The sequence below is a fragment of the Mugil cephalus genome, chromosome 2 (genome assembly GCF_022458985.1).
Source record: "Mugil cephalus isolate CIBA_MC_2020 chromosome 2, CIBA_Mcephalus_1.1, whole genome shotgun sequence".
Classification (NCBI taxonomy): Eukaryota; Metazoa; Chordata; class Actinopteri; order Mugiliformes; family Mugilidae; genus Mugil; species Mugil cephalus.
Genome location: NC_061771.1, coordinates 2,531,073 through 2,819,430, shown reverse-complemented (window position 1 = coordinate 2,819,430; position 288,358 = coordinate 2,531,073). Strand labels below are relative to the sequence as shown.

The 288,358-nt window shown below is 39.7% G+C and overlaps 2 protein-coding genes and 1 long non-coding RNA gene across 6 annotated transcripts; 1 reads left to right on the top strand and 2 right to left on the bottom strand.

Moving 5' to 3' along the window:
- Window positions 1-102,878: 102,878 nt before the first annotated feature.
- LOC124999921 (alpha-1,6-mannosylglycoprotein 6-beta-N-acetylglucosaminyltransferase B-like) lies at window positions 102,879-206,166 on the bottom strand. 2 transcript variants are annotated; one of them, XM_047575167.1, is made up of 18 exons: window positions 205,604-206,166; window positions 200,770-200,882; window positions 170,073-170,223; window positions 160,059-160,168; window positions 157,604-157,680; window positions 157,245-157,427; window positions 155,345-155,509; window positions 147,904-148,073; window positions 127,740-127,871; window positions 119,478-119,611; window positions 117,485-117,615; window positions 116,944-116,949; window positions 111,631-111,789; window positions 111,317-111,463; window positions 110,986-111,102; window positions 107,333-107,407; window positions 105,239-105,522; window positions 102,879-104,245 (listed from the first exon to the last, which is right to left on the bottom strand). In XM_047575167.1, the coding sequence occupies exons 1-18, from the start codon at window positions 205,669-205,671 to the stop codon at window positions 104,047-104,049; spliced, it is 2,421 nt and encodes an 806-aa protein (XP_047431123.1). In that variant the 5' UTR covers window positions 205,672-206,166; the 3' UTR covers window positions 102,879-104,046. The 2 variants fall into 2 exon arrangements, with proteins under 2 accessions (XP_047431123.1, XP_047431131.1); XM_047575175.1 differs by having other exon boundaries at window positions 111,631-111,786.
- Window positions 206,167-213,836: 7,670 nt separating this feature from the next.
- On the bottom strand, window positions 213,837-282,917 carry LOC125000110. Of its 2 annotated transcripts, none has more exons than XR_007111273.1 (4): window positions 282,839-282,917; window positions 280,789-280,870; window positions 256,217-256,375; window positions 213,837-214,852 (listed from the first exon to the last, which is right to left on the bottom strand). It is a non-coding gene; the product is annotated as an uncharacterized LOC125000110 (long non-coding RNA). The 2 variants fall into 2 exon arrangements; XR_007111274.1 differs by lacking the exon at window positions 282,839-282,917 and adding an exon at window positions 282,599-282,706.
- On the top strand, window positions 251,460-255,329 carry LOC125000095. 2 transcript variants are annotated; one of them, XM_047575469.1, is made up of 4 exons: window positions 251,460-251,666; window positions 251,778-251,859; window positions 252,108-252,437; window positions 253,064-255,329. In XM_047575469.1, the coding sequence occupies exons 2-4, from the start codon at window positions 251,799-251,801 to the stop codon at window positions 253,456-253,458; spliced, it is 786 nt and encodes a 261-aa protein (XP_047431425.1). In that variant the 5' UTR covers window positions 251,460-251,666; window positions 251,778-251,798; the 3' UTR covers window positions 253,459-255,329. The 2 variants fall into 2 exon arrangements, with proteins under 2 accessions (XP_047431425.1, XP_047431420.1); XM_047575464.1 differs by having other exon boundaries at window positions 251,460-251,681.
- Window positions 282,918-288,358: the final 5,441 nt, after the last annotated feature.

The window sequence follows — 288,358 nt, the reverse complement described above, 5'->3', positions numbered from 1 at the left end:
AAGGCCCGAGCTGGACTTGAACCCAGACCTTTCCGCTGGAAGGCATCAGTACTAACCACACATTCAGTAAATACGTCCAATGAATGCAAAATAGCTATTATATTTTTCAAGAAGACCACTGTCTTCAGTGTTTGTTGTATGCATGACAATGTGTTGTGTATCCCACCCATGACTATTACATTATTATTATTGTTGTTGTTATTATTATTATAGTATTATTCATATACCTCTATTAATTTCTCTTTTATTTGCCGATTAATTTTCTTGACTCTTTTTTCTATTATTGTTATTATCACTGTTTAACACTGTTTATTAACACTAATTAACAAATACATACCTCCTCTCTTATCTCCCCATCTACTCCTCATGCCTTTCCTATCAATAATCTATCATATCGTATTTATTTACTTATTTATCCACGCTTAGCCACACCAATGACAACTCACACTGTCTTAAGAGGGAGGAGGCCCTCTCTCCTTCGCCCTACTGTTTCATCATCTGCAATTAATGTTGTGGCTGTTATTCTTTTTAATATTCAGCCTAATTTTCTTTCTTTTTTTTCCCTTTTCCTTTGCAAATTTTTCCCATTAAAGTCAAGTCACGTATCCTTGTCATTATCAATGTTATTGTAGCTGTTACTATTAACTGATGTTTCCACCTTCTTAAGTCAAACTACCAATATATTATTATTATTATTATTACAATTGTTGTTATTGTTATAATTATTAATTATCATTACTCTTAATTATTTTGTTTATTTTTTCTCCCCTCGATTGCCCCAGTGTGGCACATCACCTTGTTTTAATACACTGCACAGCAGCTTAGAAAAAGGAAAGGGGCCACATAAACACATAAACAAAAGACAAAATCCATGGCAACCCCCAACCTCTTCCTTTTCTTTTTAATGCATCACACACACTCCGATTTTAATGCACGCACCATAAAACACCTCATAAATAAATAAAAATAACATAAATAAATGGGAAATGTACATAGATATAGGGTATGGTGTTGTGCTGCCTGCACCCTGGGACATCCATGAGTAAGGAGATGTTATTATTATTATTATTATTATTATTATTATTATTATTATTATTATTATTACAAAACCTTTAAGTTGACATTGCAAAATACTTATTCATTTTTTATCCATTTGATTTTATTTATTATCATTACTCTTGACTATCTGATAATCACTAATATTATCATATATTCTGTAACTATCAATACTACTGTCCTAGATATCACTATTGTCATAATCATCTGTTTAACAGTGCAACTAATACACGAGCACACATAGACACACACATACATGACCGTAAACATTGTTATCCCCATTGTTATCTTTTTTTTATATCTTTGTTTTGTCTTGTCTGTCCATGTGGCAGCGCCATCACCACATTGTTTTATGTTGTTGAGCACTGAGATTTGAGATCCACAACTAAGGAGCTTTTCTTAAAGGTTTAGACATATTTTACCCTTGATAACAACAACAACAACAACAACAAAAAAAATCTCAAAGAAGACATCTTTTTTCACTCTCAAGCTCAAAACGTTTTCTGTGGCTGTTTCTAATGTAAATCTCAAGGTTGTTGGATATGACTTTGCATGTGCTTCAGCCTGTTAACACAAGACAAACGTTGTCATGGTAGATTTAAAACTAGAAAACCAAATCACTCATGCAAGCATAGAAAAAACTAAGTAAGCAAATGTGCTTTGCATGAAGGACACACAAAATGTACACTAATTGTAAATGTAACATTTATTTGTTTACAAGAAATTAACACAATAACATGCACAATAACATGAAATGAGAAATGACACAGACTGGATGTGAAATTAGGCCAGATTACAGTCAGTTCATTATGAAAACATTTAATTGTCAAAATAAATGGTTTTATACGACATAAACAAGGAGAAGTAAAATTTGAAAGGTCAGAGGAGATTGATTTAGGATGAGAGAAAGGCAACAGTAACTCCAATTACCACAAGCATCTTTGAATGCACAAGATGTATGAGCTTGAATAGATGAATTAAAAAAACACACACACACAGGAAGTAAATGTTTAATGGAGAAAGGGTAGGCTTAAACAAGCGCAGATGTCTTCCTATTCCTTTATGAACATGTTAGGCAAATATTTTTCAAATATAGTTTTTCTTAGTTTCTTTTTTCTTTGTTTGTATTATCCATTTGAAATAGAGCATTAATTCATTCAAATTCACTGTAGAATCACCAAATCTCAATCCAAAAGAGCACAAGGTGGAATAGGAGATTCATATGCAGACAAATCTGCAGCAACTGATGCTGTCATGCTAAAATTGCCAAGTTGTTAGGAACATGTCCAGCACCTTGTTGAATCTATGCCACGAAAATGTAGGTCATTTCAGAAAACAAAACAGTCCAACACAGTACCAATAAGATGTACTTAATCAGTCGGCCAGTGAGTGAGTGTGTGTGTGTGTATGTGTATATATATATATATATATATATATATATATATACATATATATATATTAGTGTAATGTGTTATCTTTTGGGGTTTACTTCCTTCTAATCTTCTACGGTATAGTTCTCCCTATGGTCAAAGTCATCAACAGTGATAGATTTCATGATACGTAAACTAATTTACCAGAAATAAGCTTCAGATTTTCTCAGATGCAGATGAAGTTGAGATTGTCCTGGCAGTCCCAGTTCTGCCACTGTCCGTCTTTGCTTATAGCACCACAGCGTTCGAAGACTGGACACTGGTGGCCCTGATCTCCTCCTTGCGGCCAGGCCTCGTACACCATCGGATCCCTGTTCATCCACAACCAGTGGTCACCCATGAAACGCAGGCCGATCCACACTGGGCCAGCGATGCGTCTTTTCCGGATCTCACTTTGGGCCAGAAGGAGGTCGGTCTCAGAGAGCAGGCTGGGGAGACTGGTGTTTCGCTCTCTGCAGTAATTCAGAGCTTCTTCCCAGGGCTTCTTCTCATCCACCACAGTAATATTGATGCAATAAAAAGGATGATTTTCCTTTTCATTTCTGTCATGCCATTTTCCTTCCATCACAAGGATTGCTTTGTCCTCATTGTTTTGATAATTGTTAGGCTCTCCAACATTCCAGTTTGCGTATGTCATGTATCCGCCTCCTGACCACTTCCAAGCATCTGAGCTGTCTTGGTAGAGGCCAATCCAACCTGTTTGAATTTGTCCACCTGCAGCTGCTCTGATCTTGTTTATGTCATTCTGGTTATTAATGACAGAAAGATCAGTGTGATGTTGTCTACAGTAAGCCTGAGCATCATTCCATTGCTTTTGATCTGCGACAAAAACATGTTTACCTATTTCTCCTTCAATAGCTGTACAAAGAATCAGTAAGAAGATGATTCTTTCCATGGTCGTTGCTCCGTGATCAAGCTGGGTTTGTTTTCTGTGATGGTTTCTTTTGTGACTGCGTTGCTTAAATCTTAGGGCTTTACATGTATTTGCATGTGCTGTGACTTGTTTACACAAAGAAGATGGAATCATGGTAGACTTAAATCAAGGAGGACAACCACATGACGTAAATAAACACAGGAAACACTGAGCAAAAAAAAACACTTTGCAAAACCAGAAATTTACTCCGCATTGTTGACACTGGAAGAAGTGACATCATGTATGTGTTATAATGTGGTTTGCATGAAGAACACATATGTTATGCTCCGGCCTAGGGATACCTAAACATAACATAAACACCAACTATTATGAAAAGTAACACAGGACACAGAGAGATGCAGTCCAACCCGAAGGGCTTTATTTACCCAAACGAACATAAAGTCTTCGGGGTGAGCATCACCTAAAACAATAAACAAAACGAGCTGGATTTGAAAACTGACTTGCCTAGCCAAAAGAAAAAGAAGTCAACAAAACAACAGGTTTTCTACCCTCACTCCCTACCAACAAAACAAGAGAAAAGATGGACAAAAGTAAACGGCTACTCACCCCTACTAATATGGAACTGCGCACTCTAACTACTATTTACAATATTTACATGAGAGATAACATATCTCATCCGCAACATACCTGAATCACAAGAACCACAAGAAGTTCGGAATGGATTTGCGTAGGCGAATGGTCGCGATGTGGGGGATGCAACGCTGCCACGGCGAACCAGTGAGAGAGAGAGTGTGTGTTGTCAGCTCCACTTTTGAAATCGCGGCCTTCGGACTTCCTCCAATCAGCGGCCTCCAGCTGCACGCGCCCATCCTGGGAGAACACAAGGACACAGCCCCCCGGACAGGGAGGGACAACACAGCAGAAAGAACAAATGCAAATTATGACCACTACGGTCAACACCCCCCCACCTAAATTCAAACATCTCTTCCCCAAAGACATGTTTGACCTATGATTCTGCACGTGATAGCGCATCAGCCACGGATGATACCTTTTATATGTTTTATTTAAACGTGGAAATCCTGCAACAACAATGACCAGCGCATAAGGCGCTGATTGTTATTGCGCATGCGGGACAGGAACACCAGGGGATTATGGTCTGTATATACAATGACTGGGACGGAGCTTGAGCCTACATAGACCTCAAAATGTTGTAGAGCTAATAGTAGGGCCAGACATTCCTTCTCGATTGTACTGTAGTTCACCTGGTGTGTATTGAATTTTTTTGAAAAGAAACATACGGGATGCTCAATCCCATGGACATCCTCCTGCAGGAGCACAGCACCGGCACGATGAGCGCTTGCGTCTACCTCCACCTTAAAGGGACGCTCAAAATCAGGTGCAGCCAGTACTGGCGCACTGCAAAGGTGGGCTTTGGCAGAGTCAAAGGAGTCCTGACATTCAACTGTCCATAAAAACTGGCGGGAAGGACTCACTAAGCTGGTCAGTGGCGCAACAACACTAGCAAAGTTCTTACAGAACCCACGATAGTAGCCACACAATCCCAGAAACCGGCGCAGCTGCCGCCGCGTCTCTGGTACAGGAAACTCCAAAATGGCCTGAACTTTGGCCGACAGGGGCCAACTTGTCCCTGTCCGACTTGTTTACCCAAATATGTGACCATAGGTCTGTGAAGGTTCTCAGTCATCCAGGTCATGGTAATCCAAAAGAGCGTTGAGTAAGGTCAGCTGGACTTGTAGAATTTCTTGAAGACGTTTCGCCACTCATCCGAGTAACTTCTTCAGTTCTGATAAACTAGTGGGAAATTGAGGTTTAAATAGGAATAAACTCTGTGGGTAACACCCACCAGAAACTTGCTTGACCAGAAACTGGGTCACTAATTACCATAATGGCTGGTACTTACCTGTCCTTGAATGGGGGAAACTGTGTGCCTAGGCTAACTTATCCTATGAATAGAGCTCTAACGAGGCTATTGTCCATGGGAACCTGGAGGCTCAATGTGTGAATGTTGTTGAAACTTCTTGGGGACAGAAGTCAATACTGAATTATAAATAGTTGGTAAATTAAATCTCAGTCCACCTCCTCTGTTTAGAGAAGGTTTCTCCACTTTGACATAGATGGCTTCCTTAACTCCTCTCTCAAACCATCTGTCCTCTCTGGCCAGGACTTTGACGTTGGTATCCTCAAAGGAGTGTCCTTTGTCCTTCAAGTGGAGGTGGACTGCTCAGTCGTTTCCTGATGAGCTGGCTCTCCTGTGTTGGGCCATGCGCTTGTGGATGGGTTGTTTTGTTTCCCCAATGTACAAGTCTGTACATTCCTCACTACACTGAACCGCATACACTACATTACTCTGTTTTTGTCTAGGTGTTTTGTATTTGGGGTGGACCAGTTTCTGTCTTAGTGTGTTTCCAGGTTTGAAATAAACTGGGATGCGGTGTTTACCAAAAATTCTCCTTAGTTTCTCTGATACAGCAGGGGTATGTAGGGGATGGTGATGTTCTTCCTTTTGTTGTGCTCCTCTTCCCTGTCCTTCCTGGGATATCTTTTTGAGCCTTTGACAAAGGCCCAGTTGGGATATCCACATGTCTTGAGGTTTTGTTTAATGTGTGTTCCCTCCTTGTCCTTGCCCTCCTGTCTAGTGGGGACAGTCTGTGCTCGGTGCTGGAGGGTTCTGATGACTCCCAGTTTGTGTTCCAGAGGGTGGTGTGAGTCAAATAACAAGTGTTGATCTGCGTGTGGGGGTTTCCTATATACTTCTACGTTGAGGCTTCGATCTTCTTCAATACGCACCAAACAGTCCAAAAAGGCCAGACAGTCCCTGCTGATGTCCTCCCTGGTGAACTTGATGTTACTGTCCACTGCATTGATGTGTTTAGTGAAGGATTCCACCTACTCTGTCTTGATTTTAACCCAGGTGTCGTCCACATATCTGTACCAGTGGGTGGGAGTGGAACCTGCAAAGGTGTCCAGAGCTCTGGTCTCTACTTCCTCCATGTAGAGGCCACGATCGGTGACACTGGGGACCCCATCGCACAGCCGTGTTTTTGCCTGTAGAAACCTCCATTGAACTAAAAGTAGGTGGTGGTCAGGCACAGGTCGAGTAACACACAGACTTGTTCTGGGGTGAGGTTGGTTCTTGAGGCCAAGGTGTCAGCCTTTTGTAGTCTTTTCCTTACAACATCCGTGGCTTCTCTCGTGGGGATGCAGGTGAACAGAGAGGTGACATCATAGGACACGATGATTTCTTCAAGAAATTCTACAAGTCCAGCTGACCTTATTCAATGCTATTTTGGAATATGTGTCCATAGCTTTACCGAATTCACACTGTGCTAGATTCATCGTCAGAGAAGCACTCTCTAAGCGACTGAATATTTCCTGCAATGTGTCTAAATGCTCAAACCAGTTGGACGAATATGCCACAATGTCATCCAGGTACTCCTCACAGTTTCTCACACCTGACAGGACAGTGTTCATCAGTCTTTGGAAGGTGGCGGGTGCGTTTCCCAACCCGAAGGGCATAACGGTATACTGGAGGAAGTGATCTGGAGTGACAAATGCTGAAATTTCGGATGCACGCTTTGTATGAGGCAGCTGCCAGTAACCCTTCAAAAGGTCCAGTTTAGTGACGTATTTGGCAGATCCTACTCTATCAACACAATCATCCATGCGGGGCAGTGGAAATGAGTCGGGCTTAGCGATGGCGTTCACATTGCGGTAGCCGTTACAAAAACGAGGAGTTTGGTCGGATTTGGGTACCAGGAGCGAAGGTGCGCTCCACGGACTGGAACTCGGTACAGCAAAACCATTTTCTACCAGGTATGCAACCTCCGTTTTCATTACCGCCCGCTTCACAGGATTAACGCGGTACGCGTGTTGCTTAATTGGCCTGTGGTTCCCAACATCAATGTCATGCGTGAGGACTGTGGTCTGAGTGGGCTTATTCCCAAATAGCGCAGCATGACCCCGAATGAGGCGTCAAATATCACGTTTAGCCGGATTACCTAAATATGACAAATGCTCCTCCAAGTTTCTCAAAATTTTGGAATTCTCCAAACGTGAACCAGGAACTGAACCAGACCGCTCGTACAGTCCATCCTCTTTCGGACTGTAAGGCGGCGAAACCACAGAGGCTACAGGTGAGGCGCAGGCACAGGACTCAGGCGGCACTTCCGCGGACAACATATTTTTTTAACATGTTAACATGGCACACTTAGGACTTTTTCTTTCTATCTGGCGTCTTGATCACATAGTCTGTGTCGCTCAACTTCCGCTCCACCTCATAAGGACCACAAAACTTGACTTGAAGACAAGACCCAACGACAGGCAGTAGAACTAACACACAGTCACCTGGGCGAAAATTTCGACTGAGTGAGTTTTTATCATACTGCTTTTTCATCTTAGACTGTGCAGCGGAGAGGGAACTACGCGCCAGTTCACATGCAGTGTGTAACCTCTCCCTGAATGAACTCACGAAGTCGAGGATATTGTGCGAGGGACCTGGCCGGTCTGCAAGCCACCTCTCTCGCAGGAGCCGTAGCGGACCACGCACCGTGTGCCCAAAGGCTTATTCGGCTGGACTGAACCCTAGAGACTCCTGCATGGTTTCCCGAATGGCGAACGGGAGCAGTGGCAGACCCTCATCCTACTCCCTGTTATACTCAGCACTACTATTTACGAAGCATTGACTTCAATGTCTGATGGAATCTCTCCAGTGCGCCCTGACTCTGTGGATGATACGCACTGGACACTTGATGCTTGATGGACAGCTCCGACATCACCTGTGCAAAAACCTTAGACATGAAGTTAGATCCCTGATCAGTTTGAATGCGTTTTGGCAAACCAAAGGTGGAAAAAAACTTAACCAGAGCCTTTACCACCGCTTTTACTCTCAACGAGCGCAACGGGACTGCCTCAGGAAATCGTGTGGCTGCGCACATCATGGTCAACATGTACTGATGTCCCGTCTTTGTTTTTGGCAAGGGACCGACACAGTCAATGATGACCACGTCACACTCCATACCAGACATCGGGGACCATTTACGCACTAACACACCTTCATCAAAGAGGTAAGTCACAGGCAGTGTATCGCTTTTGTGTTCCCGAGCAGCAGACAGACAGGCAGCCAGCGTACTGTCAGATTGTTGCGCTTTAATTAATTGATCTTTGTTTATTGCCAAACACAACTCTTTGTCCTCTGTTTCCACCACAACAGAAGGAGATTCATTTTTCGGTTCAGGAGAGGGTCTGACCGAGACCTCAGATGTGTTAATAAAAGAGTCAGACAGATCGACTATTTCACCAAGTTTACGAGCTTGGGCACGGGTGACGACGCACGCCGGAGAGACCGACTGCGCGTCAGGTATAGCGGGGGTGACACACAAGTCAACAGTGGGATTCTCAATCACCTCCGGAGCAGACGGAAAAACTTTGTTGCCAGCCAAATCATTCCCCGGAATAAGATCAACTCCCGCAATCGGCAGCTGATCACGCACCGCTACTTGCACTATCCCAGACACCAAAGAACAGGAAATATAAACGGTGTGACGCTGCGCACGGATCAGATCGGATACAGAGCCACAGCCACTATCCCTCAGGATAGTGACCGGAACCTTGGCCTCATTGTCAGTCAGAGAGGCAAAACCTTGCGTTATAAATGGCTTAAAAGAGTCATCAACCGCGGTCAGATTTTCCTGCTGACTTATAGTAGGCTCTGAATGTATCAGACCCACAGCAGAGGGATGTTTACTCTTCGATTGTTCCTTTGATTTTAGCACAGGGCAGACTGAAATTAGGTGGCCAACTTCATGACAGTAATAGCACGCTCGATTTTCACCCGTAGAGAAATTACGCCGGGAGTTTTTAGGAGACCGAGGCTTATTATTCGCCGCAGACCTCGGCGTTTCCAGGACAGGTGACAGACGTGCGCTCTTGTGAGTCAGAGCAAACTCATGGGCGAAAACAGCAGCTTCCGACAGAGACACAACTTTTTGTTCATTTAAATACACAACGATGCGCTCTGGCAGGCACCTTTTGAACTCCTCTAGAAGTACCAGCTCTCTTAGCTGCGCAAAATCCTTCGTCTTGCTGGCGTGACACCACTTATCAAAAAGTACGTCTTTTTCACGTGCAAACTCAACATAGGTCTGGCCGACATTCTGCACACGGTTTCTAAATTTTTGCCTGTAGGCTTCAGGTACTAACTCATAGGCACGTAATACACTAGCTTTAACAACGTCGTAATCTAAGCTCTGTTCAACAGTGAGGGCGGCACACACTTCCTGAGCTTTTCCTACCAGCTTACACTGAAGCAACAGAGTCCAAACATACTTTGGCCAGTTTAAGGTGGTTGCAATGCGCTCAAACGCGTTAAAGTAGGTGTCCACCTCGGACTCTCTGAACGGAGGCACCAGTGCAATGAGCCGACTCACGTCTAGACTCTGCCGGAGAGAGGGTGGGTCTTGCGGGGTGACAGGCAAACGGGGATCGACATCTGGCGGGCGTTCCAGCTCCAACGCTTTCAACCCCAGGTGCATAGCTTCCACCTCCAGCTGCCTATCCCTCAACTCTATCTCCCTAATGCGGAGTGTCAGTCGGAGCTCTTCCGCTGACGATCCCGGCGTAAGGGGAGGATCAGAGCACGGAGGCGTGACAGGCGGCACAGGTCCCCGAATCTCCACGTCACTTTTACCATGAGATTCTGCAACAGCCGAAACAGTTAACCTCTCCGACAAATTCCCCACCAGGAGCTGCCTCGGCTCCTCCTTCCTAAGCCTGGGAGGCACTTGCACATTATACACATTTGCTATGGGCATCAAATCTTTGGGTTACATTACGTAATCCCTGGTTCTTTGATAACAGAGTGAGGTGTTTCACTATGGGAATCGCCTTGGGCGTGACCAACTACGGAAGCTCCAATGGCACAACGTCTGTCTTTGACAGACAGGTTGACCTGTGATACGGACTATCACTGTCAACCGACCCCTCCTTACTCATTCTAGCCCGGCTTCTTTCCGTGCCTGTGCAAGGAGGGAAGTGCTGGTGAAACACCTCACTCTGTTATCAAAGAACCAGGGATTATGTAATGTAACCCAAAGTTCTTTTTCTAACTTCGCTCGATGTTTTACTATGGGAGATATAGCCCACTCCCGTATTGCATCAGCTCCCTACAAATGAGAACTAAACCAACCTGCAATGAAACTATTAGACAGGGCTGGAAGCTCCTGCCTCCAAGACTGCATGAGACAGCGATGCCTGAGCAACATCCAGCCTGTAGAAGCGCACGAAAGTGAGCGGTGTGGCCCAACTCGCCGAAATGTCCTGAACTGACACTCCTCTGAATAAGGCCCACGATGAAGCCATGCCCCTTGTGGAATGGGCTCTCACTCCCAGAGGAGGATGAAGACCCTTACACCTATAAGCCACAGATATGGCTTCCACAATCCAATGCCACAATCTTTGTCGTGACAACGGCCTGCCTCTATGAGAAGCAGCCCAGGAAACAAACAACTGATCATTCCTTCTGAATTAAGCTGTCCTCTCCATGTACATCCCGAGCGCCCACACTGGGCACAATTTGTTAAGCCACTTGTCATCCTCTGAGGAGAATGGAGGAGGGTGAAAAGCCAAGAGCTCCACGTGGGACGTCTGTATGATGATTCCAACACCTTAGGCACATATGCTGGATTAGGTTGCAGGCACACCTTAGTGAGTTCAGGGGCTAGTTGCAAACATGAAGGATGGATAGACAGAGCCTGTAGGTCACCCACCCGCTTAGCTGTGGTTAATGCCAAAAGTAATGCTGTCTTAATTGAGAGAAATTTCATCCCTACTGCCTCAAGAGGCTCAAATGGGTGGTGAGAAAGAGCATCCAACACCAATGATAAATCCCACATTGGGACCAGGGGCCTAGAAACTGGGAGCTTACGGCGAGCACCTCTCATGGAACGACAAACAAGAGGGTGCTGGCCAACCGGCTTGTCACCAAAGCCCACATGGCAAGCTGAAATTGCTGCTAAGTAGACCTTAATTGTGGAAAAGGCTTTCCCTTTATCCACCAACTCCTGCAGGAAACACAATACATACACCAATGAACCCTGAAAAGGAACATTGTGTCTATTACTGCACCACTCTTCAAAATCCGCCACTTACTACTGTAAAGAGAGCAGGTAGAAGAGGCTCTGGCGTTCTGAATGGTCTCGATGACCTCTGGGGGCAGACCTGCAGCATTCAAATTCCACCTTTCAGGCCCATAGAGCCATGTGTTCTGGGTGTGGGTGGTAGATTTCCCCTCGTGCTTGGGATAGAAGATCCCTGCGAATGGGTAGAGGCCAGGGGTCGTCCACCAGAAGTTGAATTATCTCTGCCACCCAGTGTTTGGATGGCCAACAAGGAGCTATCAAAATCAGCGACAAACTCTGCTCTCTCACTCTGGTTAGAGTTGGGGAGATCAAGCTGAGGAGTGGGAAAGCATAAAGCTGGACGTTTGGCCACGGATGGGCCAGAGCATCTATCCCCAGTGGGGCACTCGGATCTGACAGGGAGAAGAACAGAAGACACTGACTGTTTTCTTTGCCATATCTGCTCCACCACTTGTGGATGAAGTCTAAATTCCACTACAGTAGAGTTGTCCGTTTTCACTAAGACATGACGACCGCTGAGAAAGGGCAGGAAATGTCTCAGTGCTAAGAACACTGCTTGTAGCTCCAACACATTTATGTAAGCCTGAGCCATCCCCTTGGACCAAACCCCGTTCACTGCTCTGCCCATCAACGTCGCGCCCCATCCCCTGAGGGACGCGTCCGTTGTCATGGTTACCCTGGATGTCACCGTCCCCAGTGGTACCCCTGAGGTGAGAGCGGATGGATCTCTCCACGACGGAGAGCCGTGATGCACGACGGCGTCACTTTCACCTTGCGGGAAAGATGACGGCGCGGACATAAGCGGAGGGATGCGACCCAACGCTGAAAATCTCTCATCATGAGAAGCCCTAATTGCACCACAGATATGACTGATGCCATAAGGCCCAGAAGGCGAAGGCATAGCCTGAAAGACACGACTTTTCCTCGTCGAAAAAGTGCGAGACACCGCGTGAAGGACACTATTCTCTCTGCCGATAGCGTAACTCAACAAGAGAGGGAGTTTATTCTGAGTCCTAAATACTCCGTGCATTGGGCCGGCTCCAGACGACTCTTTGTCCAATTTATATTGAATCCAAGATCCCTCAGGTGACTTAACACTGTATTAGAATCTATGACCGCTTGCTCTCGTGAACGGGAGCATATTAGATAGTCGTCTATATATGAGAATATTCTGATGCCGCTGTTTCTCAATGGGGACAGCGCTGCCTCCACACACTTGCTGAATACCCTCGGAGCTAATGATAGACCGAATGGGATTTTCTGAAACTCGTAGGTTATGACTTGATACGCAAACCTGAGAAACTTTCTGTGTGCGGGATAAATGGCAATGTGAAAATATGCATCTGAAAGATCGATCGTCACAAACCAGTCGTTTGGACGTGTCGAGCGACAGAGCATTTTGTGTGTTAACATTCTGAACGTGTACTTTCGCAAGTGCTTGTTTAATACACGCAGGTCTAATATGGGGCGAAGTGATGCGCTCCCTTTCTTTGGAACGAGGAAGTAACGGGAAAAACCCTGTTGCGCTTCCTCGTTCGGCACCTTTCTGATTGCTTGTTTGTTTAACAAAGTTGCAATCTCATCCTCCAGGACCCGTGCTGAATCTCCGTTGGCCACTGAAGTTAACACACCGTTGAATTTCGGTGGTTTTACAGCAAACTGCAGTCTGTATCCCTGAGAAATTGTCAATACCCAGGGATGAACTGCGCATACGCACCACCTTTCGCTTCGAACCTAGTGGACTCATTGTGTCGCACGAATGTGACGTCACCCCCTCGATTCGATGAGAGCTGGTCGCGTCTGGGGACAGCTCGAGATTGTGTTTTCTCCTTATTTGAGTTTTTTGGTGTGGGGGGTAACATTCTGCCCTCGGCACACTGCCTGGCTGCAGAAATGCAATTTTTATTTCCGTCTTCCCCAAAACAGAACTCTGTGCTTGGTGGCACTCTGACGTGTTTGGTGACACTGTGAAACCTGCCCCTGAGTCTGCTTCCCCTGAACCTGTGGGGAGGGAGACTGACAGAGGACTCCTGGAAAACTGTGAACCATGGGAGCCTCTAAACACTGAACAATGGGGCTGATGTCCTCCCTTACTGTTTTTCTTCTTTTTAAGGGCGGAGAAGGTGAGGGAGAAGACCACGTTAGGATGGCCGCTTCTTCTTCCCCTCTCCGAGGTGAGACGAACCTTTCCTGCCAGCCACTGCTGCAAAGGAATGTTTACCCCACGGCCTTGGATTCTCAGCCTTGGCCTGTTGGTTGGGGTGTTGTCCCACTGTGTGTCTCTGTGACCTGACACCACCTGGTTTTCCTCTTACTGCTGCAGCTCTCGCTGCGAAGCTTGGTCTGGACGTCTGTGGTGGGTGAGGAGTGGGTTTTAGAGGTAAGCAGAGGTCAAAGGCTTCTACCTCCTGCTTCCTACGGGTGCTTGTCTCTCTCATCTTTTCCAAAGCCGGGCCAAAGAGACCCTTGGTGGGGTCAAAGGGTGCATCCATGACCTCGGCCTTCTCAGAGTCACCTAAGCCTGATAGGTTCAGCCATAACGCTCTCTTACCTGAGACTGCAAACCCCATCACATGACCACAGCCCTGGACTGCTCCTCTGGATGAGCGCAAGATTAAATCATTCACAACGCATATTTCATCCCAGAGGGCGGGTTAGGTGTCCCCGAATCCAGCTGCCGCCCCATCTCCTCCAGGATCTCACCCTGATAGGCAGATAACAGTGTGACTGCATTGAGCGAACACACTGACTGCGCAGCATATTTATACATTCTCGGATAAATAGCCGCAGTGACGCGGTCTATTTTATTGGGCAGAGAAATGCAAGAAGAAACTGAAATGGATCGGCGGTTAGGGTGGAGGTGATACGCCACTGAAGGTTCCACCGCTGGGGGTTCGGTCAACCCCAGCTCATCCATACCCTCAATCTCTAGCTTAGAGCAGCCCTTGGTAGGAAGCCTGCTCTTAAACGGAGCAGACCAATACTGTCTCATTTCCTTCATGCATGCAGGGACTGCTGGTAAAAGCTGTTTAGCTACAGAAGGAGCTGCTGGAAGCCTCTTACCATCATACAGGTCCCGCTCAGTCCTTCCAGGGCCCTGGGCAGCCGGCCATGGGATAGCCAGCTTAGCCGCAGCCCACTTGCAGACTTCATACAAGTCGCTATCCACCGGGGGAACCATATCGGCTCCACTTGGTGGCCTGGACGTCTGAGCCGGGAAGCTGGAGTCATCCTCCTCTTCCTCCATGTCGTCCAAATCGAGGAGGTCAGAGTTAGCATCGCACTCTGCGTCCTCGTCTCCAGCTATGCCCTCGTTGATCCCTTCGAACAACGGGGGCATAACCGGGGACTCCGCCTCCATCATGTCCGCCCAGCTCGTAGTGGCTCGCGGCTGATGTTCGTCGGAGTCTCTGGTAGAGACAGCTGCCAGACAGGGATCCTGACTGTTGGCTACCGCTAGTCTCAATCTCAGCTCCAAATTTTTCTCTGGCATCGAAGCACAGTGAGAACACCCTTGTGGGTCAGCTAGTGATGCCTGGGCGTGTTTACAGCCCATGCAGGCAATGCACATAGGGTGAGGGTCCCTGGCCGAAATCGATGCACCGCAAGCACGGGCGGGATGCAGCCTCTTTTGCCTTTGGCACCGGCCCTTTGGTGGGGGTAGCGCTCGACGACATACTGAGGTGGAGAGAAGACGCTGTACAGAAGGCTCGTCACAACACGTTAGCCTGTCTGTCACTGTCACTAGCACGGGGCTAATACCACACTAGCTGGACTTGCCCGAGTTAAACCGCCACAACGCGATAGCTTAACCCGATTATGTTACGCTAACAACCTAATGCTAACCCAACCAAGAATGAGCTCGTCTTGACATGTTAGCCCAAGTTACACAGACACCAGCTACCAAGTCGTAGCACGAGTAACCGAGTGACAGCTCGCTTTTACGCGGACACTGACCTTTAACCGCTGCGTAACTACTTCCAAAAAGACTTACTCAGCACAGTCCAAACAAAGCCAGAAACCTGCGTTCAGCGACGTTCTCTTTGACGGGACGCCTGAGAACTGTTAAACAGACATCCAAGCTAGCCTGGACGCGCTGAGGGAGCTTGTTGTAGTTTCTCACGGGAAGAAAGCGAGAATGAGTAAGGAGGGGTCGGTTGACAGTGATAGTACAAGGGGACGGGGCCCGTATCACAGGTCAACCTGTCTGTCAAAGACAGACGTTGTGCCATTGGAGCTTCCGTAGTTGGTCACGCCCAAGGCGATTCCCATAGTGAAACACCGAGCGAAGTTAGAAAAAGGACACATAAACAGATCACTTTTTTTGTATAAAGCAGCGTAATGAGACATTGTGTTACCGCATATCATACAGGCAGTGCAGATTACCCGTAGATGGCTTAAGCTAGCTACACGAAAGTTACCAGACACAGCTAGTTTTCCCTCACAAGTTAGATCATTTTCATATTCTTGCGTATAATGATTAAAACCATTCAAAATCACTGCTTTAACACGTAAACCATGTGCTTCATGTAAGCAAAGTAAGGCATTAGATCAAAAAACAATAGCAGAACAGAGAGACAACCTACCTGTCCTGGAGAGGACTCAGTGGAGAAAGGAAAGAAAAGCCGCTTTACAACTAGTACATACAGTCAATGCTTTACGACAGTGGGTGGAGCTGGGGAGGGAGCTGGGTGGGTGGGGTCAGAGGTCAGGGGTCATGGACTATGGAATGACATTTCTACAATAATAATAATATGAATAAAAACGATATTAAAATAATATCTGACGGCATTCAATACATGCGGACATTTCTAGCGATCCTGTATAAAGAAGTCTTTTTATATTCATTTCCAGCACTACGCAACTTTGGTTTGAGTAAACAAGGCCCAATATTGTAATCCCGCATAGTTCACTTTAAAGTGATATTTACATTTAACATGGATTATTGCCTCCTCCTCACAGTACTTGATGGCACGATGGGCAAATCTTGCTCACTAAAAAAGATCATGGTCAAAAGTTTCAAGAATTCCAAAGTAAGCAGATCTTTGTGAGTGTATTAGTAGAATTATATAACATTGTCATATCCAAGCCTTTCCTGTACCTAATATGTCAAAATGTATTGTAAAAGAAAGCAGAGCTGAATTGAGTATGCAGCGATTCGTTCAGAAACATCATCCTTGCCTTGCTTGTTTATGTCTATGAGAAACATTTTCACACACAGAACTGTATTAGACCATCCACCGAAATTAAGTTTAATCAAGTTCACAGTGAAACGGATGCCAGAAAGAAGGGATAAGAGAAAAATCGCCATGTTGTTCCTTCAATTCTTTCCTTCAATTCCTTCCTTTTACACTCTGAGCAGAGGCAGTATTCCTGAAGCTCAAACATCTATCGAGGACATGATGCAACCCCCTTTTTACTCAGTAAAATGTGACAACACATTCAGAGCCTACACATTTCAGAATGAGCCAATATTGTGTGGATTGTTAGTGTTATAGTAAATATGGTGCACACTGTGATGAACCAGAGGCCTGTATCACAAAGCAGGATTACGGACTTAGCGAGGTAACTTCAGGGTTAATCCTGGGTTTCCGGTATCACAAAGCTGGATCGCGAGAAAGAGCGTTACGGCATGAACGCATCTTCCAGCAGATAACCACAAAAAGTATAGGAGTATATTTTTGCCAGTTGTCCCCACTAAGCACAAACACAGCTCTAAATCAGGATAATTTCATTCAGGCCAACAACTTGATGTATTGATATGATGTAATTGGGGCATCAGTTTCCAGCTTTATTGTAGCCCATGTAACATTGAGGATTAAGAAATCCAACTCCCCAGATGAAATTATGTTTTTGTGCTTGGTTTTTATCTGCTCCCACATTCTTTTTACACCAGAGGGGTTACATCTGGGGGAATGACACTAATTCATCTATGCAGGACAGGGATTGGGAGTCATGGCTGCGTTAAATTTTGGGGGGGAATTTGCCAGCATTTGAAGCATCTTAAAATTCTTCATTAAGCAACTAGTGAAAAAAATGGCTGGTTGAAGTAGACAGAACAGCAGATACTAGTGCACGTGACTAGAACAGTAAACTGACCAGCTACAGAAATTCACTTAGTCAGTAAGTCACTAAGCTTCTAATGTTTGGGTTACAAAATGCCATTTTTTATAATGTGACTGAAGTCTAATGGCCCACAGAAGGGTTAGCTAGATACATCTGTATCTGTACCCGCTTTCTTTTAGTGAAACCTTCAGATGAGAGAGGAATAATAGGATTCTAGATGGACTGAAGTCTATGCTGACCACCTTGAAATTTTATAATGGGCAAACTATGATGTACAATACTTTAACGAAAGTGAAAAAATAGGAAGAAAAAAAAAATAGGAAGGAGGACATTTGAGGATAGATGGTGCGCTCAGAGAAACGTGTTTGGTGAATACTGTTGTGTTACCTATTTGAAACTTGGAGTTAATACTTGGCACCAAGTTGCGATAACATGGCAGCCACTACCTCAGTAATTTCCATCAGTCTGCCCCTGGGGCAGGTCTATACACTAAATTGGCTTGGAAATTCTGTTGGAACCATGCAGGAAAATCTTATAATGCAGTCTAGAAATATCATAATTAATACCTTCACAAAAAACACATTAGCAAGAGAGAGAGGGGACCACAGCACCTGACAACAAACAGGTGACGGCAAAATTGTAGCTGAATGATACCATCACACAAACAAATCTGATGATATATATTATCATATCAATAGCGCCACCCATCGGCAGTGTTCTCACTGTATAAAAAACTCAAGATCAAGACTGTAACATGACAACAATAAATACACAATGCACTACTTATGACGAGAACGGTGCACACCTAATATACAGCAATCAATATATAAAGTCATCACACATAATAAACCACAGCCAAACAGCCATTTCAGCTCCACAGATGGGTTAAAGGCTGTGATGTTGCGTCCTCCACACACACCCACATGCAACAGCTACATTACGCAAATTCCATTATAATTCAAATATTATGTGAACTACATTATCAATTCCATTTAGATTAAAAATAAATTACTTACCAAGCCCCTTTTAGATGAGCTCCCAGTTAACCAAGTTTTCCTCTTAAACCACTCCTGGTTCAATGATCTAATTTTGCCTTTTTCCTCTTGAAAAATGATTAAATCCTCCGGCCAATGTGGTCATTGAACGTTATCACTCAACGTTATCTCCAAATTCTGCTCAAGTGGTAAAGTCTTGAATCGCCCACTAGCCAGGTAGTCCACTCGATTCACCATGCAATGAATAAATGAAACATGAATGAATGAAACATGAATTAGCTACCTTATGTTATTACGTTAGCCAAACTAGTGAGACCCGTGCAGTCCATGCCACCTGCTTCCAATCAGCCAATGAGAAGCGCTCTGGGGTCCTGGACTTCAGGCCCCACTACCCAAACTGAAGTGGCCCCACTGCGCATGCACGCACATCAGTTCGCCAGTCCTCAACACTGCAGACCAGGGCCATCTCAGCTGTGCCCCACTGAGCAGAAACAGAGACACTGCATGAGACACAACAAACTATTCACACACAACTACACTACAAAAAGCATCTATAGAGGAAATTGCGTTCATCCAATGAGGACATTTCATTGGTGCCAAAGCTTATTACTTATTAAATTAGGCCCAACAACATTTTTGACACAGGAAAACTTATAAAAGCTGCTAATCCTCATCTACATAGCAGCGGCATGGCCCCATTGCCCCTAATGAAAAGACACCACTGGTTAACTGTCTTGCTCAAGGACACAACGACTAGACGAGGAATAGGGGGACCTTTTTAACCACCTTTTGGTTATTGATGACCACTCAACCTCCTGAGCTACTGCTGCCCCCATGCTTCATACGCTGCCCCCACGCTTCATACGCTATCTAGTCTGTGATTGTAATAATAAAAAACTTAATTTAAAAACTAGATTTTGTGACAAAAAAAGAAAAAAAATCAGGAATGGGGCCAATACTTTTTCACATCAATGTATTTGTATGCAGGCATAGTTGGATGTAGTCTGAAAAATATGCCAGTATGACACCAAATGTCAATAGGCAGATAACATACTCACTAATCCATAAGGCACACTGCAGTTTAAATATTTTGTTCATTACATTACATTCAGTATCATGTAATCAGGAACATTTAAATGTGAAATGACATATTTTTTTTTTACACATAAGGGGATTCTTAAAACAATTGCCGCCCAGCCCCACTAAAAGAACATGCTAAAGTTTGCTGATGACATTTGTAATTGTAATCACTTACACCATAATGTGCTGAAAAGGGCTACGTTTAAAGACATTAATGTCTTAATTGCCACTCTAATGTTATTTCAAACAACATAACCAGAGGATAACTTGATATTAAAACTGCTGCTTTGTCTGTTTGTGATATATCTTTTTTTTATATATATTTTTTATACTCTTATTTATATTCTTTAGTGCACCCATATGTCCATCTGTGTGATTGCTAAATGTCTCTGCTGCTGTTAACAATGAGAATTTACCCATTGTGGGATGAAAAAAGGCATATCTTATCTTATCTTAAAACAGCCATGTATACCCATCAGAGTTATAGGCACCTATAATTAAATAAGAAAGCAATATAATAAATTAAAAATAGCCATAGAAAAGTAGATGGAGTTTAAATTTGTATGTGTGTACACATATCTTACCAATATATGTGTATATGCACACCTTTTCAGTGACTTTGCTAGATCTTACTCAGTCATTAAGAACCTGTTTCTCTCCATGATAGCCCAAGCTAAGATCCTTTTCTGTGACTGTTTATCTTGCAACAAATGTCACAGGTCACTCAGGTTTCTGAATGAACTGAACTGAACTTGACTTTACATGTGATTTGGCTTGAAAAATCATGGTAGAGAAGAAAAACAAATGACCCACATAAACAGAAAACATTGAACAGATAAACAAATTTGGGGGCACTAGCCTCTGCTGTGTTGTCCACACATTTGACACTGGATGAAGTGGTAACAGGAAGCCATGTGGTTTTCATGAAGGATAGACAAAATACACTTATCTTATCTCATTTTCTACTTCCACTTATGGAACAGAATGCCCTTTCTTGTCATTATACAGTGTACAAGAAGATTGGAGAGCTTCTCCTTTTTAGTGCAAAAAAAGGGTAGGGGTAGGGTAGGGGTTGCTGGACTATATTCCAGCTGTCATCAGGTAAGAAGCGGGGTACACCCTAGACAGGGCTAACACAGACACAAACAACCATTTACACTCACACCTCAAGTCAATTTAGAACCACAGATCAACCTAACGAGCATGTCTTTGGAGGTGGGAGGAAGCCAGAGTACCCGGAGAAAACCCACGCAGACACAGGGAGAACATGCAAACTCCGCCCAGAAAGGCCCGAGCTGGACTTGAACCCAGACCTTTCTGCTGGAAGGCATAAGTACTAACCACACATTCAGTAAATACGTCCAATGAATGCAAAATAGCTATTATATTTTTCAAGAAGACCACTGTCTTCAGTGTTTGTTGTATGCATGACAATGTGTTGTGTATCCCACCCATGACTATTACATTATTATTATTGTTGTTGTTATTATTATTATAGTATTATTCATATACCTCTATTAATTTCTCTTTTATTTGCCGAATAATTTTCTTGACTCTTTTTTCTATTATTGTTATTATCACTGTTTAACACTGTTTATTAACACTAATTAACAAATACATACCTCCTCTCTTATCTCCCCATCTACTCCTCATGCCTTTCCTATCAATAATCTATCATATCGTATTTATTTACTTATTTATCCACGCTCTCTCATAGCCACACCAATGACAACTCACACTGTCTTAAGAGGGAGGAGGCCCTCTCTCCTTCGCCCTACTGTTTCATCATCTGCAATTAATGTTGTGGCTGTTATTCTTTTTAATATTCAGCCTAATTTTCTTTCTTTTTTTTCCCTTTTCCTTTGCTAATTTTTCCCATCAAAGTCTAGTCATGTATCCTTGTCATTATCACTATTATTGTAGCTGTTACTTTTAACTGATGTTTCCACCTTCTTAAGTCAAACTACCAATATATTATTATTATTATTACAATTGTTGTTATTGTTACAATTACTAATTATCATTACTCTTGATTTTTGTTTTTTTTTTTTTCCCCTGGATTGCCCCAGTGTGGCACATCACCTTGTTTTAATACACTGCACAGCAGCTTTGACAAAGGAAAGGGGACACATCAATACATAAACAAAAGACAAAATCAGTCCATGGCAACCCCCCACCTCTTTGTTTTCTTTTAAATGCACCGCATGCACCCTAAAACACCTCATAAATAAATATAAATAACTAATAAATGGGAAAATGTACATAGGTGTTGTGCTGCCTGCACCCTGGGACATCCAGGGGTAAGGAGATGTTATTATTATTATTATTATTATTATCATTATTATCATTATTATTATCATCATCATCATCATCATCATCATCATTATTACAAAACCTTTAAGTTGACATTGCCAAATACTTATTCATTTTTATCCATTTGATTTTAGTTATTATTATTACTCTTGACTATCCGATAATCACTAATATTATCATAAATTTTGTAACTATCAATACTATTGTCTTAAATATCACTATTGTCATAATCATCTGTTTAACAATGCAACTAATACACAAGCACACATAGACACACACATACATGACCGTAAACATTGTTATCCCCTGTCTTTTTTTATATCTTTGTTTTGTCTTGTCTGTCCATGTGGCAGCGCCGTCATCGTATTGTCATTATCACTGTATTGTTATTGTAGCTGTCTCATTACACACACACACAAAAAAAAAAAATAACCTTTGACATTTCAAATATCAAATGCCATCACTGCATTGTTTTATGTTGTAGAGCACTGAGATTTGAGATCCACAACTAAGGAGCCTTTCTTAAAGGTTTAGACATATTTTACCCTTGATAACAACAACAACAACAAAAAATCTCTAAGAAGATGACTTTTTTTCACTCTCAAGCTCAAAACGTTTTCTGTGGCTGTTTCTAATGTAAATCTCAGGGTTGTTGGATATGACTTTGCATGTGCTTCAGCCTGTTAACACAAGACAAACGGTGTCATGGTATATTTAAAACTAGAAAACAATTACCAAATCACTCATGCAAGCATAGAAAAAACGGTAACACTTTCTATGAAGGTTGTATTTATAATGCCCTATGAATGCACTCATATTTTATAAGGTGTCTATAAAGCATTATAATGCTCATTATTACCATCTATACATATTCACAAGTTGTCATAACCAACTTCATGATGCATTATGACAACTGGTTATGAATGATTATAATTTTAATCTGAATAGTGCATTATAAATATGTCAATATCTGCCTCGTCACTTGTTAATGTTATGATGCATCATAACTATTTTGCTTTGCTAAATGTGCATAGTGATGCATAATGAGTTTTGACTTCGCCTATAGTGCTTTATATCTGTAGTTATAAGTATATGTAATAAAGTTATGATAATGTATACATCTCTCTACAGCACACAGTTATAAACAGCTATGCAATATCATTAGTGCTATTTGTCAGCTCTAAGTAAAGTGACAAGAATATGACACTATTATTAACAGATATAAGTTACTATGAGTAATTATTAGGTGCAATGAACTAAGTCCTGAGTCTGGCATCTGTACCCCATATGCACAATGTTAATATCATAGGTGTTATTTGTCAGCTTTAGGTAAATTAGTGCAAATGAGGTGTTGTGGATATAAGACTATTATAAACAAATATGAGGCACAATGAAATGAGAGCCTGGACAGTAAAGACAAAATGAATGCATTTAGTTCACTTTATTTTCATTTAAACCAACACACATAATCAGAATGATTATCAACGCTCTGAGCACATTACACAAACACATGAAACAGGCCACAAAAGTGGCACAGCGTGATCCTAGAGATGTGGCTCTTAAAAGTGCCTTTGGGTTGGTGAGGTGATTCAGGGTCAGAGGTCAGGAGATGGTTTGACAGCAACTACAAGAAGAACAGAGGCAAATCTTTAGTGCTCTAGCTGGGTTTGTTTTTATGCAGAAAGGTTTGATTGAAAACACATAAGCAGATCACGTTTTTTTGTTTAAAGCAGCGTAATGAGACATTGTGTTACCGCATATCGTGCAGGCACCGCAGATTACCCGTAGGTGGCTTAAACTAGCTACACGAAAGTTATCAGACACGGCTAGTTTTAATTCACAAATTAGATCGTTTTCATATTCTTGCGTTTAATGATTGAAACCATTCGAAATCATTGCTTTAATATGTAAACGATGTGCTTCATGTAAGCAAAGTAAGACATTAGATCAAAAAACACTAGCAGGACAGAGAGACGACCTACCTGTCCTGGAGAGGACTCAGCGGAGAAAGGAAAGAAAAGCCGCTTTACGACTAGTACATACAGTTAATGCTTTACGACAGTGGGAGGAGCTGGGGACGGAGGTGGGTGGGGTCAGAGGTCAGGGGTCATGGACTAAGGAATGACATTTCTACAATAATAATAATATGAATAAAAACGATATTAAAATAATATCTGACGGCATTAAATAAAGGCGGACATTTCTAGCGATCCTGTATAAGAGACCGATATAACAAATAACCATTAATTTTTTTTTTCACATCGTTTATATATTAATGCAATGGTTTTGAATGGTTTCAATCATTAAACGCAAGAATATGAAAACGATCTAATTTGTGAATTAAAACTAGCCGTGTCTGGTAACTTTCATGTAGCTGGTTTAAGCCACCTACGGGTAATCTGCGGTGCCTGCACGATATGCGGTAACACAATGTCTCATTACGCTGCTTTAAACAAAAAAAAGTGATCTGCTTATGTGTTTTCAATCAAACCTTTATGCATAAAAACAAACCCAGCTAGAGCACTAAAGATTTGCCTCTGTTCTTCTTGTAGTTGCTGTCAAACCATCTCCTGACCTATGACCCTGAATTACCTCACCAACCCAAAGGCACTTTTAAGGGACACATCTCTAGGACCACGCCGTGCCACTTTTGTGGCCTGTTTCATGTGTTTCATGTGTTTGTGTAATGTGCTCAGAACATTGATAATCATTCTGATTATGTGTGTTGGTTTAAATGAAAATAAAGTCAACTAAATGCATTCCTTTTGTCTTTACTGTCCAGGCTCTCATTTCATTGTGCCTCATATTTGTTTATAATAGTCTTATATCCACAACACCTCATTTGCACTAATTTACCTAAAGCTGACAAATAACACCTATGATATTAACATTGTGCATATGGGGTAAAGATGCCAGACTCAGGACTTAGTTCATTGCACCTTTTAATTACTCATAGTAACTTATATCTGTTAATAATAGTGTCATATTCTTGTCACTTTACTTAGAGCTGACAATTGGCACTTATGAAATTGCATAGCTGTTTATAACTGTGTGCTGTAGGGAGATATATACATTATTATAACTTTATTACATATACTTATAACTACAGATATAAAGCACTATAGGCGAAGTCAAAACTCATTATGCATCACTATGCACATTTAGCAAAGCAAAGTAGTTATGATGCATCATAAAATGAACAAGTGACGAGGCAGATATTGACATATTTATAATGCACTATTCAGATTAAAATTATAATCATTCATAACCAGTTGTCATAATGCATCATGAAGTTGGTTATGCCGACTTGTGAATATGTATAGATGGTAATTATTATTACAAGCATTATAATGCTTTATAGACACCTTATAAAACATTATGAGTGCATTCATAGGGCATTATAAATACAACCTTCATAGAAAGTGTTACCGAAAAAACAAAGTAAGCAAATGTGGTTTGTATGAAGAACACACAAAATGCAGTTGTAGGAAACACAACTTTACATTGTAAATGTAACATTTATTTGTTTACAAGAAATTAACGAAAGAAAAAGAAGACTTGTTATGTGTACATGCACAATAACATGAAATGAGAAATGACACAGTCTGGATGTAAAATTAGGCCAGATTACAGTCAGTTCATTATGAAAACATTTAATTGTCAAATTAAATGGTTTTATATGACATAAACAAGGAGAAGTAAAATTTGAAAGGTCAGAGGAGATTGGTTTAGGATGATAGAAAGGCAACAGTATCTCCAATAACCACAAGCATCTCTGAATGTACAAGATGTATGACCTTGAATAGATGAATTAAAAAAACACACACACAGGAAGTAAATGTTTAATGGAGAAGGGGTAGCCTTAAACAAGCGCAAGGCTTCTTCCTATTCCTTTACGAACATGTTAGGCAAATATTTTTCAAATAGAGTTTTTCTTAGTTTCTTTTTTCTTTGTTTGTATTATCCATTTGAAATAGAGCATTAATTCAGTCCAATTCACTGTAGAGTCACCAGACCTCAATCCAAAAGAGCACAAGGTGGAATAGGAGATTCATATGCAGACAAATATATATATATATATATATATATATATATATATATATATATATATATATATATATAGTATAATGTGTTATCTTTTGGCATTTACTTCCTTCTAATAGTTCCCCCTATGGTCAAAGTCATCAACAGTGATAGATTTCATGATACATAAACTAATTTACCAGAAATAAGCTTCAGATTCTCTCAGATGCAGATGAAGTTGAGATTGTCCTGGCAGTCCCAGTTCTGCCACTGTCTGTCTTTGTCTTTGCTTATAGCACCGCAGCGTTTGAAGACTGGACACTGGTGGTTCTGATCTCCTCCTTGCGGCCAGGCCACGTACTCCATCAGATCCCTCTTCATCCACAGCCAGTGGTCACCCATGAAACGCAGGCCGATCCACACTGGGTCAGCGATGCCTCTTTTCCGGATCTCACTTTGGGCCAGAAGGAGGTCGGTCTCAGAGAGCAGGCTGGAGAGACTGGTGTTTCGCTCTCTGCAGTAATTCAGAGCTTCTTCCCAGGGCTTCTTCTCATCCACCACAGTAATATTGATGCAATAAAAAGGATGAGTTCCACTTTCACCTCTATCATCCCATGTTCCCTCCGTCAAAAGGATTGCTTTGTCCTCATTGTTTTCATAATTGTCAGGCTGTCCATCCTTCCACTTTGCGTATGTCATGTATCCGCCTCCTGACCACTTCCAAGCATCTGAGCTGTCTCGGTAGAGGCCAATCCAACCTGTTTGAATTTGACCACCTGCAGCTGATTCGATCTTCTTTATGTCATTCTCGTTATTAATGACAGAAAGATCAGTGTGATGTTGTCTACAGTAAGCCTGAGCATCATTCCATTGCTTTTGATCTGCGACAAAAACATGTTTACCTATTTCTCCTTTAATAGCTGTACAAAGAATCAGTAAGAAGATGATTCTTTCCATGGTCGTTGCTCCGTGATCAAGCTGGGTTTGTTTTCTGTGATGGTTTCTTTTGTGACTGCGTTGCTTAAATCTTAGGGCTTTACATGTATTTGCATGTGCTGTGACTTTTTTACACAAAGAAGATGGAATCATGGTAGACTTAAACCAAGGAGGACAACCACATGACGTAAATAAACACAGGAAACACTGAGCAAAGAAACTCACTTTGCAAAACCAGCTTTTAAAATTTACTCCGCATTGTTGACACTGGAAGAAGTGACATCATGTATGTGATGTAATGTGGTTTGCATGAAGAACACATAGAATAGACTACTTTGCTGCAAGTAACTTACACTTCTAAAAAGAAAAGCCTTACACAGGTAAAGTTTTGAATTGACACAAGATAGTCAATGTCATAAATTTCTTCTTGTGGCTGATCAGTGTATACTGATGGACAACTTGAAAAGAAAAAGTAGCCTAGTGCCTCCCCCCTCTCAGATTAGAGGCTTTAAAACAAAACTGCATGGTGATACGAGCTGGAACATTTCCTCTCTTTTCATTACTGTAGTACCTATTGCAAACTGAAAATACAGAATGATCTCATCTACTTTGAAAATAAAAACAAACTCACAATCTCACTTATCTCTCATGCAGGTAGCTTTGACTTTTACTTTCTTGGGCTTTCAACCCTATAAATGTTTTTTTTTTTTTAAGCTTTTCCTTGATCTCAGGTGCTGCCCAGTACAACCACTTTCCAATCAGTTGATCACTGAGTTGTTTCACAGACCAGCTGGGTACTGAGAGCTTTGCTCAAGGGCACCAAAATAATTGCAATTCATTAGCCTAGAAATTTAGCCTTTTGTTAACATTAGGCAAAAATCCCAGACGAATTGACAACTGAAACAATGGTTAAACATCAGTCAACTCTTATAAAGCAACGGTCCTACATTAATAGACATTAGAATGCAGTGTGGTTTTATTTGTGGTATCTTGGTACTTCTCTGATCCAGTGTTGACACTGGTAGATTTTTATTCAGCGATTTTACAAAATGACAAAATGAAATATAGGTGCCTTTATCAGATAGTAGAGGTTTAGTGTAATTTCACTGCTGATGTTTCCTGGAAGTCTATAGAAATTATTTTATGAGAATGCAGATGTTTCTTTCTTCATTATATATCAATTGTACAGCTGAAATAAAAGAAATGTTTTGTATCACTCTGTGTTGTGTTGTGTCTTGTTTTCTTCTGATAACAGAACATTTAAATCTCCTTTGTAAAGACTTTCATTTTAGATGAGCTCCCCAAAATACTCCACTATATTCTCCCTCAACAGCTGTATAAAGAATTAGATAGAAGATACTTCTTACTATGGTGGTTGGTCTGTAGCTCAAACTGAGAGAATTTACTCTGGTTGATTCTCCTGTAAAACTGTGATTCACAGGTAAGAGTTGAGAAGGATACACGTGCTTATTCACACAAAACCACCTTGTGTTTCCTTGTTAAAACCAAAGCCTCAAACAAGACTAAACATGGAAAACTAGTACAGTGTGGCAACTTTTTAAATCCATTCTTTGCAGTAAATGTTCGGGAGTTAGATCACCTTGATGCCTTGATCTTCTCATTGCTACACCTCACAGAATTTCATTTAAATGACATATCAAATCAAACCAAATCCAATCAAAACAACTTTATTTATCCCAAATAGGGCAATTCAGTTTGCAGTCTCCAGTCCGACAGCACATATTCTATAATCACCACATCACCCTCTGCACTGCGAACCTCCCTTTGGACTTCAGCATATCTTTGTCCTTTAGCTTTGCAGGTCAGTGTTGTTAGTATTTAATATGTATTATTTATACACCTTGCAGATACAAGACCCTCAGGTTTCAGATTACGGTTTCTCAATTTTCTGAAGGTAATTCAATTCAATTTTCAATTCAGTTTTATTTATATAGCGCCAATAACAATACAAATTGTCTCAAGACTCCTGAGCAAGCCTGAGGGCGACGGTGGCAAGGAAAAACTCCCTTTTAACAGGAAGAAACCTTGAGTATAACCCAGCTCATATGGAGGGACCCATCTGCCGAAGGCCAGCCGGGTAGAAACAGAGAAGATAGAGAGAAAAGAAGAGCAGGAGAAACAAGATAAACAAACTTCTGTCATAGATACACACATCAAACGGAAGGAAACATGTAGGGTCTAGTAATACAACACATAGCTGATGATCTGTGACAGTTTGTGAGTATAACAGGAATCATGGGCAGGTTGGTGAATTGTTCATCTAGGTAGGAGTGGACAACTGGAGGAGGCCATGATGACTGGGACAGACGTAGTTTATGGAGCTCCACAGGTCTGATACACAGCAATCCAGACCATGAAGACTGGGCTGGTTGATGAGACCACGGCAGCAGATGTAGCTTAGAACTCCACAGGTCAGATATTCAGCACTCCAGACCAGAGACCCTCACAAGATGATGGAGGGGGAGGGGAGCGGAGGGGAGAGAGTAAGACACAGTGGTTAGTAAATTATAAGAGATAGAAAATAAAATGATAAGATATTAGAGGACAGGAGCCAGAGAAGAAAGAGGAGAGGACATGTCCTCAGTGCATCGTCCCCCTGTAGCCTAGGCCTATAGCAGCATAACTAAGGGATGGTTAAGTCCAGCCATAGCTATAAGCTTTTTCAAAAAGGAAAGTCTTAAGCCTGACCTTAAACGTAGAGACTGTGTCTGCCTCCCGAACCCAAACTGGGAGCTGGTTCCATAGGAGAGGAGCCTAATAGCTGAAGGCTCTACCTCCCATTCTACTTTTAGAAACTCTAGGAACCACAAAGTAAGATCTGGCTTGTTAGGTATGCTTTGATTTGTTTGTAAAATTCCACATTTTATGATTATAGCATTTTTCCATTTATTGTTTAAAATCAAAAGATAGTTTACAACTGACTTTGTTCCAGTGTTGGTCCATTTATGGTGATGATTTAATTCTCACCATTTGTGGTGTGTGGAACTATTTGTGTGTTAGTCGTACAATGAACATGATATTATCCTATACCTAGACATAATACTGCATGCTGAATTTCTCTTAAGCTGCCTTTCCTTTGTCTCTGAGCTTACGCCATTAGTTTTAAATATGCCGACACCGGGGTCATAAATATACCAGATGAAGAAACTAATGCCGGAGGCCTAACATTCTTGTTCTATCAATATGACCGGTAAATCACACAGCACTATAGGCCCATGGTTTGCTCAAGATTTACAAGTGTGCCAATGTTTTGGAGAAGAAATATTTGCTCTCCAGAATCATAAATAACAACTCATGTTGGGGGATCTCAGAACCAGCAGGGGAAAAATATGAAGACATGCTGCACTCTGAATTTCAATGATTAATTGGGGGAAAAAATATTTATAATTGTAATTTGAGTGATTAGCAAAAATCTCTACAACCTTAAGATACATTGTGAGATTACTATGGTATTTGTTAAATAATTACTGTGAATTTAATACAGCTAAATGGTGTGAAGAGTTGAAGCTATTAAGACAGCTACTTCTTTTAGTGTGATAAAACCAATTACAGGCGGTCATTATCAAAATGACGCCAGTGACTTCACCACATGTCCATGATTCACTAAAATAGATCCCCAGAGGTCAAATGGGATGAGAGCATGTTGTTTAAATTAGGCACACTTAGCTCATGGATCTTTAATGGATCTGATGGTGCTTCTGGTTAGTCAGAAGCACATTTCTTCATTTCCTGCACTCTCAGAGAGTGTTGTGCATCATTACAATGATTTAATCATGCTAATTAAGTTTTGCAGATGAAATGATAATCATGTTGCTTTCTCTCTTCAGGTTGGACAGAGCTGTGTTGGGGAGCGGGGGGTGGGGAGGTGGGGGGTGGGGTGAAATGGTCAGTTAAAAAAAGTCCAATGTATTCTGTTGGGATAAATCATTTTGCCTCCTCTTTGTGTGTGTCTCTGTGCTTTGGGTATGGAAATAATCACCCTTGGATCTTTGGAAACCCATGTAAAAGACCTTGGAGCAGCTACTTTTCATACTTGTTTCTGTTTTAAATCATCTCAGAGACAGGTGCAAGTTCACCATGTTTACTTAGGAGTGTGACCATTTATGAGTGTGCATGCGTTGAAAGAGTGAGTTGGTCTGACTGTCCTCTGGTCCCTGGACCAACTGCATCAGTCAGCATAGCGATAAGACGCTCTGCATGCTGAGCCTCTGTGATAGTGCTTACCCTTAGCATGCTTATACAGTGCATCCTCTAAAGTAACCATCTGATAGCCAAATTATCAACCTTCAAAACAACGATAGAAGGACACAAAAATCCACAGAGATTCACACTAGGGAGACTCTCCCCTTAAAACATACAGGTAAGTCAAATAATAAACAGGAGACACACTGAAATGAGGCATGAAGGAAAGATCTTAAGGTAGGCAGATGTTGGATGAGTTCAGAGTTTAATCTGCCTTTCTGCACAGCCGGATCTGTCATGTCCAAGTTCAAATTGCAGCCACAGGCCTGTTTTGTCAAAGTTTTTTTTTTCTGGTTTAGTTTAGTTTTTAGTTTTTAGTTTCAGTGACATTGAAACAAGATTCTTACACCTAACATGTTTTGCATCTGACAAGATGTAAAAATCTGGATACTTTAGTGCCAAAAGAATCTAAAAGGAAAAACCTACAAGGGGGCCGTGGTCATTACATTTTTAATACATCATCTATAGTATACAGTGCACTGTATTGACCAAGAGTGGTCGAGATAATTTAGGCAAAGCAAAGAGGTCAAAAAACGGACTGAAACATTTACCATGTTGAAAAATAAAAATTTGACAGCACCACCCACGTCAATTTCATTCATGTTTTCACTCCTGGGAACTGATCGCATCAGTCTTTATGTTGGGCAAATGGAGAAAGAATATATTTATTCAACTGATTGTACTATCAGTGGTTTTCTTCACCCTTCTCAACATGATTGGAAGTTCTTTCAGATCAGGCCAGGGCATTTGTTATGGTGCATGGACTATTCCTTTGATTATTAATGGAATATTGAGGACCACGTTAACACAGAAATGATTTACGGGGCTGGGGTCAAGGAAAAGGCTCTTTTCAGAATTAAGCAGGTCTAAGTCATATGATGAAAATATTTTCACTCAACAATTCAACTAATGTAGTATTTTCTTATTAATTAAACAAATGTAGTATTTTCTCACTGAGGTATAAAGCGTCTAATGTTCCATGGATAAACACTGAATACAGAAAGACACAAGATAGCACTTGTCAGGCTGAGACTCAAAGCAGGACTCAGGACTCAGAATGCAGAGATGACAAAAAAGGCTTTAATTGGATTGCTCAGAGATCCCTCACAGAGGGACAAACAAATGGCCACAAAAAACCTAGACGTTAATCTGATCAGTGAAAACAAAAAAAACTCTCCAGAAGGAGGAAACTCTAAGACTAAGGATTTAACTAAGAAAAGACTAAACAAACAAAACTTTCTCTTCGAGAGGATTCACAGGCTTACTTGAAACTACTTTGGTTGAAGACATGAAGCAAAGCACGAGAACAGGTTGACGACGATAACACTCTGGCACGAGACAAGGGGAACACAGACTACTTAAACACATGGAGGGAAATAGGGGACAGGTGGACACAATCAGGAATCAGGGAAGACAATCAGACTGGTGACACATGAGGAAGGGCAAGTGACCTGAAACAAGAGGAGAGTTACTTTTCAAAATAAAACAGGAAATGACAGGACAAAATAACCCCAAGACAAGACACCCTCACCACGGTGTGACAGCACTTCCCTATATTTTACATGGGCCAAGATCAAGTAACATTTGTCCTTCTGGGAGTCTTACTGTATGTTGTGAGGTATCAATACAAAGTGTCACTGTTGCTTTCAGCAAGGTTAGAGTGTTTGTAATTGCAAGTTCAGTGGAAGGTCAATTGGTTTTTCTGTCGCAAATGCTCCCTGGAGGTCAGAAAACCCACATGCTGTTAGCTACAATCCCACTCACAGGGATAAACTTCTGGAAGCAGCACTGATGAGCACCGTTAGGCCTAATCAAAGTAAATGATTAGCCTCAGTCTGAAGTCACAGAATCAGCCAGAGGAAGATTTTAAAGGATGACTTGTACATGAATAGTCCTAATGTGCACAACAAAACACAGAGAAGCCAAACAGAATTCAGAGGAAACCCCTTGTTAGATTTGTGTTTGAGAAGGGGCACTGTGCCTGCCATCTAAGTGGCCACTAGATTTGGAGCAGAAGTCAAAATGGGCAAAAGAACAAACAACACCAGGCTCCAAATGACTTTCTAAAAGCAAGTATTTCTCTCTAGAAACATTTTGTTGTTTTTTATCGCACTTGTACCACTTTGTATTTCACTATTGTACACACTGCTGTTGTGTCATAAACTACACTGATGGCACAACACTAATACCTTGGCTCATTTGTAAAGAATATGTAGGGACTGAGTTAATGCTAATATTTTCAAGTCGTGGCAAGGCACAAAGGCCACAAACTCCTCACAGTAGAGGCTCTGAACCTATAGTAAAGATGTTTCACTAGCAAAGCCATGCTCACACATGACCTATTGAGCAGGTAAATCACAAGATAAAATCAACTTTGAATGACTCCGTATCCCACAATTAAAACCGATCAGTGTAGTTTTTGTGTCAGACCATGAGCCATTTACTGGTTTCCAATCACAACCCCAGTCAAACAATCTGTTGTCACTAGACTAGTCACTAGTAAAAAAAACAAAAAAACTAACTAGGGTCTAGAACTTATAAAACATGTAGCGTTAGCATGTATATTTTTGCCCCTTGAGATCTTCATATGCTTTTGCCTGGATCCAGTGACATTCATTCCACCTTTAAAAATGCATAGCCGTCACACTGATGCCAGATTTTACGTTTTACCACACATAGAACTCACAGCTGACAACCCTCTGCAAGATAGAAGCCATTATAGGACCGTCACCAGCTTTATTGTGGCTCACATGCAAAGGACTTCATTCACATGACACCATGTAGCCTGCACTCTTTCACAGGAAACGGGGGATTAACTTAAATAAGGTTTGAGCCCTCAATGACACGGAACATGTTAAAGGCATCGGTCCAGATCCCTTCTGTTTTCACTCCAGGTAATGTGTTCAGTCACAGAGAAATTATTGATGATGGCTTGATTAATATATATGTGAGCCCAGCATGGGACTAAAATTCCTATATGCACAGATGATAAATACGTCTTCCCCTGGCTCATTTGTAATGATTAATCACACTTGGGGGGATTGTGGGTAATTACCTCTGAAAATATGCATTTGTGAGGTCACAGGGTGATCCGTATGTACTAAAAGCATTAAGGCTAATATATACAGCACTTCATCCACTGGGATGTGATATCCATGTGTGTAATATGTGACACAAGGTTTTATAGTGTTTAAATTTCAGTGGGGAAAATAAAGCACCTGTGCACAGATGAATCAGTCACAAAAAAACAAAAACAAAAAAAAAAAAACAACAACAACTGAGTGAAGAACACACAAAAAGGTTTAGTTACAGAAAGTGTGTACCATCTAAAACATTTTCCTTTTTATCCTCCACTAATCACCATGTTACTTTCCCTTAAGGAGAAAATTTGAGCTGGATTTGCACCATGCTATTGGCTCAAAATAATGCGGAAGGATGTGTTACATGGAACATCAGGGTGGATGGACAGTTGAACAAAACATTTTGCTCTGCATAAACAACTGTTTGTCAGTGTTCTTCTTAAGGATATCCACAATTATGGTGTAACTTTAAACATGTTTGGTAATGCATGTATTTTAATACAAACTACTGTGAATTTTCTCTATTTATAACAAAACAGTGCTTGCGACTAACTCTAAAAACACCCATTAACAATACCTTTGTCACATCATTAAACAGATTTATGTTTCCACAGTGATTTGTAACAACTCATTATTTCACATGAAGCCTTTTATCCCAAATGAAAGCTGTGCTTGCTATAATAGTTACACACAAAACAATTCATCTGGAGCAACATCTCATCTACATTGTCAGGATGGTCTAACTTCAAGGAAACAAGAGAAACCTTAACTAGTAAGAATAGTTAAGGTCCTCTGGACAAAAAATGCAAAGAAGCACTAGCCTCATATGTGTAACCAAATGCATGATTTGCCCAAGATGCAAAAGAAGGCACAGGAGGTAGACTTCTAAAAAGTGAGACGCTTTTCATTTTCTGACTTTAGTTGACCTTGTTATGTGTTTTATTGGCTCCTGGAGCCTAAAGGTGAAAAAAAAAATCAAATAACCTTAACATCATTTTCAAGGTTTCTGTTTATAAATGAAACACAGACTCAATATGATTAAACTCATTTTGATAATTTTCTTCATGGCCATGGCACAGAGAGAATGATATCTTTAAGTGTTAATCACACTGAATCTAAAAATACAGTTTCATGACTCAGAGGAGCAACAGGACAAAGTGAGATAACTACCACATAGTGAGTATAATAATAAGTGTAGAATAAGGGTTTTCAAACTACAGTCAATGGTCCTTATTTCTAGGGCATATGGCTAGTTGTAGGCCAATCAGATCAGACTACTTTAGTACACAGTCCGATCTGATTCTGGTTTCAAGTGTTTCAAGTGCTGCAATATTTGTGTACACCCATCAACATGTTTAAATAGTGTTATAGTGATGAGACAGAGACCGGTACATGGACTAGTTAGCATATAGTGCAAGGGGCATTTAAAATCGCTCAAGCATAAAATCAGATTTCGTGGAGACTTTAACAAACTCACCTCACCTCTACAGGTGCATTGACACAGAAGAGTAAATGATGTAGAATGATGTTCAACTACACCATCACGACTCACACAAACACAACGTGGACACATACAGCACATGCAGTTCATACCAGCCTGCTCTCTCTTCTGTTCACTCTGCTCCTCCCTCCTGTATTCCCTCATGTGCTCCTCTACCCTCTATTTTGTCCTGCTCTGATAGCCCTGCTTCTGTTAATCACTTCATAGTGTAGCCTCACACAGAAATACACACACATAGGCACACATGGGCCCAGGAAGGGGAGTAATGAAGCCGGCTAAATGTTTTTGGCCAGGCTCTCCATCATGTCACCGAGGCGACCTTGGCTGCAGCGGACAGGTCAGCCCGCTGGAGACTGACTTCAGTGAGGGTAAAAAGAGAGGGGAGGGATGAGGGTGTACGCTTGTGGTGCACACACACAAAAAGAAGTGAATGAAGAACTGAAGAAAGTCAGAGAGGCACGGATGATGTTTGTGTGTTTATCACAATAAGAGATGAAGTGACCCTGTCCTGTGTTGTGGGAAAATAAGAACGTGCAGAGATGGGATGAGATACAAGCAAATGGAAAAAGCACAGAGGGAGAATGAGAAGCTAAATAAAGAGGAAGATAGAGAAATTGAAACACTGTTGGACGATGGAAAAAAATACAATATGTAAACAGTAATGACAATGACAGGAGAAGAGATACAGAGGGGTGGGACGTGTTTCCTGTGCCTGTCTGTGACTATCCCACGACAGTTCAGGTTGCAAATATACATAAGCCACCGACTTCACGCTGTGACTATATGAACAAGCCAATGTTACTCTCATACACTGTTGTGATTAACTGTAACCTGACAACAAGGCTATAAAAAGAAAGAAAGAAAGAGAGCACAGTTTCCTCTTAAGATTTGCATTGTAATATGAGGTGTATTCAAGCTTTGCCCATGGTAAGTTGAACCTGTACAATATACTCCTTTCATCTCCCCTCCATGCACCATGGCATTTTATAGCAGGTACTCTGCCCGCTACTTTATTAGTGTTTTATAGCTTATATTTATTGTGTTGTTCATCTGAGTTGTTTTAATAAGATGCACGTTTCAGGCCTGTGACATATCCTACACAGTGTCTTATCTCATATTTGTGAGTGCTTGGCCCTAATGTGAACACATAAACTCTCTTTGCCTCCAGCATCTACCAGCACAAGCAGCAAACAATAGAACATTGTGTAATTTCTTCTTCAGGCTTATAAAATATAACCTAAAATTTTATTTCATTGTTTTTACAATTAGCTAATATATGAGTCATTACAATATGATACCTCTAGCGTGGGTCACTGACTTCCTTTTTCTGTACTTGCAACATGCTGGCAAGTTAAAAAAATGAAATAACATATATGTATATTGAAATATTAGTACATTATTACGGTCTCATGTATACATACTGTATGTCTTCCGCTGCTGAACCCATTGCCTGATGAAAGACTTGAATATGCAGAGGGCTTAACATTCACCAATAAAGCCTGTATACCAGCAGCAACAGCAGCCTCAAGCCTTAATAAATTTCCCTTGATAGCGTCTGTCTCTCTCTAACTCTCTCTAAACCAATATATTGTAGTTTTCCACTGAGTGAAGCTTTAGCTTGACGCTGTAATCTCTTGTTTTGTCCAAAGTCACGTCACAAAAATAATCCACAGGATCACATAGTGAAGTTGATTGGTTTATTTCCAGTTAAGTTTAAACAGACCAACTGTTCATTACATTCACTGGAGTAAATCTTTGCAAACAAAAATAGAGGGAGGATCAAACTTTCTGTTCAAAATAGAATGCAATATGTTCACATATCTAGGAATTAAGTTTACCCACAAGATGGAGAATTTGGAGAAACGTAACTTTAACTCATTATTAGAACAAACAAAACAAGATCTTGAGAAATGGTCAACGACCAATTAGTTAAAATGACAGTCCTACCTAGATTCCTTTGTGTATTTACCATGATCCCTATATTTATCCGTATGAAAACATTCAAACAGTTACATAGTCTAATCTCTTCATTTATATGTAACAATTCTAATCCTAGGATGAAAAAGATGTACCTGGAGGTTCCTAAGGATGCTGGTGGGTTGGGGTTTTCCAATTTTTTTTAGTATCACTGGGCTGCTAACATAGTAAAACTAATTCATTGGGTTTACACATATGAGAATAAGCAGGGTCCAGACTGGGTTCATATGGAACTACTATTGAACTCTCTACCAACATTCACACCAGTGTAGTAGTACACAATTCACAAAGCCAGTTGTTAAAGCCTCACTTCGGATATGGTTACAGTTTAGGAAACATTTTGATTTAAAGCAGTATAGCAGGTATTTCCCAATAGCAAATAACCACCATGCATTTCAATATTGGCATAGAAATAGGTTTCTTATTTTTCTGTGATTTGTACCCTGAGTTTATCTCACTTGAAGGACTTGAAAATGACCACAATATACAGATCGCATTATTTTAGATTTCTTCAGATATGTAGTTTTACCGGTAGATGCAGTTCTAGGACTGGATCGTTATGGGAAGAAACGTGTATCTATTTATAATATGATAGGAGACCTGAAACCAATATCATGGAAAAAAAAAACTAAAATGGCATGGGAAAAAGATCTGGGGGTTGAGCTTTCTGAGGATATGTGGCAAAATAGTCTAGAACGTATCCATATCTCATCACTGTGTATACGCCACAGTTTAATTCAAAGTACTCCACCTGCACTACTCAAGAGATAAATTGTCAAAACCTTTCCGCACTGTAGACCCTGGTTGTCCAAGGCACAGCTATGAGCCCGTCACAGTAGGACATACTGTATGTTCTGGTCATCAGAAGTGTAAAGTAACGAAGTAGATGTACTTTGTATACATATGTATAAAACATAGTTTTAGCCAACATGTTTTCGTTAGCCAACATTATGGGCAAGTTAATGTTGCTACTCGTTAGTAACATTAGTATCACACACACACACACACACACACACACACACACACACACACACACACACACACACACACACAGTATTTTATTAATGTTGCACTTTATTCTAGATAACATCTTGCCCAAATTGCATCTTAACCTACTCGAACAAGGCAGTTTTCCTCCTGCATGATCCATTGTAATATTATAATATTATAACATTATAATATTTCTCTCCTTGTGTATTCCCTGAATATGTGAAAGTAGCCAATCTGCAAGCTCACACCACCTTGCTATTTTCACAATTTATCTCAATTTGTCTATTTTTTCTGTTATTTTATTTATTTATTTATTTTTTGTCCAATAAATATGTACACATACTCTGTCTGTACTAATGCTAGTGTCACCCTCCCTGTGTTTCAGGGTTGGACTACATCAGGGAGCAGTTGGAGGATCCTTCCCTTTCAGCAGATATTGGATCCGGCTCATCTGATGAGGGATATTTCTTCCATGTCCTAAAAAGCTCCCATGAAACACCCAGCGCCACCAAGCAGCTTGATTCGTATCTGGCCTACTCAACAGACAACTTCAAGATTCTGAAGACGTTTCCTGTGGTTCTCAAGTTGTCTGTCAGAGTCTCATCTTCAGCCCAAAAAGAGCATGGCTAGTTGCAAACACTTTTGAAAATCAGCTTCTGCTGAAGATGAACTGCAAGTTCATCTTCTCCACTTGAACCAGAACCAGAAAGTTTGTGTGTGTGTTCAGGTGTTAGTGCGCCTCAGCTCATGAGGATTCCCCCAACGTAGTTAAGAAGGGAAAAAGTGGTCCTTATGTTAAATTTTGCAATACAGTTTGTGCAAGACATTGTTTATTTTTTGAGTTGTATTCTATACCACATTTCATTCACCTGAAATAAAAAAACAAAAGCAAGGGGAGAATCATTTTTGGTTGTTTTGCTTCTTTTTATACCTTCTATAAAACACTTTTTTTTAAAAAAAAAAATACTATTTTTCACAAGATACTTTTGATACTTAAGTACATTTAATGTGAGCTACTTTAAAACTTTTACTCAAGTGTTTTTGTTATAGGTGACTTTAACTTTTACCAAAGTCATTTTCAGTTACGGTACTTATACTTTTACTTAGTTATTTTTTTCAAGTACTTTATATACCTCTGCTGGTCATGTGCCTCCCTCAGCGACTATTGGAGACAGATATTAGATGCATTGTTCCAAATTTGTGGTCAGACTATAACGTTCGACTGTTACACGGCCATCCTTGGTGTACCATCTCCAGGCTACAAAGTCTCAAATCCACAAGCAAACGCTTTGGCATTTGCTTTTCTGCTTGCATGCAGACTCATACTTTTTAACTGGAAATCAACCTCAGCCCCATCATTTCTGCAGTGGTTGAGATATGTACTGTTCTTTCTACCTTTAGAGAAACTGAGATACAAGATATATAAGGCCCAAAAACTTCACCTTGACCTGGAATCCCTTAATAGAATTTGTAGAAACGTTTTCTTTTCAGTGATTCTCTGTGGTTCCTACTTGACTGGGGGGGGCTGGGGTGTGTGTGTGTGTGTGTGTGTGTGTGTGTGCAAAATTCATCTCACGGGCCAGACTGGAACCTCTGGCAGGCCGTATGTTTGAAACCTGTGGCTTAATCAGTATATTGCAGCTACCAGTACAAGATCCAAATATGAAATATGCTGCTTTTATCCTCCACACTATATGTCTTTAACACGTTCAACATGGAGTATGTTTAAGAGGACCTTTGTTTATAAGTGTGGTTGTACTGTGAGCCTGAGCTGCAGTCTAGATTGGAAAATGGTTGTTAAAGTGAAATGAGGCTGAGAGGGTAGGTGGAATGTTTATCACGGAGAGGGCTGGTCATGTAGAGGTTTCACTAGGAAGACAGGGGCATGTTTCATTGTGGAATAAACTGAAACGGCTTTGTCCTCTAAGGGATGACCATGAGAGAGTAGGGTTGTTTACAAGTCTTTGTGTTTACTGGTGCATGCATTCTGTAAACATCTTCTACTTCATGCTGTGACTTACAAATGCATGTAGATGATATAGATGTATAAATATTGTATATAGTTTGAACTTCATCACACTAGATAACAATTTTAGCAGAAATTGCATTCATTTTAATACAGATAGCATAGGCACATCACCAAATAAGTGGATTAAATCACATGTTTCAAAGTCTGTTTTAAATGTGACAGGTAAGCTGTTATTACTCTTACACAGAAACCCCCCTGCTCTCAGCTGTGTGCTTGATTTGTTGATCAATTTCACATCGACATTAAATGGAGAGAACCATCTGGCAGAGCTTTAAAGCTGAACTTTCTTTTCAAAAGTCAAGATTCCTTATTAATTTCTGATTGTTGTTCACCTTACTTTTTACTTTCTCCTTCTACTTCTTCTGGGATGTTTTAGGCAGTTTTTACACTACAGGGTACATTACTGCTCTCTGTAGGGTAAACTTTTTCTTTGACTGCACATTCTGTGCTGAGGTTAAAAAGACACACATTCATTTTGAGAGCCCTATTTACAATTCAATCAGGAGATACACAGTGACGACAATTTGCTCATGCAGTGTTTCAGTGTTCAGCTTCCTGGACACAGAATCAACCAGTTTCTGTGTAGCTGAGTTGAAAGTTTCATCCAGCAAAACTTTCAGTTCATCCACACTTTCTTCCACATTTTCTTCCTCTGTAGTATCCAGGTGCTATGTGTGACTGGGAAGGCCATTCAGAAACATTCATCTTCATATTCAGCATTATCACCTACACCTCTGTAAGAAAAAACAGTGCCAGAATTACCTCCACGCTTAACCATAGAGTCTCTGACATCTTTCTCCACACCAACTTGTCACACTGATAGATGCAGGTAGAAATCATCTGAAAATAACACTCACTTGAGCATGTTCTTCATCAAAGTTTATCTTTCATAATTTCTCTCTTGTTTTTGTTTTTATTTAGATGGGTATATTTGTGCTTTCCAATTACAACCACATTTTTATTTTTATTTCTTTCTAGGACATTTTTGTTTAGATTTATGTCAGATGTAGTTATATGGATCACAAATTTTATTACATGATTTTATTAATTTGATCATGTATATTTCATGTTCCAACTTCAGCTAATGCCTTATTGAGTAACAGGACAGTACTGTCTGCTACTGCAACACTGCAGCTGTCCTATGGTCATGAAACCCAAATACTATATGTCTTTTTAAACGTATTTATTATTTAAAATGAATTTATTTGTTACCATGGTCTTACCCCAAACCATAACCAAGAGTTCTTGTTGCAGTCAGCACCATAGCTTATTTGCCACAACAACCTTTACTTGACCACTGCATTACTATCTTGTGTATGCACTGCAAAAGCCAAGAATTAAAAAAATGTAATGTTTTTGTAGTGTAATCAAGTTTTTGTTTGTGTGTGTTTGGATATAATAGTTTACCCTAACCCTAAATGTGACAGAAAAATTATGAAATCAAACATGTGCGTAGTAATCACTGGGCCTGCAGGAACACCTGTATTCTTATTAATACACAGTAGTCTAAGATTAGGAGGCATATGCATTGTACCTTTAATTCTCATTTTATAAATACTATCTATACAACAGCAGATCTGACAATCATGACAGTCATTTCTGGTTTGTGAGTTTGGTAATAAGAATACTGGTTTTCTGGGAGCAGAGTTGTAAACCTCTACATACAGCTTTCAGACTAAATTTGAAGTTTAAAGTGTCATTCCTCATTGAGCCTTTCCTCGGTAACGTCAGACGACATATTGCCATCGGCCCATCTGACCCCTGTTGTCACTGAATTACACCATGTCACATCCGTTCTCTCTAATGACTAAGCTTGTAGTGAGGAGATCCAAAATACACTGTTAGTTCAACTTAAAATCATGCACTCTGCACTGAGTCAAACAATGAATGACACTAATTCCCAGCAGACCTGACAGTCAATGCATAGTGCTAGAGATAAAGAGAACAATAAGTGAAGCATGATCGTGATGTTTGATACTTTGTGTGTTTTTCTTAGTGCTAAAATAAAGCGGTAACACTTTCTATGAAGGTTGTATTTATAATGCCCTATGAATGCACTCATAATATTTTATAAGGTGTCTATAAAGCATTATAATGGTCATTATTACCATCTATACATATTCACAAGTCGTCATAACCAACTTTATGATGCATTATGACAACTGATTAGGAATGATTATAATTTTAATCTGAATAGTGCATTATACATATGTCAATATCTGCCTAGTCACTTGTTAGTTTTATGATGCATCATAACTACTTTGCTTTGCTAAATGTGCATAGTGATGCATAATGAGTTTTGACTTCGCCTATAGTGCTTTATATCTGTAGTTATAAGTATATGTAATAAAGTTAGAATGGTGTATACATCTCCCTACAGCACACAGTTATAAATAGCTATGCAATATCATAAGTGCTATTTGTCAGCGCTAAGTAAAGTGACAAGAATATGACACTATTATTAACAGATATAAGTTACTATGAGTAATCAAAAGGTGCAATGAACTAAGGACTGAGTCTGGCATCTTTACCCCATATGCACAATGTTAATATCATAGGTGTTATTTGTCAGCTTTAGGTAAATTAGTGCAAATGAGGTGCCTGGACAGTAAAGACAAAAGAAATGCATTTAGTTCACTTTATTTTCATTTAAACCAACACACATAATCAGAATGATTACCAACGCTCTGAGCACATTACACAAACACATGAAACACGTGAAACGTAAAAGTGGCACAGCGTGGTCCTAGAGATGTGGCTCTTAAAAGTGCCTTTGGGTTGGTGAGGTGATTCAGGGTCAGAGGTCAGGAGATGGTTTGACAGCAACTACAAGAAGAACAGAGGCAAATCTTTAGTGCTCTAGCTGGGTTTGTTTTTTTTATGCAGAAAGGTTTGATTGAAAACAAATAAACAGATCAGGTTTTTTTTTGTTTAAAGCAGCGTAATGAGACATTATGTTACCGCATATCGTGCAGGCACCGCAGATTACCCGTAGGTGGCTTAAGCTAGCTAGACGAAATTTACAAGACACGGCTAGTTTTAACTCACAAATTAGATCGTTTTCATATTCTTGCGTTTAATGATTGAAACCATTCGAAATCATTGCTTTAATATGTAAATGATGTGCTTCATGTAAGCAAAATAAGGCATTAGATCAAAAAACACTAGCAGGACAGAGAGACAACCTACCTGTCCTGGAGAGGACTCAGCGGAGAAAGGAAAGAAAAGCCGCTTTACAACTAGTACATACAGTTAATGCTTTACGACAGTGGGAGGAGCTGGGGACGGAGGTGGGTGGGGTCAGAGGTCAGAGGTCATGGACTAAGGAATGACATTTCTACAATAATAATAATAATAATAATAATAATAATAATAATAATAATAATAATAATAATAAAAACGATATCAAAATAATATCTGACGGCATTCAATAAATGCGGACATTTCTAGCGATCCTGTATAAAGAAGCGGTTAAATGCCACCCCGGTGTCACAGTGGATGTGAAACTGTCACGAAAATTAATCTAGTGTTTGGTGCCTGCCGATTTTTCTCAAATTTTCATGCCGCTCGAAACGAATTTCAAACTGATGTATTTCAACTGGAAGTTATTTCGTGAAGGCGACTGTCAGTGTGACACTGCGCAATGAAGAGGTTTGATTTAATTTCATTTAGACTAAATTTGTAATGGTCTTATTTCGGTTTTTAATGTAACGTCAATTTTGCTGCAGGATTCGGCACTTTGAGGTTCGAAAAAAAATTAATGGTTATTTGTTATATTGGTCTCTTATACAGGATCGCTAGAAATGTCCGCATTTATTGAATGCCGTCAGATATTATTTTGATATCGTTTTTATTAATATTATTATTATTGTAGAAATGTCATTCCTTAGTCCATGACCCCTGACCTCTGACCCCACCCACCCCCAGCTCCTCCCACTGTCGTAAAGCATTGACTGTATGTACTAGTCGTAAAGCGGTTTTTCTTTCCCCTCTCCGCTGAGTCCTCTCCAGGACAGGTAGGTTGTCTCTCTGTCCTGCTATTGTTTTGTGAGCTAATGTATTACTTTGCTTACATGAAGCACATCGTTTACATATTAATGCAATGGTTTTGAATGGTTTCAATCATTAAACGCAAGAATATGAAAATGATCTAATTTGTGAGTTAAAACTAGCCGTGTCTTGTAAATTTCGTCTAGCTAGCTTAAGCCACCTACGGGTAATCTGCGGTGCCTGCACGATATGCGGAAACATAATGGCTTATTAGGCTGCTTTAAACAAAAAAACGTGATCTGCTTATGTGTTTTCAATCAAACCTTTCTGCATAAAAACAAACCCAGCTAGAGCACTAAAGATTTGCCTCTGTTCTTGTAGTTGCTGTCGAACCATCTCCTGACCTCTGACCCTGAATCATCTCACCAACCCAAAGGCACTTTTAAGAGCCACATCTCTAGGACCACGCCGTGCCACTTTTGTGGCCTGTTTCACGTTTGTGTAATGTGCTCAGAACATCGGTAATCATTCTGATTATGTGTGTTGGTTTAAATGAAAATAAAGTGAACTAAATGCATTCCTTTTGTCTTTACTGTCCAGACTCTCATTTCATCGTGCCTCATATTTGTTTATAATAGTCTTATATCCACAAAGCTGACAAATAACACCTATGATGTTAACATTGTGCATATGGGGTAAAGATGCCAGACTCAGGACTTAGTTCATTGCACCTAATAATTACTCATAGTAACTTATATCTGTTAATAATAGTGTCATATTCTTGTCACTTTACTTAGAGCTGACGAATAGCACTTATGATATTGCATAGCTGTTTATAACTGTGTGCTGTAGAGAGATATATACATTATTATAACTTTATTACATATACTTATAACTACAGATATAAATGATTATTGTAGAAGTCAAAACTCATTATGCATCACTATGCACATTTAGCAAAGCAAAATAGTTATGATGCATCATAAAATGAACAAGTGACGAGGCAGATATTGACATATTTATAATGCACTATTCAGATTAAAATTATAATCATTCATAACCAGTTGTCATAATGCATCATGACGTAGGTTATAACGACTTGTGAATATGTATAGATGGTAATAATGAGCATTATAATGCTTTATAGACACCTTATAAAACATTATGAGTGCATTCATAGGGCATTATAAATACAACCTTCATAGAAAGTGTTACCAATAAAGCCAATGCAGAAATATAGCATCCACATCTATAGATACCTTAGTACATTTCTGAAGAGTGGCCATATGGTTTCTGTTGGAGGGATCAATCTCCTCCCAGAAACACCCACCTCCCTGTTGTCACGACAGGAGGAGTTGGAGAAGTAAGCAAAAATGATGGCAGTGCTGTGCAGAGTAGACTTGAAACATGACTTGGGAACAGATGAGGCTGTTGATGCAATGAAGAAGTCAAGGAAGGAATGCTGCACTGCTTGCATAGAAAGATTAGGATGAGTTGAGAGTGATATTGCAAGACATGGAGTACGCAATAGGGTGTCACATGTTTCTGCAATAAATTCTGTATGTCCATTTCAGGTCTTTAAAATCTGATTTAATTGTTTTACCATATTTTAATTATCCTACCATTCAAATCATCACCAAACATACAGATGCGCTCATATTTTGGTCACTGGATATTTTTCTGACATGTTTGGTGATGATTTGAATGTTTATCAGACAACTGTGTGTCTGCCAGCTGTCGCCTGCTCACTATGTATAAAGATGTGCATCCAAGAAGTATGTTTTTCAGTGCCAGCGTGCGCTCCCAGGACAGTGATATATGTTAAACCCTTCTACTTTTGTCATTTCTGCACATCTGCAGCATTCAATGCCCTTGCTGCTCATAGAGTTACTGACTGGGACAGATCAGAGTAATGAAAGAGAGAATGGATCCAGACACCGATCAGGTCCCCCACTGGACTTAACAAAAACTCAACTAAACTGCATGAAATCCAATTACTCTGGAGCCTGAGGGAAAGAAGTTTGATAATGTTCATTTGGATATCTGCTTTAAAAATATGCTCGTAAAAAAAAAGAATACATTTGAAGTTATTACTAAGATTTAAGGGTCAATCTGTCGTGTACTGTATATTCTTGAGAAAAAGTAGTTGTGCGTTTTCTGTATTTTGTTGGAAATATAAGTGTTAAAGCTTCTGGAAAATAATCCTGAGGCAAGGATAAAAATATGAGTTTATTTAATAGTAATAATAGTAACAACAACAACAACAACAATAATAATAATCAATATCTAACCTAAAGTGGGGTTTTGGTTATTTTTTAAAGGTAAGCTCAGTGTCCAGTGTCTTGAACGATGCATGAGTGATCAGAGTCTGAAGGCTGGCCAGTGTATTTGGATATGTTACTGACTTAATCTTGGCTTGCCGCTTCACACTGAACATCAGATGTAGTTGCTGTGGCGATCTATCACCACGGAGACAGGTTTCTGCTCCTGGGTTCTGAAAAAAATGAATCTCTACCCTTGCCCCCATCTCCCCTTTCTCTCCTTTTCTCTGGAGTTCTGTAATGAAATGAATCTCTCTCTCTCTTCAGGATGTGGGTCAGTCCTCCACATTCTACGATGTGCCTAAGATGGACTGTTCCATCACTGTCACAGGGTGCCCAGATTGGGTGCCAAAGCCACTAATAAAGATGAGACACACATCTCACTGCCTTATAAATACTTTTACTTGCTTTGGCCTTTTGTAGCTGGATATGTGTTCAGATGTTTGAAGGTGGCAGACTTGAGTAAATGCAACTAAACATGAGCCTGTAAAATGAAATTGAATCTGTATTTTGAGTCTCAAAGAAATAAATGTAGTCACGTTTCAGGTCTTGTACTGCCCAAATGAGTTTTCAGAATATAAACTAGAGCTGCAATGTGGATGTAATCGTTCATACTGTATATTACTACGTCACTAGGCTTTGGCATGTTGAAATGCTCAAGTTCATGCCCAATTACTGTACGTCACTTCCCATTGCCAGTTATGCTGAAATAAGACTTTATTCAAAAACTCCCCAAACCCACCCTCAGCGTGGAGGAACTCTTAAACAGAGACCCGATAAAATGGTTCCCTTGTTAAAATGAAAATGGACAACCACAGCAGCACAACCACGATACATTAGCCTCTCAGAAGAGAACATCCCACCTCAGAGTCACAGCAGCGTCAGTTTTCAGAGATTTTTTCCTCTCTGTTTTTTGGTGGTGGTGCTGTTTTTGTCTCCTCATCTGTTGTTTTTCAGACAAGAGGGCAACGCTGCTTTCCAGCACATTAACAAATGTTTAGTTCATGCACATACAGACACAAAACTAAACAACGTGGAGTTCTGTTAACTTTATACTCTGTGGGTGTCAGCAAATTTTAGATTACCACAAGCCATTAAATTAAAATGATACCCAGCACTTTCTGAATTTCTTCATGATAATAAGTTATATTGTTTAGTGGTGACGTGACCAAAGGATCAATAAACTGTTTAGAAAATAATCAGTTGTTTATTTGAAAAAAACAACAACAACAACAAATGATTAATTAACTGAAAAATAAGTATTATTTGTTGTAGCTCTAATATGAACTCCTAATACTTTTATAATATTCATTAGCTTTGGGGGGAAACAATTGCCCTCAGTACAACCCTGGTTTCATAAAACTGTCACAATTTAAAAAAGAAACAATTAAAAAAGAAAAAAATAATAAATACTGTAAAGAAATAATGAAACAACATGTGAGCTTTTGAAATGTCTCCAGAAATGTGTTGACAGTGAGTAAAAGAACTGGTCAGTGGCTAAACATAATTGCTGGCGATGCATTTTGTTGGTTATGATCCAAAAAGGTGTGCCCAGAGAAGCTACTCTATAATTTCAAGTGGATGATCAGGAGTCTGCAGCATCAGTCCTGCTGAATGAGCAGCAAATGCAAAAATGATAAAAAAAAAAAATACTCAAATGCTTAATTCACAACTTATACTCAACGCTACGTCCACCAGAACTTGAACTATGTCAAAATAATGATAAGAGTTTTAAAATGCAAATTTATAAATTTCACATATATATGAGTCCAAAGTAAGTGACCTCCGTAAACACAGCTGTTTAACAGCCTAACGTCAAACTCCGGCTGTGATCGCTCCACAGCACCTTAATTGCAGGTCAACAAGGTTTTCACTGCACAAATTACAAGTCAGTCCCTATTTACTTGATTAGTTTCCCGACCTGGGCAGACTGCCACTTGGCTCTCAGAGGGTCCTGTTGCTGCAATTCAGGTGATTACAGGAAAATGAGTTTGGAGGATGAAGTCACTTTTGGACATGGAGAGTTTAATCAGCAAAGCAAGAAGAGATCTCTGATTATTTAGCTGTTTATCTATCAGCACAGTCCAAAGGTACTCAAGCAACACCTCTGACTGATTGGCCACCTGCCATGTCATAATGATGGTGGAATCTGAAAACAATACCTCTGACATGGCTGAATTTATCAGGTAAATGAAACAGAGTGAGGACTGTGCAACTGTTTTGTATTGAGGCTTTTAAAGATCTCACAGTCATGCAAATGTTTTCAGATATTCTAGCATATTAGTCCTCAATTAAGATGGACTCTGGGGACTCACTGAGGCCACTAACTCCATTTAAACCAACATAAAGATGTACATTTTTTATTTTTTTATTAAGTGGAACAAACCTAACAGAAGAAATACAGAGCTTTGGGTCTGGACGTCTGTACCATTGAAACAATCCTGAGAAAAGGTCTAATCAATCAGAAACCACCTGAAGGTTTCACAATCACGCAGGAACTTCAGCTTAAGATGTTATTTTTGCACACACATTGTTGGTGATGTTGTTTATAGAACCCTCGCTTCCCACTGTGAAAGGGGTGATTTTGAAAATGTCCCATGAAAAGCCATATTTCTGATACGGTTTCTGTTTTTAGAAATATGAGCATGAGCCGGGAACACTTTTGACAGGAAAGATTGGTCTGACTGTGGGGATGCACAACACTATAAATGTGCCAGAATGCATCACAGATGATGCAGAAAGTTTTTCATGTTGGTTTTCATAAATAATTTTCGCAACTTTACAAAAAATAAAGTAAGTCAGACCAGCAGGAAGCAGCAGGTATAGGGAAGGCCAAATAAATGATCCCGGAGAGAGATGGTGAGCTATCATTTTTTCTACAGTGAGTCAGAAACATTCATATTTGTGACTACAGTATGAGTTGTGTTTTAATTTACACACTGTGGCCATTAACCAGCCTTTTTCTTCAGATACTGAGTCGTGTGTGTTCACTTACAAAGATAATGGTGATGCTGACAAGACAGACCAATGCTGGCTGCTGCCAACTTTCCAAAGTAAAATTTCAGTGTACAAGTTTTTAGAGCTGTCCAGAATGCTGAAAATACTTGTGCATGTCACACTGGGTAAAACATCTTGTGCAACTACAGAGCTTCCGGCCCTCAAACAAATGCTGCAAACAAGAAACGTAAATAAGAATCAATAATTCAACATGCTCTTTCTTAGTGAAAGCACAACACGTAGTGAATAACTTATCAATCCTTTAAGCTGTTCAGAAAGAATGGGACAACTTTTGTGTTAATAATGCAATACAAGAACAACTTCCAATGGCGCCACAACACTAAGTCAAGACAAAAACAAGTGCTCTGACAAAATTACACATTTGAAGGTTGAGTTTATTGCAGTGCTGCACCATTCCACTGTTTTATATCACACAGGTTGTTATTTATCTCTTTCGTCACTCTACAGGCAGGATAACAGCGTAATCATCTCATAGTGCCCCAAATCATCCTCCCTAACGCCTCACCTCGCCATGTGCTAAATGCACACTTCTGATATCCTTTAACATCTGTTCACACAGTCTTTGCACTCTGCTCCTCCGGCTAATCATATTGCAACAGAGAGGTGGTACAGAGCAAATGAGAAAAGGAAGCTAGCTGCCTCGGCACAGAGAGCAAAGTCTATTTTTACCACAGTGACCTGTTCCTGGTGGTTGCCAAGACAACTGCTGTGCCATTGTTTGATCAGATTTATAAAGACAAATTTATACTGGCCCTTTAAAGACACAAGGGTGGCATGCAGTCTGTTCAGGGAGGAAATAATAATTTTTAATATGTTCCACAGTAAAATGGATAATTGGTTAACTTTGTTCTCATGAAAAATATTATATTTGTCTTTTAAGTTCAAACTCCATTATTTGCTGGTATTCAGTGAAAATGTTAACAGTGAGTGATTGTTTCACTTTTAAGTAGATTGTAAATGTGCTTATTTGATTTTGTCGTTTAGTTTGAATGTATCTAGTTTTATAGGAATGCAGTGTCCCTGGATTGAGCTGCACTGAGATGACCCTACATGCTGCGCTAATAGTAGCAGTTCTGCAGTGTTACCATGCCTGGCTTACTGCAGAGCTGTGCTGCTCAGCTGGGGAACAGCTCCCTGGATGGGTCCAGGAGGTTCACTACAGAATTTCAGTTTGTACCACTTCCCCGATTTAACCCTGTAACTACACCATTTTCATTGCACAGTCTCTACTACATACTGATAAATTTACCTTTACTGGGGACAGAATGAAGGATTTTCGCTTTTCACTCTCATTTGTAATGAAGTCGTGAACCTAGACTGAGTTTACAAGACCCTTTCTTCTATGTACACCTGCTTTAGTGTCTAAAATGAAGACAGCCGCTGTTCATACCAGAAGAGAGGACACTTGTGAAAAATAACATTAACCTTCAGAGTTAATGTAATGCCAACATGCTCATCTCAAGGGATGCTTTGACATTTGAAGGAATCCATTTATTTAAGAAGATCGTAACCACAGTTTCAGAATTGAGGCTTAATGTCTTAAGTATAAAGCCAGAGCCTGGAGACGGGTGTTTTAGTGTAGCAGAGGGGAAACGCAGGGGATAGTTCAAGGGTGTAAATACCTCTAAAGCACACTAATTGATGTTACTTCTTTCTTTAATCCTTATAGAAAGTGTTGCAATCCCAGTTGCTGTACTTACATGGACACTAACAAAAGAGTAACGTCTCACTGAGAACCAGTACCACCTCTGTTGAACCACACTGACCCAGGTGGAACGTACTTTCAATCAGATTGAGAAGGGTGGTGTAAACCATAAATACAAATATCGGATAACATTACACATTTTTGGAAGGGACGTAAACACGGAGGTGGCAAAATAAGTTGTTCCAATATGTGTCTGAAAGGGGGAATAAACCCTGAACTGATGTGGACAGTGCAAGCCTGTAAAACTGTCTTGGTCGTCTTTTTCTTTTGGATTAATTCAGTGCTTCAGTTAAAAAAAAAATCCTTCTTCTTGTTTTTGTTGTGTTTCCAGCACATTCAGTGCTTATCAGACGACAGAACCACTTTGCCCATGTCAAAAAAGTGGGACCCTGATTGATGTTTAGGGCCATGTAAACACACATATCTTAATGGAATCTCTAATCAGAATTATTTCAGTCAAGATGAAGAAATATTTACTCTGCACACATAGCAAATGTGTCTTGGCGTTAAGTGAAGTAGAAGTACTGTTTGACCGAGTGTTGTTACAAACCTTAACTTTGATTAAAACCACAAAGTGATATAAGGTGCATTTGGAACCAGTGGACAGAGCCAAGCTCACCCAGAAGATTGTCTCCAAACATGGGCTAAGCACTTATTGCAAAACACAAACACACTGTTTGACGTACCATCAGAATGATGTTTTAATTTAATGCAGCCAAGATGATATTTTCCTCTGGGAAGAAGTTAGAAGAGGTAAAGGAGAGACAGAGAATAAATACAATAGAACAAAGACAGAAAAATGTGTTATTTGGTGTTAATGGAAAGAAAGAGAGGCTGTCGTCACTTTACCAGCCACAAATGGGGTGGTAATATTGACTGGCATTTCATTACTTTTGAATAGGCTATTGATCAGTCTGATATGAAGTTTTGTGTATTCCTCTGGAACACAACACACACAAACAAGTTCATAAGTACAGTGTGCTGACTACAGGAAGTCTGTCAATGCACTGATTGATTGGAAGACATTTTGTCCATCTTCCTCCGTCTCCCACACCTAAACACACGACAAACTACTATAGACCCCCCCACACACCCTGGCTTCTTTTCTCAAATACACCCACGCCATGCACGAACACAACCATGCCATGCCTCCAGCTTCTCTCATCTGCAGCCTCTCTTCACAATGCTATCTCTGCTCATTATGTTTCCTTTGTGTCCCTGCCCTACTGCCAAGAGTGATGGGGCCAGAGCTCCCATTGTTCAAGCCCCTGTCTATCAAGCTGCAGTGCTGGCTTATCAAAATGAACATTACCATAACACTGGACCCGTTGGCATCTCAGAGACAAAATAAAGGAAATACCAAAGGTGAGCTGAGCAAAGACCACAATGCAGCTCCACATAATGGTGTCTTGACATTTCCAGAGCGACAGGTAATAGAAGGCTAATAGCTTCCTTGGTCTTTGTATATGTATGCTTGTGTACTTCCATATTTTTTACTTGCTCAAGGGCACATAGAAGAGTGTATGAGGATTCGTCTAGCATATGCATACAAGTGTAACAAAATTAGGCAAAACAATTAAGATAACTTGTTAATAATGTATGGCAAGAGAGAAGGCCTAAATGTTTGTTAAACCCTGCTCGAATACAGATGTCTCCATAATAGCATAGCAACCATAACTAGGCTTGAGAATATTGTCAAGCTTTGGAGCCATTGTATGAAGTGTGATAATCTGCATCAAGAGTTTCAGGAGTTGTTTCCTGTCGCAACTAGCCAGCTTTAGGTACTTGAGTTCAAACTAGGGGTTGTGCCAACTAGTCAACTTTACTGCTGTTCCATGATGTTTTAAACAGGAAGTCTAGTAGTTGCTGATCCTTTGACAAAAATAAGATGGACAACTCCAAGAAGACAGATTAGGAACAGTCCAAAACCTCGAGTTAGCAACTTCACCAAATATCTTGCAGTAACAGAGAGAAGGAGGCTGTAAATCAATAATCAGTTGGTGAATTTCATTTTTAGACCTTTAGACCTTTAGCTGCTGTACATGGAAAGGAATTTGGAGATATTCCACTTTATTTATTTATTTATTTATTTTTTATCCTAGCTACATTATCCTATCTTATGACATGCTGTGAAATACTAGCTGTAGATGGTTGCAGAGTGTGTTTTCCCTTGATGTCAGTGAATACACCTTGTGAGAGACAGAAGTTCTGGTAGAGCTGAGAGTTGGCATTAAGAACAGCCGACAGTAACCAGTGTTCAAGGTTCAGTTACCTTGCAAAAAAGCCTCCGTAGCTTCTTTTGCGCGAGATGCTACAATATGTATTCAGGTCAACAATATAGATTTCATTGTTGAAAACCATCACTTCCCACTGTGCTTGTCGTCATCGACCAGCTGACATCGATTTGACATTCACTACATATTTGTTGACTTTAAAAAATCCGAAGTCATTCAATCCCAACTCCACACCTGGCATTAACACCTGGCATCTCTCTCCACATGCATCCCCAGCCAGCTCTACATATCTGATCTCAGTTTTGTGATCTATATGCAAATAAACAATGACCTCATTTGGAATGCATTTGTAACATCTGCTGTCTCTAACGAATCTTAACCGCTGTATGTAGAGGAGTTGTTGGTTGTGTGCACATCTTGACTTCCATATTTTGGGTCAAGCTGTTAAGTCCCTGTCTTTCTTACAGAAACCACAGGTTATTATAATTTATTTTAATATTATTAAAATTTATCTGACATTAGTTTCTTTTAGAAACCTGCTCAAAGCTCAGATCATTAAAACTCTTTAATCTTTGCATGGTGCTGTTAGAACCAGAGACATTGGTCATTATTGTGAAATAATCTACATAACCTCATCTACATAAACTACATAACTTAACTCCATCAATAACAACAATCCATAATTTTTCCCCATCTGTGTTCACATCTGTACAAGTCAGACCAGGTTTTAAGGACAGAGGAAAAAATGAGAGTTGAGGTTGAGGTAGTTTGCAGTGGCTGATGAAAGAGAGATATAGCAGTCCACTGGAGGATTTAGATTTAAAGGCTGTAGTTAAAATGCATGAATTTCATTGCTTTGGATCATAAAATGTCAAAGAAAATGGCATTTATTTTCAAATGATTCGACACATTTGGGGTGTTAAAATGACAAAACAATACACTAGGTACTCTAGGATTTACAGATCAAGGCTCTAGACAAAGATATTTCTCCCCATAAAGGTGGCTGATATCCTCTAGATCAGGGATATGTTAAGCTTATTATATAAATCAATTATTAGGCTTGTTAACACATCAACATTTGTTTAAAATGATCATCAACTTTAACTGACAGAATTTATTTAAGTAATTATTTAAGTGATTTAAGTAATTGGGCTTATTAACACATGAAAACTGTGTATATTTTTAACTCACCTGTAATGGGCAGAATGTTGCGCTCAGTGGGACCAGTGATGCTGCACTTTGATCTGAAGGACAGCTGGCAGGTCAGGGGAAAGTTTAGCGGTAGAGATGCGAAGGATGTCACAGAGATGGTTGTCAGCTATTCTAGTTCTCAATCTAAAGCCCTGTTCGCACAGGATTAGATTTACCTGAGGACATCCTGTGATTCAAATATTATCCCTACGTCTGTGTTTCATGTGGTTCATTCACATAGGATAAACAAACAATGTGTTTTACTCAAATTCACGTTCTTGCAGTTTTAATTAAATTACAAATCATAATGGATGATAAAAATATATTTTTAATACTATTCCCGGGGAAATAATCAGACCCACCTTTGCAGATGAACACATTAATGTTTGATTGAATGATTTTATCCGTCCAAACGGGTGAATAGTTCAGTGACATCTCAATTTTGTGTTCGATCACTTGTCCAGACTTTGATTTATAGCACATCCTTAATAATTCTTAAATGAGGAGAGGCAGAAAAAGTCTTGAAAAAGTAAAAAATCCCCTAAATCCCCTAAAACCCCTAAATCACAGGGATGTTGATTCCCACTGGATAAGTTTTATCAGAGGACCTCTGTGTTACGAGAATTATGGTAGATAATTTGTGGCGTAATTTTTATTTTGCAAATCATGGACATGGAAGATTCACACAGGATTAAGATGACAGATGACCGCCATGATTATTAGAAATTACTGGAGGCCCCCAGGTAAAACTAGTCCCACAGGCTAGCTGTCATATGTTTCACCTTCTCTTCTCGCTCGGCGCCCGTGTAGGAGGTGAAGGCTGATTCTTCATTTTGTAATGCCTTCGTACATTGTACTCAATCTTGTGTCTCTTCGTTTGCGGCATTTCCTGTGACCCTGAGCAGTTTCTGCTGCAAATGCTTACTTTGTGAAGATGCTGCCTTGTTCAAGACAGTAACACCAAGTGTTTAAAGTAAGAAGTACAACACAGTTAAGCGTAAATATTATGTGTGGGCCGTACATTTTTTGACTTTGATACGGGACTTTGACAGTTGGCCCACAGGCCGTAGTTTGGACACCCCTGCTCTAGATCATTATCCTGCTAAAATATCTGAAAGATTTACATATTGATCTTCCCATATGTAATATATTCTCCACACCAACAGATCCAAAAAATTTAATTGAATTTGCAAATAACATCTCTATAATGCACTTTAAAATAAGCAAAGGTTTGAATTATAATCCTTATTGTCATTTCAATTATGACCTACTTAATATTTGCTATTGTAAATATCATTTTTAAGTTGATAACTAAATTGTTTACATTATTTAAAAGAAATCTTTAGGTGTTATGAACATAGTGTTTAATTTACCTTTTAATTGACCTGTATTTTAAAATCAAGTTGTTCCAATTAGATGTTTTCATTAATAATAATGCATCAGTTTTATATAGCGCTTTAACATAGACTCTCGAAGATGCTTTACAATTAATACATGATTCATTCGCTAACATAATCCACACCCTGGCTGTGGTAAACTACTTCAGTTGTCACACCTGGGGCAGACTAAAGGAAACATGGCTGCCAATCTGCCCCTACAGCAACCACCACCAAACATCACTCACATGCAATCACACACCAGTAGAGTTCACAAAGAGCAAGGTGGACAACGGACAGACAAGGGATAGGGCAGAATATAACCACCAACTTTTCAGTTATTGGATGACCGCTCTACCTCTTGACCTTAATTTTTGATCAAATAGCTTTAATAAATAAATAAATGTAACCACAACATTTTTAGGCAATTAATGTTTTGTTATTAATAAACTGCAATATTTGAAAATACAATACTTACAAGAAAACAACTGAAATAAGAACATGAACCACAAGTTGTAAGCATACACAGTTACCATAAGTCATAACAGCGAACTTCCAAGCCAAACATTCTGAAAAGCACAGTATCACTTAAAAGCTGTATGTATAAACCGGTATTTAGTGTAAAACTTTCACTAACAGTTCATTGAACATTAGCTTAGTGATTGTAGCAGAGGACAGCGTATTGGAAGATTTCCCTCCAGATTTCTGTCTGTTTGACATCAATGGCCGAAGTCAGATCCTAGGGTCTGGTCACCAGCTATGGCAATTACCTTCTCTTGCCAAGGTTCTCCAAGGTAGACGACAAGGCAACAGATGGTTACTTCTCTGCATTTCTGTTGTATTGTTCTGTTAAAGAGAAGAAAATGATGAGAGAAAGCATTAATACCAAAAATATTGAGTCAACTGAACGCATCAAATATCGCTTAAGTTACAAGCAATATTTGATGTGTTCGTTTGACTCAGTATTTTGGGGAGTTTACTCTAAATGTCTAAACTAAATCAATACATTTATTTTTTGTATTGCAACAATGCATTTAATTAAGTGGTTTTTAGAGTGTTGCTGTTATATTTCACCTGACAAATATTCTTGATGTTACTCACTATGCCATCCAGCTTTCTAATGGTCTCACTGGGTCTCTGGTGACTGAGAACAGAGGTTGTACACCTTTGTTCTCAGTCACCAGTTCTCTCAGTCTGTGATGTAAAGTGGCCTTTGTGGTGAAAATAAACAATGTTTGACCTTTTCTCTGAGCTCAATTTTCTTGTCTTTTCCATGCTATCATTGCTTTTAACAAACAACTTTTGAAGTAACACAACGCTGCTTAAAAGTATTTGTAACTCCCCTTTGTAATTTTCAACGTTTCTGCATAAAAATGACGAAACATCAGCGGATTTTCCTGTGAGCAGAAAGAGAGGACCCATTAAAATCCATCTGTTCAGAAGTGTTTCCAATCAATGTAATGAGACTCAGTTGTTGTTCATTGCCCTCTTTTGCGTTAAAAACCCCCCAAAACAAATCAGGGATTTGTCACAGTCTGAGCTTCACAAACACGTGTTTGAGGAAGTGTATGATTGCATGGACAAAGGAGCTTTCTGAGGGCCTCAGAAAAAGTTGTTGTTGCTCATTAGACATCAAAAGGTTGAAAAAACATCTCTTGTTTCAGAACACTGAACAACCATGGTGTGACGGCAGAGTGACAAAAACAAAGCAGACAAAGACAGTGCTCTTCAAAAAGTTGCAATTTTATCTACGTTACATTGACAAGGTAGATTAGGAAAATGTTTGTGGACAGATGAGGCCAAAGTAGAATTATTTGGCTCAAATGAGAAGTGTTATGTTTGGAGATGAAAAACACTTAATTCCAGCGCTCATCCCATCCATGAAACATGGGCGTGGTAATGTCCTTGTTTGTTTTGTTCCATCTGGGTCAGGATGGGTTCCCATCATTGATGGACCAATTAAATCTGAAATATGCCAGTGTTTTGTTTTTGTTTTGTTTTTTGTCTGAAATTGAATTCTAAAAGAAAATGTCCCAACACTGTGGAAGGACCTGAAGGCTGTTGTGAAGTGGTTCTGTTCAGAGGAATAGGCGAAAATTCTTTCCAGCCTCTGTAGACGACTGATCAGACTGGAGACACTGAGCTGTTATTGTGGCTAAGGGGGTCACACCAGATACCGAAAACAAGGGTTCACCTACTTTTGTAAATCATGGATATGTACACATAATTTTATTGAGTAAAGAAATGCACAAGTATGATATTTCTGGTTCATTTGTTTGACTTGGGTCTCACTGCCAAGACTTGTGTGAAAGTCTGCTGTTTTGAATAATTTTTATGTAACAAAATTCTGCAAATATTTTAAGAGGCACTGAAGAGTATATACTGCCCTGTATTGATCTTCATGGTGGTTAGTCAGTTTATGTGTTTTAAATATGAATTGATATGAATCTGATATAATATGAACTGCCTCCTGTTCAACTTCGATCCAGCACCACAGAATATGCAGAAACACTTATTCATTCTCACAAATACTAACACATACACCACAGCATAGGACACCAACTCAGAATTCAAAGTCATTTCCATCCTTGGACAAGGGTGAATGATTATGCTTCACTCTTTTTGCATCTGGCCTAGCTCTTTCTCTGTCTGACGCCCATCTATCTGTCTAGCTTCTCTGCGCCATTTCATTGTTAATCAGTCCCATTTACTCACAGTGCTTCCCAAAATACCACTGTCTGCCAGCATTTAGCTTATAATGTTGGCTTTGCCTGTGATAACTGGATAAAGGCTCCAGGCCTGGCTGAAATGTGGTGGTGTCTGTGATGAGGAACACAGACATAAAGGAGGACACAACTATATGCAAACAATACAAGAATGTTGGATGAATATAATACCTTTTAAAGACTGATAATCTACAATGGACAATAGCAGTGGCGGTAGATTTTTTACTCACTGTTAAGCACACTGAAACATTTGAGCCTAGTCTCATACTTTAACGTCCAAGCTCCAAAATCTGTATTTTTCATTAAGTGTATTACTTGCAGTATGCGCTCTATGTATATGTTTTATACACCATCAAAGACATCTGTCCTACTCAGTGTGTTGTTTCATTTATTATGCTCAGTTTTACTGCACTTGCCTTTATGACCACCTCTGATCTTGTATATGGAGGCACGCAGTGGGCACATATGCAAAATCATATTTGGAGTAGAGGTACATAAAAGTAAACTGCCCTCCACAAATCCACACAAACCCAAACACTATACACAAATCTAAATGGGCACAAAGTTCTCCCTGTGTGGTAACACAATTACATGCACATGCTATATGTACAGGGGCACAGAAGTACAAAGGCACACACGTGGGAATAGCACAACAATCGTCTTAAGTCTAACTCTGTTGCCCTAAGCTTTGATCAGTACCCTCCACAGTCCACAACCACCCCACACAGACAAAGCCAACGTGTATCTCTTTAAGCAGAACGATCACAGTGGAGGTCACACATTTCAGGCATTGTGGGTGGATTACACACCCCTGCTTGTTGGCCAAAGTCACCCGATGCATGTAGTTTTCCATATTCATGCCTGTTCTTTCTAGTTAAAGGTCATCTTCTCAGAAGCGATTAGCATACACAGGAAGGTGTGCCTTAGATGAGTCACGGAAACCATGCCAGGGATTCTTCGAATGACTTGTCCTCAAACGCAAGCTGTCCTCTGCCAACACTGACATGTTTTTCATCAGGACAAATCCCTGAAAATTACAAAATGCAATTATCAGTTTATGTCTACATGTGACACAATACACTAGCATACATACTATATGTATGTACTATATGTATACATAAAGCCTGATCAGATATTTTTTTTATATAATGCATTTTTTTATATAAAACATAATTCATTCATTAATACACAAGATAAGATGTTACAATCCCATGTGCCAAAATCCCAGTCCAACTAAAACAATGATCAGCAGGCTAGTGGTCATCTACCAGTTAGAAACCAACAAGAAGACACCTGTAAAACTGTACAATTTCAGCCAGTGACATGTCTCTAAGATCAATTATTTACTAAACTGGATTAGATTTGAGGTCAGCAGCACTTTGATCCTGTTAGTGGATCATTTTCTCTTGTACATGAATATTTGTATGCATAAAAAACAAACCTGGAGGACACAAACCACCAAAGACCACCCAGTAAAATTAAAAAAGCAGGAGCAGGAATATGAACAGAGGATGAGAGGATAAGCGTGAAAGAGCCCTCCCACAGTGACCTCTGCAATGCCGGAGGGGAATCAGGACCCTATTTTTTTGAGCTGGCCTCGTGCATTCTTCACATGCGGACTGCAAATTAATTCTCAAGTCCACTCACACAGAGGAAAGCAAACTCATACTAGAGGAAATGGAGGACAACTCCCTTTTTGTATTTCACATTTTCTTTATTACATTATTTTTCCTTTGTCTTTCCCTAAGACCTTGACTGCACTCCATGTATGTGTTTTTGGAACAACACTCACATTAAAAATGATGAATACTGGCTGAATAATTACAATCACAGTAGTGTGTTGGTTTCAGTAGATATTGGGTTTGTTGTTGGGTTTGTTGTACTAAATATAAAAGTTTGGCAAAAAATTACTAATATTTAAATAAAACCTATTGGACTGGTGACATTATCTCCCCATTGTTCAAACTGTAAATGACAACTAATGACTCATTGTGACAGTGTCCTCTAGTGGCCATAATAAATGTCATGTACAAATGACCAATTAATGTGATATAATATGTGAAAAAAATAGTTATAAATTCACAAAGCCCCAGATGAAGGAGGTTAGTTTACCATATCAAACTGAAATTTGCTTGTTTTTAGCGCACATGTATAGCCAAGTTGCAGATACGGCAAAACCGAACTAAAAGAGGGGACATACATCTGTGCCATAGTTGCTGCTGGGCTTTGCTGAAGGACTTGTTGGGATGATCAACATTCACATTGATGCCATTTGTGCAAAAGCCATCACAATGTTATAGAACCTGCAGTGAAAACTACTTTTCTGGATGAGGTTCTCACACCGAGGTTAAAAATCTACACCCCATTTCATCACCATAGTCATTATCCAAACTGAAGACTATCCCTGCCAGCCAAAGCTCCAGGCTGTGCTCAATTAACCAGGCACCGCCAGCCGGTCCAGATGGCCACTGCTGGGCTGAGCTACCATGTGGCCAGCTTGGACTCATTGAGACAGAGGGGATCATTTCACCATTCCTCTCTGCATCCATGCATGGCAAACACACAAATACACTGCATACGCAGTCATATGAGCGCACAAATGCCATCACTGCATCAGGGTCACCTTTGTTTACAATCAAAGGTCTGAAAGTCCTGAGCGTACACCAATCTACATGAAAGTACATACTACTCATACAATGCCATTGACCCCTTTTGTAATACCGATTTCACATCGGAAATCCAGATTTTCAGATCTGCCTTTGTCCTGGGTTGGACCTCCCGCTGTGAGAGCTGCGCGCCTCTTTTTTCCTCCCTCTCATACGTCGTTGCGTCAACAACATTATTATTTTACATTTAAGTACATTACAGTATGAGGTAAACAATGGACAGCATAGTGTATTTTCTTAATGCTTTCAGTTTGTTGATGATCTAAAGAATGGACCGGTCAAAACCGTCTCTATCAAAAGGCTGCTGATATTTGAATACATCACTGCGTCCTGCACAGTGCCCAATACCTGCTGCAGAATCTCCTCTTCTCTTCTCCTCAGATGCACAGCAGCTTGCGGATTTCACCGTCTTGCCAGTGCACAGCCATGACTGATAAAAAGCTGTGCCATATACAAGTTGTATAAACACAGTCACACATGGATTCCCTGATGGGTGCAATTTTCTGAACATAAGATAGGGCTAATTCACCTGTGAGCGACCTGTGTAACAACACATTTGATTTGTCTGATTGAAAAAATGGACAAAAGTCTCTGCCCTTCAGAGATCGGTTTCTTATGGGAGTAAACCAAAACTTGGCTCTGTTTTTAAGCTGCTCACAGCCCTGGATCTTTTAAAATAACACAGTCTGACAGGCCGTCCAGTGACAAAATCAGAATGTGACAGGCAGGTACATCAACGTCATTGTGTAAATAAGCGTGTCGACGCTGCATTCCTGTTCACAATGAAGCCGAGCCCAGGTCTACCCGGGTCGACCCTTTCACATTTGTTCGATGTGAGAGGACTTAAGAAGTTTTTTTGTTGTTGTTTGTTCTTCTTCAAAAGGTGTACATATACAATTTCAAGGTTCATTATACCTTGGCTGAAGGTTGAATCTAACAAGCTTGGTAAGCTTGGATTAATCAAGAAGACCTTCTCTGTCTATGTCAAGCATAATTTGAGACCACTTCTAAAGCTACACTTGCTCATACCTCTCTGTATCCAATCCAATGACAGCCTCAATGACAAAACCCAAACAACAGAAACTTCCTTCTAACTTAGATGCCACATCCTCAGGACATCCCTCTCATCACTATCATCTATGTCAGTACTCCATCCAGCATTGCGACGGTTACATTTGTGCAAAATCACAGACAAACTTATTATTCATGCCACAAAACTGTCAGGAATCTGGCTAGCCCTAATTTAATAATCTATTTCTATTTAATCTATCTGTATGTACACATGTGTGTGTGTGTGTGTGTGTATATATATATATATACATACACACATACATGTTTGTGTTTCAAAAGGTGTGGCTACATTAGACAGACACAAACAAATTATATTTATTTTGTTTATTGTTTACAAAACTAAATTCTCAGTTCTCAACATTGTCGGTTTCAAAGTCAACAAATAATAGAGAATGTGTTCAAAACTGAACAAAAAATAAATAAACCATCACATCATCAAGCATTAGCATGCCTCATTCTTCTTGAATTACTACTTTTAATTCTTCTAAATTCTTTGGTTTGTGCTTTGAAACAGACCTTTTGATAACAAATGGGGCTCATCTCCAGGGATTGAGCTGGCCACTCTCAGAGCTGGATACTTTGCTCCTGCAGCCAAGTGTTACTGGCCCTGGATGTGTGGCAAGGGGCATTATGTTGTTGAAAGTTTCCAAGTTCCACCTCAGCAGAACAGTGCACATACAGAAGGGAGCATGTGGATTTGAAGAATGGCCAGTATTTGGCAGAGTTGATGTGCCATCACTGATCTAAAAGTCGACCACATACAGTGCGGTGGAACACTGGACACCAGTTTGGTTTGACCACTACTGTTGGAGCTCCTGTGATGTCATTCAGCCGTTTTCCCTGCACATATAGATACAGATGAGGTATTTTCTTGCTAGAGAAACCCTTGGACGCCCAGATCTTGCTTTGTCTTCCAAGTTGTTGGTTGGTCTGTATTTCTGTAGACTTAATCCAACTTCTGAAGGACTGCATCTGCACTTCTTTGTGATCTGGTGGCAGCTGTACCCTTTCTGGCTGACAATCTGTATCTTCAGGTGTGTTTCTTGCTTTTGGTTCCTTGTTTTAGTTATTTTTGTCTCTGAAGAACTTTCAAATATAAAGACACAAAGCAAGGCAACAGAAAAATAAGAGTGATTCTTAAATTCTTAATGCAATACTTCACAAATACATGGAGTGTCTGAAAACGTTTTTCCACCACTGTGTGTGTGTGTGTGTGTATATATATATATATGTGTGTGTATATATATATATATAAATATACACACATGGAGATATACATGGAGAGAGAGAGAGAGAGAGAGAGAGAGAGAGAGAGAGAGAGAGAGAGAGAGAGAGAGAGAGAGAGAGAGAGAGGTTCGCTGAGAAACTGCTCAGTCATAAAGCCAGATTGACATTGTTCTCTCTTTGCACAGTGAGCTCTAGCAGTAAAACATGTAAATTGATTCACATTACTTGCTACTGGATGTAAACATAAAGAGAATCTTAGATGCATTGAGTCAGTGTGTATGTGCATGAGGGTCTACATAGGCATGGATGTAATTAGGATTCAGGCAGTTAATAGGCTAAGGTCTGATTCTGGGTGAATGCCTGGGTCTACTGTGTAGCTGACTCTGGAGGACCATGCAAAATCTATACACACAGCATAACTTCTCTTCTATCTCTTTGTTACTCTTCTCATTTTTACCCCCAGATTTTTCCCATCTTACACTTTCTTTCTTTCCCTGTTTACATCCACACAAAGCACACACACACACAGCCTAATGAATAATGACTGAAGTGAGGTTATTCATTTACAAAGCACTTCCTATTTTCTTCATTTCCCTGTAGTAGCGGAATTCTTACGCTGAATAAATCCCAAGGGAAAGAAAAAGGCAGAGACGGTCACTTTGGCAATATAATGTATGCTGTTGATTAGTCAAGTCAGGAGCACATACAACCTCCTTCCTGCTCCCCAGTAATCAAATGTTTTAGTATTCACCAGTCTGCTTCAGAGTACTGCCTTTGGGTTCTCAGGAAACAGACAACCTGTTGTGACCCAGACTGCTTCTGTGTATAACTCACCCTGTCTCTTCATTTACAGAGATTGGACTGTGCAATGAGGCAGTTCTGTGCAGGTTTCTAGACACCTGACTCCTCCTACTTCAACTTCCCTTTTCACACATTACACCTGCGCTCCAATCTCATCCTCTAATCAAGCTGGTCAACCTGGTTACACTTTGCCCAAACAGCTATTTGGACTGCAGTGTTTTGGTTGGAACCACTGGCTGTGATGCCACTGTATTTGTTGAAAGCAGGTTCCTGGTGGTACTTGTATGTAGCTAGTTCCAAGTTTTGGCTAAGGCCCTTACGTTTTTGAAATTAGTTTGTTGTTGTTAGTCTAGCGAGGGCCAGATTATAGTTTATTTCTCGATTGTATGTCTAGATGCACCAAGATCAGTGGTTGTCCTCCCCCTTTTTATCTAGAGAGATTGGTTGTAAATCATATTACGAAAAAAGAACATATGACGTTATCTTTAAACTCCAAGTTTCACATTTTGATTTAGACTTTATTGGTTAAAGTGTAATTACAACTTCAAGTTTATTTTTCCTACACCATGGTTAAGCATACATCATGTTCATGTAAAATCACAGTTCACTAAAGTCAACATCAGGATCAGGATGTGATGTGTTTACATTTGAATTTGCTTTGCACACTGAACAGAAACATGAAACTGATTATTTGATTGACGTGTTCCCTACTGGAGGACATAATCAGAGCAATAGCAAGTACCTAGGATGAAGATAAATGCAGACAATTTCAAGGCTTACCAAAGTAAATAATTCAGCAGGGATAATTGCACATGGGTAGGGAACAAATAGCTTGTTAGAAGGGAGCAGAGAGGCTGTAATAACTTTCACGCTGGTTGTTACATGAAAGTATTCAAGGATGATCTGAACCCCTCGATGGGGAAACACTTTCCACATTCTACAAAATAACAAATAAAACTGTGAGGATGCTAAACAGTCAGCTTCAGATGATAGGAGCTACTCTGCATCCCTTCCATAGGAATACTTACATACATACACCAATCAGGCATAACATTATGACCATCTTCCTAATATTGTGTAGGTCTCCCTTGTGCCTCTTAAGCAGCTGTGACTCATCAGAGCATGGACATGGACCTTCGAAAGGTGTCCTGTGGTGTCTGGTAACAGAATGTTGTTAGAGGGTTGGTTAGAGGGAGTCTTTGGGTCCAATGGGTTGAGGGGAGGGGCCTCTGTGGATCATCCCACAGATACTTGATCAGTTTGGGGTCTAGTGAACTTGGAGGCCAAGACAACACCTTGTACTCTTCTTCATGTTTTTTTTTTTTTTTTTTTTTTTTTTTTAGTTGTTCCTGTTTTTGTGTGTGTGTCAGCCTGCATCCTGCTGGGGGTGGCTGCTGCCATCAAGGAGTGTCATTGCTATGGGGTGGGGGTATCTGGTCTGGTCTAGGTGGGTGCTACATGTCTAAGTAACATCCACATGAATGTCAGTTCCAAAAGTTTTTTAGCAGAACATTGAATTGGTCAATGTTATTCACGTCTCTTGTCAGTGGTTTTAATGTTGTGGCAGATCAGTGTATGTGCTCTTTCTTTTTGTCACATTAAAATATTTCTTTCACGTCTTCTGCTTTCTTTCAGACAGTGGAACTTTGCCACTTTACCACACATGCATGCACAAGTGTGCGCACACACACACCTTTTCCTTCCCTTGCGACCATGCCTCTTGTGGCAATGTGTTGGTGTTCTAATTAAAGGAGGATTTCCACTGGGGGACGGGGATGTAGTTCATAACACCATCTGACTGACAATAGAACTCAGGCAGTGTTGTATTTAATGCAAAATAGAACTCCTATCACACACAGAAACACAAACTAACCTTATTAATAGAATTCCTGTGACTGGGATAGAGTGGGTTTGTTTGGAACTCCATGAGGTGTTTATAGTGTGTATAGTGTTTATTAATATAACTAATGCCTGTACTGTATGTTTCTGATGTTGATGTGATTTAAGTGTGTGGGTGTTTTTAGCCATCGTGTGTCGTGTTTCTGCATGTCTTCACTCTCATTAATGAGGAACAACACAATATTGGAAAACAAAAAAACACTACGTTTTAGCAGTTTGCCACATTAAGCTCATGCTCTACAAATACATTTAATGTGCCATTAAATTAAATTTACCTCCTTTCAGTCTGGATCAATGAATGCGACTGTACCAATTTGAAGCATCCAATTCTTGACTGTAAATGGAGCATGCTGACCCTGTTTACTGAAAGATTACTTACACTACTTATTTAATTTCATGTCTGCTGACTGCTAAAAACAGGAAAATTATATCTTGAGTGACAGAATGATTAGATGGAGAAAAGTTTTGTCTATTTTTAATATGTCTATAGCTTAGCTTGTGTGGTCACACAAGCAGCCTGAATAATTCATGCACTTGAGAGTAGCATAGCTTGGGTTTTCCACTTGTTGCTACCTCAAAAATTATAAGATATGGACTGCTTGCTGTTTTGTTAGAAAAATGAAAATGATTTGGTAATAAACACAATGTAGATTTTAATTTCTCATTCAAGGGGTTGTTTCTGGTGGTGGTGGTGGTATTTATGTTCTGTTTATCTAGACCACTTTTCTTTTTCTTTCCTAATTCGCACACAAACATGGAGCTGAGCCTGTGGTTAAATGTTTTGCTTGAAAACACTCAAGTTCCTCCTGACATCTGGGCAGGAAGAGTCAGGGATGAACCACCAGTGCTCCAATTAACTGATGACCTACTGCATCTGCTGCCCCCAGAATCTCTCCAGTATACCCAGAGGTAACAGCTTTATAATAATTTGAAGAAGCAACAAAGCTTTTCATTGAAATTAATGTCTTTTTAGTGACTATGAACAGCTGACCATAAAAAGGTAACAACACGGTGACTGAGTCTGTGGCCCACTGATGAAAGTATTGCAGTGTTTATATACATAAACTGCCAGTCAAAAGTTTGGACACACCTTCTCATTGAGGTGAATGAAAAGATGTCTCTAAACTTTTGACTGGTAGTGTAGGTACATTATGAACTGGGTGTCTGTGACCACAATCCCAGAAAAAGACAGGAGTTGCTGAGCTGCTGTCATTCCCAAGTGCTTCCACTTTGTTGTGATACCACTGACAGTTGAGTGTTGAATATTAAGAGAGGAAATTTCATGACTGGACTTGGACTGCACAGGTGCCGTCCTATCAAAGTGCCACGCTGGAATTCACTGAGTTCCTGTGAGTGATCCATTCTTTCACAAATGTTTTATAGCAGTCTGCATGCCTGTATGTTTGATTTTATACACCTGTGGCCATGAAAGTGATTGGAACATCTAAATTCAGTTATTTGGAAGGGTGAGCAAATACCTCTGGTAGCATAGTGTACCTTGAGACTAGAGCCTCTAACTGATAATAACAGCACCATTCATTGAAGAAAGAGGACAGCGACAAACTCTTTCCTATAACTACATGCAGTTATCTGGCAGTTAACAGACCCTAGTCATAAGCTTCAAATGAACGACACCCAGATGGTTCTATTTAAACTCTCAACAGTCTTGTAGAAGTGAAGAAGGATGAATCATTGTCAAGAAACTCTACAAGTCCAGTTGCTTTTGTTTTCCGCATTTCTCGACGCATAAGCACCCTAATTTGTCCCAGTGTAGGAAGATGATGGATGAAAATTGTCAAGAAGTGCAATGAAACTGAAGCACGATAAGCGCTACACAATGGGACACAGCGCTTGGACACCTTTACATTTTTAGACACTCCTTAACTTGGCAGGCACAGAACATCAAAACTGTTCCACTCACATCATGCGAGAAGTGCACTGAAGCAACATGACAGATACTTGATGTCTTCACAGACTGTTTAACTGCTTTACATGTGACGGGCCACTAACAATACAAAACGATGTACTGTGTTGCTTATTAAACAGCATTAATGTAACAAATCGTTTTGCTCAGCAGAACACACTAACACAGCTCTTGGTCTGTCCCCTGTCTCTTTTTTTTGCCCATCTGTCTGCCTAGCTGTCTTTACACCAACCCCTTTTCAAATGGATTCTTATCATATTGTTTGTGCTAAGGCTGCTCCACAGTTTAGTAAGGAATTCTAGTCATTTATAGAACTCTGGATGTGCGTCACCCAAACTGGGACGTGTTTCAGGGAGATTAATCTGGCAAGGAGAGAAGGAAAATACCTAGAATAGCTATGAGAGAAGTGAAGAGTCCTGCCAAGGATCCCAGCTGTGCACCTATCTGCATCCTGGAGCGATTTGTTACAATTGCAATATAGGGCAAAAAGACTCTGTGGTGCCATTTGACAATCCCTTACTCAAAACAGAGAGACAGCAGCAAGAGAGATAATGACAGTGATAAAAAATCAAAATCAAGAAGTGGTGAAGACAGCTACCGTCTTTTATGACTTCAAAGTACTTCACAAAGTGCAGTGGATTCAGCAATCCTTTACATTCAGGCATTTTCAAAATGAGTCAAAATAACACTGATTAAGTTAATCAGTACTTCTATTTGACATTGTACTATTTAAAATCTGGTGTCTGCACCAATGTAACCATGCTGCTGCACTAGCAGACGTTCGTTAAACATGAACCAGCCATGGCTGAAGAGGAAGGAACCTTAGAAATATAGTCTTAGTAGCCTCTAGCAGCAGGATTTTAGTGGAGTCTATAGTGGGCAAACATTAGTGCTACTGGGACTGAGGTCTATTATTTCACCATCTCTAGCAGTCTTTTACAATAAGCATCCAAGATAAAGTTCTGATGCTCCAGACAGAAACTTTCAGAGGAGAGATTGCAGTTTAAACAAGGAGATTAGACATATGGATTACTATAAGTGGAGCTATATTGTCAGTGAGTAATTGATAACTCCACATTAGAGTTCAGTGTTACTTACTGTACATGTCTTACCTGTCAAAATCCTAGGCAGTTAGGTGGAATCACTTAATTTGTAATCTTCATGAAGCCGTCTGCTGTATATCCCCCCCTCCCTTCCCCACGAACACCAGCCATTTATGTCGTTTGGTTTCAGTGATGTTGTGAACTGTGATTCCTTGATGCCTGCTGTGCACAGTGTTCACAGAGCAAAGGGAAAATAGAAGGCTTTCCTTGTGTTGACACTGGACTAACTCTATTCAGCATCAAAGGATTCCTGTCAAGAGAATCTGCAAAGTGCCTTTCCAGCCCTGAGTTAGTGATTGCTCTATCAGAGTAGACTGTGGTTCGTCTGCAGCTCATATAAAATATATCCATATTATGATTTACAAATACCTAGACCGACAGAGCTGAATGCAGTTCAGGAACAACCTGTCATTCTATTTCCTGCACTTGTGTGTCTTACAGGAATCGAGCGACGTGGAGCCAAAACTTCCTGAGATGTGGCCCTCTCCCTGAGTCTCAGTCCCTGGGTTCCTCTACCGTCACTCATCTACACATTCTGCTACTTTCGTCCCTTCACTTCACCCCTTCTCATCCATCCATATCCTCACATCCTGTCCACTAACAAACTTCTTTGCATCAATGAAGACATGATCTTTGTTTGTAAAATGACACACAAATACACATGTACGCAGTGAATATACACTTGCACAGACTGTACATTGACATTTAAACAGTGTTGGGATGTTACTCAAAAAAAGTAATTAGTTACTAATTACTAAATACTTCTGTAAATTGTAATGAGATAACTTTACTAGTTACTGCATTTGAAAAGTGACTTCACTACTTATTACTTTACTTTCCCATTTCTTTATTTACCGAATAGATACATGGACAAACAAAAAATTCCAAAATAGACATATAGCAAAAAACAAGCAAACATACTAAGGTATCATACCAGTGTATTTGAATGAATGAAAACAACAAAAGCAACATTATAATGTCATGTAGCCAAACATAGCCAAACATGGCTAGGTGCAGTGCATTTTCCATGTGGATCCCAGATTGTTCATGCTTCTTTGACTTTTAAAAGAGTGCTTTAAATCTGTCTCAATCCATGCTGGGTCAGGGTCATTTTGCATCTCTGTCCGACCGTCTCCAACTCCCGCGGCTCGTCCTGTCAAATCAGCCGCACTTTATGACAGACGGCTGTGACGTCAAATGCTTGGACAGGTTGCTAATTGACTTCGCAGCAGTTGAAAAAAACTTGTCATCTGGGCATATAGTGCATTTCAGTTTATAGCTTCTTTCGAGCTATAAACTGAAAGTAATGAGAATATCGCCACTGGCCGAAACCCCCAGTCTCCGTCTCCAGCAACGTCACTCAACTCAAATCGATCTCCATGGCAACGTGCTCAGGCAAGTAGCATTCACACATGCCTGCACCACTTAAACAGATCACAACTCTACACACAGGCAAACACGGCTTGGGTAATGCAGGAAAGTGCGTTTCTATAGTCTAGTAAAGTAGTATATTTTTAGTCTAATGCGTTACTTTACGTCGTTACCTATAAAAGTAATATCGTTACAGTAACCCGTTACCCCCAACACTGCATTTAAACATGTAAAAATCAAAGATGACACAATGTTCCATGATTGGACGCTTTTAAATAAAGTACAAACTAGCAGTGATGAGAATAACGGCAGACTTGATTCTCAGCCACTCCAGCCTCAAAGCTGTTGTATCATTGTAGAAGCTTCAGCTCAAAAACAAGTTTTGGTTTACTCCCATGAAGACTGACCTCTGAAGGACAGAGACTTTTTTTTTTCAGTCAAACAAATCAAATGTGTTGGTACACGATCGTTAATGGAAGCGCATAGGTGAACGGCGACTGTGTTTATATACAGCTTGCAGTGGTGGACTGGCATCATCCAGGTGGGCCATTGACCCAATGTGGGCCAGTCCGCTATGTTACTTTTTTCCTTTTTTTCCCCCCTTTAAATTTCCTCCAATTGGGCCGGCCAATTGACTGCAGAGGACTAGCAGCGTGTTGCCAGCTTCGACACATATTATTGGCCTATTGTTTGTCATCGTCAATCAATCACGGGCTGACAGCCTCAGAGAGCCCTGACAGAGTTGTCAATGATCACGGCAGAAACCGTGGTGGGGCGGGACCTCATTGCATGGGCGGGAGTCGCGGGACGGGCAGCTGCTGCGCCGGGAGACGCGCGAGTGGAGGCACACATGGTAAGTAACGTTAGCCTGGGGCTGGCTAGGCTACATTTTTGAGACATGTCCAAAACAAAGTAGAAAACGTTTTTATATTGAATGTTATGTGTTACTATTCAAACCTGTAATTCATGTCTGTAATATGTTTCTATTTAGATTATTTGTCAGGATATTTTGTTATTATTGTCCAAGTCTGGTTTTAACTAATGCTGGGCTTACACCAAAATATTTTCACAGTCACAGACTAAAAACTGAAAGGGTAGCATAAGGGTTCTTCCCGTTAGTCTGGTCCCACCCCGAGTCATGACATAACTTCTGTTGTGATTTGACACTGTAATGAATAAAGATTGATTGATTATTAATTGTTTGATTGCTATAGCTGTCAATTTTAGTCTTTGAGTTCATAGTTGCGTGCTTTATTTGTTAACTGCTATCAAGGAATATGACTCTCTTCTGTAGTATGCATGAGAGAAGACGCCGCGAGATTTGTGAACTTCTATGTGGTGTCTGCTGATAATGTAGTGGGCTGGTCTGGACAGAAAATGCCAGGGCTGAATTTTTGTCCCAGTCCACCCCTGACAGCTTGTATAGTGATCTACCACTTTTTTTAACGATCATGGCAGCGCTATGCATCTGAGAAAAGGTGGGATTTGGTGGCAGATATCGGGCTCTGTGCAGGACACAGTGATTTATTCTAATATCAGCAGCCTTTTGTGAAAGCACCAAAGGCATCCGGGTCGACCTGGAATTTTCGATGTTAAAGCGATATATGTCTACTATTTGGGATCTGAGGTGCAATAAATATTAAAAGTTCTGTGTAAGTACGTGTCTATGCAATTCTACTCTATGCAACTGGCTTGTGAAACCTGCTAAGAAAAAATCCAAATTATTAGACATATTTAAACTTAAAAAAAAAAGAAGAGTAACGCAGTAGTTACTTTCCCTGGTAACTACTTACTTTTATAGTGGAGTAATTCAGTTACTAACTCAGTTACATTTTGGGAGAAGTAACTAGTAACTATAACTAACTACTTTTTAAAACTAATGTGCCCAACACTGCAAACTAGTAAACAGAAAGGATTATGACACAATAACATGGTTGTTGAATCCATAGGTTTACATAAAAAATGCATGAAATAGAGTTTTTATGTGAACACAAAAATTCATCAGATTTATATAACTCTGCACTCCTACCCTTATAAATCAGCATCCAGACACGGAGGTGGATGTGAGGAGGCACACTGCTGAAAATAATATGGAATAAGAACCATATGGGCAAGAGCAAACGCATGCATCTTGAGACCACACAATCAAAATATGAGAAGTATAATCCCACTCTGAAGAATTTTGTGAATTTGTTATTCCATAAATTTGTAAATGAGTGTTGGCGTGGCACAGCTTGACCTGTTTCTCTGTGCTTGTGATCAGTTATAGTTCACTCTACAGGAGTCTAGGAGCTGTAGTGTATGGATGTCACTGATTATATTTTGGTATAACTGTATGTTAAAATGGACTAATATTATGGGATAAGACTAGCCTGATTATTTGTGATAAAACAAATATTAATCATAGCTTTGTGTGAAGTTAAATAAAATACATATTAAAGATTATTATTATAAAATCTGGTTTACTCCCTCATCATCTGAATGTTGCAGTGTTTTGGACAGCTCTGATCAAAAAAAGGAAGACCACTAAGAGATTCGTTCTCCAAGGTTTTCAGGGGGAAGTGGTATATGCATCATTTAAGCCCCATTTTGTGCATGTACAAAAAATTTAAATGAGACTAAAGGAAATCTGAAATGGACAAGAGCAAAAAGAGCAGAGCAGGGCAGCGAAGGGTGTCAAGGATAGATGGAGGATGATTCAGGTCTCAAGTGATTTTTCACACTCCAGTGGCTTTTGTCCTTCCTCTGATTGAGCTTTACTGCAGTTAAAAAGCTCTTTGCGCTCAAGATGAATGTGAAACTTGGTGCATTTGTAGGTCGGTGTCAGGGAATGAAGGAGTAGTGCAACTATTTTCAGGTCTCATAGCTGTACAGATCAACGTGTATCCCGTCACATCTCCACACTAACAGTCTCACCAGCTCTTCCCTTGCCTCTTCCTTCTCAATCAATCAACAGCAACCAGGGGATTGGGTTTCATCTCCATCAGTCTGACTGTCTTGGTAATTTGCTATTATTGGCCATTCAGCCTCAGTAACATCTGTGTTTACCTCGCTCACCGAAAGCAGATAGATCAGCTTCTGGCTGTCGGCACAGAGAGGTCTCTTCACAGGAGCGGGCTGTAATCACTATGGAGCCCACAGCTTGTGGTCAGATGAAACTGCAGGGGTCCACATGCTGTGTGAGAGGTGACATGATTGAAGGAATGTTCGCAGGGCTTTTAGTGAGGCTTTTACTGTTACACAAAGCACATGAAATGCTGTTAATCTTCTGTAGGGGGCTGATTGGGGTTACTTTTAGATCAGTCCAATACGATCAATAACGTAACTTTGAAGATATTGATTGTAGTATTTTCTGGAAGATGAAGACTATCTCTAATTGAAGCCAGAGCTGCAGATTTTCACTATTCTATACTTACTGTGCCTATTCCGTACTTACCTCTGTATTACCTGTATAGTATCCGTAGGAGAGACTAGTCTCATAAATGAAAAGAGACAGATTAGATTACTCGTCATCAACAATTTGATCGACAATTTGACATGAGCTACTTTATGTCTTTATGTCTAATAACAAATTAAGACAAAAGAAATGCATATTTCCAAATCTCACTTTTTTGTATATGAGGCCTGGGGCGTTGGTCCTCTTCAGTTTTAGCAATGGAGACAGTTGCCTCTGACCATTTTCACGTTTTCATTCCCTGTCTGCTAGGTGTAAAGAGTTTGTGTGTGGTCATGTGACTTCATGGGTACTCAAACTGATTAATCAATGGAATAACTGCTCAAAATAGAAGCCAGAGAAAATAGAGCTCCCCCTGGTGTTTGACTTCAGTATAGGTCATAATCTCCATCTCCATGTTAGTGGATGGGACTTGGTCCAAACTAAAAGACTAGAATCCATGTCAAATATATACGGTGGTGGAAAAAACGTTTTCGGACACCTCATGCATTTGTGAAATATTGCATTAAGAATCAGTCTTAGGTCTTCAAATGCAATTTCTTTTAGTATAGTCACAGTCAAAATCCGCAAACAAATCCTAAAACAGACATTAAAAACTTAAAATTGATTGGTTCCATAAAAATACATAAGGAATTCTGAGTACTGGGTCATTTTGGTACCAGTGATCCACTAATGTAGGCTGTGCTTTTTATTAAGACACATTTTCTGTTGCTGTGTTTTGTGTCTTTAGAAAGCCAGCACATTTGAAAGTTCTTCAGAGACAAAAATGGCTAAAACAGGGAACCTAACACAGGAAACACACCTGAAGATACAGATTCTCAGCCAGGAATGGTACAGCTGCCACCAGATCACAAAGAAGTGCAGATGCAGTCCTTCAGCAGTTGGATTAAGTCTGCAGAAATACAGATGAACTTGGAAGACAAACCAAGATTTGGGTGTCCAATGGTTTCTTCAGCAAGAAATTACCTCATTCACATGTGCAGGGAAAACCGCTGAATGACATCACAGGAGCTCCAACAGCAATGGTCAAACCAAATTGGTGTCCAGTGTTCCACCGCACTGTATGTGGTCGACTTTTAGATCATGGCTTAAGGTCTAAGAAATAAGAAGAAGATTCTCTGGTTAGATGAGTCCAGTTTCCATCTTTCTCTTCCTCCTGCTAATGTGAGGGTAGAGAAGGCCAGGTGAAGCATTATCTCCAGCATGTACAGTACCTACTTTAAAGCAGTATCATGGTTTGGGGATCTGTTTAAGGTGGAAAATGGAATCTTTCAACAAGATAATGTCCCTTGCCACACATCCAGGGCCAGTAGAACTTGGCTGCAGGAGCACAGTATCCAGGTCTTAGATTGGCCAGCTCAATTGCTATTGTGTGCTAAGGGCAGGAGTACGAAATATTAATTTGATGAAGTGATGATTTTTTGTTCAGTTTTGAAGACATTCTCTGTTATTTGTTGACTATGATATAGTTTTGTTTGTATTTGTGCCTGTCTAATGCAGCCAGAAAAAAGATTTTTATATAAATATTTCATGATAATATTTGAGATTGTGTAAAATCTTAAGTGTGTCCGAAAAGTTTTTCCACCACTGTAGTTTTTTCAAGGATGGTTTCTGTCATTTTAGGTAGATACTACAATTCTGATTCATACTCAAGTATCCATTTTTCTGATAAACTTTGTTTTAGTTAGTTATTTGACGCTATAGAAACAGGACGTAACATCATGATCACTACAAGTGACATACCAAACTGCACTGTAAAGCAAAAAAAGTAGAATGTAGACCTATAATCCAATGTTTTTTTGTTACTGGTGAGGCAGAGCAGAACACAGTATTAACTGAACAAAATACAGGTGAGTCTAGCAGAAATCTGGGCTAACACTACTAAAAAACTGTTATTTATTAATTTTTTTACTCAAGCAAATGTGAGTCATTACTACTCTGATACTTTCACATTGATCTAAGTTTTAGAAAACCTCAGCCGCTGTGCAAAGGTGCTTAAAGATATCATTTGAACTGCTTAGTCAAGACAATCTGTCTAATACTGAAATGTTATTAATCATTCATGACTACTGATTGCTAAGAGGCTGGTCACAAGCTGGTGATGGAGGCATTTGTGGGTGAGTAAGAAGATCTTGAAGCTGATTCTGTGTTTAACAGGAAGCCAGTGGAGATGTTGGAGGACAGGGGTGATGTGGTCACGGGAACCAGTGTGGATGAGGAGGCGGGTGGCAGAGTTTTGGATGATTTGGAGTTTGTTAAGAAGTATGGAAGGTAGACCAAAAAGGAGGTTATTGCAGTAGTCCAGTCTCAAGGTGATGAAGGAGTGAATGAGTGTTTCAGCTGCAGTGGGGGAGAGAGATGGACAGAGATGGGTAATATTTCTGAGGTGGAAGAAAGCTGTTTTGTGACCTGTTTGATGTGCTGTTTGAGGGTGAGCTGAGTGTCAAAGATGAATCCAAGTTTGCAGGTGAGGGAGGAGGGAATCAGAGGTCAGTTGCCAATGTAAGGACAGATGTGTTGAGCTGACTGGGTGAGATGTTTGGGGCCAATGATTAGGAGGTCTGACTTATTGCAGTTCAGTTGAAGGTAGTTGGTTTTCATCCATGTTTTTATTTCTGAGAGGCAGGTTGAGAGGGTACAGAGTGTGGAGGAGGTGATGGATTCGGTGGAGAAGTATCGTTGAATTTCGTCAGCGCTGCTTCAATCCAACATGCATTGACTGGCCCTTGGAATTATGGGTTACTACCAATATGGCTGTTTATTGACAGGTATTTTTAGAATGCTTAGTTCTGATCTAGCCAGCACAGTGGTTTGGTGGTTAGCACTGATGCCTCACACCAAGGGAAGGGTCTGGGTTCGATTCCATCGGTTGTCTGAGGCTTTTCTGCGGGGAGTCTGCATGTTTTCCCTGACACAGGGACAATGCAATTTAAAAGTACGGATTGTGTTGTTTGGAATTCATGTACTGACAAGGTTTGTGTTGCTGCTTCATCTGTTTGGTTCAGACAACTTCCATCATGACAGGATGTTGTATAACACACACAAAACCCATGAATAGCAACATATTCTGACAATTCAGCATGACTATAATAACACCCAGAAGATCTGCAGTGCAGCCCTTTATTATGATCAGTCATTTTTATTTTATTCCCCTTTTATCACTTAATTTATGACCATGGTTAGAATGAGAATGAGAGTAAAACAGGAGAGGATACAGGAAACCCTGTTTTAACAGGTGAAAAGAATATTTACCATTACCAACGTGCTTAACAGTTCTGTTCCTTCACAAATAAGAACATTTAATAAATATTTATGCATTGGAGCTAATGCATTTTAACCAGAGATAATGGAATGCATTTTATCCCTCAGACCTGTTGATTGTTACAGACTGGAAGACAATCTGACAATTGAGGGGAATCAAAGGACTAGCAGCCTTGAGGATAGTTTGCATTCTTTAGAATGACTACGGACTGACTACTTGTGATTTTGCATGACATCAGTTACTACCAATAAACTGTAGCTATATCCAAAAATCTTAAAGACAACTGGAGTTTCTTGAAGACATTTCCTCACTTGTCCAAGAAACGTCTGAACTGAACTGAAGAAGAACCCTCAGAGACATATACAGTATGACAGTTATGTAAATAATTTCTTAAATTTCTTCACAAATCCATGAATGGACTTTTAATGGGAAACATATGGAACTGGTATTCATCAGACATCCCCAGCAAAAACATGAAGAACAGCACAAGGTGTTGACCTGGCCTCCAGATTCACTACATCCCAAACTGATCAAGTATCTGTGGGATGATCCACAGAGGCCCCTCCCCTCAACCCATAGGACCCAAAGACCCCCACTAACAGCATTCTGTCACCAGACACCACAGGACACCCTCAGAAGACCCATGTCCATTCTCTGATGAGCCACAACTCTTTTAAAGGCACAAGGGAGACCTATACAATTTTGGGAAGGTGGTCATAATAATGTGCCTGATCGGTGTCCTGTCCTTCACTGCAAAAACTGTTGTACAAGATAAGTAGAATTTACATCTCATAAGCCTCATTGAACCATTTGTTCATAAAAGAAAATACCGTTTTGTGCAAAATTAAATATTACGGCTAAGAGAAATTCATTCCCCACACACCCACGCTGTGAGCGAAGCTAGCACTGTCCTCGTTTCACTTTTAAATCAACAGTTTCGATTATGAGAACAGCAGTGTCTGCCTTAATAATTTATTGAAAAAAAAACATATATTCTCTCCATATGACAGTGACCTTCACAACTATTGCGATTAAGACATCAAATACCACATTCATTCCTGTTCCCTGGGTTTTGATGAATGTCATCTTTTGAGAGGAGCAAAGTCTTAACTGTGTATGGTGGTAGGTGCACCACTGGTCCACAGGGAACTTCGTTGAACTGCCAAGTGGTTGCATGTATCTCAGTGTGTTGTGGCCAACATGTTCTGTCTTAGCAAAGTTTGGATACATGAGTGTTGTCAACTCTGTCGCACATGCAACAGTAAAATACTAAGTGGGGCGGTTCAAAAAACAAACAGGGAGGATGTCAGTGTTTGGAAACAAGAACATAGATTTGTCAACAGCTAAACACCAACACATTTGGTTTTAAGCTTGTGGAAGGTTTATTTTTTTCACATTGCAAGCTAAGCCAGTGTCTGTGTTGGAGGAGAGCTTTACTCCATTTGCTGCACATGCAGACTGGTTCTATTATTAGTGTAACCCTGCTTTTTTGACTTGATATTCTCCAGACTATGGGCTGTGGGTGTTAGGGTGACAGTAAATGTACAACTTTATTCCTCCATTACACCTGCACTGTGACTGCTCTAATTGTCCCACCATACACAAAGACAGGTAGGGAGTAAGGGGAGTAGAAAACTACTAAAGTGTTACACATATAAATAAAGTGCAGGAGAAGATGTAGAAATAATTATTTAGTAAACTAGGACTGTATCCTTAAAAATCCAAAAACAATAATGTGTGCAATAGCTAATGCTACATTAGTGTTACTGGCACTCTGTCTAAAACGTGTGTCTTTACTGCAGAAGACATTGTCAACCTATGCAAAGTGAATTTCAACTTATAACGAACAAAGAACGGACAAATTAAAAGACATGCTCAGAGTACATCAAAAGAAAAAGAAACTTAAGACAGTCATCTCCACTGTGTGTATGTCCAGAAGGAAGACTCTGGAGTTCAGTGGCATCAGTCTCTGAATGTTTCCCTTCTCTATCAGAGAAACCTACTGGGATAGCAAAGGGCTGAGAACAAAGTCTAGTGAATATGAAAGATAATGTGATAGAAAATGAAATGTCTCTTTTTCTCTTAAGATTGCCAAACGTCAAATGTACATCAAAGAAATATCGGCAACAATGGCCAGCTGTGCTATCGCCTCACTTTGTCTGTGTCTTGATCAAAAAGTTTTATCTGAACACGCTGCAGAGACTACAGCCAAAAGCCATCTGGAACACAGGTGCTGTTCCTGTGCGAAAGGAAATGTTAGCGGGTGTTAGCAGTCTGTATTCACAGTTTAATTTCCACATTCCTGTGAACTGTGTGATGGGTAAATGTTTACATAACTTTATTGCTTAACATTATTTTAACATTATTATTTTAAATCTTAACATTATTTATAATTAAGGGGTGTGGTCACTTTGAGGGACAGGCAGGTGCTCAGCTTTTTAGGAATTTCAAGTCTTTCAAGAGAGTTCACCTCTGTCATTATGCAGTAAAGGGAAAGGTCAGCATTTTGGATGAAAATTTATGCCCGTCTGTACGGGGGCCAAAAAAGATTTTGCATGTGCAAAAAAATATGAATCGGCAATCAGCAAGACTGTGTCTGTATGTGTCCTTCAGTTGGTTGACACTGGTTTCTTCTCTAGCATCTGTCAACTATTGTGGGCTTGATGCCATTATACATACCACCCAGGGTTGTTGCCTTTTTTTTTTTTTTCAGACGTGTTATGCGGTGTAGCGTTGACTGTGTCAAAGCCTTTTATTTGGATGGAGGCTTTCACTGCTGCTAGAGAGGATGCCACTGAGCACAGGGTTAACAAGAAGCATCAGTCTGGAAATGGAAATGCAGCTTTCTTTCTGTCACTGTTTGATATCTTTCATCTCAAATCAACACAGTGACCAAAGCTGGCTGCTGAGGGTGTCAACTGGAACCTTGAGAAGAGAATTTAAAGGAGTGAAGGGTTATCTGTAGCAGCTCAGACACATAGTGATACAAGCAAGATATCAGGAAGCATTGCAGGAGGCAGCTTTCTTGCCCTCACAGATAGTACTCCTGTCTCCTTAAAACAAAAGCTTTCACACCTTAAAACTATTCGGATTCCTTTGAAATGAGGAAAAATTTATATAAAGAGCTCACAAATGAACAAAAACGGCCAAACGTTGGGACAAAAGAGAGGACGGATCAGAACCTGCAGAGGAGGCTGCTGTTAGCAAATGCCCCTCTTGCTGTATGTCTCCGCACTATGAGATGTTGGATAATACCTTGAGGGAAAATAACTGAGTGTAGTTACTTAGACTCTTTCTCACACCCTTGGTGCTTCAGGTAAAAGGTTTTTTCTCCTTCTTTGAATCTCATTAAAGCTTTTGTCCAATTCAGTAGAGACACTGTCATCTCCTCTACTGAGGACACAGTCAGAAAGTCTGTACCAAAGCTTTTTTTCAAGTTCTGATAAAAATCTTTGAGCAATCATCCAAACTTACAAAAAAAATAATAAATTTCACAGAGATTACACCAGGAGAGACCCAACACTCTGTTTTTCAGAGTTGTTTAGGGGTAAATCATTTGTCGCACTGCAGGGTTCAGACTATTATCTGAAGCTTAGAGCAATTATAGACAGAACTGGACAGAAAAACACAGTTACGCCCCAGAGATGGATTAGGGGATGAGAAAGGCAACAACAACAGTAACCGGGAGAGAAAATCAGGAGAAACTTGTTACGGCCGCTGGCCTTGTGAATAGTAGAAATAATAGTGTTGTTTATATACTGTGTAAACCAAAATGTACCCAAACAATTCTAACTCAAACTATTGTCCAAAATATAAAAGCTCTCTTTTCAAATGAGGGCATAAGAACCTGTGCTCAGCAACAATACCAGCAGCAAGCTTTATGTCTATTTGATGAGCAGGTGGCATCAGGTGCACTCAATCATCTGTTGCAGCGCAGGGGAAGGACAGAGGAGAAAAAAAAACACAAAGAGGCCCAGCATGTAAGAAACACATCTACCCTTCAGGTCAGCAGACAAAGATCAAAACCAGATTTCATAGATGCAGCTATGGACAGCCATGATAAAATAAAGTTCATGGTTTATGAGAATGAGAATCACTTTATTATTTATTTAGCATGCTATATAGTAGTAGCACAGAATTGTATGACTAGTAATAGAGAAAAAAATAGATAACGGATTAGAGGAAAAGAGCTCAGTGCGAGAGACAAGAGAGTAGAGGACATGTGCTCACAATGTGACTTCTAGATCCTTTTTTGATTTTTAACATGTTTCACAGTGCTTTCCACACTGTTCCGCTTTCTTCATCCTTTGTATTTGAACAACTTGTTTTTCTGCAGCCTCCTGAAAACTCTTGGAGTGAGCATGTACATAAACAATGTGGAGTGAAACGACTGGAAGAAACGTTTTTGGTTATATGGTTATTAGTCGCTGGTATCTGTTTATTGAATTAGGTGTCCAACACTCTCAGTCCAACTCCACTCAGGACCAGTCTACTCTGACTAAGGTGGCTACATGAGTCATTGTTATCCTGATCTATTGGTCTATTATTTTGATTTTTGGTGGAAAATTAATGTTGGTATAGCCAAAATAGTCAAAGTAGAAAAATTCTCAGCACTATTAACGCTGCTTTGGCAATGTTGTCCTCAATGTGCAAAAACAAGACCATAGTTACATGCAACTGACACATAAATTCATATTTGTTCACAGGCTTACTACACCCAGAAATGTTTTTAATAAGGGACAGACATTTACACATTTCTGTATGCAAATAAACCAGGTGACCAGGACTGCTTTCTTTCACCTTTGTAATATTGTCAAAATTAGGAACATCCTTTCTCAGAGTGATGCTGATAAACTAGTTCATGCATTTGTGTCTTCCAGGCTGGATTATTGTAACTCGTTACTGTCTGGCTATCCAAATAGCTCTTTAAAAAGCCTCCAGTTGATTCGGGAGTTCGGGAGGCAGACACAGTCTCTATGTTTAAGGTCAGGCTTAAGACTTTCCTTTTTGAAAAAGCTTATAGCTAGGGCTGGACTTAACCATCCCTTAGTTATGCTGCTATAGGCCTAGGCTGCAGGAGGACGATGCACTGAGGATATGTCCTCTCCTCTTTCTTCTCTGGCTCCTGTCCTCTAATATCTTATCATTTTATTTTCTATCTCTTATAATTTACTAACCACTGTGTCTCACTCTCTCCCCTCCGCTCCCCTCCCCCTCCATCATCTTGTGAGGGTCTCTGGTCTGGAGTGCTGAATATCTGACCTGTGGAGTTCTAAGCTACATCTGCTGCCGTGGTCTCATCAACCAGCCCAGTCTTCATGGTCTGGAGTGCTGTGTATCAGACCTGTGGAGCTCCATAAACTACATCTGACCCAGTCTTCATGGCCTCCTCCAGATGTCCACTCCTACCTAGATGAACAATTCACCAACCTGCCCATGATTCCTGTTATACTAACTGTCACAGATCATCAGCTATGTGTTATATTACTAGACCCTACATGTTTCCTTCAGCTTGATGGTTGTATCTATGACAGAAGTTTATCTTGTTTCTCTTGTTCTTCTTTACTCTCTATCTACTCTGCTTCTACCCGGCTGGCCTTCGGCAGATGGGTCCCTCCATATGAGCTGGGTTCTGCTCAAGGTTTCTTCCTGTTTAAAAGGAGATTTTCCCTGACACCATCGCCCTCAGGCTGATCTGGAGGTTGTAGGCTGGTTTTTGTGAAGCGTCTTGAGACAATTTGTATTGTTATTGGTGCTATATAAATAAAATTGAATTGAAATACAGGTTGACTGTCAGCTTTAAATGAAAACTTAAAGACATATAAACCTATATTAATGAGCATAAATCACAACAAACATCCACATGAAGGTCCCCTCTTGTAGTATTCACTGCCTGGTAAGCTATTGTTTTGATAAGACAGGGTGTTTGGTGACATTTTCAGAAATGGTGAAAGGTGATTGATAAGTTTACATACTGTATTGTACATCCTTCTGTTGTAATCATGCATGTAATATTTTCTTTTGGATTGTCGGATGCATTTGCAGCATTTATTTGTGGAACCCATGGCACCAGGATGCATAGAGCATTACCATTGCCATAGGATTTTGTGTATTTCCTACATTAAAATGTGCCTATTGTTAGCTTGTTAAACTTTTAGCTTTTTGCCTCTAGACAACACAACACAACTTGTGGATGTTACAACTTGCCCACAAGCTGTATCACATCAGCCTGCATTCCAAATGAGATTAGTTGTTGTTGCTATATCTTGGAAGTTAAAGAAATTATGAAATATGCAAGATGCTAGATGGGAAAGCTTTCATGTTTGTGCTTTAAGAGTGGAGTTGGAGTCGTGAGTCACTTAGCAAAATACAGACTGAGCTAGACTAACTGTCAGCTGGTTTTTGATTTACATAAATATACATCTGCTCGTCTGCAAACTTCTCTATAGTGTAGTGATGTTTGTTAGTAGACTGCAAGAGCATGAAATTATACAGTGTTTTATATGGTGTTTTGCAATATTGACAGCATATTTTTAGGTGGTTTATTTTTTTATGGTGATCTCCAGGTCATCTTACCTGTTGAACTGGCTGTGACACATTTTTTGAAACTTTAGAGAGCCAAGCAAGCTTCCAGTTTGTATGCTAAGCTAAATGAACCATGTCATGGCTCCAGATTCTTGATATTTTTAAAATATCAGTGACTGTTGCTAAAAGACAGAAATGTAAAGCTCGCCCCCTGTATCAGTGTCAGAACGTAAACCATTCCAAAGAAAACATGAGGGAGCTGAACCATGATGCTGACTTGGGGTACATTTAATTTGTTTGTTAATTTGGAATTATACTGGTTCCCCGTTAATAAATAATAAGTAAATATACAACAATGTTTTCTCTTTAATGATGGAATCGAATCAGTGTGTGGAAGTCTTTAAACATCTACTGAAAAGCATCATGAGATTTCATTCTCTAATGGTGTTTGGTTTTTCTGTCAGCTGGGAAAGCCATCTCCCCTGAGGACACGACAAAAAGGGAGAAAGGTTTTAATTGAGAGTTTTATTAGAACAAACTTAGCATTGGATTTCAGCAAAGCCATTCCCTCAGAGTGCACTTTCACTGTCACATTCTTAAAATAAAATTAAAAAAATATATTTTCCTATTTATATTTAGTATAACTTCCTTTGAGACTGTAACTGCTGTTTGATAAGCGAACATGTTCCTCTATTCTTCATACTGCCTTATTGTGCTCTCAGCGGCCGCCTCCAAGCAATCTCCTTGTATCCATCTGTGCTGTTGTGAGGAGATGTACAGCTGAGCTATTTGTGTCCCATCCTGTCAGCACAATCTTCAAAGTCCATCACCTGTCTCCTGAGGGTTACATGGCCACGCTTTTGTTCTAAGTTGAATTTACAGCGTATAAGGAGGGTGGATATGTACATTATGAAAGAAAGTGATAGACATGGAAAAATATTTCTCTGATATGAACAAAGTCACTCAACATGTACTATGTGTGTTATTCCAGTTGAACTCTCTCTCTCTGCCACACATACATAATCCACAATTTCTCTTTTCCCGTGGCCTTGGGCTGATCACAGCTCCTTTCTTCTGTAAAACAATCCCCAAGCTCTGCCTCTCTTTAACATTCACATACAATCCCTATAATTAAAGCTCTTATTCTAGCAGTACACACATAAATATATGTCTCGTAGTTCCATAAACCAAACGTCAGCACTCAAAATAGATTGTGAACACACTTTAAACTGGCATATTGAATTTCATTAAGAAGAGAAAATCCTTCTCACCTGAGCTGGAACAAAGCTGCAGCCTCCAGGTCTGAAAAACAATGCCAACAAGGAAGTGACAGTTAATTCCTTCTTGTTTCCAATGCATTTCAAACCCCATAGACGTCATGCATAATGCCCAGTATTTCATCAGAAAATATCATGTATACATTTAAAATGTGTTTAGATATGTTCAATTTAGAGCACGGCTGCTTTGACTGACAGGTGGGTTTTCATAAAACAAGATCAGGCTCATGGCCTTGTGGAAGCTGTATCATCAATGCTAATCCAGAATATTAATTAATACATGTAAACAGCATACTCCATTTTGAGTTTATTTCTAAATTAATAATTTTCCAATTAAGACACTGTTACGCCGATCAGCCATAATAATACGACCATAATATTGTGGTTGTAATCTCTGGTCAAGTAAATAATGCTGAATGTCTCATAATGGAACCTGTCAGTGTGTGTGATTAGTATTAGGCAGTAAATTAACATTTCATGCTCAAGGTGTGTTGATGTGAAGCATGCAGGCATCAGAACCTGACTACAAGTAAGGAAGAAGGTAGTTTGGTCTGATCAGGTTTTCTTTTGCATGTCGCTGACCAGGCTGCGTTGGTCATTTGTGGAACTCATGGCACCAGGATGCTTGGAGTGCCCCCTTTATTGTTGCAGTGATGTGCTTATTTTGCTTCAGCGTTCAGGTGGTGTCCAAGCAACATGCATATAAATTCCAGGTTTCCCAGAAAACCATAACATCATTATCAGATCGTGAATGTCATCTACTGCACAGGTTAGTGGTTTTAATGCTGATCTGATCAGTGTGTAATGTAAAGAAGCCACCTGTCTGCAATGCTGGACTGCAGAGGAAAATTCAAAAGAAATAAACAAAAACATTTCTGGTACAGAAGAGAAACTAACCTACTTAAAATGATCAAAAAATATCAAGGTATTGGCTATCAACAGCATTGTGATAGACTGGTGACCTGTCCAGGGTGCACCCCGCTTCTCGCCTGATGACAGCTGCAGCAGGCTCCAGCAACCCCTGCAACCCTAGTGAGGATAAGCGGTGGAAGAAGATGAGATGAGATGAGATGACTATCAGCAAAACCTATGCTGATGCAAAGAATGTCAGCATGTCAGCACAATATTAATTCACATTTATTAGCCATATAAACAGGGATTGTTGTCTTTTAAGGAATGTTATTCCTGGTGTGAAAGGCCACATCATACCATAGAGAGCCGGCACTGGCACAGTTACCAAAGTGAATTAATTAAATAAAATGACAGAGGTAGTCAGTGGAAGCAAAGTGAGGTTAAACACAGTTTAAGGTCAACATACTCACCTCTAACATCTGACAACTTGACTACACACTTGTGAATGTAGTTTGCTTTATATTTATTTATACATGTCCATGTCCCATTCTGAAATATCAGAAATATCTTTGCACACCCACAGAGTACCAGTGCTGAATACAATGCAGAGCATGAGGCAGCTTAGATGAAAACGCTTGTGTGGGTGAACTATAAGCTGCTCATGGACCCAAATGTAAACTAAACAGAGCAGGGGACTGAACCATTAAATTACATTAGCCGCTGACTTTGGGATTAACTCAGGTTTTTCATTTTCACAAAGCTGGGTCACTTTTCACTGGGATAAATCACCACAGTAAACACGTGCTGCATGTCTGACTTTTTGACCAGTCACTGGAAACAACCAACAATGTTCACAGATCCTTAAATGTAATCACTGAGAAATAGATATCTTTTATATACGTATATATCAATAGAATTGCATTACTGTTTCACATAATGTGTGTCTCATTATTAACACAACTTCTAACAAATTGCACTAGTCTGGTACACTAAATATACAATATCAGTGTGGTTTTATAGCACAGACTGGATTCCTGGCTTAAACATTACAATGTAGCTCAGAATAAAAGAAAGGAAACATTTTTTAACTAGAAATATAATCCACACACTATTGCACTATTTTTTTTCAGATCAGTCATCAGCCATGTGTCAATGGCTCACAGCCATCTCTGCGCAGTTATCCCAGCTAATCGGCCTATGCTCACGTTAAAAGCACCTGTTTTTCACTAAAGATTCAGCAGTATTGAAAGCACTGGTGTAAATAATAAAATTGGTGAGCACTGAGCAGTTGCTCATAGCTGTTGCAGACTCCTGGTGGGCTGTTCATGCTAACCCACAGCCACACATCTGGTTTACTGGGACATCTGGATGAAACAGTCAATGCTACTGCTATTAGTGACCCCTGTTTTTCTGTGTTTATACCAAGCTCATGAATATTTGAATGACAGAGCTCATACAATGTATTTCTGAACGAATGTTTGGAGAAATGTAAAGTTAGAGGTTTAAAAAAGCCAGGTTTACAATATATCACAAAGGCTGTGATGTAAAGTAAATGTAATGTAAAAAAAAATAATAAAAAAAAAATAATAATAATTGGTTCAGCTCCCTTACTATTTTACCTTAACACACTTAAATGTTTCAAAAGTACCAACATTCCCATCATGATCACTGAATCTGAGCACACTGTGTTATGGTGTTTTATGTAAAAAAAACAAACAAAAAAAAATGAGATACAGTATATGGAGACAAAAATGTGATGATGTGACGTCTACCGCATGACCCAAAAATATATTTACTTGATGCAAACAGATCTTGTAAAATGATAAAATGCTTTTGCCTTTGCCCTGGAACAACAAAAGTACAACTACTGTAAGCTGGTTTTATACACACACAGAGTTCAGACACTAAGGCTGGGACATGGCAAGCCAACAGTCGGAAGTTGGTTTCTTGCCGGGCCTTCATTTTGGAGTTACATCTATGGGTTTGAAGAGGAGAGCAACTGTAACAAGAGATGTGGATTAAACTACAGCAACTACATAGGAGTTTGGCAGAATTGTATCCATGCTTTTCTGACTGAGAAACATGGCCTCAGACTTGGAGGTGCTGATCTTCATTCCAGCCGCTTCACACTTGGCTGTGAACCACCTCAGCAAGAAGTGGAGATCGTTGTTTGATGAAGCGAGGAGGACCATATCATCCGCAGAAAGCAGAGACGAGATCCTCCAATCACAGAACCTGCCCTCCTCCATCACCCGGCTGTGCCTAGAAATTCTCTCCATGAAAGTTATGAACAGAACTGTGACAAAGGGCAGCCTTGGTGGAGTCCAGCCCTCATTGGGAACTAGCCGACTGCCTGCTGGTTACACGGACCAAACTCGCACTCCTTTGGTACAGGAACTGAATGGCCCTTAATAAGGGGCTGTCCACTCCATACTCCCAGAACACCCCCTACTGAATGCCTCTGTGGTCACAAGCATTCTTCAAATCCACGAAACACATGTGGACTTGTTGGGCAAACTCCCATTTCCCCTCCAGCTCCCTAGTGAGGACAAAGAGCTGGTTCATGGTTCCACGCTGGGACGGGACATAAACCGCATTGTTTCCTTGATCCGAAGTTCAACTATGGTTCACGATGGTGTAGATTTTCCCAGGTAGGCTGAGGAGTGTGATCCCCCTATGTTGGAACACACGCTCTGGTCCCCTTTCTTAAAGATGGGGACCAACGCCCCAGTCTGCCACCCCAGAGACATTGCCCTCAATGTCTACATAATGTTGCAGAGATGTGGAGTTCCGCTGCCATAGTCGATCAGATGATACGACAATGATAAGTCAATCATCCACCTACAACCTAGGCTGTCATGGTGCCAAGAGCGCCGATGAACAACCTTATGTTCGAACATGATGTTCATTATGGACAAACTGCACTCGCTCAGAAGTCCAATAACTGAACACCGCTTAGGTTCAGATCAGGCAGGCCGTTCCTCCCAATCACACCCCTCCAGGTCTCGCTGTCGTTGCCCAGCATTGAAGTCCCCTAGCAGGACAATGGAGTCCTCAAACAGGGAGCAGTCCAGCATCCATACTAGGGCCTACAAAAACGGTGGGTATTCTGAACTACAGGTTGGCGCATAAGCGCAAATAACAGTCAGGACCAACTTCCTAACCCAAAGGCACAGGGAAGCAAGCCTTTTGTCCACCTAAGAGAACCCCAACATGCAGGCAGAGAGTCTTGGGGCAAGCAAAAAGCCCACCCCAACCCTCTGCCTCTGACATCAAGTCCAGCAAAATGCCCTGGACAGCATAGGGCACTCAAACTCCTCCATGATGAGGCGATGGTCAAAGGAAGAGGTCTTGTGTTGTATTTTCTTTTATGCCTGACCACACATGGCTGCCTGGACATACAGTGACTGTGTACTGACAAGTTAATGGTAAACACTTCAATTTATAGTATTGTCAATTTCTGTGTTTGCATCTCTCTTCTGTCCTTACCGGTTGTCTGGCTTGTTTGCTTTGTTATGTGATCAGGTCAGATTCTCAAGTGACAGACATTCAAGGTTGATTCACACATCAGACAGAAAGTGTTGGAGGAATGTTAAGAGGTTTCCTCTCCCAACTTACCAAAGAAGGCCTCTTCATCTCCTGTGCCTGCCTGCTGAGCACCCTCGCTGGGGCAAAAGTAAGCTCAAGGGCAGTTCTCTCTACCGTCTCTCCTCTGCTGACTTTCATCATCTGCTTTGTTTTTCCTTTAAAAAAATATTTGCTGCTTGAAATGAGATAAAAGGAAGGAAGACAGTAATTTGCAAATGATTCTAAAATTCTTGCTTTTAACTAAACTTAACAACTTGAGCACTTGGAGTGAACCTGAAAGTGAAACCAGGAAGAAAGAGACAGAAAAAAAAAATAAAGAAGGGAAGGTGGGTTTGTCTACAGTGCTTCAAATAAATCAAACAGTGTGTATTTTAAACTCAACCAAAAACATAAGATAGAGGAAATTTACTGAGGGAAGCATCAAACACACCCAAGCTCACACACTGCCCAGAATTGCTGTCACTGACAAGTTGTCAGTGACAACTGGCTGTCCCTCCTCTGAGCTTTATGCTCTTTTCCCTCATCGAGCTAGGGGCATCAGGTGCACCCAGTCTTCTGCTGCAGCATGGGGGAAGGACAGTGCCTTAAATCACACACATCACAAGACAAAAGATACAAAAACACATTGACACACAGGGCGTTCTTCAGCAGATACCTTTCAATATTTTTTTTGGCCCTACTAATAAAATAATAGTAATAATAATAATACAGCAAATGATCTCAGAGTTTAAATGTTTCCTGTTGAGTTTTTTTCTTTTTACCAGTAATTGTTTGACCAGAGAGTTACTGACAGAAGCTACAGTTGTGACTCATTAGAGAATGGACATGGTCCTTCTGAGGGTGTCCTGTGGTGCCTAGCAACGGGACATTATTAGTAGGGGGCTTTGGGTCCTATGGGTTGAGTGGAGGAGCCTCTGTGGATCATCCCACAGATACTTGTTCAGCTTGGGATCTAGTGAATTTGGAGGCCAAGACAACACAGAGTGCTGTTCCTAAACTGTTTGTGTGTGTGTTTCTGCTGCAATCAAGGGGTGTCATTGCTATGGGTTCTGGTGTCTGGTCTTGTCTAGGTGGGTGCTACATGTCTAAGTAACATCCACATGAATGCCTGGTCCAAAAGATTTCCAGCAGAACACTGAATTGTCATTGAGGATGGTCAGTGTTATTTACTTACTCCTGTCAGTGGTCATGATGTTGTGGCTGATTGGTACATATAATTGTCTCCTTTTATGGAGAATCTGTCTAAATATAGACATTGTTTACTGCCACAACATTTTAGAGCCAGATGTTATATTATATTCTGATGAAAATATGTTGCTTTAAGCACTTTCCATTCTCTTGCTGACTTTAGATGGGGCTGTGTTCACATAGTTTGAATGGAAAGTATGAATGCCTCCCACCTTTTGGTAGTTTCAGAAATGGTGAAGGTAGATGGTTGGTTAATATAAACTCATCCTTTCACTATGCCTTTCTTTCCTACTTTGAGTTACCTGGTTATCAGGTTACCAAACGGTTAGTCTCATTGGTTCAAGGTGGCAACTGTTCCCTAGCAGCAGTTTAGTGAGTTTGGATCTTCTCTTTGTAGATGATGAGTGTGAGGTGACTGGGATGAGAGTCAGCACCACCAGAAAAAGGGTGGATGGCATCTCTCTAGGACGGGATGATTTGCTCTCCCAGGTGATCAGAAGAGTTCAAGTGTCCTGCATATGAGTGGGGAAGAAACAGCATTCAGCTGGATTCAGCCGGTGGATTGATGTGCCACCAATAGCAATGTTGTTATCATTCTTATATAGGAGGGTCAGCATTCCCTTCTCCACCATGGCAATTATGCGCTTGCCTGTTGTCATGCATATGGCTGAAAGAACAATATTCTTCCACAGTTAATGAGAGTTCAAACATCCAAAGGGACCCCAGGGTACCAAATCCATGGCAAATATCAGTGTTATAATGCATCTAGCATTTTATTTACCACTTTATGACTACATCTACATTATTGTGCCAGAGCTACTGCTGCTTTCTGAATACTCTCCTTCCAATTTTTCATTCTCAATCTCTCCCTACTCTGTCCCTCATTCATTCTCCACATCATTACCACAGCTCCCTGCGGGGATCCTTATCGGTTTTAGCCTGCCTCACCTACACCCGCTTGAAAGAGGTTGGAGGGAAGAAGGAGGACAAATGAAGAGATGGAGGGATGAAAGAGGAAGAGGTGGAAAAAAGAGACTAGAAAAGGGATGGCATAGGTGAGAAAGAATAATGGTTTGAGAGAAGATAAGAGCTGAGAGGCGGGAAGGTGGGCAAGATGGATGAAATGCATGCAAATACACACACACTGCTCCTTAAACGTTATCTGCCCAACTTACTCTTACACATCCCTTTGAGACACACCAGCCTGCTTTTCTATTTAAAGCTGAAGAACAAAAGAGAGAGTAGGGGATGAAGTAAAAGGAAGATGGATTTTCTCTCCCTCTATCACCTGCTCTTCTGGGACATCGGCCATTGATTTGCTTCTCTTTAAATATTTGAGCGGCTCTTTTATTTACACGCTGCTTTATTTATTCAGGCTCACGTTGGCGCTCAGGAGGAGTCAGCCGATTACCTATGCATTATTGACGAGGATGGTGTCTGCCTCTCGCGGCTATAGTCTGCACCTTTCCTCCTCCTTTGCTCACTCTTCCCTTCTTCTATCATCCTTCCCTGTCCTCCCATGAATCTTCTTTTCCTCCCCCTAAGTTTTTCCAAGTATCTCCTTCAATTTTGCTACTCCTTAATCATTGCTTCTCTCTGTCTTATCTCTGTCCCTTTCTCCTCCATCTCTTACTCTCCTGTTAGGGTGGGAGGCATTTAATGCAGAAAGGTGATTACAGCTTAACATTGGCTACATTTGCATTTACTTAAGTATTTCACTGGTTATCAGAATAGTATCCCAGTCAGTGAAAAATCAGAACATATTACCCCTTTTAGAAGGAGTTTTTGGATTGAGAAGGGTGTTGTAATCCCTGGAATAGGAACACTAATGTGTTCCTATTCTCATTTAATTGAATGAGAAGGTGTGTCCAAACTTTTGACTGGCAGTTCACATATACAGTATAAATGCATACTGCGATCTCCTGAGAGTGAACCTTGATAAAAATCAGTATTGGCACAGTGGGGGAGGTTTCTTTTCAGAGGCAGAGAGTGAGATAGCAGCTCATCTGAGGGGAACAGGAAATAGGCAAACTCCACCTTGATGTGAAAAACCCAGCAGGGATCTGACCACATGAGTAAAGGCGCTGGATGCATCCTCCTTCCCCTCCTCCACTTCAAAAGGGTGTCGGCCTCATTAAAGTGCCGTGTCAGGAAACACAAGAAACTACTACAAAGAGATCAGTGTTTGTCTTCAGATCAGCGGGCAAGCTCGCACTTATAAACATGTACACACATTCACCACAAAACTTACACTTACTCCCAGACATCAACGCAGCAGTGAATACACACTCACATAATGTATACATAAACAAAAACAGACACACAAGCAAAAAATGTACTGTACAAATAGGATTGTTTAATGAGAGGCTGAACAAGGACAGTGTGCAGAGGTGAAAATCAGGGGAAGCAGTAATTAGAGGCACACGCTCTGCAGCAGCAAACAAACAAAGTCAGCAAGACTGTTGTGCCAAACGTTTGGTTGGCAAATTGGGCTTCTGAGAACTCTTGAAAAGCATGGACAAAAGAGAGAAGAACAGCAGGAAAGGGAAGGATAAGGGTGAGAAATAAGGGTGTGTGAGCAGATGCACTGAATTTTGAAGGAGTCAGTGCATTCCTTAGAGAGATGTAATCATCATGTATCTGTGTGTGTCTGTGTGTCCATGTCTGAAGGCTACTGTGGCCACACGAGTATTTTCCAATCTGTAGCAGAAGATTGGCAGATTCTGACAAACGAGTTTCCAGCAATTTATGCATTTATTGTCTTTATTAACTCAATAATTACTCAGCTGTGTACATCAATCTGTTCCTGTGCTGATTAATTATTGTTTAGACAGCATCAACATTATGCTTGGATGTAATGCTGATTCAAATTCCTTAACAGATGACAGACAAATAGGACTGACGATAAGCTCATTAACGCTGCATTGAAGACACAATCGCCCACACAGCCTGGAAACACTGAAACCTGCATATGGACGACACAGGACGCCGCTCAAATACTGCGCTGCACGATTCTGAAGAAGTTAAACTGTATAGTATTTATTTATTTATTTTTGTCATTCCATTTCCGGGGGTTTATTGCCTTTTTGTACATCACTAGTATCTGACTGTTGGATTTAGAGATGTACCAAGCATGTTTTAAGTGTTAATTATTTCATTAATAGATTAACCATTAATGAATCGGTTGCACATTAGAATATGATAAACCAGGCATACTCCATTGCAGCTAACATCATGCTTGACAAGCAAATATCCAGCTCATTCATTCATTTTCTGTAACTGCTTGTCCTCTTTAGGGTCTCTGGGGCCTGGAGCCTATCCCAGCCATCAGTGGGTGAGAGGTGGGTGACACCCTGGACAGGTCTCAAGTCTATCTCAGGGCTAACACAGAGAGACAGACATCCATTCACACTCACACCTACGGCCCAAATATGGAGTTTGAAGAGCAAAATTGTTGCTAGTTAATTATTTATTTTTCTTTTAACTCTTAATAGAATACATTACCAAATTTCCACATGAAAACATTGTATTTAAGATTAACTCGACCTCAATCAACTACAAAACCAAAGAAGTAATTAACATTATTGCATCAAATGCATTAAATGATCCAATGAATTAATGACATCAATGATCAACTCTGCTTCGTAAGGACTTCAGGAGGTTTGAAGATAATGTGTATAACTGCTTTTAAAAAATAACATGTAACAAAGGTCATTGATTTCACAAATCCTGCCTGCAGGTACACAACTTACAGTCAGAGCAGCAGAAATGTCTTTGAGAGGCAAACACTTTTGAATTTCCAAGAATTGTGTGAGAAATTGTTTTTTTGAGATTGATTTTAGATTGAAATTAATTTGTACACTTTTACCATGGTAAGGTATACCAAGCTAGCTACCACATAGCAGCTTAAGAGCCATAGTTGTGGTTGTGTGATGTGATTCCCCAAAAACTCTGAGCTTTTATGGGATTGCCCCTGATTAATCCTAGCGGCGCAGTGCCAGAAAAGGTTGTGGACTGGCAGTAAAAGAAGTGCTATTCTGTCCCGTGTGTTCCATCAAAATGATTCTGAAATGTTATTTGGCCGGGTAAATAACTGCATAATGTTGATTTAACCTACAGTTTAGTTATACTTCAGCATTTTGACTTTTGAATCATAAAATCTTTTTAAAATGTCAGAAAAATATCAAAACATGTACAGTGTTACAAACAAAGAAAAGCAGCAGCATGATTGTCACAGTCAAAAAGACGTACTGTATCTAGAGACCTACTCACTGTGACCGCTGAGAGACAAATAACTAATACTTGTTCTGGTATTTCTTGTCAGCATGCCATCACTAAAGAAAACAAACAACCAAAAAAAAGGTGCATAAACAGCGAATGACTTCTGACAATGCTTCTTGTCATAAGCCGCAGAGCACTGTGAACGTTGATACAAACTGTTAGGATGGACATTAACATGGTTTGTCTCTAGTGGAGAACAAAAAGCAGCATCAGTATAAATGTATGGTACGTTTAGTCACACAGGAGACTCTTTTAGACAGAAGACAGATGAGCTGTTTTCAGTGAAGGCATCTTGCTTAGACATCACACTCACTGATCAGCTATTCACTGTATAACTGTGGGTTCTCTGACAGGTAAGATCTGTTTTTTAGCCTTTTTTACTGAGCTTTGACTTTTCCTTCATAAATCTGAAAACGGATCCAGGCTGCTACTGGATGTTCTTCACGGTTTGAAATCTTGATGAGACAACGACAATTCTAATTGTCCCATGAAATAACTATTGGAATTTATATGTAATTTTCTCTCTAGACTCAAAGTAAATACAAAAAAATTAAATGGCTAGTAATGACATTTGAATACAGCTATGCTATGTACAGCAGTTGGTGCATTAGTGATTTCCTTTGTTTTACTTTGTTACTGTGTCTAGTTGATGGGTTCCTGCCTGGATGGAGCCTTCAGTCAAGATTCATTCTGGAAAGTAAAATATATTCTGCTGGAAATGTAGCCTGGAGGCATTTTGATGAAGCCTATTTACTGTAGCCTCATGCTGTGGGCTGTATCTTCACACACACACACACACACACACACACACACACACACACACACACACACACACACACACACACACACACACACACACACCCTGTGTCCTTCAGTGGCAGTGATGAGTTTTTTTTCATTTGACAGAGGTCCTCCAAAAACAGGAGATGCAGCTGTTGGAAAAATCCTCCATCTGGTTACTAAACAGCCATGTGATAAGTTTGAAAGTCACCCTGAGAGGAGATAAAGACTGAGAGAGAGATAGAAAGCTCAGAGTTTATAGGCCCAGATTAATATCTGATGGTCATAATAAAATTATGCAGTAGTGAACAGACATTACCTGAAGATGTGAGGGAAGTTTTACACTGATTTATAGTCATATTTACTTAATTTGCATCAGTAATTTATATCAGTTCTTTAATGGATGTAATTTTTTCCACGGAGGGCTGTGGTATGCAGTTTAACATAGAGGTAGAGGTCAGGAAGGCGTTTGGCAATAGTAAGCATTTATTGCTCCAGCTAAGCCCTGTGTTAAAGCCCTATATCATGCTGAATGTTGAAACGTTGCCATTATTTCTCCTTTACAGGAACAATGGCCACAGTATTTCTCTAAGCTCAAAGCAGTGCTTTGACTTTTTATATATATTGTGCTTGAGTTCTTGATTGTTGACGGGTTATATGAAAAGATATCATTGTTAAGGGCGGATCCAAGTAGTGACGTGGTGACAAGGGGCCATGATATGCTGATGAAATACATGGAGCTGTAGTGATGCCAGTGGGAGAAAAGCTGACGTGATTGAGACGATGACCAATAGGAGCAAGAGAATTAGGCAACAGATAATACGAATGATAGCCAAAGAGCCCATAACAACTTCCAAAGAGATTAGAGGTGAACTCCGAGGTCAAGGTGCATCAGTGTCAGATTGCACCATGTGTTGCTATTTGAGCCAAAGTGGACTTAATGGAAGATGATTGAGAAGGACTCCATTGTTGGTCTGGAATTTGCCAAAATGCTTATTAACAAGCCACAAAGCTTCTGGGAGAATCTCCTTTGGACAAATGAGACAAAACTGGAGTTTTTGGCAAGGCACATCAGTTCTGAGTACACAGACGCAAAAATGAAGTACACAGTGAAAAAAAAATCTTGAATCTTGAAGTTCATTTCACAGAGGTCAAATGAATTCTGTGGCTGCTTTGCTGCATCTGGCAAAGAGGGTTTGAATCTGTGCAGGGTACAATGAAATACCAAGACCATCAAGGCATTCTGGAGAGAAATGTGCTGCCTAGAGTCAGAAAGCTGGGTCTCAGTCGAAGTTCATTGGTCCTCCAACAGGATAATGACCCAAAATAAACAGTGCAAAGAGAGAACAAAACACTGGACTATTCTGAAGTGGCCCTCCATGAGCCTAGGGCTGGGCGGTACACCAGTTCATAGTGAATATATGAACTACAAAAACAGTTAAATAAAGTAAAAAGACAATTTAGAATTTTGGACAGTTTAAGTTTAAGTTTATTTCACTGGGATGGTTTTGATATTTGTATTTAAACCATAACTGTCCCTGTTTCTTCATTTCATCTTGTTAACATTTGTTTATTTTATCTCTGAGCTGTAAATGTACCCAGATTTCCACATGAGCAGGCAATTCTAACACGGGGCCATGTACACCTGTTTTGCTACTTTTGTTGATTATTGTACAATATTTACTCACATCACAGTAAAATAGTACATAGTCAATCTACTGCATTAATTCATCTCTCAAACCATAGACAACATTGTGAACACAAGATTATGCAAGAAAAAAAAAAACAAATACTGTGACATACCGTGATACCGTCAGAATTTTGAAAAATACCGTGACATACATTTTTGGTCATACCGCCCAGCCCTTCATGATCCCTGGTCTGAATCATATTGAGCATCTGTGGAATTTATATTTAAAATGATTCTGTTCAAAAGTGATGTCTGATTATCATCAGCTCATTTTCAGTAACATTTTTATTTATTCTAATTTTTGTGAGTCAAGTTAATTGAGTGACCACTAATTTCCACTAAAATAAACCACTTTATATGCAGACAGGACTTTATAAGAAGGCTGAGACTTTTGTAAACTTACCTGCTGGTTGCCTGGCAACTTCATTCCAGGAAGTGACAGCACCTGGAGTAGTTCATTTCGTCCTCCTCTACAACTTTTCATTATAAACTTTTTTTCCCCCGTCTTTTTGTACAGATAAAAAAAATGTCATGTGTGAACTGATGAGCTTTGGAAGTGCTGACAGGTGAATGATATGAATGATGAACAGAGGCAGACTAACGTATTCCCTGGTTTCCATCTTTCTGTGATGAAAGTTTGCTTCTGGCTATAGTTTCATATTGAACAGACTTTGTATTGGAATGATGACAGTGTTATACCTCTGAGTGTTCCACTACAAAGAAAGTCCTATAACTGCAACCACATCAACTGCAAGGTGATACTAGAAAATTAAACTCAAATTGAAAAATAACAAATCACCTAATTCAGACTGTATTATGTTTTCTTCTTTTCAGTTGATGCAAAGTGAGCTTAGCTTTTACCTTTTTGTTAGTGACTTAATTTATGCTGTTGCATCATCACACATTATGCCAATGTGTCTGGTTTGAATATTGCCATTGGCTGCAGCCCACTCGGATGTGTGTCCCTAAGAAGAAAGAACAGTTTCTGGTTGGTGCCGGAGCACTTTTTATGGTCTCCATCAATATTTCACTCAAAGAAATTGATGAATTGCACAGATGAAAATTATTCATTACGGTCTGAATGGCCTCTGGTGTTAAATTGAAATCACTGAGAACTGGTGAATAGGGTGACTTTTTTTTTCTTTTTTTCCATTTCATGCCAGTGCAGGTCAATGGGGATTTGATGAATCTAATCTAGCATTCACACTTTTGATTTATTATGCATTAAATTCTGCATGTCACTAGGAATCAGACCAAGAGCACTGCATTACTAACTGTATTACTAACACACGCACACATGCACACACTACTTTTGCTGCTTGGGGAACAATACACCTAGAGGATTTGTGTAAACGTATGGTAAGGAACAATCAGGCTTTAAGTTAATGAAAGTGTATAGTCAGTTCGTGGATATTTCATAGACAGCATGACAGGGAACTCAAAACTATACTCAGAGTGAATTGGTATTTTGACTCCAACTGCTATTCAATATATTTATTTATTAATTACCTCTCTACACTGCCTGTGTCAGCAGTGTTCCTTAATGAATGCTGAGGCTGCCATTCCCACACTGGACTGAAACTGCACATAAGGAATTCACAGGAAGTGCTGCGTGTTTATAAAAGCCATATTCAGTTTTATCTCACCGTCATCAGAACAAAACGTTCAGGTGCTGCTACCGTTAATAGCATTTCACTGAAACAACAGCAGCAGCATGGAACTCAATACGCAGCGGCCAGAAAAAGAAAAAAAAACCTTGGAATCCTTGTGAATTATGTATCTGCATCTACGTTCTAGAGTTCCATCAATTTTTACTGATAACACACAAAACATTGCACTGTTCTTGTCGATAGTGAATATTGAATTCAAACAAAAGCTAACCGGGGGCAGTAATGAGCACGCCTGGACTACAGGCAATCCAAGAAACAAGACTGGATATGAAGGCTTGTGTTACTCTGACCATGAATAAAAAATGATGGCTACTACAACATAAAAAGAAATCATTCAAACACTTTTTCTATTTGCTTTTTCCAAGAATGTTCAGCAGGTGTGAAGCATACCTTAATGAAAAAGAGATCTCAGAATACTCAAGAACAAGAATTGCTGTAAAAAGTTACTTATCTGGAATAGTGAGGATATTTCACTCCATATTTAGACAGATTCTATTATTATTATTATTGTTGCTATAAAACTTAAATATATTTCATGTATCAACTGTAATTTCTCATGTTCGTATGTGATGAGGTTTCTGGACAGCGAATTAAGTATCTATCTATCTATAAGAGACAATTATAAATGGAGACAATTATATACAGAGATCAGCCACAACATTATGACCAATTCAGTGTTCTGCAGCGAAACTGCTGGACCTGGCATTCATTCATGTGGAGGTTAGTTAGACATATAGCACCCACCTAGACCAGACCAGCACAATACTTTTAGTTCCTAAAATGCTTTGGTGGTCCAAATGCGCCTGCTGTTTGTGTGTCATTTGTTGGTGATCTTTGGGTTAGTGTACTTGTGAATTAGATAAAGGCCAGAGTTTATGTATCTACTGTGTGTTCTAAACAGGAAAACAGTCTTTCTCTGCATTTCTTGGGTGCATGTCATTTTCAATTTAACAGCTCCACAGACGACAAGCTTCATACCTCCAACTCCGCTCAGCAAGCCAACCAGTTTTACTGATCTCTGCTGCTGTGCGGAGCATGGAGAATCAGATTGCATTTGCTCATGGCATGATGAAAACAGCTATTGACTTTTCCATTTCAGTTTAGCTGTGTGGTGAATAGATGTAACTGTACATAGATAGAATTGCTCTTGTATTACCGACGAAGTTGCAATTTTTTTTGCAATGACTTGCATGAAGTATTAAATTGATGAACCAGGAGTGAGATGTTTAGAGTTATAAATTGTACCAAAACCACAGAACAACAAAACATTGATTTGTTTCCACAAGACTATGAAACTAATACTACTCATTTTATTTTTTGTGTTCAAATGAACCAGTCAAACTTAAAATAAATTCTAAAATAAATGAAAGTGTAATTATTACTTCCTCCCGTCCAGTCTTCTTCTTACTGGCAGCCTTGAGCTATGCCGTCAGCTGCACATTAGAAGGATCAGATATCTCACCCTAGAGGTGGATGGACTGAGGGAAATCTATCTGGATCAATGTGAACGATGGATCTGGTTTTAACAGATGGGAGTAGGAACAACCCACCAACCTATAAAGATAGGAGGGAACTGAGTGAAGACCAGAAACAATATAAAACCCACATCAACAATATGATCCATTCTGATTTTTATTTGAGGGTTTTTCCATTACAAAGCCCAGAGGACTCTTTAAAAATCCAGTCAAAAGCTCCAAAAGCTTATTTATTGAAAAATAATCTTGTGCCCTTAATCTTTGTCCTCTCTTCTCCTCTTTCGTTTTCTGACCAGATGATTGCATTGACTGATGTTGCTTCAGACTTGGGGTGTAGTCAGATAAATGACTGTTCATCACTGGAGGAGGGGAGAAAAAGCTGGCCAGATAACCTGGTTGTCCATCATCCTTTGTCCAAGTGCAGAGAGGAGATTGGATATTGACCCGAGGTTTCTTTCTCCAAGCCAAGATATTTGAAGACTCTGTTGTAGAATGGCACTCATTTTTTTCTGCAACCACACCCTTCTTTAAGTGTATACAGTCCCCTCCAAAAGTATTGGAACAGCAAGGCAAATTCCCTTGTTTTTGAAGACATTTGGGTTTAAGATCAAAAGATGAATATGAGACAAGAGTTCAGAATGTCAGCTTTTATTTCCTGGTATTTACATCTAGATGCGTTAAACCACTTAGGATATTTCACCGTTTGTATCACACCACAGCATTTTTAGGTGAGCAAAGGTAATGGAACAAATAATCTTAAAGTAAATAACATTTAATATTTGGTGGCATAACCCTTGCTTGCAATGACTGCATCAAGCCTGTGATCCATTGACATTACCAAACTGCATTCTTCATTTGTGATACTATTCCAGGCTTTTACCACTGCTTCTTTCACTTCTTGTTTGTTTCGGGGGGTTTCTCCCTCCAGTCTCCTCTTCAGGAAGTGAAATGCATCCTCAGTTGGATTAAGGTCAGCTGATTGACTTGGCCAGGCTAAAACCTTCCACATTTTCCCCTGATGAAGTCCTTTGTTTTCTTGGTAGTGTGCTTTGGGTCATTGTCCTGCTGCATGATAAAATTCCTCCCAATTAGTTTGGATGCATTTCTCCATGAATTGGCAGACAAACTGTTTCTGTACACTTCGGTATTCATTCTGCTGTTACCATCATCAGTTACATCATCAATAAATATTAATGAGCCTGTTCCAGAAGCAACCATGCATTCTCAAGCCATGACATTACCTCCACCATGCTTCACAGATGAGCTTGTATGCTTTGGATCATGAGCAGTTCCTTTCTTTCTCCACACTTTGGCTTTTCCATCACTTTGGTACAGATTAATATCGGTCTCATCAGTCCATAAGATTGTGTTCCAGAACTTTTGTGGCTCATCTCTGTACTTCTTTGCAAATTTCAATCTGGCCATCTTTTGATATGGCCTCTATATTTCTGCTCTCGGAGTCTTCTTCGAACAGTGGATTGTGATACCTTAACCCCGGCACTGTGGAGGTCGTTGGTGATGTCACTTACTGATGTTTGGGGGTTTTTCTTTACAGCTCTCACAATATTTCTGTCATCAACTACTGTTGTTTTCCTTGGCCGACCTGTTCGAGGTCTGTTGCTCAATACACCAGCAGTTTCTTTCTTATTCAGGACATTTGAAATTGTTGTGCTTGCTATGCCCAATGTTTGTCCCATGGCTCTGACTGATTTTCCTTCTTTTCTCAGCTTGGCTTGCTTTTCTCCCATAGACAGCTCTCTGGTCTTCATGTTGGTTTATCGTCTTTTACAAGAAATGCATACTTTATAGGTTTCAACCCAGGCCAAAAAATAGACTAGTCATGTAGAGCTATTTAATGTTTGAACAATCAATCCTGGTCAACAAGAAACACCTGTCAGTCACATGTTCCGTTACCTTTGCACCTAAAAATGCTGTAGTGTAATACAAACGGTGAAATATCCTAAGTTGTTTAACACATCTAGATGTAAATACCAGGAAATAAAAGCTGACATTCTGAACTCTTGTCTCATTTTCATCTTTTGATCTTAAACCCAAATGTCTTCAGTGAACAAGAAAAACAAGGGAATTTGCCTTGCTGTTCCAATACTTTTGGAGGGGACTGTATGTTAACTTAAACCCCTTTGTTTGTCAGTATGCAGTTCTACAAATGAAACAGTGAGTATAATGTCAGCAGTCGGCTTCTTGTAGAAACTATTCTGTTGTCAAGGGCTTTATGAGATATATGAGAGGTTGTCTGCTTGGTAACCCAGTCTTCTGTGGAATACACCTCTCAATTGTACACGACACCTGAGAACACATGGAAACTGTTCTAAAAAGTCTTACTGCTCGTTGTTTCCAGGCTGTTGCAGTTACAAAGAGCCAAAATCCTCACTCACAACCCAACTACAATTCAGGCTTTAGCTCTTCAAATGCATGCATGGCCATTCCTCATCCTTCCATGTTCACTATTTTACAGAGAGACTGCCTCTCTGCACCACCAGGTAATTTGTTGCAGGTCTACTCTAGCTCTGCCCTGCTGCTGTCTTCCAGTGCCCCCCCACCTATCAGTCTGCACCTATTTCTTTCGTGTCTGTCCTTCAAGCATCCCACCATTAAAGACAGTCTCTGCACAGTGCCACCTGCCCGTGGCGGAAGTCCCTGCAGGGGCAAAGACGTCTGTATTTAGACGAGTGTCCTGCGCAGCTGAAGAGTAGCGGATCCCGCTGAAGGCCGCACTCCTGTCGCAATACTGAGAATGCTGGGAGGATGTGGTTGATCTCAGAGTCCACCACCTCGCACTGAACATCCAACCTGAGGAGTGTAAGAGCAGAAGACACCTGAGTACACTGAAAAATAACAATGTGGATTTCATCATAGCAAAAATACATACAGATAAAGTTCTATTGATTTGAGAAAAGTAACAGGAAAGTGGAACTGGCAAAGCCTCAAAATAAATGGAAAGCATGTTCATCACCCTACAGATGCCAATTTAAAAGACATAAAATGAACTAGAGATGGTAGAAAAGTGACAAGAAAGTTGTAAAAACTGTGAGACAGGTAAGAGGCGCCAGTGTGAAAAATATAACTTGTGTCTGAACACAGACATTGGCTACAAGGAGGAGTAAGTGAACAGAAACAAAGGGGAGCGGCAGTGTAAACCGAGACAGAATGAAAAAGGCAAACACAAAAGATTCTTGGAAGATGAACTAAAAGCAAAGAGTCAGTATTTGAAGGAGAGACTCAAACACCAGCAGGATTTCAGTCTTGAAGCTCGAGAGAAGGAGATGTTAGAATAAAAAGGTTTCTGGTTCAACAACCAGGAGCTGGCACAGTAAAGTAAATAAACACCTGTTAAACATAACATAACCTCAGTGTCAGTCTAGAGTTCAAATGCAGAATCTTTCCAAATGTGAAGCGTTAGAAATGTTATCATTTCTAATGTGAAATATACATATTGTTTCACCGTTACTTCAGTCATTTTAGCAGCTTTACATTTCCAGTAATAAAAGTTGCCATGTAGGAACAACATTTAGTTTCAGATATATGTTAAGATAATCATTAATGAGATAATATCATTTATCCAGTTGTATTACTTGAAAATATTTAAATAGTAAGGCCAAGACCTCAGGATATTATTCAGAGAAACCTGTAGCCATGAGCTTTTGGCAACAGTGCGGGGGAATAACTCCTTTTCAACAGGCAGTGGGTGGCCGTCTGGCTCGACCAGTTTGGGTGAGAAGAGTGCAGAGTAACTGCAAAAGCATATACAGCTTCACTGCATTACATTACATTTGGCTGACCTACCCGCGCAGAGCCTCCTTGTTGTTGATGAAGCGGAAGTGAGCAGGTTCACAGATGAAACCGGCTGACTGGCAGGAGTCCACACAAGACTGGCCCTCCTGAGATACAAGCAGCCTGAGGGAGCTGAGAGGAGGCCAGGCATTGGGGGCCGTCACATTGGATGCCCAACCGAGGGCTGTGGAGTTGGGCAGGGGCACAAACAGAGGTCCTATCATCCTGCTGCCACCTGTAGACCCTAGTCTGGAGAGGTTGGTTGGAATGAAGGGACGCTCTGGGACACAGAAGTCCTGGAAGTGACAGATGTGATAGATTCAGTATGCGTCATATCATTCTGGGGCTGCGTGCATAGTATTTCTGCATTTTTTTTGAATTTCATTTAATTTATTTGGAATATTTTAAAATGATAAAACACAATAACAACAAGCATTTTTTTTTCTTTTTTTAAATGCATGCCAGGCTCCCAAAAATAACAGTTAGACTTAACTTAAGAGAAACAACCAAGACTGCATTATAATTGAATGAACTCACATGGTCCCAGAATTCATCTAAAAGCTTCATTTCAACATACTTCATTATTACTGCATCGTTTATTCTGGTACACCTGTGTACCCCGGGTTTAAACTGTTTTCCAATTAGTCTGCTTCAGTGTCTGTAGATTTTAATGCAAAATATTTGCTGTTGCTGCTCACGGACATCTACAGAATAGTAGTAGAAGTCTTTTCTAGGTGCTGTCGATAACAGCAGGAGGAGGCCAGTTACATTGTGGGAGTGAAGCTGGACCCTCTGACAGTGGTGTCAGACAGGAGGATGTTTCACAAGGTGAAAGCCATCCTGGGCAATGAGTCGAACCCACTCCATGACGTGTTGGTCAGACACAGGAGTTCTTTCAGCACCAGACTGATTACACCACGATGCACTACAGAGCGTCACAGGAAATCATTCCTGCTGGTGGCCATTAGCCTGCACAACTCCTCACTCTGAGGGTGTAGAACCCATATTATTTACAAGCATATTTATACTGATAATGTGCAATAACACATGTTTACTTCATCGCATATACTAGTACATATTCCCGGTATACTAGGAGACTCTGGTCTTACTATGTGCAATAACCCATGTTTATAACTATATTGATCCTGAGATTGTGCAATAGCACATGCTTCACTCCATTATTTTTCATATACTTGTATATATTTCCTTATGTATTATCACCATGTGCAACAATTTTCCCCTGCTGTATAGTATTCATATTCAATGTCACTGTAGAGCAACAACTCATATTGTTATATATATATTTCTTATATTTTTTACATTCTCTTACTTATTGTTATTGCCTACATTGCTCTTTGTTCTTAACACTGTTACACTTTGGGTAGGAGCTGCTGTAACGAAAAGTCATTTCCCCCTGGGATCACTTAAGTCATTCTAATTCTTATTCTGAGTCTGATATTAATCCAGTTTATCCCCTAATGCAAAGGTCTTTAACAAGAGTTCCACAACCCGTAAAGGGTCCGGGATCACCACGGGGATCCTCAGAGATGTTGCAGGGTGTTGTGAAATTTTTGGTTGATTCTTCTCTTATTAAACAGTAGGTACATAGAAATGCCACAAAAGTCAATGCGAGACCTTCTGCAGTTTGACATCTAGTGTAGGATTAAAAAACCAAAATACTTCATCCCAGTTCTCCATCGTCATCATTATCTTCACACTTCTTGCTCTTTACTCATCCCTCCTCATTAGTGTCAGAGGACCTTCTGCTTTACAGCTGGAGGGCAGATATGTGTCTCGTAATGAGAGTTAGCATGTAGATTAATCATGAGTTCACATACATGGAGTACACACACACACACACACACACGCACACACACACACACACACACACGCACACACACGCACACACTAGATGAGGTACACAATGTTCTGGGTGTTGAATGCACAAAGTCATAAAATATTGAGCAGGGTAGAGAGTTTGAGAGGTTCTCAAAAGAGTTGTCTTTGAGCATGATGGAGGACTTGTTGGTAAAAGAGAAAATCTCTGTACGTGTACATTTTGTCCAACTACGTATACATTTGTAGTAAAATGGACCGGACCCTTACCTGATGCTGTATGTAGGCATGCACTCTCTCCAGCATCCCCTCACAGGTATATTCATAAGGCAGATATGGCTCAACCTGAAAAGTACACACACAGTTCCCAGACCCTTATTATTGTCATATTTTATCCATATTAAAGTGTACTTCTTTCACATTTGCTTCATTGTTCACATTAATTGCGGTAAATTGTCTCTTTTTCTTGTTAATTCCAGCAGATGAATGTTTCTATTGTGAGGTATTTGTGAGGCCTAATCACAGTATGTCGCTGCCTGGAAACTCGTTATTCGTATTATCACCCCCTGCTGTGATGTGCCGCGTTTATAACTAAAGCAGACCTCCGATTGGCCTAATTAGAGATGAGCTGGAAACACTATACAGCAGGTACAATAAGTATTGAAAACATTACAGTTTTTCATAGTAAACATATTTCTAATGGGTGACAACCCAAGTAATCCATGCATAGAAAGAAACCAAAACAAATAAGTTTTGGTATGGATTACTTGGGTTGTTACCAACACCCGGTGAAAAATTTCAAGTGTCAATAGCACCTTCAGAAATATGTTTAGTATGAAAAACTGATGTGTTCAATACTTATTTTACCCGCTGTGTATCTTCTGTGCTTCTAGCTAATAACAACACGTTAAACACACACAACACAACAGACTGACACAAACTGGATGAATGTAAAATGTATGAAACACAAAAGATATATATGTATAAAAAAGAATGGGCTGAATTAATAAAGTGCTTAATATATGGAGTACAGAAAATGAGGTACCTGAAAGGTCTTTTGCTAATCTCAAAAATAAATTTCCACTTTCAATTTCAGGAACAGTAAATTTTGTTCTGTTCTGCTAGACAAAATTACAACCTAGGTACAATTATACTATATTGTACTCTCTCCGTCACACACATAAATGACACTTTCTTCTATTTCTCTGATATCTCAAATACATCATGCTATACAAAGACGTCCGTTCAGGCAAGTGCAAAGACTTTTCTGCACTTCAGAGAAATTGAAGTGGCTTATCTTTACACCCTGATCCAAAAGACCTGCCTTTGTAAATGATACGTGACTCACTAAATTGCATTTCCAATCTAAAATCAAAGCAGTCTAATGTGCGACCATGTGTGAAATCAGACTTACCCATTTCAATTGGAAACCACAGGGAGGAAAGTATGCAGGGATGATGCAATTTAGAAAGTTATACATATCGTACATTTGATCAGAGCCTTATGTTAATCTCCTATATAAACTGGAGCAGAAAGCAAACATTTGGACTGGAAGGACAGTCACACCAGCTCCCTGCAAAGACGATCACTGTCCACAGGTCTCTGTATCACTTTCTTTGTTCAGCTCATTTCACCAGCCAAGGTGACTAGGAACACATTCTCATTTACCGGTGTGGCCTGTAAAATTTACAGTGGGTTCTTTTACAATGCTGTTAGCAACAGAGGCGGCGTGTAGTCAGGTGTGTGTCAAAGTGTAGCAAAAGGATGTAAAAAGGGTGTATCGGATACATGCTTTAGTGGGAGTCACGTAGGTTTCAGTCAGGCTAACTGAGCTACCACTTTGCATCTTTTTCTAATGTTAAAGTAGGACATTTGCACCGATTACTGTCATTTCGTTCCTTTTTTCTTAAAGTGTTATTCTACTATTATTTGACTTGGATTTTACAAGAAATTCTTCTAATGAAAGAAATATACTTCAGGGGAAAAAAACTAAAAGAAAGAGAAGGTGACAGGATTTATTGAACATCGAAGACATGTCAGGAAGCCAGAGATTGCTTTGTCTTGCATGGCTGAGCATGATCTCCATCTGACATAGACACACACAGCGTGTATGTTTTCACCTGAGCTAAGAATATTAACTGACTCTCTGTCATCTCTTCGTGTGGTGTGTGCGTGTTTGCCAGAGCTGTGTGTCTCCAGTGAAGGGTGAAGTGGTCCATCAACTCTTTCTCAGTGGTATGTCAGCGCAGATGGAGACAACGCAGTTAGCCAGTGTTGCTGAACTGTAGTTTGTCTGACAATGCAGACAAGAGGAAGAGATAAGGACAGCCAAACACATACATGGCCAATACACAATAGCTGTAATCTGCTTCAGGCACATGCTATTACAGAATGTTTGAGGGATCATGCAGGCAGCTGGGGCCTTGGCACATAGAATCCTTTGGTTTGGTTGTTCAAGAATTTGCAGGTTTGGGCAATGCAGTGGTTTGTTAGGTACAAATCATGAAAGAAATGTGGAAAAGTTATGTATGAGCACATATCGGAAAATGCAAAGATACAGACTGGACACATAATAGACAACCAGACAACCGCTTGTTGTAAGTAATAGCAAGAGAAGCATTGTACTCTGAATACACATAGTGGCTGATAGTGATGTGAGGGCTCGTGACCCACAGGTCGGCCATTTTCCAATAAGTTTAATAGAAAATATCACTGAATCATGTAGGTCGAGTCAAAAAGCGACAAGGCCGTGTTCTGACTAAGTTATAAATAACTTACACAATCATGCGCTTGAAAGGCCAGTGTGTGATTACTAGTCCACCTCCCACCTTCCGTGTCACCTCAAACACACACGTACAAGGTCATTTTCAGCCTTGGATTTAACAAGCTGCGTTACTCTGAAGTAACCTACATCTGTCAGACATCTTTCTGTTTATAGTGTCTAACAAGATACCTGAACTCAGTCTGCTGCATAAAATCTCATGGTGCAACTTAGCAGCAAAGATATAAGTATATGTACATGTAGTTACATACAGAAAAGAAAAGAAAGACAACAACGATAACTGGATAAAATGGAGTATTAGGAAGAATCAGGGTGATGATTAAGGTATCTTGTAATGGGGGCTGCAGATTCAGGCGGCGTTCTGGGTGTTAATTAACACATATTTTTGCAGGTTGTGTGGGTATTAAGAAAAACTTTGGACCGTGTATCTGGTTGAGATAATCCTTTCTCTTGACATTTAAAGCTCTGTGCACAACAGTGATCCACAGCCCTATCTTGTCAAAGTGTCAATTTCATGAACTTGAAGCCTTTTCTATAAAGACTATACACTAACTTAGGTAAACATGACTTAGATTGACGTAAAATTGCAACTTGATCTTTGGTGCTAATGAAAACAGAATGTTTCCGTAGCCTTGCAGATGTCTGGTCAATCTGGTCTGCCACAATCTCACATCCGTCTCTCTGTTTGTCCGTTTCTGTGTCTATTTCTTTCTTTTAATTTCCTCTTCCTTCCCCCCTTCTGGTGCTTTCTGGAAACATGGAATCTACCTGGCTGACTCCTTAATTAACCTCTCCCACACTCTTGTCAGTCGCTAGCTTCAGCCCATATTTCCTTTGTGGTGCAGTTGAACGCTGCAACATCAGTCAGCACCCTGCATACTGGCAAGGTCGTTTTAGAGGATTCCACAGTGGCAAAGCTATTGTGCTTTTGTATCAAAGTTTAAAAACAATTTGTCCAGCTCACATCAATACAATAAAATCTGCTATTCATCTAACACAAAAATGGCTGACATTCTTGATATAAAATTGATCAGAGAGACAAACTTAAGAAGAAAAGAAATTATAGTCTAGACAACATGGTTTTCATTCACATGATTTTCTATAATTAAAGTTTCCTTTCCCTGAGAGCTCGTATGATTACCGTTGTCCTCATGATTTCCCTGATAGCAGAGTCAAACTCCAGGGAGTTGTTGTAGTCCACTGTCATGACGTGAGGTCTGCCAATGTGCTGCTCTGCGTAGGGGTGCTGGGAGAAAACCTACAAAAAATTATTTTAAATGAAATGTATGCACTTGGATAACTCTGCTTCACTTTGCTCTCCACAATGATCAGGGTGCTGTCACAATACAGTGCCTGATCTATTGTTGAGCCTGTTCATTTAAAGGTTCTACTGATTAATGAAGTCAGGGGATACATGGTAGAAATATTATCAATGAATGTGAGGAGAAGTATTAAAAACACAACAGACTTACCTCTCGAGATGTCGGCTTGCCTCTGAAAAACTCATGATTTAGTGAGCTGTGGGGTGGGTTGAACTTGGGCTGCAGGAAAATGCAGCCATTGGCTATTGCTTCAAGAGGGGCTGGGCCTTCGTAAGGGAAACCAAAACCAATGAAGAGCTAGAAAACAACAACAACAAAAAAACAGCAACGTTATTTGGTATTTTTTAAAATAACTTCTAAATGTTTTAGACCAGCAGTGACTTGTGTGTTTATGCCAAAACCTGTAACCAATTCAAAGAGTTTTTGGTAAATGTGTTGAGGTGAAGTTTTCTACACTCTCTTGCCTTTGCCTTGCGCAGCAGTTGCTGCAGCTCATGTTGTGGCAGCAGGCCATGGTTCTTCACAAAGGCTGGAACCTCTGGAGGTCTCTGAGTTTCATAGTACACTGTGCCATGGACTTCCATGTACCTGTGGAGAATCTGCAAGAAACCCTCCTTACCCTGCTGGTAGAGGGGACAAGAGAGGATGAGTGGTGAAAGGAAGGAAGATGCATGGAAAAAAGTCATAAAATAACAGTTTGAAGAATATGATTAAGAAATTTGGGTAACACTTTCTATGAAGGTTGTATTTATAATGCCCTATGAATGCACTCATAATATTTTATAAGGTGTCTATAAAGCATTATAATGGTCATTATTACCATCTATACATATTCACAAGTCGTCATAACCAACTTCATGATTTTATGATGCATCATAACTACTTTGCTTTGCTAAATGTGCATAGTGATGCATAATGAGTTTTGACTTCGCCTATAGTGCTTTATATCTGTAGTTATAAGTATATGTAATAAAGTTATAATAATGTATACATCTCCCTACAGCACACTGTTATAAACAGCTATGCAATATCATAAGTGCTATTTGTCAGCGCTAAGTAAAGTGACAAGAATATGACACTATTATTGACAGATATAAGTTACTATGAGTAATTAAAAGGTGCAATGAACTAAGTCCTGGGTCTGGCATCTTTACCCCATATGCACAGTGTTAATATCATAGGTGTTATTTGTCAGCTTTGTGGATATAAGACTATTATAAACAAATATGAGGCACAATGAAATGAGAGCCTGGACAGTAAAGACAAAAGGAATGCATTTAGTTGACTTTATTTTCATTTAAACCAACACACATAATCAGAATGATTACCGATGTTCTGAGCACATTACACAAACACATGAAACAGGCCACAAAAGTGACACGGAGTGCTCCTACAGATGTGGCTCTTAAAAGTGCCTTTGGGTTGGTGAGGTGATTCAGGGTCAGAGGTCAGGAGATGGTTTGACAGCAACTACAAGAACAGAGGCAAATCTTTAGTGCTCTAGCTGGGTTTGTTTTTATGCAGAAAGGTTTGATTGAAAACACATAAGCAGATCACGTTTTTTTGTTTAAAGCAGCCTAATAAGCCATTATGTTTCCGCATATCGTGCAGGCAGCGCAGATTACCCGTAGGTGGCTTAAGCTAGCTACACGAAAGTTACCAGACACGGCTAGTTTTAATTCACAAATTAGATCGTTTTCATATTCTTGCGTTTAATGATTGAAACCATTCGAAATCATTGTTTTAATATGTAAACGCTGTGCTTCAAAGTAAGGCAAAGTAAAATATTAGCTCACAAAACACTAGCAGGACCGAGAGACAACCTACCTGTCCTGGAGAGGACTCAGCGAAGAAAGAGCGGAAAACCCGCAGTCAATGCTTTACGACAGTGGGAGTAGCTGAGGAGGGAGGTGGGTGGGGTCAGAGGTCAGGGGTCATGGACTAAAGAATGACATTTCTACAATAATAATAATATAAATATAAACGATATTAAAATAACATCTGACGGCATTCAATAAATGCGGACATTTCTAGCGATCCTGTATAAAGAAGCGGTTAAATGCCAACCCGGTGTCACGGTGGATGTGAAACTGTCACGAAAATTAATCTATTGTTTGGTGCCTGCCGATTTTTCTCAAATTTTCATGCCGCTCGAAATGAATTTCAAACTGATGTATTTCAATTGGAAGTTATTTCGTGCTATGAGGACGACTGTCTATGTGACACTGCGCAATGAAGAGGTTTGATTTTATTTCATTTAGACTAGATTTATAATGGTCTTATTTCGGTTTTCAATGTAACGTCAATTTTGTTGCAGGATTCGGCACTTTGAGATTCGAAAAAAAATGAATGGTTATTTGTTATATCGGTCTCTTATACAGGATCGCTAGAAATATTCGCCTTTATTGAATGCCGTCAGATATTATTTTAATATCGTTTTTATTTATATTATTATTATTGTATAAATGTCATTCCTTAGTTCATGAAACCTGACCTCTGACCCCACCCACCTCCGTCCCCAGCTCCTCCCACTGTCGTAAAGCATTGACTATATGTACTAATCATAAAGCGGCTTTTCTTTCCTTTCTCCGGGACAGGTAGGTTGTCTCTCTGTCCTGCTATTGTTTTGTGAGCTAATACTTTACTTTGCTTACATGAAGCACATCGTTTACATATTAAAGCAATGGTTTTGAATGGTTTCAATCATTAAACGCAAGAATATGAAAACGATCTTATTTGTGAATTAAAACTAGCCGTCTCTGGTAACTTTCGTGTAGCTAGCTTAAGCCACCTACGGGTAATCTGCGGTGCCTGCATGATATGCGGTAACATAATGTCTCATTAGGCTGCTTTAAACAAAAACACGTGATCTGCTTATGTGTTTTCAATCAAACCTTTCTGCATAAAAAACAAACCCAGCTAGAGCACTAAAGATTTGCCTCTGTTCTTCTTGTAGTTGCTGTCAAACCATCTCCTGACCTCTGACCCTGAATCACCTCACCAACCCAAAGGCACTTTTAAGAGCCACATCTGTAGGAGCACGCCGTGCCACCTTTGTGGCCTGTTTCACGTGTTTCATGTGTTTGTGTAATGTGCTCAGAGCGTTGATAATCATTCTGATTATGTGTGTTGGTTTAAATGAAAATAAAGTGAACTAAATGCATTTCTTTTGTCTTTACTGTCCAGGCACCTCATTTGCACTAATTTACCTAAAGCTGACAAATAACACCTACAGTATGACATTAACATTGTGCATATGGGGTAAAGATGCCAGACCCAGGACTTAGTTCATTGCACCTTTTAATTACTCATAGTAACTTATATCTGTTAATAATAGTGTCATATTCTTGTCACTTTACTTAGCGCTGACAAATAGCACTTATGATATTGCATAGATGTTTATAACTGTGTGCTATAGGGAGATGTATACATTATTATAACTTTATTACATATACTTATAACTACAGATATAAAGCACTATAGTAGAAGTCAAAACTCATTATGCATCACTATGCACATTTAGCAAAGCAAAGTAGTTATGATGCATCATAAAATGAACAAGTGACTAGGCAGATATTGACATATTTATAATGCACTATTCAGATTAAAATTATAATCATTCGTAACCAGTTGTCATAATGCATCATGAAGTTGGTTATGACGACTTGTGAATATGTATAGATGGTAATAATGAGCATTATAATGCTTTATAGACACCTTATAAAACATGAGTGCATTCATAAGACATTATAAATACAACCTTCATAGAAAGTGTTACCCAAATTTGCTTCCAAGCTGTATGCGCTGAGTCTGTTGTGTCTTTCTCCTTTGGGTGAGGGGTCTGAGAGTGTAGCTGTCACGAAACATCTCAGACTATATATTACATTATGGTGCATGCATAAAAAAAAAAAGAACAGCTTTTAATTGTCATCATCATTCAAGTCAATGATATAGTTTTTACTAAATGTTTGGTCTGAACTCTGAAAAGTTAACAAGTTACAAGTACTTTCAACTCTTTAATATTTCCTATATACCTGACAAACAGTAACTAATGTACGTGAGCAAAGCAGTCTGACAACATAAGGACACATTAGTTTAGATATGGTACATTTGTATGCATTAGGAGTCCTTGTAATGTTTATATTTTGTATTTATACCAGACTTGGATAGTCTGGTTGCACATTATCCACCATTATCCAAGTTAAAGTATGAAAAAATATGATTCACTGACAAAATGAACAGGTTATTTACTAAAAGAAGTAAAATAAAATATCATCAAAGCCTTCAGTGCAGCATTCACCAAATGACTAGCTCTTTCACTAAATAATTTTTCTGTAGGGTGTGTGGGTAGGAAGCACAATACTTGTGCCTTTTTCCCAGCTGTGCATATCTCTCTGCATCTCCTCCCAATGAATATAGGACTTAAACTCTGTGGCTCAGAAAGCCAGTGGGGCAGACTTTCAAGTCAAGGTTGAGTCCAATAACTTGGAGAACAAAAAACAACTAGCATCGGTTACCAACCAGTACTTAATCACGTGAATGGAGCATAACCCTGACTAGTATTGAGCGGACGGACGGTGTTAAGCAGCTTACTGTATCCCTCTGCTATGCTGTGCCGCCCCACAGAGCCGTAATTGGAGGCTGTAGCAATCGATAGTTTCCTCTGTGAGGATTTTCCCAGCCAATTAGGAGATTAGCTCAAGCGCTAAGTGTAGCAGACAACGACAATAACTTAATGCGAGAAACGCAGCTGTGAAAGAGTGCAGATTCCATAACCTGTACTTCTTTTTCTCACTTTGTGCATGTGTGTCCAAGCTAAGTGTTTCTATGTGAATTAGATTAGGAATGGTAATAATCTTGTTCTGCTGTGCTGGGTTTTGTCCCTCACCCCATTTCCTTGAATACAGATTTGAAAAATGGTTTGACCTACATTAGCATGTTCATTTATGTTTGCATGAAATGTCAAGGGATACAAAGGAATGTCTGCTAAGCACCACCCACTTTAGTCTTAATCCTGTTCCATTGCACAGGAAGCAGAATGTATCAAAAAGTTAATATGGAAAGGAACTGATTTTGTTCTGACAAAAACTCTTTTGGTTCTTTGGCTAAAATAATTTGTCATATGTTTAAAGGATATGTTGATTCTTGTGAGTCATAACAAAAAATGTATTTGGTGTTTAGTCATCAAGTTAACATTTGCTGAGGTTATTTGGCAGACAAAACCATGGCATCCAGATCCTGCAGCCACATCATGAGGAAACACTGCAGTCCCTATGGGTATGGGGTATAGATTTTTTATTTATTTTTATTAATGTACTCTATACTAACCCAGCAAGAATAAACTTAATCTTCTGTTCTAGTAAAACACACTCATCCCTTCTATGAGTGGCTGCCTGACCAGTCATTGTGCTTTCTGATATGCAATATGATCTAAAGATCATCGTTATGGAATGGAATTCTGAAGAATGTCGACCCTCCATGCCAAATGTAGTGGTGCATTGTGCAATATGAATTTTTGAAAAGTTAATAATTTTTGGGTCAGCTCTGACAAAATCTATATAAAAACTTTTGGCACAATGCCTTATTGAGTAGTTGCTGCAGATATAAGCAGGAAATGTTGTAATGATAGTAGAGTAATGACATGCAGCAAAGGCTGGGCTGGTTAGAGCACACATAAAAATGTGTGTGATTTGTTTTCGTTTGTGTGTTAATAGCTTAGATTTACTTATTGTAGACGAACATGAAATGAGTATTTGATGAAATAAACAGGCTCTTACCTGAAGCTAATGAGCATCCATGCAGGGCATCCAGATACAAGGGTCCGCCATACAAACAAAGACAGACAGAAACAAAGAAAGAAAACTCAATCCAGACAGAGTTGTAGCCAGAATGGGTGAAAACAAACAGAAATAACACAAAAAAAACTGTCCATTATTCTGTACTTTCATAAAGCCCCTCATCAGCCTTTAAGCTCATCTCTTTCATAAGCATAAGTAACAAACAAACATAAAGGAATCCAGGGAATTGTACAAACAGTAGAAAGCAACGACTGTGCCCTTCCACATTATACAGATGAACAAACAACCAGCTTTTGTAAAGAAAACTGTCTGTAAATCAAAGCCGTACAGTTGTGTATACAGAACAGTATGAACCAGAAAGGTACAGTTTTTTCTCAGAGAACAGAGTTTTCTGTTCATCGTAGCCATTTTTTGAAAGAAAACAGCCTCTGCCAAAGCAGGCTATATACATGCTCTGCAGCATCAACTAAGTGTTTTGTTTTTCTTCTTTTCATGCGTATGTATGAATGATCATTTGTACCTTCCACATGCTGGCCTCTTTCCCGTACACTACAGCCATGTTGTTGACTTTGTTCTGCTGGATGCTCCTCTTTTCCGTCTCGTTCAGCTCCTCCGAAACGAAGCCCATGAATGAGTTGTCTGGTGTGTGAGCTGAATGTTTGTGTGCAAGTGTGTTAGCAGTGAGAAAATGAAGAGTAGTCATAAGTGGAGGGGAAAAAGTACACAAAGAGAGAAGAAGGGGAAAAAGACAATGTTTTACTGTTAGTGAGTAAACGGGAGAATGAGAAAAGATGGAAAAAGAGCCCCAAATCCTTCTGTCCCGCAGTCCAATGGACTCAGAGCGTTTAGATTTCTTACTCATGTGTTAAAGAACAGTGATAAGAGAGGTCCCACTGCAGGTTGATATAGGCAGAGTCAACCATAATAGCTTGGGCCAGTGTGAAACCTGGGCGTATAAAGTAGGCCACGTTTTAATGATATAATGATCCTACTGCTGAGACACAAGGATAGCTGAATGAGCACAACACTGTCTGAACTCAATGTGAGAGCAGAACAGAGTTAACTAGTCAGTGCTTCAGTCAGGAAGTGCGGAGACAGACAGCAAGAAGGGCTTTGAGGAAGAAGATCAGACATATTGTGAAGCATAGAACAGGCACGACTTGAAGGGATGCTAGAAGATGTGCTGAAAATAGCCGTGTTAAGCACCTTTCTCCAAATTAATGTGAACAAGCAGCCAGACCTATCAAAGAAAGTGAAATGATTGTCAACTTATGACAGGTCTGTGTGTGTATGCACACGGATGCATATTTTGAAGACATAAAATAACAATTCGATAGATAGATAGATAGATAGATAGATAGATAGATAGATAGATAGATAGATAGATAGATAGATAGATAGATAGATAGATAGATAGATAGATAGATAGATAGATAGATAGATAGGTACAGAGGGTAAAATAAGTATTGAACACATCACAATTTCTCATTGTAAATATATTTCTAAAGGTGCTACTGACATGAAAGTGTCAGAAATGGAGGTGGAGAAAGGCATGGAAAGCCAAGACACCATCTAAAATCTATCAGTGATCAGAAAACCATCCTGCCTCTTGTCAGTGCAAATGAATATCAGCTGGTTCAGTCTAAATTGATGGCTTATAAAAAAAGGTGTGTCATTACCAAGGTGTCACACAAGGAACATCTCATAATGGGTAAAAGCAAAGAACTCTCTCAAGACCTTTACAACCTTATTGTTGCAAAACATTCTGACAACATTGGCTACAGAAGGATTTCAAAGAATGATTTCAAAGAAAACTATAAGCAATGCACTCAACAGCCATGGCCTGTATGCAAGCTCACCATGCAAGACTCCATTTCTGAAGAAAAAGCATGTTGAAGCTTGTTTAAAGTTTGCTGCACAACATTTGGACAAGCTGTAAAATACTGGGAGACCTAATCAACTCTTTGGATGACATAACACACTCCATGTTTGGAGGACAAAATGCACTGCACATCACCCCCAAAACACCACACCTACAGTGAAGTTTGGCCCAGTCAATCACCTGACTTGAATCTAATTGGAAATCCAGAAAGAGCTAAAAATCAGAGTTCCTAGAAGAGGCCCACGGAACCTTCAAGATTTAAAGACTGTTTGTGTGGAAGAATGGGCCAAAATCCCACATGAGCAATGCATGAGACTAGTTTATCCATACAGGAGGCATCTTGAAGCTTCATTACCAACAAAGGCTTTTGTACAAAGTATTAAATAAATATCAGTAAGCATGTTCAATACTTTTCCCTCTGTTATTTTATATTATTACACATAACTTAATTTCTGAACTTATTTGTATTGGTTTCTTTCTATGTATGGATTACTTCTGGTGAACATTTTATGTCAATAGCACCTTTAGAAATAGGTTTACTATGAAAAATTACTATTTAATACTTATTTTATCCGTTGTAGATAGACAGATAGATGGACAAATAAATTGAAGTAAGTAAATTTGCTCTTACGGAACATAGTCATGTACTGCCTGGCGTTGAGGTTCCAGTAGCCCCAGTTGGTTCGGTAGCCATGCAGGGTTGCATACTCCTCATGATTGTAAGCCGGTTCTGTTCCGAACGTGTCAATCACTCGAATATGACATCTGTAAAGGCACAATACAATAGCAGGGTTAACCATGTGAGTGTGTGAGTTTGTATAATTACACTTATATACTTATTATACGCAGTATTAGCTTAAGCGGTATTAGTTAGTTGGTATTCAGGGTGTAGGTATTGCAATACAAGCACAACCTACACAGCCACATTTATATAGAAATCGCATTCTCACAACAGTGTTGAAATATCTGGCCAAATTGAAGTTACAGCAAATTTATTTTTAAACTGAGTGCTCAAAATTAATGGATTGTGCAATACAAACCTGGTCCACTCTGTCCCATTAATAAACCTGGTCTTGTCTGGTATAAATCGTTCTGAGTTTCCAGCTTTGACAAAATAAATTGACAAATACTACTAATACTGCAGAATGGTAACATTTAAATCTGATATGAATTGTCCAAATAAACATACTAGAAAAAGAGAGAATACAGATTAAAGATAAACATAACTGACTGTTGAATAAAATAACACTGTACAGTCACTATATTGCACATGAGTGCAGGTCAGGAATCCCAGATGGAAAGTTATAAAGTATTTCCTGTACAGACACAAAACGCAAAATTAGCAACAAGGAGCTTTTGAACTGAGACTTTTTCATAGTTCCTATAACTGTTTGAATACCTCCTTTCGTTGCATGTCTGCCCTACATAATAGTTCTAAAACAACCTTAAAAATATGTTGATCATCATTAATGTTAGCTTCAGAAAACTGAGAAATAGAGAGAGTGAAGTTAAAGCTTTTTCAAGACTAAATGTATGTGGCATTGTTGTGTGTTGTCACGCAGGATTAAGCTATCTTGGTATATGGACCATCGTTAAGATATTACATCTGTTTAATGTTCCTATTGGCGGTACAAATGCAAAAAGCCTTATGCACATACAGCCACAGACACCAAGCTTCCAGACAATACTCAGTCAGACCCCTCCTCCTGGGGCTTAAGCAGAGTGAAAATGGACACCCATTAAACTGCAGTGGGTCACCATATGGTGGCGCAATCTTCAAACTGAAAGCTCACTTTACAGAGCTGGATTTCTCCAGATTTTCTTTAACCTCAACAATATTTGGCGCCAACCTCAGATCAGATCAGATAAGATAATACTTTATTGATCACAATTGGGGAAATTCAAATGTTACAACAGCACAAGTCAAGAAAACCAGTGACCAGAAATTAAACAGCAATACAATACAACAACAATAGGAAGCAAAAAGACATTAAATAGGACAACCAACAGTCAACAAAAAATACAAAAACAAAGTGACAACAGTTGTGCATAAAGTGACTATGTAAATAGGCTACATATCGAGCCAGTGAGGTCAGAGCTGTGTGTTGTTGTACAGTCTCATGCCAGTGGGCACAAAGGAGCATCTGAAGTGTTCAGTTCTGCACCGGGGTGGGATGATTCTCTGATTTCTCTGGCTGAGCCTCGCTGTTAGTACTCAGAAATTACATGTATTCAACAGCTTTAACCTTGATATTACCATCACATATTCTGCTATATCGGCCTATTATTCATGGTTTGAGTTGTGTGGGAGCTGAAAGGCCTTGAAAGCAGAGCCATACATCATTAGTGGGTGTCACTTAAAAGTGGTATTATTATTATTATTCATGCAATACTCGGGGGTTCTCCAGGGTACGTAATTACCTTCAGAAAGTCCATAGAATAGTTTGATTCAAAAGCACCTGTATAGCACAATAGAGTGTATGCACTGACGCAACTGCCGCCCGGGGCCACGCTCCTGAGTGACAAATACATGGTGAAACGTCTCAGTAAATACAGCAAGACTGGGAAAAATGTGGATTATCAGATCAAATTAAGGGCAATCGGACTCAACAATGATCCATACAAACTAGTATGGATTTGGAAAAGTGGATTAGTCTCAGTTTCAGTTAGTTTGAGGTCATGTCATTATGATAAATGTAATTAAATAGAAGGTGCTAGGACTCAGAGCTTTACTGAGAAGTAATGTAGCCATATAATACTGTAGGGCCCGGCCAGACGTTAAAAGGATGACGAGGAGTTATTGTAAATATTCCTGAAATAGTTACTGTTGGCCGTAACTACGCCAAAACAACAACATCCACCAACTTATCTGACAGCCCTCCAAGGCGTAACTTAAGAAGTAACTTAAGGCATGACTGGATCAAAAAATACAGCAAAAATGAAAATGAAGCGATCCATTTTACTTCTCTTTTCTTTGGCAGATGTGGAGATATCTGTAAAAATAATATCTCTGACTGCTTTTCAAAGTTGTTGGTACAGTCAATCACAAAACAGCTGTTCACATTTTTTAAAATAAATTTTACAATTTAGGTGGCATTAAAGTCAAGGGTTCCAAGGGTTCCATGCGGCTTATCTCTGTGTTCAACTGTCACTTTTTGCCACTCAGTGGCTGCAACCAGAGAGACTTTACTAGCTCTGACAACATGTGCAACCCTCTATAACAGAAGCATATCTGCAGGTTTGACAAGAGTGAAAAGCAGTGAGCAGTGTGGGAGGCCTGAGATCGAAATGAAAAAAATAGAAAAATTAAAAATCATCTAAACTTACACTTGGTGTTTTGAGGTTGGAGATGAGATAGGGCACTGATAGGGTTTCCACGTGAATGCTTCATAGTGAAACTGAGGTTCACAACTGAGGTTCATAAGAGCATAATTCACACACACACACACACACACACACACACACACACACACACACACACACACACACACACACACACACACACACACACACACACACACAGCTCAATGTGCCCTTGTCTGTACCAGTGACCACGTTCAATCTGGACAGTATGTGAGCTCAGTGGGATTGGCAAGAGCTAAAGGTGGCGGAGTTCACTTCCTCAGCTCTCAGACTCTTTCCTGGCAGATAACTGTATGTGTGTGTGCCTGTTTAAGTGTGTTAAAGAGCCTGTTCAATAAAAACATTCTTAGCATCTGAAGAACACTTAAAGTCTAATGCCTCTAGATACCTTATTAAAAAAGTCTGTTGACTTTTGGCTAATATGTTTAGATATCACTATGCCATCAGTGCATTAGACTTTTCATGATGTCACTATTGTCTATTGTTTTTGATTTTCCAAAGGAACTTTACAGAAACTGGAGCAACCTCACTGCCACTGCCTTCAACTCTCATGTGACCATTGCTTTTTACTTTTTCTTAGCGGCCGCTTGACAGTACTCTAATCAAACAACAGTTTCAACCATGTTCCTAACTCCAGAAAACACGTTTTGCAGTGGATTTGTTTGATGGTCTATTGAAGCAGCTCACAGTGGAAAAATAGTTTTTGTTGACTTCTTTATGATGGATTTCTTCCTGCATAGTGGTTGAACATTGGTGTAAATGGTGAGTTAAGAAGAATCAAGAAGAATACAAGATTTTTTTCTCTGTAAAACATCAGCAAATTAATTAGTTTAATAACTGCCATGAACCTGTAACATGATAACCAAGGCATTGTCTTACCATCATATTGTGAAGCAATGAAGTCAGAAATGATGGACATCTAAACATCAGTGTTCAAAATTTGACTTCTCACAACAGCTTTTAGGTTTGCATTCTGGAATCTGGAGTATTTAAATGTACAGTGAGGAACTTTTGTCTCTCCTTTCTGTTGGGAACACAAACCCTGAGTATAGTACATGACTTCTTTCTACAGTCCCTTATATTCATTCAGCACACTCCAATGGTAATCTGTATCAGTATTTGTCTTTACTGTGTCTCAATTTTGTTAGCCATTCTCTCTCTTAGACTCTGTTAGATTCCATTTCACTCATAATTTTTTGGACAGTTTTACATTTACCCTACAGCATTCTCATAAGATTTCTGAGATCACATGATGATTCTCTCTTCTTGATCCACATTGGGACAAACCAGGATCCAGTGAGGCAAATTTAAGGCATGTTTAAGGTGTGATGATGTTTTCTGTCTACTAATCCAGATCTACTGAAAACAAGGGCAACAGATGGCTTGTCCACCTCCCAAGTATTTTGAAATCACCTTATATATGACTGTTTCTTATGACAAGAGAATTCTGGATAACAAACTATCTGGTGGCAGGTTAGTTTCAGGACCTCTGATAGTGAAAGCATGACTGAATACCCATTGGGAATTTCATTCTTATTGGACACAGGATGAAACAACCTCAGATATGTGTGTACTTTAGAATTACTTTAGAACACCAAAGTCACCATTATAAACCTTATAATATAATATATATAAGATATAACCTTCTCTCCAAGAAAACATCAGTTTTCAGAATGTGTCTATTTGTAAGAGTCAGAGAAAGTAAACAATGAATTATTAACCATAAATGTTATTTTTCCTTGTCTCTTCACTGCCTAACTTCCACCCTCTCTCTAACCTGCACCATCACATATCACCAGTTCTAAAAACTGTGAAAATGCTTCTGCCATCCGATAAGAGGTCCTGAAGGGAGGGGAAAAACTAGAAGAAGAGGAGATAAGCGGAGGAGTAGCTGAGCTGAATATCTATCTGGAGATCAGAGTATGTGGCTAATCTCGGCTAAACGGCAGCTCAGCAAGACTCAACAGTCGTCTGGAGTGAGGGGAATGTGACAGCGTTGCACATTATCACCTGCAGCCTTGAGATGCAAATGTAGGGAGTTCGAAAACCTGGAATTCAGTGAACAATGGCATTACATGACCTAATGCAACGAGCAATTTAGAAATAAATACAACTCCTCTAGCAGAATGCTGGCATTAGAGCAAACAACTGAGAAAACAAAAAGGATTCATAGAGTAGCATGTAACAGATGTAATCAGCTTCCTCATATTGTTCTCCAGTCTTTAACCGCATGAGGTGTAATCACTTTTCACTCTACACCTCCCGAGTAAATATGATGTATAATAGTGAGAAAGCGTCACGTTGCATACACATGTGTGAATAAAATCTGCCGTCAGTAGTTAGCTGGTAGCCCTTGATGAACATTCCAGTTATTGTAAAGCACCTGTGAAGGAGCAGATGCCAAACATGTACAGCACAGTGTCTGTTCCTGAGCTGATATCGCACTGTTTGTTGACACTTGCGTCCAGGAAAGTGCTGGGATCCGTTACAGCTCTCCGTTTCACAATGCAGCACCACACCACACACACATCCCTGCACAGCTCCATTTCAAATAGAAATCCTTTCAAAAACTTTCTGTTGGCTCATTGTCTGATTGAATTCGTTACCCATCTGGCTGTCAACAAACCATTCGCCACACATTTGTCCATGCCAGTACACCACGCCCCAACACAGCGATAACGTGAGATGCAAGATATTCATTTACTGCATGAGTGAAAGCCTAGTGCTGCAGAGCTATTGGCTGATTGTGGCGGTTTGCTGCGGTCGACACCCAAGCCTCTGTCCTGACTCTTTTTCTTTTTCTCGCTCTGTTTCTCTCCGTTCGTCTTGTTTGCTTAACTGTGGGGAAAAAATAAAATGGTCCCACCCTAAGAGACACAGGATGATCCTTCAGGAAGAAATCAAGTATTTTAATTATTGATTTTATTTGTTTTTTTGTTTTTTTTAACCTCAACAGGCTTAAAAGACCTTACAGACATATGTATCTATTTAACCAGAGGATGTGTTTATTGTATTTATATCAGAGATATAATTAGCATGTTAGGATACATAGCTTAATCTTTTCTTTCAAAGCACGGTGCCATGCACAATCGTCCATCTTTCATTTCTGTCTTGAGTGTTGGTAAAATGCTTTTTTTTTGGTTTTGTTGCAGGCCTTCCCCTGGAGATCTCCTCCGATCTGTCTCTATCAGAGCCGTAAATTTAGCGTGCACAGGGAATCAATATTGCTTGTCCTATTATCAGATGAGAGGGTGTGACTATCTCCTATCTGCTATCAGTTTCCAGCATCTTTAACAGCAGTGTACACACACACACACACACACACACACACACACACACACACACACACACACACGCACATGGACAGGACAGCAACTTGTTATTGAGGCATAATAAATGAATGTGGATATTTGTGGGAGCATAAAACAAAAGTAATTAAAGGGATCTGAAGGGCCCCAAAGCTCAGAGCACTTGATTAATGATTCCTTTCAGAGCACAAGACTCAACCAGACCAGACAAAGTGAGAGAGAGAGAAAGAGAGAGAGAGAGAGAGAGAGAGAGAGAGAGAGAGATGAGTATGTACTGAATGTCATTGACCTATTATGAACCTCTAGGGGATTGTGGAATTGGTGGGTTAAGATGAATACATGAGGCAGTGGGAACTATTGAAGAAAGGTAAAAGGAAATGTAGTTTTCTTGCCTTGCATAGATATAAATCAATGGTGTATGTGACATCATATTCCAGACTGTAAATCTGGAAGAATTCTTTGAAGCTTTTAACAACTGTTCACCTGAGTTCACAAAGACTCTAATGTCCCACGCATTCTTCTTCATATATTTCTAATCACTAAAAAGTGAAGCTGAAGATGGATATCCCTTGTTCCACCTGTACCGCTGAAAAATTCAGATAGATCTTCACCGCAGGCTTCTGACCACACAAAAGACTGTCTATTACAAACACTAAAAGTCACATCCTGTTAGGGAAAAGCAGAAATCAAGACTCACCGCAGTAATGACGGAGCAAAGAAGTGCTGACCTCAGCATGCAATTAGGTGCTGACTGCTGGGTGGCTGTCTGGTGTAAATGTGGGATTGTGTGTGTATGAGTCGTGAGAAAGAGCGAGACAGCAAAACAGGTTAAGTGGGGGAAAAAAAGGTCCCCAGTCCACCAGTAATGCATTTCACTTGCTCATAATTGGGTTTTAAAAATACATGGAGAGGTCCTTTATATGTGATGTCACAAGATGACACCAGACATATTTCTCCTCTTATTTTAGCATCTCTCTTTCTCTGTTCTCCCTTTTCATCATGTCTGCGACGCACCCTCTCTATTTTATCTATCTTTACTCTTCTGTCTTTCTCTTTCAATTTCAGTCAGCCTCCTACTCACAAAGCCCCTCTCCTCTTTTATCTTTCATTGCTGCTTCTTTATGCTGGGACGAAAGCAACAAGGAAAGCAAAATGTCAATTGCGTTCATCACGAACGGGGGGTAGACAAAGATGCCAATTTAGTGGACCAAGAAACATGAGAGTGGGACAGTGGGGGATGGCTGCAAGCTGTTTTTAACGGGCTGGAGAGGACGAGGTTGAAGTCAAACCTCTGGTCTTATTTGTTCCTAAGGCAAAAAACATGAAAGACCTCTGAAGATAATGCGGGTTCATGTTGCTGTTCTCTGCAGGGATGTGAAGAGTTATTTTTTATTTTTTTAAATGCACTGTAGCACTTTAAATTCTTGTTTCGGGTATTATGTTATGTTTTGTTCCCTTGGTCTCATGACTGTCATGGCCTAGTTTCCAAGTTGTTGAATCTTTGTAGCGGTGCCAAAAGCTATTAAGAACAATTTAGTAACAACAGAAACAAAATTCCTCTCAGTCTAATCTTTCTTCTTTGTCATGTGGCAGATGTCTTCTGTTTTTCTTGTCTTGTCTTCCTGCTTCTTATTCTTTACATGTTTAACCGCCTCCCCCTTGACGGCATGAGCCTCCCAGTGCATTCAAACAGCATTAATAAGCAGCTGAAATGGGTTTGATTGGAAACTGACGGGTGTGGGGGGTGGTTTGTGGCCAACGTGCATGCCTATAGAGTAGTCAATATTTTTTATCCCTCATCTTGTACTACATGTGGGATTTATTATTCTTGCTGTGCAGAGTAATGGTGCATGGCAGGTGGTGCAATGCTAGTTAGTGTGTGTGAGTGTAGTGATGTTTCCTCATTGCAACATGCAAAATCATGCGTTTGACACTTTGTGTCTTTTATTTTTTACTGGATGGAGATAAATGGCTCGAGGGAGTGTAATTGTGTCTGTCTATGTGTTTGTGTAACTAAATGAGAGTGTAGTTTTAACAAGCCGAATGAGTTACAGTCAGACATCTGGACAGAGACATGTACACCTTGTTACTAGCAATAATTAATCCATAAACACAGTCAATAAAGCCACCCGCCTGCCTGGAAAATTGCTGACATGCACCCACTCAAATACATAGACACACACACACACACACACATACACACACACTTCACTTTCACTCACTTGTGTTTCTTCAGCGACAGTCCCATGTGCTGCTTCATCTGCTGCAGGCCGTGGTAGTCTGTGTAGATGAGGTCAAAGGGCAGCGGACCAGTGAGTGGGCAGCTGCCTCTGCCTGGGGGCACACCGAGGAAACTGTAACACACAAATAAAACGCTCAGTTTATAAAAGCAGAGAAAACGCGACAGACGGAGAAGACTATGCGAGCCTTCAGCCTGCATCCAAGCATTATTAACTAACACACACACACACACAAGGTTTGCTTTTGCTACAGGAAGAAAGAGTAAGACAAGACTATATAGTCATGTGAACTGGATGTCAAATGTTTTCATGGACAGGTGAAATGCAGGTGCAGAACATTATTGTACCAGTGGGAGTGTTTCTCACCATAGAAGACAAAAGCCAGTTACTACCAGTTTATTTTGTTTTTATTAATTCAAACTAATTGGCTGCCTGAGATTTCATCCAGCAACAGGATCTGGTCAAAATTAGACCAGAATCCCTGCATTGTGTACCAAATGATAACACACCAGCATGTCCTTCAAATAAAACGTTCATTAAGGAACTGAAGAAGCTACTCAGATGAGTGGCGAAACGTCTTCATGAAATTCTACAAGTCCAGTCGCCTTTCTTCTTTTGGATTCATTAAGGAAGACCAGTCCTTTTAGGTCCTTTTTCGTTTTGACTCATTTTCAGAAACATTTACTTGATGCTTAATTTCTTCATGTCTTCTGCTTCCCATGTCAAAATCACTTAATTCCCAATTTCTACATCACAACTCTTGTCCAATGATCTATTTGCCTGTGCTGTCTTAGCCAGTAAATAAATTGTCCCTGTCCATGACTTTGACCAAACTAAAATGCTAAAATACATCTCAAGTACAGTACAAGAATGGTTTCAGTCATTGCAGGTAGCAATACTGACGCATAGTCAAATGTCTATTTTTTTTTTAAATTAAGTTTCATTTTAGTGAGTTATTTCTATAGGAACAGTATGTGACATCATGATCACTACAAGTTGCCATGCCAACCACTCTGTGAAGGGGTTCTGTGGGAGCGTGAGTGTAGGAAAAAAATAAACTATAAAAAAATACAGTGTATAATTTAACATTTCTTTGTGCTGACAGCATTGTCCATATTTAGTCTATGTGTGAAACATGTGTCAAATTTTTAACTCTATGGGCACTTGTGTTTGTGTATCAACAGGCAGACATGCTGTCTATTGCCCATAGTCATAGTCCTTCCACTTCACAAAAGTCTAGTTTCATTACAAGAAGATCTACAAGACACATACACTGTAAACCAAAGGAGACAATAGGTATTCTGTCTAAGTGTGTGGTGTACAGTTTCAGGTTTCACATCCTTGTTTACCTCTTTTTCTAATCATTCATCGACTTTGGGCCTCTCTGCTACCGCAGTGGCTGGATATTTGACCTGTGAGTGGTCTGCTTGCTCTTACTTAGCTCTTATTTCCGTGGCAGATGAGTCCAGAGGCTAATGGAGAATGTAATACGTTTTGTATCCCCAGTGAATTTCATATTGCTATACCATTTTTGCATCGGAGTCTCCCTGAATGCGCTGCTTATCAAAGACTAATTTGATAGTGTTGCTACACAGCACTTACATGAGCTTTGCAGACAGCTGCTAACCACAATCATACAGGAGCGAAAACACACATACAGTATGATGTAGGAATTGCACAAAAAATTAAAGAAAAGTGCAAAGAAAAGTGCTATATTCAAAACCTTGTATGGAAGAAATACAGAAGCATTATCAGGCAACTGTTCTACTAAAAGTTCTACACACGGCCTCACATCTTTTGCATTATTCATTACCTTTATTGTAATTGAGCATACGTAGCTGGATTATTTATTACTGAATATTACAGGCTAATTTTAATCGTGCAGTACATGTTAAAGGAGGACACAGAGTTGAAGCACTTTACCGTGAAGCTCATTATAGCTATTTTGTTTCCATTCATAATGAGATATTTCATTTATAATAATGCCTTATACTGTTTTCTATCGATGTCTTCACCTAATCTAAAAGTAAAGGTATAAACAAGCACAGCAACATTAAAGCACTGTTATCAAGCAAATGGAACTTGTTGAATAGTTTCACATGACTCTTGCATTGTAACCAAGGCCATGTCACTGACTGACTGCAGGTTTTTAAAATCTCAAATGTACCGTGCCTACATCACAGCATTTTAAAAGGTTGCAAACATCTGCGGTTTGGAGCCCTGTCAAACATTGTGAAATGGCATGATGGGATTTCAAGTGTGCTTTCTACCTTTAATGTAGTGCTCCTAATTAGTCATATTTCCATTACAGAGTCAATGCCTGCTTTCAACCTGGCTTTAAACAGCTTTGTTTAGAAGTTTTGCATCATGGGTTGGTATATATCACTGCTCACTAACAGCCTCTGTCTGTAATTAAATGGTTCCCCTGGTTCGATAAGGATCTTATTGACTCTACAATTTACAGTTTCATTAGACAGAATGTACAAACGTTTTTCCGATCACACTCTGGCCCAATGTTGGAGACTTCTGGAGCATACGGACTGAATTTTCAGATGTTTTTTAGGTAAATATTTAAAGGAATGCTTAAAATGGCAAAAACAGTTTTGTAAAGGCAAATTGTAAGATAAAGAAATTTGCTCCTACTCGTGCCACAGTCATTGTTACAGCTACATGCTACAATAGCTGCGTCAACCTCGTTTTTTTTTCTTATCTATCTTGTCTGATTTGCACTTCTATGAAATGCTAAGAGAATATTACACAAAATCAACACAAATGAGCTCAAAACATAGCAGAGTAGTGTTTGCACCACAGAAGATGCATGAATGACAAAAAAGCAACAAACAGAGAATTCAAATATGCATTGGTAATGGACACTAACACAGATAAATATGTGTTTGTATGTGAGGACATTTTATTAAGATGATGCGTTCTGTAGTTCATTACCCTGACCCTCTCAACTAAGTGCCTAAACCTAAACCCTACTCTAACAACAACAATAATGTGACATTAACCCTTAAATTGAGATTTAACAACTTTTAACTTCCAAAAAATCTGTGGGGACAAACCAAGAGGTCCCCATATTAATTCCATGAAAAATAGGCCCCTGCAACTTCATAAAGACAACATCACAAACACACAAGATGGCAAGCATCCCAGACACAATTCATGTTCCATGCAGGGCTTCACAGGAGTCCAATTACCCAAGGTTGTCTTGTCTCTTGGTTGGCATCTAATCAACAAGCTCTTTCAATGAAGACACACTTGCACACACACACACACAGACACTCCAATGCCATGATGAGAACGTGCAGGAGTGCAGTACCTGCTAGGATCAGTTCAAAGCGTACTCGGAAACTGTACGGTCTGTTTGAATAAATAAAGCTGTCCCACAGAAAAACAGATACACTGCAATGGTTCATGCATTGTTCCTGGTGGAACACAGTTTAAAGGTGGTGTCACACGGTCCAGTGCTCATGAAGCCTTTTAATCAAAGAAAAGTTCCCTGTTGACAAAACAAATACAGGCAAAATTGTAGATTCAAGGCCATTTGTAGGGTATGGCAAAAGTAATTAATACTGCAGTCATTAATCAAACTCCAATGGGCTATGCTCCCATACATACAGAAAGTCCCGCCTGTACTGAACTGTTTCCTCCAAATAAAGCTGGGTGAGACAAACAATCGTTGAATATTTAAAGATTTCTGTTTCACAAGTGTGCTATTAAAAGTCAACCACCTAAGTTCATATTACAACTGTGACAAGATGCTTTTTCCTTCAATCTAATGGGCTTCAGACTTATGCTTCCATTTGACGTTGTTGCTATGGTGATGATGCAGAGCATGTGCAGACATGCCACAGCTGAAGTGTACCTACACGCCGCGATGCAGACCGCAAGAGCTGTAACTGGTCCGCTTAGTAGGAGTGTTTCTACTTTAGTATTTCCAGCTACTTCCCCATCTCTGCAAGTTTGGAAGCGAATGTTTTGGATCAGCATATACAGAACACATTAAGGAAAGGTTAGCTGAGCAAATTCAAATATCTGTATGAGCGCCATTGTTAAAAATGAAGCACAATTATAAAAGGCTTGCACCAACGCAGGCTACTTGCGTAGGTTTACTGTGCCTATGTCCGGCAGTACCCTAAATGAGCTTTCAGAAATGTTGATGATTAGAAATGACTATATTGGTTTCTTGATAAAACAGGACTTTAAATTCATTATTCACAGACATCGCATTTCAGATTTGACATTCCTTCAGCTAATGCCTGTCAGTTTGCCTGTAGATTTATTACTGTATGTGTGTGTCTTTGTCAAGCCTTGCAGAAATATTCTCTTGTCTGTCAGACCTGCTGAATGGTTTGTGGCATTGTAGAAGCCGATGCATAGCTGTCCCATGTCAACATGCATGTGTGTCAATGTTGAGTCATCTGTTACTATAGACAAGTCTCTGTTATAATTTAGGGTTGAATTTGATCAAATTTATATTAAGTGAGTTAGATTCAGTTTTATACTTTATTGTCTCCAATTTGCTTTCAGAGTCCGTACACACAGCACATATAAGCATGTGTAACATTCAGCAGATATAACACCCAACACAAATCACAATATCAAAAATATCACACTGGTGACATGAGAGACATGACAACAGAAAGGAAAACCCCTCTACGTCCTGCTGAGGTTTTTCAGAGCAGATATGGCTGTGGGGTGAAGCTCTGTGAACCATGTCTTTTTGCATGTGGTTTGTCTGTATCTGATACCAGAGGGGAGGAGTGTGAAACATGGGTTGAGGGGATGGCAGGGGTCATGTGTCATTGCCAGTGCTTCCCTGTTGACAGCTGTGTCAACTAAGGCTGGTATATTGGGAGTGGGGAGCCCGAATACTTTGGAGCGTGATTTTTTTGTTTCTATTGGTGATGAGGAGCATAGTGAAATAACAGGTGGCACAGTGCATGATGACTGGCTCAATAATGCTGTGGTACTGAAGGAGGAGAAGGTGTGGCTTGACAGAGAGGGACCTGAGTGTGTAGATGGCATAGAGCAGGGGTGTCAAACATACGGCCCGGGGGCCAAAACCGGCCCGCCAGAGGGTCCAATCTGGCCCGTTTGATGAATTTGTAGAAATTACACTGAAGATATCAACAATTGAGCTTGCACCTTGTACTTTTTAAGAAATGTAAGGTTGTTCATTACATTTACTTGTACTTCTTTACACTACAGTAAAGGGAAACATTTGGAGTTGTCATTATTTATAAATTAATAAGCTATTGTGTTACTGGTCTGGCCCCCTTGAGATCAAGTTGGGCGAAGTGTGTTGCCTGAACTAAAATGGGTTTGACACCCCTGGCGTAGAGTCTCTGACAGCTGGCAGCTGGTTAAAGTTCACCTTATTGTCCAGATAACGCTGAGTGACGCCGAGGTATTTGAAACTGTCCACTATTTCTACCGGCTGGCCATTGACGAGTGTAAGGTTGTGTGGGTACCAGTTCTTTTGTCTTGGTGATGTTGAGAGGGAGATAGTTGTCTGAGCACCACTTGGAGAAGTGGTTGATGAATTGTTGGTAGTTAACAGTAATTAAGTAAAAAAAAATATATATAAACAAAACCATTTCAATGTGACCTGTCACTTATTTCTTCAGTCAGTTGCCATAAAACATTTTTTAATTTAGTTTCGTTCATTACTGAACACAAACAACAGAAACACTTAGAGCACAGGGACAAAAACAGTTGGTACAAGACAGTTTGAAAACATAGCGGATTATGTACTCTGCGTATGTATATTTGTGTGCACAGTGGAAGGTATGTGTATGTAAGGGAGAAAACAATGGGCAGATGGGGGTAAAAAAAAAAAATAAAAATCCATGAAAGAGAGATAAAAAGGATACAGAAAAACGTGAAGAAGACAAGATAATTTGTGATTGGTGTTATTTTATATATATAGTGGTAACAGTATAATAATATGTGACATATGGCAGTGGGGCTTCTTGTGGTTTTACTATGAATCATGTATAGGGATGATATTTGTGGTGTATGTACAATGCTATAAAAACATTGAAGCCTGTGCAAAATTAGGAGGGTGTCTGTTAAACTAGATATGTAAACTGTCCCACTGCTATGTTTCATGTATTGATTTGCATTTTGCACATCAAATTGTCACATTGTTTGCTACACTTGCATTGCATAATTTGAGTAATGTTATGGTGTTTCCATTGCTCCGTTATGCTGCTATAGGTTTAGGCTGCCGGTGGGCTTCCCATGATGCACTGTGCACCTGTCCTCTTCCTTCTTCTCTCTCACATTGGGCACTTTCTTATCTAATTTCCTCTCCCTTACTATCCACACATTTGTGTGCTACTGCTGTAAAGCACGTTATTAGCTGAGCCCCGATGGGTCCCTCCATATGAGCTGGCTTCTGTTCAAGGTTTCTTCCTGTTCAAAGGGAGTTTTTCCTCCACTGTGACCTCAGTTCTTGCTCTGGGGCTTTCAGTTTCAGGGCTCTGCAAAGACAATCTGAATTGTTATTGGCGCTATATAAATAAAATTGAACTGAATTGCACCCACTGCTCCTTCAAACAGATCTAATCTTCTTTTCTTCTGTGGATGTTGAGTTCAGATATGCAGAAATGACTTACTAAATCTGGTTTCACTGCATTTTGCTGCATTTTGCATGGGTTGATACACCAACTCTTCCACCTCAGCCAGGCTGATAATGTTGAATCTGTTTCTGTGGACTGATTGCGTCTAAAATGCACATAAATATCACTAGATGGAAAATGTGAGATGGAAAGATGGCTCTCAGTGAAAGTAGAAAATGTCCTTACTGGCTACTGGGAAATGTGACACAAATAGTTCTACAGATTTAACATAATTATATGTGTAGAACTTAGTGTATACATAGTTTAACTACATACATACGTATACATTTCCATTGTACTCATGTTTGTGTGTGGTGTATGTGTGTCTGAGAAGCTGAAGGGCAATCTAGTCAGTACTGTCAGCTAATGTCATCTTTACTGTCCTGGTTGACAGAGGGTGAGAAAAGGTCAGCAGTGAGAACGGGACAGTATCAACTGAGACTGTGAGCAACACTACAGAGTGTGTATGTGTGTGTGTGTTTTGTCACCATTAAAAAACATGACAAAACCAGCTGACAATCTGCATAACCTTGAGTTTTGTTAGGTTGTGTGTTCATTTTATTTTATTGACCAAAACCTGCACTGGAGGGTGAAAGTGAAATCCAACTTCATATCAAAACCAGCTGTGTAGCAGATCTAATTAAATAAAGTGTGTACCTGGCTTGGAAATTGCGTAGATATTTATGACCGTAACTGCCTAAAAACGATATCAGAGTGCAAAAACTGAATGGTGAAAAAGTCTTAGTTCTAAGTCTCATGAAAATGTTGCCTTGGTGTTGCATAAGGTAACATCAAAAAGTTTCTTCCATAAATTGAGCAGAGCTGAATTTGGTTGTGCTTATAACCGTGACATGATGACAAATTTGCGCAACAGCAGCCTGATCCTCTTATGTGCGGACCCTGGGGCCAGCTGTAAGCAACATATTACTCCTGTTTTAGAAAGAAATAGTCTACTTTAGAAGTCAAGAATTTACCTCAGCAACATGAGGGTGTATGTGTGTGTTTGTTTGGGTGCATATGTGTATGTGTCTGTGTTGCAAGTGTCGAATGTAAAAGAAAAACCTGCCAGAAAAAAAAAGAAATTGTAAATTCTCAATCAAATGATTACATGCACAGTAATCATACTCTCAAACATCCATGCAATTAGCTGTTTCCTCATTTGCCTCTGATTACACCCAGGCAATGGCAATCTGTGTGCATGTTGGCAAGTTTCTTATGACACACCAACACACACACACACAAGTTTGTATCACCATGCTCGTGAGTACATACAATGACATAACGCATTCCTTAGCATCCAACCTCACTTTCCAAATAGTGTCCTCACTCAGATGGTCTAAAACTCACACTCGTTCTCATCAACATTAGAGTTCTACAGTACTACTCTCACATACAGAAACACACACAAGTGGATACGTTCATACTATTTAACACAATCTTTTACACACAAGCAGTCATGTGCATCCCAAACACACATGCACACGGGGCCGTGCTTGAAGCAGCTGACAGGCCCTAGTTATCAGGCATGGCAGGGTGCATTAGATAAGGGAGCCGTGAGGCATTATAAACACCAATACACACAGAGTGGCTGAGAGGGAGGGGGAGAGTGGAGCAGAGGGAGGGATGAATCAGAGATGAAAGAAGGGAGAGGAAAAATTCAACACTCCTGTCAGAGATAATAAAATTCTCAGATGAAGAGCTACAGCGGAGAGTGGAGAATTAGAGACGCAGAGAGAGAGAGAGAGAGAGAGAGAGGGAAAGACAGGGCAGCGAGGTGAAAGAAAAAAAGTGACAAGTTAGTCACATGGGGCATGTAGTCAGAGAGAGAAGGAGGAAACGGTGTGTGTGAACGGGGGGGGGGGGGGGGGGGGGGGTGAAGAAGGTGGCAAAAAGATAGGAATAAGGTAAGGTTGTGTGGGAAGATTAAAAGAATGAAAAACAGATTTATAGTGAGAGAGGATATCAGTGTTTGAGAAAGGAAGGATGTGTTTTAGTTAGAGAGGAATAGAAAGAGAGCTAAAAACCACAATGAAAAATACACCTGGATAGCCTCCAAGGTCTGACAGACAAATGTATTTACGCACACACATACACACACACTGCATATGCACCCTGTGCTAATAAAGCCAGCTCCTGCTTTGTCTCCCAAGACGTCAGGCAGCCTGCTCTTTTGGCTTCGTCAGCAACTTTTCATCTAATCCCTCTAAATCAAGAAGAATAAGAGTCGGCATTGGTTGTGACGGAGGAAGTCAAGGGAATTGAAAATGCACGCACACTGCCATGGATACGCACGCGTGAGATCCCACAATGCACAGATACACATACGGAAACACATAGGGTTGTATATGGTTTGTAAATAAATACTTTGGCATGTATATATCATTATGCTCTCACACATGGTGCAGATTAGATAAATCCACTTTGCAAACCTGCCCCCAGCTCTCAGGAAGTAATAAAACAGAAGCAGAAGTGGCAGTCAAGTGATACAGCAGCCAGATGCCTTTTGCCTTAGTGAGAAACGAACTCACGCATCCACGGATGGATGTATTGGAGCTAACGCGCTCGCAAATCATTTCAAGTCAAGAGGTGGTGTGCATTCAAGTGCCATTCCACATCCTACCAAACACACAAAGTGAACTCATTAATATTACCATGCTGACAGGCCAGTGCACCAACCGAAAACTAATTTTCATCAATGTGAGCTTTAGACCCTCAACCTTCTGAGGCCACACTCAGCTGCCTGAATTGAGATCCAGCCCCTTCCTAAAATTAGACTTTCAAATGCGCAAATGCATTTCAAGAGAGACGAGTTTTCCAGAGACCACCATTTCCTCATCATTAGGACTTTATGAGTGCTAAGTGTTACTCAAAGTAGCTAATCTGTTGGATGAATGCTACCTCTTGGCTATGACATTGACAATTGTTCCCATGTGACATTATTTTGTTATTGTTATTTTGTATTTTACTAGTTTTGTTACCAAATGACAATTGAGCAACGATGAATACCTCATACTATACAGTCATACACCAAAGCAAATTTTTTTTTTAAATTTTGAAATGAATTGCCAAAAAAAAAGAAACAGAAAATGCTAATTATATAATGTCATTTTTATATTTTATAATACACTAATTTTGGACTATGGTCTATTGGGAACAAAAGAACAAATAGCGTGCTGCAGTTATGACTCCTGTATGACAAACTACAGGAGAAGGACTGCTGTTATGAGGAATAGACAGGCAATCAAAAACATCAGTGTTTGACAGCGGACACAGCTGTTTTCTTTCTAGTGACACACATTCTTTCAATTTCTGAGCAACTCTGACATTTGATCCAGCACCACTTTCACATCTAAAATCTGATTTTCCTGATATGCTTCATCATCAACTATTCAGGAAGGTTTCCATGACGTTTCTATAAGCTTCAGCTTTCATTTGAATTACATACTTGCAAGCATGCAACACTAAGCAACAGTAGCAATGTCAAGCCCATCTTAATTTAATCTTAATTTGCATGATAACATCTGGATTCTTGAAGACCATTTTCCCTACATGCATTTGTAAATATGGCTGGCAATCTTTGGAATCCAACCATTATTTAGCAAGAATAGTATACACGGAAAATGCACATACTACCCACATCCACTATCCAATTACTTGCACTAAAACTGCCTGTTTTCGCCAAAGATTGAATCAATTGATTGACTACTGGCCTACTGACTTAGACAGAATCTTTATTCATCCCAAACGGAGAAATTTCACAAAGCTGTGCTTCTGATGTTGTAATGTTGTACTGACACAGGGTCAACAAAATATCTTAAGCTAATACAATTACATCCACTCTGCAGCAGGTCTCTGATTTGTTTGAAACAACATTTCCTTTGGATAAAAGCATTTAGGATTTAATTGAGGGTATGGACAGGAGTGCTTTGTCCATTCGGAGGACAACTAGCCACAGTTTAAGTGTGTCCATGTAAAGTAGTGTCTGAAAGCTGTGACACCGTGTTCTCTCAATTTGAAGATGTACAAACGCAAAACCATTGTTGTTTTTTGTTCTAGCTCCCTAGCTTCTAGCTCGTCTAGCTTTTGTTCTAACTCACCTACCATGTGTTGTCCTTCTGCTGCATGTTAGACACACTTTGATCTCCGCTGGAATAATTTCCATAATGTTGTCAGTCACATAAAATAGCAATCTGAGACTGTTGGTAGCAGAAACAAGCAGTTTTAGCGGTGCTGTGGATAGCTGCCCTTTCAGCTTACAGTTTCAAATTTTAATTTGCAAGTAAAACTGTAATCCATTGCAGCTCTGTAACTGTAAATTGCTGAGTTAGATAAATTACATTACACACTCAGTGGTTAGGATATCAAATTCAGCTAATAAAAAAGATTTTGTTATCAACACAGACACTATTTCATATCTGGGATAGCATTGTGTCCTGGGATTTCATGCTTGAATTTTTCTCCAGGCTTCTGTAAGAAAGAGATGTTCTGGACTCATTTTCTCCATCAGTCAAATAGAGCAGAAACATATTGGCGGCTTGTCTGTAAATGAGCTTCAAAGATGCTGAGCAGCGTTTGTCTGCAAAAATGGTCTGGAGTTTTATAAGTGACTTTTTGTCCTTGAGTTCAGTTATTACTGAGGATTTGCCACAAAAACCAGAGAGAGCGTAAATGGCTAAAGTGAGACAAAGTGGGAAATCAGAGACAAAAGTAAAGGTGAGAGAAGAGACAGGAATCTATTTAGGTTTAGTGCAATAAACACCTTTCCTCTCGCAGCCTAATTTCAAGCCTGACTGCCTTAAAATGGCCCCATTTTCTCCTGCAGAGGCCACAGACACATCAGGCGTGCCGAGATCAGTTTGAGCCCTGCTATGACAGGGGGCACTGACAGCATCATTGAGCAAAATCTTTGGGTTCACATGATAACTCCAAGGACGCCTTATGAAGTAGAGTACGTAGGCGCCAGAACCTAATTAAGCTTGACTTTGCTCACATCAGCCGTTCTATATTCTCAACAAAAGTAGAGACAACAAGGGCTCTAATACAACTAACAAGCCCCGTCACACTTGTTAAAGGAAAATATGCATAATAAGAGGTTTTCTGAGCTAATTTCAGCAGTGCCTGGCAAAGACGTGATAAATTGGTGTTGCGGTTTCAATGTCAATTAACCCAAGATAATATTAAATGTTCTCATGGCTAGATGAAGAACAGAGAGTTGACATTGACCCAGAGTAAAGATAAAACTGTTATGAACACAAAAAGTCAATGAAGTCCAAATTAAATACTCTGCGTTGAAATTAAGGACAAGATGTGGAATATGAGAACACTATCAAAGTTTTTTGATAGTGATGCACATGCACATGATTAATGATGTAACTATTGGTATTTTTTCAGTGCATGACTGCCTGCTTTCCCAACATCAAAATGGATGACTATGTGCTTACAGTGCAGGTGCTGCATTGTCATTTATCAGTAGCGGTCATGCACCATTGCACTGAGAGCCAATTAAAAACCATTATGTGGTTCACAATATTTCAAGCCAGAGTTCATTATTTCTCTTAACCAAAGAACGGATTGAGTTCTTTCTGCTGCACTCCACAGTATGTATGACATTGTGTTAGATATTGCCCAAGGTTACCTTTTATGATGTCTCAGTCAGTCGTTTAACCAACCTTATATAGAAGACCTGTCTGTTCAAACGTGCCGTGTAAAAAGAATAACTGTTGCAATGTGTTTCTTATTTAATTGACCCATCATATAATTAGCATTATTTTATTTATATAATGCATAATAATATATATAATTTTGTCATTCAAACAACAAATTTTAAAACTACACATACATCATGCATGATGCTTGAGGACTACAGGCCATCAAGATGTTTCTGTGTTAAAAATAAGCCATCTTTCACTTTGAAACAGGATTCTAGCACAATAACATTTTGCTTCTGAGTAAAATTGAAGATGTAACACACACTTTTTGGCTTTATCAACAAAGACTGATGTCCTCCTCCCTCACATTGACTGTCTGTACCAAAAAGTTGCATTTGAACACGCCACAAAGGCTGCCAGCAGCCAGTTGGCACATATGTTATGCGCCTACATGAAAGGAAATATTTTTTTATACCAGTAAATAACACTATTCTGTATTTGTCCTTGAAAATATAAAACTGTTATAGCTACTATTAGTGGGGAGGTTAGGAAGCTAGCTAGCTCCTGAGTCATGCTGATAGGTTGGTCTACGGTTATTCATCATAGATTATTATGTTGTCGGGAAAATATTTGTGTATTTCAATGTTCAGATCAGATGAAGATGAATACTTACTTTTACTTCCTCCTGTGTTTCTTGCACTGGTTTGCCTGGCTGATCAGCCAATCCTGAATAAAGTCCTTCTCACCAACTGCTAGTTTAGTGAAGCAGAGACGGCTGCAATGGGTCAGACAGACTGACAAAGCGCGAGATGTCTTATTTGTGCATTTTCCCTTTATTATCTTTATGTCTGCTACGGGCGGTGCCTTGTGAGAAATCTTGTTTGAAGGAGAAAAGGCAGTTGATACATAGCTGATAGCTTTGGTTTTACTGGAGCTTGTTTTAAAGTGTCCCCCGGCCACAGAGTATATTTATTGCTCAAACTCTCCTCCCCTGCTTCTGCTCAGTACCTGGGTGTGAGATGAAGGGGGTGAAGTAACACACACATAGACCTGTGGAACACACACACCTTGTCTCACACACATCTTCTTTATTCTGCCAGAGCTAACACTCAACAGAGACTAGCTTCCCCTAGCCTTTTAGCAAGGAAGGTAACTGTGGCAGGATAAAGTCCAAGACGGAAACTGCCTGTATACTCCACACACTCCGCTCAGGCACAACTCTACCTTTCTCTGTGCCAATTGCTCTTTTGCTCGTACACTCTTGGAAAAATTGAATAATGGGCCAAAACTGCTTACACCGAAACCCTCTCTTCAGGGATAAATCCACTCCTTCTATAAGATAGACATGTTGACCAGTTTTAACGGGAAAAAACACGGGCATATAAAAACGTAGATAACATCTGGATACTTTCTCTATTAACCTGTCCCTTTCAGTGAAAACAGAATGGAAGGAGAAAGACTAAAGCCACAAGTTTTAGTGCTGATGCTGGGTCTCTGCTGAGTTTTACAGAAAGGGAATTTTGGAGAAAGAAGACGCTGTAATGTTGTAACATTTAAAAACCACTCATATCAGGATGGTTGGAAATGTTCAGAGACTTCTGAGAGTGTACAGGGTTCCAGATATACAGTATGTCACCACATTATTTATTTATTTGACAAAGGCCTTATTTATGTTATAAGATCATCCCCTGGTGCAGGGTCTAGAAATAATCTTTTACAAGGATAACTGTCTTAGCACACACACATCCATGTGAGTACAGTGAGGACTGTGCTATATATCAGCTAAAGAGGCATACGCAGCACTTTGTCCTATTTGTATTTCCGAGCCCCAGTTGTGTCACGTAGACCAATTAGAGGTAATGTCATGCGGGGATGTGAGTCACAGAAACACAGCTAACAAAAATGAAGTCACCCATGGGCCAAAACAGTTTTTCTTTCCCACTAAGCTCTTCACATTTGAGACAAAGGATACGGGAAGTCATTATCAAATGTTCATTTCACTGCAGTCAATGTGTGTATCTGTGTGTGTGTCTGTGGGGGGTTAGGAGTAAGAGTAGGGGTGATGAAATGCTCTAAAAATCTGGAAAGCCGCTAACAAGCACATTGATTTGAGCTTAAAGGGGAACAGCTGTAGGGAGAAAACATAAAGAAATGGAGAGACAAAGACAGCTAAAGAAAGATTAGAAGACACACAACAGGAGAGGAGGGGGAGCAGACAGAACGGAGGAAAGGGAGGAGGAAAGGAGTTTGTCAGTGATTTGTTTCTGCCGACGCAGTCACTAAAGGCAGACAAAATGATGCAGATTGAGCACACGGCTCATTTGAACGCTCCACTTTACAAAGAGACAAGCTGACACTCTAACATCCACCTCCCACAACGGAGTAAAGTTAATGTGCTACAGTTTCCTTAAGGAGGGAGGTACCTCAAAAGTCTCTTCGAGAGTTTCACACACCTCAGCAGGTTCTCCCCTATAAAGAGATCGGATAGCTGCTTTCATAACTTAAAGTTTGAACATTTTTAACAGGAAATACTCTCCCCCCTGCATTTACACCAAGTTGAATAATAATGCTTCGAGTCAGCTGCTTTCAAAGTTGAAGCTGCTTAGTTGCTTGCTTGCAAAACAGAGGCAACAGACAAGCACTAAAGTTTTGAAAAATAAAATAAGAAAAAACAGCAATCTATGGAAAGTTATAATGGCCTTCCATTGTGAGATAGAAGCAAGAAAAGCCAGGTGGAGGTATCAAAGAGGATTCTTTAAGTGTGTATGGGTGTGCTTTTATCTGCCTCAGGCACATATATTAAGGCAGCTAACCTATGGAGGAGAACGAGTTGAACTGAGGTCAGTGACTCGAGTCTCTCTATAAACTGAACTTTACTGATAACAGGCGTGAGGGAGTCAGGTTGAAGTGAGAGGACAAAAGGTGAAGATACAGAGAACGACAAAAAGAGAGAGGGAGGGGAAGTTTATGAAGCACAGAGACAGCGTGACTTCTCGTGGCCTTTTTATGGAAAAGCAGAGACTCTTCATAACAGTGTTGGAAGTAAACACATTAAAAACAACCTCTTACAAATTCATATCCACACATTTACTCTGGAGTTTTGCATAGGAAAAAATGAGAAAACATAGACATTTTCTCAGTTGAATGGGCAAAGGACATTTCTAGTTTCTAAAACGTGTCACTACAAGGTCTTAGAGCAGCCATCATTTAACTGAAAGTAAACTGAGACACTGTTGGAAAACAGAAACTAGAGGGAATACTATTGTTGAAAAGAACTTAAACTAAGAGAACTAAGAATCCAAATTTATAAGGCATTATGTAACATTGGTGGATTGGTCTCTCAGCGTTAATCTCTTGGGTTATGCAAGTGGGTTATAAAGTGAGATTATGATGCAAACTACAGTGGTTCCTCTACAGCATGTTGTCAAGGCAGCACATATGGAGCCTTTCTCTTCCTGTAAAATTTGCCTTCTCTCACACAAGCCAGATGGAGTTTCACTCCACCAACAAGTGGATTTAGAATACACACAATGTTTTCACTCGACAGGCTGACGGCTCAAAAGTAACACTTACTGCTCCCCTGCTTTACTTAACGTGTCACCAGAGGCTTTTTAAGCTTTTAATATTGATGGGCTGTCCAAACGATAACTTCCCTAACCAGCAGATTTGACCTTTGCACACAGGAAGCTGTTACATTGCCTGCCCTGACAGTCCATCAGTGTACAATTGGAAAAATGGTAAGAAAAAAATCAATAACTCGTGAGTTTAAACTTACGCTGTCTTTCAACCACAGCAATTAAAAACCCACTTGTTTTCCATTTTCCTTGCTTACTAAACTTCTATCAGATGTCCTGTGATGCCACATTCAAAGTTTTTTTTTTTAGGTGATGCTTGGTTACACTCATTGATTTGTACACAAGCCACCACAATCATGTTCCTGGCAACTATGCAATGACTAATTCTTCAGGGCCTGTATTTGGTTGTGGGTGCAATGCAGAAGGTCATTACTTTTAATCTTGTGCCACATTCGTTCATCTCAGTATTACTAAAATGTCTATATGACAATTGAAAGTTTTGACAGTATAAGACACAAAGGTGCTGACCATCCTCCTTTGTAATGACAGATGCAGTTCTCAGTGATCTGGAGCCCATAGTGTGGAACGAGCAGGTAGCAGCTTGTCTTCTCTCCTTCACACATTAATACGTCTCAGGTATGCTGCCAATCTAACTGGCACCAAACTCAGGTTCATTTCCATCAAGCTATTTGGCGAGTAGAGTACATACTCAGCACAGAAGCCAAGATGCAAAAATCTGAATTCAATTCAACTAGGTTTGTGTCTGGGCAAATAAGGGGTGGCAAGCTGTTTGAAATTTCTGCTTCATGCATAAATGAAGAATAGGCCAAGATTCAAAACAAGAGGATGGCATTAATCAGTGAGCCTTCAAAAAAATATTTGCATATTTGAATACTGACAGTCCCTGCTCGGACTCCGTGGATGCTCACTCAGCACTTTGTTGTACTCTCCTCTTTTACCCCCACTGGCTTTTTCACAAACATTTTCTCATCATCCATCTGCCCAGTGACAGCACTGAGACTGCGATACTGTGTCTGTCTGCACTGTCACAGGAAAGAATAAAGTAAAGGATTCCTGTGTCATTGTGTCCTTAAGACCACAAGACAAAACAGTCACACTGAAATCCGAGGAGCACAAAAAAAGTTACGCAAAGAGCTTTTCATCATCCGTGTTAGACTTCAGGTTATTTTTGTCGATAACCACAGTGCCTATTGTGCAGCCACCTAACTGCAGTGCTGACTGGTAACTACAAATCATGCTGTAAGTTGTATACAGAAACAACAACAAGTCTATACCTAATCATCCCCACAGTGGCCAATTACAGGTACCTTCTTTTTCACTCTAAGCCAATCACAGCTCTCAGATGTCATCAGGAGAGAAATGTACAAACCATGTGTGCAAACGCACACATACACACATATACGGAGGAGATGGAAGATGAGTTGTTGAGAAAAGTTGACATTGGGGAATTTTAGTTCAGCCTTGTTGTAATGTTGGTCAGTAAAAAGAAAACAAAGCAGTTACCAAATCTGTGTTTAGAAGTTAACTTCAACTAAGCAGTGTCTTTGGGGTAATTGTTGTCTGTCTGCCTGGTTCTCCTGTAGTCTCGGTTGGCATGCCTGTCCAGATTTTTCTGTAAATACAGCAATTCATATCTGTCTACATCTTTGCTTGTCTGCTCATCTGTTTGGTTCTGTCCATCACAATTCTGAACTCGAAGGTGTACAAAGGTGTTGCAACCTGCTTTCTACGCTGTTTTGAACATTCTTGGGGCAAAGCAGGACGGGTGCCAAGAGAATAAGCACAAGAAAACAGGTTTACAAAGTACTTTAACACTGGAGTGCTCTAAAAAATAAAATAAATATAGCTAGGAGGAAAGAAATCTGAGAGATCTGAGAATATGCCCAAAACAACTGACAAGAACACCAGTAGTAACAATGGGGTCAAGAAAAACTGTTGGGAAATACTAATATACAATAGTAATTGTGTCAACCAATGAACGTGTGCTTTTTGATGTGCATCTTTTGAAGATTTATTAATATTGAGATGTTCAAGGTATTATGTAGGATGCCAAGGTTCCCTTTTTCCGGTCTGTTTACTGACATGCAGTAATTGAATATGCCTCCAATGGTGTAAGAGTACATAAAGACAATATCCAAAAATCCAAAAATATCCATAAACACAGTGTCCAATCTTACAACAGAAGAACAATGGAGAGGTGCAGCCTCTAGGTGCAGACCTTAGTATTAAACAAATACTCTGATTGGTTTCTTATTTGATGTTTTTCCCCCAGTATATTTCATGATGCCAACAAAAAGAAAATCAATACTCATGCTTTTCAAATTGAAAACCACTGTAGCTGTAGCTATGTTGTTAATTCAGTAAATATGGCCAAAGAGGCATTTGAACTACACACCATGACAACATAGTATGTTACCTCACAGATTATTATGCCAATGACAGATAAAATCAGTGTATTTTCTTTTAAGGGCAGTTTGTTTGTCCAGAATTGATTTAGTCATTGATGGCTTAACTCAGTGGACCCTTTATAGTACTACATTATCACCTATTACATGTTAGCGTCAGGGTCACTATGAAAAGCATAAAAGCCTCCCTGTAGCAAGCCACTAAAGATCAATGAAACCATTAACAGATTTGAGGGGAACATGACAGAGATCAGAAAGATCAACTTGACATTTTATTTTGTGGTGGCCAAACTGATCCTACTGCCTTAATTCAACCTGAACTCCCAACATCGTGTCTTACTGAAGGAAGGAATGGAGCAAAAGGAAAGATGTGAGAGTAAAAAGTGATAAATCAAGACAAAAATAAAAAGATTCCACACACGGTGTAACCCCTCTCTGTTCTGGAGGCGTAGTAGAATTGGTGATGTCTCCGTGGTGTTTATAACGGATTGAGCCAGGATCCAAATTGTTGCTCTTTGAAAGCCATTTCATGTGGAAAAGGTAGATAAAATAAATGCTCATGCTTATTTTATATTGCAACCTCTCAATCTAGGTTTTGCAAAACACCCATTTAAAAGGTGGGTCCCAATACACTACAGAGACACGTACAGGGTAAAAACGGTCCTGCAATCCATTTAAAATCTGACAAGGGATCTCAGGCTTGTGGATGTGCCTGCCATCTCTGAAGCCATTTTTTAAGTATAAAATTCTACTAGATTTTCTCTCTCTCCTGGTCCCTGCAGAGGTGTTATATGTCTAGAAAATGACTGCCAAAGGCTGGACATCAATACAATACTTCTTCTATTATTTGTTAGCGTTGTCACAGGCAATGCAAGGCCTAAAATGCCGAGAACAGCAGGATCTCTGTGGGCATCATTACATTGATCTATGCTCTTTACCTGTGTCATCGCAGTGATCAACAAGGGCAGAAAGACAACGACTATTGGCCCAATCAAGACTGAACAAAGACGTCGACCAGCGTGATTTAGTTGTCTCCTTACAACATTCCTATTCATAATTCTAACACTATAACAATAATAATAATTAAACATCCATCTTCACAGAGGATGACAACCTCCTGTGATTTATTCAGTCTATATACTATAGCGCAGAGTAGACGGGTACAAGCCTGAGGGTTCTTTCCTAACATGGCAGATTTACATCCATCTTCGGCGTGTGGGCGTGTGTGTCCGTCCACTTGTATCGGTCAGCAGAAACATGTAAGGGTGCTGACGAGGGATAAAAAGACACACCAGCACAGTCCCACTGACAGGAAGCTTTGGAGTTTATCAATATGAGATCAATACAGAGGCAAATAAATCAACAGGACCTTAGAGCCCCATGTCTAATCACTGGCTTAAGTGGGAATGAGGTATAATTAGAATGTAAAGCTCTTCCACATTTTTGAATACACAAAGATAACGGGACGATTTCAGAAGGCCACTGGCTTTTTTTCACAGCTGTCGTTAGGGGCCAGCTGGAGGTAGATATTTTGGATTCTTCCCAATTAAAATATGAAAAATATAACTTAACACAACTGTGACATTATTGAATGATATTTACACAATATTGAAATAAGTTAAGGTGCCATTTGTAGAGCTGCATGTGCAGAACTGTCTGCTCATTGCTCTGACAGTGCAGATCAATAACAAATGTGTTTCTCTTCTAGATTCATTCCTGTCCTGATGTAATGTAGCTACTTGTAGTTAACCAGTGAAATCATTCACCTTCTCGCTTTTCTTAAAACGTGTTCAGATTGAGTCTTACTCTACAAACATTCAAACACTCTCAGACACCAGTTTGGTCGTTTTTGCATCAAGAGAACTCACCCCTGAAGCTCCTTGACAGACATGGAGATCTTGAGGTTGTGTCCCAGAACATGGAGAGCAGTCAAGATGTCAGCCCACTGGACCATCTCTCCCAGAGGTCCTCCCTTTAGCACTTTAGGGCTGAAAACATCTCCAGACTCCTCCGTTAGGAAGCCTACATGGACCAGGATCTGAAAGAGGACCGGGCACATTGTTGAGTTAAAATTAAAGTTCTGGAGATTAATAATTCTGTGTAATGTTTAATTTCTTAATTATTTTCATGCAAAGTGCAGTACAAAGTAAACAGTACAATTTTTTACACGACTTTTTGCTCTTTTTATTTTTTAAAGATATTGGTTTATAGCTATAACTATATGCCTGGGTTCATTGTCTCATGCTGAATGAATTTAAATGCCTCTCTGATGGTTTTGTGCAATTGATAAGAAACCATACATCTTGATAATCCAAAACCATTGCACCATATTGTGCAACATAAATTAAATTAACAAACTTTACAGTCATATAAACAAGGCCATTTGTCCTCATATACAAGACACTGTTTCAAACTTTGTCCATACTAAAGAAAATCAAGCTTTTTGAAAGTTAAGCGTCTGCTGTGCAAACCGGTTTAATAACTTTGAGGATTAGAATCATTAGAATTTCTGACGCTTCAAAAAGGAAATTATAGCAACCGAAAAGTAATTCTTCAAAATCCCCCGATGAATTATCCCCTCATGCCCCAATGGAAGAGCACGTTCATGCAAAAATCCAGCATTGTGGACTTTATTGCAAAACTCATTTCATATGCACCATATGCATATACAGATAACCACTGTAACAAATTCCTCGAAATCCAATGGGAAAACCTACTTCATTTTTAAACAGTATAAAGGGCATGTGAAGGAATTATCACAGTTCATATGCATGTTTCACTGTTGGACAAATTTACTCGTTCAGGCAACTGTCCTGTCATTCATGACCACGTAGCCGCTGCATAATTAGAGCAACCCACCGAGAAATGAGCAACATGTTACTTTTCACAGCGGATTAGGTGCAGCCATGTCCAAATGCTACTCTGCTCAGTAATCCTGATTAACTAACACGGCATGAACACCTCCAGCTGCTTTCACTGGCAAGTGGAACCCACAACTTTGACCATGAAACATCATAATAAGCTTATGACCAGCTGTGAGGAGTTTGCCAGAAAGTTTTCATGGGGTGCGCTTATTACCCCCCCACCCCCCCACCCCCCACCCCACCCCAACCCCCCACCCCACTACACTTGCATGTGAGCGCTACACTGTGTTGTAAGCTGGGTCTCTATTGTTGCCACTCTTAACTGTGGAGGTAATGATTAAAAGCTTCAAAGAGCTTTGCAGAAATAGGCTAGAATGTACGATTCCAATGTTGAAATTAGAGGAGCACCTCCTCTCACAAACATGTACACATGTACATGATCTGAGCACGTAATGTCTGAATTTATCACTGATTTTAACGTGCAATAATAAGATTTTTTTGTCACTTAAGGGCAAAGATTGTAAACACAACAGTGTCTACAATATTTCCACAACCTGATTCCAATTTATTCAAACCAACCCTGAAGTGGCTAATCAGGAGGACTGGGACAATGCCGGTGGGCCGGTCTGAGGTTTGGGCTGTGAGGGCTGGTGTTCAGTTATTATAATTATTGTTATTATTGTTTATTTATTTATTTATTATGGGCTGGTGTTCATTCATGGCACTGAGTGAGCACAACGTGTATGCTCTTACCGCTGTCCTGGGCTGTACTTTTTTCTTTTTTTTCTCAGACAGAGTCTGACGTAACCACTTTTTTATGCCCAAATGATAATAGTTCCCCGTTATAGTTTTTGTCGGTAAAGGTAAGATGGTAAACAAAGCACACAATTGAAAGTGAATACAATGAAAGTAATGTGGAATAAGCTTTCATATTTTGCCATTGAAAATATCAGATAATTGTTTTTTATTGTGATGCAGGTGCAGGTGAGTCTGGGGCTTTAGAGAACAGTGTGCTATTGTAGGCTTAACATGTAAAGTTATAATTACACTATTTTTATATAATAGGTCGTGGTCTAAAGTGGGTCGGTCTGAGGCATGAAACCCCAGGGCTTAAAATGAGTCCCACTCCGGCCCTGGTTTACACTGAATTACACATATTACTAAATCAAGTAATACTGTCTGTTGTGGAAATATCCAATGGAAATAGAAAAATCTAATAAGAATAATCTGAATTAATTAATTTATTCAAACAGCTTGTTGTTTAGCTACAATGATTTTTGCCTTTCATGAAACTCTTTACCACACATGAAACAAAGATTCAAATGTATTCATTCAAACCAGAGAGGAATGACATGGAACAATCATTGTATCAAGCGCTGACATGGTTATCAAACACTAATGTTTTTCTATTGAACATATGATCAAAGGTTTATACCAGCCTGATTATAAACTCAGACATTATGTCATTGTGTTTCCTACTCTAAGTGGCATGGTGACATGAGATATTTCTATTCTGACTGGACTATTATTGTTATAAAATGAGTGGTGAGGTGGGACCCAAACACAGGACACAAGGGGAGCTAGGAGCAAGAAACAAGAGAACTTACAAAATGAGGCACAAAAGCGCTGCACAGTAGACAGGTGAAACTCAAAACACAAATCCAAATACAATAGAAAGAGGAAGCAAAAACCCAGAGTATAAGGAGCTAGTGAAAACAGGCTGGAACACTAGAAAACAAACGACTTATTTAACAGGGGAACAGAAGACGCAACACACACACACACACACACACACACACACACACACACACACACACACAGACTTATGGAATAACGAGAGAAAGGGGAAACCAATGAGGGGAGGAGCACATGGAGTCTGGGATGGGAACATACAAAGAAAGGAAGGAAAAACTATTACAAAACAAAGCAGGAAACTAGACGGGATAACAAAAAGGTGCTATAACACAAGTTGATGACAGTTATTCTACTGACTAGTTCAAGATTAGTGTGCACTTAAATGTCATTGCATTTACAGTAAGTGTACATAGTAAAGTTGCTTATTTACACATGCAGCAGTTATGCAACTAAATCTAATCTACTAAATGCTAATTCTGACGCTGAGCTGCACATTCATGTAATGCATTTCTGTAGAGTCACCACACAAGAGAGCCTCTTTACCATGTGTTGTTTTATCTAGTTACATTTATATACTGTGTAAGTGTGTATTATGACAGTATACATTCAGTGTTAAAGTTTACTGATGTCCTCACATGTAAAGGAAGCGTATAAAGCACTTAACAGCGACGTGAGTGCAGCAGAGCTCCAGTGAGAATCCAGCTGGCGTGAAAAATCAACTGATTTAATAAACCTGCTCTATTAACTTCTGCTTCATAAAAAAAGATAAGTGAAATTTAATTACAGTTTGGGTGGCAGATGGCAGGAGTGAGAATATATGGCGCCAACACTGTTCACTCTCTTGGCTTGGTGGAGGTGGTGGTGGTTATATGGTGTATCACACAAACACTGGCAACCATGCAAAAATGGAGACAGAAGGAGCTGAATTTCCCATTCTGGCAGCACAGTCAAACTGCTAAATAAATATGAGGAATATCACACACTGGTGACAGAGCTGAATAACTGCGGGCTGGATTTTATAAAACTGACATCCACACCAAGATGTATCGTTAATAGGGAGAGAGTAAGGGTGTCTTAGCATTTGAGGGCCTCATGCTCTAAACTCCTAAGGCACTAAGCAGTCCTGCTAAGGAGGGATTTAACCTTCTTCCTAATAGGCAGTGTTTAACTCCATTTATAAAATGTTAATCCCTCTGTATTGGAACAGTATCAGAAGGGGGTCCAATAAAAAACATCTTAACAGTGCCAGAGAAGTAAAGTTTATAACACATTGAAGGAATTTACATTGTGAACAGAGACGAGAGAGAAACTGGCACCCAGGTGAACAGGTAGAAAAAAAGAGGAATAACTCTGCAGCCAACGCTACTTCCTAATACTCCTGTGTCACGGTCAGCTGCCTCCCTCAGGAAGTGAAGCCCTTTATATCAGTGGACTTATGATACTCCCAGATGGTGCATGTGTGTCTGAGTGCACTGATGCATTTTGAATTTTGTTTGTTTTTGTGTGTGTTCATTGCTTCCCCGCTGACATACATCAGTGAACGTGGGTGTAAAAGCTCTCTCACAAACTCACAGTGAGCTCGGGGATCCTCAAAAAGATCTTAAGCTCCACTCTAGAGTTAACATCCCACGAGGGTTGAACATAAAGACCCACCAAACCCACTGAGACAGAAGTATGGGTTCAATCACTTGCTCACCTCTACAACATCCTGCCTGCACATATTCATTAAGCGTTTATGCTGTGAATCAAGGTATTTTACATCTCCTTTTTTTTTTTTGTTTTTTTTTTTTGTTTTACATCTCCTCTTATGATTATACAACTGGGATATGTCTGTTTCCTTTTGTATGCTGATGTAAGGGATGTTTTATATAATATGAGTGTGTGCCTAAGTAAAATCCTTGGAAAGTCCTTGGAGCAAGAGAGCAGAAGGATAGAAGTGGCTCTCAAGTATGTGGTACCACTACAGCACTGTGCTCTGCTCCACTCATCCCTAACAGACTAACGACAGAAGAATACTAATACTTGTCTCAGCATCTGTTAGCCTAGGACCTTGTATGAATACATGTGTGTGTGACCCTGTTCTCTCGTGCATTGTGACCCTTAAAGAAGGACACAGCCATCCAATTGAAGGCTGCGGGTGGCCACACAATCTGGCACTGACAACTATTACTGCTCTACCCTTAAATTCACCTTCTCCCTCATCCTTCTTTCGTGGGTCTGCAGGCTACTTTTTCCTCTTTATTAAGACTACTTCTTCAGCTTTCTCTTTGCTTTTCTTTCTTTTTTTTTACCACCCCCACCTTCCTCACTTCCATATCCCCTTAGTCTCCTACACTGTCTGCACTTCATCAGTCAGAGGTCAATTAACTCTCAAGAGGACAGGCACAGGGAGAAGGGAAATTGCCAATTTGGCGTATGCTGACAAAATCATAAAACTGCAAGCTCAACGGACACCAAGAAGCACAGGTGCACATTGAGTTCCTTCCTTGGATACTAGAACTAAGACCAGAATGCCAGTGAAACCTGTAGCAGGTTGACAGGATCAGGTTTCTTCAGAAGTTTTCCTTTATGATACAGTTTAGCTGAATGTGTCTCACTTGATGTCTGCAAAATTGAGAATGGCGACACGTTGCACAAAGAAAAACAATGTTCAGCATTGTTGAATGGGTTGACCGTGACTTTTTATGAAGTCTGAATAGCACTGCTGCAAAAAAAAGCTCTCAAAAGTATTAGTGCTTTCAAAGTGAAGTGCAGCAAAAGGTTGACTGTATTCTTTCTAAACCTCACAAGCACCAAGGAAATTGGCAGCTGAATCATAAAATACAACAGACTTCCTGGAATATTTAGGGGAAGCTGCTACTCTTTTCACTCTGATAGAAAATATCACTCAATCAGGAGGAAACCTCTTCTGGTTTGACTGTCAGGTAAAACCTTTCAGAATAACATTTCTCAAGTGTCCACAATCTTTCAGATACACACATATACACAACCTTCCTGTCCTTGTGCCTGCCACTGACAAAAGAATCATCTTGTGTCTTTTCCTCTTTATCTTTTTGCCCGTCATCCTCGGTTGTCTGCTCTGCTAATTTATTCTCTTTCCTGAGTAAACATCCGCACCGCTTACAATCAAAGAGAAAGCTAAACAAGGAAACAGAACTGAATCAACAGAACTCAGTTGGAATAGCAAAGACTGCACCCTCAAGCAGAATGCTAAATTTGCTATTGGAAGCACAGGTCATGGTGAAGACAGCAGTGAGGCGAGTGCAGGGCTTTAGTCAATTCACATTAGACACTGTGTTTTTTCCAGGGTCAGACTTAATTAAAATCAAACAGTGGTCTCCTTCTCAATGTGAGGGCACAGGGTTAACAGTCAAAAGAACAGAATTTGTGTTCCACAGACTGAGTGAGTGTGAGATTATCCTGTTGGTTTTACCAACAACCAACAGACCCACAAAGACTGACAGACAGACACACATTTCACTTCCGTTTCTAATTATTGTGATAAACAGCTTCAGACAACCAAGGCTAACTCTTACAAAGACCAGCACATCTGCTGTTGAGATAGCAGCAGCAGCACTTTGTAAGGCATATAGGCAGTTCAAACAGCCACAAAGCCAATAATGGAGGATAACATAGCCCCTTGGAGAGGTACAAGAAAAGGGAGCATCAATCACGGCGACGGAGGACTATTTCCACCCTTGTTAACTCATTTTATAAAGAGGTGGGGGCAGAGAGAAATATTTTGGAAGAAAGGAGCATAATGAGCTCAATCTGCCCTCTCACATTTACTAATTCACTCATCATTACTTTCTAAACTAAAAGATTATGAGTCTGCTCAGAGCAGGGCGAGAAATGCGCAAGGTAGGAAAAATTAACACACCTTACAAAGTGGTGCTGTGAAAAGTAACGAAGCAAAATCGAAGAGTCAGAATTGAAAAAGTATGCTTTTAAATTACACTTTAGTTGCAAATTTTACCCCTTTTATGAATAAAACAGCCTAAATTCGCAGGCACCTTGGTTTTCCTGTCTCATCTAAGCAGCAACTCACTCCCCTCTCTCCCTTCATCAGCTCTTTCCTAATCCATATTCTACTGTACTACCTCTTATCCTTTCTCATCTTGTTCTTCACCAGGCACGTGATAATCCCAACCATTCCTCATCATCATCATTCCTCGCCTCCTTACTCGCTTGCTTTTCTTCTTTTTCATTTAACCTTGCTTCTCTTTTCTCTCATGCGGAGTCTTTGACATGAAGTGCCGCCACCAGTTTTAGCAGCAGCCAAAATCACTTTTATGGTGTGATAGTGCAGCTGAAATCGCTATTGTTGCAAAAAAAAGAAAAAAAATAAGTATTTTTACATAAAAAAAATGACAGGAAAAAAACAGAAGAAAAACAAAAAGACAGCGACTTCGGAGATGGACAACCGCCCATCATTAGGTTTCCTCCCAGCTATTGTGATCCAAATTGAGAACTGCCAAGAAATGTGTGAAAGAGCTCTTTTATGCTAAATAACTCCAGAAGTAAAGAAGTTCCTCATAACTTTTGTAAATACCTTTTGTATCTTCTTCTTACACTCCAGCTTCTTGTATTCGCACTCCCAAGATCATATTGTGTGGTGCTACATGAACAAGCTGCACCATGTCTGTTGTTGTTCATACTGTGCAATTTAGCTGTAAAACCTTCTTTTCCACTCTTCCCCCTCCTTTTTTCAAACTGCATTTCATGTATTGTGTGAAACATATTGCAACAATTTTTCACTCCATTTGAACTTGTGCTGCACTTAGCAAAAACATCCACCTCCTTCCCTTACCTTCTTCTGGTCCCTCCACCGTTGCTCCAGTTTGGCGTCTAGGCGGTTGGCGGCTGTTGCCCACTGCTGACTCAGCCTCCGAATGCGACGCTTCATGAAGCTGAGGGACTCTTTTCCAGTCCCAACCTGGTCCAGCAGTACAGAGAGGTCTGTGCGGAAGGCAGCCTGGGATGGTGATAGATAGAAAGAGGTGAAGCAAAAGTTTAAGTGGGTGGAAATTTGTCAGAAAGTGGAGGCCCCACCTTTCCAAAGGAAAATACAAATGCACAACACCAAGAACACTAGCTAATGTTATGGTAGTGCTGAATTCTTTACAGGACAATTAAAAGAATACACCATTTTCAATGAGACCCTTGGATAAAGATAGTTGTATTAAATACTAATATATTGGAGAAAGAAATGTTGTGTACTATGGAAAACTCGTTTACTTTGCAGCTTTCACTTCCCAATGAAAAACACAGAAAGAAGATGCAGCAAAATGCATCTGCCACTGTAAACAGTCAAGAATTTTCTTCTCAGAGAACAACCATGGCTCAGCCTTGTTTGTGTGAAATATACAAGGAGACTGTAATCCACTGTTCAGTTTTTTTGGGTCACAGCGTGAGATGGAGATATCAGTCTTCATCTATGCTGACACTCTGCTTAGCCCTCAGAAAATTTCCCTGCTGCCAAACTTATGTAAAATCCAAAGTGAAACCAACGTACACACACATCACATCTGAACTACTTTAAATATTAATGGCTGCGCCGTGTTCCCAAGAAAATCCTGTAAATTGCTTACAAAGCCAATGTGACGAAGAAAATGCTATATTTGGTATGATTGTGCAGTTCAAACGTCCATGTTCCATATTCTGAACATAACAATCCACAACAATTTATTGTGACTGCACAGTTTGCCACAGAGGGCAGCATCAGCTGTATTGTGAGGACACACAGTTCTTAGTTCATCTTAAAACATATGCCAGAGGATAGTGATGAGGGGGATCAGCCCTGTCCTTATTAAAAGGGAGCAAACTAGGTCAGACCGAGATTTATTATTAAGTAGTAATGGACCCAGACTGCGTACACCTCTATTACTCAACAGCATCTTCTGAAACAAAGTATTTTATTAGTGCTCTGTTGACTGGTACTGGACATGTGTCTGTAAGCTTTACCACCTCTATTAACCACTCGCTCTTTTACATTTTCTGTGATAGTTATTATTAAAGCCTGCAATAAAGTTACAGGAAGAGAAAAAAAAATTATAATACAAACATGTCCCATTTATTGTTTCCTCTCCTCTGGCACTTGTGACTATACTGTCTATTATACTGCCATATATAAATGCAGTATTCAGATAAGCAATTATCATCACCTTTTACTGACTGATGTTTACTAAGGTGTCAAAAGCACAAGAAAGCATGGCCACAGAGGGCTATCTACTATATACACACACACACACACACATACACATACACACACACACACACACACACACACACACACACACACACACACACACACACACACACACACACACATATTTTATTCATGCCTTGAGAAAAAAATAAATGGATTTGTGTTCAATTAATAACTAACCCCCAAGGCCCTGGAGATTAAAATAAATAAAGACATAAACAGTGAGACTGCCTCCACAATTCGGGGTGCCCAAAATGGGTAAGTAGTTGCATGTATGACAGCCATGTGTATGTGATTAGTTATACTGCAAGCGGTTTGTTAGCTGCTATGCTGAGGTGGTAGGCATATCCGTATATATCAGTAGTGTATACTCAAGCCAGCCTCATTTCCTTCACAAGCTGCTTCTCTGACCACCACAACTACAACCACTACAAAACCCCCACAATTCAAGGGTTTATCGAAGATTGAGCTGTGGGCTGTATGCCAACAGCATTGCTCTTACTTGTCTCTTGGGGGTCTTTGCCAGTGTGTGTGTGTGCTGGGTGGGGGGGCTGCTGTGGTTCCTCCAGGCCAGTGGTGGACAGAACCACTCCACCTCGCTCAGGTAGATGAGGAAGGAGCAGTCGGAGCCGTCAACACCGTAGAAGGCGTAGCAAGGATCTGACGTCCACCGCGCACGCATCCACTACAGGACATACACAGATACAGAGACCAAATGTGTTCAGTTGACAGTGGTACACACACCAAAAGAAAAGTCAGTGAGATTATTATTTATTTATTTACAGCTGACAAATATATAAAGACATTTACAATTCTCAAAGCGATGTCAATTTGTATACACACAAAAAGTGTAATACTCACATCTACTTTTCCTGGACATTCTGGAAAGCGGGGGTCTCTTGGTACATCACACTGGCTTGTTGTCCCATCTCTCACCACTGAAAGGACACAGTAAGTAAAACTGTATCTTTAGTGATGAAATATGACATATATATATAAATTTAACCAACTGCACACCTTCCCACAAAAAGAAAAAGAAATGACACACAACAATCCACTCTAATTTGTAAACAGCAGTGCCTGTTGAGACTGCTTCATTAGACTACAGGCTACTTTACTCAAAGTAGTTGTCTCCGGTGTGAATATTGATTCTCCAATGATGATAAAAATTTCAACAGCAATAATCCAGTGTAATATTATCAATCAGCTCATTTAGCAGCACATGGTGCTTGTCAAAGTCTCTTTAAAATTCAGGTTTCATTTCCTCTAATCAATTAATTTGTGCAAAATGATTGCAGACATGAACTTGTTTGACCCAAGGACTCAAGGAGGCTGCAGTATGAATCACATTAACGTCTTTCCTCCACTCGTTTGTGAACACTTAACGGCAATATTCACTTAATTTTATCATGCACAGCATATGACAGAGTACAGTGTCAGCGACATGCTGGCCTCGTAAAGCCCCTGTCGTTTCTCGTTTGCAGCATTGCAACGTATCTGCTCTACTGCAGTGCCTAATATTCCCTGGGCTTGACAAAGCCACACAGTCTATCTCCCACTGCTGCCAACCGTCCTAGGGTTACGCTAGTAAGAACGTCTGCTCACTTAGACTGCACTCACCGCATTAATTGCTCCACTGACTTAGTTAACTGCCTCTCTGGTGCTGATGTGAGGAGAAGAACAGAGGAGAATGGCAGAAAGAGGCCTGGAATAATATTGTGCAAGGAGAGGACCATTGCAGCTTCATTTCCTCACTGATTTTCTGTCTTTTACTACACATCCCCTCCGTCTCATTCTTCTTTCAGGACCAACAATTTTGCCTTCCCTTGGATTCAGTCGGTTTCCATTTGCTTAATGAATAAGAGACATTTCTCAACATAAACCCGCTGGGGGTCATTCTTCATCAACCGAAACGCACACACACACACACACACACTTGCTCGTGCACACGCACGCGCACACACACACACACACACACACACACACACACACACACACACACACACACACACCCTGCCTACAAATATGATTGCAATAGCAACCACCACAATTGAAAACGTGGTCAACTAACTAGATAAAGATTGGACTCCCTGCAGACAGAACATAAAAGCATTGTCAGTGCTGGAAGGGAAGGAAATTCTAATCACGTCCTCGTACTCCTTTTCTCCTGTCACTTCCTCTTGCACATGCCTGACCACGAGACAAATAAACCGCCACCGAGCCGTATGATAATAAAGTCTGCCGGCAGTGTTTCAATTCATCTGTGATTAGAGAAAGCAGCAGTGTTTTCATTTTGGCGTGTGCCATTGTCCCCGCAGATGCAGTGGGGAAAACAAAAGGAGATGTAATGCTCATTTATTCTCATGTAAGGAACTGGGCAATTACCCTTAAGGGAGAAAACGCGAACGAGGCGAACGAGAAGGAAAGAATGTTCGCTATTATTTAGGTTTTGATTAAAAATGTGCAGGAACAGGACTGAAGAGAACAACAGAGCAGGGTGAAAGGCCATGTCCTGCGTATTTGCTTCCTTAGCTACTGAAATAAGACAAACATCAGTTCTATTTTAACTTTACTCCTTTAATGACACATTGTTCAAACATTGTTTTAGTGGTTTGTTTTGAAGGGACGTAAAATGGAATCTGTATTTTTTAACAAGTCATCAGTTGCCATTTGTGTGAGTTATCAGTCAGATAACACAAATCTGTCTGCGTGCACGTGTGGGTCTGCAGATCTGTTGTGCATTCTAAGTGGTGGTGGATGTTTCGCTGCAACACAGTTGTGCTTCAAGTTGAACGTTATGGTAGAATGACACATTAATGTGACTTATTTTGTTCCTTGGATGATACTGAAATTAGCTTTATCCATCTATCCTTTACCAGATAATTAAGCTTGAATATGCACCACAAGTTGGTGATGCATAGTATTATGTATTAGTTTGTGGATGAATTACAGAACGTGTGAGAGCATACATGGTGTCTGCCAAAGTCCCGTCTGTCTTTGGCTGTTTATACTGAGTACATTTTTATTGTGTATACTTGATTTAGGGCCCGCCGGGAAAATTAATTTCCTTTTGGGATAAAAAAGTTAATCAATCAATTTCCTGTTGTAAGAGATAATGGATTGGATGAGACTGTTGTGTGGATATGTGTGTGTGCTGCTTGTGGCTTGCATACTCATTGTTCTCATATTATAATTGTGCTGTGTATGAATTTATAAGGCTGTTTGTGACTGCTGCTGATCTACTGCTGGGTTTTGGTTATTCATAATGTAGCCAAGAGGGTGAAATGATACTAAAGTGACGATGGTGATACTGTACCTCTGCCTTGCACCATGCTGTTCTGCAGTATCTGCTCCACCCTGATGGCCATGTTAGAGACATTCTGCGCGATAGCTTGGATCCTCTCCACCAACCCAGCTGGTTGAAACCTACACACATGTAAGACACACAAAAACAGTGTGAAGAAATGCAAAGTTAGTGACACATAAACTCGCACTGTCACACAGCATAATCTTTAATTTAGAACCCAGTGTCATGGATTAAAAAGCACCTGTGCATCAAAGTAGGGCATCTCTATCAAACACACACGCCATTCTCATTCATCCTCACACTACTATATTAGTATTTTAGTGTCTGCCCTACTCAAATTATTCCTCCCTCCTTTTATTCATTGCCAAATATCCCCCTTCTATATTGTTATTTTTTTTTTCAGTTCTTTCCACCTCGGTCTGTCTTATTCTTGTGTTCCACTCCTCTCCCATGCTTGTTTTGCCATCCTCCTTTTTTACATCTCAACAGATGTACAAGTGCTAGTAGAAGATGCAAATTGGTAGACACTTGGTTGGAGCGTGAAATAGAAAAAGACCTGCACTCTTAATACCACTTCGTCTCTAAGATGAGAGACTTCTCATTCACATAATAAGATGTGTGAGGAAATGAGCCTGCATGTGTGCGTGTGTGAGAGTTTGTATGTGTATGACAGCATTACATGGATATGATATAGTTTGAATATTTGTGTGGTTCTTGTAGTTCTGTAATCTATATTTCCAAAGCATCAGACTGCACTGCTGCACATTGTGCAATGTAAAGCTAACACTGCACACTATGCCCATTATGTCTGTAAAATGATTCGATTTCAGCATGCTTTGTGTGTCTTTTTATTCACATGCACCTTTTTGTCTCACAGCATTGTCTAATCAGCAGATGGTAATATCCCTCTTTAGTGCCAAAGCCTTAAATACATCACAATATAACAATTAAATATATAATTGTCAAAGATGATGATCCACATCTTTTTCCAAATCATTTTGTCTCTGTCCATGTGTCTTTGTGTTTATATACATAGGACTCAATGCAAGGCTGTTTAACAGCTACATCTCAACAGTACCTGCTTAAAAATTGAACTTAAAAACACAACAAAAAAACTATGGGACCATGGGTATATGTGAGGAAAGTGATTTTGCAGATTCACTAAACGAGGCAGCCATCACCATCAGGCAGTCTCTATGCTCTATTAACAGCTTTGTAAGTGTCACTTGTAAGCGTCGCTATGTGTGTCAACGTCCTCTTTAATACGTTCACTACGACAGAGAAGCCATTACACTCAAGAGCATGCAGGCAACAGATGTCTCCTGACTGTAGAAATGCTAAAGTGAAGTGAAGGTTTTTCCATTAATTAATACCTCCATATTAAATCAGATAAACTCATCTTTATTAACAGGGTATGTGCCCCAGTCTTTTAAAACTGCTGTAATTAAACCATTACTTAAAAAACCCACTCTTGACCCAGATGTTTTAGCCAACCATAGGCCAATTTCCAACCTTCCTTTTATTTAGTTTCAGCCAGGTGTTAGAGCTCATCATAGTACAGAAACGGCTCTGGTTAAAGATGATCTCCTCATGGCTTCAGACGATGGACTTGTCTCTATATTTGTCCTGTTAGATCTCAGTGCTGCATTTGACACTATTGATCACAATATTCTACTACAGAGACTTGAAAGTGGGATCAAGATTAAAGAAACTGCACTAGACTGGTTTGAATCATATCTGTCAGACAGATTCCAGTTTAACCATGTAAACAATGATTCTTCTATATATAACAAAGTAAGCTATGGAGTCCCTTGGGGTTTTGTGCTAGGACCAATATTATTCACATTATACATGCTTCCCTTAGGCAATATTTTTAGAAAGGACGAGATAAACTTCCATTGCTACGCAGATGATACCCAGCTATATTTATCCATGAAACCAGATGAAACTAACCAGCTGGTTAAACTCCAAGCATGCCTTAAAGACATAAAGGCTTGGATGACCTGTAATTTTCTACTTTTAAACTCAGACAAAACAGAAGTGCTTGTATCTGGCTCTAAACATGTCAGAGATTCATTATCTAATCACCTGGTTTCTTTAGATGACATTACCTTGGCCTCCAGTACTACTGTGAACTGTCTTTTAATTCTCACATAAAGCAGGTGACCAGGACTGCTTTATTTCTCCTGCGTCATATTGTAAAAATTAGGAACATCCTTTCTCAGAGTGATGCGGAAAAACTAGTTCATGCATTTGTGTCTTCCAGGCTGGATTATTGTAACTCATTACTGTCTGGCTGTCCAAGTAGCTCTTTAAAAAGCCTCCAATTGATTCAAAACGCTGCAGCAAGAGCACTGACAGGAATTAGCAAGAGAGATCATATTACTCCAGTTTTAGCTTCTCTTCATTGGCTCCCTTTAAAATCTAGAATGGAATTTATATATACAAGGTCTCGAGAGGCCTAGCTCCATCATATTGATCATATCCATCATATCCATCCATATTGTCCCAACAGATCACTACGATCTCAAAGTGCAGGTCTACTTGTGGTTCCTAGAGTTTCTAAAAGTAGAATGGGAGGTAGAGCCTTCAGCTATCAGGCTCCTCTCCTGTGGAACCAGCTCCCAGTTTGGGTTCGGGAGGCAGACACCGTCTACTCTTAAGGTCAGGCTTAAGACTTTCCTTTTTGATATAGCTATATAGTTATAGTTTGGGCTGGACTTAACCATCCCTTAGTTATGCTGCTATAGGCCTAGGCTACTGGGGGACAATGCACTGAGGACATGTCCTCTACTCTCCTCTGGCGCTGTATAAATAAAATTGAATTGAATTGAATTGAATTGAATTGAATTGAATTGAATTGAATTGAATTGAATTTTCTGTACTTATGTGCCTGAGTAAAAGTTTTGGTACACAGTACAGCAGCTCTCTTAGTCTGAATGTTGCATGAGAGGGGACATTACAGTAAATCCTAAGGAAAATCTCCATGTTTAGACTGCTTCTAAGTGAAACTCATTTCTATTCCCACAAGGGGACTCAGATCTTTCTAAAGTTTATGAATTAACAAGTAGCTTGTGATATACAGTGAATGCATGAAGAAAAGTCAGAGTAAAAAAAGTTTCCAGAACTTGAACTAAGCATTATTTAATGTTGTAGCCTGGTGTACCCAGACTTAATTCTTACACTTTAAGTTTCAGGTCTTATCACAGTTTGAGTCTGGTTTATCTGGATCATTCTACATTCACAGCCATTGTTTTGTAAACACATAAAACACACATCATCAATGTTGAATTGATACTATGTCACTGTTACTCTTCTGTCGATCACAGAATAAAACCCACCCAAACAATGTGGCTGGTCATGCAGATCTTCATCAGGCTTTCTGAATTCAGAACAAAGAGAATCCAGAATGGGGCAGCACAGCAGAGTTTGCATGTTCTGTTTTCTCTGGGTTCTCTGGTTTCCCCCCACCTCCTAATTGGTGACGCCAAACTGACCCTAGGTGTGAGTTCGAATGGTTGTTTGTCTATGTGTTAAGCCTACAATAGACTGGCGACCTGTGCTGTCCATCTCGCCCAGTGACAGCTGGGATAGTCTCCAATCCTAGGGTCGCAATCCCTGCGACCCTAGTGAGGATAAGCAGTAGTGGAAGATGTGATGAGACTCCAGAATGAAAATCCCTCACTGTGATTTTGCAGGTTGGGAAATTTTGGATATGATTAACTTCTGTCCAGCCAGCCATCTACATCACTGCTAACATGACACCAATTCACCTGTCGATTTCCATTACAGTCACAAGTGTCTCACAATAAGTTGACACCAGTCAGCGTCATTTTTCATACCATGTGAAAGCAAACAGCTGCACCTAACTCCAACACTGTTAGATCATTTCATTCTTTTTAGTACTGCATTTGTTCACCACAGTCGTCTTAGAAAAACAAATCACTTGAAATGTAAGTTTCATTTTTGTCAGTGTTATTATTTAATGACACATTCCTATCACCTGCTAAAAGACACTAAAGAAAAAAATCTCAACGTAAATAAACCTTTCCAAACACACTTGGTGCAACGGCACCTTGAAACAGAGTTATCTCAATAAAAAGCATACAACATAACTAATTATGATTTCTTCCTCTATTACGCTGGAATGGGGCAAACACAGTGTACGCATATTTAAATCTTATTACCTTATATTGTCTTATAATGAGAGGTAGCACTATATTAGGCTATAAAATTCTATTAAAATATTAATATCATTACACGGAGCATTGCACAAATGTTCCCACCTGCAGGGTATTACAGCAACCACAGTGCCTATCTTACAGAAGCTGCACTGCATTTGGCCTGGAGGAGAAAACCGTGGACGCTAGGAAGCCCCTGTTTCTGCACCACGTACAACATGACCAAAACCACCTCTAATGTCTGCTGCAGTGTCAACCCTTGCATAGAGATGAACACAGGGGAGGAGAAAGGAGACAGAGAGCTGGAAGCACAGACCGAGGCTGAGAAATGGATGAAAACTGAAAATGAGACAGAGAGAAGCACACATTGGGAGATTTAAGGAAAAAAATGGAATCAAAAGTGGCAGAAAATATAGACTCAACCACCCACAACAAAAACATTAAGAGTACCAGAGGGAACTTTGTGATAAGAAAGAGTGGGGATAAAATAAAAAGATCCTGTGCGCCTTCTCGTGGAAGCCAACAAAACAGCTTGACTGAAACATTAAACAGTGATTATGATCAAAGAAATACAAAGATATACATATTTGATGGCCCACAGTTGCACGCTACTCACAATGAATTCCTCTCTTTTGATGAATGTAGACAGTTGGCTCTTTCACAAATGAGAGGAACAAAACTGAAAGAAGGACAAGCAAAGAGAAGACAAAACGGGAGGAAAATGGAAGGGGAGAAGAAGTAACAACAAGAAATCTGCTGATGGATGCCAAGCAGAAGTGGAACACTCTGAAAAGCAGCAAATGGCTACAAGAGAAAAAAAAAATCAATGTTAACTAGAAAAAAAATAAAAGTGTGTTTTTGTGTTCTTATTTCTCTGTCTGTCTCCTTTTCCTCTATGACTAATGACTTGCAGTGGTGTGAAAAAGTGCTAGCCTCTTCCAGATTTCTTATTTTTTCTAAATGAAGGGTTCTATTATTAAGCCACTGTAATTCTTTTGAGGGACCACTCTGGGAGCATCACATCAGCCAAAGGTGTCTGGGCAATAGATGATTTGTTTGTGTGTGTGATGGTGTAGTGATTAGTCATGCATTTACACATTTGCCAAGCCCACATACACCAATACACAAATGTGCCTGTAAAGCAGTAGAAAATGGAACAATTGAATGACTTCAGATTTTAAAGTTGACTATATGAAGTGAAAGTTGAGTCAATGTCAAGAGTCAATGTCAATGATGACGTCACACATAAAAACCCAGTAGAAATTAATGCTTTCCAAACAATGAAATTTATACTCCTGACCTGAATACATATTGTCACATCTCACACAAAAGATGATATGGAGAATTTTCTGGAAGGTAACTGAAGCTTGAACACGGGCTACTCTCAGCTGTAGCCCATGTCAACACCATAAACGCTGCCAGTCTGAAACTTCTAATATGCGGCACTTGCTCGGCAAAAAGCAAAAAACAAAACAGTCTACAACCATAGCAACACTGTCAAATAATAGATATATATGTACATGCATAGCAGTTAAAGGTCTAATTGCTTTAGACAAAGAAATTCACCAGCAAATTGTTGATGTGTCTCCCTCTCTCGGTTACCACAGGATATTTGGTGAAGTTGTTAACTGACAGCTATTAAGAGGATTTGTTAGTGTCAGCAGATGCCTTTTCAGATGAGTGTGCACTGCATCTGTACATTGGTTGTATTTCAGGTCTGACTTACATATTCTGTATGTCACAGTAGTATGGGCGTCCTCTTTAGTGAAGTATTTCCACACTCTTGATGAATCGCGTGTCCTTGTTGATATTTTCACATGAAGACTAGTTTACTTCATGTTTAAAGCGTCATGGTACAGCAGTAAAGTCGACTAGTCATTACATCCCCTAGTCCACATGTCCACACTATGAGTATTGTGGGCAAAAGTATCCATCCACCAAACTACACTAGATATTGAAACGTTATTTGGAAAGTGAAACTGAACTTCAAGCAGGTTGTTGGTTTTCTCAAGTCATGGATGTTTGGATTTCCTCTAAGAATTAATCCCCAAATATGTTTCTTTCACAGTAAGAGTTTATGCTCTGACACAATTTTCAAAAAACATTCGAAAACCTGTCCACAGTTAAAACTGACCCATGAGGAAGCATGTAATGTGTGCACTCTTGGTACAGTAAGGACGGTGATGTATTCCAAGTGAAAACAATAGTAACCACATTGTTATATAATAACATATTGGTAAATCAGAACATTTCCATTTGGAATATCATTTGCACCGTTACAACCCAGCTGAATTTTGAAAAGAAGGAATAAAACAAATAAGTATTGACATGTTTCCTTTGCTGACTACTTCCAGCAAAACTATGACATTGACTTCAGTGCTATGGAAAGAAGGCTCCCTGGGCTGAGTGCTGTTACTGTCGGAGCTTAGATGGGTGCTCAAGGGAGGAGAAATAGGTGAAGTCAAAGCAGAGCACTGAGAGAGCATACGCCTAAGGGGGGACTTTGCAATCTTCCTGCTCAGTAAAATGGAGAGAATCAACTCTGCATCTCTTTCCCCTCCCTCCTATATTTCTCTCATTTTCTCAGGCTCTTTGCTTTCCCTTGCCCTCCCTCCATTGTTATTTCCCTCTGTTTTCTGCTCTAACGAGTGGCTGCCCCGTGGGCAAATCGCAGGCTTGAGCTTCAGACATCAAGCCCCATTCACTGCTACACAGGAATGTGTCAGCACCAATGATGCTCACACAGATATGAGACTGCTGCCCAATGTGCATGTGTGTGTGTGCGCATTTGCGATATGTAATGCCTAAACATTTGGGATATGTTTTTATAAAGCTCTCTCTTCCTGTTTGCTCGTGTCCCTGTTGGCAAAAGTCACACATTAACATGTCACTCATACCAAACTAGCATTTTTGTGCACTCTGTTTGTGTGTGCATGAGTGCGAGAACGCAAGAGCACGGAGCAAATTGAAAAGGCGAACATGGGGAGAAAAAGGAGAGCAATGGATTATAAAGGCAGAGAGGAAGGAGAGATAGAGGCAATAGAAGAGTGGAAATGAGTGATAGAATGAAAATCATTGGATTGAAGAGAGGCTTAAGCCGTCCCACTTGCGACAGTTTGTGTGTGTGTGCGTGTGTGTGTGTTGGGTCTGTTGTGTGTGTCTAGCCTGCCATTAATCCTACAGGCTATGTGCTCTGCCAATGGGTTATCGCCCTGGTCTCAAATCAAGACTGCAAGACTGGGTATAACAAGTTTTACCTCAAATGAACTAACATGCACTTACAGCACATGACACAGTTACACACAAACTCATTGAGAACAATATTTGTTAAACAAAAAAAGGAGACATTATCAATAAGACAAGGACGTGTGTTGGTCATTTCTCTGTGACAACCAAAGTGTCCTTAGTCAGTATCCGTTCTTTCTCAAAACTTTCACTGCAACTGCTCTGCTCCAGGGATCTATTCAGTCCAAAGCAAAGACTGTAAAGACAGAACAGCATAAAACGGATTGTATTGGAGCGTGTTCTGATTTTGATTTGATATTGTTCAGAGAACAGTGCTGTTGAAGTAAAATACTTGTCAGGGAGAACTCTAAGGGTAAAAGCAAGAAGCTTGCTTTTTTATGTTCATGTGTCAATTTCTGTTTGGTTTTTGATGTTTACTGCTCAACATGACAACAGCTTGCACAAATATAATCTCTTACAAGCCTTAAAATGTTAAGTCATTTTTGTAAGTCACACATTTTCTTAGTTGCAACAAATAAAATCCAAGGAATGAGAAAGTAAACTAAGCACACCACCAATTGTGTATAAACTGAGAGTGCATTCACACCTAGTGTATATTTTGTCCAGATTCAGAGAGTAATTGATAAAATGTTGAATTTTAACCTGGTTCGCTTTATGTTCACAGACCAACTGAAACAGAGTTCTGACATGAGCTTAACATTCATTATAACACAGGATAAATGTAATAATGAATGTAAAATATGGCATGACCTTAATACTATACAAACAGTTTTGGGTTTGGATGTCATTATGCAGGACATATATATTGCTGTTCTGTTCAGTGTTTTGTACGTGAACATGTTCAGTTTGACTGAGCTTCAATACTGAGATGGCATGCTGTTGCCAAATCTCTCCGAATACATGCTCTGTAGGCATACACTCCCATATTCCACAACACGTAAACTGCTTGGATATATAATTAATCCAGCAAGTGGCCTGGGAACACCTCAGGTTCATTTGTTGCAGAACAAAATGCGATTGCTGTCTTCACACCAGCTCAAACAAATCGACCTCGTGAAGAAGAGCTAACAGCTATGAAGATATGTCCCCGGTGTGAAAGCCCCCTAAAGCTGCACCAAGTATTGTAGGAATTTGTAGGAGTTAGTGTGATCTTCTAGTACCGTGTAATCATTAATCAATATTTTATTCTTTTTGTTCTTTTATTTAGTCGGTTGTAAAAGTGGAAAGAATCGGTCTGTTGATGCTTATTCAGAATACTTATTTCCTAAACAGTTTTAAAAATTCTTCTTTTGTAGTTTTCTTCTATATTTACAAGTCATTTTGATTTATTTTCATTAGGGGGAATACATATAGACTATAAATAATAATAATAAAAAAAAACATTTATTGCATATGGATCTTAGCCTTTAAGTAATCATATTGGCATTGTTGGGTCTGCTAAATATGGCTGATAGGTTGAATGCCAGTTGTGTGTGAATGGGACACGTAGCTGAGCCAAACCACTGCTGCTGGGGAGTAAGCTTGGCTCTCTGCAATGTTGGCTGTGTGCTTTATCCCCTTTGCCAGTCAGACACCCCAACTCAAACCTATTATGATGCTATATTAATCACACTTTTATTTATTTTAATAAAAATAAAAAAAATAAAACTGTTTAAGCAGTGAGGCACATTCAAACACTAGCACATCACAGCCATGGAGATCCTTCACATCTCTACTCTTTACACAACTCATCCTCATCACACTCACACAAACCCAGTAAAATGTGGAGCACAAGTCTCTATTTATCCCTTAAACAACTACACAGTAATACACAAATGTACCAAACTGGTTTAAGTCTAAATAGACAGTCCCACTCTTAGCAGGGCTCTCTTCAGTAATGGTCTAAGAGCGGATCGGCTTCCTCCACATTAAGCAGCCCATTACTAGACATTGATTGCAGTTAACACCAACGTCAGACCGTATTAATCGCTCCATCCTTCCGCTCTAGTGCCTCTGTGCAGATCTAAACCTGAGCGCTTATCCAGGATCATTTAACAAGGTTTGAGGAAGTGAGGGGATTTCTGTCAGAGTGTATCACATCATTCCTGCTGAGTTTAGTCAGGCTGTTTAAAATGAAAGTTAGAAAGGATAGAAAAGACAAATTGGATGTGTTGGGACTAACAGGGCATCGAAAGGAGCAATCTGATGAAAGCTGTAGCAGCAAGGCCATTCAAGTTTTCATGTTTGCTGCAATGAATTTAAGATAATAGGTAGCTATTTCCACAAGTGACTGTGAGAGAGATAAAATGCTCTACCAGCAGCCCTCTGTTTGTATTGCCCTGAGATGTACCTGTGGTCATTAAAAGTTGCATTAGTCTATGTAAAGAGTTAGTTTTTTCATTTAAAAGTGTAACACTTAAGAACATAGATTTATTGTGATATTACTTTAAATACTACTTTATTCAATAACTATCACTCCTGTTACACCATTTGCAACTGCAATATAAAGAAGAAATTCTGCCAAACCAGAGTGACTCTTATTTTGATGATATTTGTTCTCCTTCTATGTGGGAAGTACTGACTAACCTTACCACCAAACACAGAACTGTGGATATACCTGTTGATAGCAGAGCTGAGCTCATCCAGGCGCCTTGCATCAGTCGTGGAGGAGTTGTCCAGTTTGGACAGACTGTCCATCCTCTTCAGAATCACCTCCAACATGTCACTGATCTTCCTCAGCACACCGCGAGACTCCACACCTCCCAGCACTAAGTGGAGACAAAGACGAGGAAAAACAGTTTGCACATTAATCATGCATTAATCATCATAGATTATTCCTTATAAGGTACACTTCACTTCACTGTTTACTTTTTTACTACAATGAAGATCAAAAGCAAAGTCTCTTCTGCTATGCTCCGTAAGTATACTACAGTCTTGAGAGACACTTCTGTAGCGTCTGTCCCACTTCTGCTGTCTTGAAACATCTATTTAAAAGCTAATCACTTCTCTTTACTGAGTTTGCAGGGAAACTATCCTGCCTATAGTACAGCAATGACCCTGTGGTGTTTGTCATAGTTAGTGCTCCAGCAAGAGACAAACTTTAAGATGGAATTTTAAACATTGATAAGTCTCAGTATGAAATATGAAAACACACTCATGCTGCACTGTCAGAAACAAACAACAGTTGTCTGGTCTGTTTGACAAAAATGTTCTATATTGAGCTCAAACTGTGCTCTCAGGCAGTGATCACCCATCCAGAGTTCACTGCTTTGCCTTTGGGCTCTCGCTTCAGACTACCTAAATAATCACCACAAAAACTAATATTTTGGAATCAGATTATTAAATGCAATACACATTACACAGAAGTTTTTAATTATTTTTCCCATCCACTAAGAGCTGAATGTAATTTGTTAACAATGTTTGGTCTATATTTATTCTTCTACAGTATTTAGTTGCTCCTGGTTCTTGTGTTTGTTATGCTGAAATAAATTCAATCTTCTGAAGCCTTTTCATTCCTTTGATGTGTATAAAATGCTACTTTGCAAATGGAATTTAAGAGATTTGGTCTTTCTAACATTTACTTGACATTATGATTTCTAAAGTCCATCAGTTTCATTTGAGTATCTTTTCCTGTTTGTGCATTCATGTTATTATTCATCTAAAAGCCAACAGTTTGATTCACTGCGTTTAGCCTCTATATCTACAGCTTGATCTCTCCTATGCCTACAGCAGTGAAGACTGCTCAGGGCTGTATTCTGTTCTCTTGTCATAAACTGGGTTTTGTTCAGGCCAGACACCCACACACTCTTCAGTCTGGTGTTTGAATGTGGACTTATCTTTATATCCTATGATACCTTCGGGTATGATGATATGAGAATGAGAAATGCCAGGAACTAATTACTAATTGTCTCTCCTACAGTACCTTGTCTCTATCTCTGTCTTTTTCGAAGGCCAAGTGAATGGAGTGGCTGTGCACATAGGTATGTTTGTGGCAAGACAAATACACTGGCCATCAGTGTTGAAAAGTGCGTCATAACACTAATCAGGACACACACAGAGGAGAGCGGAGTCAGTGAGGAGAGAGGTAAGACAGACTCTGACTGCAATATAAGCTGTACCAGACCTCATTAGGATAATTACACAGACAGTGCCACGGTCAGAGTGAATTCACGTATAATGGCCCAGAACCAGGAAGGTGACTGAAAGCTTGAAACACAAATGGAAATCCTTGTTGTTGAATGTCTTTGTAGAACTAATCTGTACTATATATGTTTAAGGCATCATTTCGAAGGGCTTTAAGAACAGAACAACTCTCAAAAGAAACAAAAAGAAAAGACATGTGGTTATTTCTTCTGGGCAATTTTAAGAGGAGAACTTTATTGTTTACAATATTATTTTCATTTTTTTTTTTTTTTACAATAAGTAAATCATAAAATAAAATAGACATCAAATTATAAATATAAAAGCACAAAGCAGCTGTAGTGGGAGGTATTTAACATTTCCAGGAAGCACAAGTCCAACAAATTTTAACATTTGGAACAACTTTGTTCTTCTCACTTTTGTTTACATAAAATGCAAGGGAGAGAAAATAAAGCTGAACTAATCTCAGCTTTGAAGTGATGGCAGCAGCTGATGGCAGCAGCTGCAGCACTGACAGTATTTTCTTTTCAAATAGAGATGGGAGACGACAAAAAGAGTTAAATCATCCATACACAGACAACATTTTTAAGCTCTGTTTGCTTCACTAGTAAACATTTGAGATGTGAAATATAAAATGCCTGGAACGTCCACTAGTGACCTACTGTCAGATACAAAGTAATGGGCGACCAGCAAATAGCTTCATATGTGAACGCAAAGGTCAGAGTGTATTCTTCCAGCCTCCCAACGGAATGTTTAGTAGGAGACATACTGATGCTGCAAACACCTGGATTACACTGTCTGACTACTCTGTCAAATCTTGTGTCTGTTGCTTGACAAGCAATTACAGCCAATGGGCTCCAGAGCCTAACAGGTCTGGAGCAAGGTCATTGCCTGCCTGGATTTCTAGCAGCAGTAGGAATCTTAAGTTCAGTGAGTTATCACCACCACCAGGGATGTATTCATCTGAGACTGACAGTGTCACGTCCTTTGTCTATGATGGATTACTATGTCAGAGTTTGCTGGTGGGTTTCTCTGCTGACATCTTTGTATTGGGCTGATAATAGATGATAGCCATATTAAGGGCGTGATGGGATTGACAATGATAGGAGTTGTGTATTCAATGATTATCCCAAAAATGATACTATTGGCAGAGTTTCAGAAAATTCTCAAAACCTTTGAGAGTTTGATTTGCTAAATCCGTTACTATAAATTATTTTAAGATTCCAAAGAACAAAACAACAGGTTATTTTACAATATGATCACTGATAGTTAACAGCTACAAGGATGTTTAGCAGGGCAGCATACTGTGTAGTGCGGGAAGTAACTGTGAATTATTCAAAAGTGCTTAAGGGTATAAGGGATTAAAAGAAGGAGTTAATGAATAGATGCTTCTCATGTTCCCATGCTCTAATGTATAAAATTTTATTTGGAGTCAGGGGGCTAATTGCTCTCTGTGAGTCTGTTTCTTGATGAATCTTTGTGTCAGGATGTGGTCACAGCAGCTGCACTCCCACAGATGACAAAATGACCATTTATGAAAATCTAAGCTGAACTCCCTTGGGAAGTTCTTGAAAACTATTCTTGCTGCAGTTTCAGTTTCTAGATCTTGATAAAAGACTGTCTGGGATCATAACATTGTTTTAATGAAGCAACCAAACACCATTTATTTGCAAGTAACAATTTAAAGGACACATAACCATACCCCCGTAGCTTACTCAGAATAAATGACACCATTATGCAGAAATTACCGCTCATCAGATAAAACCTCATTCAAATCTCACTGGTGTAATATACAGGCAAGTGAAGGGCAGTGTGATCCCAGGCACTATGCATTAAGGCTGAGCAGAAACATTGCACCAGTGATTAGTTGTGTAGAAGTGCTATAACACAGCTCGAAGGTTGTAATATAAAGTAGACATAAAAAAAAAATGAGACAAACTAGACATAAAAGTTAAAATAAAATAAAAGGTTTATTTCAGTAAAGTACACTAAAAGGCAAATAAGAAAAATAAATAAAATGAGAACCGGTGAGCTTCAGCAAAGTATAGTGACATGCCTTTGTCTGAGTGCAAGAGGGTGTAACATGAAATAGATTTGTTTGTGGTGCTTAGCCAAAATCATGTAATCCCAAAGTTTAACACTCAAAGGCAAAAAATTATCCCACAGAGAACTCCAGAACAGAGCTGACTGATGTCAAGTTTTACCAGCATGTTACATAGACATGTCAAACTTCTTAAGCAAAAAAACATTTAGCTAAATGCACCATGAAGCAACTGATCCAAACCTCAGCATGCCATAACAAGTTATTTGTAGATAGTAATATATTAAAAAAAGAACGTTGCTGACACCCAGTGAGCCAATATTTGGCATAAGTGGATTTATCCTCCAAGTTGTTTAATACACATTAATGAATAGGATCTCTTAAAAGATCAAACAGTTCTTCAGTAATGAACCTAAGTCTTGTCTGAATGACTGTGTGTTTGTATGAGATAAACACAGACCTTAGATTCAAAGTGGTGAGCTAAGAGGACAAAGCTTGTGGCATTCTCTATTTCATGGCATGTTTTAATTCTCCCACCAACATGGGCGAAATAAATCACTCACACACATTCACAAATACCCTGCTTTGTCCGCTATATTGGGCTGAATGTTCAGTGTCACAGCACATTACATTTCTGCTGAGGACCTGAAATGCACAGAGCATTAACAGAATCCGTGCTAGTGTCTAAATTTAGGCTGCTATTAAAAACTGAGAGGAAGGTTTGTATATTTTTTTTCCCCCATTTGTGTACAGTTAAAACTTGACAGTGGGAATAATTACTGATTGTGACTGGAAATTAAATTTTCCGGTTGTGTGCAGCTTCATTAACAAGATGTTACAGAATGCTGCATGGGATGTGATCTGTGACTTACTGACACATTAAGTCTCAGGACATGATCTACTATGTTCACCAATCAGGCATAACATTATGACCACTGACAGAAGAAGTAAATAACATTGATCATCTAGTGACATGTACCACCCACATAGACCAGACCAGACACCCCCACATCATAGCAATGACACTTCTTTATGGCAGCAGCCATCCCCAGCCTGACACACACACACACACACACACACAAAAACATGAAGAACAGCACAAGGTGTTGACCTGGCCTCCAAATTCACTAGACCCCAAACTGATCAAGTATCTGTGGGATGATCCACAGAGGCCCCTCCCCTCAACACATAGGACCCAAAGACCTCCAACACTGTTACCAGTCACCCACAGGACACGAAGGAAGACCTACACAACATTGAAATTAACTAATGAAATAGCCTCATCTGTCTGACCTTAGAGTGACGGAAGTAACAGAAAAGGTCACACATAAAGCATGACTGACTTGCCTCCAACAAATCGTTTAATGTCATAAAAACACATTCTTCCCCACATTGACTGCATTATTCATCTGTGTCAACTGTCCTGTCAAAGAAGAGAAGGACTCCAGTCTCAACAAAGCTGAAAGAGGCAGGAGGTGTGCTGGTGAGTGTATTTGTAGAGCAGGTACAGTGTTTCTGTATCTTTGTAGCCCTCTTCTCCCAAAAACAACATTTGGCTTTATTCATCAGTGGGAAAGATTGCCATTTATTCCCAGGTTAAATTACTCTGCAGTAGTCATGGTTATGTATTAGCGCCAGCTCTAATTGGCAGTGATGGAAACATGACATCCAGATGGACATGCCCATCTCTTTTTCAGTGCGATGACACGTGTCAAAGAACTGTGACCTCTTCATATACCTCCTGTGAATCATTGCTATCTCAGCTGCAGAGTTCCCTCCATCTTGCTCATGACTCATCGGCCTACATGCCTTACTGTTTACTCACAGTTTTCTTGCACATTTATGATGCTGACTATGATGAAAAAAGAAAATGTAAAGGCGAACACATCTTATAACAGAAAACATCTAAAATATCAAATCCACATCTAAAATATTTGCAAATATGTAATTTTACTGGGAACAGGGTACAAAACTAAGGGACCCATTGTGCTGCAATAACAAGCGTATCTCCAAACCCATCTGCTGTTTTGGTTCATGTGCTGCACAAAGTGCTAAAAGAGCTGCTGAAGGGGAACATAAATTGGATGGCACCGTGGTTAATAAATTTACTCTGAGCCAGTCACATCAGTGGTTTTATCTTTTTAAAATAGCTATGCCAATCACAGTGATGCATGACAACAACAACAAGCCAACAAATGGAAAATGGCTTCCCCAGGAAATTATATTATCTGAATGGTGCTGAACAGCACAGGCCACATACAAAGCACTTCAAATCTGCAGCCAGAGGCAGATGGTGTGAGCTTATATATAAATATAACGCTGGCGTAATAATGAATAATAATAAATAACAATATATGTTGATGAAGATGATTATATGACAGATTTCAGATTTATCTCTGTTATATCTCAACATAAATGTTCACATTGTGCCCTAAAATGGGAAAGAACAATTTCTGAATCATAATGTTTTTCAAGGAATAAATAATCAAGTGATTTTTTATTTTTTTTTTACTATGACGGACGTTGAAAGTTAGGCAACAGCATACACCACATATGAATGTCAAACTGATGTTACCTGACATCTTTCAGGTAAACAGCGGATCTCTGAGTCACAGTGTAACAGTCTGATCTGTGTAGAGTTGAATGACGTCACTAGTCTGTAGTAGGGGTGTGCAAAGCATTCAGTGTTTGTTTTTGCATTTGTATTTTGAGAGGGAAAAAAGTATTGTATCTGTATTCAAATAAAATTATAAATAAGTGTAAAAATCCTTTTTTTTGAGTTATATTTCTAATTTAGGATATGCCACGGTAAACATAAGTATTTGTTAATTATCCATTATAATAATTATGGATGTATGTGCAGTATTGGTTGATGTTTTGCATTAAATGCAGCTAATAGAGGTGACTTAGGCTGACTTGAAGGGGCAAAATAACTATTTGTTAAAATCATGTTATTTGTGCCTTTCCGAATACCGTATTCAGGTTCAACTACACCAGTAGTCTGTAGTTTTAAGGTAAACCCAGAGACTGGTGGTGGTTGTGTGACACCTTTCAAATTCGACGGTGCAAATGTGTCAACAAACAAGTTCAGCTGCTGTCAGAGAGCAACAGGAATTTAATGAACCGAAGAAGAAGGCTTTCACATCGTATAAAGCATCTGTCAACAACAGGTACTGTTACTCATACCAGTTTTCTTTAGTCTTGGCAATGTTTAAACACACTGTATTTTCAAGATTTTGTTAGATTTTAAACATTGTTTTCCAAATGCTGTACATCTGATCTGAGAATTTAATTTGTCCTTGTGGATAATATCTTTAAATGGTTGCAGATGAATTATTTTATACTTAATTCTGAGCAGAACATTATATTTTGTTTGGTTACTCGTAGTGTCACATTGCAATTAGGTGAATACTCTAAAAGGTTAACATGACCCACTGTATTCGTGCATAGGATGTAGACAATTAGACTATTATTAAATTTGAATGCATGTAGAAAAACCAGTGGACAAAAAATTTATACAGTAATATATGTAATCAGAATATCATCATCATTGTTATTATTATTATAAAAAGGGGGCTGCTGTCCAGAGAGTGTGATCGTGCCTTGAGTTATTCTTGTGTCAGTATGAGAATGCTCATGTTTGTGAAAAGGACAGAGGTCAAAGACATGGCAACAGTGAGGGCTGATTACTCAGATGTTTTGCAATTTAACCATATTAAACAGAATCGCATTGCTCAGATTGTGACAGAGAAATATCCATCATAACAAGATTTGAAATAGCAAACTGAAAGTATGCAGAACAATTAATACTGACAGTCTGCAACTAATCAGTGATACAAATCAGACATACAGATACAGAAAACTAAGCTGAAAGAAGTGACACATTAATATTGACCTGGGGCTGAGCTATAGTTTGGAAAACGTCTCCTATCTCAAGCAAGATCAAGCTCTGTCTTTGAAAATGACTGTCTTGAATCAAACCCTTTATCATTTGATATGTGGTGGCTTTCTGAGACGGCTCTAAACTCCAGTCCTCCCCACAGTGAGTCAGAAATCATTTGTGATTGTCTGTGTACAATATGTGCTTTTCAGATCTGATTGCACGTATATGCAATTAACTTCCCCTCGCACATATACACGCCCTCATACAGTAAATCTGAGTGCATGAGCTGTTACGTGTGGTAGGACGGGGTGGAGTGCTGATTGGCTGCGGGGGTGTTTGCATATTCATGAGGAGAAAACCATTTGTGGTTTGATGAATGCTGACAGAAAGGTCTGCTGGATAGGGGTTGACACAGCTAAATTAACTCGAGGCCGATGTCATTTTGTCACACACGCACACACCACTCTTGCAAACACTCAAAGCCAAACAAGAAAATCCACATAAAAAACGAATGTCAACATCCAGTCAATGTCTATAAGAGCATTAAGACTCACGCTAATACATCACAAAGTAGATTATTATGAGCTGTTTTAGCAGTGCTTAATAACTTAGCGGGCTCACAAGTGCTTTGCTTGAAATGTTCCATCCCACTAAGACTCATCAGAATGCAGGGCTCCCAGCTGTGACTCACAGTAACACCACAAGTACAGTCATGGTCTCCTTCCTGTTGTTTTCTATTATTCACTGTCAGCTCCAGGATATGTCTTCAGATGACATCATCCCCACAGATAGACTCAGCACCTCAGCTTAACCTGCACAGACTAAAACTGTGCATGAATGAGATACACACATGATAATCTCCAGCTGGTGTTTACTACTTACTTCTTCGCTCAAAATGGATGCATATCTGCACATTCTCCCCTTCCTTTTTGTCATTTATGTCACACTTGATCCTCAGCTCCACCTAAAGGTACAGACATATTAAAACCCACATTAAAGAGCTACCAGCCACAACTAGACCAAGAAGCTGTACTTGAACACACCGCAAAGGCTACAGCCAGAGGCCAGATGGCACATACATTCTGCATCTGCGTGAATGGAATTAACTCTTCAGGTTAACTGGATCACACTTCATTCTAGATGACTGTGTCATTGTGAAAATATCAGTGCATTTGAATGGTGACATATGGTCTACTGCACTCAGTGTGTGAGGGACACACTGGAAATTCTAGGCCAACAAGAGCTCTCTGACGGCTCGACACTTACCCATCATCTTCACCATCACATTTTCTCTCATCCTCCTCGTCTTGCCCTATTCTTAGTCCTTCACTTAATTCTTCATCCTGCTCTACCCAGTTCGCTCTCCTTCTGCTGTGTAGGAAATGAACTGAAGTCACCAATAAATCCCCCCTCTCATCCCTCAGAGGACAGACTTGCACGTTAATGCCGCGCAACCACTCCAATCTTCAGTACATCTCATCTCCTCGTTTCCACACCCGCATTCAATTACTACAAATTACATGCAGTTTAATTATTATGGTGCAGGAGCTCTACTGTTCATTAGCTAAAGAACACCAGGACTGAGTGCAGACAGAAGAGAGTGGGATGTGTTTCTTTAGTGGCACAATGGGAATGAAGTATAGGGTGGGAGCAGGGCTTGTGCAGCAAACTGAGCATGAAGGAAGTGAAATTTTGCAATAGCAATATAGTAAACATAATGAATACCAATGATATAAAAGAAACATTTAATAAGACATAAGATGAGAAATGATTGGATGATCAATAAGCTATTTCGTAGCCTCCAGAACCGAAGTGTAACAGAATCGAAGCAATTGGCAATAGTGGGGAAAAAAAAAACACTCGTCTCCATCTTAATTCCCCCTCTAATTTGAGCTTCTGAAATATTTATCATCGATAGGGTTTTGACATTATCTCACCATTTATCCAGCAATGTCAAGGCAAACTGAATTTCAGGAAGGGAGATTCTACAGATCAGAGGATAATCAGAGACAGCTACAATGCCTATTAACGTGGCAGTTTCTGTCATTTCACTTTGATTACTTCTTTGTTTTGAAGCAGGGCGGGGGTGAAGAAATACTCTGTGTATGGCTGCAATCTAGCTCTTTGTGTTTCAACAGTGCAATTCCAACCTCATTCTCTCCTCCCACTTTCTTTTTTTCCCCCACTTGCAATACCTTTCGTAATCTGCAATTTCATTTGATTAGTATTTTTTGCTTTGGAGATGTTTTGACAGTGGACAAGACAGTTCCTCTTCATATTGTCCACCCTTCTTCTGCTTGCAGCTTTTGGATATTTCCTCTCATCTTTTGTTTTCTATCAGTCTTTGTTTTCCCTTTCTTCCCTCTTTGTCGTCTTGATTTATCACAGTTTATACTACGATGATGACATAGCGTGAAACCCCAGCGTGACTTTGCTTGCAGACACACATTAAAACAAAGCACATGAGACGACCAAATAAAAAACAATATTTGAATAGAGCCCATATTGCATATCCACATATGCGGATGAATGGGTAATGTGTGGAAAAGTGTAGTCTTTCAGAGTGTTGGTGTTGTACTTTTGTTTCTTGATTAAAATATGATGAAGGAGAGTGAGAGTGATTCCATCTTCAGACCATAATTTCAAGTAGGGTGCAAAGCAAAATTAACGCATGAGAAATATTTGTTGGATTTGATGGAAACAACGTTGAGTGGTGACCTCCCTTTTGACTGATACGAAGGCAAACACTATGTCGTGCTCATGCCGGTGCTTCAGGACATTCTGTTTTAAATATAATAATGGACCTAGATTAAAATCCCAGGCCTCAGCTTTGTTGGCCGTTACATTCTAGACAGCTGACATGTATGAAATGTGCAGGAGATATGCACCTTTAATTGCAGTGACCTGTGATTTTTTTTAAGGTTTGAAAACATGCACATGACATCAAACTAAATGGTCACATTTAAATCTTTATTAGAGAAGGTTGGCAGGCAATGTTCAACCCACAGACATTAGCAGAAAGCATGTATCTAACCTGGTGAACTTCCCCCAGATTTTGACTGCAGCCAACTTTTACTCATTGTAGGGTTTCTCTGACTTATACTGTTCTTTGGTGACTGCATAGACCAGTCAAGGATATTCCACTATCTGATCTGAAAAGCTCTTGTATTAGCTGTATGTTCAGGATTGCTATCCTCCTTAATGATAAAATGCTGCCCCATGACTTTAGCTGCATCTGAATCAAAGTAAACAGACTTGCATTCATCTTGCTTCATTCAGCAGTGAAATCGTCAATAAATGCTACTGTGGCACTTCTGCTGGCAGCCATAATGAAAGCACCATCATGTTTGACAGATGGGGTGACCTGAGTCACAAACTGTATCTTATTCTGTTTACACTTTCCCTTTTCTAGCAGCCTGATAGATCCTGGCATTTGTTTCATCAGTCCACACAACATGGGTCCAGAACTCTGTCTCATTACATGGTTTGTTTTTGAAGTGTTTTTTTTTTCTTTTTTTTTTTTTTTTGCATAGTTTACTCTATAAACAAATGTCTAGTCATGTAATTAGTTAGTATTTTATTTTTATTTTTTTTTTTTAAATGTGCACAAATAATGATGATACTTTAAACACTTTATATTCAAGCAAAAAAAATAGAATTACCATAAAAATACAAAACCTTTTAGGTCAGCCCATGCTGTAGGTTAGCTGGTGTGCAGGTCAGGTGTGCGCATTGGTTTGTCTGTAGTTCCACATGGATCACTGCACAGTGAAATAGATGTGAGATTGAGGCAGATGCTGGTCCAGTAGTGAAGACCGAAGTCTTCTGCAGCAAGCTGTTAATGCACTTTTTCCATTTCATTATTTCTTGTGTTATCTCTCCTTCTCTTGACATTTTAGTAAAGCTTGCGGTCTGCTTCACTTTTAGCTGCCATTGCTCATCCTAAAATATTTCCAGCCCACTGACATTTCTCCTCTTCTGCCTCCCTGGTCAACCAACGTAAGGTTAATGTAATGTTGCCAAAAAGTGTTATCAGGTGCATCAGGTTGAATCAGAGAGGTTTTAGGATGAGGAATACAGCGCATGAGCACAGCATCAGGCCATGACCGAATTTGTAGTGAAGGACAGAGCCAGAAATGGGAATAAAATGTCCCAATAATTACAGTCTGGATCTTAACAGAGCTCACTAGAAAACTCACTATCCGGACAAGGTTGACAAACCGTCACCCTAATTACCATTTACACCATATAGCATTTGTCTGTCAACTTTCACAGCTTCGGGACAGCATACGCACAGTATTCCTGTACAGACTACACAGACAAACACAGACAAAGGGGCTGCTTTCACCACAACCACGTCAATTTATGTTAGTCTGACAGAGCTAACCTGACAATGGTGGTGTGTGAGAATGTGTGTGTGTGTGTGTGTGTGTGTGTGTGTGTGTGTGTGTGTGTGTGTGTGTGTGTGTGTGTGTGTGTTTGGTTGGAGTAGGCAGGAATTTAGAACGAAAATATGTGTGACATGACCTTTACAATGTTCTGCACAACAGAGAGAGATTATCTGGCTACAGTGTTCACACAAATGTGTTTGTGTGTCTGTGTGCAAATCTTAAAAACGTAAAAAGAATCCAATTATAGATGAGGGAGCATAAAGAAAAAGAGAGAGCCCAGATATTTTTTCTGCCATAATACCATATTCTCTTCATATTGTGTGGAGGTAAGAATATGAAAATATGTAAAAGTTTTCCAAGTATGTTAGATTACTTAGATTAGTACAAATAATGTACACTGACAATATGAAGGAGGCAATAAAGTCCAAATTATGCCTGTAATATGCAGACTAGAAGGAGAAGAGATTGCAAACCAAAAGCAAAACCTCAGAGAAGTAGAAACAAATGGGTAAGATCCTTTCACATCAGCTTGTACTGGCAATGTTTGTGCTGTCTGGAGCCGAAGACAAAGAAATACAATTATTCAAATGCACTTATACAAAATCTGGATAATGTAATAGCTGGGACCATACAGTAGACACTTGCCTTCCTCTATAAGATGAAACATCTGATTAAAGTTCGCTACATCAGAAGTTATGCATTTCCAATTAAATGCATTTTCTGAAAAAACACTTCAAGTAACATTTCTTTTTGCACAATAAGGACAGTTTTGGTTTTATTTTGCCAATATATGTATTATAATATATTACATTATAATATTTGTTTCCTTCAAAATGCACATCCAAACAAATGTAGTTACGTTAAACACAAAAGGAGAGCTGTTCTAAGACTGTAAAGATTCCATTTAATTTGATTAAGTCATTTTCAAACCATCATTCTAACCAGAAGCACAGTGCAATTCTTATGAAGGAGACTGTATTTCTGTATGGACAGGAGTTATGATGAGAGCAGAGGTCTTAACATGGCACCTGACATTGCTTTCTGACACATTTTAAAAAGTGTGAACCTGTCTTTAAATGGTTTAATCATCAGTCTTCAGTTGGCTTTCAGACACTAAGTGCAATTTTTCTATTGTCAAAGTCAAAATGTCAGCTCCACTCAAACTCAAACCTAACCAACTATCCCGTACCCCTTAGAATATGCATTTGAGAGAGTCAAGCTTGATAAACAAATAAGTCATGGGAGATTGCAAGATGGTTGTTAGCTGGCTCATTATATAACAATTCATAAAGTTTTGTGAGAGCTCAGTGAAGCACCCAGTGAGCATCATGGCATCAGTTAGTTGATTTCCATATGACTAGTTTTACAGTGACATGTATGGTTAGCTAAAACAAAGAAGAAGAAGGACTACTGTTCCTCGTTGTTAGACTGCCTACAAGCAAAGCGAAAGATGTAAATTAAGAAATGCAACCATGTAAAGGCAACATTTTTCATAGTGCCCTGTGAAGCATGAGAGAAAATCTCGGAAAAAAAAAAAAAAAAAAGTGGTGCAACAAGGTTCATAAATGTTACAAAATTTTTACAAAATGAATGATGCTCAAGTTTTGGACGTGCACTCCTGTGAACACGTGTATAACAACGCCCCAGCCGGAGGCACTAATTGCATGAGCTGTGTCTTCTTAGCCCCTCCATTGTCTTTCACTATATCACCCAAAGGCCTCCAATCAATCAACATCACAATGAAACATGTTTCACTGCAGCTCTGCAAGAAGGATAGGAAGGATGGAAGAGAGGGAGAAAGGCCAGAAGTAAAACTGGTACAGAAAAGAGAGAAATGCATTTCAACGGCTATCTATGTGTTTGTAGGACATATGAAGAAACATGCTTACACACACAGGTGACAGAGGAAATGACTTGTGAAAGTGACACTCACTCCCTTTTGTCTTTTTTCAACTTTTCCACCCAACTTCTCTTGAATATTGGCACTGTACGTGTTTTCCTCTTCTTGAGCTCTTCTACTACACGTTCATTTTGCACAGCAGAGTACAGACACTCACAAAAGAGTGAAATAGTGACCTCTCAGTATTGTTTGCCTTTGTCTTTATTTCCTCTCTCTCTGTCATTCCTCCTAATTTGGACTTCTTTATACCTTCCCTCCTATAATCCCTTAATCCCTTTAATTGTATCTACTTTGAAACGTTCTCTCCCTGGACATATAGTGTACGTTTCTAATTCAGTCCTCAGCAGATGAATTAGCTTTTGTCAAGAATTTGCTCTGTGGTGAGAGCTTGGGCAGAACTGCTCTCTCCCTCTCTCTCTCTCTTTTCCCCCTGCAATGGCACACTTCAGCACCCTGGCACCTTCACTCATCCGGTTATTTACTCTGACTCACAGGTAATGAAGCAAAGGACTGGTGAAAACTGTGTGTGAGAGAGGAAAGACATACCACTCTCGGAGCCAAAATGGACATCTGGCCTTGTGATACTGGGAGGATGAACTGCAAACTGGGGATTTACACATGTTTACAGTCAAAGGGAACAGCTGGCCTGGGGGCAATTTAGCTCTACACTGTTTTTATCTGAAGGCTTTTAGCCAATGGCAACAACCGTGCCATGTGTTCCACAGCGCTAAAATACAGTGCTGAAACACAGACCAACAGCAGTATTGTTACATACACAGTATACGTAAAATGGCACAAACAATAGCCATTCACTGAAACAGGCGTCACTGTTTAATGCAAGTAAAACCTTCTGAACACTCAGTTGCTGATTGAATTTTAAGGCAGCAAATGTTTTCCCCCTCAAGACGAGTAAATACACAAAACACGGGCATTGTTTAAATTTTAAGGATAGAACATAGCTAGAATCAGCTAGTTGCTCTCACAAAGCCGCACTAAATAATTGAAAGCGTTTATCACAGTTTCATGCGTCACCAAAACAATTCTCATCTCTGAGTAGTTTTCCACCTCATAACAATAAGTGGTTCACGATGGAGGAAATAAAGTTTCATTTCGATGACTCAGACTGAATATATTTATTGGGAACATCTGTGTTTATTTCTTATTGTGCTATATGGTATTGAAGACATTTATATCAGCACCTAGCTGCAGAGGCTAATTTGATTTGTAGTTTTTATTATGTGCATAATGTGGCAGCAGATTAGCAAAACATTTGCACCTTTTATGCATATTACCAAAAAAGATTTGATAAAATGTGACAACCACCAATATAATATCTTAGCAACAAAAGCATCTTTTTCTTTAGTGAATACAAGTGGCCTGAATGGAAGTATGGAAGAAATAAATGGACATTTTTTGAAAACTGTTAAAATGTACAACACTGTTTGAGTAGATTTGATGTGAGATTTGGCGATAAGAACCCAGGAAACAAACGGAGGCAATGGGATGGAAGAAACCATGAGGCAGGAACTAGGCCAAATGACAGAGACCTTAATAGGTGTGCGTGTTCAAGTCGACTGAGACAAGACTGACCTCCGTATCCAGTTGACACAGTGTTGTGTAATCTGCTCTGTGTCTTCCTGCTCTGCCTCAGACACTCCCAGACACATATACACACACAAATCAACGCATACTTATACTAAATCTAAGACTCTGATCTGTCTTTGGTTTAATCTCTCAGTCATGTCGGCTTCAATAAGCTTCTGTTTACAGCCGATTCTCTGCGGTCTCCCTATAATTGCATTATCTTTCAGTTACCTGAGACATGACAGTGTTTAATTCCGACGATGGTGATGCAGACATGAGATGCTAAGTTACAAAGAGGGCAATTCATAGCAAAGCAAGAGCACTATGATTATAGTTCCCGTTATAGAAACACTGCACACCCGCATCCACATCCACGTCCATGCATAAACACAGCACGAATAATCAGAAAACCATGCATGAAAAGAGGAAGAATATTAAATCCCTCTAGATGGCTATTCAATTATTAAACAATTCCCCTGTGCTGACAATGATGTTCTTTTGAAATATTGATGACAGTGACTAGACAGTGCCAACTGTGTTCGTGCTGTTTCTATGTGTGTAAATGCAAAAGCCAATAAATATATGATTGTCCTCCTACCAGTCCTTTGTGTGGGGCATATTAAATACGATTTTACATACTCTCATATTCTCTCCAGTCCTCATTTGTGAGGCATTACGATCCGCAAAAGACAAACAAAATCAGAGAACAATAAGAGGCCTGCAAAGGTTTTCTGAAATCAGCTCATTAATCTGCTTGCTTGAGTGCTATTACATGTGAAGACTGACGTTTTTGCCGTCAGTCAAGCGGCTTTTGGATAGTAGCTGTCGTACACACACCAATATATATGACAAAGTTTTGCAATTCTTTTTGATCATATCCTGTATAGGTAAAAATATACATACTAAAAAGACAGAGGAGGATACTAATGCTTGAAAACTAATTAAAGTACACCATGCTGGTCAACTGTAATTTGTTTTAACTCATGTAAAATAATTCTGAATAACATACAAGTTGTATGTACTCTGCACTGGACTGACATAGCTTAACACATAATTTGTCATTTCTGCACTGCAGCTTCTCTTTCTTACTTATCTGCCTACATAAAAAATCAAAAAACCACTAGAGGCTACTTATTGCTTCCACACCCGACTAGCTCAGCAAATGATAACATGGTTTCACTTACATCCAGACAAGCTGGCTTCATCTAAACAGATACTGGTTGGTCTAATAGGGATAATATTTCACTCTTGTCCTCAGCTGATGACAGATGTTTGGTTTTTAGGCTGTGACGCTTTGTGCTGACAGTTTTTCATTCATTGGGAAATACTTCTCCAACCTGCCTATGCTACCTCTTATATTCACTCATCATAGACTAACATTTTTATGCCCTATGTTGAGGTTTATATTATAAAGTTTTCATATAACATGCTTTAGTGCTTTAGTAGTAACTGCACTTTGTTTGCATGTTTGTATGTATGTATGTATGTATCTATGTAGGTACAGTTTGTATGACATATTTATCTTATTCCTCCTGCTTCACTCTTCTCACTTTTCTCTTTTCCTGTCTTTAAGTGCCTGGACTCAAGCAGATGAGTGCCACCACATGACCTGGGTTCTGCTCAAGGTTTCTTCCTGTGAAAAGGGAGGTTTTCCTTGTTACTGTCACCTTCGTGTTTGCTCTATTGTTTTCAGGCGTTGTGTTCCTCGAGACAATATCTATTGCTATTGATCCTATATAACTAGAAACTGCATTGTAAAATAATAGATGGAAGCACAAGCACAACGAATGGTTAACGATAATTTGAGTGCTCCAGTTTGTGTCATAGAATCCATGTGAAAAAGATACCTGACTCTCTTGTCGACAAACTATGCATTGGTGACACTGTTTCTGAACCTAGTTTGGAATTTCTACACTGTAACGTTGTTGTTACTCATCAGCCAACACACAGCATATACCAATATATCCAGACATGATGCATTTAAAATAATATTATAATAGTCTTTCAGTTTTGTGGGTCTGGTCTCAGCATTGTGTTGCTTAAAATAACATAAACACATGAGAAACTGGCATAACAAAAGTGTCACAAAACAACACGCTATGCAAGTGTCAAACAGAGGCTAATTTGACCTTTGACGCCCAGTCTTGGTCTATTAAATAATGATACATGTTCACTTAGACACACGCAGCAACAGTCTACTGACATCAGTGCCAGGGTAGGATGGTAGTGACCTTTGTTTCCTGGGCACAGAAGAAATAGGAAAGAGTGAAATCTTGGGACACTAAAAATTACAGACACTCAACACAAGTTTATGTTGCCTTGCATCTACAGGACAGAACAGAAGAATGTGTAGTATAGCATGTTCTATGGCATAAGTCAAGGTAGTGAGGGAACCTGGTGTTTACTGTAAATAGACAAAAATCTATGGACACCATAGACAGATGGTGAAACAATCTCAAGGGAGGAGAAGCAGATACACTAACTGCTTTACAGCAGGGTGAATTTAAAAGTAGATGTAAAATATATGTAATTGCTGTGAACATTTACTCTAGCTGTGACTGTAACATGGATTTTATTTGCACAAACTGTGCTAAGGGGCTTGGGGCAATTTTCTCCATTGACTTGCTAAACTGTCTGTGCTCTGCTGCTTCTGGTATAGCTGGCTGTGCGTGTGCATGTGGTGGAGAGTGGAGCTGGTTCTTAAAGATATATTTATATGCCTTTAAATGATAGAATCACAAGTTTGAATGTGTAAATAATCTACTGTTAACCTACATATTTATGCGTATTACCAGGATCACCAGATGCTGAATCAGAAACATTTGATTGCTCCCAGCCAAGTAAAGTGGAAGCTACACAGATTTTTAAGGTAATTAAAGGGATCAATAAAAACAGGTTAATCAAACTTGCTCTTCCAAGGCAAATACAGAAATTTAAATCTCAACCAAGACATTTATGCCAACATTATACATATACACTTTGATGAACATTTTGACCAATACATTAGTGGTACAATGGCATGGTTCTGATTATCAACTGTGTGGAGGTCCAATAGAAGGGCACTACTATCAGGGAGAGAACAGATGAAAATTCAAACCAAACCTTCAGTTGTGTGTATTCTTACACCACTACTCCACAGCTCACCTGGATTAAGCTATATTTATTATAAGGAGCTCAACCTGTGCCTAAAGTATCTTGGATTAAGCACACTGTTACTTGTAAATCCCAAAAAATGACTGTACTCAAACCTATCAACTGTAGGAAGCACATTCCTGACAGCGAAGGGAAAAAAAGCTGTTCTCGTTCAGACGTGATGCATGTCTCAGCAGACAAATCTACTGAATGTTACATGACATAAAAGACAGAATGAGAGATCGGGGGAAAGCTTTTAGAAATAGCTTTTACTGTTGTGCTTCAGCATGTTTTTTATTTACTGAAGAACGAACGGGCCATATCATCCAAGCTGACAGGTATCACCATTTAAACTTTCCCGAGAGTGAGAAAGACCTAAGGCTTGGCACTCTAATACACACGGTACTTGATCAGCTCTGAATGCAAATAAACCATAGACATTATAAAGATGAATGGTAGAACAGCTCCTCAAAAGTGAAGCCACAGCAAGTAGAGCTCCCCCTAGTGACCGTCTGCAGTATAAGTCATGGAGAAGGTGGCGGTGCAGGTGGGAAAAAAAAAATATTATTATTAGTTTTATTAACAATGGAACATGTACAAATATACTTACAAAGTTACATTCATCGGAAACTACATAACTTAAGGGATATAAAGTGGATGGGTCAAGGGCTGAACTAAAACTTTAAAATACACATCAGATATTGTTTTTCAAGGATGATTTGTGTCATTTTAGGTAGTTAATATATAATGTTTATTCATGTTCACATATCAATGTTTTGACGCTATAGAAACAGGGTGTGATGACAACCACCAGTTGCTATACCAACTGCTCCGTAAAGCAGTTCTGTGGGACTGTGAGAATTATGATTTTTTTTCTTTAAAAAAAAAAAAAAAAACAACATTTCAAAACATGAGTGAGATTGCTGAACGAAAACAATGAAGTACAAGAATTAAACTGCAAATTTCCTTCAGTCTGCAACATTCATGCTGTCTAAACAACGTGGATGTACATGGATCGATTTTTATACCAATAAATGATTCAGCTTATTGGCCATTTTTCATCATGCACATATTAAAAGAGCACAGTGCTTCTCTTTTAGAGAACAAATGTTAAAATATGTGTACAAATGTATTCATAAATGTTGTTCAAATGTTTTTGAACTGGACCACATAGGTATCTGAAAACAAACAAAGTCAGTTTATTCAAAAACTCAGGTGATTTTAATGGATTACACAACTTGGAAATGATTGCTCTCATCCATATTAATATTACTACACCTGTAAAGTAAAGTCAAAAATCAGTGGACCCAGCTGTGGATCAGGAGGGTCTTAAGAAGTGCGTTTTTCAGTCTTTAGGTCTGACAAGACTGTTGGCAAACCTCAGCAGCTTGTGACACACTCCTGAAAGATGTGTAACGCAATGTCAGTGCTGCTGGTGTCATTATGTTCTGGCACGTGATTACGCACACAGAAATTTGAGGCATGTGTTTGTATACTGTACAGAGGGATGAGCTCAGGGGGGACAGAGTTGTAAAGAGCTTGACTGTAATTTCAAGTGACTGTGTGATAAGTGCACATAAGACAGGGGTTATGCACATGTCATAGACATGTCTTAGTTTAGCATTTGCTCCCCCCATCATGTGCCTGCTTCTTAGAAAGAAAACATCCTATCGCCCCCTGAACTCTCACTATTTATTTTTGCTCTACTTTAGAGAGCAGACACAGTCAATCTATCTCAGCACTCCAGACAAGCTAAACAAAAGTCCACCTGTCTAGTGTGTAGCAATGTTCACCTTTCCTCTCTTTCAGGGCTTTTTCGTGTGTGTGCTCAAATTGCTTCTTTCATTATCTGCCATTGCCTGTCAGGAGGACTCATCCTGGAGGAATTGGGTCAAGACTGTATGGTAGAAGATAACAAATTTAAGTCCAGCTCAGGGGAAGTGAGAGGAAGGAATTGTATGAAAAGTACTTTTTTACAGTACAGTCAGTCAGTTTAGCCTTTGATGTAAGTCACTTGATTATGCAATGTTTTTAAAACTTGAAATATGTTTAGACTGTATGTTCAGGCTATGTGCAAAAAAGTACAGTGATTTTGATCATTTGCACATTTAAGATCCTGGTCTAGGATTCATTAGTGTACAGGGAAGGAGCTCTCAACAGTATGAGAGTAAAAAGAACACAGATGAAAGCTTTCATACTTTAGTCCAAAGTGCCTCAGTACTTTAAGACATCATATCCTCCACTGAAACCAAAGTATTTCACTGATGCCTGCACTGAAGTCTAGCAGATTATACGAGGTGTTTTCAGTACTGTAGCACCATTATGCAGATTCTTTTACTAAGGAATAGTGGTTTCTATGAAACAAATGTGTAGAAAGTTTCTTCCACAAAAGAAAAGCTGATGGAGATCAGGAATGCAAAGTCTTGCTCTACTGGTGGCTCATTTGAAATGACACCACAACACTAAAACTTGGGGAGTTGGTACAGAGACAACCAATTATTTTTAATCAACCACATCTACTTATTGAAGTCCTGTTTTTCCACAATTCCACATCCACTTATTGTGCTGCTGACAAACAACACATGCACTCGAACTAGACACCATAACAAAGGACTAAAAAATAACAAGAAGCAGAAAAAGGAAGGGATACTGAGGCAAAGATGAAAAGAGGGTTGCAGTGTGATGGTAGCAAACAATGCAAATCAAACAGCCGTGTATTCCACTGTGAAACAAACAAGCAAAACCGAGCAGAGTTAACTCTTATTAGAGCAATCATTCAGATCCTTTGTGTTTTCCTCATCTGTCTATCTACACTGCATCTCTGCTGCCCTGAAAGACGTGTCACTTCCCCCTTGCAGCGTTTCCTGAAATAGCACTACTGCCCTCACTGGTGTTGAACTGCTATTCAAGCGCCACATCCAACAAAGCACTATAAATACAGTACATACAGTGTGGGATTTACTGTGCCACTAATCTAAAAATCAGTGTTGGTAACATGATTTATTTATGGCAGGGTATACATGCATTTCCCACATCCACTTAATTCTGTTGTCTATCCATTTCTGCCAGGAGCAATTTTATTCGTGTACTGTGTGCAGCTGTGGTTCAGCACACATACCTATCTATATTATCATTCAATGAACCCCTCAAAGGCTCATGTTTATGAGCGTTGCTGTGTTCAAACAACACAAGTATGCATCAATGAGTCCACTCAGTTGTCAGTGGACACATTTATTTAAATTATTAACAACCTACCATGATGCCAGTGAAACAACTGAAACAATGACTACTACTACTATATAACATTGTTCATGTTCCTGCACAATGAAACTTCCATTTCCCATTAAATCCACTATTTTCTGTGATAAACAGAACATTGCCACTTTCTGTCTTTGGCAGTGTGTGTAGTGTTTTCCATAAGACCTTCATTCCACCACATGGTATTATCAAAACATTGAAAGCCTGAGCGATATTCATTTCTGAAAGAACAGCGGCTGCACCACATTCTTTTGCAAAACGGCAAAGTTTCCAAAAGACAAAGTCTACACACCAACAAAAATATTATATACAACAAAATGAAGTGCACTAAGAAGATAATAAAGGCTTTCAAGTGTTGTGGTATTTGGTCTAATGTGTTTACAGTGTAGTGCGTTCTAATATTAGTCAGGTATGATTCTATCATTCAGAATGATAAAAAATCTGTGCTCTTAAAGATCGTATTATCCTGCGAACACCTTTGCACATCTTTCAAGCCTTCTCAGGGAAGGTCATTTCAGCAGGCGAAAAGCTAGCACAAGGCAGTTTTAAACGAATACTGAGAACAGAATCAATACATTAATGAATGCATATGTGCATCCACTACAGTTAATCCAAGATTAAGAGCTGATTTGTCAAGATAAACAGCCTGGGTTACTAATTTTCCACTTTTGGTGAAAAGATCAAATTTACAGCAGCACCAGTCAGAACTCAAACAGTAAAATCCAATTTGTGTCAGTTTTTCTTGCTTTGCAGCGGCCATCGGGCTTGCTTCTTAGACAATGACATAAGTGCCCTTTTGGTTGTGCAGGACACATCCAGCTGCCTTCAACACAGTCACTCAAGAATGTAACAGGGGGCAGAGGAATAGGCAGAAGTGAACCAGAGAGAATAGGAAAAAGCTACAGCTACCCTGCAATTATTCAGTCTTACATTGGACACTTAATATATTCATCTCTGAGGGAATTTATGAGATGAGAGAGAATATGAGCATGAGGAGAGCAAGAAAGAGATATAGTGGCTCAAGGTAAGAAATAATCTTAAGTCATGCTTAGTGTGCCTTATCAGCCAACACCAGTAAAGGAACCAGACAAATTCAGCTGCTTTTCTGTCAACACAGACATAATATAATCTGTAGTCGTGCTAAACTGTTAGCCAATAGAGTCTGTGGCTTTGCATCATTAGTATATACAGTATCTGCAGGAAGGAAGTATGCACACACTTGAGCATGACACTATCAGGACTTGGCAAAATAACCAGCTTATGGCAGGGGAAATGATGAGCTAGCGACCTGTACACAAAGCCTGATGCAGTCCAGGTAATTGAGACAGCATACTGCTGCTGAGTAACCTTCTCAGAGACATAACCGTAATATAATGTGCTGTGGAGAAATTTCTCATTTACATTGAGGTAATAGCACTTAGGCCTGAACAATGGCCCTCTTTACAAGGAAATTGGATAGGCTGTTTCATTAATATGTATTGGTGTTAGGAATAAGCTTGAATGGAATAAAGGAGTGAATGGCCTTAAGTCTACAGAGAGGGGAAACAAAGGTAATGAGGAAAGTTATAAATGCAGATTGTCGAAATGAGGTTCAGACAAAATATACTCGTAAAGAAAATTGAGAAAGGTGCGTGGTGCTATTTTGTCACAGGAAAATCCTGAAATATTTCATCATTGAATAACACACCTCAATGAGGTTTTGGAAAAAAAAGACTAACACAACAAAACATTCATCTCACCAGAGGAAGCTGCATGAGCCTCCTGAAAATTTCTGAATTTTGACATGAAACATTCCATATGAAACTATTACATCTAAATATCAACAAACCTATATCACAGCTTTTTGTGCAAGCAATGTTTTGTGTGATCCCGTAGTGTCACAATAGTGCACAGTATGAATCAGGTAATGAGGTAAACTGAGGTACCATACTGTAGAAACAGAGCCACAAATTGGAGGTTGGGGTGCATAAAAAGGGTGAACAAAACATTGGACTTGCAACCATAATGGCAAATATTCTTTGGTTTTACACTTATTTTTGTCACTCTACATAGCAGGCCTCAAGCAGATGGGTCCCTCCATATGAGCTGGCTTCTACTCAACGTTGTTAAAAGGGAGTTTTCCTTGCCACTGTTGCCTTAGTGCTTGCTCCTGGGTTTAAAACTTTGGGTTCTGTAAAATATCTTCAGACACTTTGTATTGTTATTGATACTATAGGAATAAAATTCAATAAAATTTAACTGAATTGATCCACATCCTTACTCCCTGCTCATGATTGGATGATTCTAATGGAACCATTTAAAAAGAGCCGACCTGTAAGTGATGAAGAATATTTATTTACTTATTCATCCAACATAAGGAAAGTGACAAAAGGGAAGATTTCCAATAATTAAACATTAAATATTCAGTCAACATGCAGAGACACAAAAGGCTATATTGAGTTTGTTCATTTGTATGCATATGTGAATCTGTAATGAAAATGTGACTGTTATTATTCATATATCTAATATAATTTGAATCTAACACATGTCAGAAGAAACCCCAATACACACACACACTTTTTGAGTTTCTCCTAATCCATTTTACTGTTATTTCTGGCGCTTAGTTGATGGTGTTATCCAGAGTTATTCACAAACCTATAAACCTACCCACACACGTACATGCACAATCCGTTCAAACTCCACAGGCTATGAGTGCACTGATAAAGTGTACTCCACCACTGCACAAGCGACACGGGGAAGATTGTCAAGCCAGATTTGTTGGACATGAAGCAATGGGAAGGAAATATAACTGCAGGGAATTCATGATAGATATGAACATCTAGTGTGAAAAAAATAAATAAAACATGAAAGGAGGCTTCAGAGGTGGGGAGTGTGATGCGCTTAACCATGATCAGATACCGCATACGGATGTACGGCAACACCTGCATGTCCTGAATCATTCACTTCTTAATAATCAAAGTATACATGCATGTAAGCTGCAGCTACTTATTTTCTAGACTGCAGTCTTCTTAGGAAACAAGCGATTATGTCTTTGGGGAATGTGACATGTGGGTATGAAACTCCCAGGCGAACATCACAGAACTTGGTTTAATGCGAGTCAAACAACAATTAGTCTCAGCCCCTGGTTGGATCTAAGCACAGCAGCACTCCCAGACACAGTTCTCCTTCTGACATTTTATATAATTTCTCAAATCTCCTACTGAATAGCAGTGGGTAGCTGCTAAACCAACAGAAATGAGAAAGCTGCATGCTCCTCTCTTTGGGGATCAGTCCTAGAGAGTGAGAAGGTCCTGAGTCTTGATGTCAGAACAAACAGTGTGGTGAGAAACATGCTTAGAGTAAAGGGACTGTATGAGACCTTGTTAATATAATAAACCGCAGAGTATGAGCAAGCTCCATAGGGAGGGCCTTTGATCAAGCTAACATTTCCCTTATGTGTAGTGTATTTTAATCTTGAGAAAAGAATTCTGCCTATGTCTCTTTTTATCCCTCTACTGCCTCCGCCTCTTTTGAGAGCAATGACACCTCCAAAAATCTCATTATTTTGTTTAATCAGAAACACACGCAAACATATGCAATCTCCATTCTTCTTCCACCTCTTTCTTCATCATCCTCTTTCTCCATCTCAACCTTGCAGCTCTTGATGAGTCACCGAGGAGAGACAGGGATTTGAGTGAAACCCCAGCACTCTGAATCTCCAGTGGAAGCCGATAAGCCACCGAAGCGCGAGGTGCCGATGAAATTCAGCTAATACCCTAACAATTACTATCAGTGCAGCTCCCACTACGGTGACAAAGCCTTACACAAATTTGGCCATTATTGTGTTCAAACTGGTAATATGTGTAAAAATGACTACGGCACAATGCAAGATGAAATCCTGTGAATTTGATTTACATAGAGAAAAAGCATCTTGTAAATGTTTGGTGTATGGTGCTTGGCTTCAGATGACAGCTGCTGAGTCAAGCCTCAGGAGAAAGAAAGGCTTGTATATAATGACGATAAAACGCAATAATGTATGGCAAAATTTAGACTGTAAAAATAGTGACTAAATGATTGTTGAAAGCTATTGGGGACAAACTATTTTAGTCTCTTCCCTAAATGGAAATTATCATTAAGAACACACATCTTTTTAAGAAGTGCACTTTTCCCATTACAGAAATGAAACGTTTCTATTTTGAGGTCATGTCAAAAATAGGGAGAGAGAGCCAAAGGTAGAGAATTAAAAGAAATCAGCCTTGGAGACTCATGGAATGAAAAATAACCTCCCAGTAAATGTTTCAACTCAGGAATAATTCAATAATATCTAATTATAAGAATATATAATACATAAATAATTGGTTTCATTTATACTTTTATAGATATATCTAATCTCATCTACTACCTCTTATCCTCACTAGGGTCGTGGGGGTTGCTGGAGTCTATCCCAGCTGTGAATGGGTGAGACGCGGGGTACACCCTGGACAGGTCACCAGCCTATCGCAGGGCTAACACAAACATATACAACCATTCACACTCACACTCACACCTAGGGGCAATTTAGGGTCACCAATCAGCCTAACGAGCATGTCTTTGGAGGTGGGAGGAAACCGGAGCTGGGAGGCTTCACTGCTAACCACCGAGCTGCTGCGCCAAGTGACATTCAGCCACTGAAATAAAAACATAATTCATCTAAAAAAGACCATAATCTTCTCAGTGTTTCGACACTGAGCTGATTCCACCTAATGGTACTGCTGGCAGCCCTGCTATTGGCGGCTTTACACAGGGGCCAACAGGGGCCAGTGCCCCTGTAAAATTGCTCCTGGCCCCTGTTGTGGCCCCCGCGCTGAACGTATAATAGGTTTATTAATATCTAATGGCGACATGCGCTGCCTTGAAGATCGGAACTAAAGCGACGGAGTGTTCTATAGGACTCCTTGAAGTGCTACACACACAGTGTTACTGGACTGGGCTTCTGGAAGACCGGCAGCACGAATTTAGAACTTTGGATGTGAAAGCGAACAGCCAGCAGCCCTGCATGGACTACTGCAAAGAGGAGAAGGTTGGAAAACGGTTCAATTTCATAACGCCAGTGACGACATAACGTCACATATTCATGTTTTACTGTTAGTCACTACAATGATAAAATCCGTTTTTATTGCGTTTAATCACGGCTTGGTCTTGTTATGTTTGTGAATAAGCAAAGCTATTGAAGTCAGTAAGCACGATGACATGCTTGGGAAATCGGTGAAACAACCAACAGCATGTAGCTACTTGTTTAATGAAAAACTTGAATGGCCTTCTGAGAGTAGATGCTACAATCCTCCATTTTCTTTTTAGTGGGCTATCAACATGAAACGGAGCAAGGAGGACATTTTGTCCTTTTTATTTTTTCTTTCTATTTTTCCTCCTTACTGTACACAAAGAATGAGATGATGAGTGATTTAGATAAAGATAGTGTGATTGTACATTTAAGTCTCATGCTGTGAAAAAGAAATGCATGTAATTAAATGCTTAGATTAAAAAAGTGTCATTGTGCCGATAAAAGTTTTATTTTATGCAAAAAGAGAAATCTTATTTTACAAAAAAGACAAACATGGTTTCAAGGTTTATTGAGCACATTTTATTTTATGTTTATTGGGACAAAGAATGTTTGTCTTATTGTATTAATACTTAATGTATTTTGTTTTGGTTTTAAATAAACTAAACATTTTTAACGCTTAAATATTGCCCTGTTTTTGTCCTTATATGTGCCCCCCTGAAAAAACACTGGCCCATCTCGGCCCCCTGGTAATTTTGATCTAGAACCGCCACTGAGCCCTGCACTGTAGGTTCTTCAACTAATGATACCAGTTCTTCACAGGCACAAGACAGACTACCTACTACTACACCTCCCAGTTGTGGGAAGCCTCAGATGAAAGATATTAAGGTTACAAGCTTAAAACATTAACCTGAAAAGTTTTGCCTGGCTATTCAGACAACTCATCAACATTTATAGTCAACAACTGCCAGACTACCTGCTGCTTCCTCTCTGAACCTAATATGAGGCACAGAAGAACTGGTTAGTAAGTATTTGGTGTATATTCTTCTACAGTTAAATGAATTTCACCAGGGAGAGTTATTATTAAAAGGTCATAAAATCAGTCACAATCTGTTCACTTTCTACATCTAAAATATAATTTTTATTTGCTGTTGTCTCGTGGTGGAAACATGTTAGTGTCTTCACTCTGTACTGTGTGTGTGTGTGCGTGTGTGTGTGTGTGTGTGTGTGTGTGTGCGCGCTGCTCTGCAGGTGGTGAGCGGAGGCTTAATGAAAGGGCCAGTTGTTTTGCAGAGCTGATTTTGCAGAGAGCAGATGGATCGGTCTCTCAGTCTCTCTGGTCTCAATCTTGTCCCACATTGCTGCGGTCGCCCCATTTAACAGCCAATTTCCTGCCAGCTCATCACAAACACACATAAACATGTGCACAAATACACACTATAGAGATTGCGACAAGACACTGTGTAAGGTAGAAAACCACGTAGACACGCATAAAGGGAGAGGCGAGGGCGAAACAGCAGGGCATGTTCACCAACAAAGGAAGCCGGTGAAGAAGATGATAGACATGTGGGCATATTTTGTGCATACACAAGCACAAAGAAAATACATGAAGGATACAAACTAATACATGCAGCCACACACACTCTTATGCACAGTGGGACACTGTACAGTTTTTAATGAGCTTGCTCCAGATGTCTTCCAGAGCTGCAGCGCATGTGTGGTTGATTAATCAAGAACATTTTATTAAGAAAAACACTGAGGCATACACACTAATCCTAAAATTATCACACAAACACATTAATCTCAATTTATCACAAACATAAGTGACCCAACCCTCCTTCCCTCTGTCCCATTATCTCTCTCGCACCTGCAGCTCCTGGGCTTTTACAGGCCTCCCTTCGCGCCTCTGCCTTCATTTAGGTCCTGTACTTTCAGTTTCCATTTTCACTGCGTCTCTCTGACAGTCTACATACAAACGCACACCAACACCTGAGTGATTCAGACACACAGTAAGACCTCTCACACCCACGCAAATTGATCCATGGGCAAGCTCCAGCCATTGCAGAGGATACACACCTGCTACACACATGTTGAAATGCAGAAGGTTTCTTATTTTAACTCCGTTGGTAATAGAAAGTGCTTGATCGGCCTCCACAAAATGACCCCTGACTTGCAATCTTCACACCTTGTACGGACAGGGATTTTTTTTGCCTTGCCATTGGCAGTCAGCCTACTTGCAATATTGCTGGCAACTCAGCTTATTAATGACATTTCATTGGTGAGATGCACCTGTGCTGATGCAGCGCAAGTGCAACAACAGATAAGCTGGGTGTTGTGATATAGGAATCCATGGTGTTCATGGTCATATTTTTCTCACAGTCGGGTCCGTGCATAAAAGATCATGCCGAGATCAAATAAACAAGTGTGAATTGGGGAATCACCCAGCTTAAAATAAAGTTGGATACCATACAAATTATATGCAGTAAAGGGTGCAAAAAGTACGTTGTCCCCTAATGGCATCAGCAAAAACTAACCGGAGTTACGAAACCATCCCATCAGTGAAACATCTGAAAAACACTTCACGTCAGATCTGCTGACGTGAAGAATGCCTCAGAGAAAATGAGATCTGAGAAGAGTACTGATCAAGAACTGTTTGCAAAACAATGGGAATCACAAGAAGTTTAGCTATTCAACAGTCCAAGGAAAAACTAAATGAGATGATTCAGTGCTGGAGGAGTCCAGCATAACAACTATGGTGGCCATACACAATCCATGTCCATGGCACAACACTGACTTCAATCAACATAATCATTTCTGATTAATTAAAGGAGCATATATGTTAACATATTTATGAAGTAAAAAAGTAAACGCAGTCATGAACTGTTTCTTTCATGAGATACACATCTCATCTTCCATACCACTTAATCCTGAACTAGAGTCGTGGGGGTTGCTGGAGTCTATCCCAGCTGGCATGGGGCGAGAGGCGGGGTACACCCTGGACAAGATGCCAGTCCATCGCAGGGCTAACACTGAGACATACAACCATTCACACTCGCACCAATCAGCACCAATCAGCCTAACGAGCATGTCTTTGGAGGTGGGAGGAAGCCGGAGCACCCGGAGAGAACAATGACCAAAATGACTACAATGGCATCAGTGCTAATCACTGAGCCACTGTTCCGCCTCTGTGGAATACTACATATATTTAAACCTTCAGATCTCATCAGACTCCACATATTAACTGATTTCGTGAGGCACGTTGACGTCCCAATTAGGTGAATCACCTAAATCTCAAGCAGAACATAAAAATATTGCTAGTGTATGGAAAAATTGCTAGTGACTGCTCTCCTGTCGAAAAGAAAATACAGTCAACAACGCTCCATCAGGGTTCACCCAGTGGTTCAAGCATCACCAAGGTATCTCTCATTGGTCAGTAGTAGGAACACACCCAAGATTTTTCATCTGCGACCACCACATCTCACTTGAATTTCATCATCACATCATGCTAGTTGCTTCTTGTGTGTCTACTCTTCAAGGCTAGACAAAATGATCATTAACAACTGTCAGCTAATGACCCAGAATCCTCACATCTTGTGGTAATGCTTAACAGGCATGGACTCTATTTGACCCAACTCTACAAGAAGACGCTTTTGTGCTGAAGGTCATACAGTATTAATGTAATATCTTACACATTCACTACTTCTGGCTCTGCAGTGGGATTTACTTTATGATACTCATACCCCATCCTGACATAGCAGACCATTTTCTATGTTGCTTCTATTGACAGGTGGAGCTGCTTTGACAAACTGGCAAATGACAGTGAAGCGCCAGCAGGGCCGTGGAGAGTTATAGCATCGCAGTGTACAGTGATATTAGAGCATTTTAACTCTGAGAAGGAACTGTTTGCAAACACATACATACACATGCATGTACGCATGCACAAACAAACACACAGCACATGTCAGTACCTTCTGTGCGGATGGTGAAAGGGGAGTCCCCCAGTCTCTTGGCTGAGAACTGCCCCCCCAGAGAGGTCATTAGAAAGCACAGGCTGAAGAAGCCTATTCCCGCCACGAATATCCTGCAACACATGGGGAGGAGAGAAAGAATTAATGAAAGGGGAGTTGAAGCAGATAGTCATATTTATGAGGAAGGCCAGGTAAATAGATGTTTTGGTGAGTAGCTGGAATACATGAAGAGGATGGGGGAAGGGAGGGAGAAACAAGTGGAAAGTAAGGTGGCTGGAAGCAGGCAAAGAAGTGGATAAGCAGTGAGTGTGAAAACAAAGGTAGGAATTCAGACAGATGAACACCGCTGCAATCATGGATGACAGGTTTTGTGAGAGAAAATGATTGACAGTGAAAAAACGAGAAAGGAACTACAAATGCAAAGCTGGGACAAAGAGGTAAAATGAGTTGTGTCAGAAAAAAAAAACACAAATACCAGGAAGCAGAGCATAAAAAGAGCAGTAGATGAAAATTAGAAACTAGAAGCCAAAGGGGACAGGGAGTTTTGTCTCAAGACAGTGACAACATGGCAAAGTAAGGGTGAGCATTTTTTTACAGACAAAATGGGTGTGCTTGAAATTTATTTATTTATTTCGAAGGAATGCAAGAGTGAGGAAGGGAAGCAAACATGGCGCTGAAGGTGAGCAGTCTCAGTCCCCAACCACACCAAACTAGGACAAAAATAAAGACGTATTCCATACAGTCTTCACTACATGAGCTATTTTATAGTGTGTCTGAGTTATACGCATACATCTACATACATCTGTATCCCAATGACACGTGTCTAGTCTACTTCACTCAATGGGAAATGCCCTGATTAGCGAGAGAGCATTATGCTGCTGTGAGGTGGTTGTATTTTGAAACATGGCTAGAGTGTGGACTCAGATGTAAAGTACTGACCTGGCTTTATGACCTAAACGTCTGCTTTACAGATCTGACCTGATAGTTGTAATACCGCCATACCTCGGAGGGGCGGGGCGGGGGTCTCTGTGTGAGGCTCTGTGTCGCCCCTCTCTTGTTAGACAGACGCAAAAGAATCAGATCTTTGACTTAAAGTAGTCGAAAATCTGGTCTTTTGTGTCTGAGTAAATCCTGCCCTACTTAACTTGCTCTCTTCAGTGTATATGGATCAGAGGTTATCTTATTATGCCGAGACACTGGGGGAGCAAAGAGAGCCAAAGCTGCCTATCATCCCTTTTCAGTGGGCAAAATACCAGCCAACATCTGTGACTAACAAATCACGTCCTACTTTTATAATGCTTGCCCCTCCCATGCTTATGCCTATGAGAGAATTTCGGTTTTGAAGAAAGTTTTGAAGAAGTATTGCACTCATTTTAGCAGCCGAAGCTATTTTCCAGAGTTTTGTTTTGTTCTGTAACTGTATTATTTTCAAAGGAGCAGAGATCATAACCAGCATTTACGTACTCTCATAGGTTTATGAGATATAATTACTGCAAATCACTTCAATTAATTCATCTTCCACAGGTAACCTTTTAAACTTTTAACTTCCACACACGCGGCTTGAAGATTGAATCTTAACATAACAAATCAATGAATTATTCATAGCTATTGCTTTCGCTTCAAAGCAGGCGAGAGCTGTTTGCTTGAATGCCTGGATAGAGGGAAATCAGACAGCACTTCCTGGAATGGTAAGTAGCTCCTGTCACGCAAATGTCTGAATGACACTTCTTAATATTGATAGAGCCATAGGGAATGAGTTGCTATGAGAAGCAGAAAGGAAGAGTGGCCACTTAAAAGCACATTGGCTGAACTGATTTGATTGCCCCACAGGGCTCAAAATGATGTTGAATAATCTGTTAAGTATAGTGCCTGGTGGTTTGGCAAGACCCCACGGGTGAGTTTTTATTTCGAGACAGGGCCAAAGTGTCTTGTCCTGAGTCATAAGGCATACAGGTGGCTTCAAGGACAGCCAACAGCATGGCACTTCAGTGGGAGGAAGCTTCTCACTTCACAGTGCAAGAATATTTATTCAAGGCTCGAGTCTCACTTCATCAGATATAATCACAACTATCTGAATTTCTAACCCTAACCCAAAACGTGAAGTTGTCATACAGTACACTATAGTAAACTTGGGCACTTAGCTTTATTCTCTATCCATTTTCTAAGCGACATTCACATAACATTAGTAGTGGAAGACTGTTGACTGTTGCCAAGACCATCAGTCATTTGTGCATGTCTACATGGTGAAAATGGACTGCCCAGGTTTTTATATTAACTTCACGTTTTGACAAGGAAAGTAGTAAATCCAACAACTCTCATGTCATTATTGCAGTGACCATTGAGATTACAACAAGAGGTTTCAAAATGTGTCAGCATGGAAGGACTGCTCCTGCGTGTAGTTTTTATTTTCTAATTGTGTTTTAGAGTTTTTTTTTAGTATGAAACTAAAAAAAACTCTAAAACACAATCATAGTCTTTATATCAAAGTGTCTAACCATCTTGCACAATTGCACCCACTGCTTTCTCATTTACCTCGCTGCCTCTCCCAGGAAACTGCAATATTATGAACTAATAAAATATTCTTGCCATCTGTTCCAGTCCAGGCATATTGAGTGGTGTGTTAGAATGGCTCAATCACTGGACCGGAAAGCAGCAATACAGTAAGGGACATGACGCGGATCCCGTACAATCATTGTGATGAAAGGGATTATCTGACATCAATACAAGGCCTTCATCCAAAGATGCTTACACCTGCATGGATTACACACTTACTATAGAACCATCTGGTCATCAATCAGTGAGAGGGAGCTGAAGTTCAGATGTCTCTGCCCTGATCAGAACAAGAGCTTATACACTTCAACTCACATCATTATTTGCTCCTCATTGCCTTCTCCTGTCTCCTTGTATTAATGCGGTTAAGGGTTAGCAGGGATGGGAAAGGGTTTACACAGCAGACATCAAAGAAGATTGGTTGATTTTACAGCCAGCCATGAAGTGTCTTTTTTTTTTTAATTCACTTTATCTACGCTTATAATTGATCACGGTATTGTGTACACCACATTAATGAAGGACGGAAATATTTGTAAGACATAGAGAAATTTACAGCTTATGTGTGCCCACAGAAGCCGTCCTGATGTTGTCCTATGGCAATCGTTTCCGCTGTTATCATTTAGCTGTTGCAAAGTGGCGTTAGGTGGGTGATATGAAGGGGATTAGGCCTTGGCCCTGCCTGACGGGTTCCTAATTAACAGGCTTAAAGTAAATGCTCCGCTTCTTATAATTGGATCGGGGGAGAGATGTGCTATCAGCTAACTGGCTTCCTCGCACATACAGACTCATCAGATTTTGCCTCATGGTAGATGATTTTGAAGTGAAAGCATTTCTGCCAGGCATGGAGGAGCAGTGGTGTAGGTGTTAGTTAGCTGTTATGTTTTCCAAGGAACTTTTCTTGGCGCCTGAACTGGACGAAATTGGAAATGATACACAGGATGCATTTTTAGATGTTGTTGCCTTTGAAGTTTCCATTAATTACTCCATAACTAGCACTTTTTGTCACTTTTGTGCTTTGGCTCATCAAATAACATTTATCTATCAAAACACTTCCTCATTTAAAACAACACATAATTATCAGTGTGATCTAGCGGAAAGGCAGACATTGGAGCAGGTCAATGGTTCAAATCCTCTCTGCATCTTTATGGGTGAGGTGCTTTGAGCACGCACCTAAAAATCTGCGGAAGTGCTCTCAAGGCATCACATGCATGGTTGTCCAGTGACCACTGCTCTAAACGTGCTCTCTTGTGTGTGTGTATAAATGGATGGTTAAATGTTAAATGCAAAAAACTAATTTATCCATGAGGGATTCATTTAAAAAGGAAATAGTAGGTCTGCCTTGCTGTATAGCTGCATACCACATTATGTCTGACCAGAGAACATCATCTCTCCTTTAGTTCTCAGCCGTCAAAATTTTTAAATGAAGTTAAAATATTATACAAATCCAGCCCTAAGGCAGAGATCTGATTTTATTAAGAACAGTTTGAAGCACAACTTACTGTCTGTGCAGTCAAGGCTTGATTAGCTTTGTCAGAAAGCTGTGTAATTGAATGTGTTTACCTGGGCAGATAGGAAAAGTAATTTGGTGCGGCTTGAATGTATCACTCACTTTTCTTGAAGTGTGGCTCCAGCTCTGCAGACGACTGGATAATCAAATAGTATTAACCATAGAAACGTGGTAAAATGTAAATTGTAGTAGCTCTTGCATCCCCTATCTCTAACTCCCAGACTCACAGGAAAAAATAAATAAATAAATAAATAAAATCTAACAGTGTTAGTCAGGTAAAGGAAGTTGCCAGAACGTGGATCAAATAGACTGTGAAAAATCCCCTCTTTGCGCGGCTAACATGTAAGAAATAGCTTCCATTTATACACCCAAATAAAGCATGGCCACACTGATAATGGAGCTATCCGTGCAGTAAGAATAAGTTAGAGCTTGGCTGGCTTGTGGCACAGGCTCATTTATAAAGCGCTCGCGCAAGATTTACAGCTGTGTGCTGTCTCTTTATCCATATGGATGCAGATTTGATTCATCTGGCAGACAGAGACAAACATCTGGAGTTCGTGTGTCTGAGTGGGTGACAGCACATGTACAAACATCCTGGCTCTACATATTATCCATATTGCTACATCTGTGAACGGTCTATACAACTCTAAAGTATATATTCTCTGTAGTCATTTCCAATCCCACCACTGTGGGATGAATTAAAGGGTTATCTTATTTTCTAAAAGCAGTTAAAAAAGATACATACAACCACAAAGCTGGAAGCTCTTTGTCTCTCACCTGAACGGTTTGAACGTTACTAGGCATCTTCTGACCATAATTTTACCGTCGGTGCTGCCAGTAATCATTTTCCAAAACGGGCGACCCCTGACATCGTTGCTAACCTCCCGACCTGCAGCTTGAGGTGACCACACATTTTATCCGCGTCCCACGCAGCGCTCCACAGCGGGCAGTCAGCTCGGTTATTTTAAAGAGAAGCGGCCACCCATTGGCGCTTCTTCGCTCATCCGAGAAGAATCCAAATTGTAGAAAGTTTCATTCAGCAAGTCTCCTCGTCCATACGTGAAAATGTCATTTAAAGCGTTATTCCGTCGTCAGCCAAACAACAAAGCGAATCAGGGGAGAAGTCGCCCCGGAGCGTTGGAGTCATATCCGATGAAAGCCCGTGACAAAAAGAACCCAAAAACAAAGCAAACCAAAAGAAACAAACAAACCAAATAAAAACATATATATATGAGGCCAAAGTGTGCGTCGCCCGAGAGCTTTGCCCCTGGAGGTTTTTAGAGGAGAGCCAGCTTCGCAGACGTTTCAACTTCACAGCGAAGACGGAGCGAGTGTGTCAGTGTCTTTACTCGTTCACTTCTCAAGAGGAGAGTAAGCTCTGCTCAAGTGCTAAGCATCCGCCTGATATTTTCAAAATAGCTGCCATGCTGATAAATGAGCAGTTCTTTTAATGGTATAATGGCAGAGCATTTTTATGGGATTATTATTTACGTGTTTATTTATTTAGTTGTATAAACCCTACTAAATACTCGGGAACTAGTTTTAAATGACATATAAATAAACATGACATTGAATGTTAGCAACTATTCCAAAAGTTAAGTGTCTAAATATTTAGAATATTTTCAAAATCAAAAATGTTTATGCAGTCTAAGTACAGTTCCTCTGTTTTACCTACGCTTCACGCTTCACGCTTCACAGTACGTTCCCTGTAAGAACCTAAATAGCTTTATTTTGGTGGTAAATTCCCATGGTTTCCGGTATCATTGTGACTTCTTGTGGCTGGCTTGCCGTCGGTCCGGCAACACGGTGATGGACGGATCGGAATGGTCGGGAGCCTTCGCAGTCGCAGTCACCTCCACATGGCGCCATCTAGGGCTATTAAGTTGATGCTGGCGTTTTGACTCGAAAAGCACTCAAGCCGCGCTCGAAACGTCAACTTTTTTTCTCTCCATTACTAAAAGCAGAACATTTAGATTGCAATGGCATACTGGTCAAGCCATGCTACGAAAAGGCCATCTATGGGTTGTTATTTCAGCTCCCTAGAGATGAGATACACTTTAAGGATTGCCGTTTTGGGAATCCAGCAGGGCTCGTTGTCAGTGACCTCAACTGGATATTTAAAAAGAAGAAGAAGCATGGACTGACTTATATATCTATATCTCTTTAGTTACAGCTTTGGACAAATGTGATTGTGTTTCTGTCCTGGAACAATATGGAAAACCCAGTGAGAGACATTTCAGCACCAGGGACAGCGAAAATAAAATCAGGTTCCATCAGCGTCACCCAGCGGATGACGGCGTTACTGCACTAGAAGCAGCAGCAGCAGCAGAAACAGCACCAGGTAATAGTAATAATAATACAGTGATATTTATTTTTATTTTATTAGAAAGTTTAAAAAAAAAAAAGAAAAGAAAAGAAAGAAAGAATAGGCTGTGGTACAATATAACAGTGGATATAATATTATTTCCCTCACCAGCCACACAGTAACTCATTTTACACCCACACAACAACAACAGCCTACGGCCATATGTAGAGTTAACAAATGGTGAGTGGACCAAAACTACAACTCCAATCCACATTATTTGTTCAATTAAATGATCTGCAGTCAGTTTTAGTCTGAGTGCAGATTATACAGTCTGTGTGGCCTGCGGAGCATTGAAGCAGAAATGGTGGCATAGAGGGAGGAAATCTGGAGGGGAACAGACAGAAGATGACAGTGGAATCTCAAACTCCCTTCATGCATCACTTGTAGTTGTACAGGCGGATTTGACTGACAGCTCACCACCCACACAAGCTGTCCCTCTCTGCAGGTCGTGGGAATACCTCTGCTCTATCAGCGGGAATCCAATGGGAAAACATGGGGTTTTTACACGTTCTGTATGTGCGTGCTTTTCACATAAATGCATAAATCAGCCTAACTGCACATGCAAACGTGACTGCAGAAATCACTTCAAAAAGCATTCTGTCAGACTAAGAATACCCATAAGCATGAGGCTTCATATCACTTCCAGCTCATACAAGCAAATACAGACATCATTCCTGGCTCATTCGTCATAATGAGAAAAAACTCCACTGTCTGTAGGATAGATGCATTGATGCAATTTAAAATGCAGGACCCCGCCAACTGCACCAGCACACTGAATTGTTTCAAACAGAAGAGTGGTAAGTCACATTTTAGAGTACAGAACGTGTTGCAGCCCCAGTCACAGCCATATTAAGTAGCTTTGGGTGGTCAAGTCCTTCTTCTCCTCAGTTGGCTAAGTTCCCCAGCAGCACTTGTCACTGTTGTTAATGAGCTGTCTGTGGGGGATAGGAATCCAACCTCAGGCAGGGCTAACCAGCAGCCTCTGCAATCAACCATGAAACAAAGGACAGTCCTGGAGTTCAGGTAAATGATAAAATTTACCCATTATTATTAAACCTGTTACAGGCATTGGGTTCAGTGCATGAGCACGCCATTAATTTTATCTTTTATCTTTCAGACTCTAAGACTATAGATAACGCCTAGCACAGTATCCACTGTGTCTTGCAGCCCTACACAGCCTGCCAAATTTCTGCAACTGAACAAATCCATTATACGTGGATGCATTCTGTTATCTGCCACTTAATCAATATGACATTTTGGCAAATGAGGCAAATATATTTTAGCAGCCAAGGACCCATCAATACAGAGCTCCACAAGGAATTCAGCACAGAATATAATGACCTCTCTGACCATGGAAGATGATAGGGACTATCACTATAATCACAGCTGGTGTCTGCTGCAATGTGTCAGTGACTTTTCAACCTACAAGACAAAGGAAAGGATTTGAAATCTGTGACGAAAATTCTGCAAAATCCTCTCTTACAGCATTTGGAAAATGAAAAATAAAAAGAGTCGGCATTATAGGAAAAAATACAAGCAGTTCCAAGAACACACAAATCAACAACCCCGTAAAATATTATATACTAAACGTATAACGTATACTCACTTACACAGACAATGAGATGTATTTGCCTGTGGAATGAATGGCTAAACTAGAAGACGAACACTGTCCATGTATCAACAGACAGGTACAAAAGGAGAAGGGCATACCGAGACATTTGTTTCAAACTGTTTCACAAAAACACCTTTTTTCATCGTCATCAATATCATAACATCAATGGTTTTGGAAATACAGTAACTGTGAAAACCAGTTGCAAATAGAGTCTCAGATGGTGTGCGTCACAGCAGATATTAGTCACTGGACTCTAAATGATTCATGGGGTTAGAAAGTAACTTAAAAAGAAATTCGAGTGCCTTTTCAGTACAAAAAAAGTTTGCTAAGTGTACACGTTTTATTAAGCTGATACCTTAATTTAGAAAGTTGGTCAAAATTACAATAAAGAACACTGACTCAACTTAATAAGGCTCTTGAATGAACATTTCCCTTTTCACTTTTTTACAACAGACACAGATCTACTGTGCATCCATTAAAAGAGCAAGTTTTGGTGTCACATTAAAATTGTTTGCGCTACATTTAATATTCTAGATGAGAGTACCACAATTAATTTTACCCAAGGGCCGTAAAGTATGCATATAAAAAAAATCCATGTTTTTCCCCCATTGCACCAACAGTTGTTTTATGTGGAAATTCTGTTTTTCCTATTATCAGCACTAGCAGCATGCAGTAATTGTTATTTGTAGTAGTAGTTGTAATAATAATAATTAAGTCTGGGGTTCACAATGCCTGATTTGAGCATCAAACCAGGAGAAAAAATGCAATCCTCTCCGGCAAGTGGTTCAAAGCCACCGTTTCCGTGAAGTAAATGCAGATGTGTGAACCATGTTCTGGACCAGTAACAAACAACAATCCTGCATCAAGTGCCACACTGGAAAGAACCGGAAGAAAAGATAACTATTCTAACTTTTCTGCAAAGGCCTGACATATCTCTGCATGCCACTAATAACATTATTACAACAAATGCCGACTGTTAAACAATATAGCTGTCAGCAGACAAGACAAACAGACAAGAAGACAAACAGAGACAAAAAGATTTCCAGTTTGTCACTTTTGAAATAAAAGGTTAAATACCTCAAAAACTCAGCAATGGATTATAAGAACGTTTTGTGGTAAACTACAGTATATTTGTCTTAATTGATATTATTTTAATGTCTTCCTTTATTATTTAAACATTACTACTGGCTTTGCACTGTTTCTCTCTCTTCCTTTTAAATTAAGTTGTAAAATGAAATTATTAGTACTGTGGTTGTACTTTTATATCACAATAGCAAATGGTCCAAAATAAATTGTATTCCGCTCTCCAGTCAGTGAGAGAATGAAGGTGATGGACTGAGACAATTCTTCTGAAGTATCTGGTGTCTGGCATGCATAGTGTTTAAAAAGTGCATTGGCGTGGTCTGGTAAAATAAAACAAACCTGGTCAGATTTGAAGGGATCAGGTCGATGCAAAACCACAGCAAAGCAGTGTGCATATTATTATACATGTCCAATGCTATGAAAATACACTGGCCAGACTTTTAAAGCTGGGTGTGGCCTGTGGACCGCTAATTGGGTTCAGTGTTATAGATCATGATTTATATATAATCTCAGGCTATGGGTAGTGCTGTGTTGGTTTATTGTCGGGAACAAGTGATTGTAGGGTTTAAATTTAACAGATGGCTTGAAATATAATTTAATTTTTTCATTTATTTATTTTTTTCTAATTCACAGATGCGTCTGCAGGAACAAGGAGACAGATGGCTTAATGGTGTATCTCAGCAGACAGGAGGAGTATCTCTTCAAAGATGAGTTGATAGTCATAAAGATCGGACACTTAAATTCAGACAACTCAATACTTTTTGTTTCTCTTGGTTGACTTAAAACACTGATTGTGACCAACTTATGGCAGGATAGTAATGCTATACTAATGAAGTGATAGAGTTTCAAATGGTATACCCTCAGGTGGGTGGAAACCTGTTACCAAAGGTAATGTCATTAAATAAATACTGAAATAAATAATCCATTAAACTGGGAATGTTTGAACTTAAGTCGGTAAAAAAATATTTATATATATATATATCAATTTAAGTTATTACTGTGCTGAAAAAATGATGGTGACTATTTACATTAATATTTTTGAGAAAATTGTAAAAGACTATAAAAGTCTTGTGGGATTTAGTGGTGGCTGAGTTGGAATAACTTAAATTAAATTATTACTCAAAAAGATGCAAGATCCTTGTAAAAAGAGCCAGTGTACTCCTTGTTTGTTTGTTCTTTGAGTGTGTTGCCTTACACTCTGCCACCTCAACCCCCAGGGAACTGTGCAAGAATCCTGCCTGAGGACTTAAATACCACATTTAACACATTCAACACATTCAACACATTCCAAACTCAGCCAGCTCTCTGTACCACCTGCCAGTGGATCCCAAAAGTCCTTGAAAATTAACATTGGCGCCCAGCAGGAATGTGTATTCTCTTTTCACCAGTGACTGCATCTGACTGCACTTCAGGAGATCTATCTGCTAAACTACTGTATGCAAATGACACAGTGGTCATCAGTCACATTCAAGAGTGTCAGTCACTGTGTCAACACTGTGTGTGCGGTGGAAACATTCAGGATCTACCAGGACCAACAACGAACACCCGGCTTAGAAACCATCATCAAAAACACCCAGCAGACTATGTTATATTGGCACCACCTCTGGAAGTTCAACCTGTCTCAGGAGCTGCTGACCCAGTTCTACATGGCAACAATCCAATCTGTTCTCTGGACATCCATCACAGTCACGTTATTGGTGCCAGCCTGCCCTTTATCCAGGAATTATACACATCCAGAGTCAGGAAACTTCAATGCATATCCATCACACCCCAGACATAACCTGCTCCAACTCCTCCCCTCTGGTAGATGAAACAGAACACTTTGAGTACATTTATAGTGTGATTACACACTCTCAAGTGATTTCTGTTAAATTGCAATGACATTATACTTATAGAGTATAACGATACTTCTAGGATACTGCATTTAAAGAATTTGAACAATATTAAAAATGTTTTAGTTTTTTTATTCAGTTCTAATAGACCGGTTATTTATGTCTGAAAGAAAGAATATTAGATTTGAACATAGCTTCTGTTTTAAATGGATTAAATTACATTATTTTCTAAACTATTGGCCCATTTATGCTTTTGTTCTCTTGCTTGTATAAATACACATAGACACCGGTTAATGCAGACAGGCTATACCCTGGCAGGCTTATGCCTCTAAGGTTTCTTTTTCTTTTTAAGGGAAAATACAGGCCGAACAGACAGGCACTATATGACTGGTGTCAAGCATGGCGTTCACATCTTGATTTATGCTAACTATTCTGGACAGAACAAGACAAGCAACACAAATTTGAAAATTTGATGAGCCCAGATGCTAAAACAAAACAATTTAATGGGTGATAATAAAACTAATCAATGTTCAACAGTCTTATGTAATAAAGTGAGCCTCGCTTAATCTCAATTAATGTGCTAGGCTCATTTGCAAACATTTTCTTTTATTTTGTAAAGAAATAATGATCTGGGATGGATGACTACCGCCAATTGTACTGAAACAGTTTTCATTAAGGTCCAATTAACCAAATAAATGTAATATTATCATCCCTGAATGGTATCAGACATATTAGAAGTTATTACCCTATTTTGTGGGCAGATATAAGAAGTCATTCCTCAGAACAGCAGCCCAAATTGATTTTCTGTTTCTGCCAGCAAAGGTCAAAGGCACTTCCTCATTTCTGAATGCATCATGTTGGAACAAAGCACAAGGAGAGTCAGTTCAACAAAAGTGTTTCTGATCAAGTGATTCATCCAGGTCGTTACAGAAATGAGTTACAGTCACAAGAGCGGTTGAGATGAGAGCAACAGACAGATCAAACTCTGATCACTTACAGAAATGGCATATCAGTGTCTCGCACCCTTAATGTTAATGCAGGTCTAATATGTGGTATAAGAGTAAAGGAGACATCCTACTGGGGCATTAGTGACTGCTGGGTGGCAGCTCTAGAGTCAGCCTATGCACAACAGTCCACCTACTAGTTTACATTATAGACAGGATCATATAGAATTTTCAAACCTTGATAGAAAAAATTTCTGCATACTGGCTGAAGTGATGCTCAGTGAGAAATTTAAGTCCTGCTTTATGCAAATATGATTATTAAGTGAATAATAGATATCCAAGTTCTTCCAGTGTCTTCTTAGTGTTAAATCTTATTAGAGTTCCTCCTTAGCTCAGCTCTACTCACATTCCATCTCTTTTCTGATTTTTTTAATTGAGATAGAAACAGCCAGGGCTGCCACATTGAGCCTCACAATCAGTAATCTAGGTTGACATCATAAAATTTGTCTGTTGTTTGTTAATTTTCTCATATATTTAATGGTTTCCAATACCATATTTGCTTGCTGAGCTGTAGTGGAGCGATATGTCCTGTTAGCCACATTTAAGCTTTTCAGAACATAAGACCTGTTGACAGGACACTAGCCAGAGGCACTGCTTGTCAACAGGCAAGGCAGACAACCTCTCGGAGCCCCAGGGCAGTGTGCCGAGATTTCAGTGACAGTCGGAGACCTCCCTATGGAGCCACTACCTGACAACTCTGCTCACTCAATCCCATTACGTGTCATGTGCATGATTTTTTACAGTAGTCAAGTATGACAGTGGCACTCATATAGTAGAAAAAACTCCACTTCCTCCTATTGGCCAAATTTACACTAATATCCGGATCCGGATATGCCATATTGCAAATTTGGAACCAGAGTCTGCACAGTAGTCTACTGCCAGTGAAGCCACATTACTGATGACCCTCCTATACTTCCTCTAGACTCGCTAGTGTTTGTGTTAGTGGGACTCATGACCTGTACTGCAGACACTAGGCGCTCCACCTGCTTTGGCTTCACTTTTAAAAAGCGTCAACGCATCCATTTTTCTATAGTCTATGGTGGCAATAGTTACTTTCTGAGTGAAAAAAGAGCAAAAAAAAAATAAGGGAAGAGGAAAAAAGAAAGCAGTTGAGAACAATAATACTACATACAAAATGACTGATGTTAGTCCAGCCTTAACTATGAGGGGAGAGACATTTAAATCAAATGTTTTAATAAACATTTAAACTTCTTCTAGCATCACATTATTTGGTTTGTTCTTTCTTTGGTGTTTAACATTAGTACATTGTGTCCAGCCTCTTTCTTAACCAAGTCTAGTGTGGAAATTCCTGCTAGAGCTCCAATAGACTCCAGAATCACCTCTGATGCTAGTTACCCATAATGACTTCATAATGACCATAACAGCATAGTCACACCTCAGGGTGTTGTTTCACAGCCAGTCAAGCATTGTTTCCACTAACATTATGTCACCCCCCTTGAAGGTCAAGTTCACTTTATTTAAATTTATTTTCTCATAACATAAGTCAATTACAACAGGTCTATACCTTGTTCTTTAATTAAACAGACTAAATAGCCTTGTGTTATTTCTTATTAAACAATGCCATACCATAGTGTTGCCCCATAACTGTTGAACATAAGCCTAAACAGTCAGCTGATTAAATCAAGGATCAGTATGATACCTCACAGTTCGTTTCCACTGCATATTCAATCCCTGCAATCCCAGTCCTAAAGCCACACAGATGTTTGTTGTTTTTGTTTTTTAAAAAAAAAAAAAAAAAAAAAAAAACACACCACATTTCCTCCTCCTGAATGCAGAAGACTGTGGGTTATATGTAATTATACAGTGTTTGCTCTGATCCACACAAACAGCATATTTCAGAAAGGCAACATGCTGAGGTACTTTTCAGTCACATTTCAAAACTACTATTCACTAACACAGTTTGACCAAAAGATTGATCTGTACTCGCCTCTATACATCTACTCCACAGGAGCTGACAACAACGGGAACAGAAGAGTGAAAATTGGACCAAGCAATGAAGCAGGTTGATTTAGACCTCCTCAAGCTCATTTCTCCCCTTTGTTTCGAACTCTCTCCTTCCATCACTCCCTCTCTCAGCCTCCCAAAGGAAGCCTAATTGGGAGTCTGGACCTGGGCAGAAAAAACAAACAAAAAACAATCCATTACCTCTGAACTGTAATTGAAAACGGAGCATGAAGTTAATTACTTATCATTTATCATCCCATTCACCTCCACGTTTATCAGAACTTTTGTTAAATCACAATTAAAAAGTTTCCCCCTGGAAGGAATGGAGGGAACCTGCTGAAAGGAAAGATAAAGACAAAACAGTTCAGACAAATGGAGGGATGACGGAAATCGATGGAGGAATAGGGAATGGACACAGGGAGAGAACATAACAATAAGGGAGATTGATTTATCTGTAATGAATGATGGAAATGGCTTGGTGGAGTGATTTGTCCCAGTCACATCTGGGCTGATAGCCGGCCGTTTTGTGAGGGGTTGAAAGGCGATGGGGAGCTGTGATGCTGATTGACAGCACAGGTTGACACAAGATAGACAATTTGCATTTTCATTACATTCAAGATTGACTTCTTTCTCCTGTGTGGTTTGGCATGCACACACACACAGATCATAATGCTGTCTCAGTGCAGAGCCCGACCCTCAGGATCACTGCAGTGCCAGTGCACAGTGGTCCAATACTGAAAACAAGATCCTGTGTCGACTCATAATCAGCAATCGCTTCGTTGAGAGCCAAAGCAAGAACATTTGTATGTTACATTGCATTTCATTTACTCTATGGAGAGTGGTGGTGGAGCTATACAGTTTTTGCACACAGACACTTTTCTTCACATGATCACTTTTGTTGAGCGCACTGTTTTGACAGCCCAGCAGCCCTCATACTGAACAGAGCAGCCATCTGAGTGTAGCATCACTCAGGAGCGCCAAAGGGGAAAAGGCTGAAGGGGCCACTGAGGGCCCCAGTACGACACTGTGAGTGACAGACCTGCAGTCTCGTTCTGTGACAACGGGGCAAAAAAAAAAATTGAATATACACAGATGACGATAAGCTCCCAAAAGCACCCTCCTGGAGACAGAAAAGAGCTGATCCCTGCTTCGTGATCCAAACTGAAATTCTCTCTCTGGCTCTCTGACTGTCTCACACAAAACACAGCCAAGCACATACACATTCTGTCCTGGCAAAATGATCTGCTGGTGGTACATAACACGTTAAAATTAGATTCTAAAATTATACATGTGCACACACACACGCATCTCTGCTTTCTTCCATTGTCCCTCTAATTCCTTCTGTCAGTTGTTAGTAGGAGTTATACTCCAAATTTAAATGAGGTAAACATGCGCAATTGCTATTATATAGTAATTCTTTGTTTGTATTGGTCTGGAATATTCTTTCCTGCTTTGATTTATGTGTCTTAATTCATGTAAGAGAAATCTATATTTTAATGCCTCCCATCCCCCCTGCATTCCCCCCGGTGCGTATTGCTGAATTCACTAATGCTATTATAGCTGAAGTTGAGGAAATTCCTGCAAACATGTTCAGAAGTCCAAAGAAGATCGGTCTTCCATCAGGGGTGACAGCTTTGCTTCCATCCTCCAATAACCCACGACCTGCACAGGCTCAAGAGAGCAGCTCAGAGCCAGTCTGTTCAGTCTCTGTTCAGTCTCTTGTCTGCCGCTGAGATGGTGCTGCTCCAGGAGACCACTCTAGTGTATGGCTCATGTGACCACAGAGTCATGCAAAGACCTCAGAGATATTAGTGCTTCCCGCACTCCTGAGGTCCGAGTGTTCTTAGAAGGTTGTCTGCTCTAGCCTTCCTTATACAGTCTTCTAGCACAGTCAGTCCAGGATAAACATACACAGCTTTCAGCATTACAAGCCGAAAGAGGACGAATGTATATAAAATACAGGTAAAATACAGGGTCTATTTGCAACAAATTTTACAACTCTTGTTTGTTTAGGCTGGCGTAACGCAATACCACAAGGTGAGTTGACTCCAGCTACTTTCCAGCCTCTAGCTGAATATTTCTGCTTCTTGTTGTGGGGGCTGAATGCCTCTCACACCGAGAGCTCAACATTCATGTCCCATATTGTGCAAACTACGCCAAATGCCCTACTTGCATTCTTCCTCCTCGCGGGTGACATCTCAGCAGTTTCACACAGCTTTGCTTTAATCCAGCGTCACATCTGTTTAATTTGCTGCCCTGCTTTTGTTGGGGGAGGAAATAACTAAAGTGAATATCGAAAGCATACTAGAAACCATAGGACAGGGATGGAAGAAGCAAGTGAATTATTTTGGAGCCGAGTTCAGATGAACCCAGAGTGAGCTGAGTTCCTGAATGACTTTCTCGAAACGACAAATATCCTACTTGCCACATCCAGTACAAGTCTCCATGCACTCTGACAGTGACTCATCGCCATCTGTAAGGCTTCTTTCCCTTAACCAGCCATACTGCCTTCAGTTTCCTCATACAATTCACAATCTTGACAGAAATTAGAACAAAATAGGGTTCCGCTACCCATCTCCAATCTCCTTAGTGCCCTCATAGTAAAGCAGTTTTTTTTTTTTTATCTACCAGTGTTTCTAAAGCTATTGGGGTCTCTCTGCCTTGAGGTGACAACTAGAGAAAGGAGGAGTGATTGATCCTATCCACTTTCCGTGTTATATAGCAATAAAAAGAGACCAGGGAAAAATCAATAAAGGCTCACAAGGCTGCTCTTGTGCTGTGGATTTAATGATATAACCATTCTTAGTTTAACAATGCGAGGTGAAGGCAAAGCAAGAGTGGAGGAACTTAAAGTTAAGGCAAACTGTCCCATGTTTAAATGTGAGCAAATTATTTCCAGTTTCTGGAATGTTCCAGTGATGAGGTTAGATGGGCTCTATGAGAAGGTGCATAAGGAACCCACCATCATTTCAGGTGTGTCAAGTAAAACCTTATACCGATTGTCACAGGTGTTCAACCTTCCACAGCCGTGCTGTATTTTACCAGCTCTACACAACGCTGTTCCTCCCATATCTAATTGTCTACACGAGTAAAGACAGAGTTCTAAATAGGACAAATGTTGTGAGGGGTAGGAGAAGGCACTGATGTGTCAAACTCCGCCATGCTTGGTAAGGGGTTAGAGAGTCCGAGTGATTAAAGCAATGAATCACTAGCGAGGAGGTCTCAGCTGTTGGCGTCATCTCGCTCGCAAGCTGCTGATTTGCAGCACCCAGAAGCAGCAACAGAGATTCTCCACTAAAGCTACAAGGCACACAATAGGTTCCATGCAACTGAGGGAGAGGCAGAGCGATGTTTCAATACAGAACTGTTGTCAGTGTTTCACTCTGTTGTTTATACAGCACTGTATAAATGTGTCCAATTTAATTCTCGTTCCTCGCCAGACGAAGCAAGACTCATTAATCTTTATAGCAGATGTGCACTGAGATTCACAGTCACTTTGTAATGCCCTGAACAAATGAGTTCAGGTGTTACTTGCACCTGTATTAGCATGGAGAGAAACCTTGCTGTGTTTTTGCTTAGTACAGCAAGGCAGAACTGGGATTATTTGATTTACTTAAACTAAAAATATAACCAATTCCTGGGGAAGGAAGCAAAACTATTAAACATAGCCCTGAGTTCTACTGTTTTTTTCCTTGCTTTGATTTCACCAAACATTTAAGTGACTGCCGATCACAATCAATCAGAATTTTTTTCTTACCACATCTCTTCCTCAAAGATGATGGTTTCCCACTATCCTTCCAGTTTTTAATAATGCAGTTCTTAAGCCAGTTTTAGTAGTTTCTGCTTGTAGTAGATGTAGATGTAGCAGATCTGCATCTTTGTAGATGTTTTCCCTGCTTGATGTCTGCCAGTGATTTGACCGAACAGACCAACATCTTTTCCACGACCACGTCTTTCCACATGGTTGTTTAAGAAATGAGAAGCTACTGATTGCATCATTTGGGGTTAAATAACTTGTTGCCAGCTTTGTGAAGATTTTGCACAGTCTATGGTTTACTGATGTAATACAAAAAAGAGCCATGATGCAACCAGTGCTGACAGCTTATTGACAATTGATAAAATTAGACCATATTTATTTTTGCAAGAGAGGTGATACAGATGTTTTATGTAGACACAGCCTGAAAGTTCGGCCGTTGTGTCTGTTGGTGTGTGCTGCTATTGGCTGCTAGCGCTGCTAGCGCTGTTCCCTGAGCTGCCCTGAGTAAGGCCTGAGATTCCCGCTAAACTTCAGGAGAAGTGCTTTGATGCCAGGCTGGAGTTGGCGGTGGAGGAGCAGAGAAGGAGGTTCGGGTCGGCGGTGCCATCTGTATTCACAGGGAACGTGACTACAGATGGCATCGTGCAGCCACATGATCATTAAAGTCTGTCTAAGTCTAATAGTGACTGCCAGTGGTTACATTCTGAATGACATAGCAAACAAAAACTCTAGCAAACTAGGTCAAAACACAACAAATCAAAATTGAACATGTCTGTGAGACTAAGCTAGAAATATCCCACACTATAACTTTGGATAGAGGTCGATGAAAAAGGAGCAAAGGCAGTGCAACTCTACCGTATATGGCCTTGTTGGCCGTATGGGCAGAAACTGAGGCAATTCATCCTTGCCTTCAATTTCACAGCTCTGTTTGCATCATTTATCCTGTTCGAGTGAGGCCTCCATGCCAGTTTTAGCAATATAGAATGTGATTGGCGATGACACCAACAGTCTGACACAGTAGCGTTCCTCTCCCTAACAAGAGTATGCTTATAGTGCAGCTAACAACATCCAGCAGCTGTTCTCTGACAAAGGAAAAGTGACAGCTACACCAATATGAACCACAAACAGGACCGAAATTGAGTGCCCTGATCAGATGCCTATATAATGCAAAGTCATTTGTATTCTCTTAAATTCCTGCAAACCCAGATTTAGGACATTTTGCAATTTTTCAGTTTGTCAAGACTTGGTTTATTTATTGGTTTAGAATTGGTTACTTTTCAAATTACTTTGAGCCAAAATCATTAGAACAACTGGTAAGGTGCTTTGTAGTTTGTGTTAAGTTTGCGTCTTGCCGTACATACATGATGAGAAATGAAAAAAATGTTACCTGGGCACATTCTGAGTTCAAGTGAACTCAGTGAACTGATCTTGAAGATGGACAAAGACTTCTTGATTACAGCAGATTATTTCAGACTCAAACTTTATCATTATGTGAGCCGTATTCACATCTTGATATAGCTTAGAATCACTGTTATTAAACTAACGCCAAGGCGGTTATTAAAACCTCCATTGTAGTTATAGCATTACACCATTTGCCTTTAAACTGACTCAGACAGAGGGAGAGAAAATCAAATAATTTATATTTCATTTTATATGTACACATATAAGGATTTTTTCACCACTGCATTTATCCATCCATGTGAGCACACCTTGAGCAGAGTGCAGCAGAGCAGAGCAAAGCCCCCAAGAAGCAGTTTGGGTGGTTTAGGTACTAACTCAAGGCACCCATGACATCGACATAAAGGGGATTGTATCGTTAACCTCACAGTCCCAAAGCTATGATGATGAAATAGTCAAATATCATGTTCTGACTTCAAGGGGCAGTTACAGCATCAGTCACTTGGCAGGACTTAATTCTCTTGATGATGAGGCTAGAAAGATCAGAGAGTAGAGAAGCAGTGAGCTGAAGCCAAGCCCATTTTGTTTTAGCAGCACATCTTAGTGTTTACGACACTAAAGGTCAAAGACCAACATCTCTGTGGAGTGACTTAAAAATACACAGTTCATAGTAAAATAGAAATGTTCAATTTAGTAATGAATGTCACACACACAAACACATGAAAACAGTTGATTTGACTGGAGATGCAGGAGGCATGTCTGTAAGAAAATGGGTCATCTGTAGAGAAGACATATCAGCGAAGGCAGACTCGGGTGCTTCTGTCTTCTGTCACATCATCAATAAACACTGGTGACCCAGTGCTGTTAGAAGCCCTGCATGCCCATGCATCGCTCTGACACCACCATGTTTCACAGAAAATGTGAGATACTTTGTATCATGAGTCATTACAAGCCTTCTGCATACTTTCTCCTTCCCATCATTGGTATACATCGAACTGATAGACTGGTGACCTGTCAAGGGTGTACCCCACCTCTCGTCCAATGACAGCTGGGGTAGAACAAGTGGTTACAGGAAATGAATGAATGAATGAATGAATGAATGAATGAATAATTGTTCAGTGTTGGCAGAATAATTACAACAAAAGTCATGATACTGAAGAGACAATGGCAGAGAAGAGAAACAACCACCAAAGCAAAATTGTGCATAATACTACACTGTAGGCTTTCTCAATAATGTGTCAGTTCAGATGGATTGTTTAGGGAACATGCAGGTGGCCACTTCAACGTATAGCACCAATGACAATAGTTATATAGAAACTTGTCATCATCTTTTCATCTCAAGTACGCCTTTATATGAAGTACCCCCCTCCCCTTAAACCAAGATTATTAGAATTTTACCAGTGCTGTGTTTTATGGCAATCAAAAGGACACACTCTATTTCCTAAATACCAGGTTTTAGCAGGTACTTCAGGACAGCAACAGTCAAAGCACAGTGTACAGCAAGATTTTTTATGTATCTTTCTATCAAGGTTCAATTAACATGGACACTTTCCTTGGAATGGGTGGTGCTGGTAGCAGATCCTCAGAAAAGTTGCTGCCACACTCACATTTCAGCTCTGTTTATTGGGTCTTGGGACAACGTTTCAGTCTATCGCATTTTCTTTCATGAAGTACTACCCAGAGGCAATGTAAACATGCAACAACAACATACATTGATCAGGCGAAGCATTATGACCACCTTCCTAATATTGTATAGGTCTTCCTTGTGCCTCCAAAACACTTTTGACTCATCAGAGAATAGACATGGGTCTTCTGAGGGTGTCTGGTAACAGAATGTTGTTAGTGGAGGTCTTTGGTCTTTGTTAGTGGGGGCCTCTGTGGATCATCCCACAGATACCCATAATCAGTTTGGAGACCAGGTCAACACCTTGTGCTGTTCTTCATGATTTTTGACAATCACCCTAAACAGTTTTTGTGTGTCTGTGTCTGGCTGCAGTGGTTTTAATGTTGTGGCTGATCAGTGTACAGTGTAATGCATTGTGTCACTACTTCACAGTTGAGTCACCAGCTCCATAGCTCACCTCAGAGGGAGGACTCCTGTCAAGACTGATCGATCACTGGGGACCACCCTTCAAGAGGTGACACTGACAAGTTGAGACAGTGCAGTGTGTTTTCTGTGAGAAATATTGGTTTACTGACAATCAGCTATAACCTACATAGACTGTCACAGTCTACTCAGTTTTCCACATTTTAGTAGTAAAAGTTGTTGTGTTCACATTTTAATTAGACTGCTCACCAGAATCAAATGTATAACTGTTATGGTTGACAGACTGTAAATATAACTATTCAATCTACATGCCTATTTTAAAAGGTAGACTTTGTTGCAGGAGACTGCTCTCAGTATTGTTTGGTAGTCAGAGTTGGGTGACTGTGAGGCTGTAACATATGAGGGGCTGCGAGACAGAAATAAATTGATTCTATTTTGAGACACCTGCTGTGTCTAGACAACCCAAATATGCCAATACTCGATCTGGAACACTGTCACTGGCAGCCTTTAAGTCTAAAGATCTCCACAGGCAAAGAAAGATTGTACTCGAGCACATGAGTGGTTGTTCAGTCCAGTCAAGTTGTTTAATGAGATGAAAAGTAATTCTCTTATCAGCTCTTATAAGCCTCACATCTGTCCACTCTGTCTGCCTAAAGGGAGTGTCATCACACAAAGTTATTTCTTATGCTTCTAGTTCCACTCTAGAAATATTCACAGATACATTTATGAAGTGTTAAAAAAAAAACACCTATGAAGTTTATGCATATCTCCGCAATACCCACAGTTTCCTCTTTCTTTTGACTGGTAGATGTTTCTATTCTAGTGTCTGAATAGTCCTTGTTATATTGGAAGAAATAATGAAAATAAACATCTACTCTCGTACTGACACATTAATCCGTCCAAAACACTCCCAGAGGCAATGTCTGTGCATAACAGTTGCAGACACGTTGATCAATATTGAGCTGTCATCATGAAGTTAATTGAGAATATATCAATACTGTCTCCATCTAAATACATTTTCAGAGGTAGACATGCCTGCAATTACCAACGGTAGCCTGTTCCACAAAACAGCAACTATAAAGAACAATTTAGTCATTTTCTGTGCTTATGTTAATACTGGTGACAGGACTGTCTTTGGAAGCACAAGTGCATGGAAACAATGAAATAAAACAAAAAACATTATCTGTTAAGTGTCTGCAAGCATTCACACAGCATTTTTTCTCTCTGGACAGTGGCATCAATAAGAATGGAGACAATTCACAAATCTAGACAGTCTAACAAAGCTGTGTATGTCAGGTGCAGGAGTTCAATATAGTCATTACTCTTAGAATTTCTTTTGTATTGACTGATTCAGTGTGCACAGTTAACTCATCACATAGTATAATTCTTTTTCTGTTGACACACAACCAGAAGAAGTTATGTTCCCTCTCTGATACCAAAGGACAGGCTGTAAATGCTCACTGGCATGATGTTTTTCCACCCCTGTCCACCTGTTCTTCTCCCCTTCTCTGCTTAAACTCCTATTAAACATTCACACCTAATGGCCCTGGTATTTCAGACAATTTAAGGTCCCTCTCCAGCAGAACAGTTGGAGCGATCGAGCGTGGCATAGAACTAATTGAAGTCCGCTGACACCATTAGTGAACTGCCATCAGTCTGATAAACAGTTGTATAACAAGAGGCTCATGGCTAAGCAAGAGGGACGGAGAGAAAGCTGATGATGAACAACGCAACACAAACCTCTCTCTCGCAGGTCAGACCTTGTCTCCCTTAACAACCTAGAAGAGGGCTGTACAGTGTTTTTTCACTGGCTCATATACTGATGTGTTTCTCATGTAAACTCACAAACATATTTAAAATCGCTTAACTAATCCTATAGCTAATTCAACTCTCACGTGTTGTGAAGCAGCACTGTGCTTCAAACAAAGCTCCATCAGTTTTATTTATAAAGGTCATTGTATTCAGTGACCTGCAAGCTCCTGTGACACACTGGCCTTTATCTCAGTGGCCCATGCTAATGCACCATGACTCCTCCCGTAGCTGAAAGACCCAACAAGCATACAATTGCTGAAAATGTACTTTGTAGTAGTGTCAAGAGCAAGCTAGTGTTTGTTTGTGTGTGCTGTTTCCAGCCATCTCTGAAAGCACTCTGATGCTGCAAATGCATTGCATAAATATGCATTGTGATTGACAAATAGTTTTTTTAACTGTCCCTCAGCACTATCTCTGGCATTTACCCACAGTGGAAATCAAACCGGCAGGTCTGACGGTGTTACTAATATTAAGTTGGTAATATTAAACCATTTAACCAACTCTGGGTCCAAAAACCCCACAGAAGGAGCCTAAAGAGGCCAGTAACATGCTGATCTGTGCCATCGTCTCCCCCACTGTGCAGTGAATTTGATTTGGCTGCGACTGTCTTTATTTCCCCTGGGCTACACTGCTATCACAGAGAGGTGAGCCATCTTGCTGAATGGAAATGCTCCCATAGATGTGCAGTATGTGAGCGAGTAGCCCATGGGAACAATACTGACTAATGGCTATCAGATTGACTGGGCAAAGAGAGGAATGGAGATGACAAAGTGAAGATGAGGAGTGCAGAAAGGTGAGAAGACTGTCTGTTTGTCTTCCTGAATACTCAAGTATGGTGCCATGTAAGGATGTTTGTGCATGCTTATCTTTTGTATACACGGGTGTGTTTGTGTGCCTCCTCTTTGCTTTTCTGCCTGTGGCCCTAATAAAGGCTGCTTACAGCGTAATGAGAGATGTGGTCAGATAATGGAGGAGGTAATTACTCCAGTGCACAGAAGCGTCTGGTTAAGAATTACATTATCGATCGGCTGGATGAAGCAGCATGACAGATCAGGCAGGGATGCAAAAAGAGAAAGAAAGAAAAATCAACTGCTAAAATAAACAGCTTGTCTGTTTGGCTTCCACTCGAGGCTGGGGCATGGGGCCCACAGATAAGTGGAGTTTATGTGTGTGTGTGTGTGTGTGCACGAACAAACAAGCAAACTACAGCAACTTCCCTCAGCAGGGATCATCTGTAGTTATGTGAGTGTGTAGTGATCCAAACAGCTCACTCAGGGGGTAAATTTCTAGACTGCAGCTAAGTCAAATGTTGCTTGGTGCACGTGCAGTTCTATCAGCATGACTAAAAAGAGAAATCAGAAAGCAGTTCACTCACACCACATACACCTGAAATCATTGGTTCTGTCTGACATTTGAACAACTGTGCCACTGCTCTGTCCTGAGCAGCATATTGCACTGAGTGCATAATTAAGCACTGACTCATAATACAAAGTCAAACTGCAGCTGTTATTGGCAAAAACTGAGTGTTTCCTCTAGAGCCACATTTATTGTCAGAGCTTAACAATGATGAAAAAAAGAAAAGACAGAAATGCTGTTTAAGCGCCTCTACTGCTGTAGAGTATATATATGCACCTTATAAGATTTACCTTGCATTTAGACAGCATATTCTTGGAATTTGAGGCATATGACTCTTCAAACCCACCAGACTACAGTGACAAAAACAGTGGTTGTACCTCCTGGAACAAAGACCACTAGTCTACTCTATGTGACTCTGATGTTTAATTGGCATCAAAGGTAAAAGCACACACACCCAAACCAAAATTAAAGAATTACCAGCAACAAAAGCTGACTTTGACGTTGCCTCATGTAACCAGAAAGCTGCACTTGAACACACAGCAAAGATTACAGCCAAATTATTTGCATCTGCAAGGAATAACTCTCCATACCAACAGGTGGCAGCAGTCTGTATTAGTAATTGTGGTTAAAACCATAGACTGTAGGAAAAACAATGGACGATGAGTCTCAAGCAGCAACCTTCAGGAGTGAGCAATGAGCCCACACAGCACATAATTAAAGGTGTTCCTGCCTAGAGTGACCAGCGGTAGCCTGAGCTAACAGGTAGTGGAGAGTTGGGTGTGCGGGATACAATGTCTGACACGACACCCCCATGTCCATTTTTGGAGTATCTGAGTGTGGTTCAGAATCCAAAGGGTGACGTTACCATGGGTTTGTTCATGGTATATACAGTCAATGGTCTAGAGTAGAGTCACGTCCAATCAATGACCTGTTTGTGTTTGGTCAATACGAGCTCTGCTCTACCTACCAAAGACATGCTGAATTATATACTACACTTTGATTTCACTAAGATTTAACTTACTTAACTTACTGTAAAGATTGTTCAGATCCTTCAGGATCATTAGCACAATTTACAGCACAACTATTCATTTTGTAAGTTTTAGATGAAGAGTTATTCTGGTGTTCCTACTCTCATGTTATAACTGGGCCGGCTGTCAGTTTAGACTTATGTCACATCAAGTAATCCTGTTTTTATAGCATTCAATAACTAAGATGAAACTTCACAGATCAGCATTATATTATTATACAATTTATTTACTCCAGATCACACTGTTGTTCAACAAACCAAGTGACTGGGGAAGCAGAACTCTAACTCTTCTTCTATTAATTATAGCACTTCTTTACTTGGCTTCTGTTTCATGTCTGCTCTTCAAACACCTGGAATGCAGATCATCATTATGGGTTACAGACCAAGTATTGAGAAGTACCTTGTACGACCCTGCTTCTGAGAAATGGAACTACAGTGTTGCCTTAGGTTTTTATTGACTAGTGATATTTACAACCTGTTGATATCGTGAAACCTTCTGCCTGCTGTTATTACATCATACTGTTAAATTAAATTCCATACTATGTCATCTGTGAACACATAACAGTGAATACACACACATGCTGCACACAGCAGACGTTATACGAATAGAACGAACACACATTACGTGGCCCATAACCCTTCATTCTCAGCCCCAGTCAATACTTTATATTGATTCCTTCTTAGACAGCAGCATGTAACACATTAGGCTCCTCTTCAGATCCTCGGTTCCTCTGACCCCGCCCATATTAGAGCTTCTCCATACCAGAGCAGGGCATCAGAACGTGACACTTCCTTAGTTATACACATACACAGCGGAACTCATTTTCACAAGGGCAAAATCCCTTGACATTCTGAGCAAAACCTCCACATTCAGCAGGCAAACAAGGCGGTAGCTCCAGTTGTTAAATGCCAGCGGGACTCCATAGGTAATTATAGACCCAGATCTGCCTGCTGGGTTGCTGCAGTATGTGTGTGTCAGTTTCTATGTGTGGCATTATGGATGAGGGCTTTGTGTGTGTAAGCCCTATTGCCATGGCTTTAGCTTTTCATTAAAACAGAAGGTGCTTCAGTGTTTGTCCCCAGAGGCTACCTTTTTCTCTAAGCTCAAGACGATCAACTGCCAGCCTGCAGGAAAGGAGCACTGCCTGTGAAGGGGTATACTGAAGGACGGTTGGATGGAATGAGGAGGGAGGCAGAGTCAGGCAGGGACTGGAGCATGGAAAACAGGATTGGTGACGAGAAACTCCACTAGTGTAGAGATCCTTTTTTTTTCAGTTTTGCCACAAGATCTCTTGTGAGCACCTGGGGAAAGCAGAACAAAGACTGAGGAGCAGAAGGGAAAGGGAGATAGGAATACTGAACAAGGATAACTAAAAAGTGGCCTCCTCCTGTCATCCTCCATCTCTGATATTGTATCAGTGTTAGTGTAATGACCAATATATCGGCCGGCTGATATATTGGGCCGATATTTGCCTTTCTTTTTAATAGTCGATACACAGGTGCTGATATATATTTATTTATTCATACCCTAAATTAAATAAAGTGAGACTTGTAACACTGGTTATCGGTGTATCATTTTTATCATGTGAATGGAAGGAGAAAAAGCAGCATCAGCTCCAAATATCGGCTCATGTATCGGCCCTCGGCCTATGCCGATGTAAAAAAAATTGGTATTTGTAAAAAATCCATAGATAATACAGCATGCTTCAAAAGTGTCCGGCATAACATATAACATATATGTTTCTTTCTTATATAGATATTTATCTGTATCTGTGAATAGTGGTACATGCATAGACTTAGACAGACTTTAATGATCCACAATGGAAATTGTTTGGTCATAGTAGCTTAACTGTTACAAAAAGATGAGCAGTTACACAGCTGGATAGAGTAGGGAAGAAAAAAAAGTTCTATAGTGTTCACTATGGGAGCAGAAATGAATCAGTGTGCTGCCCCTCTAAGTGGATGGGATGGATCATCCAAGTAACTATTATTTTGTAAAATGTAGTGATCCTAAAAAGATAGCCTGGAATATTCTTCTTCTTCTTTTTCTTCCTTGTTTTAGTTTTTACTTAATTCTGAAAGGCCCCTCTCATCTGAGAAATGTCCATGAAAATAGCTCACAGAACCTCTCCACTTCTCTCATCTTTAAAAAAACAAGGCTCAAACAGTGGCAAAAGAATGCATGAGCCATTACTGATCGTTGATGTGTCCTTAATGCTCCTAAAAGATCAGCATAGCCATTGTAGATCGTTAGTGTAGCTCCCTCACATGGCACAGCACATTGTGGCAAAATGTTATTGACGGAAACCCATTAAAACCTCATTACCTTCCCCACCATACAGTAACAGCAGCACATTGTGGCCAGACAGAGCCTGCTTGCGGTGGTTGCAGGCCTAATGGAAAATCTCAAAACCTTTCTGCACTGAGAGGAAATTAAAGTGATGGCAAGTGTAGTTTTTTATTAATCTATACATCTCAGCCCATATGCAGGCTAATGTGACCTGGAGTAAGCATATTGTGTCTCACCCTGAAAAATGTGTGCAAACAAAACCTGTGTTTTTGATCTCACTGACATCAGAATGAAAATGTCACTACTCAGGTACATTTTATATTTATTATCCATAGATGGTAAATATGTCCTCAAAACGTATATTCATAATTATGTTCTTATTTGTGTATAATATTCTAATACTAAAAATTACTGTTTTCCCATTAACTTAGAATGAATCCTTGACTTCTACATAAGGACCAGGTCTTCTTACACAGTGTATTCTATGTTGAGCCATCGTGACTCAACTACAGGAGAATGGATGGACCGAATGCTGGCTCTAGAGAGGACCTTTTAAATTCTTGCATTGACGTGGGTTCATCTGGTGAGAAAAGAGGTCTTCACCTGGCTGCAGTGTACTAGCTCTCCACTAGATGTCCCTAAATTCTACACACAGGATCTCGTAAACCTTAGCATGTTTAGGTAACAATTCTGTGAGTAGCGTAGTGTGTAGTCTGAGGTCGGTATAATTTATCACTAAGTCTGTCAAAATACTTCCCTCATTTTTGATGTCTGTATTAAAAAAAAAAAAAAAAAACAGCTGTCAGTTAATGCATTTTAATAGGATATTTAACTATCTTGTATTAGCCTTACATTGATTGTTAGTTGATGTTATTTATTTTGTTTAGTGGTCAGCATTCATACCAGGAGTGTTGTATTTCCATTTAATGATGTCAGCCTTTATTCCCAAGTCCAAGTAAGGGCAGACCTTTGTTTTTTTAGGGGAGAGACAGCAGGACTGGGCAACAGGGCCTGAGACAGAGTTGAACGGCTGTTTATTCCTCCTCACTAAAAGTTGGGAGAATGAGCTCCATTGTCTGAATATTCTTCAACAGTACACAATTATACACCCACGATGCTTTGAAGCTGTTACTTTTGTTGAACACTTTCCTTCCGAATATCCCCTCAGCCTGTACACACAGCATTTTATTTTGCCAGTTGATCAGTCTCTGTTTGCAGGAACTCCAGGTCTGAGACTTTAAATACATAGGTATATATACATCCATAGTATTTCAGCAAACTATAGTAGACTGACTGTTCTTATGTTGTGAGGCTACACTGGTGATGTAACTGCATCTTTAACTGCCATATGCGGTTGTATAATTAAAACCTGCCATTTCACTAGTGTATGGCCCAAAGAATTGATATTAAACATAGGGAGATTTTGCTTGAGTTAGGAAAAACAACAGGTTCTGGGGAAAGATGTGAGTAAAAAAAATTAATTTTCACTGGTAGGATTCTAAACATGTGGTTAAGGACATGGTTACTGAAAGTGTTGATTTTATATTTTAGCATTTAGGACCAATGTCCAACTGGATTGTCAAATTTCCACAGTGATTCAAGCAACTGAACATAACCTGAATGCTTGATTTATGCTTTGACTAAAACAGGGTTATTAATTAATTAATTAAATAAATAACTTTTTCTCTTGTGATATTATATGTGAAGAAAATGTTGATATTCCAAATGACCTCATCATTTCTTTATAAATTTGCATTATCTATGTTAGATTACTGATAAACTGTTGCCTAGATGACCTGACATATTCCCACAAACTCACTGGTTCCATCTGAAGGAAGCATGTGATGAAGGTCTAACGACATTTACACATAAAAGCAGAACACTCCAACATGACCAAATATTAGTTTTCTTCCGTATTTTAGTTCCCATACAAGTTTGGTTTGGTGCTGCCAATTCACTGTCCTGCTATATGGCTTCAAAGTAAAGTACAGAGACAAGCGCTGTGAAATAAAAAAGAGAGGAGACTGGCAGGCAAAAGTTAAAGGAAGAACATTGCCTGAATTTATCCACTACAGTTAAGATGTAGCCAGGTCGGTATTTGATGGCCAGTAGTTTTCACAAAAGGAAATGACTCAGCATGGGTCCACTGTAGTGATGGTACATGACAGGTGGAAGTGGTGGAGCAGAGATAGTGGGTGTGCGATGAACAGTCCGAGGGAGGCATTTGAGCTGCAAAACGAGAAGTCGTTCAACGGCCGTCAGACAGAAGCGGTAAGAGGCGAAATGCTTTTAGAATTAAGTCAAGAATGTTATGTTTGTGTGTGTGGCTATACAGCCACAAGGAGAAGACATTGAGGACAGAAGGAAAAAGAACAGGAGGAATGCTTTTGAACTACAGAAAGATTGACAGTATTAAAATGCTTAGCTGGATGGGTTTTCCTTATTACATTGGCTGGCTATCTTTTATCTTTTTATCTGGCAAACCTTTCTAGACAGTGAGAGAACATGGATTGAAATGGTTTATGATGGATGATGAATTTCTGTTAGTTTGGCTATGGAACTGCTACCTTGACATCAAAGTACTATGGTTAATTGACTGCCTCAGTATGGCACACTTTCCCACTTTATATAAAGATAAGTCTACCATAGTATTTGGCCCAGACTTGACCCATTTTTCTCTAGAATGTGATAAACAAGAGCACCTTCCCCACTGCTGGAAATCTTGTCGGGTACAACAAGAATATTCCTGAAAAAGAATGGATATGTTTTGTGGAAATAAACTATGTGAGTGTCGTAGTGTGAAAACAGGAAGCAGCTTTGTAAACTTGGAATGCGACACTCAAGTGAACTCATTATTTGAGCACCATGTCCTCCTCTGCTCCAATGTAAACTCTATTGTTCTTCATTCAAAGGTAGATCAGAGAACATGATAGTAGCAGGGAATCACAAGGATTTCACTAGAATCACAAGGATTCTAGAATCACAGTAGTGAAATTTGAACATGTTCTTTCTATAACCTTTCTTTCTCTGGTTATTTTAAATTTGCTAAATGGACATTACAATATATTTTTTGTTTAGTGGAAGTGGAAACTGTTACATTTTCAAACATGCAACCAATAAGGATGTAAATCATTTGAGGTGTTCCTCCCTAGTGAGTGCAATTTAAGTGTGGGGTTTTTTGGCTCTGGGTTTAATCTCTACTGAGACCTGAGAAAAACACAAGGATGTTTATCTGTTCAGTAGGCTGTTATGTTCCCAGCTAGTTGATACCCTGCAATTTGGTGCTTGTAGTGCACTGTTGGTTGTAGTGATTTTTCTTTGAAATTTGAAGCCAATGCTGCAAGAGAGCACCTCTTAATGTAAAAGTTGTCATGGGATTCGCTGCTGAACAATTAACCACTTTAAAATTGCATTAGGACAGGATCTTTGAGAATGAGTTTGTCTGATAATACACTTGTGTTGCTTCTACTCATACTACAGTTTGTGAAGTACCTCTTTCCCAGAGCAAAAGAGAGGTCAAAAATGTAATGATCTTTCCTCTCTGTAGTTCACCCTGACCTTCTCTTAATTTCTCTTTGTCTGTGATGACGTGCCTCACATTCTGGCATTTCTTAAGAAGGGGCTGCAGTCATTCTTTGCATTGCCTCAGTAATTTAAGGTGACTGATCTGAACAGCTGGCCTTTGGAGATCTGTCTTCCTAAACTTGCATTGATTTTGACTATCAGCTAAATTAGAGCTGCGCTCAAGACAAACAGTGAAGTCAGCACAGTAGCCCTACTGCATGCCGCTGAGGCTGTCAGATGGAAATGTAAAAGTCAGTGGGGAGCGTAGCCACTAAATTAATTCCCAAACATGCTTTGATGTTTGAAATGAGTGCTACTAAAATGTGACTATACATGTCTGGCATTTTGTCAATTTTGGATAATATTTCCTTCCCAATACAGGATGTGAGGCTTTGTTCTTTGATGTAAAAATCACAAGTGAATAGTCAACCCCTGACTTTCCAGTCACACTCTTAGAACAATGGAAGTTGAATATTTTAGGTATTCTATGTCACCGGCACACATGCATACACGTGTATGTGCCAGATGGAGAGGTTGCAAAGCAGCATGTCTTTATGCAGTTATTTTTTATGAAGTTATTTTTTCCTGTTTAGCTATATGTGTCCTTGGTATTTTTTTTACCCTATCCACCACCCTCTGATGATAAACCCTCTCATGTCTAACACTGACACCTTAACACTTACAGGGGATTTTTATCATTATATATATACACACATATATATATACATACACATATATATATATACATACATACACATATAATATATAATAATCATAATACACAATATACACATATATAATATATAATATATATATATATACACAATAATAAACACATAATATATATATACACATATATATATATATAATATATAATAACCATATATATATACACACACATATATATATATACAACATATATATATATAAACAATAATATATATATACACACATATATATATATAAATATAAAACACAAAATATATATATATAACACACATAATATATATTATAAACACAAAAACACATATATATATACACACACATATATATAACTATAAACACATAATATATATATAAATTACACATATCAATATATATATATACATATATATATATAATATATATATATACATATAATATATATATATACCACACAATATATATATATATTAATGTTTGTTTTGCTCCATGTTGGTGACCTATAAGACATAGACAATGAAACTTCTTCATCACATTCTCCCAGTGGGAACATAATTTTGCCTTCCCAGAGGTGTAGCAGCACTGATAGAGGCCATTTTCATCAGTGAAACAGTTCATTTTATGCACTATACCTAATGGCCAAGGGTATCATTTATGAAGGGTAATGCCTTCAAAGGGGACATCAATAGAGGCTAATGATCTGACCAGTACACTGGTAGAAGGAATTCTTTGTCGGATGACACTTAAGCCCGCTTTTATGAGCTGCTTCCAGTGATGAATTGCATGCTTCTCAAAGTTCTGTTGATGATAGCATTTTGTCAAGCTCTTTATTTTCAGAGATTAATTTACGATGGAGATTATGTATCCTTCAAGTGAATAAACCATTGTTACCATTTGGGGTTTGGTCACGCACTCTCCTCTGTTGAGCCCTATTCCGCCAACTAACCATGGCTTGGAAAGATGAATTTTTCTCTGAAATACAAACATCTTGAATTCAACTGGGAGGATATTCTCCCCTGGGAAGTCCCTGTTCTCTTAGTGTTGTAAGTCAAACCATACACATAGACACTCCCTGCTTTTCACACTCAAACAGTTTATTCTTTACCTCGGCACTTAATTAATAAACAGACATCAGAAACATACGAACCAGGAGTGCAAGCACTTATTCGTACCGATATACAGTATGTTCACTGTAGATTTACCTACCCACAACCGACTCCCTTCAGATATAGGTCCCCACAGCAGGCTGTAAACAAAAGCATAAATCACCTATGCTTCTTTTCAACTGCTTGACTGAAATTCATGGCTCTCAGCTCCACTAAATCACAGTGGTGAGTGCGCACAGGAGGCTGGAAGGCTAATACACACTGTCCATGAATACCATCAGCAGTGAGGCTAGTCCAATCTGTCTAAACATAGTCAATTCAGAGATGGATGGGCGAACTGAGCAGCCACAGGGGAGTCAAGAACACCTATAATGCTGCAGAACTTTTGGTAATTGTTCACAGAGTTTGTGCAGAAAAGGTAATACCAGGGGCGAGTTTGAGGGTGTATGAAGAGGCAATGCACCATCTTGGATAACAAACACTTAAGCCTATTAGCTTAATCAATAGAAGGTTAGAGGAAACGCATTCCCTTTCCTTCGAGATCTTTACGAAAAACAAAACAAAGCAACTGGGTCTGTTTGAGTACCCACTGATGACATTTCACCACTCATCCAAGTGCTTCATTCATTTTGAAAGTATTTATTTGAAACAGCTGTGAGTGGTGCACACTGAAGCTCACATTTCTACGGTCTGTTGACACCCCAGTGCTCAGCTGGACTTAGAGGAATATGTTCAGATTAATGTAGATGGCCTGTTTTTTTTTCTCACTTAACGGTTATCTAATAAGCAACTAGGGGTGACATGTTTTTATGGCCCTCAGAGTGTTTTCAAAGTCCTAATAACTATAGTGAGTGCATGACTTATCCTCGTAGCAGAAGTAAATTTGAGATTGCAGATTTAAAGTAAAACTAGTGGATAGATTATGTTGTTCAGTTGCAAAGGTGCTTTTTCTTGTTGGGTTTTTTTGCCACTAGTGCTATAACATGATTTGCTTTGTAGTTTTGAGAGAAAATTTCTCAGACAATGGATGCTGTTATATGCATTTATTTTTCTGATAAATACATTGCTTTATGAGCAATGATTTGGTAATGATAATAATGATAATGTTCATGTCTAAATGTTCACTCAGGCACATATGCCAACTCAACGTAAGCAGGAATATCATAAATATATAACTCATCTCGCTTGTACGGTCACACATTTTTCAACACAATAAGCCAGTGACCTTAAAGACTTTAGGTACTTTGCCTCACAGAACATGAAGTGCAGTTGTAGATTCTAGTTACTCCACAGTTCCTCTGTCTGGCTCCATCACTTTGTCCACAAGGTGAGACATGAAAGCAAAAGTTGCATTGTACTACAGTACCAGACATCTGTACTGTCTTAGATGAAAAATAAATTCTCTGGGTAATCATGAGCGGAGCGAAGACATAGAGACCCCCCATGCTTCCATTGTAATTACCGTTATCATTTCCTTTTTACAATTAAGATGAACATGGTAGCTATAAATCTTTGGGAATGAAAGTACTCTGTCTATAAAGAGAGGGATGTGGTTGTTGTTAATCACATGGGGGTCATCTTTCACTGAGGCAGTTTGAACTATATTTAATCATCCTATCAAGAAACACCTTTAGAGGCTAGAATCTCATCTGGGAGTCAAGCCAAAACAAATGATGTGTTTGGGCCTGGTAATACTGCAATAACATGTCAGCAACTGCAAAGGACCGGCAAACAGAGGAAGCTAATCCTTTGAGTTAGCAAACACTGGCATCAACCATGGCTCAACGTTTGCTAAGAAGGTAGGCCAGCTGTCCTGTATGCTCTGAGCCAGATTAGCTCCTTGATTCTGCATAAAACATTCCTTGGATCTCCTCAAAGCTGGTTTCAAAGTGATAAACACTCCCTCAAATACAAATCTGTCCTGCATCAAAGCTAGTGATAACACCACAGGCTCCCAGCAAGCATGGAATATGTGAATCTAAATATTGTATGTCGCCCATATCTGAACAAAAGAGAACATGCATCCTAAAGAGTTTGTTCCTTTCGAGATTACAGTGGAGAATTATATATACGATATACAAATGTGTAAGATATGTTTAAAGATATATGGTGAAGGACCATATATTCCAGGATATATTCTAGGATATGCCATACGTATGTGTGACTATATGCCTATATAACAAAATAACTATATCCCGCCAGAGCAGCCTGACTGCCGTTACCTGTTGATCCTTGTATTTGAATACACTGTATAACACACAGTCAAAAGTTATAACATATTATCATTATAACAGAAGGTAGCCGTTGTCTGTATTGATTATTCAAAAGGGAAACTGGAATAGCTGCTGCTTGCTGAAAGGCTGAACACAACAGTCATATAGACCTGTTCTCTCCTGAGTCATTCTCATCAGTTTGTACCATATACTTATTTTGTAGCAGTGCAAAGCCAGCAGCAATTCTGATTCAGTCTCAGCACCAGTTTAATCTTGCACAAGCTCGTGTCACCTAGTTCTTTCATTCTCTACTTGCATATAAGAGCATGCATCAGCAAGTGAGAACAATGGGGAATTGGGTGTTAAACTATAAACAGTATAGTTTCCATTTTCTGTGCTCATGTCACAAAAGTCTGACTTAACACTCCAAAATTCCCCATTTAAAACCCAACTCTATCTTGGATGTTCAAGTCAGATATTTGTAGTATACTAGGTATGCTAGTATCAGTAGCAGCATCAGCATAGCTTGAAGCAGAGATGAGGAGTGGAATTATTTTTTCTAATGCCACACATCCAGATTTATAGTTTCACCTTCAGATTTGAAGTCCCCACATCTTCCCCTGTCTTCCCCACATTGGAGTCACAAAAAGTTCCATGCAACTTTTTTTCATACGTGCATCAGCACTTTGCATGGATGCGGGCAGTGTTTTTGGCAACACCACAACTCACGCTTGAAAATAACATTTTCTTTTTCCACTGAACTTCACCAACTAAAGTATTGGGGGTGAAAGGAGATAGTGTGGGCTGCCACTTGGCCATTTCGTTACGACGCGACACACACTCAGGGCTGATCAGCCTGGTGGGTCAACCTTGGCTCAGCTTGTCTTGGGATAAATGATGATGATTTGTCATGATGGCACAAAGACCTGGACTCCCATGAGCTTATCCGATTCTCTCCTCTCCTCTCCTCTCCTCTCCTCTCCTCTCCTCTCCTCTCCTCTCCTCTCCTCTCCTCTCCTCTCCTCTCCTCTCGGGGGTAAGTAGGAGGTCAAAAATATGGTCCCATCTAATAGTCGAGTTGGCTGGCCAGACCTGTGCTTCTTCCTGGGTCTACCTCTTTTCATCTGAGTTCTCCTACCCACTAAAGGTAAGTACTGTACTTAAATTCAGAAGAAGACATCTCCAACAATCTGAAGGTAAGTACTGTGCTTAACCTTTGGGAATTGTAACAGCTAGTCCTATCGTGCAATCCTTCTGTTTTCTTTTAGATGCTTCTTTTTTTGCACTGCTTTTATTTTCTTCACTTCTTCCGTCAGCTTTTAATGTTTTCTGCCTTACAGCGGTATGCACATGGTGCTAAAATCTGCAGTCCTTATCTGGGATTAGTGGGGCGTTTCCTCCCACTACACACTCAGGTGAGTAGGAGCAGCTTTGTCATTTTAACAACCCTTGCTTGTATGTGCAATCTCAAATGCAAGAGAAAACTATGAGACTTCCATTGTTCTTGTTTGACAGTAGGGTTGAGTTGTCATTACTGCAGTTAATCAGTAACTTAAGTAAAACTTTATTGCTATAGCACCTTTTTATAGAGAACACAAAAACAACACATCTGTGTCAACTTTTTTTTTTTCAAGTTTATTATCCAGTTCGAGGTGATGGGATCATTTCGTACAAGAAAATCAGATTCCAAGAGATTACTGCATGATTATTAAAGGATTTAAAAAAAAAATAAATAAATGTGGAATAGCAAAAGCAAGCATAGTTTTACTTGACTTACATATGTTTTGTATAGATGAAAGCAATTTAAAGATGCAGAAGTTGAGCATAATACAGTAGAACTATAAAAAATAACCTCAAAATAATTTGAGGCTCGTGAACACGGTTTAATCATAAGTACAGGGCTCAATAAGAACGTTTTTCGATCAGGATGGATATTTTTTCCTTATCTCTCAGAAGCCTTAAAGTCCTATTCCTGCGAGTTGAAGCAGACAGCTGCACTACAATCAAGATTATTCAGAAGCCTTTAACAGCCAGTAGATTATGGTGAGTTTGATGCATAATGAGGCCACAGATGGCAAAGCACAATGCTCCGTAATGCCTCGATGTTCATGTAGCTGCTGCAGCTTTTTCTTACCACATGAGAGTCATTTTTGCAACAGTGTGACTTAATGTGCATCATTTTAACGACGGGACGCTTCCAACCACAATGTTGACTCGTTTCATGCATTTTAAATGGAATGACCTTTACTTCACACGCTACCAGAGAGGGAACCAATTATCTGCATTTGTGGCTCATAAACATTAAGATTTAAGTTCATTGATCTAACAGGATTTTGAGGTTTTCCCACTGAGGTGCTGCGTAATGCTGATGATCTGCATGTTACAAACAGAGAATTGTTGAGGTTACGAAGAATTGGGGGTGGCACAGCAGCTCAGTGGTCACTGATGCCCTCCAGCAAGAAGGTCCGGGTTTGAGTCCAGCTTGGGCCTTTCTGGGTGGAGTTTGTCCATCTGTGATTTTCCTAGAGTGAAAACTCATGGGGAGTGGCAGCTAATTGAAATAAAAAAAAGGAAGGAACCTTTACTGGACACGATACCTTTCGCAAAAGGCCTGTGTCAGTTCAAAGCTGATGCAAACATTTTCTTTCACAAATCACCAGATGCGCAAACTGCTGATTTAATTTGATAAACTATAAATTCTTGAGGACAGTCATTTAATGGATTGCTTAGACCTTACCAAATGCAATATCTGAGACACTCCAGTCTGGACCAGATTTCTGTCCAGTTCAAAATTGCGTAAAACTTCATTCAAACCTATAAAAGCAGTTTGTTCAATTTCTGCCAGCAGTGTGATTAAAGATGGGGTCAGTCAGTGTGTTGGTGTGTTTAAAGCTTCCAGATCAGCTCATAAAAGTGATTCATGATTGTTGGTGATGGAGATGTCCTTAGAGTTGAGGGTTCAAACAGAGGGCGCAGATGGAGAAAGGAACAGCAGGGGAGTCAAGTCATGCATATGTTTGGGCAAGATTGTTAGGAGAATGCATATCATCAGTTTGCCGTTTCCGTCTCTCGGTAGTTACCTAAGCATTTTTACGGAGAACTGTTTAAATGTTGTTTATTGAAAAGCTACAAACCAAATGTGGATGTAGCCCCCAGATTCTGGAATAATGCATACAAGTGCATAGCCTCGTGTAGATGTTACTTAGACATGTAGCACCCACCTAGACCCCCTCTAACAACATTTTGTTACCAGACACCACGGGACATCCTCCGAAGGTCCATGTCCATTCTCTGATGAGTCACAGTCTCTGATGGCACAAGGAATGTTAGGAAGGTGCAATATGTGCAATGCATACATATATGCATATATATATGGAGGTTGTAAACATTACTATTCTATTCATATGTATTATAGGTTTATAAAATTCCTGCCCAAGTACCTTAAAGTAACTTTTTCCTGCATCACTAATGCTGTTCCTGTCAAATGGTGCAACAATGTAGAATATCTAGAATATGCACCTATATATTTTTGACCCTGTGGCCGTCACTAAAAGTTTAGATCTCACCACAAAAGCTACATTTTTAACTACATGTTCTTTATGCAGGTGTTTATGTGTGTCCAATCAGGTCCTGAAATAAGAAATGTTTCAGCTCGCTTTGAAGACCTGCCAGACTTTGAAGGAAAGCCACACACATTCATCATCCCACGCTGCTTCTCACATCACAGCTAAACCCTACAATCATTGCCCTGCAGAGATCCCTTGTGACAGCCCTGTGACAGTTAGGGGCAATTGGCTCAAATTCATTTGAGTGGCTTGTTTGCTGCCTGCTCACAGCCACTGCTCAAACGACTTTACTTCTTTCACTGAAAAAACAAGTTCTCTACTGTTTAGATTCTTTCATTTATTCTCCTACATTGCCCTCACTAACAGCTCAAGAGGCACTTGACTCCATCCCACACCTTTTTAGCTAATGGTTGGAATCGGCAGTCCAAGATGGAAAGTCTTAAGGGGCACTTAAAAAAGGGAGAAAAAGAATGAAAGCTCTGGAGGAATGGAGCAGCTATTTCAGTAATAACCAATGCATGCAAGACTCAAAGTCTGAGCGAGCCAAAGATATGTGAGTTTAAGGCGTGGCAGTGAGAGAGAAGAAAACCAAACAATGCCGGCTATAAACCTGACCCAGAAAAGTGCTGAACTGTGATCTAAGGCTGTTTTCATAGGGACATCAATTACATGCCTATATGATTTACTGTCCTGCTCTCTGGGATAAATTCACCATGAATACTGTACTGTACATTTTCCTGTCAAATAAATGGGAGTTCATGAAGAGCTGACTAGTTTATGGTGAGAGGTGATTTCTTCATAAAGTGCTCATAAATCTTTAACGTTTCTGCTATTAGCAAACAACATACTTGAAATTACATTTAGCATAGTGATTCATGACAAGCCAAAAAGACCATCCAGAGACAGTGTGCACAGCATGTCCAACATGAGAATGTGAATGTTACAAAATGAGGGCTCAGATATCCAGGACAGCAACCCAATATATTTTTAATGTTTTATAACAGTTGATATCGATATTCCCTGTGATTGATGTTAAAAAGTAAGCTAAGATTGATCATTCAGAACATCTGGGTTACCCTGCAGAGCACAATAACAGTGGTAGTTCATGACCTGTTTTTGACGTCGCCATGAAAAGTGGGACTGTTCCAGCCTTATCTCTATTAATGAGTCACCACCTTCTCTGGAAATCCCATAAATCCGCTGCAAGCTCTCACTTTATGAGTCCACTTGCCTTTGTTTTGGCTATGTTTTAGATGTACCATTACCAGGATAGTAGAATCTACACATGCATACTGGTAATGTGATGTGTATGCCTGAAGAAAACTGTTATCAAAAACGGTTCAACAACAAATAATGCAGCAAGGCTTTAAATGGAAACATGAAACTTTTAGAGCAGAGACAGTAAGTGCTAGCAAAGTTTAGATTCTTGAAATCCCATTGATGCTGAGCTCTAGTGGAGTGTGGGGTGGTGCAACCGCTAAAGGGAATTAGATACGCAAGAATTATTAGTATGGCATGGACCAGCATCTTTAATGCTCTGGTGTACTGAAAGATCAACAGCTCATGTAATGCAGTAATCTCACAAACCTCACTGCCTCACTTCTGTGGTGCTGGTTCTGTAAAAGTCATTTAAGCGATGACCTGCATAATTCATGTTATCCATTAAGCTCGTTCAAAACATTTTGTATTGAATGTAATTAGAAGAATGTCATGTAGTCCTCCAGCTTCACCACTGCCAAACTTGCAACTGAGTTTACCTGTCAAAACAGTATAACAACAGGTCTGAATTATATCTGATTCAAAGGCTTGGTTGAGCTGTTACTGAACACCTTCAGTGATTTACCAGTCCTTCTGTAAATCCTGCTAAAGCCACTGCTAAAACTCAGCATTAAGGCTAATCTGGTTTGCAATTAAGTTCAGGATAAAATCTGACATGCTGTGTAACTGAGCTGCAGTGCTGTCCCGATGTCAGGCAGCGAGGGCCTCAGTGTTTGACATGTTGTCTCCCGGATTTTGAGGCCGTATTATTTCAATACAGCATTTAAGTTTGTGTACTGCATGTGTGTAGACACACAGCCAAAGCCAGATTACAGACGGGGCAAACATGACACTCAGATCCCCGTTGGCCCAAAAGCTCCTGATCAACATGACGTCACTTAGCTTAGTTTAACTGTAGGTTTTAGAGGTATACTGCATATTCTGATGAAACACAACATTAAGTGAAATGCTAATGGTCTACATGTGTAATGCTGGATAATTTTTATCACTTTATGACTACATGAATATTGACATTCATGACATTCTTATTTCTATAGGTAGTTTTCAAATTTACATTATTTTTACTAATACAGTAATATTGTTTCCAACTGCTCCCTTGCTCCTTTCAGTGTCCCCTGTCAGCGTTTAAAGGATATCTACTGATATACTGAACAAGCACAGTGTTTTTAACTCTCACTTATCCATCGATGCAACAGTCATTACTTAATGTCATTGTATATTGAAGCAATTAACAGTATTTTCACCAAAGAAAAAAAAAAGTTTGGTTTTTGATGCAACTTGTCTCTTGTGTACAGTGGTATGTATGCCCAGGTATTTACACAGTACAGAGAACAGAGACATAGAAAGCGCAGCTGATATGTTTCCTGCTGTCCAGAGGCTATACAGAGGCCACACACACACACACACACACATATATTAGGGATCGACCAATTATCGTCCTATTCAATAATATTCTGCATTTTTGCGATCATCGGCATTGGCCATTTTTTAGCGCGGAACTTACCAGAAGTAGCGCAAACATTACGTACGAGATTAAAAAATGTAATATTATCTGTCTGGTTGTTGTTTGAAATGCTGGTCTGCCGCATGAACGACTCTTGTTTATTCTATCGCGTAATAGGTCAACCGGAAAGCGAGACGTATTAACGTGGTATTAACCCACTGAAAAGACACGTATCACCACCTAGTGTGGAGGAGGAGGACAGTTATTCGATTTTCTTGCGCTGCATGTAAACTGGGACAAGGACTGTAGTGAGAAATGTCGAATTTTGAGCATAGCTCGATTAAGCTCTGCATGTAAACGCACTGAGTGACAGTCAATCAACAGTGAAGCCTCTATATGCAGCGCCACAGACAAGGACGAGAAGCGGACGACTACTCCGGTAGTAGACAAAAAGTGATGACATAAGTAGGCTGTAGCAAGTACAAGGGAGGAAAACACGTTGTTTGGCGCTGGAGATGAAACTGTTCACAACTTCAACATGGCGTAGGCTATTTTATGATGACCCACCGCTACATTATAATTGCAGCACAACCCGGCCATTATGTGATCGGTTTTCATTACTGGTGGTAAAACCGACAATAATATGAACAGATATTACAAAAATAGGCTAATATTGGCCGATATTATCGGACATCCCTAATATAGACCCTTACAGTTATCATTCATTTGGGGGAATAATTAATCTCCTAACGTGTCTCAGCCTGCAGGGTGGCTCCTGGTTTATCAATAAACAACACCTGAGGTGATTATAGCCTGTAAGTTTAACACCACACACTTACATGTCATTGTTTGTTTACAATCGCCTCTCCCTCAACAATCATGCTCTCACTACACTATAACTGCACAGAATAGCCTAAATGTTAAATATTTGCCATTTTTTTCAGTGTACACAAAACAAACAAACAGTATACTGTATTCATTCTAATCCCAGATGTGTTACTCTACATTTTGACTCCAAAATGTTAATTTTTACTGGAAATGAATATCAGTTCTACATATCGGTTTCGCTTGGTTATTAATAATCGGCATCAGTATCAGCCCTGAAAAATCCGTATCGGTCGATCCCAAATTTAAAGAATTTGGCATCGCTTACTAATATGCTGTGTGATAGAAAGGAAAAAGAGAGAAGATGACACATGGTACAGGTGAAGGCACACACAGGATGCCACATGCACGTGTTACATGTACTTAGAGTCACAGTTCACTGAGTCGTGGGGCACCACAGAAAATCAGGAATTTGACTGAGAGGATGTTGTTTTTACAGCACGCTGCTCAGTATTAATATATCAGCCTGATAAGCGTTTAAGAGGGGACAACAACATGGAATTCGTATACAGAGGCGAATCTGTTACTGGAGTTGGAGTTGGTGTCGTGGTGTGGGAGCTTAGATGAAGCGCTCAGCAGCACGGCGCAGCCCGATGTGTCGGAAGCAGAAGCTTGGAGAAGGCCTCTGCCAGAGGCGAGATGAATTATTTTTTTCATTTTAACATTTAGTTCATTGAACTAAGGCACTACCTGCAGAAGCTCAGTAGTTCATGTAAGTCCATCGTCAAGCCAGTGACAACACGGCGTGTAATGTGACTTATGATGCCTTAAGGTCAAACTTTGTGGTTTTGACATGTGAAGTCACGTTCACAAAATACGAGAGGAGTTCAAGATGACATGAACCGTGCGTCTTGAGTTTTTTGCTAGGCAGTTGTTTGTTCACAGAAGGCACTGTACAGTTTAGCGAGCAAATGAGCTTAATGTAGGAAATGCAAAGTCAAAATGATGAGGCCTTTAGGAATATGGTGAAATTACGATTCACCATTCACTGGCCATTTTTGGCAAAACCAGCAAACCACTTGAAGGCAACATATCTAATGCTACCTACCAGGTAGTCGGGCTAGCGAACTTTGCTACAGTTGCTATCGCTAAGCTAACATGCAGAAATTACATAATACACACATACACCTCTTGGTTGTTGGAATGGTGATATAGATGTGCACTTATTTTTGTTTTTGAGGAAACTTAGAAGAGGACACCGTAAATGGCTAGCTTAGGATAACAGTCAAGGCTGAAAGGGAAGAAAAATTTTGGCCACAGGTAAAAAAAAAAACAAAAACACCTTCACTTCTTCAGCTTAGTAATTAAAAATAATTTCTGCAATAAAGCCAAAGTGTAAACATGACAGGTAGTGGGTTTACAGATGGATTTACACTAATGTAAGCAAAGTGGCTCTTATTTTTATCATTATACATGGCAGACAGACATCTACGTCTCAGCAAGGATGTGGAAATTTATCCTTTCAGTAAAGAACCAGCATGGCTTTCTGTTTAGATTTTATACAAGTGACTGTGACCATTCCCAAACTGCCAGTTTAGATCCATCAAATGTAATGACCAATAGAGGAATGAATGTTAACAACACTACTTTTGTTGTCAGTATGATGTATTTGCAGCTTCCAGGCAGGAAGCTGCAAATACATGAATAGACCACACCTGCTGTAATTAGTGTTATAGTTCTACTGTAACCCATTGCCATTTTTGGCTACTAATATAATGACTACAGTGATGTTAAGACGATCATTAACTGTCGGGAACAAAGTCGCAATGAAAGTTCATATCCAGATAAGTGTAGAAGCAGTGGTCTGGTTGCCTTTTTGTGAAGATTTTCACTGCTGTCTTTTTGTGCTAGCCCTATGACAGACTGGCGACCTGTCCATGGTGTACCCCTGTATCCCAATGACCGCTTGGACAGGCTCCAGCCACCTGTGACCCTCTGGGTGCCCAATACGTTGTGTACATCGCGTTTGACCAGTAGATAAATTTTTATTGCAACAGGCACAACATCAGCTCCTCAAGAGTGCCATTGTCCTTAAAGCATTCTGGAGTGTAAACAAAAGCTCACAGATTCATTACTTTCAGTTAGTATTCAATACAATGAGAAGACAGTTGGTGATATGTAAAGCTTGTTCTGAAAAGATATTTTCAAGACGCAATCCTAGTTTGAGTGATATGGCAACAAAGACAACCACCGCCATGGACCAAACAAGCAGTCCAAAGAAAGAGGACACTCCTCCGACCACAGTGGACACAATTCGCCCCATCATGGATTCTTTCTTCAGATGGATTGAACCCAAGCAGTGGGCACGTTTGCACTTGATGACGAAACCAGGTACATGCTGGCGGAGCTCTTAACAGACATCATGGCGCTCTTTACAAAATCAACACTGGCAGACGTCTCAAGGAGAGGAGTCAAGCATTGAGATGACCTGTTGTCCAGTTTGGAGGTAACACTACCTTAAGCTTTTTCTCAAGCTCTGAACGTTCCAAACTCTTTAAGGAGCATCATGTTCAGAGAAATAGGAGCAATGTGTGTCAACTCCATTTACCGTAGCATTTACCCTGTGACTCCATATAGACCCACGGCTATCCTAACACTGGATGAAATGGTTGTTTGCACCATTAAAATGCTACAAAAGTGAAACTGATGTACAAAAATCAACTGCTGCAGCTGGAACTCAGCTTGGATAAAGACACAAGACACAGTGAAGAAGACCAAGAAGAGTCTATCAAAAGTGATGTCTCAGACACTTTGGAAGAGACATCTGCTCCAGTATCTCTGACAAGGACTAAGAGCTTCTTCAAAAAGCCACTTCGCACAGCGTCAATTCCTGCACCAGAACAGACGCCCGACGTTGCAGAGGTCACCCCTGTGGACATCTTTGTACCTCTAGACACAACGTTGGAAGAAATATTTGTAAGCAGCATTACAGAGAACGTGATTTCCCGGGCCCTTAAAAATCCAAGAGGACCTGCGCTGCAGACACCCTAGACACCATGCACCAGAGGCTGTTCTGGGCTGAAGTCGAGAGATAAGGTTATAACATTAACCTGGACAAGCTGAAGGACGTGGACAAGGCAATTTTCAAAGACATCTGCAAAAGGTTGCACGGCCCCAAATCAGCTATGTGGACTCCTATAATCTATCGAGGTCCACAAATGGAGGACATCATCGTGATGTCTTTTAAAAGCAACTGAAGAGACAATTGGAGGAACGTGGCATCATTGCAGCAATAGGGAGAACTTTCAACAGTACCAGTATTTTAAAGCTGAACATCATCATGACTGGTAAATATTTTTTTTCCTGTATTTTGTTTATTTATTTTTTTGCTCTGTTGTTCCCTGTCACTGTAACTCCCTAATTTTCACACAGGGATAACTAAAGTCTTTTCTTAAATTATCTTCCTAGACGATTCCAACAGAAAGCTCAAGCAGGAGGTTCCCTACTAGTGAGGATACCTTCCCCTCCACTGACTGCTGCGAGACAGAGAGCAGTGGAGGGTTTGGTTACTTACGTCTGGGGACACCTTCTCCTCCACTAGTTGCTGCATCACAGATCAGTGGAGGAGGGGGTTTCCTGTTCCTGCCTGTTTGTGGGATTACCCTTTCCTCTGCTGGAATCCGCTAGACGGAGAACAGTGAAGCAGGGGGACGCCTACAAATGGGTCAGGACTAAGCTCACATCGTCATCTCGATGGACACTGGTACCTCCTGACAACTAGAGGGCAAGGGATTGATTCCCCGATTTCCTTGAGGCATCTGTGCTGCTGCTCCAGCTGCTGCTGCTGTTGCTGCTTACGTCTCTTCTACTGCTACTTGTTATTGCATTAAATAAAAAAAAATAAATAAAAAAAAATGTAATTGTCTAGAGAGTGTTGGCTTTACAAAAGAGAACAAGACCATGCATGAGCACCAAAATGTTCATGAACAGCATCCAGTTTACTGCAGCTATGTCCTAAATAGGTGTTTTTTGCAAAAGGTAATAAATTAAATAATATAAAGAAAATAATTACTGTATGGTAGGTATGACAACGATGCTTTGTAAAAAACACAGGCGGTCTGGAGTGTGAATGAATAACCATTCCATAATCATAAGATAAACATTTTGAAAAATACCACAGGATTACAGTAATAGACAGTCAGCAGAGAGAGAAATTAGTATGTTATGTGACTGATTAAACTGGGGGAGCAACAATATATGTATCACCTGCTAGAGGAAATGGTAATGGGATAAATGTGTGACACTGTTGGAAGTGAATCGATCGGATCATAATTTCAAAATGAAACTGAGTCAGTTAAGATATCATGAAAGAAATGATCTTGAGTATGAGTAAAAACATGGACATGAGATAGCTAGCACTGCACTGTTACAATAAAAGGATAGACAATATCAATAAAATGAAAATAACTCACAACACATGGATACAGTTCAGGCTACATTACAGTAAATACATGATATCCTTGTTTTACATTCTTGGCAGATTCATAGAAGGACAGAGAACAGCTCAAACAATGAAGGAGATCCAATCACAGCTCAGAGCTGGAGAGCTCTGCAGGACTGCAACACTAAATTCTGGCTACAGAACTCAGTGAGCTGTGCACAGTTATGAGTTGGAGAAGCTGTAGAAAACTTTCTTCTGGGTGTAATAGTTAATAGTTAACATGCAGACCAGAAGTCAGCACAAATTCTGCTTTGCTGCCAAATACCCATGTGTGGGTCTGCCACAGCAAGATTATATGTAAATGATAAATATCCATTTATAATGGAATAATACAGTTATGGTGTTGATAGTAGTACAACACAGCCCCAAATATTTTTCTGTGCAGACACAAAAGAGATTCTTAAATCTCATCTTATCTTCTACCACCACTTATCCTCACTAGGGTCGTGGGGGTTGCTGGAGTCTATCCCAGCTGTCATTGGGCGAGACGCGGGGTACACCCACACAGGTTGCCAGCCCATCGCAGGGCTAACACAGAGACAAACAACCATTCACACTCACACTCACACCTAGGGTCAATTTAGAGTCACCAATCAGCCTAACGAGCATGTCTTTGGAGGTGGGAGGAAGCCGGAGCACCTGGAGAGAACCCACGCAGACACAGGGAGAACATGCAAACTCCACCTAGAAAGGCCAGAGTTTCTAAGAAATTCTGCCTTATACCCTGTGCTTATTTACAGTATTTGTTTATTCATTCCTACTCTCACAGTTCTATGGGGCAGCTTCTCAGAGTGGTTGGTAAGGCAAATAGACCATGATCACAAGTAGTTGTAGATGCCAAAACATAAGAGTTTTTCACTGAGCATTGCATTTCTGTAAAACTTCTTGATTCATGATGGACATTAAATATTTATCTTGATAAATTAGTTATCACATTAGTTGTTCCATGTGTAACACACTCATTATCTTTCAGGGAAAGTAGCTACAATCAGTCTATCTTCACTTTAGAACAGATCGTCTAAAGTAAGTCCAAAGTAATTTGTTGCAGACAAAATGTGAACTCATCTACCTCTAACCCTCTATAGGGAGAGGAACTATATTCAGCACGCATTTTTAAGGGGGCGGCTCAGTATGTAGAGCGGGTTGTCAACAAACTGAAGGGTTCGATGCCCGGAATGTGCCATATCATGCATTGTCCTTGAGCAAGGCACTAAACTCGCCAGTGCAACTGACGCTGGTGTGTGAATGTGTGTATGCTTGCGTGAGTGAATGGGTGAATGTGACTGTAAAAGCACTTTATAAAAGCAAGACCATTTACTATTTTAAATTGCATCCCTGTGTCTACTCTCTGTCTGTACCAGTGCTCATTTAAGATAAAGACTACCTGTTACCAGTGTTGTTTTTGGCAGCCATTTTAGATTTAGTGTCAGTCTTTTGGATGAAAATACTTTCTGTTTTGGTCACATTCTATATAAGAGATATAAGAGAAAATATTAGTCTCTTAATAAATTAGTTTACAGTTTACAAAAAACATCTTTGCAAACCTAAATATTCAGGAGGGCTGGTTTTGCCTGTGTTTCAACACTATTACTGGGCAGCTAATGCCCAAGCCCTTGTTTACTGGCAGGATGCACATCCTGAAGAACTTAAAGATACAACCCCACAGTGGGTAGCTGAGGACATTGAGCAGGACATTAGTGGTATCTCCCTTCCAGCACTATTCCATGCCCAGAAAAAACCTCTTGGATCATTTAAAGGGACTGGCTTTATAGTTAAGAACTCATTAAAGGTATGGTATCAGATGAAAAGAAACATTCAAATTACCAGACACTTCCATTTAAGCCCCCATCTGTTTTAACCACCCATTTCCACCTTCTCAACTAGATGTTGGCTTTTTAACATGAAAAAGGAAAGGCCTTGTTACTATTAAGGACCTGTATACTCATAATGTATTTTCCTCATCTGTTCAGCTTAAAGCAAAATTTCCACTGCAGTCATTCTATTTTTTCAGGTACCTGCAAGTCAGGAACTATGCCAGAGAAAACTTAGAACTGTCCCCATAAGCTTCAGTCATTGTTGATAACCGATCCTGGTACTAAAAAGCTGGTCTCCATGTTTTTTGCATGTGTTCACAGGTCAGACCGCTGCATCCACACAACACTTGAAGGCACCATGGGAAAGTGAAATTCTTTACCGTGGTGTAGATATTTCAGAAGATGCATGGGCTGAATTACTAAAAAGCATACACTCTTGCTCAATTAACTCAAGACATCAGTTAATTCAGTACAAAGCTATACATAGGCTCCATTATTCACTCTTTTTACCCGTCCTCTTCACCGCTCTGTGTTAAACGCAAACATTCTGATGGAACGTTGGCTCATATGTTCTGGTTTTGTACCAGGCTCAACAAGTTCTGGTTAGACGTCTTTATCTGCTACTCAGATGTTTATGGACAAGCCCTCTACCCTAATCCAGAAACGGCCATTCACGACCCTCATGACGCCTCAATGACTATTTTCTACTTAAATATCCGTTATATAATTTTTTAAAACAAGAGTATAAGCGGATAACCAAAGAAACCTGTGAATAAGAGTACACTATGGTTTTGTTTTTTGCTTTCTTTTGTTCTGATTTTGAGTTGTGTTTGTGCTTAGTGGGGGCAACTGGCAAAAATATACTCCTATACTTTTTGTGGTTATCTGCTGGAAGATGCGTTCATGCCGTTACGCTCTTCTCACGATTTGGGCTCCAGTCTCAATCAGGTCTTCAGTGAAAGGGCACTCCATTCTTTCCCGAACAGCTGATTGGCCGGTGGGTGGAGCCTTTTATCAGATTCAGATAAATCCTGAAAGTTATCCTGAACCGAAGCAGGTTTGCCGTTCAGAGTAAGTTACCATGGTAACTTAACTTGTTAAGAATGAATTCAGCTTCGTGATACCGGAAACCCAGGATTAACCCTGAAGTTACTTCGCTAAGTCTGCAATCCTGCTTTGTGATACAGGCCTCAGCTCTTTTAATTAACAGAGACACTACGCATATCCCTACAAGTGCTGTTAAAGAGCAATGTTAATATCTGGTTATTCATCAGGAAATGTGGTACATCATATGTTCAGTAAGGTAAATAGCTGCAGTTAGAATATTGATTCAAATTATTTCCTATTTCCCCATTTTTTTGCAGTGTTTTTCTTTTGTATCCCTGATGCATTGTAATTTGTTCTGCCTGCATCTTGCGTAAAGCTGAATGGCATTAAGAATGAACTGTGATGTGGAATTTTGGAGAGTTTCAAAATAAACTGCTCTGCTTGGTGATTGCTGCAGGTGAAGAATACAGTATATATCTTATATGCCGTTATACTCTGAGGTGTTTTTAGATTTTTCTCTCTCTTTTTTTGTACAATGAAAAAAGGTGTGGGATAAATTTGAGTGGGGAATGTGAAGGTCAAAAACATAAGTTAGTGCCTTCTTATTACCTACATAAAAGAATGCAACAGTGGCCTGTGTATGAGTTTGTGTGTTTGTGTTAACTGAACTCGATTTTACTCTCGCATGCCTGTTAAAGTGCTTCCAATAAAAATGACTCATGTCATGATAACAAGATACAATGAAGTCCTTAACTGAAAGAGAGCCGCGCTTTGACCGCTGCATCAAAGCATTTCCCTTGTAGCAACTGCCCTTGGGTGTTTGAGAAATATTAAATTGTCATAATGACCTCATGGGAAAAACCTAAATCAAAGTTAAAATGGGAGAGCAGAAAAATGAAGCAGACATTCAAGTTTCTTGTACAAGTCTCAGCTTGTACTGCTTCATGAATAGATCTCTCTCTCTCTCTCTCTCTCTCTCTCTCTCTCTCTTTCTCTTTCTCTCTCTCTCTCTCTCTCTCTCTCTCTCTCTCTCTCTCTTTCTCACACACACAGACACCCAGCTTCCTTTCCACCCTCTTCCTGGTTTCCCACTTCATAACTTCATAATCCATGTCAAGTCAATGGTTAACTTTCCGTCCTCAGAACTTTGTCAAACACTATATCTATTGAAGTCCCTGGACTCTGACATTACAAACACTAAGGAGCAGAGAAGAATCAACAGTGCTTCAGAGGTCAGTTCTGTATAGGTGAGAGACTTAACAAACATGTGGGTAATACACCACCCTGCTAAAATCCAGGTGTGTATTCTTTCCATTTTAATTTGATGGTTCTGTGTGTTGCAGTGAAATGCACAAGAGCTGACAATGGGTTTCACAGCTATTCGTGTGCTCTCGTTTCTACTGGCATTCAAGCTTACAACACAAGGTATGTAAAACTGTCCTAAAATACTTATTTGTTCAATAGAAACATTTTTATTTCTGTCACATATTTTTTTTTTGGCGAGCATATTCCTAGTTTATATGTCCTGAAAACAACTAAATGGACTAGTAGACATTCTAACAATGTAAGGTGTGATTGTGCTGCTAATAACGCTAAACTTTAAGATACAAACGAAACATTAAGACACTTTTTTTCATAATCAACTTTCATTATATCTGTATCTGTTCCTACAGAGCTGGCGAAACTTATTGTGAGTCCCGATATTACTGCTGAGTGTGAGAAACAAGTTACCCTAAACTGCCACGTATCGTCATTTGAGGATGGTCTATCAATCAAGTATATGGGATGGTTCCGAGACACAACATCATTATGTTTTGTAAACAGTACAGAAGCAGTGAACATACACTACAAAAACCCTCCGAGCAACTTCCATTGCGAGCAAAAAGATGGACAAATGTCCCTCGTCTTTCAAAAAGTGAATCCTCTGGAGATCGGAACCTACACGTGCAAAATGCGATCCAACAAAGGAGGGACAAGTGAAAACACAACAATGGATCTGAAAGGTCAGTCCAAATTTTACATATATCTTTTTGTAAAACTGAAATGTGTAAAATCTAAAAACATATGGTGTCTGTCTTTGAACTGTAAACATGTGCAGAATGTCTTTCCTTCCTCTACATTAATCCTTCACCTTGGAGTGTTTTCCTTGTTTCCTGCCTTTGTTTCCAAATAAAAATAAATGTGTGTGAAACCACCGACAGTGAAGCAGAGCTTTAGGATTAAGTCTTTTTGAAACGGAATGTGATATTCAAATTCTGAGGTTCGTTGGTGTGTACTGTTGTATTGAACAGTGTTTTTGGAGCATTAGAATTCATATGACGCTAATAATGGTTGTAGGTACAAGTCAAACCTTAAGGTACTACCAAGAAAACCATGTCAGACAGAAAACACATGAAAATGTAATCAATAATGGTCACATTCTTTCTTGGCCATGGTACAAGACGGATAATACTCCTATGGAGGGTCCGTGTGCCTCTGTTGCTCCTATAATTCCTGATAATGTACACCTCATTGGAAATTGTCCATTAACGGTATATAATAGATCTTCATGATGATGAGATTTTGATGATAGCACAAATGCTTTGTACACCAACTGCATTTCAGCATTGTTTTCACATGTTCTCTTCAGAGTGTTGTGGGAAATCTGAAGGCATTTTAACCAGTAGCGGTCCAACCTGTACCTTCAGCAGCGTGTACCAAGACGGAGATGTACACTGGTTCCACGGCTCCCGCAACCTATCGGCTGGGTCTCTGAGGCACACCACTTCTAAAAGTGTCGATGAGCATGGTTGGGTGACTATCCGTAGTTCCCTGGAGGAAACCGGTTTACATGAACCCTTCAATTGCTCCTTGAGGAGCACCATATCTGATAGATACATTGCAAGTACTCTGGTCGAAAACCAAATGTCACTCAAAGATAAAATGTCCCGATATTCAACCTCAGGCAGCTATGGACTCAGCTCACAGGAATCTACAATGACAATACTGCATATACTAATCTTACTAACTGTCACACTGAATTAAGTGGCTTGCAAAGGGTACATCGATGTCATGGTATGTGATCAGGGTGAATCAATTACATTTAGACGAAGCAACAATTAACATATATTAGGAACAACTGGGTACGAAGATGTATTTCTTTTTTTTTCAACAATTCTTTCAGTTAATTGATTCATCCTGAAAGGTTTATTATTATTCATTTTAGCTCCCAGCTGATAACAAAGGAGCCCATAGAAATTACACTGTATAAACTACCTTTGTTGTTTTGCTTGGGCAGAACGTTTCGGATGAGAGAGCAAGGTACAGAAGTTAATAGCATTCTTTCAGAAAACAAAAATGGGAACTCACTCCCATACAGCACACACTGATGTCACTCAAACAGTTAAACTACTCTGCCTGGCTATTGGTCTAGTTTTGTTTTGAGACACATATAATCAAAATTACTGATTATTTTAAGGAGTATGTATTTGTTTATAAGATAGTTAGATAAAAGTATGTGCACTCTTCCTAAGATTTCTCTCAGAAAGTTGAGTAAAGTCTTTGAGTTCGAAATATCAAACAGCGGGGCAGGCACAGGAGATCTGTCTGTGATTTGTGGATAGATGCTGCCCCCTGGTGAGGGGCTAGTGATCAGTGACCCAAGGCTATCTGGATGTAAATATGGAGGTAAATAAAGAGCTCATCCACCTAAATTTAAGCAGTAGTTCTATGTAGCCATGTAAAAAGCTTATGCCTTCTGGGAAATATTTTCAAAATTAAAGCAGTTTCAAATTTCCTTCTCTGCTGTTTAGCTTGGGGATGTTTTTTGTAATTTCCCTGAGGTAATATGACAAAAACTATGTCTGATTACATACTAGTGATATTACATTGAAAAAAAAACACTGCTAGCGGGAAACTTGCAACTACAGATAGTGTCTTACAAAAAACTTTTGTACAAAATTGCAGATTTTGCTTAATTATTCTGTTTGTAATTCTGTAATATGCTTTCCCTTTCTCACCTCTCAAGCCTTTGCAGGTAATTCAAAACCAAAGTCCAAAACTAGGTCCAAAGCAAAAACTCTGCTGGTTAAGACACAGCACATGAGAGTCTTTTCAAGCCAGAATGATCACAAGGGGTGTCACTGAATCAGTGCCACGCTGAGGAAAGTGGAGCATTTAGCAACATAGTTATGTGGTAGCATTCCCGTGGGTAAACTAATTCAAGTTACCTTGACTCTGCCAGAGTACACAGATGCATCCAGGCATCCAGAAACACGCAGACATGTTTACATCCTTTTAGAGGACATTCAATTCCTAGAAACGATAACCAGATTCACTACTTGCCTCCCCCTAATGTTTCCTTTCCTTTATGGGGACCAAAGGTGAAAAGATTTATGTCCCCAGCACACGAGTACACACAGACACACTCACCAGTCCAGCTATGCTTGCTGAACACTGAATATTTGTGTTGCCTATTTTTATTTCCAATTATTTACAAATGTCATGTAGATATGTACCAAACAAATATTTAGCTGCAATTTACACACATGGCCATGATGTAATGCTTTTTACATCATGAATTTTTAATAAAATCTTCAATTCAGATTCAGAGCAATTACATCTGCAGTGTTGCATATGCTTTGCAGGGTTTATTTCCTGCTGTATCTTGTAAAATTTGATTTTTTTTTTTGTTTATTGTTTTTTTTTAATTGTAAATATTATTATTTTTTTCTTTTAGGGAGAATAAATCACAGTGTTATCTTTTATGCCACATGCTAACAGGGAGGACATGTTTTTTCATATTTGAGATTTCAGATATTTTAGCTGATTGTTAATTAATATACAAATTTATAATAAAATTAATCATTAAGTGCTGTTATTTATCAAAAGGTGAAATAAAGAACATTTACAATGCACATTTTCTGTCATTATGTGATCTGCTGTGGCTGGGACTGTACCTTATTCATGTTTCTCTTGTCTAATGTGGAAAAAAAAAAAAAAAAAAGTGCTAATACATTAAGAATCAAAGCCACCATGGACTAAAACTGAACCTCTATTTAAATTACTAACAACTACCTCTACTGAAGGTGTGCTGATGCCACAGGTATTCACAGCAACTGAATAAAGAAGGTGTTCTCTGTGATTCACCTTGTTATTCTTCATGTATGGTCAAAATGACCTCACTGAATGACCTTAGAGTTTATAGCCCAAATATTCAAGTGAAAACATGTTTTCTTCTGACTGGTTTTTGTCATTTCTGTAACAACAAATGGCATCGGTGTCTCTTTGTAGACTTGTATCACTCACTTTCTACCACAAGGTGGATCAAGTAACCCACATAATAGTCACCCTCTGGAAATAAATGATTACACTTTGCATTTGTAATGCTTACCACACAGTTCGAAAAGCTCAGGTCGCCTACAGATAATTTGCATCATTAGCGAATTATGTGAAAATAAAATGACAATAATTTAATAAACTCAGCTATTGTGTGAAAACGTTTTTCTGTATGGATTTCTTTATCATGATGGTGTACCTGGCCTGCAAGATTTTCTCAGGTACCCCAGAAAACATGTTTTCTGTCTTGTTACATCATCTCTTAATGTTTGAAATTTGCTTTTCCTGTAAGCACCTCATCAGGACAAAGTACACGATGGGGGGTGGGGGTGTTCGACCTCTTCACTGAGATGTCTAAGTGTGTACAGGGGCTTTGGGTCATGTTCCCATAGTAACTGAGAGATGTCTCACTGTGTGCCCTTGCTTCATGTGTGTGTTTGTGTGTGTGTGTGTGTGTGTGTGTTACCAATTATTCCAGTAGGTTGTTATCTCAGGGAGGTATAGATTATCACCGGTCAGCTGGATGGTCATTGGTCAGGTGAATCTCCACAGCTGGTTGCACCTTACACAAGAGCAGGAGGAGGGCTGAGGTGGAGGGATCAAATAAGACCAGATAAGAAGCAGACTGACCGACAAACAGCAAGACAGGATGGACAGATGGGTCAGCGACAGGGACAGGGGGATGGAAAGAGGAGATAAAAGCCAGATTATGTCAACAAACAGCTGAGACTTATGTGAAGCACTGATAGCTTGTTACCTAACATTACGGTAAATGGGAGTTGGCTTGGGATTAATTGCCCTGAGAGTTGATGTATGCAGAGCTCAATGTCGTTGGTAACAGCAGATGCACAGTTTCTGTAGACCTCTGAATGTTTTCTTTCATCATTTGAAAGACCAACATGACCCAAAACATAGCGACTTTGCACAACCTTCACATACAACTTTATTTACAAAACACACAAACGTACTTGAAATCGACACCAGATGTTAGCATGTCATGACATTTCAATAAAAGCAGCAATACAGCACTAAACAAAATTTTAGGAGGCCAATAACACATCTATAATCTCATATTCCTGAATGGCCCAGTGTCATTGTTCAGAAACCTGGCAGCCTGACAACATGGCAGGGTAAAAAGGAGGATGTTTGCTGACATGAATCTCCAAACATGCAGCTTTGACTTTACATGACTTGATATTTCAACACATCAATTAGTTGTACAGGCAGCAACTGACTTGGGACACAACAAGAAAGATTTTGAGCTGTATGCAATAAGAGCCTAAGCCTAACCCTAATGTTTGTCAGGCATGTAGACAGTGCAGCTAGGAGCCAGCTCGCACGGGCTGACACACTCACAGCGACGAAAGGAAGCGTATGAAAGTGATGTTTGTGATTAGTGCCAGCACTTTTTCATGACAGCTTTTGCAGTGTTCTGGGCTCCAGCAGGAAGCTATTTTTGGCAAAACCTCACGCAGTGTACTTTAGAACCCCCTATTGCCAAAAGACACACGCACACTTAGCGCCTAGCTGATGATTAACAACTTGATAGCGTTTAGCAGCTAAAGTGCTAAATCTTTCCCTTGGGAGTCAGCAGAGACAGTAAACAGATCTAAAAGAGGCTGATTGTTGGTACATTACATTTAGGAGGCCAGAAGTGAAAATATTTAACTACAAGATAAACTTACCCAAGTATAAATACAAAGGTACAGAAAAGTACTGAAGTAAATTAAGCATTCTATATGGGATGCACCCTTTCATTATCATATTAACAGGTTATTATTATCAATGTTTTCATATGTAATTTTGACTTTTGTAGTATAGTTGGATAAAATTGAACAATTTCTATTTCAATTTGTATTTATATTCTATCACATAATTCATCATCTGAAGCGAATGTAAATTTAAACTCACAATAATACTTTCTGTAATGTGGTGCAAGAAAAGTAAAAGCACCAGGTACAGTGCATTAGCAAATCTGTTTAGCTCCTTTCTGAAAGCATCAACATCCTTTTACGACTTAATTCTTCCCATCTGTGGGTCACAGCTACAGCTAGATTAAACATTTAAAGCAGAGATGGCTCAAACACCGAATGCACAATAACGTCTGTATACATTCTGTAAATATCTCAGGCGACAGCACAGGAGGTGTAATTAAACACCTCCTCCCTCGTCTGTACCATTCATGTTGTGGCAGAGATGACTCAAACGTCTCTTCTGCTGCCTACACTGGCTTCTTTTTAACACAGGTTTTTCTCAGAATTTCTTCCACAGGGTTGGAAGAGGACACCAGCAGGGCCATACAGTGTGCGCCGAAGGCTTTACCAATCAGTGGTTGCTTTAGAGAGATCAGTACATGAATAACTTAGTGGGAAAACTGAGCTGCTTTCACGTCAGAAAATATGAATAAGCATAAACATCAATTTACACTCTTAAATGATGCCCCAGGTGTTCACAGCAGTCACAGAATGGCAATACAGTAAACTCTGTAAATGCTAGATGAAATTTTTCATCTACACGCCCTTCGGAAAACATCCCAACACTCACACTTTGAAGTCTCCTGAATGGCGTAAAAGGGTACAAATTATTAAATGGTTGAATACACACTCGTCACACTTGATGTAATAGCTAAAAAGAAACAGGGGTTGTCAGAATAACTTTTTGACAGAGCCTATAAGTTGATGAAATGTGTCATCGTGCCTGCATCATTGTGATCCCTCTGATGCACAGACAAGTAAGGATGTCTGATAGCTTAGAGAGCATGTGTCGATGTCCATCCTCCTGCCAGTAAAGTTCAAAATGGTGAAAAAAAATACAGGTGACTGAGAGCTAAAATAAAAAGACCTGATTTTCTGGATGTGGCCAGTGAGTCACGACTGCACAGAGACATTTCACACTTTAACTGCATGGTGTATTCATGCAGCTCGCAGATAGTATCCAGTGGTGTTTGCTTACACAGTGTGTGTGTGAGTGTGTGTGTGTGTGTGTGTGTGTGTGTGTGTGTGTGTGTGTGTAGTAAAGGTAGAGTTTCATGTAACTGCAAGCCTTGGTTTCCCTGGGAGACAAATGCTTACAATCCCTCACCTCAGATAAAGCTCTCATTAACATAACACTATTCACAAAACCTCAGTGACAGATCATGTGTAACTACCAGCACCACTAAGCACAATATCTATCTATCTATCTATCTATCTATCTATCTATCTATCTATCTATCTATCTATCTATCTATCTGATCAAGTATCTGTGGGCTGATCCACAGATAACATTATTGATTGTGAATATTTACCTCGTCACCAGGATAAAGTTTTGTCCATTCTGATAACATCCATTGCTTGTGAAGGCCTTGTGTTTGTGTGCTTATGTGAGAAGACATAGGAAAACAGCCAACGTAGATAGTGTGAGTTACCCTTCCATTGACAACATGCAAAAGCAGAATCTGCAATGTGTGTTTATCTATCCTGGAAGACAGACTTTGCCAGTGAGCACCATTTCCTATCCACTGCTCATCCTATAGAGAAAACAAGCAGGACAAAAGATCGGACGTACAGCTGACCGTGCCAGTCAGAGACACTGAAAAAAGGATGTCTCAGAAAATAATGGACTGGTTCATCTTTTAAGATGCAAAAGATACAGTATGTAGATGGATCGGTATTTGTCGATCAGACCCTTCAACACTGCAATTACAGGAGGTACTCTATTTTTTATATACAGTATATATATTTTATATTCTCTGCTCCACTGTGGCTAATAACCCAGTAAAAAGTCCTCCCTGTATTTCCAGCATCTAAAATATTCATAGGTCATTGAACCATTCTGAGAAACACACAATCAATATCTCAATTTCAATCTATGTAACTGCATATCAATATTTATTTAAGATAGATTTAATCAAGAGTCATAAATAGATCAATAAAGCTTCATTTGGAATACCTGTTACATAACATGCCATCTCTGGAGGATTATGGGACCTTCAGTCCCAGTCTGAAGATTTCAGCTCTCACCACTCATCATGAGCAGCAGGGCTGGTGTAGAATAAAGCCCATATGGTATTTAGAACTGGTATACCACTTTACATTTACACCGTCCATTTAAGGCCAAAACTGGCCGATATAACTGAACTTATTTACTTACTTTACTTGGAAATACTTGAAAACTAGGAGAGCATGTCTTGATTTCTATAATTTGATCTGAGTGCTCTTTACCCAAGGTTTCCAAGTATGATGAATTACTTTGAAGTGACTGAGGGCGGAGGAGGAAGTAGATTGCTTGGTGCCTGAATCTAATGTGCTTCCCAATTATTGGGAAAAAAACTGGAGGGCTCGCTTTGAACAGTAAGGGACATTAAATAGAAGTGGCTTACTCTTCAAAGGGGCTCACAGTCCTGAGATGACAGATCCAGTTTAAAGGCTACTCTGAAATGATTGCATACATCTGGCCGTGTTACTGTATATATTATAGAAACACTTCTTGAGAATAACTGTAATTGAGCTATTTTCACATACCATCTGCTGGAAGATGACTCACTCTTGGTCTGCAAGTTTAGCGACATGACAACTCTGTTTTCGTGTCCGACATAATTGTTGGTTAGGTATATTCTGGTGCACAAGGACATGTGTCATATGCTGATTAACTACTGTGGTGTGTACTATTTTTATATTTTGAAAATACATCGGCAATCATAAAGATTCTCATTTGAGATGATCAAATGAATTAATTCTGGCCAAACTGTCCTTCACCAACAGGGAAGTTAAGGCAACCACTGACATACAGCTTTATTGTCTTACACTTATACATTCTACAGATATACTGTTCATTCACAAAGAAGATAAAGTATCAACAGGAAGAAAAACAAGGATTAGCTGGAATGAGTTTGTCAGGTAGAGAGATGTACAGTATCAAGTCACTATTAATGTAAACAGTTTACTGGATAATGCAGAATGGGAAATCATCATCAGACCATGGATTGTTGCCAGTGCAAGCCAAACATTTCCAACTGCTGAGAAACTTCACTGAGAAAACTTTACTTTTGCTAAGTAACAGAAAATGCAACATGCATGTTAATGACCTTGTTCATCTTAAATATGTCTTCAGAACTAGAAACTAAAACGTGGGATATTTTGTGACATCGCATCAGTTTAAAATAAACAAGAAGGATCAACCACAGTGAGCTGGTAGATGAAGAACTACAGGCGACAGGCTGCACACCTCCTGTTTCTTGGCAAGGTGACCAACTCCTTTCACTGCGCCCCACTATGGGCCATAATAATGTGAATAATCCAACCGAGAAATGATCGGAAACATTCCACCAAAAGAAATTTCATTAAAATAACTGTAGCAAAAGCAGGGTGAGATATTTCTGGAAACATTATTAGAATTACTTATTTGAATTATTTTTAATCTGTCTCAAGGGAAGGGAATTGACTTCGGGATTAATGTTTTAACTCTGAAATATGGGCTTAAAGTGATTTAAAATATGTGGTTGATGCAAATTTGATTAATTCCAAAAAAAGAGGATAGGCTACCAAGTACAAATGACTATTTTAAGTAATCTGCAGATGTTGTGAATGGTAAACAGTGGAACTGTACATACCACACTCAGTGAAACCTTTTTTGGTCCTTCTTTGTGTGGTTTAGACGCACACTTAATGTTCTAATCTGGATAAGTCAACAGAAAACCACCTGATAAAAAGACATCGGGTCGAGAGCAAAAACAGCACACCACACAAGATGTCTTTTGCAAACACCAACACAAGGCAAGCACACACTGTGCATGCATGCACTTGCTCCAGGTACAGCACACAAAAACACCTACACAAACCAACACATCCTCACACCACCACCGGTGGGTGCAACGTCTCTGTTTACACTTTTACCAGGAGGAAATGTGGAAAGTCTTTTTGTGATTAACAATGTGTGCTATTTTGGACAGATGTTTGAAATGTTCTGTATTTCACAGGCATGAATGCACATGTGCAGACAAAGTAACACTGCTCAAACAATAGACCTCACATTCCTTTCATTTATGCACACGTCATGCCACACAAACCCAGTGGATATGCATCTCTCCAATGGACTAGAAGTTACTGATTTGTGGAAGTGATACTTTGTGTGCCATATCTGCCAGATCCCTGCACAGTTTCATGCCAGTGATTTCTTCTGAAATAACAAGACTAGACACAAAATCCGTCCAGAGATGGACATGTCAAAAAGGATGTTTACAAACAAACTGAATGTCTCCCGTTTTTATATCCAACAAGTAAGTTACAGATTTCTTAAGTCAGTCTCAAGATAAACCAACTGCAGCTTGCAAGGACCTTGAATAAACTGTCCAGCACCCTCTACACAACATCACAGCCAGGCAGGGAAGCTCTCTTCTGAGGTTGTTCGCCCCTCAGGTCATCATAAATATTTCACTATATACTGTAAGCACTATCTACTGTATGCATTACCACATATCTTCATGTCCATATTATGGCATATTTATGTCACGGAAAAACTAAAAGTTCCAGTGTCAGTGTAACCCTTCTGAACAAGACAAACAAGCTGCCACCAGCTGGGTAAATGAGGCTTAAGAGGCCTAAGGAGCATGAACTAGGTTAGTCTGACCTCTCACCAAAAAGAAATTTCTGAGGCCCAATCATTGAGACCTGCTTCTAACTGTCCTGCAGAGCTTTCCACATTTATAAGGACCTCAGAACTATAATCATCATCTTGCACTAACACACAAACGCACACATGCACACAATGCAGTGTTTATGATTTCAAACCAGTAGGGACATTTTGATTAACGCATCCATAGATGTATACATGCACTGATCTGTATCTACTGTTCTAAACATACCTTCCTCACTGAACTTTTGCCTCAGCTACTATTGAGTAATACAGTTAGGGTTTCAAGATAGCTGTACAGTCAAAAGTAAATAAACTTATTTCTGGTGCATTGTCCATGAGAATGACTAGTTGTAGAGACAACCTCAGGAATGAAGTGTGTATACCTCTGATGCCTGAAAAACTAATCATCTAAGTATGAATGATGAGAGTGTTCTCTGGTGTGCTCTCTGCTTTCCACTGTAAGATGCCCAGGGGTCATGAATTGTCCAATCTCTTGCAATTAATATCACACCAAAATCAGGTCTCTCTTCCTGGTTTTGAGAGGTCCAAACCTCCTCTAGCTAGTGGTGCTCTGACACCTTTATACTGGGAGATGGAAAGACAATGGTGGAGTGATGGTGAGGTTGCATCTACAGTGGGGGAAATAAGTATTTGATCCCCTGCTGAATTTGTAAGTTTGCCCACTTCCATAGAAATGATCAGACTCTGGTTTTTATGGTTGTTTACTGGTTATGGGTATAGACAGAATATCAATCGAAAATGCATAAAAAACACACAATCTAAAAGTTATAAATTGTTATGTATTTTATTAAGGGAAATAAGTATTTGATCCCCAACAATTCACTTAGAATTCAGGCTCCTACAGATTGGCTGGTGCGCATGTGGCACACAGCTATGCTCAGTCAACTAATTACCAATACTCATGATCTTAACTCGTCATGTATATAAAGCACACCTGCTCTAAGAATCAGTTTCTTACATTCCAACTTCTACAGCACCATGGGCAAGACCAAAGAGCTGTCAAAAGATGTCAGGGACAAGATTGTAGACCTGCACAAGGCTGGTATAGGTTACAAAACCATCAGCAAAAGGCTTGGTGAGAAGGTGACAACTATTGGTGCCATTATTCGCAAGTGGAAGACCCATAAAAGGACCATCAACTGTCCTCGGTCTGGAGCTCCCCGCAAAATCTCGCCTCATGGAGTGAGGATGATGATGAGAAAGGTGAGGGAGCAGCCTAAAACAACATGGCAGGAGCTTGTTAATGATCTGGAAGCAGTTGGGACCTCCGTCACCAAGAAAACAGTTGGCAACACACTGCGCCGTTATGGATTGAACTCTTGCAGTGCCCGCAAGGTCCCCCTGCTCAAGAAGGCACATGTACAGGCCCGCCTTAAGTTTGCCAGTGAACATCTAAATGACTCAGAGAAGGCTTGGGAGAAAGTGCTGTGGTCTGACGAAACCAAAGTTGAGCTATTTGGCATTAACTCGACCCGCCGTGTTTGGAGGATGAAAAAACGTGAGTACGACCCAAAGAACACCATACCCACGGTTAAGCATGGAGGTGGAAACATCATGTTTTGGGGCTGTTTTTCAGCAAAGGGTACAGGGCAACTTCACCGCATTATGGGGCCAATGAATGCAGCCATGTACTGTAACATCTTGGACAAAAACCTTCTTTCCTCAGCAAGAACACTGAAGATGCCTCGTGGGTGGGTTTTCCAACATGACAATGACCCAAAACATACTGCCAGGACAACAAAGGAGTGGCTCAAGAAGAAGCATATTAAGGTCATGGAGTGGCCTAGTCAGTCTCCAGACCTTAACCCGATCGAAAACCTGTGGAGGGAGCTGAAGCTCCGAGTTTCCAAGAGGCAGCCAAGAAACTTGAAGGATTTAGAGACTGTCTGTAAAGATGAATGGGCCAAAATCCCTCCTGCGCTGTGTGCAAACCTGGTGACCAACTACAAGAAACGTCTCAACGCTGTGCTTGCCAACAAAGGTTTCTCTACAAAGTACTGACTTGTGTTGTGCTTGGGGATCAAATACTTATTTCCCTTAATAAAATACATAACAATTTATAACTTTTAGATTGTGTGTTTTTTATGCATTTTCGACTGATATTCTGTCTATACCCATAACCAGTAAACAACCATAAAAACCAGAGTCTGATCATTTCTATGGAAGTGGGCAAACTTACAAATTCAGCAGGGGATCAAATACTTATTTCCCCCACTGTAACTGCACCGCATCTCACACGACACTAGTACAGCCTCAGGAGTTGTTTTGTTCAAGAGTCTCATGATAACAAAGAACATACGTATGTCTATATCTGGTCACATTTATGTTCTCTGTTATTGTGAGACTCTTGGACAAAACAATTTCCCTGTTGGGATCAATAAACTGATCTTGAATCTTGAATCTTGAAATGACCCCAAAAAAAGCAAGATTGAAGACTGATGGCGAACTTCTCTCATTGTTCATTTTCATGCTCCAATTTTTCCGTCATGTGCTCTTGGCATGTGCATCACATGAAACAACTGCAAGGGATGACAAGTCAGTCATGCTTAGCTGTCACACAGAATTAAATTTACATTGACACTTTCTCTTCCCTGATTTTGGTACTCTCTAAACAGGCTGGATGACAGGTCACAACAAACACTGGGGTCCTGTAAGTTTGCTTTGTTTGTATGTGTGAACTCGGATGAACTTCTTAAACAAGTTAAGGCTATGCTCAGACTGCAGAGAAATCCAGTTTGATTCTCACATCAGATCTGTATTACAGATTGTTCACACTGTTTGAGATTAGATCAGATCTGTGTGTAGTTAAATTGTTGTAACATTTTAAATTACACAGAAGACTCCAATTTGAGCATCCAGAGAGACTGGACTGGACTAAAATGCATCTGTAGAAATGAGAATTCAATCACATTACAAACCACCTGCAAATGGCAGTACGGATCCAGATTCCAACAATCAGATTTCCTGTTGTTTTTTGCTGTCCACACTTAGTAAAATCAATATAGATATAAGTCCCTGTCCAAGTAAATGGCTTCGGGCTGGCAGTTAGAACCAAGCCAAGTGAGGCTGTATGAAACTAGATGAAATGTTCATAACCATACTCATAACAAAGACAACAGCATAACATCTGCATCTAAGAGTACGAGAATGCAAATGTTATGTTGGTAAGGGTAGTGCTAAGTCAAGTCACTGAACCATCAAATTCTAGGATACAAAATAAAATAAATCAACACAAACAACAAACTTACATGATCTTAAATTACCTAAAATAAAAACTTTCCTAAAGCAAATGTAATGTTTTCTATTTAAACTTACACTGATATAAGACTAGGATGGAAATATTGTAAAGCATGAAACTTACTACTGACTAACAACAAAAAAGTAAATCCCAAAATACAAATAACAGCATAACTAGCAGAAATCTTTTCAATTAGTCCTGAGAAATTTGAACTCACTCATGGCAGGCATTTAATCCTGCATGTCAGTCTCTTTCATCTGTTACCATGTGTGAGCTGGCAGCAGATGTGTTTGTTCCATTCACTCTATCCCCACTTCATCATCTTGCTCAATATTATTGTCCATATGTCAGGGCACAATCCAAGTGCCTTTTCCTGGATTATGAGTTAAATGGCCACTATACTGCACACACTACAGTATGTATGTTAAATATTTTAGATGGAGTCCAAAAAAAATCCATAAAACACATAATTACTATTTTTTAAGTTTTCAAACAATAATATACCATGCATAAAGAAATGTCTTTCTGTTGAGTTCAGCCTTATTATTTTATAGTCAGCGTGTGTTAACTGTGCCATAGTTGCTATATAATACTATTACAGCAACAGCCAGAACAGACTGTTTTTAGACTCTGGCCAGGTGGGTTCTGTTTCCCTTCATTATCTAATTTGTCAGTTATGCACGCTCGTGTGGGGTTTCCATGGCGACTGATTACTGTAACAGGTATCAGAGGCTGAAAAAAAGTACAGGAGGTGAATAAGTGCAAAAACACTTTGGGAACAGACAAAAAAGAGGTTAGACCCTGTCTTGTCATTGTGACCAATGAGTCGTATTCATGGGTTATGAAAAAAATAAAATCTCCATGGGTACAAGACAAATAGTGATCACTCTACAAACACACAAAACAAGATGATGAAACTCTTTGCCTTCAAGGACATCAAGAAATCCTCTTTTATAGGTGAACTGCTAATGAGAAACAGTAGATCTGTGTTGTTGACTTTGTCTTACCTTTATGCTTATACTCTACAATACACTTTTTGTGTGTGAGCGCTGTTTGTCCTCTATATATTAAATCAGTCTCACAGCAGCTGGTGGAGGGCTTCCAGATGCCAGTGCTTACAGGCAGTTTCATTGTACTCGCAGCATTTGGGAACCGTTTGTGATGAGAACAGCATCTGTTTGAGCCAGCAAACAGGGATGGGCAGGGGATGTATTCACTTGGGCATTTGCCTCAGGTGCTTTTATTATACTTTGAGATCCATCGATCAGGCATAATATTATGATATCCAAAACAGTTGTGACTATGGGTTATGGGTTAAGGGGTGGGACCTCTGTGGGTCACAGATATTGAATCAGTTTGGGATCTAGTGAATTTAGAGGAACCTTGTGTTGTTCTTCATGTTTTTAAGTTGTTCCTAAATAGTTTATGTGCCTGATGATTACGTTTGTCTGTGAATCTCTGCTTTTGTGTGAAATCAGCATCTCGTGTGATACATATGGTAATGCTGGACATTAGCATCAAAATAGGCTGGTGTAGTGTTCCCTGTGGTGTTCCTATCTTTTTAGTTATTACTAAAATTGAACTAAAATCATAGTTGTAAGTTGCTTCAAAGGTTGCACAGAAAATGCAATAAAATAAAATATGGAAGGAAGATATACAGTCCAAGGAAGTTCAGAGGATGGTCAGCATGGTACTATGCGAGTAATTCTTGTCAGCTGCACGTGTGCATCTGTGTGTCTGAAGAGCCACTGCTGAATGTAAAAGTGGGTTTTACATGCAAAATGCAACTGTGAGGAGCCTCCTCACAAGTATGCTCACATAAGAGTAGGGATGCAGACTATGCAAACAGCTACAAGACACATGTACTGTACTATGCAAAAGTTTTAGGCAGGTGTAGAAAAAATGCTGTAAAATAAGAAAGATTTCAAAAATTTAAATAATGATTGTTAATGTTTACCAATTTACAAAATATAAAGTGAGCGAACAAAAGAAAAATCTAAGTCACATCAATATTTGATGTTACTACCCTTTGCCTTCAAACCAGCATCAATCCTTATAGATAGATTGTTTATAGATTTTGAAGGATCATAGACACAGTGGTCGGCCAAGGAAGCTTGAAAAACACATCAAACTTATTTCCGTTTGAAATCGGAAGGTGTCCAGCAGTACCATCAACTCAGAACTGGCAGAAACCAGTTGGACCCAGGTACACCTGGAGAGGTCTGGCCAGAAGTGATCTTAGTTGCAGCCAAAAATCCATCCCTCTGACATGGAAACAAGCCTGTGAAATCACGTGCCCTTTCACTGAAGACCCGATTGAGAATGGAGCCCAAATCGCGAGAAGAGTGTAACGGCATGAACGCATCTTCCAGCAGATAACCACAAAAAGTATAGGAGTATATTTTTGCCAGTTGTCCCCACTAAGCACAAACACAGCTCAAAATCAGGATAATTTCATTCAGGCCAACAACTTGATGTATTGATATGATGTAATTGGGGCATCAGTTTCCAGCTTTATTGTAGCCCATGTAAAATTAGAGAATTAAGAAATCCAACTCCCCAGATGAAATTATGTTTTTGTGCTTGGTTTTTATCTGCTCCCATGTTCTTTTTTACTCCAGAGGGGTTACATCTGGGGGAATTACACTAATTCATCTATGCAGGACAGTGATTGGGAATCATGGCTGCGTTAAATGTAAACTAATTGAGCCATTGATGTGTAATTTACACATTTATACAATCTGCAATCCTTTGCCATGCCATTTGGTGTCTCTTTGATGCAGCCACGGTGTTTGACTTTTCGGTGAGATTTACTTTTTCATATTTGGGGAGAATCAGTCTTTGTTCCTCATAGGAGAGTTATGTCCTTTTTGCTGGCGGATCAGCACTCATGATTATGATTGGTCTGCTGCCTTGGAACCCGACCTTTATATGTGCATGTTCACCAATTCACAACAAGACAAACCTGGGTTGAGTTACCCAGTTGATAACCATGTCATGTCATAACCAAGTCATGATACCACTTAACTTAAAATATCAGGCAGTTCACTGAAGCTGGAGGCCTGGAGAGTAGTACAATAATATAAGTGTCTGCAGGCAACAGTAAAGCATGGTGGAGGTTCCTTGTAAGTCTAGGGCTGCATTTCTCCAAACTGAGTTGGAGATTTGGTCAGGATTAATGGCGTCCTCAATGCTGAGGATACAGCCAAGGTCATTGAGAACTATCTTCAGAGTAAAGAAGAACAAGAAGTTCTGGGAGTGATGGCATGGTCCCCACAGAGCCCTGATCTCAACATCATGGAGTGTGTCTAGGATAAAGAGCCAGAAGGATTTGGATACATCCACAGAAGATCTGTGGTTAGTTCTCGAGGATGTTTGGAATAACCTACCAGCCAAGGTCCCTAAAAAACCCACTTGTGTGCAAGTGTACCTAGAAGAACTGATGCTGTAATGAAGTCAAATGGTGGTCACAGCAAATATTTATTTGGTTCTTCTGTTCATTCACTGGATTTTGTTAATCGATGAAAATAAACTATTAACACTTCCATTCTAAGTTTACAGCATTTCTTCAACACCTGCCTAAAACTTTTGCACAGTACAGTACATGTATTTGCATTTTGAGTTCTGTGGATGAGTTTGGAAGCAGCCTCCAGGGTGTGCTTGAACATTATTTTAAAAGTATTCTAACATACCTTACTCCTTCGTGAGCTGAAGAATATGCAGCCAAACTGTCAATACAGATAAGAGGGTACTTTGAGTGTGCTGCACCACTGTGAGGGCTGAGGATGCTTCATCTCTGCTTCCCCCCTTATTTTTTACATTAACATATTATGAGACTGACATCACTATGCTACACTGCCGCAGAGAGCATCTGGGTTCTTGATGATGTTGTTTAGAGTCTCATGTGTGGGTATGTTCATGGTAATATGCATTTGAACTTACACCCCTGATGCGTTTTCTTTTATGTCCTGCATGCTGAAATCAAAAGATGAATAATTTCCTGAAGCTGCCACCACTGGCAGCGTTCAATGCTCAAGTCACTAAGGTCTTGAGTGGTGCAGTCTTCCTTTGACCAACTGAGGTGGGATACTGTGACTCTGATTGCTGTGCTCTTGACTAGTCAGTAAAGGTAAGCGTGACCTTCGCTGTTTGGGATCATCAGTTATGGAATTTAAATCTCGTCTTAAGATGGATGGCCCGTTATTTACTGGTGGTATTTGCTGTAATTATTTAAATTATTTCATCTTATATTTTTATGTGTTTTAGGTTTAATTTTGTAACTGCTTATTTTATTTTTTAAATTTTGGTATGTTGTTATGGAAGGTGCTTTAACAATAAAGCTATCAAGTCATCACAACAGATTATTAATGAGGCCAATGTTTTTTGGCATGACTCACTTTTTGTCTGTTTGTCTTAAGCCTAGGTACCATACCTGCTGTCGTGGCAGCCCTGGCTCTGTACAAAACAGAGAGCTCATTAAAGTTTAACCCAGCAATTCTGCTACACATATTACTCACTATATTAATGAGCCAACTTTCACATCTTTTCCTATCCTTTGTCTTTCACAGTGAGGGACCCAAACCAGGAGATAAAAGAGAAGGTTCAAATAAACTCAATAAAACAAGTGTAAAATATACTCATAAAAGTTGTGTCTACAACAAGACTTTTCAACTTTCAATAAAAGTACATGCGCTGATGAGCTAAACTGCATTAGTATTGCCCTCAAATGTGAGGTTACTCAGTGATAGTGCCCAAGTATTTGCACTGTTCGGCCGCCTGACCATGAATAAAAACAGGTGAATATGGTGGGGTTTTTTTCCTTAAATCAATAACGAGCTCTTTAGTTTTAAGAGCATTGATCATTAAAAATTAGTTCTCACACAATTCACTAAAATCATTAACCAATGGCCATGAATGCTGTCGTGACTTTTTAAGAGAGACACAATCACTCAAATTTAATAATGTGCCTATCAGAACGCTGACTACGACATTCATTTGTGTATAAAATGAATAAAAGTAGTGAAAGGACACAGCCTTGAGGAGAACCAGTGGAGCATATAAGTGTGTTAGATAAAAAAGCTATTTAATTTCACCCTGTGGTGAGGTCTGTTGGTTAAAAGGTCAACAAGACACTGAGCCCTGGTTAAGGTTGTGTGTGTTGGTCAGACGGTCAGCTAAAATGTGCAGTTGATAGTTGTGCATATAGGCAAATTGCAGTGGATCAAGACTGCTCTGTGTTGTGCCTAAAATCTCAGCCTTTCTCTTGCTATTTGCAATATGACTCATTCATTTCTCATTTCAGAAAGTGGCACGACTGCCCTAAGGGATGATATTTTTGTCTGACACCAGCTGCAACACAAGCTATGCCACCAGAAATGGTGTCATATTTTATGTCTTTACTTAAGGAACAGTACTAATTCTACAATGAAAAAAAACTTTAATGTTATTAAAGTAAGTAGTATATTCAAATGTAAGTTTAAATAGTACAAGTATTCAGTCCCTGTGATAATTTATCAGGAGTCAGATTGATCTATTTAGTTTGACTGAAACATGGCTGCAGGATGATGAATATGTCAGTTTAAATGAGTCCACGCCACCCAGTCATAGTAACTATCACATTCCTCGAGGCACAGACCTTAGATACTGTCCTAACATATTGCACAGAATCTGAAGGTTTGACAGTATATTCTCATAACCCTCTTTTGTCCAATCATTTCCTAATAACATTTGAATTTATAATAAGGGATTACACTGAAATTGGAAAGACATTTCATTATGATAGAAATTTATATGATGATACTGTAATTAGCTAAAAGAAGTAAATTCCTTCAGTATTTACCTCAGTGCCCTATAAGTGATGTGAATGACAGCAACCACAATTTAACTCCAACACAATAGATTATTTTGTTGATAGCGCTGCAGCATCCCTAACTTAGAAAATTTAGCTGCTCTGTCAAAGATGTAGGTACAGTGGCATTAGAAACCTCTGTCGGACCTAGTCCATACTTGGATTCTTCCTAATTGATCTTTCTGAGTTCACTTCAATAACTACAGTGTCTAAACCATCAACTTGTCTTTAGTCTCTGACTAAATTGCTGAAACTGCTGTAATTAAACCTTTACTTAAAAAAACTACTCTTGACCCAGATGTACTAGCCAACTATAGGCCAATTTCCAACTTTCCTTTTATCTCTAAAGTTTCAGAAAGGGTTTTGTTCAGTTCAGTTCAGTTGGTTGATCATTTAAACAGGAATGGTTTTTTAGAAGAGTTTCAGTCAGTTTTTAGAGCTCATCATATTACAGAAACGGCTCTGGTTAAAGATGATCTCCTCATGGCTTCAGAGGATGAACTTGTCTCTATACTTGTCCTGCTCGATCTCAGTGCTGCATTTGACACTATTGATCACAGTATTCTACTACAGAGACTTGAAAGTATGATCAAGATTACAGGAACTGCACTAGACTGGTTTGAATCATATCTGTCGGACAGATTCCAGTTTGTCCATGTAAACAATGATTATTCTATATATGCCAAAGATATGAGCCACATTATATATGCTTCCCCTAGGCAATATTATGAGAAAGCACAGCATAAACTTCCATTGCTACGCAGATGATACCCAGTTATATTTACAAACCATTGCGGCATGGGAACCGAGCAGTAGAAACTCAACTGACTGAAATAGTCATGAAAAATGCCATATGCATTAATATTATTCATCGTACTGCAGCTGTCATTCATTTAGAATTTTGATTTGCTGTTGTTATAGACACATTTATTATGAATGAAAAAAAAACTAGTGAACCGGGGTAGTTTGTATGGACTGATCCACATGTTTATTGTGATCTGATCGTCACTCAATTAGGGGTTGAAAAAAAGAAAAAGTCACCTGCAGGGATTTCCTGGATGGACAGAGTAGTAATGATAGTAAAGTATTCTGCAAGCTTCTCAAACGGAAGAGACAAGAAAAGTGAGTCACAGTAAGAAATATGTTTGGAGGTTACATCTGCTCTGGCTGTTGGCTGATGCTACCTATTCATTCCCTGCCTAGCTGCTAGCGGTATCTTGTGGCGGCCTCGCCTTGAGCGGGTTGGTCCGTTGCTGCGGCAACGTCAACGCCTCTGCCATATTGGATGTGGCAAATCTGCCCTAATAAAAGGCAATGGACTGAACTTAATAAAAGGTCTTTCTACAAAGTGCTTTAAGTTAATGCCTCTTATGTACCCACACACACACTAATATATTTGGGAAACAAACAGTAATTAAATTACTTATATTTATTATTAATAATCATTTATTTTTTTAATCAATATTAAAATTTAATTTTCAACTAGTCCTGCATACATATCATTATATTCGATGGTAGAGAACAGTTAACCATGTAAGCTTTTAGAAATAAGTATTACCCATTTTTACCCAAAATACCCTATGCCATAGTATGTCATAAGGAACTCAAATGGAATGACCCATATGTATATGTATCTACACAGGTGGTATTGATGAGCATTACATTATATTTTAGTTTGTTCTGCTGCTGGAGAAGAGGACATCTCAAAAGCAAACAGGGACACGGTCTCATCCTCCCTGATGTGCTTGGAGACACACCACACCGCACCATTAGATGGTGGAAGATGGCCCAGAACTATTGGCGGTTTCACACAGGGGCCAACAGGGGCCAGTGTCCCTGTAAATCATTTAAACAGGAATGGTTTATGTCCTTTTTTATTTTTTCTTGCTATTTTTCCTCCTTACTGTACATAAAGAAAGAGAGAGATGATGAGTGTGATTTAGATAAAGACAGTCAGTGCATTTACATATAGAGCTTAATCGAGTTATGCTCAAAATTCTACTTTCTGACTACAGTCCTTGTCCCAGTTTACATGCAGCGCAAGAAAATCTAATAACTGTTCTCCTCTTCCACACTAGGTGGCGATACATGTCTTTTCAGCGGGATAATATCACATTAATATGGCCCGATTTCCGGTTGACCTATTACGTGATATAATAAACAAGAGTCGTTCATGTGGCAGACCAGCATTTCAAACAACAACCAGATGGATAATATTACATTTTTATATCTTGTACAAAATGTTCGCGCTACTTCTGGGGCAGGTAAGATCCGCGCTATCCCTCAGATGGTTCTTTTAGCGGCTCCGTTCTTCTTCTTCTACTCCGACCGGCTTTGTTGGAGGTTTTTGTTCCGGGGTCACACACCAGCGCAGTGGTTGTGGAGCATACGCACATGCATTTTTTGATTGAAAACTCTGATTCCAATCGCATTATCTGGGTGTTTCAATCGGGTAATGAGAACTCAGATTTTAATCGGAGAACATGTTTACATGCACTTAAGTTCTCCTGTTATAGTCCGATTAAGGCAATAATTAGTTTTTTTCACGTGGATGTAAACGAGTGTTATTGTACATTTAAGTCTCATGCTGTGAAAAAGAAATGCATGTAGCTAAATGCTTAGATTCAAAAGTGTCATTGTGCAGATAAAAGTTTTATTTTATGCAAAAAGAGAAATCTTACTTTACAAAATAGTCAAACATGGTTTCAAGGTTTATTGAGCACATTTTATTTTATGTTTATTGAGCCAAAGAATGTTTGTCTTATTGCATTAATACTTAATGTATTTTGTTTTGGTTTTAAATAAACTAAACATTTTTAACGCTTAAATATTGCCCTGTTTTGTCTTTATATGTGCCCCCCTGAAAAGACACTGGCCCCATCTCGGCCCCCTGGTAATTTTGATCTAGAACCGCCACTGCCTGGAACTATCTGGCTGAGCATCATTCCATCCCCCTAAAACACATACAAACACCACACTTACATATACAGTTACCTGAATAATATTCATACATAATGTACACCCCGCAGCCAATCAGAATCGAGGATTCAACGGGACCATGGTATAAAAAGTGATAATGGACACCCATAAAAACGTTCCAGTCAAATTACCCGATGACAGTTCTAAATGATTGCGCCGGCTCAAACGCTTCGGGAACCGTGACAACAGAAACACAGAACATACATTATTTCACAATTTATTTATCACTGTGGACAGGAGACGTTAAATAGTCCGCTTAGCCGCTTCTTGTGAAAAACTTTAATAATTGACCTAATATTTATTTATTAATCTATTCTATTATCTATTTATTAATTTATTATCGTAAGTGACCATGGTATAAGCGGAATAATGCCTTTCGAGGTGTCCATTATCAGAAATGGACGACACGGAGGCGTGAACCGACAGCACAAAGCGGAGAGGTAGCTTTAAGCAATATTACCTCAGAGGGTGTGCTGCGGTGCAAGCGCCTTGGTCTGCAAGCATCACCGAAGTGTAAAATTGAAAAATAGCTCTTTTAAAAGCCTCCAATTCATTCAAAATACTGCAGCAAGGGCACTGACAGGAATTAGCAAGTGAGATCATATCACTGCAGTATTAGCTTCTCTTCTTTAGCTCCCTTTAAAATCTAGAATTGAATTTAAAGTCCTCCTCCTAACCTACAAGACCCTGAAAGGCCTCCATCATATCTGAAAGACATCATTGTACCGTCACTACCATCTCAAAGTCTACTTGTGGTCTACTTGTGGTACCCAGAGTTTCTTAAAGTAGAATGGAACTGAACACTGAACTGAATGGAGCAGAATTGAATTAGGGAGGCAGACAGACCCTCTCTACACCCTCTCTATTGCTAGGCCTAGGCTGCTGTGGGACGATGCACTGAGGACATGTCCTCTACTTTCTCTTCTCTGGCACAAAGCTCCTGTCCTCTAATCTTCTGTAATTCTTGCGAGGATCTCCATCTTCTTGTGAGGGTCTCTGGCTTGGAGTGCTGTATATCTGACCTACGGTGTTCCTAACTACAGCTGTTGTCTCGGTCTCATCAACCTGCCCAGTCTTCATGGCCTGGAGTTATCCACTCCTACTCCACAGAGACAATGACAATGAACATCTGCACGTGAATGAGTAGAAAACTCCTGAAAACGTATCCTTTATTTTACGTCACTCTCTACATCATTGGATTGGGTAGTTGCAATGGCCGCTACTGAATAAGACGCAGTTTAGGGAGAAAATCTGTCAGAGGACGAGGCAGAAAGGGAGGTTTTTCTCTCACCTAACCCAGTGGCCTACTCATTTGAACCACTGAGCCATTTTTGCGGAGGATGAAGGAGATTCAGCAACTCTGGATGGAGACAGCAGCGAGGATAGGGTCAGCAGTACTTCATGGTGGCTGGTCAGATGAACAAAAGTTTGAGACCATAGCTCAAAAAAAGAAAACCCTTTTAAGTACTTCATGTTATAAACAATTTGGACATCTCAAGTTTACGCTCTATCTGTACAATCTTTGAATTAGAGCATATCATTTATAATTCTTAAGCGACAACAGGCAGAAAAAAGCAGTGATTGTAATTGTAATTTTGTAATTTCTACTTTACAATTCACGGACATGTGCAATTTGCATGGGATTAAGATCATAGGCGACCTCTGTGATTATTACAAATTACCGGAGGTCCCCATGTAAAACTAGTACCGTGCGAATAGGGCTTTAAACTTTTGATCACCTGATAAATGAACAGCCTATTTCAGTTAAGTTGTTGTTTTCAATAAATTGCCTGTTTTTTTTTGGTCTCTTGCTCCCATTTTTCCTTTTTGCATGTTAAGAGAGAGCGGAGAGTGGAAATAAGCGTATGTGATCAATATTCCCTTTCCATAACTCAATAAGATGCTACACACTGTGCAAATGTGGAGGTAGGTGAAGGGGGATATTTTTCATAGTGCACTCACACATCCTCTATGGAGAGTCACAGCAGCTGTGGTGGAGCGGAGAGCCTCTTCATTTTTCATCAAGATTAATTGATAGCACTGCAGTACGAATATTGATTTGGCATGCCTTCAGGATCGTGTTCTCTGTACTGCGGATATAACAAATAGCTCTATGTGATAACTCAACTTCATTTGATTTGCTTTTTCTAGTCTTAGGTGCTTCATGAGATAAGCTGCAGGACATGAGGTACAAAGCTCTTTGGAAAGACTGCAACTTGATGTCTTTGCTATTAACTGCCAGCTTCCTTTTAATGGTTATAACTATTTCTGATTTAATTTACTATTTCATAGAAAAGACTGTGTCCTATTGATTTCCCCAATTCCAGGTGTAACTCATTGCACAGGTGTCTCATTTTTTCAATGATTGTTCACACATAGAAACATGTAGTTATGTAGACTGGATGCAGTCAATGCATTAAATTAAAAGCTAGATTTACAATAGCACATCTGAAAAAAAAAGGCTTTTATGAAATAACAGAATGAAATAAAATAAATTAGATTTTGTGATTAAAATGCCTAATATCACGAATACAGCATATCAAAAACTGCAGCTGTAGGCGAATTTCATCTCTCATTGTTGTCTGTATTGCCAAAAATGGGATACATTTACTTTACAACATCCCATGGTCACTGTTAAAAAACCTATTTACCCCAGCATGACATTCTTCCCAGTTCTTCTTCATTAATTGTTGCTTCTTACAGCCATTTAAACCTATGACTTTATGTTTTGTGGTGTATTCAGCACTCTCTAATTTAGACAATATCTGTAGCATGTGTTGCATTACTTTGTACAAATCTAGTAGCATGTGCAACATCTGGGAGATTCTCTTTTAGTGTGTGATGCAACCTCATTTCAAATTTGGATACGTTTTGAAAGCTCCTGTAGTCTGAACCCATTGTTTAAGGTTGTGTGTGAATCTGTCAGTTCTTCTGTCTCACAGCGGCCAGAAATATTCTTAAAAGATTACATGAAAAGTTGCAGGAGGCCTTTATACACACTGTCTATGCGAACAGAAATGAGGGTATTTCCCAACCTTTGTAACCAAATCCATGTCTCACCTGACACTTAGACCAAACTGTCTAGATGATGATGATGAACTGTTGTAGGTAATGTAGACTTTAAATTCCATGAGGAAGACAGTAGAAAGTAGCATGTTTTATTTGTTGTATTCCTGTATCAATGATATCATTGGGGAGAGCATGGAATGAGCTGGACTGGTTTCTCTTTTGCATATCAATTAATTCTTCATTTTCCTACAGTATGACTCCTGCATAAATTACACTCACTATTATTTACCCCTGGAATTACCTTTCTCATTTCAATAGAAACCAGGAGAGAGTCATATAAATTTAAGACTGGTTAAAGCAATTTCTTTCTAGTCATAAGAATGACCCTGATTTCGAAGAAAGACCTCCATTCTCCATTTCTATTCCTCACAGTGATAGGAAAAAGCAATTCCACAGTCAGATCTACAGCAGGTGGAGAAATCATTCGTCTTAAAAAAAAAAAAAAAGAGTGCTGGCCCTTCACATTCTGTAAATGATCTCATGCAATTGATTGCTTATATAAGCCTTTTGGGCAAGTTGTGGGGCTGCCGGAGGTAGCATATCACAGAGATATAATAAAGAAGGTGAACACGACACTCTGGATTCCGATGACTGAGTAGAGGTAGCATGGTGTATTTCAGCTTTGCATTGAGATGTGTTCGAGCTCCTATATTATGATCAACATGTGTTGCAACCTTTCCAATAACCTTGGAGATGGAGCACAGGAGGTGGATAGACATGTCAACTCATTATCGACTTCCTTCTTCCCCATTCTTGGGAAGTGTTCAGGTTAAAATGTATGAAATGATTTAGACCCATTGCACATGAGAGGAGAAAAGAAGACAGGACTATGTAATGAAAAAGGACAATGAGAGAACGGCGCTGGAGACCACCAGAGGAGATAGCAGTCAACAGGATTAAGGTGGATGAGGCGTGAGCTGGGCACAGAGAGATATCTACCATCCTCCATCCTGTGGTTGAGGATTTGCAGGATATCAGCAGGGATCCTTAATCTTTAAGTCAGATGTTAAGAGGACTTTGAGTGTGTCTTGTTGTCAGGGACAACACCATGGTCTGTCATCAAAGCTGACGTGAGGCTTAATGTATAAAAACATTTTAAACAGGCAAAGCTGTTTGAATATTTGCCTTGATTATGGCATTTATTTATTTTGCCAACATGGGTGTGATAATTTAATGAATCAAATCAATCAAAGTCAAATGTGTTCCAGATCTTCTTTTCCAAAACAGGAACAGTAGTAAAGGCATGCGTCTTATACCCCTTTCACATTGAAAATCCTGGCTCAACACAAGATTTTCAGACCGGGTTGACCTGCCTTTGGTGTGCTTTCACATCAACAGCAGTCCTGGTCTGACCTCACGCTGTGAGAGCTGTGAGCCTGTTTTTGTCCTCCCTCTTACACAACATTGCGTCATTACACATTTAAGTAAAGTACACTGTGAATTTGAAATCACTGTGTCCTGCACAGTCCCCGATATCTCCCGCCAAATCTCCTCTTTTCCTCGGATGCAGAGCAGCTCGCAGATTTCACAGTCTTGCCAGTGCACTGCCACGCTCAACAAAAAAAAGTGTGCCATATTGCTATAAAAGCTGTATAAACACAGTCACACATGCATTCTCGATCTGTGCTGCTTCCTTTAACAATCATGTAACAACACATTTGATTTGTTTGATTATTATTTCTTAGTATTGCTTTTTTACTAGCTGCCATGAAAATCTTCAAGAGGTGTATCAGTGTATCCCTTTTGCTGAGACCTTCTGTAATTTTTGGAAGTGAATTTCAAGTCAAACGTTCAGTAATTAGTTTCCCCACGTCCTTCCAGAAAGACCATAAAATATGAACATAGTCCGCAGAAACTGCACCACACTTACTCCAGTACGAAAACAGCTGAATTTGGACTTCTGTTTCAATGTAACAAAATAACAGATCAGGTTCTTCCAACAGAAATCACACCAAAAAGGAGAATTTGTAGAAGCTCCAAATTTGAAGCCACATTTTGTCCAAAATCACTAAATTAGCTTCTTTTTCCCACCGCTGTCTAACTTAATTTGTTGTGTTCCTGTTGGCAGATCTGTACATAACGGTATAAGTCATCTTTGCCCAACTCACAAGATTGTTGTTAATCAAATTTCCATTTTTTATGAACCTACAAAAGGAAGTGATTCTTTGCCTGTTTGAACCAATGGTCTGACCATATTTCAAAGAGCAATTGATACAATTACTCTGCAAGTGGTAAACCTCATTAATTCTCTCAAACAGCCCAAGGCTAATTGAATGGGCTTGTTCATTAAAGATCGCTCAATATCTTTCCATTTAGCCTCATAGGCTGGGTTACACCAATGTGCCAAATACCTCCCCGTCAACTGTAGTGTAGAGAACCTCACTCTTGGTTGTTTATCTGGAACATCTATGGGAACTGCTGCAAATAACAATATTGGGAGAATGTTGATTTTAATTGTCTGGATTCTACTGCAGAGGTCAAGGGACAACACGTTCCACCTGCCCAGATCATCATATATTCTCTTTCTCTTTTTCAACATCATTGTGTTTTCTGGATGTTAAAATTTTTCCAGAATATTTCCCATAAATACCAAGAATGTTTATGAGCAATAGATTTAGGGGTTTTGATTGTGATAAAAACATCAGCGTATAGAGAAATTTTGTTTTCAACACCTCCCACCGTTATTCCCTTGAGAGAAGCTTCCTCTCAAATAGTTTGTGAGAGTGGCTCAATATGCCTACACCCTCACTGTAACATTATTTGGTTTGACAGACTCACATTAACTTTTATCCTTGCTGTTGGAGAGGAATAGAGTAATCTTATAAGCTGTATGGGTATGTTGCTAAAACCAAATCTTTCTATAACCTGAAATAAGATAGCAAAACTATTTCAACTGAGCTTAAAAACCAGACTGTGGAGCCAATGAGCAACAATGAGCGTACTAAAATCCATGTACAATAGATGGCATAGTAAACAACTTAGCAAAAAATTCAGCACCGTTTTCTCATTACCATTCGTTATTTAGACTATTCCAGAGCTCTTTAGTTTATACTTTCGAAAGATCCCAGCTGGCCCACAGTGCATCTTGCCAAATCTCCTGTGTGTCAGTTGCTCATGCACGCATTAACTGATAAGGCTGCAGTTACTCTCTGGCTGTTCGACATGGTAAGCGACAACTAGCTTTTCTTTTTGCTATGGAAACATTTTCCTTTTTTTGCTTAATTAAGTACATTCCCAACTTTTACAGTGATGTTTCTGAGAGCTGAATTACCTGAATTACATTTAGGCCAGTCTCCCCATCCAGCAGACATCTTGGTAATCCCATCAATGCGAATCCATCACTTCAATGGCCACTGGGAGATAAAAAGTGCATCAAGTACCCATAAGACTCAACAGAAACAACAGACTGATGCAGACTTGGTTTCATAAGGTTTTAAAAGCCCTCCTTTCCAAAAGCTAAATGCCATTTACAGCTCAGTTCAAAGTACCGGTACCATGAAACGACCAACATTTATGGCTCCCACTAGATCATCCCCTCATAGTTCATGTTCTATAGTGGGCCAAGAGCAACGAAATGTACATTTATTCTTACTGTTTAAAGTGAATCTACTCCCTCCCATGTGAAACTGTGTAGATCAGCTGTGGAATTATGTCAAGGCAACAAGCCGCATGTAATCCACATCATGGTTTGTTTAGGGGGAGGAGAAGGCAGTCTGTCCTACCACCGTCTTTGGCATTTCAGACTGTTCCCATACATTTCAATTCAGGAATTCTATATATTAGAAGAAGAAGTTTCTTTTCACAGGAACAGAAGCAATAAGCAACGTTTTCTGTGGCTTAGCGCGTTTTGTGCAGAAAGGAAAAGAAAAGGCCTGACTAACTTACAGTGATTGAATAAAACTTACAGCGGAGGCACCAACCCATACCCTGGCGGAGTAATAATATTTACTATGTGTGTGCACATAGTACACATTAATTTACACAATTTACATTTAATAATTTGTAATTATCATTATTATACATCATGTTCATTTCTGCTGTACAGTTAGATATTTTTAGCATGGACATCTATAGGAACTCATTAACTTCTGGTCTTAAGTGGTCATTTGAGCTAATACAGTTTCCCCCCCCCCCCACTTCCATATTTGCTGAATTTTATCTCAAATTAGTTGCCACTTGACTGCGACATCAAATCCTGAATACTACATAGTCTTGAAAAGAATATATTTAGAAACTAGGGGTGTAACAATTCGTTTTAACAATGATTCGATGCACGATTCATGGTTGCCAATACGATTCAAGGATGATTTTGTTTCATTCAGAACGATACGATATGAAACGATTCAGTAACTTTTCAGCCAAAAATTAAACCAGAGTGACTGAAATAAATACCTATTCAGCAGTGGCGGTTCTAGATCAAAATTACCAGGGGGGCCGCTCTGAGGCCAGTGTTTTTTCAGGGGGGCACATATAAGGACAAAACATTTATTTAAAACCAAAACAAAATACATTAAGTATTAATACAATAAGATGTATTAATACATGTTTGTCTTTTTTTGTAAAATAAGATTTGTCTTTTTGCATAAAATAAAACTTTATCTGCACAATGACACTTTTTTAATCGAAGCATTTAGCTACATGCACTTCTTTTTCACAGCATGAGACTTAAATGTACAATCACACTATCTTTATCTAAATCACTCATCAGCTTATTCTTTGTGTACAGCAAGGAGGAAAAATAGAAAGAAAAAATAGAAAGGACAAAATGTCCTCCCTGCTCCGTTCCATGTTGATAGCCCACTAAAAAGAAAATGGAGGATTGTAGCATCTACTCTCAGAAGGCCATTCAAGTTTTTCATTAAACAAGTAGCTACATGCTGTTGTTTGTTTCGCCGATTTCCCAAGCATGTCATCGTGCTTACTGACTTCAATAGCTTTGCTTATTCACAAACATAACAAGACCAAGCCGTGATTAAACGCGGATTTTTAAACGGATTTTATCATTGTAGCGACGAACAGTAAAACATGAATATGTAACGTTATGTCGTCACTGACGTTATGAAATTGAATCGTTTTCCAACCTTGGCTGTTCGCTTTCACATCCAAAGCTCTAAATTCGTGCTGCCGGTCTTCCAGAAGCAGGTAACACTGTCTTCAGGTGGAAGTCCCCTACCACCTGACTACTACCGCTACTTCTTAGTCAGACTGACTCGGGTAAGGTTTAACGCCTTTATCATTAAAAGTGCTATCAACACATATCAAGTCTGACGTGCTTAAATCCAATGAATTATTTGCTAGTAACGATACGATCGATTCATTACCTTTTAAATCGAAATTTAATCGATGTACGTCGTCCGGACAGCCAACTTGCCGAGCACAGATCGACGTAGTTGGATCGTAGGAAAATAAATCGATTCATGGATGTAGTGGATGAATCGTTACATCCCTATTAGAAACACATACTAATTCAGTGAGATATTATACAGTTCTTCTGTACACCATTGCAGAATAACTAACGAAAAAAATTGAATCGGTGTGTAGGAAAACTTAAAGAGGTTTATAGTCAGAAAATAATTGAAAACAAAAGGCCTGACTAATGACTGCCTTAGATGTTTTACTCTTGTTTTATAGAGTCTGTTTAAGCCTTCTCCTTTATCTGCTGCTTTGGGTCTCTCACTGTGAAAGACAAAACCAATACTGAGCAATATAGTGAGTAATATTTGTGGCAGAACTGCAGGGGCAAACTTTGAAGAGCTCTCTGTTTTGTACAGAGTCAGACCTACCAGGAAAGCAGTCCTCCGAATATAGGCTTCAACCGTCTGGTTGCTGGTACATGGTACCTAGGCTTAAAACAAATAGACAAAAAAAATAAATAAATAAATAAATAAATAATTTGGCCTCATTAATAATCTGTTGTGATGACCTGTCACCAGGAAACTTTGGTGTCTGAAATGTATTTTTGGATTGTGTTATTGAATGCATACCATTTCTGTCTGTCTGTATTAATAAAGACCCAATGGCGATGTCTAAAAAAAGATGTAATAAAAAATACATAAGTGGCATCAACCAATAATCCCAGTGTGTGTAACTGAAGTGACCTACATGTGGAAAGAGTAGAGGGTACACCAAACCTACCTAAAAAAAAAGAAACCATGGAGCGAGACTTCAGTTTAGACTTTTGATAGCTGACAGTTACACAGCCAAATGTGACTTGTTAGCCCATGTCCATCAGGCTCTTACCCTCTGCCACCTCTGACGGTTTATCTGTCACCATCACTGTGCCAAATGAGGGGGGCTAATACAAGATGAAAACACCAGTTATCTCATACACATACATACATGCTTTCTTTGATTAAAAAAGAAAAAGTAAAATTACTATTCAGAGTTTTCAGAGACAACAGGACAGGGCATGGCTCCTACAAGTACCCTAATGACCCATTTCTGTCACAGTGTGGAAACACCTGGACAGGCATTGTCTGCTGGAAAGGGAGAGGATGAACAATGAAAAAGTCAAGGCCATATAATACTACTTGACACACGCACGCACGTGCACACACGTACACACACACACACACACACAAACGCCAATTTCCTTGGTGTTGTGGAAAACAGTATACTCTTTCTTATTTAAGAAACTGTATTTAATTTCAATAGTGGATGCTTCATTGTGGATAGAAAAAGCAACTGTTCCTCAAGCTTTAACCTCCTTTCACAGAATAGAAATAGCAAAGCTCAGGTTGAGGCCTTTCTGTCTGACTGCCTTCTGGCACGAACAAGTACTCAGGAAGAAACACATCAAAGAATAGATGCAACTCTTTCACCGACAGATCGGTTGAACACTGAACAATGCAGTCAGTGCTCCAAGGGAACAGACTCCCTGATCACAGCTCTCACATTAGTTGAATCCTTTTAGAAAAACTGCTGTATGCTGGTGAGCACTAAGGCAATGGAAGTCACAAACCGATGACAGAAAGAAAAGAACACATACAAAACTAAGCAGCAAACAAACAGAAAACTAAATGACGGATTGCAATTTGGTTAAAGTGGATGTCAGTGGTGGTGAGATACAAAATCTGTGGAACATGTGGTTTTTTATACTGTAACCAATTAAGTTGACCAAAATATTTAGTCCAATAATGAAGAGCTGTAGACTAACCACAAGGATATTATTACTTTCTAATCCTGAAGTACACTGTCCCATACATTCAGTCAGTTAATCTTGTTTACTTCGGTAGCTACAAAATCTGTACTCATTTCAGTTGTAGTGGCTAATTGTTCTTCTGTTGTCCTGAGTCCTATTTGGCACATCCAGACTGACATCAGTTCAGTGTGCTGTAAATGATGTTGCTGTCCAACAGAGGCATTTTAATGAAACACAATGGAGTTTCGGGATGAAGGGAATTCCAATTTGTGTAACATATTTCAGGGAAAAACACTGTCTTCCTGGTTAGAGATTACTCATCTTGTTACACGGTCACTAGAGCTCAGTAGATTAATAGTTTACTGCTCTGGACTGGCACAACTTTACCGCAGACTGACACACTCATGCGTGACCTCAGGTCCAGCTGTTATATCGTATTAGTCACACAGTGATAAGATGACGGGAAGAATAACAAGACAAGGTAGCAGAGCTCCTCCTTCATGCTGTTTCAAATTAGTTATTTGCAGATCGTCAATGAGCTCATTTATTAATAGTGGTTAGTTAATTAATTGTCACTTTTGGCCCATAAAGCGTATGGATATATTTGACAACCATGCAGAGGCAGCTCTGCATATGTGAGTCCTGCTGTGTTCAGATTCAATCTAGGTCTCATGCACAGTAATGGCTAAGGGTCTAACTGAAGGACAGTAAGCCAGACAGGGGGTAAGTAAACCCTCTGAATCATATAATGAGCATAAAATACAAGCCTGCGAGCCACAAGACAACTTAATTTTGGAGGAGGTTGTCATCTCCAGTATTCTTTCCTCCACTGAAATGTATGAGCAGAGCTGATGCCTCATAAATAAAAAATAAAAAAACAAACGTGAGAAACGCTTCTTAAAAAATCTAAAATTACATTTTATCTTTAAAGACAGAGAGTGAGAAAAGAACTTCGAAGTGGGTCAATCCACAAATATGGGTCACTGAAACGCTTGCATTCAGATGCGTACGGACAACCTTCATGAATTAAAGGCCACAATGTTCCCTTTAAATTGATGCAGCAGTGATGGATAGATGAATGATGCATGTTGAGTTAAACTGCAATAAACTTGTAATCTGCCAGGATGTGTTGTTTGTGTAACACTGCAGCTGTAGATGGTTGAGTGTTAATATTGATCATGGCGCAAACAGTTTGTAGTTAACGTCAAGAAAAGCAGATCAAACTTGTGTTTCATGCTGTCATCAAACCAAGACTAAAAATACTCACACATAACACACCCACAGCATAATAAACTCAATAGGTGATGTGCAGTAAAAAGATTGTGGTCATTGGGATGAGAGTTCAGTTCATTTTAAGTAGTGGCCCAGATATGTCTCCATTAGTGCCTCTTCCAACTGACACAATTACCCAGTCACCAGACAAATTTAACACAATAATACGAGGAACCCTGATGATTCATCACCTTTATTCCATAACAGGAAGTGAGGGAAGTGAAGGTGAATAAAAATATAATTTGCATGTGAGAAATGCAGCCTAACAAGGGTTATTAGGCCCCGATTAAAATATCTGGGTCAGAGCATGAGAACTGCATGTGCATGATATTAATTCACCATCTACTTGAGGGACAAAATATATGGGTCACTGATAACAGTGTGAGCTTGACCATTCAATGGCAGGGTCATCTGCCACAGTCTGAAAATTAAATCATGAAGACTTACCATTCAAAACAAAATGTGTTCCCACTCCCGAATCCCACTTTTAAAAATCTTCTAGAGCAAATACATTTTTGTTTTATATCACATCAACACATATTCTGAGCAGCTGATAAGGCTGCTACGGGGATTTAACAACGAAAATGGGTGCACATGTACAAATGATGACTTTATGGATTTAGTGGGGCCAGGAACACAATCAAGAATAAAATGTGGGTGAAACACATGGGGAAAATGTATGCACCACATAGTCATCATCCCATGAGCACAGTATGTCATCCAGATCCAATATCCACACCCAAAAACAATGCAGCACAGTTTTAATGGAACTACTCTACTGACACTCATTACGAGTCTTCATACTGTTGAGGTGTGTTGGCAGCTGCACTAATTAATTCTTCCGGTTACTTCAACCTTTGAGATTAACTTTGCCTGATGTTGGCATAAAGACTAACCATTGTTTCTTCCAAGAATTTAATATTACCACCCGGAGAGTAAAAGAGGTGGAGGAGATCAAACAAACTGGAGGCCTCATTTAAAAATTTTAAAAACAAAGGCATATCTGGATAATTACAACTACTCACTTATTGCCATCAAATTAAGCAAATCTTCTCACGTGTCATTAAGTAAGGAATCAACGTGTCCTTTAATTAGCACCTCCATATACCTTGACAGTTAACTTTCAAGTTAACTTTCTTTAACTAATATATTTAATTTTAATTTAACTGAAAAGACTCTATTCCTATTTGGAGTGGGCTGTAAAAATTAACCCAAGAAATCTGTATCACTTACGATTAAAAATAAGCTTCTGTGCCTAGATTCCAGCTCTATGTGACTTAGCTGTCCTCCTCTGTGTGTCATATGAGCCTGATGGGTGGATTTGGCGGCAGTAGCTGATCCTCTGTCACAACATTACATTACAGCCTGACAGACTTTCAGATTAAGAGACAGATTTAAGACTCCTCATTGCTGTAAAGACCTATGACATTTTGTACACAATCATTTCAGCCTAAAAATACCTACAGGCACAAACACGTACAGTTTCACTGTGAAATGAAAATATACATGTATACAGTATATTGTCATTACATGAAACCTTGGATGCTTCCAGTCATTGCTGTGATGAATTCAACAAGATGTGGCATGACTGATCACCCAGCTGTCACACTGTTGAGCCCAGTGCAAACTGACAAGCCTTCTGTCTGCAGGTGACTCACACATGTAGACTAAACTACATATATATTTATATGTCTGGATTTGAAATGCTCATCACCTCTGGTAATAACACGAGATTAATTCAGTAATTCGGTCAATATGGAGGTCTGTGTGTGCAGTAAGGGGGAAATGTTGGATGCTGATAGTAGGTATTACAATGCTGTGCATGCCAGACTGTTTACCAGACATAGTTTATGAGCACCTCTGCTGTCAATGAAAAGATAAGTCGCAGAGAATCACTGAATCAAATAGCAAAGACTCCCAAGCATGCTATTTTACCGCCACAACCGCAGTTATTCAATAGAATCTTTAAGCCTATATTTAATTATCTATTCCGTTTAAATCAAAACCTTTATGTAGAGTAAGTCTTAACTATCATTGATATTCCAACAAGTGTACTGAGATCAAGAACAATTGCACACCTTGAATAAGTGCTTTGAATTATTAAAGGGGTTGTGCAAGTACTGATAGTGAGAATGTAGTTGTTCCATGCATTTTTGCAGAAAAAATACAGGATACTTTTCAGAGTAAACACATGGGACTCAATACAGTTAGTACAGGGAGTTTGCTAGAGTCCAGTCCAACATAGATGTTACACGGGATGTTGCATGGGAGTGCAGGGGTGGAGCCATACCGGCAGTCATGGGGGATCAGTTGGGTACACCCAGGACAGATCACAGGGCTAGCACAGGGCTAGCACAGAAAGCCATCCACACCCACAGCCAATTTAGTCTGATCACAAATGAAACTGACGACCTCAAGTAAATGCCTT

What these genes read in the sequence shown, in the direction of transcription:
- LOC124999921 (XM_047575167.1), bottom strand. Translation starts at nt 205,671, where the DNA reads ATGATTACTGGCAGCACCGACGGTAAAATTATGGTCAGAAGATGCCTA. An exon ending in GCAAGCCGACATCTCGAGAG is followed by an intron (nt 111,103 to 111,316) that starts GTAAGTCTGTTG and finishes AATTTTTTGTAG; the next exon opens with GTTTTCTCCCAGCACCCCTA. An exon ending in ATGCCTACATACAGCATCAG is followed by an intron (nt 105,523 to 107,332) that starts GTAAGGGTCCGG and finishes TGTCACTTCCAG; the next exon opens with GACTTCTGTGTCCCAGAGCG.
- LOC125000095 (XM_047575469.1), top strand. Translation starts at nt 251,799, where the DNA reads ATGGGTTTCACAGCTATTCGTGTGCTCTCGTTTCTACTGGCATTCAAG. An exon ending in ATTCAAGCTTACAACACAAG is followed by an intron (nt 251,860 to 252,107) that starts GTATGTAAAACT and finishes CTGTTCCTACAG; the next exon opens with AGCTGGCGAAACTTATTGTG. An exon ending in CACAACAATGGATCTGAAAG is followed by an intron (nt 252,438 to 253,063) that starts GTCAGTCCAAAT and finishes TGTTCTCTTCAG; the next exon opens with AGTGTTGTGGGAAATCTGAA.